Source organism: Buteo buteo, chromosome 19, assembly GCF_964188355.1.
Source record: "Buteo buteo chromosome 19, bButBut1.hap1.1, whole genome shotgun sequence".
Taxonomy (NCBI): domain Eukaryota; kingdom Metazoa; phylum Chordata; class Aves; order Accipitriformes; family Accipitridae; genus Buteo; species Buteo buteo.
This window is the reverse complement of record NC_134189.1, coordinates 11,881,832-12,167,312: the sequence shown is the minus strand read 5'-3', so window position 1 is coordinate 12,167,312 and position 285,481 is coordinate 11,881,832. Positions and strand designations below refer to the sequence as shown.

The 285,481-nt window shown below is 46.6% G+C and overlaps 5 protein-coding genes across 10 annotated transcripts; 2 read left to right on the top strand and 3 right to left on the bottom strand.

The window, feature by feature from the left end:
* Positions 1–14,430: 14,430 nt before the first annotated feature.
* Positions 14,431–38,068, top strand: LOC142042250 (sodium- and chloride-dependent GABA transporter 1-like). The gene is made up of 14 exons (XM_075051996.1): positions 14,431–14,671; positions 19,885–20,016; positions 20,697–20,797; positions 23,331–23,440; positions 23,822–23,954; positions 25,155–25,289; positions 27,147–27,250; positions 27,563–27,687; positions 28,502–28,614; positions 34,077–34,208; positions 34,945–35,047; positions 35,469–35,569; positions 36,338–36,505; positions 37,964–38,068. The coding sequence occupies exons 1-14, from the start codon at positions 14,431–14,433 to the stop codon at positions 38,066–38,068; spliced, it is 1,803 nt and encodes a 600-aa protein (XP_074908097.1).
* A 16,960-nt stretch (positions 38,069–55,028) lies between these two features.
* IQSEC3 (IQ motif and Sec7 domain ArfGEF 3) lies at positions 55,029–158,928 on the bottom strand. Its single transcript, XM_075051057.1, has 14 exons — positions 158,392–158,928; positions 110,763–110,843; positions 90,581–90,869; positions 83,141–84,234; positions 78,103–78,264; positions 67,764–67,886; positions 66,941–67,107; positions 64,705–64,844; positions 63,711–63,836; positions 62,471–62,570; positions 60,208–60,369; positions 59,326–59,418; positions 58,623–58,666; positions 55,029–56,403 (listed from the first exon to the last, which is right to left on the bottom strand). Exons 1-14 carry the CDS (start codon positions 158,907–158,909, stop codon positions 55,966–55,968), a joined length of 3,537 nt encoding a protein of 1,178 aa, XP_074907158.1. The 5' UTR covers positions 158,910–158,928; the 3' UTR covers positions 55,029–55,965.
* A 19,383-nt stretch (positions 158,929–178,311) lies between these two features.
* Positions 178,312–224,295, top strand: WASHC1 (WASH complex subunit 1). Of its 4 annotated transcripts, none has more exons than XM_075051039.1 (11): positions 178,312–178,421; positions 190,610–190,763; positions 212,032–212,143; positions 212,830–212,976; positions 217,864–218,000; positions 218,908–219,043; positions 220,195–220,399; positions 220,905–221,069; positions 221,424–221,582; positions 222,254–222,322; positions 222,937–224,295. In XM_075051039.1, exons 2-11 carry the CDS (start codon positions 190,615–190,617, stop codon positions 223,086–223,088), a joined length of 1,431 nt encoding a protein of 476 aa, XP_074907140.1. In that variant the 5' UTR covers positions 178,312–178,421; positions 190,610–190,614; the 3' UTR covers positions 223,089–224,295. The 4 variants fall into 4 exon arrangements, with proteins under 4 accessions (XP_074907140.1, XP_074907141.1, XP_074907139.1 ...); XM_075051040.1 differs by lacking the exon at positions 178,312–178,421 and adding an exon at positions 178,648–178,853; XM_075051038.1 differs by lacking the exon at positions 178,312–178,421 and adding an exon at positions 179,104–179,191.
* Positions 224,296–224,320: 25 nt separating this feature from the next.
* DDX11 (DEAD/H-box helicase 11) lies at positions 224,321–243,361 on the bottom strand. Of its 3 annotated transcripts, none has more exons than XM_075051035.1 (26): positions 243,112–243,289; positions 242,655–242,891; positions 242,200–242,286; positions 240,437–240,594; positions 239,269–239,314; positions 238,618–238,725; positions 237,968–238,055; positions 237,278–237,480; positions 236,546–236,698; positions 236,396–236,442; positions 235,537–235,616; positions 234,196–234,240; positions 234,007–234,074; positions 233,419–233,457; positions 232,814–232,937; positions 232,121–232,258; positions 231,543–231,655; positions 230,234–230,306; positions 229,751–229,854; positions 228,817–228,966; positions 226,793–226,861; positions 226,514–226,614; positions 226,007–226,091; positions 225,425–225,500; positions 225,090–225,244; positions 224,321–224,965 (listed from the first exon to the last, which is right to left on the bottom strand). In XM_075051035.1, exons 1-26 carry the CDS (start codon positions 243,262–243,264, stop codon positions 224,936–224,938), a joined length of 2,730 nt encoding a protein of 909 aa, XP_074907136.1. In that variant the 5' UTR covers positions 243,265–243,289; the 3' UTR covers positions 224,321–224,935. The 3 variants fall into 3 exon arrangements, with proteins under 3 accessions (XP_074907136.1, XP_074907137.1, XP_074907138.1); XM_075051036.1 differs by having other exon boundaries at positions 224,322–224,965; positions 232,121–232,255; XM_075051037.1 differs by lacking the exon at positions 224,321–224,965 and adding an exon at positions 225,596–225,660 and having other exon boundaries at positions 225,109–225,244; positions 243,112–243,361.
* A 235-nt stretch (positions 243,362–243,596) lies between these two features.
* Positions 243,597–254,097, bottom strand: LOC142041844 (uncharacterized). Its single transcript, XM_075051043.1, has 6 exons — positions 253,474–254,097; positions 253,092–253,370; positions 252,590–252,714; positions 251,762–251,869; positions 247,404–247,558; positions 243,597–246,120 (listed from the first exon to the last, which is right to left on the bottom strand). Exon 6 carries the CDS (start codon positions 246,104–246,106, stop codon positions 244,685–244,687), a length of 1,422 nt encoding a protein of 473 aa, XP_074907144.1. The 5' UTR covers positions 246,107–246,120; positions 247,404–247,558; positions 251,762–251,869; positions 252,590–252,714; positions 253,092–253,370; positions 253,474–254,097; the 3' UTR covers positions 243,597–244,684.
* Between the last annotated feature and the right edge of the window lie 31,384 nt (positions 254,098–285,481).

Here is a 285,481-nt window from a genome sequence, read left to right as displayed (position 1 = left end):
CCTGGGAGGCAGGCGCTGGTAATCAAACCTCGCACTTTGGAAGAGCAAATCAGGTCTGGCTTTGCCCAGCAGGAAACTAAATCTGTGTCACAGTGAGGTGCTGTAGCTATCAGCATGATCAGAGGAACGGGCCGGGCTGCCCACAGGTACGGGCCGTCCTCAAGCACCATCATCATCTTTGCTGCGGCCGGGGAAAGAGATGTTGTGACAGTGCAGAGACCCGAGCTTTCACTGTGCTTTAGCTGCTAACAAAAGCCATAGGCATGCTAACCCTATACGAAGCGGTGCGCTTCTCTCAAACACTTCAGCCCTATTTCAGTCAAATGGAAGAATTGGTCACACACCTAGAAGTACTCTACCCAAACGAACTGGAAGTGAAGGCTCTTCATTGAAAGAAAAGAGTAGGGAAAATGCCACTGTGACCTCTTTGAAGGCAGGTTTCCGTGGGAAGGATATTTCACAGAAGCTGTGTGCCCCGGGAGCATGGTTGGCAGCCTGTGGATAACTATAAATGTGTGGGGCAAGACCTCTCCCTATGCTGTAGGACTGGCTCGTCCCCCCTTGCCTGGGAGCGATTGCACAAGGTGCCCAAGATCAGGAGGAGCCCAGGATCTGGCAGCTTTCCTGGGGAGAAGAGGCCAGCGAGGCTGGGAAGTGATTACATTATTGGGTATTAATATCCCAGCCACTGCTGATGAAGCAACCCTAGACCCCACCAGGGGAGTTTTTAACAGGCCACCTGGGTTGGGAGTCCTGTATAGCACCTGTGGGTGGAAGCTGGGAGGATTGAGCCCAGGAATTGTCCTGCCTTACCTACCCTGCTCTTACACGTTTTCCCTGTCTGTACCCTACTGACCACCGTTTGGGGGAGGATGGCTTGGGTGGCAGGAGTCGGACCAGACCTGAGCTCTGAGCCTGCTCAGGGAGGAAGGGTGCAAGCCAGCTTGACCCCCACTGCAGGTTGGCAGGATCGCTGAGGTTGGGGAGGAGAAGGCCATGCCTTAGGCTGGGCTCAAAAAAGCAACGCCTGCCAGACCTGCTGTGCTGGCCAGCTTTGCTTCCCTTTGGAGGTGGTGGACTTGGTGGGCTTAGTCAGAGCCAGGAAGCCTCACAGCTAGCAGCAGCTCTTCTCAGTGAGTGCAGCCCTATTCCTCTTTGCAAATTATCCTTGAGTGATTATGCTTCTGCTTATTTTACAGTGATTGTGCTAATGATTTTTGCAAATGAATTTTAAACTAAGAGATGGCTAGCCTGATTATTTGGCTGCTTTTACTGCTGCCATAGCATCCAATAGCTGTTATTCAGAGAACACTCTTTGCACTTGTGTTTACTCACCCAGATTATATGGTGGGGTTGGGCTCTTTTGCTGGATACTTCCCAAGCCACCAAAAGCTTTGGAAGCGGCAGCCCAAACGCTTCAAATGCAAATACTTAAGCCAGCGAGTATTTGTCTGAGTATCTGCCAAGCTCCTATTTTCTGGGAACACGCTGGTGAATCAAAATTTAGTCTCATCAATGTTTATGGACAACAACCAAGAGAACAGCTCCAAATCCCACCCTTCCAAACAAACTCTGCTTCTCTGCTAAGCCATGTTCCCAAATTCATTTGGGCTTACCAGCCCATGTCTAGTTCTAGCCAAGTATGAAATACCCATGTACCCTCTTTTCTTGGTCCCACTTTCCTTTCTTCTGGGCGGGGAAGGGGTTGCTAAGACTGATGCTGAGAGATATTCTTGCTTCCCAGTGCCTTTGATAGTCATTGCCTGCTTCTGCCTCTAACTCGCTTCTGCCTCTAACACTAACAAGAAAATACTTGTTGCTTTCAGATTAGAGTTTTTATCCCTTCAGTGGAAACGGCTGCTTTCTGGCCTGTTTTCTCTCCAGACCAGCAGTGCATGAGACTGGGAGATGGTTTGCCGTGCTTGCAGTGAAAGGAGTGAATGTCTTTGACTATGACAACTGGTGTTTCCAGTCGACCCACTGTGGTTCTCAGGTGTTCCTCAGCCAGGATTGTGTGGGCAGCTGTGAAAACGCATATAACAGGCCGGTTCCCTCAGGCGTGAGATCTGCACCTGCCCTGCAAGCAAGCTGCTACTGTCTTTCTCTGTCTTTTTATTTTAGGAGGTGTCACATCAGCAATGGGTCTTGAGGAGAGATTGAAGACCAAGAGGGAACGTGAGGGACTCGATAATGCCAGGCACGGCATGCTCAGGAAAGAGCGAGTTATAATATCACGGTAGCTGAAGTTTCATTCCTTTTGACAAAAGGAGGCCAGGGGCTTTGCTGCTGGCTCCCCACTGAAACTACCATCTGCAGGTACCTGCTCTAATTTGGTTTGTTTAGCTGAAGCAAATCTGACCCGGTAACAGAGCATTACATTCAAGAAGCCCTTTCCTGGCTTGGGCCCTGTCGTGGCTGCAAAGCAAGCCCGGCAGACGAGGGAGAGCTGAGCCTCCCCATGGTCCAGCACACCCAGGGCTGTGCCCGCGCATTCCCCAGGAGACGGGGGAAGCACGCCTCTGCCAGTCCCGCTTTCACCAGCAGCTGTGAAGAAGCTTTCCGAAACACTGCGAGCCTTGGCTCACTGGGCAGGGACTTGATCTTGCTCCTGTGGGACTCGGCTGGCAGCAACTCCAGCAGAGCTCCATGGCATGACAGGCAATAATGATTCCCCTGTTCTGCACTACATGCTCCCTGTCCTTGCAGGTCTGGCCAGTGCAGGCTGCGCTCCCTTGCATAAATGCAGAATGGGTTTTCTAGGGAGCGAGGGCAGCACATTTTCACCCGTTGTTTTTTATCCCAGACAAAAGTCTAAAGGAAAGATTTCTGAGGCAGATGTAGTTCACCTCTCTTTTAACTTTATTAGCTGCTAAATAAGAGGTACTCAAGCTCACAGAGTGGCGTGGGGAACACAGGCTCCCTGGCAGAGGAGAGGGATCAGGGTGCTCTGTCAGTCCCATGGCTCGCTCTCAGAAGGGAGTAGGGAGTGCTGCTCAGCATTTGCTTCAGCTCAGAGCGGGTGCCTTTTTGTCAGGATGCCTCCAGCCTGCATATGATCCTCCCACTCAGCTCCAAAACCCTGCTGGGTTTACGCAGCAAAAATAATTTTCTTTCTTCATTTTCCCTCTTGCCAGCCTTGCCAGCCCTCCTGGCACCACCGTCTTTCTCCTTTAATGGCCGAAATAACTGGTGCCTGCACCTGAAACGTGACCTTTAAACATAACCCATTGACAGGGTATTAGCACAGACATAGATGGGACCACAAGCAGCAATCTCAGCAAAGATGTAAGGCAGCATGTTTTCCCTCCCATCCGTATGGATTGAGGGCTTTGGCAGATGAGCTGCGTTAGGTTTAGCTGTGATGGGTTATGGGTGTGATTGCCTGCTCTAAGGAGACATGGGGGACCTTTAAAGAACGTGAGTTTTTCTAATGAGGAATAAAACATGTGGGATTGCCAGGGTATGCTCAGCCCACCTGAGCACCCAGGGAGCTGGTGCGGGGTCATGGCTGGGGTGAAGCAAGCCCCTGTGTATGGGCTGGGGGGTATGGGGGGAATTCAGGTCACCGGCTGCGTTGTCTCCGCAGCGCTGATAGATGCTAAGTGTACTTTTGTCACTAATTTAAACATACTTAGCTCTCCTTTCACACAAAGAGAGGAGCTGGTGAGTGAGAAGGTGTCATTTTTATCAGCGATCTCTGGGCAGAATTATACTTCAATTCACTTGGGCTCCTTCCCCTGCACCTCTGAAAATGCTGCCACTAACGAGGCAATGCTCGCAGAGCTGGCAGCTCCCGCACGCTGCCTTTGAGAGAGATTTCTCCATGCTCCCAGTGGATGCAAATTGTCTTGGGCCCCAGAAAGAAAAAGAAAAGGGAAATAAAGGCTCCACGCAACCCCTTTTAGAGCCAATGACAGGATTTACATGCTAAGCAACTGGTCATTCGCGTGTGGCTCCTTTCCTTGGCTGGTGGCCGGTACCTGACACTTCAGTGAGGAGTATCTCTCTTCCTCTGCCTTCCCCTTCCACCCCAAAAGCCTGACCCACAGCCAGTAGTGCACCTGACCAGTGACACCACGGTGTCCTTGGGACTATTCCTCCCGAGCCCTGCCTGCCCTGTTCCCCCTTTGCAGGGCTGCACTGTCGCAAGCCTGGCCCTATGCAAAGGCTGTGTTGGACAGGGCTGTGTGAAAGCAGGAGATGCTCATGGACAGAGACCCAACCTCCCTGCCACGCACGGCGTGCCGGACCTCTGCATCCTCTGCGTGGCTGCAGCCAGCCCTGCTCGCAGAGAAGATGGAGACTGTCCAACCGCAAACACAGAGGGCAAGGGGTGTGCACAGTCCCTTTAGCATGGCCTCTTATGTACTGCTGCAGCCATCCTTGCAGAAACTGCTGCAGCAACATGGGTGCAACCAATCCCATGCAACACGCTCACCTGCTGCCTCCCCCATTTTTCGGCGCCAGGCCCTTTGCCCGTGCTCCTGCCCTCCCTCCTGCCGATGCCCTTGGAGCCTCTTCTCTCCCAGAGACGTGTGTTTTTCCAGTGGCTCCGGGTACCCCCCCGCCCCACACCCGCGACATGCAGGGTGTTGATTTGACTGGACGTGAGCTCAAAGCTCATTAAGGGCTCGTCAATATGGGCAATGAGGAGCTGCGTGGGGTGAGGCAGGGGGAGAGGGGCCCCGCGGCAGGAGGGGCTCATAGGTCCCCTCTGTGTGTAGAGGCAGGTCAGTATGTGCCTCCCTGGGCTGGTGTCTCCTTGAGCAGCTCCGCGCACCCCAAGGTCCCGCAGCCAGCCAGCACCGTGAGGTAGGTGCACCCACTGGGACAGCAGTGTCTGGTCCTGGGGACGTGAGTGCTGGGGTTGGGGAGGGGAGCATCGCAGCGGTGGTGGGGAAGAGCCGCCTGCCCACAGAAGTGTTCCCGGGGAAGGGCTGCTGCAGGTGCTGAGCTCTCCTCCATCCACCCTGGGTTGGATGTGGGGCTGAGGGGCTAAGCACCCTGAAGACAAGGCGGGTTGAAGGATGGTTTCTGCCTCCCAAATGGTGCTGGAGAGCTGAGCAAAAGGGGGCAGACCTGCCTGCCTGGCGCTCAACTGGGGCAGCATGAAGCGGGCATGCTGCCTAAAGCAGGAGCAGGCGCTGTCTACAATTTACCCTCAGCTGCATCACTGCTATGCCTAAATTTCTTCTGCCAGTTGCTATTGCCATTGCCATTGCAATGTTCTCTTGGTCAAGAAAGACACCAGTTGCTGGGAAGCCAGTGTCTTTCCCGTCTGTCACTCGCACGCAGAGCTAGCGGGATTCCCCTCGGTACTAACAGGCAGCTGCAGCAACCAACCTCCACTTCAAAATTCCCTCACCCTGAGCAAAAGCCAGGGCAGGGGAGGGTGTTTCTGCTGCAGTGGAGAAGCAGGGCACAAGCCATCATGCCCCACATGCTGCGGCAGGGGTGGCTGGGGAGGGTCTGCGGGTGCTGCTCCCTGCACTGCCGGGTGAGCAGGACCCCTCTCCCATCTGGGGAGCTGGTGCTGCCAGGCAGGGCGAGGGGGAGGATGGCAGTCCCAGAGCAGCACCCAAAAGTGGTATTTGGCTCCTGAAAAGTGGAAAGCTTCTCACAGTGCCTATGGGTTGGGGGGAGATGTAGTGAGCTTAAATGATGGCTTCAGTAAAGATGCTGTAACAGCACTTAGGTGAAACCCTGCGCACGGTTCCCTGGGGAGGGTCTCCGGTGGGTAGGGCTCAGGGGGTGGGCTAGGTGATATGCACAGAAGAGGGATCAGTACAGCTGCCCCTCCCGGGGCCTGGGACAGCCCTTACCAGCCTTGTGTGCTGAAGTCCCAGGGATCAACCTGAAACACAGTGTTTCAGGCTCTTGGCTCCCCTTTGCAGAGGTCCTGCAAACTCTGGCAGTCTCTGACAGTGGAGCTGAGCTTCCCTGCCTGTACAGCTGCTGGGGTGTTTCAGGGGGCTATGTCTGTGCCCTTCCTTCCTATCTATCTATCTCCAAGAGACTCTGACCCTGAAGAAGGTGCCTCACCTCCTAGGTGAAGCCCTCCCTATCCCTATTCTGTCTCCACAGCACTGGAGAACTGGCCAAACTCATTTGCCCCCACCCCTCCCTCCCTTCCTACCTTCTCCCTGCTCCCCAACTACTGTGAGTGCTGCTTGGAAGAAGAGACAGCTGCAGCCTGGCTACCAAAGGCTCCATAGTCCACTGGTGACCTTGCTGTGGTTCTGCCAGTGCCTGGTGGAGACCTCCAGCACATTTAATTTTGGTTCTCCTCCCTCCAAGAGAAGCTCTGCGACAGTTTCAGATTTTGTTCTGAGAAGAACAAAAATCAAGCCAAAGACATGCAGCTGGAAATGTGTTTTCTTCTGGGGAAACTTAATGGGCACGAGGAACAAATGACTAATGTCCTTATACTGGGGGTGGACCTCCCCATGACACTGGGTTCTGTTCGCTGGGGATAGAGCAAGTGAGTGCTGTGTCTGGCTCCTGTGGAGATGCTCATGCAGTAAAGGCTGTGCCTGGCCCCGGAGGGTCAGCGTCTGCACCCTGGTACGGACTGGCTGTGTGAGCTGTGGCTCAGGTCTCTAGCCAAGGCAACAGGCACAACAGCCTTTCCTTCATCTGCCTTATCTCCTGATATCACAGGCCCCGGGGGCAGAGCTGCTCCTTCTGCACCACTGTATTGCGCTTAGCACCAGAAATAGGGAGAGGAGAAGGAAGATCTGGGTGTTAAAGTAGTAGAGATGCCCAACTAGTTGCAGGCTGATCCTAGATGGCAGGGGATGGTGCCCTTACTGGGTAATGAGCAAGTTTTCTGGGCTCTTTCGAGGAAAACCTCAGCCAAGGGACTGCTGGCTCACAATGCTCATGCGTGGTTCCTGTGGAGGGAGCTGGCTCTGCCATGTTCTATTTTTCCACCCCAAAAAAGCATACGAACAAATGGCGCCTTGCAGCAGCCTCAGGGCTCTGAGGCATGATTATCTTTCCAGTTTCATGGAGAAGGAGAACAAAGATTTTGGCATCTGAAAGTGGGACACAGATTTCCTCTCTGGCTTGGCTGTGCTGCAGCAGGAAAACGATGTTGTGCTCTGCATGGTGAGGGTCTGGTCTTTCTTGGAGCTGAATACAAGTGCCAGAATCATGCCGGGCAGTTTCACAGGTGCCACATTTTGAATGAGCTCTTGGTGACTTGATCCGGTGCTCGGTAGCTGCTGGGACCCTGCCCAGAAGGAGCAGGGGGAAGGTCTGCGTTTTGTCTCCTCCTTCTCCCATCTACCTTCCCCTTTGTGCTTTCAGCAGAATGCAGTAGCAGAGATTTTTGAGGCAGTGCAGGGTTTTTACCTGCTTATCTTACTCCAAGAGCAGCAGGTGCTGGCCAGTGTGGAGCACGCTGGACTCGTCTGTGCCCAGCAGATGGGTGGTTTTTCCCAGCTGCAAGCTTCCTGGCCACAGGGGACACACAGTGGCCAGTCCTTTGCTCCTCTGCCACACCAGGAGAGGAGAGATCGCTCCCCTGCCATGCTGGATGCTTCAGGGCAGTCTCTGGATCATTCTCACACTTGTTTCTGCTCTTTCCTTGTCTTTTTTTTTTTCTTTATTCACTTTTTCATTATTAAATTGTGGCAACGAAGTCCAAGGTAACTTTCTCAGGTGAAGGTCATCACTTTCCATTGCAAGACCAATGTTGCACAATTTGCTCTGTTCAATGACTTCATAAAATAAAAGAAAAAGCTAAACTCCGCCCCCCCCCCAACATATCAAGCCCAATACAGCAAATAACCGCTGACATTATTTGCAGCATCTCTGGAGGTGCATCAAATCCAGCTCTACGTGTATGAAGTTATTATTCCCCCATCTCACGCATTGCACAGCCATGCCTTTTGCACAGTACTTATGATTCCCAGCGAGATGGGGAAATTTGCCCCTGTGAAGGCTGCGGTCTCACTGACGATGTTGCTGCAGCTCAGGATTTGAGCTAGAATCTTAGCTCAGAGGCACAGTTTTGGTAAGGTAGCGGCTGGTGGGAGCATTAACTCACGCTGCATCAGCTGAGCTGTGGCACCGCAGCCGTTCTGGGGGAAAGAGTGAAGGGGCCAGCAGGGATGCCCACCCGCACCATGGTGGCAGTGCCTGAACACCACGCTGAGCTGTAATGAAAGGGAACAGCAGGTATAGGCAAGCAACAAATTCCAGCTGAAATTGCCCTCTGTGTTCATTTTTAGGCACTTCTGTCCCAGCGATGTTCTTGCTGAAGTCACTGGAAGGGTTTTTTCCATTAGCCTCTCTGGAGTGGGATTGTCTGTTTGCAAGGAATGAGGCAGGCAGAGGGAGGCCCATGAATGTTTGTTATTCCTGGGCTGTGCATACAAAAAAAGCGGAGACATACGTGCAAAACAGCAGCTTCTGTCCTAGAGGAGGAATAGTGAGTTGGGTTTTTTTTGCTCAGCAGAACTAATGATACCTGCTTTTCTCTTCATTATGTCCTTTGTCCCTCCACCTCTCATGACAGGTCCCTTATGGCAGTGTTTACTGTCTCTCTAGTCCCCCAAACCACCCCATCCCCAGTGCTCCTGCCTGTCTCCCGTGTCTCCAGGCTGCCCTCCCAGGAGCTGCCTCCCTCCTCCCTGGTGCGTGGTGCACAACGGGGCGCTCCCGGGGTCACCCCACGGCCCTTCCTCAGGAGAAGCACTAACCTGAGTTTCTTCCCTCTCTCCATTCCCTACTTCTTGAGGAACTTGATGTCTTTGAGGGCTGTGCTCCTTTTTCAAGTATGGGTGAAACTCGTGAGTGTGCTCAAAAAGTAACCGGGGTTGGGAACAGACAAATGGGTCTTTGTACAAGAAAGCTGGGCTAAAAATGTCCGCGTTGCTTCAGGCAAGGCAAAAGCATAACATAGCAAAACTATATAAACTACCACTGTCGTGAAACTGGCATCCCAGCATGCCAGCTTGCCCTATATGAGAAAAGGAAAACACTTCTTAATTTAATCAGCACATTTATAATGGTTAGAAATAGGCCTTTAATCTTTTTAATGTGGTAGTTTCGCTGAGGAGGATGGAGACAGGGATGCCTTTAAGCCACTTGTCTGTCTTGCCCGATTTCGAAGCCGTCGGGGGCTCAGGGAGCTGCCTGCAGTCTGCTCGGAGCCTGCCACGAGGGGAGCGGGACATGGCCCGGCCTCGATCCTCACGCTGCGGCGGTCGCTGGGGCTGGGGCTGGGCAGTCTGCGGGAGCTGAGGAAGAGCCCTGCCAGCTCTCCGCTCCCTGGGGGACTTCTCAGGTGCAAGGGTGAGCTTTAAACGAGAGCACTGAAACAGGTCGCAGGCTTTGCACCGTTCAAAAAAGGCACGAAACCCCACTTTCCTTTGAGGCAACGTGAGGTGGTCCCGGCCACTGAGGCAAGAGCAGCAGTGGTGGGTGAAGCACAGCCTGCGGCTGGAGCAGGATTTGACCCCGCTTCCCCCTGTGGGATGAGGAGCCAGAAGAGATTCAAGTGGGCATCCGGAGCCAGGGAGGGCATTGCGATAGCTGGCCCAATTCCTCCTGTGTGCGTAAGGCAAAAATCAAGGTGCTGCTTGGTAAAGCGAAATTGCAGCAGGTTGCAGCCAGCGCCAGGAGCTCAGCAGTCCTTCACCGTTTTTTCAGGGCCATGAGGTACTGCCGCAGCCCTCCCAGGATCACGGCCAGGGGCTGGGAGATGTATTCTGGCCTCGTGTGGACGTCCTGTTCGTTTAATGGTTTACAAAACACGGCTCATGCCCCCCTTGCCCCCTCGGCTCATCGGGGTAGGGTTGCGGTGTGGTGCCAACCTCACCCGCCACGTTATCGGGAGCAACGCGGTCACCCGGGGCTGCTGGTGGAGGAGGAGGTTGGGCAACAGCTGCAGGTCAGACACGGACATCAGCAACCCAAATCTCATGCAGGAGGGTGGAAAAGGAGGGTGGAGGCCACCCTGCAGCTCCATCACGCAGGAGAGCTGGCATTTTCTTCTCGCGTCCTCTGCGAGTGCTGGTTTCTCCTGTAACCAAGCAATCTCTCTTCAGGGGAAGGGAGATGAAAGGTTGGGTGGCTGCAGTGGCTGCCTCTTGGGCAGCACGTGGAGAGGGCTGCGAAACACGAGCCCTGCCCGCCTGACCCAGCTGGGCAGGACAGCGATGCTCCAGCCCGGCGCGGGCTCCACGTGGGGCCAGTGCCCCACCAGCATCCTCAGGGTCTCGCAGGGGGCTCTTCCACGGACCCTCCGGCTTTCACGGATGCGGAAAGCTCAAGCATATGCTGCTGCTGCAGCGAGCAGAAAATCGGCCGAGAGTCTGCTGTGCCCTGATCAGCCGGTCACAGCTCTAAACAAGACGTAAGAGCCTTGGGGCTACTTGGCTGTCATTAAAATGGTGTGGATGGAAGGAAAAGTCTAATTGACTGAACAACAGCCTGCGCCATGTAATTAAACTAATTATGGGTCTACCTGCATGGGTCAGAAGTGATTTGTGTGGCTGTTAAAGCACTGACAAATAAGAGGTGGGGAGATGTGAAAGTATTTCTTACGTGTGTTTCCACAGGTAATTTTGCTGTTTCATTTCAGGCAATTTTATGCCCTTGAAATTTTTGGTTTCTGTCAAATTTGAGGAGACTGTTAATATTTCACACTGAAGCAGGGGAAAGCAAAAAGGTCACTGTTGTTAGCAGTTTCAGGCGGCAACTTTTCAAGTGGAGGTAATACTTTTTCAGGGCTATTTTCCTGTTTGAAATGAAATTCCTCAAAAAAAGGAGGGGAAGGACTGTTTCCCAGAATGCATTTCAGCCTGGCTCTGCACCCGCTGGGGACCACACAATTGTTTTTATTGACTTGAGCAGCAGAAGACCAGGCCTTCTGCATGACTCGGTGGAACTCGGGTCACTGCTTTACTGCCAGGGATTTATGACCCTAGCTTTTAGTGATTGTTTTGAAAGTCTTCGCTTCAGAATATGATGCATTTAGAAGAAGCTGAATGAGAAACCTGCTACAGTGTGATGTTTAAACTCTTTGACCTTGTTTTCAAGTCCTTGCAAAACAGAACCCACCTCCAGCTTGTAGCTCTGCTCTTATTGATTATCATTTTGAGTCCTTCAGGCATTTTGCTGTGCCCAAAGCGCTGTATGCTTTTCAGAACAAATAATGTGACATGACAGAGAACTGCTGAACTGACTCCACTCTCTCTAGGCTGTCAGCACAGGGCAGAGCCCTGTGCTTGTGCTGGAGGAGACCCATGTGGATAAGCGGAGGGGCTGGTGCATTTTCTCCCGGTAGGACCACTTGTCCAGCATGTGAGCTGATGTCTAAACACAGGAGTCAAACACTTAGCCTGGAGCAACCGATGCCTGGTATTTTTCCTGGTCAGAGCTGTGTGTCCGGGGAAGGACATGGCACAGCCGGGCTGCGGGACATGCGTGAGCCCTTCTGCCCTAATCATCCATCACTGTAGGAGACAAGACAGTAGGTGGGATGAACCTTCAGTGGGTCCTCTTGACTGTTTTTCTATTTCTTGACTGTGGAGAAAGCTTTATAAATCTAGTTTGTTCTTTCTGAGCTGGAGATGAAGGACCTCACTTGTCAGGTAAGAAGAAACTGCCAGTATGGTCTGCTGCTCCTCTGTCATCCTACCCCAAGTATATGAAATATGAGATGTGATCATCTAGCTACAGTATCACTGCAGAACTGTGGCAGCAAGAACAGGGGAAAGCGCACAGGGAGAGCAGGATATATACATACTTTTTTAAGATAGCAGCTTACCTACTGTTTTTTGTCTCAGAAAAAAAGTGAGTCAAAATGGCTTCTGCTAAGCCTAATTTGTTATGTCTCCAGGCATAGCTAATTATCCTGACTTAGCCCAGCTCTGAATTCTTCCCAGGGGTTTTGGTGCTATTTCTTCTGTTTTGATTTATAAATTGTCTTTATTTTACTTTCCTCCTACATGTTCTGTATAATCTTTTTGCTCCCTGCCTTACTGAGGAGACAGGAGCTGGTGTGACAGTGCTATCGCAAGGTGTATGACACAAAGGGGATCTGTTAACCAAAGCCTTTGCTTCATGTGTCCAGCAATGCTTTTCTTCTGGTGTCTGCCTCATGGGCTATGTGAAATGGTCTCTTCTCCCCAGAAGGCTTTTTTGTGCTGCTGCTTCTGGGCTTGCCCACAACCATCCTTGGGCTAGAGGAGTTGTGAGGCTTGGGGCTGGCTCCATAGCTCTGAGGGCTTTGGTTACAGCGTTCATCTCGCAGCAAGGAGTTTTCTGGCTTCTCCACTGATATACCAGAATGAATTACAGTCATTTTCTGGTTCAACCATTCCCTTCACAGTTGACACAGTTTTTCTAATCTCAGCGACAAATTCTGGGGGGGAAGGAAATCCATCTGCTGTAATCATGGGGTGTCAACTGTAGTGAGCAGGAACTGATACTGCCATTAAGCCCGGGCTTGGGATACCATCTCTGTTCAGGACTCTTTAGAAACCTTAGTTAATGAGTCCCCCAAGCATCCCATGGGGCAAATGGGTACTGTTTGCTTAGGAGACAAGACTGCCAAGCGTAAGCAACTCAAACAAGGCCAGCTTTAACTGCTAGAGCATGCCACCTCTTCATAGTTTTGCTTTGTTTCCTGATATACCCACTCAGTTTTTCTTTTTTTTTTTTTTTTAATGTGTGCATCTGGGAATGGTTTTGTCAACAGACCTCTGGGAGACTGTAGCACAGGTCACCCTTACAGCCCCTGGTATAGACTTAAATTCGGCCCTGTGTAAAATGGGCTGAGAACTGGTGAGAGTCAACATCATGCCAGTCCCAGACCCTGTCTTCTGCACCGGCTGAGGGCAGATGCTGATGGGAGAGGGTAAAACCAGGAAAAGTAGGGAGTGATGTTTCCTTGGAAGATTCCCTCAACCTCCATCAACTTGCAGCTCAGGGATTTCCTGAACAGCAGTGGTAGGTCCCGGTGGATTTTCCTTCCATTATTTTTCCTCTTAATTTCCTTTTTGAAGTCATGTAAACTCTTAACATCCAGCATGTTCTGGGGCGGGGAGTCGCTCCACAGGTGTACATTTTGTGGAGTATCACCTTTTGCTCTTTTTGAACCTACCACCTGCTGTCTTGATTTAATCCTCCTTAGTTCTTGTGTCAGAAATGGTGAATACTCGTATTCTATGACACTGATCTGTTTATAGGCCCCTGTCAGTCACCTCTTCCACAGGATGATGGATCCTAGCTCATTTAGCCTTTCCTCACATGGAAGATATTCAACACTTTTGAGCATCCTTTTGGCTCTCCTCCATGCCTTTTTCTGACTTTGCAATAGCTTCTGTAAGGGGAAGGGAGGACTGCACTTAGTTTTCAAGACATGAGTGCAATATCGGTTTGGACAACAGTGTAATAATGTAGCCTGTTCTCATTTTCTTTCTGAATTGTTTTGGTGTGCTGGTCATATATTTCTTAGGGCCTAAAATCAATGGAAATATTCATTAAACTTTTAGTCAGACTTGTCCAATTAATCCTCAGGACTTTGGAGTCCTGCCTTAGTGGGATTTCAGTGGTTCACAGGCTGGCCGTAGTCACTAGCAAGCATCACCTGAATACACCTGGCAATTACAGTATCACCTGTGACATGGTGTACAAGGAGGTGCTGAGCAGATCAGCAATTTCCTTGCCAGACATTGTAGGTGCACAGCTGTGATCGCGGCTGTGTCACCGCAATGACAGGGGCTTAGGGCACAGGATTGCAATGTGAGGCACATCCGTAGCAGAGGTGCCGTTGCGAAGCTACGCTGTCACAGCCGTGCATGGCTGCCTGGGCCACACGATCTCTCCGATGGCTCCGTGGCTGGTGCACCCAGTTTTGGGCCGCAGGCCTGGGGGACATGACACCTCCATCATGCCCTTCTCCACCATCACTCAGACATGCCAGATATATTTCTGGAATGCTTTGTGGTGGGTCACCCACAGGCTGTGACTTCTCTGCATGCATACTGGTCCTGGAGCTTTTTTTGCAGAGCAGGTGTTGGGATGAAGAGGAGATAAGATGAGAGTTGAGGGGTTTGCTGTGTGCTGGTAACAACCAGATCTGAGCCTGTCACTAGCAGTCTGCGTGACCATCACTCCTCAGTAGGGCGGCTGTGGAGCAAGGCAAAATCATCCTCCTTTTTCTGTCTGGGGAAAGCAGGGAGGCATGGATGGACTGCCCTGATGTGCACCAGTCTATCCAGTGAGTCCACCTCAGACCCAGCAAGGCCCTCCCCTAAGCCTGCTACACTAACACAGGATACCTTCTTTCTCTACTTTCTCGTCAGGAGCTTTGCCCAGTGCTTCCCACTTCACCTGCGCTTGGCCAGGGTAGAGCCTGCCCTTCCTGCTCCTCCAGCCCCTGAGCAAGAGTGGCCGTACCTCTGAGTCACGATGGGCAAGATGGACAACACCTCCGTGGAGCTGAACTCCCCCTCTGAGGTGAAGCAGGCAGCCCTGGAGGAATCGGAGCCCATCGCCCCGGAGGCTGTGAGCACCAAGAAGAAGAAGAAGGAGATCCCAGACAGAGGTTCCTGGAAGGGGAGATTTGACTTCTTGCTGTCCTGTGTGGGCTATGCCATTGGGCTGGGCAATGTCTGGCGCTTCCCGTATCTCTGCGGCAAGAACGGAGGAGGTGAGAGAAACGCTCAGCACCTGCTCTCACCCCTAAGCAGCCTTGTCCCCTGAATGGGCTTCAGCTTGGTGGGGGTCTGGGCAAGCAGCTGGTCCCCTGGCTGAGAGCGCTCCCTCACGATGTGAGTTATTAAGCTGTCAGGAGACTAGTTCCCACAGTCTGTGGCCTTTACTAGCAAGTGTGGGTTGGGAAGAAGCAGCCCAAAGAAATAGAACAAGAAGTTTGATTTTTGTCAAGCTTCTGCAGTCCAAATTTGCAGGGCTACAACAAAGGGTGTCTGGGGACCTCATTTATTTACAAGGAGGGCTATGCACGTAGGTACCCAGCTGCTTGCTGGGGCGTTCCCAGGGAAATCAGCTTATATCTGCTAATGGTGGGGTTCTCCTCAGTCTAGTGTACTCTCAAGGGGTAACAGTTTTGCATCTGAGTTTGGGTCATGTGTCTGAGGAGTTTTGATCAGAAGCTTTGCATGGGCCATAGCAGGGCCGTGTAGACATATATTCAAGCATGCATACATATGTACATGTCCACAGGCACACATAAGTGTCATCATCTATGGAAGGAAATTAGCTTTGACTTACTACAGTGCTGTGAGAAAGGTCACAGTTATCATTTCCATCCTAATGTTTGGAAAACAGAGGCCACAAGAGAAGGCAGCAGCTGGCAAAGGACTTACAGTAACTGTTATGCAGCTGGTAGCAGTGCCCTCTGTGGACAGTTAACACCAGCTTTTTTTACTCTTTTTGTTATTGCCCCACTACATCCTTTCCTTACCAGACCTCAGCTGAGACTTTGCCAAACCATTGCAAGGTTAGAGAAAGGCAAGCAAATGGGGAAACAGTGCTGGGCTAGAAATCAAGAGATCTGGGAGATCAGCCCCCTGCCCAGCTACAGAGTTTCTGCATGTCTTGGATCCAGTCAGAAAATACACCCTTGTGCCTCAGCTCCCCTCTAAAATGGTGCTATTTCTTCCACCTTGGTAGGGATATGCTTTTGTGGAGGGGAGTATGGCCTGCTTTGATGTCGGTAGAGCAGAGGCTCGCTCTTCTCCTCCCCCATGTCCAGCTGTCCCAGTGTTTGTGCCTGTTACTGGAATAACTTTCACTCCCCCCTGAAGTGCTGCTCACCTCCTTGAACCATTTCTCAGACTTCCCACACAAGTCCCAACCCCTTCACCTCACCTTTAAGGCTGTGTATATCATTTTAGTATCGCCTGCTAGTCTTCCCATGTTGTTCTTTGCTTCCCTCTTAGCTCTTTACTGTCCAGAGTCCCTGTCCCCAGGGCCACGTTCATTCATGCTGCTCTGAGGGTTTCTTCTCATGCGTCTTCCCCACACCTTTTTTCTTTTCCTTTTGCCTTGAATTCCCTTTTCAAAACCTGCTTTGCCTCTGGCTCTTATGACTTCTCCTCATATTGCCAGCCCATTTCTGCTCTCCATGCTGTAGGTGGTGTAGGATGTTCTTCTCCCACCCTGGGAAAGAGGAGAGGGGTCTGGCTCCCTGCAGCTGTCTGTCCATATAGTTCCACAGCATTTAGGGAGATCTTGGCCCTTTCTCTAAAGCACATGGAGTGAGTCCCAGTGGGGGACTGGACAGTTATCCACTCTGACAAGATGATTTCTAATTCAGTATTTCATTTTGTGCAGAGGCGCGAGTGTGTGGCTGAGCCAGGTGAGTTTATGGGGATCAGCCAGATCTACCAGGGGAGCCTGTGCCACCATCTCCAGAGCTGTGGTGCGGGTCTGCCATTTTTATCTGGGCACACTATGGCACCTGACTGTGCTAGCCCTCCTCATAAGACACTAGCCCCGTGACTAAGTCCCAGCACTGGTTTTTAGCCCGGTCTCTGCCCTGTGACTGCTGTGCCGTCTCAAACACACCAGATCCGTGCTGCCCATGGCTCCATCTCCTCAAACATAAAGGTGGGGATGACAATATCTATGATCAGATGAGGGGTGTTTTGAAGCTAAAATGAATCCTATTTATAAAGTCAGCCGAGATCCTAGGACGGAGGGTGCTGTGGGGTGTGGAGCACAACTACCGACATTAGCAATGGCACACAGGGTGCTCTCTGCCCCGGCAGCTGCAGGCACGCAGAAGGATCAGCCGGCTGCGAGCAAAAAACACCAGACAGATGAAGTGCAGCAATCGGTGCCTGCCTCCTCTCAAACGCCCTGCCTCGCCTGCCTGTTCCTGCCGTTCATGGCAGCCTGTATCACTTGTTCCTCTCACCCCTACCCAGTCTGGCTGTTCACAGGCACGACTGTTCCCGCAGCCGGCAATAACGAGCAGCAAGTGGAGGCTGCTGATGCCGGAGACAGGCGGGAGAGCTGACGCACAAAAGCGTCACCGGGAGCCGATGCGGAGCAGCGAGGCAGGGTCGCAAGGCATCTGATTTGCAATTGGGTGGGCACCATCTTGGCTCTGTCCCAATGGAGGTGCCTCCGGAGCAGAGCAGACCGTGGGTGGGACTCTAATTTTAGCGTCCTGCATGTGCGCTGCTCAGAGCACGGTCGTGTGGGCTGCTTCCATTACGCACAGGCAAATTGAACTGAATGGAAATATTGTCGTCTCACTTACCGCTGTCACATTGTATCAGCTCATGGCTGATTTCCTCAGCATTGTAATCGGGCACATAATTAGGGGATATTCAGCCAGGGTACGGCAGCCCAGCGCAAGGCCCATCTGCTGCAGGGAGCAGGCTTTAACCCAAAGTGATGCCTGGGCTCCCTGCTGGCTCTGCACACAGCTGAATGTGCCCAGCTATGACTAACGCTCCAGCCTCTACACTGATTTCTAACCTCATGCAGTCCTTCTGATGTCAACAGGATTTTACCGGACTCTAAATTGACTCTAAATGCAGCTCAGTAGGTGCTAAATATTGTCTGTGAGATCCTGAGCTTGAATAACTTGAGAGAAGAACATTTCTTTAAATAAGCATCATGCATTTCTCATTTACACGTTGAGACTCCAAGCAACGGCATGTAACAGCTTGTAATGCTCAACTTTTGATCCGTGGGCAGTGTTCGCCATTTTAAGGATTAATTATTATTCCTTGCTGTACAGCATTAGGAGCTGGAGATGGCAGGCAGGTTTGGGGCTGCACAGTGAGTGCAAGGCATCGTGTGAGCCTTCCCTGCCTCCAAGGGCCAGTGCCCTGAGCAGGCAGGGCAGGACCAGCACCAGCACCCCTTTGACCCATGGACAGCGGAGACAAGTTTGGACTCTCCCAGGGTCACACACGATCATTTGTAGCAGGCCCAGGAACTGAACCAGACCTTTCAGCAGCCCATCCAGGGCCAGAGATTAAAGACCATCCCTTTCTCTCTGTGTCAAGGATTTAGTCACAGGCATGCAAACTTTAGGTACAAGTTTCAGAACTGATTTCCCCTCCGGCTGTAGAGCACCCGGGGTTGTTATCCGTGCCTGCTGGGGGACCTGACCCTCCAGAGTGGCAGTGTCATTGCCAACAGCCCTCCGTCCAAGGCTGCTGTCTGGTTTGTAGATTTTCCCCTATTATGGGGGATTTTTGTCAAGCCAGGATAAATGACCTGGGTTCAAAAGTTTGTCTGTTTTTTTCTCAACAGTCTAATAACATCTTTCACTTACAAACCTTCCTGGCCTGCTGTAGATGAAAAATGCAGGATCATCAGGGCTGTGGCCAAATTGCTTTAGCTGCTTGCACAGAAGCGAGCAAGGCAGTGTGGCTGCTGAGAAGCTCAGTCTCCAAACTCTACAATGAGGCACAACAGCAGCAAGGCAGCATCTGTGTCCTCGGAGCAGACCCTGGCTTCCCGCAGGGCTCCTCAGGGGCTGGACCTTGCAGGCTGCGGCGGCTAGCGAGAGCGCAGGGGAGGATGCTGAGCAGGCAGTGCTCCTCCTGCAGTGATGCTCAAAGCCGTTCGCTCCTCCACGCCAGGCGGCTGCTGAAGCCAAGAGCCTGTGCTTCCACGCCAGCTTGCAATTCAGGCTCGTGGTCATTGAGCTGCTGGCCCGGAGCGTGTTTCCTCCCCACCAGCCGCTGCCAGCTCCTCTTGCACGCTGCCTCCCACGGACCCCCACACCGGGTGCTGGCGCCTGCCTTCCCAGCTGGGCTCAGCTCCCCACTTGGCAGGCAGGCGTCCCCAGCTGGGTGTCCCCTGAGCCAGCATCCCTGGCTGTGCCTTGCTGCTTCCCTGCCCTTGGAGAGCAGCTGCTGGAGCCTGGCTCTGCCAGGTGCAAGCTGGGCTGCAGCTCTCCAGAGTGGCTTTGCTTGCTAGCTCCGCGTTTGCTTTCCCACTAATATCTGGAGAAGAAGACTCAGACTGACAGCTCAGCCCTCTGGCTAGCGCAGAAACCAGTGCCGTCCCGAACACGGCCAGCTGCTTCTGAGCAAACTGAGTGTCCCCTCTCTCTCCCCAGCCAGCATCTTCTGCAAGGGTTTGTCCTCCTCAGGAATGATGGCATGCTCCAGCACATGCATGAGGAAGCTGGAAAATGAGCTTTATCCCAAGTCCTAGAAGTCAGGATGACCTGAGGATGTACACATGGCGAGGCTCTCCTATTCTGTTTGCTCTTCTAATAACGGGGTACAAGTAATATCTCTAGTGAAGAGCTGCAGTGCCTCATTTCTAGTGAGATGATTTCCATAGGGTCCATAGAGAAGGATAATGATTTCACCAGGAATTTTAAGGTTAAAAGCTAGAACAAGTGTGGGGAGGTCTATAGGGCTGTTACAAGAGCAAATACAGTCTTAGCCACAGTTTCCTTAAAAGACTGAAAGAGGTATAAACAAAGAAAGTAGTGGCCAGTGCCAGATATTCCTGTTTTTCCCTCAAGGTGAAGAGCTGGGAGCTGCTGCAGGTAAGACAGAAAACATCAACAAGAACGAGTTACCCATGTCAGTGTCCAAGCTTTTGGGTTTCTTGTCAGATTGGGCTTAGCATTGCCTAAATATCTAACAACAAAGTGAGACTGGCATCACATAGCTAGTGATGCCAGTATATGTGTATATATGATACATATATATTCATAGTGATAGGAGCAGATAGGGACAAGGCAGTGGTGATCTTAATGGGAGACTCACTGAACACACTAACTCCAGTTGCAAACTGTCACCTCCGAGCAAGTCTGCTCCTCATCACGTGGGTGCTGCAGAACAAGAAACCACAGCTGAAGGCATTTACTTCTTGGTAAAAGGGGGAGCCGTCTGATAGCGTTGCTCCTTCTTTCAGGGGCCTTCCTCATCCCCTATTTCCTGACACTGGTGTTTGCTGGGATTCCTCTCTTCCTGCTGGAAACCGCTCTGGGCCAGTATACCTCTGTTGGCGGACTGGGAGTCTGGAAATTAGCACCCATGTTTAAAGGTACTGTACTGTAAGTTTGTGAAGGTGACAGCACATAACTGCAGACAAAAACCCTTTAACAGTTTGGGAAGCAAATCAGCAAACCCCTGGGGACTGGGATGGGGTGGCAGGTGAGGGGAGTTTTTTTCCCTCTGTCTTTTTCAAGCTGTCCTTGACCCTGATGTCCGCAGTCACTAACATCACTGTGCTTTGTTCAAACAGTCTTGTGTGGTGACAAGGCACTTTATGAGCAGCAGGGACTGTGACGGAGGGACTCTGGTTGCAGAAGACCTGCCCCAAGCCTTCCCATGCGGGCTTACTTTAATTGCATGGGAAAGCTGTAGATAGGAGACATGAACCTGTTGCTGTGTCTGGAGTAGCAGCATTCTGGAAACCAGTTTAGAAATGCCTTGGATGTGGGAGAGAGCGATTCTGCTGGGGAAGTGACCAGATCTCGTTTTCATGGAGCTCTGTCCCTAAAGTACCCGTAGCATACTGAAAGGCACCAGTGGAAATGGGTGGGTGAGAGATGTGAGGGAACAAGCCATCCTTGCTGACCAGTTCAGTGTAGCTGTACTGGGTGCTGCGTTGATGAGCTGGTTAGCTTGTTCTGGCTCTGCCACAAAACCTGGTGTGATGTCCGTGAGTGCAGTTGGGCACCAGAGACCTGGATTGATGCTGCTCTCTGCCTTCATTTGCAGGAGTGGGGCTGGCAGCTGTAGTTCTCTCCTTCTGGCTGAACATCTACTACATTGTCATCATTGCCTGGGCTCTCTACTATCTCTTCAACTCTTTCACCACGGTGAGTCACAGACATATCTACAGCATGGCATTGTCTGTGCTATGGGTCCTTACTCCCTGCTTTACGCGGAGGAGTTGTTTATGCCACAAAACATGCTTGTAGTTTGTGCAAAGAGCCTTCGTCAGCACCCTGCTGGACCCTTCCCAAAGAGGTTCATCAGCCCTGGAGGCAGTCGTGTAGTGCTGATGGGTGCTGATGCTTGTCCTCTGGAGGGGATGGTCCCATCCCCTCTCTGGCACCTGTTGCCAATTACATCAGACTTTAAAACCCACCCCGTGTCTCTGTCATGTTTCCAGAGCTGTGTGAATCTAAGAGCTGCACATTTCCACAACTGTTTCTGTCACAACATGTTCTTATTACCCAGGACTTAGTCCTGACCTTAATTAGTCCTCATTTATGCTTCTCTTGACAAATGAAATCCCGGGGGGGGTGGGCGGTTCTACTGAGAAAAATGGTTCAGAAAGCATTTAGACATCTGCTTGTGACTGTCCCTTAGCATGTACTTTGGTGTTGTGGTTCCTCTTCCATAGCAGGGTCTTCTACCATACAAGGTCAGAATCACGCCCCACGTTAACTTCTTGGTAGCTGAATGATTAATTTCAGCCTAGCAGCTGGGAAGAGCTCCCTTAACTGTCTGAGCAACCTGCAGCCTTAAAGACATCAACTCTGTGGTTCAAATGGGATTTTTTTCATTTAGGTATAACCCTGAAATGCTGTTACGAACATTGTACATCCAGTTTCACTTTTTGTTTGATCAAAAAATTCAAGTATCTATCAAGACTTTTGCTAAAATATTCTGTTTGGCATTCCCACCTGTGTTTCTACCATCAATACTCACTGTAGGCTCCTGGGTCCAGAATAAAATTGTCAGTCATGGATGATTAGGTGCACCCTTGGGGGATTCCCAGATGAACAAAAGTCTACCCCAGAAGAACACATCCCCATTCTGCCCTGGGCAGGATGCTTCTCAGGATGAGGCTTTGGTACAGTCAGGTGTCACACACCCAACTGGTGACAGTGCTCGTCTCTACACAGGCAGCTCCAGGTGTTTGGCTCAAGGCCTTCCCTTTTTCCAGAGATAACTCCAGATTCCCCAAAGGACCCAAAGTCCAAATAAAAAAGCTCGGCTGATGCCTGTCCCCTGTTCCTCCTAAATTTGACTAGAAGTATTTTGAGCCTGAACAGGAACCCCACTTGCCTTCTGCAGTTTCTGTCCTCCGAAATTCAGAGGAAATGAAGCACCAACATGCCGTCCCCCTGCCTGGCCCTCCTTGTAAGAGCTGCACAGTGTCTCTGATGTGCAGACTGCTTGGTTGAAGGGCTGCTGCGCTGCTCTGCTTGAGCCATTGCGTTTGCTTCAGTGCAATTAGCAAGCCCACAATGAAATCACTGGGTGGGTGCAAACAGCCTGGGTGTCCTGTCCCCACCTGCCCCTCCCATAGCCCTTCTTCTGCCAAGCCAGCATGCACGTTAGGAGGTATCATCTGCTGCAGTGAACTGATTTAGATGCGGGATGCAGGCAGCACTTAAAGGCAGTGATGCCACAAAGCACTTAAAACAGATAATATTTCTAAAGGCGTCTGTGTTCGTGGATGAATAGGAATGGATACAAACATCTTCTTAAAGCTTTGTTGAGCTGGAGCCTGAGGTCTTGTCTGCAGAGGAAAATAATCCAGAATAGCCATTCTGCATTTATCTACATGCACTGCACTTGGGAAATGAGATTGCTGCACATGGAGGCATATCTGAGCTGCTTTTGTTGGGCTGCCTCGGCTGTGGCACTACACAGCATGGGTGAGTTGCCCTGTGTGCTCGCACAGCCTCTGACGCTGCGGTTTCATTGCTTGCAGCACCAGAGCTGATTGTATTAAATCTGTAGCGGTGTGCTGCCATCACATTGCTACCTACAGTGTAAACATCTCCCAGGAATCCCTTTGTGCTGCTTATAATCAGGGCAGGGGACAGCATGAAATAACTATTACGCTTTAAATTTACTCCTGGGCTTATGTTACAGTAGTTTATTCGTGTAGACAAACCATTAGCCCCCATTCTCAATGCCACGTTGCTTTTTAAGCATTGAAGCTTGGTATAAATGAGAGATAGGAAACAAATCAGTGTTTATTCTTTGTGCACTAAGTTCCAACCACTTGTTGAGTGAAGCTAGCCAAAAGCTGTAATGATTATAAACACAATATCCCCCAGTAGCTATTTTAATTAGTAGCTATTAATTACCAACAGTTAATTGGAAATGGCTTTCTATCTGGGGAATTGCTAACAATTTATTATTGCTACAGCATTGCCCTAATCACATCGTGATATTGTTTTCTGGAAAATCCGTGTCACAACTTATCATTATTCTGGAAAGTTGTTTCATGCTTTTCGATGCAAGGTCCCCACCCATCCAGAGGAGCCACCCATCCTCTTTACAAGAAAAATGGGGTTTCAGTTTAAAAGAAGCCAAATTTCGCTTCTCGCCGCTGGCCTTGGGAGATGCCACGTTAATGATAACCCCGCTGTCCTTATGCTGGTGCAGGACCTGCCATGGCAGAGCTGTGGAAACGCCTGGAACACCGACCGCTGCTTCTCCAACTACTCCCTGGGCGACACCACCAACCTCACCAGCGCCGTCACCGAGTTCTGGGAGTACGTCCACAGCCTGCCTACACCAGGTTTCTCACCCTCACCGCGGCCATCACGCCTGCTCGCCGGGGCTGTGGCCGTGCCCGCTGGCACCTTTCCTCGGACAGCCTTGGCAGGAGGGCGTCAGAGCCGGCCATCGGCCAGGGTGGGCACGGGCATGGAGCGTGCTGTGCAGCTGCAGGTCAGATGGATAGAGAGGACAACGGCCTCTGCGCCTCTCTTCTCCTTCCTTTATCCCATCGCGACGAGCCTCAGGTCCCTTTAGGGTTTTTGGGGCTCTCGTGCTTTGCACCTGGCCCTTCGCCCTCCAGCTGCCGCCAGCATCTCCGATCCCTCTGCCGCCAAGGGTCGGACTTCCCCTTAACACAACTTCTCCCCCCCCAGGAGGAACATGCACCAGATGTCTGGGGGCCTGGGGGAGCCCGGCACCATCCGCTGGCCCCTGGCCGGCACACTGGCCCTGGCCTGGCTGCTGGTCTACTTCTCCATCTGGAAGGGCGTGGAGTGGACGGGCAAGGTACGGTGCGAGGAGCGGGTGTTTCGGTGCTGCCTCTCATTGCCGTGCTCGGGTCTTGGCTGTCGAAATGTCCTCCGGACTCAATTTTCTTTGAGTGCCTATAACTAAGGTTATGGTGTTTTGAGGCAGAATTGCAGTAGATGCTATTAAATTCCTGACATTTACCTTTCACGGTTGTAAAAATTGCTACCGTGTTTATGGTAATTTTCATTCTAAGCATAGGGAATAGCTCTTCCCTGTAAAGTCATGGGTCTGAGCGCTCAGTCTCTCTGGGAAGAGATTTTCAGAGATTAGTTACAATTCCCACCTTGGGACAGCCCTTTGAGAGAGCAAGGCCTCTTCTGGGCTCCCCCTTTTGAAAACCATCGTCTCTTAAAATGCTGCTGGTGGAAAAAACCTCACCACCTCCTTTGAAAATCTTCCTGTTGCCCTTTAGGTATTGGTGGGAGACCTTCAGATCAGAAGCGTGTTGTTATTCACTGTGTAGCATTTCAGGCTAGCACAGCAGAAAGGTAATTGGTTAGTTTAGTGAAACAGCGATGCTGAGATACTGAGATGTGTTATTTAGAGCACAGCGTGAAGTAGCGGGACATTATTATGAAAGGAATAATCTACAGGAGAGATCAGAAAGAAGCGCTTCAGGTGTAGGTCACCTAAGCTGTTAACTTCTGCAGCGGCTTTCAAACAGGTTTTAGCTACGCAGCCGCAGCAAAGCCCTGGTGATAGCCGGTGCAGGCCTTGTGATGAGGGATGGCATGTACCTGCAAGTCCCTGAAAGAGTGCTGAAAAGAAAGCGGCAGAGTCAAGACAACTCATGTTGCTTGATGCATTGGACTAGAGAAACACCAGCTTTTGCTCTGCAAATAAGGTTGTGATGACTTAAAGGGATTACTTTTGTGGACTAAATTTATCCTTGTGCAATTCCCTTGTCTTTGGGCAATTCATCCAGACTTTAGCACGCTACTTTTGTGATTAGTGTGTCCTTGCACGTCGTTGGCAGGGAGAAACCTCAAACAGCCAGAAACATTACTAGCATAGGAACAGGAGACAGAAAACACCAGGAAATGCTGCCAAAACCAGCGGTGCGTGGGGAGCCCATCCCCTTCGCAGGGGGACATGCTGGATGCAATGCCACCACGGGCAGGAAAGCTGCTGGGCACTGGTGGGCTCATGGCTTCTCTCCCACGATGTCTTTCGCAGGTGGTGTATTTCTCAGCCACCTACCCCTACTTCATGCTTTTCATCCTCTTCTTCCGGGGAGTCACGCTGCCGGGAGCCAAGGAGGGGATCCTCTTCTACCTCACGCCCGACTTCAGAAAGCTCTCTGACTCCGAGGTTTGTAGCCTAGTGAGGAAAGCTCCTACCTCCTGGTTGTCTCCATATTAGTCTTCCCTGGGCATGTCCCTTGAAGATTTTAAGTATTAAAAAAAAGCTGGAACTGTTCCCTATTCAAGAATCACAACCCTCACAGGCTGAGACAAAGCTGAAGGGCAGGACCTTTGTGGGTGGAAATCTGTGCAGCAGCTCTGTTGTACTCAAGCAGTGTTATCCATAGGGCAGGGGGGGGGGGGGGTCAGAAATTACCCCAATGAAGGAAAATCCCCTTCTGGGCTGGAAATGCCTCATTTCACTGACCATCCCAGGGCAGGTGATTTGGTCTTGATCTGGTGGTCCCAGAGAAAGGATGATGTGGTGTTGCTGGCATGGGAGTCTCAGAAGCAGCACAAGCACAACAGTACACACAACAGCAACTTTTGGAAGTGTTTAAATGACGAGTGGTGGCCAGTAACATCGCCTTGGTCAGTGGAAGCACAGAGGGAGCCCAGGAGGAGTATGAAGGCTTGCAAAGGCAAAGTTTTTCAGGAGACACAGACTCTGCCTTTTGCAGCACCAATGCTCCTGTGGCTCCAGAGTCACCAGTCACGTGTGAGCAGGGACAACTGGACACCCATCATTTCCCAAGGCATCCCAATGATCCCTCTCGCAAGACACTCACTGTAATTGTACTGCCAGCTACATTGGCTCTAATGCTGGAAACAGGGCTCTCAAGACCAGAAGAGTTATTTAAATACTATGCAATTAAGAAACAAACAGTCTGCCCCCTTTTCTTGTGCCTTCTAGCGTTTAAGACCTTAAGGCACTGGGACCAGCTTTGCAAGCTGTCCTCTGCAGTTGTTTGCACAAGAAACTCCATGTTGCAAAATCAAAGACATGCTAGTGGAAGAGGAATAGAGGGGTTGAGCATGGGATGTGGGTCTCTGAGGGGAGCAACACCCCTCAGCGAGCAGCGGTGATAAAGCAAGCACACACACAAATTCAGATGATGCGCGAGTCCTGACCTGCACCAGGGGCTGAGGGACGTGGTTCAGAAAATGGGATGCAGAACCCTTCCTCCATTCCCATCCATCCCTGGAAGCAGTCTTGAGCCACAGGTTTCGGAGGGCTGGGGATGTACGTCTGGTGCTGGGCCAGACGGCGTTCTTGATGCGCTTGCCACGTGGGAAGGATGTAGACCCCCTGCTCCTCCTCCCCGGGAGGCATTGCTCTCTAGCAGGCTCCCTCCTGACACTGCAGGCAGGAGAGGCATATGCCACATCCCCGACTCAGGGCCCTGTTTTAAAGACCCCTGGCAGCCCCGTTCCCCTGGGGGGAGGCACAGGGTCCCTGCTGACCCTGCATCGCTGTGGGACGCGCAGTGGCTGCAGAAGGCAGGATGCTCTGGTCACATCTGTGCGACACAAATGCACAGCATCACCAGCCCGCAGGTAAAAAGGGGCTGCACCAGCCATCTCAGTTACTCTCCTTTCCACCTCCACCACCATCTCTGGGTTCTACCGTGCCCTGGAGATAGGCGTTCAGAACGGCACGGAAAAAAGTCGATTCTTCAGACACGTTCAGCCCGGTTGGCAGTAACACGGCTACAGGTTTCAAGGCGGCTCCTGGGACATTTCCAGCCGCCGACCCAAGCATTTCCTTGGAGCTTGGGTCAGCAGCCAGCGTTGCAGCCACCCGTGGCCCTAGTGACAGGGTGCCCTCAGGTCCTGACCACCCCAGTGGGCTGTATGGCCAAGTCCACAGCCCCACGGTCCGCATCCAGCCCCCTCGCTAGCCCTGCACTGAGCTGCTGCAGGAGATGCACCTGCAGCACGGAGTCCCTCCCGCTGCACTCCTCTCCCGGCTCCTTCTCCGCAGGTCTGGATGGACGCGGCCACACAGATCTTCTTCTCTTACGGCCTGGGACTGGGGTCCCTGATCGCTCTGGGGAGCTACAACACTTTCCACAACAATGTCTACAGGTCTGTTGGGGGTTTTTTTCCAGCCTCCTGCATGGCAGGGAGCGCTCACGGGTGAGGGAGGGGGTCGTGGTGAGTCTGGGGTGCCTGATCTCCGACGTCCCCTCGCTGGCGATGTGCAGCCAAGGGGCATGCTGCGATCATCGTAGCGGGGCTCTCCTGCCTGCAGGACACTCAACACATCACCCGCACCACCTCTCCAAGGCGCAGGAACAGCTCTCGGCAGGGCTCGGTCTTTTGTTTACCTCACCCTTCACCCCTGGCCTCTTGGTAAGGACCTGTGGGTGGTTTCTTTTCTTTCTTTCTCTCTTCCAGAGACTCCATTATTGTCTGCTGTATAAACTCCACCACAAGCATATTTGCCGGATTTGTTATTTTCTCTATTGTTGGCTTCATGTCACACATCACGAAGAAGTCGATCTCAGAGCTGGCCTCCTCAGGTAAGCAGAAACCCAGGTTCAGAGGCAACAGCAACCTTTGAGAGCAATTTGTCCATGAGCGTGGGATGCTCACAAGCCTTTCCTGACCGGGACCCAAGTGCACAACCCTTTTTGCACACCCTCCCACCAAGATGGGTCTCAGGCACCTGTGGCTGATGTTCATTGTACACTGGCTGCAAGGGACATCTCCGCCTGCTTTTAATGTTCACCTTCTTTTAGTGCTGAATTTTTATGTGCTTTTGCTGCAGTGAAATATTTAGGCCATTTGCTTTCTGAAACCTTCCTGTGGAGAATAGATACTATGTTTTCAGCAGACATGATCAAAATTTGGAGTTCCTTTTCCATGAGAAATTTTGAAATTGTAATCTCAGAATAATTTTTAACCAATATGGGACTGTGTCTTTTTGCACAAAGACATATTTTGAAATTGCTGTCTTCCCAGAGAAAGCTTTTATCTCAAGAAACAGCATTTTGTGATGGAAAAAAAAACCCCAACATATCTGGAAAGTTATAACCAGTTCTGAATATCAGTTTATTTTTCTAGCAAAGTGCTCTAGCTCCATTTGGCAGCAGTAATTTGATGACTTTTCTTGCAAAGTGTTTCTCCTGTCATTCCTGCCTCCCCATCCTACCCCTGTGCACCCCACCGGGATGGTGTGTCATGGGTGAAGGCTCAGGTTTTTCTAGCTCCTATATTAAATACCTGCAATTCTTGACTGTGATGGTTGTCTCTCTGTTCAGCTGTGCTCCTTAGCTCAGACTTCCCATCAAATGCTTTATAAACATGGGCTCATCCCTCTTTTCATTACCACAGGCCCTGGACTGGCTTTCCTCGCCTACCCACAGGTTGTCACACAGCTGCCCCTGTCCCCGCTCTGGTCGATCCTCTTCTTCTCCATGCTGATGATGTTGGGTCTGGATAGTCAGGTGAGATGACCCAGGGACAAAGTGGGGTAAGATACGAAGATATCTTCGGATTCAATGGTGGTGTCCTCATCTGCACCTTGGGACAGTGCCGAGCAGGGTCTTTTCTTACTCTTCGTGGTGAGATGCAGCTGCATGAAACAAAACCTCCCGTGTGGTCATCGCCTCTGCACTCTTCCCTAATGAAGTGTGGTGGTACCTGACCACTACCCAATGCACCAGTCCTTGTCTTGCTGCCAATTAAAAATAGGAATAATGACGAGTTTCCAGCAGCCCAGCAGAACCAGTCAGCCTTACAGGGCAATCGCTGTTTCCCTGGAGGAGGAGAGGATCTCTGGAAAGCTTTTCTCCGCTCAGATCAATTTTTGGCCCTGGTGGAGTGCTGGTGCTGCTACGTGGGCACAGCATGTCCCCATCTTGCTGGGTGACCCTGGCAGCTGAGCTCACAGGCTCTAAATAGAGCTAGCGGGAAACTATCCCTGCCAAAATACTTTGGGGCAAGGAAAAAGGAAAAAGATTTCTTTCAAGTAATAACTACTTTGTTCTTGTAAGACATGATTCCCCTAACCCCCAAAATAGGTATGTGAAATAAGGGAATTCAGTATTAACTGCTTCATTTCATGCCTGCATGATAATAGTTTGTGGTCATCGCAGCTGACTTGGTATTTTGTGAGAAGCTCAGTTTGGATGCTTTGGATTTTCTTACTGTGTCACCTTGACCAAACTACATTTCTTGTGAGGCAAGAAAGTGTCATTATTTGGCTTACTTTCATAGGTTAGTGTAGAAAGTCTTCATCTTCTCTACTCCCAGGAGCTGGAAGGGGCATCTCTGCACAAGGTGCCAGACCCAGTGCTCTGGCACAGCAGCGATAGGTTGCACCGAGAAAAGCAGCAATGCAGCGTTTGAATTAGGGCTCTCCTGTGGTGTGAGGGTGCTGGTTTGATGCAGCGTTTTGGGATTGTTGTTGATAACAAAAGTGGCCCTAGGCGGAGCTGAAGCACCCTGGTCTGGTTCGTAGATGAGCAGGGGTAGATCCTGGCAGAAGGAAGGAGCCGTGCCTTGGGAAAGGCTGGTACCTGGGTACCCTGACTGCTTTGCCATCAGTTAAGTCTTACAAGATATTTGAGGGGGAAGCAGCTGGATGTAGCCAAAGGTCTCTACCCTGCCCCCCTTCAGAACCCTCACAAAACAAAACCCAAAAAATCATGGTTTCTGTGTTTTTATAAGCTGTGATAGGTTTTTTTCTGATAATTCAGCAGAAATGTAACTACCCAGTGAAGCACTGAATTGCAGCATGCCTCACTTTTGAGTGCATCAAAATCAAAGGCTCCTTCAAAAGCCTGTGCGTGGTCTGTCACATCCTCCCCTGTGCCCGCGTCCTCTTTCCTTGCAGTGCAAACCACAAATATAAAATGGATGCTCTCTGGATTACAGGTAGCATTCATAAACCCAAGTCTACTTCATAATCAGACTCAGACCTATTCCTGAAATGTCACACCTGGTTTCCAGGAAAATCTAATCAATCAGATCGGGTTTTCAATTATGGCACACTCCCACAAATACATCATAAAGCTCACGTCTGCATTACCACAGACATTATTTGGCAAATAATTTCAAATAACGACTAAATGTTCCAAAAGAAGATACATATACAGAAAAAAAAAATTACTCTCCATGGATTATTCACTCAGCACTGGTAAATAGTTTGAGACATGACAATAAGCCCTCTAAGCACTGTGTGGAATTTATTTGCTGCATTTGCTTCTGAAATACCACTTGAAATTCTCCAAGTCCCTTCTGACAGCTGGGTTCGGAGGGCAGGCAGTCTGTGGGGGGCTATCATTGCCTGGAGGGGGGGGTGGGAACGAAGCATCAAAAGGAAAACAAGCCTTTTAAAAAGCACAGATAAACACATGTGAAGAAGCTTTCTGTCTGCATGCTGGAGCTCTGATTCAATCAAACAGACCATTAACAGCATGGCAGGTTATGTGTATAAGACAAATAACACAGGCTGCAACAGCTGCAATTGCACATGCATTTTGAAGTGTCCAGTTAAAAAAAAAAAAAAAAAAAAAAAAGAAAGAAGGGACAGTTTTGCCATGTGCTGATTAAATATAATCTGTGGTATTTGCAGATGGGGAGCAGTCATTTTTCATTTGGGACAGCAGCCCAGTCCATGAGGCACGGCAGGGCCATAGGGCATTTCTTGCACCCTGCACCCCCAGGGCTGCTGGGCTGGGGCTGCCCCTTGCCACCGGCTGGACACGGGTCTGTAGGCACAGCGGAGGTGCCCAGAAGCCCAGCTAGCGAAGGAAGGTAGGGCTGAGATCTGCATTTGTGATGCAGCAACAAGCCCAAACCCTTTAACGATGGTGGGAGTAGGTCGATCCGTGTCCATTAGCTTCGACAGCAAGTCTGCAAATGCAGCACCGCTACATCTGCCTCTTTCTGCCAGGGTGCTCATCTCATCTGCAGTTACTTGAATGGATGAATGACCTATATCGATAGACACGCGCCTTCCTCCTGTGCCCCCACTTGCCGCTCGTGTGCCTTAATGTTCGCTCTGCCTCTGATCCATCCGGACTTTAGCTCTCCTGCGTCTAGACCCTCTTGCATAACATGCTAATGCTTTCTTTTAACCTACCAGTTTCCAGGTCAGGCGTTTTCTCCCCAGGGGAGCTAGCAAGCCTTGTGACTGCAAGCCTGTGTCTGTCCCATGTGAGGCTGCCTCCCACAGGTTATCCGTGAGGATTTCCAGCTGACAGCAGTGAGACCCAGTCTTGTGGCTCTGTGCTGCACATCTGGCAGCTGTGGTCGGACCCCCCCCATGGGCCCGTGGGTCCCGGTCAGGGTGCTCTGCGTGGACAAGGAGGGAATAGCAAGCCCCTGACACTGGGAGAGTGTGGGACAGAGACTTTCCTTCAGACCAAGGTGCCACCTATATTGACTCCCAAACCCAGGTTATCAGACCCAGCAGCTTGTGTAATGATTAAGCCCCTGAAGGGGGAAAAAAGCAAAAGAGGAAAGTGAAGGGAAATAAAATCTTTAGGAGAGAACCAATATCATGGAGTGAGGCATGAGGAAGAACAGAATATGTACTAAAAATTGTAGCTGGAGATGCTGAGAAAAATGAAACTTTTTGGAAAGCAGACTGAAGCATGTGGTGGTTGCGGGGGTGGGGGGGGTATTTGTGTGCTTGTCTACCCACAGGCACAAGTGTGCACACAGGGCAAGGGTGAGACCAGAAGGCATCACAATGACCAGATCCTCATCACTCCTGAAAGCAGCATGCTTTCACTCAGGTGCCTGCTTATCTCATGCGAGCATCTAAGGTTGGGTATGCAGGCTGGCAAATGTGGACCCCAGGCCAGCCAGGGAGCCACAGTCCCCAGGGTTGGAAAGCTGAGCCTCCTCCAGGCTGCATCACCTCTGAAGCCTGAGGCTGGCATGAGGCAGTTTTTGGTAAATGCTATGAAGGCCATTGCCTGTTTTATGGCTAGAAAAAGCAGCATACCACCATTTGGTTCCCCACCTCATTCATTACACACCAGCTTAATTTTCATAGGAGGCAAAGAGATTTCAACTCACTTCGTAGCCCTGTTCCCCACCACCCGTCTCCCTGTCTTTCCCTCTGTGCTTTCCCTGACTTTGATCCCTCTTCCTGCACCAAAGGGCTGTCGGTTTTACTCCGTTCCGTTATCTGAGGTATCTTGTTCTTTGCTTCTTCTCCCATGGACAACCCTCACATCCACCCTCTGCCCCTGACCACCCTCCAAACTCTTTCCCCTCTCTGCCTTGCGTGGTGCCAGACCGCCTGGCCCTGCCCATGGCTCCAGCAGTGCTTGGCCACGCATCCACGTGGAAGGAATAGCTCTCGACAGTGTTTTTTTTTGTCACGCCGGCTCTTCACACTGTGATGCCAGCTCAGTCCTGACTCTTCCAGACAAAGAGCCGGGTGGTATGGGGTGAAGAGCTTGCTGTCAATGAGTATAAAGGCAACTTAACCCATGCCCGAACAGCACAAGATGCTTTAATAGCACTTGTGTCCAACATAAAAGGCTTATCTCATTAAAAATTTGAGTTGAAGCAGTTGAGCTTTGATGCTCTGGGAGTATCGACTTTCCGCACTGCACTGTGCTGATATAAAACCCTGGGCAGAAACATCGCCCTTTGCCTCGCTCTGTGCCCAGGTGGAAGCCAGCCCCAGCAGCCCGCGGTGTGCAAGCTCTGCCACCGTCCCTGCCCAGCTGTAGGCACAGCTCAGACTCCTCACTCTTCTTCCATACATCTCTCCAGCCCTCTGCTGCTCTTTTTAGTCTGTGTACCTCTACCTCCACCTCTACTCTAGGGTTTTTTCCTTCTTGTCTCCCTATTCAAAGCTGAATCTAAAAATGCCAGCACTTTCTAGAGTGTTGTCCCAGGGACAGGGGGGTCCCTGACATCCAAGAGCAATGAAACCTCTTTCATTTTCATTGCCCTGGCTTGTACATTTACTGAGGGTGACCACGGAAGCTAGGAGCTTGCTGCTTTCATAAACTTCCCAGGATTTTTGCTAGAGGCATGATGCGCTCTCTGTCAGCTGTACGTTACCAGTGGCTTCTGGGAGTGAGATATAAAAGCGAATCTCACAATTTATCAAGAAATAGGAGGGAAGGATGCACTTCACGTGTATGCAGTCAAACTGTCCTCATGCCATAGGGCAGAACTAGTAGGAAAACTGATTTGAAGGTAACACTCACGGGGACTTCTTTACACATTATGGTGCAGACACCATTAATATACTCTGCCTGATACAACACTACACAAGCCATTTAGGTGTTTTCAGCTCTAGAAAGACCACGTGCTGTGAGGATGGGCTTTTAATGTGCTACATGCATTTAATATAGCGTGCCTGAAAAAAATGAAATAAAGTCAAGGACTGCGCAGTCAGAGATGTTGTTATTATGCACATGCATGTGAGACTGGGCAGTGGGTAATGCAGCTCCTTAATGAGTGGTTTAGATCATTGAGCAGCACAAGTGCTGTTGCAATAGGCTGAGAAGAGCACACACGGAAAAAGAAGAGCAAGCAAGGTCCTGCACGTGTCCCAGCAGCAGACAGACGCATTGCTGTGACAGAGAGCCTCGCAGCGTGGGGGAGCAGGGCAGTGGTGGGAAGTTCTGGAGAGTTTGGGTGAAGAAAGAGGAGGCTTTCCATGGGAGGCAGAAAGCAGAGATTTATATCTCAGCTAATTTCAGGTATTTAAACCTGGTGCTTTTAGCTCCCTCTATATTCAGTGGAGGGAGAGAGGCATTTTGAGAAGATGGGCTGGACCAAATTTGTGTAAAGGTGCCTCCTTTTCTAGTGTCTGCAGAAAGCATTTAAAGCTATGAGGCTCTCAACGTTGGAGTTAAATGTAGGAGGTGATGATGTCAGGCTAAGATACTTACATATATATGTCTTTGGTGTATACATTTTCCTGTAGTTCTGCACTGTGGAAGGGTTCATTACAGCCCTGATGGATGAGTATCCTCATCTCCTGAGAGCCAGGAAGAAGGTCTTCATCGCAGTAGTCTGTTTCATCTCTTATCTCATTGGATTCTCCAACATCACCCAGGTATAGAGAGCCGTGCTTGTATCTCCACTCATGGCACCTTTCTAGTTACTTTGGCATAGCACACCAGCACCAAAAGCTTTAGAACTAACAGCATCCCTAGGAGCCATCCTAATGATGGATAAATGGGCTTGCTCACCACTGCTGCATCTCAAGTGACTTAGGATGCCTCCATAATTTTTACCACTACCCTGTTGTCAGTCTGGCTTGTTATTTTGCTATTTGCAATAAGGGCTCGAGCCAACAGAGGCCAAGCTGAGGGAATGCTTGGTGCAAAGGGTTAAGATAACATAAAGAAGAGCAGTCTGTTGGGCCCCTGAACCTCTGGGGCTGAAGCCAAGGTTCATGTGTGTCGAGGTTAGGGCTGAGTGGTCTGGAGACCATTTGTGGAGCACTGTAGGTTCATGAGGAGGCAAAGCAGCAAAACTCCTGGGAGGGGCAGAGCAGACTAAATTAATTCACTCCATCTAAAACAGGGAAAAGTAAGAAATCCTAGTGAATCTCTGCTTTTCTCCTCACCCTTGGCCATGCCTGAACAGGCTGGCTAATTGTCTGCAAGAGTACATCAGTTTTGCTGCTGGGAACCAGACTCCAGTGGAAACATTGCAATGCTGGCTTTACGTCCAAGGAAATTAACATTAAAGCCAATAGATACAGATAGTAGCGATCCAAGCAGCTGGCTGATATTGTTGACCATAATCTATAACTAAACTCCTTGGCCCTGGTTTTGTCTCCTCAGGGTGGGATTTATGTCTTCAAGCTGTTTGATTACTACTCAGCCAGTGGCATGTGTCTTCTCTTTCTTGTGTTCTTTGAGACCATCTCAATTTCTTGGTGTTATGGTAAGCACAAAAGACCTTGTTCGTTTGTTTTCTCCATGGGCACAGTGAGTTATTTTAGAAGCCTCCCACAGTGAAGCCAATGAAAACTTTGCAAGTGAAAATAGCTTAAGCTGATAACTCCAGAAAATTGGGAGCGGAAAGCTGTCATCTCACTCCTCCAGGCCACCACAAAGACCTCTGCACAAACTGGCAGATGCCTAGGGTCCTGCCCTCTGGTCCTTCAAGAAGACACCAGAAACATGGAAGCTGCTAGCACAAATTTGCTTTTGTGTCCCCGTACCCCATCCCCTCCAGATAATGCTTCTCATGCCACAGCATTGTTACCTTCTTGCTGTGACTGGCCTGTCCTGTGTCACAAGAAGAGATGATGACCATGGTGCTGAGATGGGATATTTTTTTCAACGCTCATTTCTCCTTGTAGGTGTGAACAGGTTTTACAGGAACATCGAAGAAATGATTGGCTACAAACCTTGCATCTGGTGGAAGATCTGCTGGGCCTTCTTCACTCCTCTCGTCTGCCTGGTAAGAGCTGGGGCATCCTATCTGCAGGAGTGGATCCAGAAGGGCCTCTTAGTTTGGATGGGCTGTAGGGGAAACACTGTGTTCTCAATCCAGTATAGGTCTGGTGTAAGGTGGGCCTATGCAGACTTGAAATGGGCAAAGTAATACAGGAGCATCTTTCACTCTGCCCGCTGGGAATCACTTGTAAGAAAAGCTCTAGATGATTGTTTTAATCTAAATGAGGCCTTCTGAGATGCCAAAAGATAAGCAAATAATTTACTCTTTTCAAGAGCTATTATTGGTTCTGTGGAAGGCTCTCAGCTAGTCCAGCTCCAGCCTCAGCCCCTGATAGGCTTGTCAGAGCAAAAGCCATCAGCAAATGCAGTATAACTAACTGTGGCACGATTTTGCCTTTGCTGGTTCCTGTGCTTCCAGCAGGAGTAGTACAGGGAATGGTGTGAGAAGACCAATGACATGAAGATACAGGCTCCTGAGGCCAGCTCTGAGAATGCTGTTAACTTGCTCAGGAGCTGGTGTGGGGGCACTGCTTGTCTGAGTCGTGCAGTGGAGAAGGAAATCAGCAGTATTCCAGTTCCAGCTTTTTACATAGGATAATAAGAAATAATGTAAAATTACCATCTCGTGGGCTGAGAGCGTCTGGACTAGTTTAAGGAGCTGTTGGGTTGCTATAAGACTGTTGGGAGCTAAGAGGGTAGTGAAGGAAAGAATGGAAGGATGGACCCTGTTTTTTCTCACCTTCACCTGCAATGGCTGGTGCTCTTTTCCCAGGGTGTGTTCTTCTTCAGTGTGGTGGAAATGACCCCTTTGACACTGGGAAAATACGTCTATCCCGCATGGGGACAAGGCATCGGTTGGCTTATGGCTCTGTCCTCCATGGTACTGATTCCAGGATACATGCTGTACTGTTTCTTCACCTCAACGGGGAGTCTCCGGCAGGTACGAACAGCTTCACCACTCCTCTTCTGCCCTCTGCTTAGAGTAAGCCTCCACTGAACTAAGCCTAAGAAGAACCAAGCAGACTGCTCCGACAAAGCTGTCAGCTGCAACTACAGATACAGGTTCAACCCTTTGCTTAGGCTCAATCCTGTTTCCACTAAGGATGGTGAAAGCGTGTCCTGGCACCCAGGGGCAGCTCATGAGCACGTTTCCACCCATCCCCTCGGCACCTCGTGCAAACCAGCAGTGCCAGTCAGCAGCGTGAGTGGCTGGCGTGCACCCTCTCTGTCCTGCGCTCCCTCTAACAGCACCCACACACATCAGGAGACCCAGACCTCCTCCCCACTGGTCCTAGATCCGGGAGTGAGCAGCAGATGGCAGCAGGAAGAAAGTCAGTTTTTCTGTGTGTGTGTGCGTGTGTGTGTGTGTGTTGGTATCGGAGAGACAGAGAGAATTTTTGGCCTCTTATATGCACAGATCCTGGATTAGCTTGTAATAGAGCTGGCGCTGGAGGGAAATTAGATGCCAATGCTGAATAAAGTGGTTTTGACAGACAGGAAAGATTACAAGTCATTTTGATCCTCCTGAGCATGAATGTGAGGGGGAAAAAAAGACCATGAATGGCAGAAGCAGCTCAGTGAATGTTTCAGGGACTTCACCCAGCAACAGCCACTTCAGCGGTATTGGAGAGTAGGAGCTTATTTCCCTTTGCTGGAAAGAGCTTCTTCCTGACTTAGTGATGTCTATTCAGGCCAGGCTCAATCCTGCTCTGCTGTCTCTTCTGCAACTTACAGCATTAGTCCCTCCCTGACAGACAAAAGTGATTCATTCTTCTTCATCACTCCTGATGCTCAGTCCACACGCCTCCAGTAATGACTTGCCCCTCCGTATTTGCCTGGGTTCTTGCTTCACTTTGCTTGGCTCTGTAATTTTAATTTGATCAACTCAGGGTGACAGGAATTGCTGCTGCTGGTGCAAAGGTTTGTGCAGGTGGACTGGTCTGATCTGCATCAGTGGCGCAGGCGGTAACCTTGTCAGCCTGCTGTAGCTAACTAATAATGCTTTATAATCAGCCCTAGTTGAACAATTATGGAAACTGGGAAAATGGGTCTTCTCTGATGCCTGTGACTGCAGCTCTCTCCTGTTCCTACTTGCAGCTGGTATTGCCTGGTAACAGTTTGCCTGTGTTCTAAGGGTGATCCCTGTATTTCGGATAAAAGGAGGAGCTGCTGTGCTGTGTGCAGCACCAAAGCAAAGGTGACTTGCAGAGGCTTTCAGTGGATGGCTGAATGGTGCTGGAGGAGTAACTCCTGCTGCATGCACCGTCCCCTCGCCCTGTAACTAGGGCCACCTCTGAGGCTTGGGGTGAGGGGTCCCAACCCTCAGCTGCAGCCATGTGCCGGCTGTCCCACCGCTGCTGCCCCGGCTGACACGCTCTCTCCCTTCATTCCCCGGCAGCGTTTGCAGCAGATGACGCAGCCCAAGCCAGAGGTGCACGCTCAGAACAACGGCCTCCAGCCGAAGATGTCCTTGAACGGGAGGGTCTCGGACGCCACCGTCTAGGAGGAGAGCCCAGACCTCCTCGCCCTGCCCCGTAGCTGCTCGCACCATGTTGTCCCTTCAGCTGTCCCTGGCTCCACGGTGGCTTTCGCTTGTCGAAGAGAGGACCTGGCAGAGGAACCCTTTCGCATCTCCTCCTCCTGGCCCAGCCTACCAAGGCCCTGCACGAGCTGCTACCAGGGCGTTGTGCGGTGACCGTCTTCATCCTGCAACATCCTGGTCCAGGCTCTCGGGGAGGAGCAGCCGGTGCCCAGGTCTTCCTCCTCCTGACGAGAGGTGGTGTTTCTAGAGAGCTTAGACTGATCGCTGATCAATTGTTCTTCTTGCCTTTCCACGTGAACCTCCGCAGAGCATCCCAGAGCATCCCAGCTGTGCTGTCACCCCAGAGAGCCAGCTGACACCAGGTTCAAATCCCAGACGGCTGGCGACTGATCTAGCGTAAACCAACACTAGCGAATGCATAACTGGAAGGGATGTGGCAGAATGAGGCATTCCATTGAGGAGTCCAGCGTGCTAGTAGCTGTAGGACATCGCCCCAAAACTGGAGAAGGGCATCAGGACAGTGTGTGCTGCTCACAGGTGCCATGGTTCAGCCCTGGGCAGTCTCCAGCCATTTTTACCGCATCCATTGGGGCTGGCACTGTGAGCCAGAGCCTAGCAGAGTAGGCAGCCCTTTTCTTCTGGAACGTCCTGCCCTCTGCAGCTGTGTGCAGTAGCCACTCCCTGATCCTAAAATGCAGTTTAAAGGGTAAGTGGAGGGCTCTTTGCCAGAGGCTGAGTCTCCTACACTGACCACTCTCTGCTGCAGTCAGCTTTGTGCAGAGGCAAGAGGTCTGTGTGTGACGAGGAGACTTTCCAGCTCTGTGCAAATCTTCCCCGTAGCTGGAACAGGGTGGTTCCTGCCAAACACCCTCCCTGGCTGTGTCCCTGGGTGGGAAGCAATAAGATGCAGCATAGTGCCCACGGGTGGTTTAGCTTATGCCTTTTTTGGGAAGTGGCAACACCTAAATCCCAGCTGGTGGAAGGCAGGAGCTCCTAGGGGAGCTGGTAGGATGTAGCCACCCTGCTTAAAGCCGCCCCTGTGAACTAGTGCTAACTTCCCTTGGGAAGTGTCTGTACAGGCAGCTGCTGGTGCTGGCACATCCTGACTCCTAGCACACACATCGCAGGAGGCCGTGAGCTGTTGTACATGATGCTGGAGGAATGTATAACACCTCAGAGAAGGCTGGGAAGTGTTTCAGAGCAGTCCTAAAGCAGCAGCGTATTTCTTGGTTATGAAGCCTTGAGAAAGGAGGTGGTTCATCATAGCACCATGAGCAGGTGTGACAGCGATGCTCCCATTTGTGACAGCCTCCCAATGACCCCGTGTGGAGATACCCATGTACTCGGAGCATTTGATGAGCACCCATCATACATGTGCACGCACAGTGTGACAGTGCAAATTCGTCTCTCCCCTCCCTTAGCACCCTGACAGCGTTCCCAGGTCTGCTCGCACTCCCAGGTTCAGTTCAGAACCAACACATTCATAAATGAGTGTCCAAGAAAAGGTACGTCCCACCCACACTTCCTACCAAAGGGCCTGGTCTTGTAGGTGACAGGCTGAAGTCCCCGGAGGGTCCTACAGCAGGTGCCAGCTGAGCGATGAGCCTTTGCACAATTGCCCTGCGCTCCGACAGGCGCTGCAGAAGGATGTGGGCTGCCCTGTGCTGCCTGTCCCTGGGACCAGCCGGTGCATGGGGCCAGCCCGCTCTTCCACTGGTCTCCCAGCCTGAGGATCAGTAATGTAAAGAGGAAAGGAGTTGTCTGGTTAAAGCTGAAGTCAGTCACCTTTGGGGTTGGTTCCCCTGCCAACTCGCTAATGCATCTCGATTAATGTTGCTTTAGATGTGTAACCAATTTGTGTATATACATGTGGCACGTCCTGTGTCCTGGCTCTTGAGTGCATGTTTTGCAGTCTCCAACATCACCAGCTGAGATCATGCCCTGTCCCGCACCTAACTGTTAGGGTGTTTGTGTCAAAAAAATCGCAGTTGTTAAACAGACATGAGGAAACACTGAATTTACAGGCTTGGTCTTGTAAGGCCGAACACCAAACACTGAAAGCTGCAATCATAGTTCGTCATAATTAACCTCAGCCAGTCACAGACATGTCATCTTTCCTTGTGCCATAATTGCTAGCACTAGCATAGCTGAAATTTTCTATTCCATTTTCACCTATTTTTATAAACTGGGGAATAAAGGAGATCACTCTTTATACACATCTATGTCCTTTGAGAGGGACATCTGTGTTGAAAACAGATGTTAATCTCTGATCTTTCCAGTAATGACCTTTACTAGAAATCTGCTTTTGCCTGTGCATCCAGGTCATGTTACCTCTCTCCCCTTAAATGCAGACTGAGAGTTGTGCAGGTGGGTGATGAGCAAAGGAGTCAATTCTTGAGCGAGGCCTTAAAACCATGGAAGATCCCGATTTTTCCAGCTTCATTGGGGCAGCTCAGGTCTGAGGTAGACCAAATCTGTGTCAGTGGTCATTTTTGAAACTGTTGGCCAAAGAGCTCAGTTGCTGAGAGAGCTGTTCAAAAGGTTGTACTATCCAGGTTGTTCCTCCAGGGGACTGGAGAAGGAAGGGTCCAGAAAACAAAGTCCCTTCTCTGGTGGCTGAGAAAATCCCTAAATCTCCAGTTCCTTCCTGCTGGGATTTTAGTCCTAGCATCTCTCTGACTTGTGGCCTTGCATGTGGCAGATGCAGAACATCACTCCAGGTGTAGCAGCAGGGGCTACCCCGCACATGGGCTGCCATAATAGCAGTATTTGATGAGATTTAACCATTTGCTCAGTTTCCTGCCTGTGACATTCTCCTTTACTCTCCCTCCTGCCCTGCTCTTTTTCTCTTGCCTCACTTCTTCCCCACTATTATCCATTCAGTGATAATTATCTACCTCATCTTGCTTCTTCCCGCTTTTTTGCTTCCACTACTGTCAAACTACAGCTCTCCTTCCTTTTTCTTCTCCTTTCTATTCTTTCCTCATTTATATCTCTATTATTACCAGCCTCACTTCTCTGCTTCTTTCATGCGCTCTCCTTCCAGCCTTATTACTTATTCCTTCATGCCTGTGGCTCAGCCACTTTTTGCGCGCATGCTCAACCCTTCTGCCTGCTGAAAGCTGGAGCTCAGGACCCCATGGAGGAGCTCAGCTTTTTGCAGGATCCGGTCCCTAAGAACCAATTTCCATCCCAATATCAAAATTATAATGAATTTCCAGCTATCTTCTCTTCCTCTTTGCACCAGAAAGTGCTGTGCCAAGCAATGCTATCTCTTGGTATTACTAGAAGAGACATTTCAACCCATATTCCACCAGTCTCTGCAGAGCTGTGCCTGTTCCGAAAGATTTTGTGGCCTTTCCTGGTTTTGCACTATTTTATTTCCACCATGAATGTTTGGATCTGCGAAGTCAGGCATTCGTAGCCTTGCAGGGAGGAATTTGCCCTTAGTCAATCTCAGTCTGATTGACTGATCCCCTCCTCCAGCATTTCAAACTCATCCCATCTTTAGTGCTAGAAGAGCCTTCCCACCTCCATCACACGCAGGTTTCCCATCTAGTGAGAAGGCAGGGATGGGGATAGCCCCTCGAGCTCACCCCATGCCTCAGAAATGCCACTACAGGCCGGTCCAGCGAAGCAGCTACATCTGTGCGTTGACTTTTTGACATCAGGCTTCGGATACCAGCTGAAGGGCACGTGCCGTGCTCGGCGCCAGTGGCTCCTCTGTAAGAAGTGCTTTTGTGCTGCTCCCACGGTGCGTCGCTTCTGCTGACCACCGCTCTGCTCCTCATTCCTTTTGGCTCACCCAGCAGAGGATCTGTGCATGGCGGGGAGTGGGATGCTCCCCTCTCCCCCATGCCGCGGTTCAGAAGGGGATCCCACTCCCCTGTGCTCACCTACAGCGCTCCTGCCCTTTCTCTGCCCCCTTCCCTCCCCAGCACCTGCCAGCCTCTCCCTCCCGCCACAGGCAGCCACGCAAAATAATCCCCCGTGAAACCTCTTAATTCTAAGGAGCTATTTAGGGAGCTGTGTTCAAATCCTCCTGAAATCCTCTTTTTCCTGAGGGCTGCGAAATATAAAATAAACGCCATTGCCCCCACCCTCTGCCGCAGCAGTGGGGGCTGAGGGGGCCATAGGAAAGGCAAGACTGCTTCATTGCTGCTCAAGTGTCACTTCCCCTGGAGATGCCAGTGCGATCCTCTCCCCCAGGAGAGGGGAGCTCTTCCTGCTGCCATTCTCCCAGATGTTCTCCAACAGCTGGCAGCTGGTTGTAAAACACGTGTGCAAGGTCCGCAACACCATAGCGATGCCATGTGGCACTGTAAGGCTTCGGCTAGCCGACTGCTGCGTAGCTTGTAGTCTCTCCACAGCTCTATTAAATGACGTGTTGGGCGCAGTTGTGCTGTGCACTGGGGGTGCCCTTAAAGCCGGTGTCATTCTGGATGAACAATTTGTCCTTATCCCTCTCCTGTCCCAGGGGGATTCTCTCTGGATTGGGGGACCCCGGTTGCATTTGGTGATGATGGCCAAATGGGGAGGGGGGTCTGTGCCGCTAAGGGGCATGACCGCTGTGGTCTTGCTTGTATTGAGGGCTACCAGCCCACCCATGGTGATGGAGCTTGCACCAAGCACACTGCCTGCTTTTCTCAGGAACTGAGCACATGAAACACAGTGCTCAGCATTGGATGCCAGTACTGGCACTGGAGGAAACGCAGTGTGCCCATACAGCATGGTTTTCCTCTCCTGATGTCTGATCCTGTCTCTGTACAACTCCAGCTATTAGTCAGAGTCCACCTGAGCAGCTCAGGGGTAGGAAGAAAAAGCCTGGAAATTCTGAAACCTACTGATGACACCTGGGAGCTAGCTCTTAAAAATGAGTGCAAAGACCATTCTGATCATTGCATGCTTTCAAAGCCCTAGGAAAGGGGACAGAAGGGATGTCAAGGGAGGGTTGAAAGATGGGGGCTCCTATGGGGGTTAGCTACCTTCTCCCCCTCCACCATCTTGGCTACTGCAGCAGCCCTTGAGTCGGGTACCTGTCACTGCTTCCTCCCTTCTCTGCTTTTCATCCTCTTGCTTGCCTGTCTCACCGTCCCTCTTTGGGGAGAGGCTTGCCTGCCCACGCCAGCTTTTGTCTCCTCCTCAGCCCTGCTTGGTGCCAGTGACTTGTCAGCCCCAAAATGCTGGACAAGTGTGCCTGTTGCTGGGCCAGGGGATGCCTGAGGCGGGCAGTCTGGCAGCAAGCAGCAGGGCAGGCTTTGCACAGAGGCTGGGGTGCCGTCCCTTCCCTGCTCACCCAGTCACTCCTGCGCAGGTCCCTGCCTCATTTCTTCCCCAGAGCTTCCCACCGCCGCTGCTAGCAGCACTTCTGCCTGGTGCGGGAAGCCAGTGCTGTTTCACTGACATCTAACGGGGGTGTCAGATGTTTTCCCCTCCCCTATTGACAGCACTCCATAGCCTCGATGGAGGGGAAGAAGGGTGCTGTGAAAGGAAAGCCACAGTGCTGTGCACCCCATATGTTTTAACAGCTTTCCTCCATTATCTGTGTCTTCAATAGTATGTTAAATTGGTGCTTGTGGTGAGAGGTCCAGGCAGGCATTCAGATCTGCTCAGAGCTGTGTGGTGGCAGTGACATTACTACTCTGGCCTTCAGGGTTTGTTCAACCCGTCAGGAGGAACCCCCGGGGCTGGTGTCCCTCCCTCCAGCACGCCGGGCGCCCTACCCAGCACAGGTCCTCACACGTCCCCTCCGGTGCCGCAGTGCCGTGTGTCGGGAGGGCTGCCTGCAGGGCTCTGTGGCATTTCCCCTGGCTTCAGTGCTTGCCCTGGCACATCCCAAGGGGCTGGGACCCATGTGCAGCTGCTGAGCCCCCGGGCCATGCCCATGGGGAACCCCCAGGTGGTGGCCCCGGGGCGGACACCCGGGGGGTGGCAGGGGACGGGGTGGCATCCCGGTGTCCCCACTGCAGCGCTGGCTGAGGCAGCACCGCCGAGGGCGGTGCGGGCCTCCTGTCAAGCACACGTCCATCATCCCAGTGATGCTGTCAGCTGGGAAGTGTCTGTGTCTGGAGACGCTCAGGAGAGGTTAGTGCTCCCCATGCCGATACCTGACGGCTGTGACGCTGATGGAGATGCCTCCCGACAGCCCAGCATGATCCTGCTCTGCTGCCAAGAAAACGGCACCAGCCTTCATCGGGACCCCAGGGACCAGCCATGGCTCTTTGTGGGGTGGCACGTGTCCCCACCGCGGCCGCTGGGGACCAGCAGCCCTCACCCCCACAGCTGCAGCCCCATGCAGAGCGACCATGGAGGGGGGATTCATCCTGGCTGTATTAGTGCACCACAGGAGCTTTCTCCAGGGGACCCCGGGGGGGTCCAGGTTTTTCTGCTTCCAGACAAGGAAACCCAACCCAGCGGGAAGGGACTTGCCCCAGTCACTGGTGTAATGATAGTGGGGGGGGGGCAGCCTCAGAGGGCCCCATAGCCACAGCATGGGGCAGGTAACCTGCCCAGGGGGGCACTCCTGCCCAGACACCACATCTCCTGTGGGCCCGGGGGCCACCAGCAGAGCAGGGCCCGGCTGCCCAGCTGGATGTTTTTCTCCCTTTGAAGGCTGCGTGGCTCGGAGAAGGCTCTTGGCCAGTTTGCGTTGCATCATGCTGTTTGGGAAAACACAAATACCCCCGCAACGACCCCGTAAAGAAAAGCACCCCTGAGTTTTGTGCTGATGCTGCCAACCCGGCTCCAGACAAAACCTGGCCCACATTTGTCCAGATACGGGGTTCTTCAAATGTGAACTCATCCCTTGCCATCAGCCTGAAGCACGCTGCCTCCTGTCTGCTCAATGGCTCCAAAGCTGCGTACAGTGGTGGAGGTACATCAGCCCCCGGGCTGGCCCCGGGGGACGAGGGGCAGGACACGGAGGTACCTGTGCCTCGTGTCTCAGCGTGCAGGCAGCACTGGCCGCCCGCCCCGCTCCCTGCCCATCCCCGAAGAGCCCGTGTGCCTTTCGGCTGCAGCTCTCCCTTGTCTGCGTAGCTGAGCCCGACCACCCGCCCCCCCCTCATCTGTGCATCCCCCTCCAGAACATGCCAGAGCTAACTGTCGTGCCTCTCAAAATAACTCCTCGGTGGGGACAAGGACAAGAGACAGAGAGGGATGAGTGCTCTTGGTGGGAGGGGGACAACATCCCCCTCCACCTCTCCTGACAGTGCCACAACGTCCCAGCTGAGTGGCCACTCCGGGTCGCTGCGTGCCCGGCCCGTGGCACGAATGCTTCGATGTGCTTTTGGAGCGTGTCTGGTCCTGTGGCAAGGACAGAAAGAGAGCTGGCATCTCTGTCCCCTCTCTGCACTTACTGCAAATGAAGGGATTAGGAATTATAATCCAAGATTCTTATTTTAAAGCGGCTTTTCAGCTCTGCGAGGGCAACTTCAGTGTGATGCTCGTAGGGGAGCTGGGTGACAGAGCAGCTGTCACAGCCCCAGCCACCCCAGGCGCTTGGGCAGCTGAAGGTCGGCGGTGCCCTCCTGGCTCCAGCAGTGGCTGTGTGGGGTGACACCTCGGCAGGGAGGAGGGTGGCGGGTGGCGGGGTGCTCTGCAGCCCAGGGTACCGGGGGTGTCCCATGGCTGGGCACTGCGGACTGTGTCTGAGCACTGGGGACTGTGTCTGAGCACTGGGTAGGTGCTGCCATAGGGCTGCCCCAATGGATTTTCAGGGGTTCCTGGATGCTTTCAGCTTTGGAAAGAAAGAGGGATGTCTGTCTTTGGGGGTGGAGGGTGAGTCTGTATTAGCCATCGCTGTTTAAATGGGAGCGAGCTGGGTGAGCAGCACAGCCACAGCGAGAGGTGCGTGGCAGCACGGTCCCCGTGGCAGGATCCCAGCCACTGCCCGGCGAGGTGCCCCGTGCACCCAGCCCCACTGGGGCTGCCCTGGTCCCTGACAGTGCCACGGACCCCAGGACCTTCCCCCAGCTGTGGGGACTCCTCTGCAGGGCAGAGCCCTGGGATCAGAGAGAGATCAGCTGCTGCCAGTCCCCCGTGGCAGCATCTGCTCCTGGGGTGCCAAGTGCCAAATTGCACCAGCCCTAAGTGTCCTGCAGCTCCTGGGAGGCTTCTGCCCTGCACCGTCTGCCCTGGTGAGGCACCGTGTTCTTTCCTCTTTTGCACTTTTCCCCCCTGCTCCTTCCTCCCACTGCGTTCATGGCAGACCTGTGTGAAATGTTAGCAAACTGCTGGTTTTTTCACTGGCATATCTGCTGCCTTTCTCTTTGCTAATTATTATAGCAGTGCCTCTTCCAGGACAAGTCGACAGATGGCCAGGGTTTTATCTTTGAACAAGCTATTTAATAAGGGTTCCTGTTTTTCCCTTGCACATTTCTTTCCTGGCTGCATGTCCTGAGCTGCTGGATGGGTTGTCCTTTTCACTGGGGGTGCCAGAAAATGTGAGCTGAGGCTGAAGGCTAAAGTCAGATCCCAGGGGATGGGTTTTTTTCCTTCCCTTTAGAAAGGCAAGATAATTCTGCCTGGGTGCATGTGGCCCTTACTGAGCAACGCTCTCCCTCCCTACAAAAAGCCGTGATGGAGAACCAGTCCCCACAAGGAGGCGAGAAGGTCTGTGTCAAATGCTGGGTCCTACAGGGCAGGTCCTAAGTGTGCAGAAAGCCGATGTAAATGCTGAAACCAGCAGGCTGCCCGCTCATGCCAGCTGAAATCTGGCTTGCAGGGACTGACCTGTGCTCTGCCTCATGCTGCCATCGGCTTTGCTGTGGCCCACTGGGTGCAAAGGAGGTAATTCCTTCTGTAGGCAGAGGGTAACAGGCTGTGACTGGGAAGACAGGGAGAGCTGACAGTGGCAGGCTCAGCCAGCCAGTAAGTGGGGCTGCCTGGGATACTCCACAGAGCCACGTGTGACATTTGCTGCCGATGACTGATGACTGCTGGTCTGCCTGGGCTGTCGTACTTGAGAGCCACGTGGCTGAAGTCTGAGACAAAATCTTAGCAGGGCACAACGGCTGGGATCTTGTCATTACTGGGGCAGAAGCAGCTCTCAAGGGCTGGAGAGCTGAGCGGGGTGGGCAGCGGGTGCAGCTGGCATGTGGGCAGGTTTTGTTTCAGAACACTAAAGCTGGGATTTCCCCCCACTGTTGCTATCTCCTGGGCTCTGAAGGGGATGTACAAGAACCCAAACCCTTCTGGACCTGCTCCGGGAGCAAGGGGAAAGCGTCCCTTTGCATGAGAGCGAAGACCAGGGAAACAGGAGGAGGCTTTGGGCACCAGCGCTTCATGGCAATGCCTCAGCGGAGACACCGGCACCAGGCACTAAGCCCTGGTACAGCCAGGCTCACTTCAGTGACTATTTTCCCTGTTTTTAGCAGGCTTTCTCTGTACTTGGTTTTCCTAAATAGTTTTCAAAGCCAAGTGTCCTGGGGACTTGGTACCATTACCACCGAGCTCTTTGGCGATGCCTGCCCCAGTGAGAGGGTTAGTACAGCTCTGGGCTCCCTGCACAGCAGGGCTGTGGCACCACTTGCTGTTTTTTCCCCCTCCCACTTTTATTTCCCCCTCCCTAGGAAGCTGAAGAGAGTTTTGGTGGCTTTTCTTGCCTTTCACTTGGATGGTTACAACAGTTGTAACATCAGCTGTCCCAGGTCGCTCCTATTCTTGCCAGGACGGCTTGTCCTGGCGGGGAAAAAGCCCTGCTCGTGGCATCCCGGGAGGGCCGGTGTCCAGCTAGCTGCCGTCAGAGCCCAGCTGGCAGCCCCCCGCGCTGTGCCCTGCCTGCGCCAGGCTTCGCTGTTCTGGGCCTAGCTGGAGCCAGCACACAGATGTCTGCTCAGAATACATGGATTTGCGTTTTCGTGCAGGGAACACGTTGTCCTCCTTCTCCCGTGCTGCCCAAACACTTTTCTCCAAGTTTTTTTTATGAAACGTAACAAATAGCCGGTTTCAGAAGGGCGGTGAGGGGAGGGAGGGGGAAACGCTTCCCCTGCCGCGGGCGGTGCGGGAGGCAGGAGGGCGCGGGGGCGGCTGCGGTGGGGTGCACCGGCGGGGAGATGGAGCGAGCATCCCCCGACCATGGGGCTGCAAGTCGTGCGGAGGAGCGGCCGCTGCCAGCGCAGAGCCCTGCAAAGCTGTCGCCTTCTCGGCGCACGTCGCCCTGGACTGACCCAGCTCTTTCCCAGCCAGCTGTAAAAATGGCACGGGGTGGCAACGGGAGCACAGGGGTGGCTTTAGCACCCTCTGGGTGGACACCAGTTTGCAGCAGCGTGTGGGAGGAGGCTGCCCTGTTGTCTCTGATTTAGCGTTAGGAAATTCACGACAGGAGCAAAGAGGGGCCCACCAGCTCAGGGAAATCCTGAGCGTGCAGCTGGGTGAGTGGAGGAGAGGGGCAATGGCTCCTGTCGCTGGCACTGTGTGACTCCTGTTTGATCAGCAAGGCTATGAGTAGTCAGCATGAGGCTTCTGCACATTTGAGATGAAGAGCTGAAACATACCAAAAAAATCAAGCCTTCCATAATGCTAGGGAGTAGGAAGGTGTATATGGAATATCAGGATGGGCACATTTCTCTGTGAGGCACTTAAAGTGTTTTTATTGCTACAGCCTTGGCCTTACAGCCCTGTGGAGGAAGAGCATTCCCTCTCTCCTTCCACTCCTTTTTTTTTTTTTAATGAACTTGAGATTGTTTGGGAGGCTCTACCCTTCATGAGGAGGAAGACTTAGGAAGACAGGACTCTTGTTTTCAAGAAGTCACTGATGACTATGCCATATTGTCAGACCCCAAGGCTAGAGCATGGGTGTTACATAAAATAAGATCCTACCCTACATGCTTGAGAACAATCCCAGTTTGCGGATTGTATGGATTAAGGCAGAAAACACAGCTCCTCAGCCAGCTTCTAACCTCAGTTGCACTCATTAGCTGCAAGAAAGATGCTCCAAGACCAGCCGAGTGTGACAGAGCTCCTAAACTGGTTAAATCCCACAGCCCTACTCACCAGTCACCCTCATCCTTGAGACACCTGCTTTCAGCCACCTTTCTTAGGTCAGGCAGGAGTATGTGCATGACTCCGGGTTGCTAGACTCAGGATCTGGGCAGTGACTTTACAGAGGGACACCTCTCCCCAGCAGCTGGCAATGATGGGAAACCTGAACCTGGGGGGAATGGTGGAGCCCGACTCTGTGCTCAGCTGTCCCCAAGGCACCCGCACAATCTCTCCAGAGTCCCCCAGACGAGGTGGACAGGGGCCCCCCCGCACACAACAGTGACATTGCAGGTGCTGTCCCCTCGCTGTCCCTGGTAAGGGACTGTGACACAGCAGCTTTGGGGCTGTGGTAACCTTCCTGCCACCACACTGCTCCCTCAGGGCTCCACTCTTTGTCTTGGCTTTGGGATGTCCCCAGGGACAACATCTGCAAACGAGGAGACAGCAGGCTGTGTAGTGTTGAGTTCAGTGGCAAGTCTTCCTCATCTTGCTTGACAGGGGGTGGGTGGAACCCACTTACAGCAAAGCACTTGAGGGATGTGCTTGATATAAAGTCCATCTTAAAAGTTTCAGAGAAAAATTGCATCTCAAAATTCTCCGTGGAAACAAGTGGTGTATTTTGATCAACTCTGAACGCACTATATATATATATATATATGTTATTGCACATTATGTATACTGTATAGATGTAACAGTGTAGAGATGCAATGTGACAGTTGTGGTATATGCTTTTTGGATTGTAATCTTTTTGTACCAGCACTACTTGTATGTGTCTACATAGTATCTATCCCAAAGGGATGTTCCCTCTTCCAATTAATAATAGTATCTGCACATTGGAGTAAGTTAGGAGTATTTCACATATAGACAATCTGTTTTTATTGCTTTCATCTTTACAGCCAGGTGTGTGATCTAAACATCAGGCAGAAACTTCTCCAATATCTCCTGTTTCAAAGCATCTTAGAAAATGACTGTTTGGGATGAGCTGATTTATAATATATCCGTGGCACACAAAAACATAAATGGAAGCCTCTGAATCCCTAGGAAATTTCCTGTCTATGTCTCAGAGGAATTTCTGTCCTCCCAAGTGTTTCACCATGGGCCTGGGGATCTAAGGGATTCTTTGAAGCCAGCAAAGAATTTGCAACCTATAGACAGGGTTTTTTAGCAGGTGCAATCTGAACCCAGCTTCTGCTCAACTCAGTTGCAAAGATGTAGGTTGCCTTTCCCCATCCATTGCAGAGGAGAACTTGCTTTGTGTGCACGTGTTTGTCTCTGATCATCTCTCTCATCCCTGTGCAGAACTTCACAAAGGTCAGTTTCATTAACCTTGGGGTTATGCTTTGTGTAAATATGCATATATATCTGATTTGCATGGGAAATGTCATTTTCCTTACGTGTCTCCCATCCAAATGTTAACCAAGCCTGAGCCTACGTAGCTTGTGAGATGTGCTGCGATGGTAACTGCAGCCAGCACAGCTGTCCCGCTCAGGCAGCGCATGGCTGCATATGCCTGATATTTTTGTACAGCATGTTCAGCTGTGTGGATAGTAGAGGTGCCTACATGTTATCTGCCATATAGTCCTACATGTTGGCAGATGGTGTGTGCATTAATACACAGTATGTGCTGATGTCTCTGGGTGCATGAGTTTCTCTGTGGCCAGCTGGTGTCCAACACATGCATTGGCACATGCGGCTTGCGAAGTTGCTCTCCTTGCCACAGCATGCACACGCAGCAGCATGCACTTTGCATGGGTGTGCGGACCTCCTTTCCCAGAGGTGCAGAGCTACACATATGTGAGCAGAGGGTTTGGGGCTGGCTCTGCTGCGTGCCAGCAAGATGGAAAGGAAGGAGCTGCAGCACAGAAGGGCTTTGCCTTTCCCCCTCACCATTTTCCTCTGCCTCACTGCAAGGATGAATTTCACATTGAGTTGCTGTCTCTTGGACAAGATTACTTTTTCTTGGTTTCCTCTGGATCTGATCCTCAGAGAGCCTGAGCATTGAGCTAGCTCCTGCTGCATTCGATGAAAAATCAGCAGTAGCCGCAGTGGGCTGCCCCTGAGGCCAGCAGGAAGCCACGATGCTCAGCACTCCTTGGGAGCACAGCCGTGGTGTGTCACCCGTGCGCCTGCGCACGCCGCTGGAGCCCAGGGACATGGCGGGGGGGGGGGGGCTGAGGCAAAGAAGACATTAGCGCACAAGTGACATATCTCAATATAATTTCTAAAACTCTATTAATTGAACAGATAAAATACCTCTGATCTATTTTTGTTATTTTGTTACAAAATATTAGCCATTTGGACTCTTTGCTAGGTGTGACCACACCACTTTTCCCAAAGGAAGCTTTTCTTGGTGATATTTACAGCAGGAAACAGGTACAGACAGACAGGTGCTTTCAAAAGCCTAAACACAGTTAACACTTCTGTTGTTAGTTTTTTAAAAAGACACATTCAGATGGGGTTGTGACTAGTGTTGAAGAGCTGGGTGACTTCAAAGCTGCTGTCCCAGGCATGGCTGTGAAAGAGCGGGCAGGACAAGGACAGCTCTAGCTCACAAAACACTGCTGGCAGTCCCTGGAGCCTACACTAGCACAGTGAGGCAGCTGGTGGAGTGGGAGATGGGCGAGCTTGCTCAGCAACTTGCATTTCAAAGCAGAGACTCTGCCAGGCAGCAGCTTCCTTGATTTAGGGCTCAGATTTGTTTTGGAAACCTCACAAACGTGTGCAGATAGTTGCAGGTTGAGCCTTCTGAAAAACACATAACTAAACTCAAACTCTTACAGCTCAGAGGCCCTCAAATACTTCCAAATCTGGTGGTACCTTTTTGTGAATAAGTCTGAGTATTGATGAAATTCTGGTTGTGGACCATTCCCACACTTTTCATCTACAGGGAGGAGAGAAAGTGTTAACAGTGGGATGCTTTGAAGGTCTTGCAGAAAGCACTAAGTGTTGCTACCACAGTGGCCCAGACTATGGCATTAAAAGTACTACAACTGCAGACAAATAGCGCATTAAACCCAAATTGTTTGCACTAAACTTGATTCTCCTGTTGCATTTTTCCATCCCTTTGCTACTGGTGTAAACAGATTAATTTCACTGGACCTGCAGTAGCATAAGCTGAGAGAATCAGGACAGAACCTGATGGTTTGTGTAATGCAGCTCTGTAGACCTCTGTAACACCTTGTTCTCTTCCACCGTCCAGCAGAGCCACCTTCTTGTTTGGCCAGTGACTAACCGACACTCACTGCAGAATACTTTTTACTGGGTTTCTCTTTTCTCTTTCCTCCCCTCCTTTTTTAATACAGAAGGATATGAATTCAGCAGCAAAAAGCCACTGGTTCATTTGGGTTGATCTAATCTCTGCAGCAGCTTCCTGCCTGATTCCTCCACCTGAAAGATTGTGCTAGGTTCATGATCAGAATCACTGCTGTCAAGAGCTATTGATTTTTCTTTGGGTTGGTCCCTCTGGGCAAGCTGTGGTATACATTTTGTCCTTCATTAGGCTGTCACTGACACGATCTCTCTAGCCTGCACCCTGCCAACGACCAATCTGTGTGCAAGGGTGTCTATTCACAGTACTACAGCTACACTGACTCTGTGTGTCTTGCTTGCATGTGGGAGGGCTGTGGGAGCAGACAATACAATAGATCAGATGAGGTGTAGACATGCTTTAAAGTGCTTGTCATCCTTTGAGACCAACCTTCAAAGGCAAAAAAATTCCATAATTTGAAGTGAATTCTGAAGGGCTCAGCTACACAGTAGAATTTAGAGCAACCTGTTCCACAACAACCTGGAATAGAGTAGTTTGGTGTCTCTCCAGCTAAACCCGACAGAAGATGTTGTTGCCACCAGGCTAGAAGACAGCAAGGGTTATCTACGTTTGCTTCTCCGTCCAAAGCTCAAGGCCAGCATTAGCCTTTGCAGGGTCATGGAATTGGAGCCAACTTGCCCTGAGACACTGCTGTGCCTCAGGTACCTCAGCACTTCAGTTAACTCGCTTCTGCCCTTCATCCAGCACAAAGAAGGGAGTCTCACGGAAGCTTCCTTATTTCTTCTTTAAATTCATGTAGCTCTCCCAATCAATTATTAAAGCAGCAAACCTCTCTTGTAGGAACTTCACAGACATTGTTATAAATATTTTAGCTAAAAAAATTATTTTATCAAGTACTTTAAGGTTTTTGTTGTTGTCACTTCGTGTTAAATGTCAAGTAAAATCTAATTTATTTATTTTAACACACACGCAGGCCTTCAGCGGCTCACTGCACTCTGGGAAAAACCAAACAAACAAGGACTGCCATCCCTCTCAGACAGCAAAGTAACCACTGAGAAGGGAGGGCAGCGCCAGTGCCTCCTGGATACCACTCCTTTCACTGCAGCAGTGAGTAAAAAGAAAATGGCAGCCACACACTACGTTGACCGGACAATGGCAGATGCCACATGTATGCTTTCCCAGGAAGATACAGGCAGGTCGGTTGAGATCCCAGCTGCTGTGACGCTGCAGCGTGTCACCCTGGAAGGGGGCAGTGGCAGATCAGGCCAGCTGTGCCTCACAGCTGGATGGAGGGTGAGGAGCTGAGCCCTGGCTGGAGGTGAGGACCTCTCCCTGGGCCTGGCTTTGAGATGTGGAGCATCCTCACTGCCCTGAGGGGCTGGCTAGAAGAAAGCTTCTCTGGTCTGGAGGGAGACTGGGCTTCTATTCAGGGTTTTCATACAATCTTTTCTGTCTTCTGCTTCTGTGGTCCTCCCTGAGACTGTGGCTGTTAGTTCCTGGTCAGTACATTTGCTATTGTGTATAAAAGTGCCAGCCTAGTGCCCTGCTCCAGACAGCGAAGCAAACAACTTACAGACCTGTCTACATGGGTCAGGCTCAGAAATAAGGGGATCTGGAAGCGAGCAGTCTCCTGCCCTGGAGGGCTGGCCATGCACAGGAGACCCTTCACGCCAGCCCCTGTCCACTCCCCTAACCCCAGCTGGGCTCATGCCCAAGTCAAATACGTGAACTCTTTCATCTGAACATTTCAGCAGAGCCAGAAGACATCCAAAGAGCACTGAGGGGAGCCAGTCCCTGGTGCCCAATGGTTTTTGTCACTGGCAATAGCCCCAGTGATGAGCATACTGGCACAATCCCTAAGGAAATTGCTGCGGGGCTTTTACCCCACAACGTAAAAAGGTGTTTCCTGCATCTGTCTTCACTGTCCCCCTTTCCCTGACATTTTACACATCCCCACCACTGCCAACAACTCCTGCCACTCCTCACCCAATGGCTGTGTCATCAGCACCCAGTGCTCACATCTCAGCCTCGCACAGGAAGGAACAGCATTTCTTTCTTTCCCTCTTAAAATAAAATAAAGGCCCTAAAAGGCATTCTGTGCTATTTTAAAATCCTAAAGTTGATCTTCTTAAGCCTCGAAGGGAGAGAGAGTGAGTGAGCGAGACCAAAGCCTTTAAGCTAATTAATACCTTCCCTCCCTACCGCTCAAAGAGATTTTTTTTTCTAAAAATACATCCCTAGCCCATTTTTAATGCCATCTTCCTTCACATCAGTGTCCCCAATAAAGCAGAGGAGCTGAGCTGTCATCTCTGTCTCAGGATCTTCCCCTCCCCTCACTTTGAAGCTGGGATAGGAGAGAGGAGAAGAGGCCTTAGAGTCTGGTATCTGGGCAGCTGTCCTATAGGAAAGGCTGATGGAGGCATGAGTATAGCCAGGCAAGAGATACAGATGGGACCTCATGTGGGTGGTCTCCAAAAAGCCCCTTCCCTCTAACACAGGAGGAAGAGCCAAGTGAAGGGAACATCCACCCCAGAAGGTATAACACTTGGCTTTGCTTTCAGAATATAAAAAAGCAGGTGGGCAGGAAACACAAAACCAGCTAGAAGGAGGAAAGCAGAGGTGGGTCTGTTTTATGCTAGAGAAGATAACCTTTGCACGTGCATGTGTGTGTCTGTGTTGAGGTGGGAGGGCACCTCTTGGTGCCGTCTCTTTGGAAAAGTACTCATCCATTCCAGGAAGATCCCTGGGCTTAATCCCTCCCTTCTGCTCCCTCAGAACTGCTTGGTGTTTCCTTTAGTAAGCATGCGTCATACATATGCTACCATACAGGTGTATTTACATGTCATGAGGTCTGCTAGGTCTCAGCAGAGGTCTCTGGTACAATGCTCCAATATAACAACAGAAAGAGTTTTGGTGTTCAGAGTGAGGCCATCTTTGTGTCGTACTGCAGCTCAGGACAGTCCCTCCTCCTCTCGAGCTCTCTTTCACTCGTGCACTTCTTTGCCTGGAACCGGCTGCTGCAAGGAGATAATATTTGAAAAGCGATGAGGAGAAAGCATGGCAAGTGGTACAAGTTCTCAGCTCCAGCTTAGCAGGCAGCAGCAGTAGTGGCAGGGGTAACTCCACCCCCGGGAGTGCCCCAAGGTTGGTCCTTGGCACGGGTAAGTCCATTTCTCTCTGAGGCTGGCAAAGTTTTGGGGTGGGTACAAACCTATGGCCAGGTAAATGCAAGGCAGGGAGGAGGTCAAGGAGTAGCAAACGGAAGACACAGTGCCTAGAAAGCAGCAGGTCATCAAGTCTTTCAGGAACAGGGAGCAAAGTGCTACATGGGGACGGCACGAGCACAGGAGGCCAGCTGGGCTGGCAGGGTGTGAGGATGCGTGAGCATGTAGGTTGGCAGTTTCTACAGATGGCTCCTCACAATTAGCATCATCTTGAGGGAGACAGGGTAAGAGTTAGGTCAGTCGGCTTTTTTTTTTTTTTCTTTTCTTCTTCTTTTACAAAAAAATAAATCACAAACTAGATCTCTGTAGGCAGAAAGGGTCCCCGGGAGGCGGTGGGGAAGGGAAGCGGGGAAGTCTGTGCTGTTTTGGTGCTGGTGGTGTGGCTACACGAGGCTGCGTGAGCCACTGGAGTACCTGCGCCTCTGAAGCAGGGAGCTAGGGGGGCAATACTGGTGGGGGTGGTTGTAGGGAGGTGGTGGAGGTGGGAGGGGAGGCTGATGGACCAGCTTCATGGGGGTCCCGGGGAGCCCACTGCCCACACTGCGCCAGGGGGTGGAGGTGCAGGAATCAGAGGTGACGTAGCGTGTCAGAGTCTGGTTGAGGGCCGGCTCCATTCGAGCGAGGCACGGCTTGTCCAAGACAATGACTTTGACAATCTGCTGGCACTGTACAAGTGTCCCCGCCGAGGCGGGGTGCGAGGGCACCAGTGCTGTCTCCAGCCGCTCCCGTGGCATGTTAAGACGCGTGCTGGGCTGCATTCCACTCTCGGGCCCCAGGGCGGAGTTGTGCTGGTACGTTTGAAGCCTGTTGTGAATTGACACCTAGTTTAGAAACAGCCAAAGAAGCATTAAATGTTACAAGACTTTTCCCATCTGCTGCTACTGGCTGCCCTGAACCCCCCCCACCAGTTGGCCTCACATGCATTAAATCCTCCCCCCCCAAAAAAAACCAGAACAGGCAGAACCCCAGGCTGCATAGCCCCCCCTCAATAGCCCCATCGTCCCCATCTAGGCCTAAGTGCCCCTGTCCTTTCCATCACATAAAAGGCGTCAGGGCCGGCGTTCCCAAATGCAGTGCAACTTTGATTATTCAAACGGCACAGGGAACGCAAATCAACCTAGGAGCGGAGGCATCCATGAATTCTCATGGTAACGAACAGACCTCAGAGGTCATGCCCTTGTCCCCACCAGCAAAAAGGAGAGGGGAACCAGACAGCAAGGTTTCAGATAATCGAGATTGTACGTTTCAGCAAAATGACAGTAGCTGAATCTGAGATAGAGAGAGACAGAGAGACTCAAGCCTTTCCCAGCTCCCTGCCTTTCTGAGTAGGAAGGTATACCACATGACTGGCTAATCTGTTTACAAAGGAAAAAGCAGAAATCTGACATACTCTAGCAAAAGGCAGCTCCCTCTGATCCATTTGATGGTTTGTCAGTGAAAGGAAATGATTTTCAAAAAAAGAAAAAAGAAAGAAAAAATGCCCGTCTAGCTCATACAATGATAAAAGAAATTCATGATGAAATGGCAGCAGATTAGATAATCTCAAAGAAATGGAAATGCTCCTCTGCTGGCAGAGTATTACTTGGGCAGCTGAGAGGGGGAAGGGAAGCAGGAGGTCATCAGGGTTCCCACAGAGATGCTGATAATGGAGTCAAATAAGGGAGCTCACTGAGTCCAGTTTGAAAAGGAGGAGCTGTCCTGGACTGGAGGTCCCTAGAGGGGAAATGCAGCAGGAAAATGGTGTTTCCTGATGGTGGATGAAGTTATAGTTCCTCCTGGCAAGGTCATGGGCTAATGGAGACCCCAAACCAGAGCAAAGCTGCCGGCTCAAAACAGAACGTCAGTCAAGTAACAAACCCTGGGTAGGAAACAAGTGCTTGCAGGTTGGCATGGCACTTCCAGCTAGGCTGTGGTACAGATGGGCAGATGGGACTGGGTCTGGCATGTTGGGCAGCAGTGCCAGCAACTGGGAAGGAAAAGCTGTGGAGTGGCCAAGTTTCCCACCATGCTGGAACAAGGATGACCTGCCTGTCCCTACTGAAGCATGGAGGTTGCTCAGACTCACTGCACAGCAGGACATAATATTGTGTCAATATTTATTCAGGCAGTGGAACATCCTATGGGAAAAACTGGTTGCTGGGCCATGAAGTGCTAATGACATTAGGATACATGGAAGCCATTCTCCACAAGGAAACACTCCTCCCAACAGGAGTAGGAAATTGGCTGGGAGAGACACCTTCCCCAGGAAGGGGGTGTCTGCAGGGAAATGGGGTGGTCTTCAGGGAAAAGAAGCAGCACCCACTCCCCACAGAGAAGCTGAACTCTTCAAGTAAATATACTATGACAAGAGGGGAAGGAACTACCCTGGAAAAGGGCAAATTCAGGACAATTGTCATATTCCAGACAGGGAGAGAGTAGGAAGTAGTAGATAAGATTTTCAGTGTGAAGATTGCATTTTCCTGTTTCCTCACAGGCAGTGGGAGTATGGGTGTCTGTGAAGAAACAGGCAACCCACTGGATGCTAGACATCCCTGCAAAGATAGACATACACAGGACAGCCAAGCTCCCTGCCTAGAAAGGTGAAGCTCTAGGGAAAGTCTCTGATATACAAAGGCCATGCTTAATCCCCTTCAAGGGGGGATGGAGAGACAGAGCTGCAGAGATTGTGCAGGAAAGCTGGGCTGTGGGGAATCTGCATGTGATGCTGCATGGAGTTAGCATGTCAGGGAAGTCTTTAGTGGGGTTCTCAGTCTCCCCATAAGCAGTGGGGTGGGTTAGTCTACAGCGTTTGGGAGCTTGGTCCATGAGGGATGTTACAGTTATAAAAACGGATTGAAAATGCTTTGAAGTTTAGTTTGGATTTGAAAGTTGTATTACCCGTCCTAGCAGTAACTTTTAATTGTATCTCTGGAAATTGGTAAAATTGTCAGTCTGGCTGGGGAGGCATTGATTAAAACCTGAGAAAAGAAACAACAGAGAATGTGAGAAGAGCTGAAGTGAGAGAGAATTACTTACCTCAGCTGCTCTGCACTCTACTTACCTCCACTGTGCTGTCTGAGACCTTCTCTCCCAAATCCTTCTTGCCTTTGAAATAAAATGAAAGGTCTCACTCATGAGGTCTGTACCTCTAGTCAAGAGCTGGCTCTCATACTGTGGACTGGAAAGCTAAAGGGAGGGGTGCAGGTCCAAGACTCTTGACTGCAAGAACTAATCCAGACCTTCTTCCAACCTGATGATAGCTGCTTAGTGGGGTAGGAGGAGGCCCCTTTGGGGTCCTGTCCTTAGGTCTTGAACTCAGTGCCATTCTCACACCTCAGTGAGTTGGTAGCCACTCACATCTGTGCTTGATTTTTGCTGGCATACAAGCCAAGGCATGAATGGACACAAAGCCTTTGATACAAAGAGGCTGGTCCAAAGTGTTGGTGAGGAGGCTGGAGGAAGTTAAAAGGGCAGTTACTGTGTTGCATCAGTTCAGGGAAGAAAAAGTGGGCCAGGTTTTCCAGCAGTTACCTATGCTTCATCAGTAACATCTCTTTGCTAGATGTTACAGCTACAGACTGCATAATGAGACTTTAATGGCTTTTCTAGGGTATTCGAAGAATGCATATGTTCTCATATTTCCAGTATTTGCCCAAGGATACAAAACCGAACATTTCTTTTTGCAGTTATTCTCACAGGAATCAATAAGAACGCATTTGCAAAGGCAGCACTGCTTGACCAAGGGAAGTTGGGTGTCCTCTTACCTGTTGGAGAGCCTTGCTTAGACTGCAGTTCCATCTGGGCTCCATTGGTCCTTAATGAGAGAGTCTTTGCCCCTTGTTGTTTCTCTAGCTCCCCTGCAAGATGGACAGACGGAAGTGAATGAGGAGAGGGACGGAGGGAGGGACACCAGCACGTTGAAGGAGCAATATGGGAAGTCAGCGAGGAGAATTAATGCAAGAAAATGACAAAAGAGTGTCAAGAAGGGAGGGAGAGAGGAACAGCCAAGAAAAAAACAGAAACTGGAGAGGACTTGACATATGGAGGAACTTGGATATCTCCACATGACCTTCTATGTATGACCTGCATTTATACAGGCTATTGCTGCACAGGAAGGAACCACTGATGCTGAGCTACTTTGGCTCATCAGTTTACACACAGAAAGGCCAGCAAAGGCTACATGGATATCTAATATGTGTAAGACAGGCCACAGAGGGTCACAGTACATACTGCTTGTCCCCTAGACATTCCTGCAGTGAAGGACAACTCTGCTAAGGCTACCAGACCTGTCTTGTACTTCCCAGCTATCTACAGATCATATTTGCATAGTCAAAGGAGTGTGGGATGGAGAAGAGTCTTCTGGGTCTGCCAGTCTAAGCTTCACTATTCCAGGCCACTGTATCATACACCCTGTTTCATAAACATCATAAGTAGTTAAGTTCTTCCATTTCTCCTGCTGGCAGGTGGTCACAGAGCCTGACTGCTTTTTCACCCTATTGGTGAACACAAGAACAATCCTGTCCAGACTTGTGCTACTCATCCTCTTTCCCCCTGTTCCTGAAGAACCCATTTCCTTTACCCTTTCTCCCTTGTAGACACATGCAGTGCGATGGCATTGGAGTGTGAATTGTATTAGAGGCCCTTACATTCAATTCGTATCTGTTCCAGCTCTGTCACTTCTGCTATTGACTCTTTCAGATCTTCCACAAACTTCTGCATTTCCTCAGCACCCAGAGCACAGAAGTGTAGTACTTGTTTCTTCTCTGAGCCTGAAACTGGAGTCACCAGGGTGATGCCATGGGGGTAATCTGTAAAGAAGATATGTCAACAAAATAAAGAGGCATTAGGCATTCATGCTGGAGTAGTTGGCCGCATTAGTACCTCTGCAGGACAGAGAGTATCCAACATGAGTCCAAAGGAATGGCATGCCTAGAGTTTGTCACACTGCAAACTGTGGGGACCTGCAGCATTGTAGCCCTCCAAGGGAACAGAATAGCCAAGCTGCAGCAGCAAGCCAAGTGCCACTGGCACCACAGCGCTGCCAAAACCAGAAAACTCTAGCTCTTAGTTACACTTAGTGCAACATTGGCTCTGGGAACCTGAGCACAGAGGTAGGACTGTAAAGCCCTTCTGCACCTGTGGAGGAGTAAACAGTATATATAGGAGGCCAGCATCACTTTTTCTCCTGTGGGAGATGCAGCAGGAGAGGTTGGCTCCTCGAGTCAAAGCCAGAACAGCCATTAACATCCACAGTGGCAGGACTTCTCCCCAGTCTCTATGTCCATCAGCAGAGAACATCGCAGGGGTGTTAGCACAGCATGGGTGGGGAGCTCATCGTGCTGTGCAGAGAGAACTACAAAGAGAAAGACGTAGGTTTGTAGGTCTCTGCTTAGTACTCCCCAACAGGCAAAACACACAGGAATGTAAATGAAAGGACATGCCCAGAGAGTGAAAATATCACAACAAAAGGCTTTGTGTTTTAAAGATCAGGTTGGGTGCAAGGGGGTGGTGGCTGGAGATTCAGCCAACAGAAGCAGGAGAACGAGAGCGTGCAGAGAACTTGCTACACTTGTGACTGGACTGTCTCTACCTTTTGCTCAATGGCCAGTGGTTTCAATCCCTTTTCTCCTTCCACCTCACTTTCCTCTACATTTAATTTCTCTCTTCCGCTGTCCTGCTTTCTATTCTCCTCCATTGCTCCTGCATCTGTCTGCCTTCCCCATCCACTTCCTTTATCAATCTTTACCAAACAAGTCAAAGGACCAACCTGCTATTTGCTGCCAGCCCTCAGCTCCCCTGTTTGTGTCCCAGGCCCCTTTTCCCACCCTGTGTCTGTCTCATCTGTTCAGATCACAAGCCTTTTAGGACATCTGCTTTTCTGTCTCTGCAGGGGATACACAACAGGATGCCTTTGCCAGAAGATCCTTGGGCACTCACAGGATAGTCACGATACCCCTGAAAGCTGATCCCAGCTCTGATGGTGCCTCCTGGGGATGCTCAGTTATGAATGACTCTTTTGTACATACAGGGATGTGAAAGCCTCTGCGTGCTGCAGAGGGTAGGGTATTGAGAGAGTGACTCCTGCTGCCAATAGGGTAGAGGGAGGATGTAAAAAACTTAGTATAGCCACAGTGCTGCTACAGTCATCCTTCCTTGCAGCATGTTCTGCAGGTGCTCACAAAAACCCCAGTGGGCATCAGCCATGCTTGCCTGGGACTGCTGTGCAGCCTCTCTGCCTGCGCCAGCAGGAAGCCTGCCTGTTTCTGGAACTCCTCCACCGCACAACCAGCCTCAATCATGACACATCATGGCTCTATTCCCAGACCATCAAGGTCAGGCTGGCTAGGGCTGGCCTCTTGCCATGCTTTGGTGGGTGCTGTTCCAAGGGCTCTGCTTCTGTCTTGGGAAGCTTTCAGCACAGCACAGCATGGCAGAGTGCAGGGAGGCAGCAGCAGCACCTGAGGCTTTATCAATGTCAAAGGTAGAGGTGGGAATTGTGACTTTGGGCATGAGGGGAGAGGGGCTAAAGCTGGCAGCAGCAGTTTTGTCAACAACGTTCTCCACCTACAGTTGGCTCCTCAGGGCTCAGTGAGATGTATCCAGGGATTGATTCCCTCATTCCTCCCCGCTAGTGCTCTCCCTGCCACCATGACAAGCCAGATCCTTCAATGAGCTTAAGTTCAGCCCTTCTGCAGGTGCTCAGACCTAGCAAGAGGTACAGGAGCCTCTTCTCATCACACTGTAACCGTACAGTGATCTCCTCAGCACCAAGCCTCAGTTTTCTCCCCTACACTTGTAACCCTGATGGAATCTCTCTTCTGATGCAAACTCACATTGGGTGACACAGCCCCCTCCCTCCTCCTTTTCCCTGCCAAACCCCTCCAGGCGACCAAGGAGCAATGAACTTACATTCATTCTCAAAGAGATGGAACTGCATCCCTAACAGGCCGACTGACTTGCAAAATGTGTACGTTGAGGAGCTTTTCTTCTTGGGACAAAGCTTGAGGATCTGTTGGAGGGAGAGATGCATCATTGTGCAGGGTGCTGCAGAACAGTGAGGCAAGAACAATGCAATCTGCTCAAAGCACAAAAGCTTTTTCCAAGCTCTGTTAATTGTACATGGGAGTAACTCTTGGTGACTGACAGGCTCTTTGCCCAGAAAGCTGCCTGGCATGCTGCACTTGTAACAACAATTCTGAAATTCTGTATGCATAGCCCTGGGGCCCGCTCAGCTCCCTGTCTCCCAGGGGTGCTGGCTTTTTGATGCCCACATTTCTGACTTTGCAATTCTCTTCACCGAGGGCCAGATCAAAAGGCAAAGGGAAGCCTGTCAGAAATACCTCAGAGCTGGGAACAAGAGTATATGTGAATGCTGTGCTGCCCTCACTCCCTCAGCACTAGTTCTTATAGATCTGATTTATCCCATGGAGTAGAAGGATAGCAAGGAGCAGATCCTCTCCCCAGGTTCACAACTGTACAAATGGGTGCAGAGGAATTGGTGGGGAAAGCCCTTGTCCTCTGCTCCTACAAAGGATTTGGTTTTAGCCTTACCTTTGCAACATCCACAGTTTCATTTTGCCATTAAATTCAGCAGAACTTCCATCTTGTTTGGCCTCCTCCCAGTCTCAGTGCATCTCTGCCTTCCCTTGTACCTGTCTGAACCCAGTTGCAAGGTTGCCAGGGCAGAACACTTTTAAAAGTGCTATACACATATGGGGCTCCAGTGAGTAATACCTACTCTCCTACAGCCTTTGCAATGTTAGAAGGCAGTGGTTTTAAAGTGTCTGGCAGGAAAGATTTAAAGTGCATGGGAGGCCACTGTCTATTATAGTACAAACAGACAAAGAAATGAACCTGCCTTTCATGAGATGAACCTCCCTGCTGGCAAAGGCATGAGAGAGAGCAATGACATTACTTGGATGACTGTAGGATGTGACAGTTTGTTTTTTCAAGGGTTAGAGGAGTTTTAGATTTGGTAGGTTTTTAACAGTGAAGGATCCAGAGCTGTGTCTTACAATGTTGATGGACCAGGAGATGGTCTGTCCTTAGAAGAGGGGGGAAATGGATGTTGTGGATTGGTTTTAGATTTCTATAAAGAAATCAGGGCAAGTTTTATCATTGCAGTGCCTAATTGCCAGAGCACACTCACCACCAGCAGGTCATTGAAGAGAAAAACTTCCCTCTGGTGAGCTGCCTGCTTCTGCACTTTGTTCACATCAGTCACTTCGTACAAGCGGCTGCAGCAGACCAGCCGGCGATGGGGCACGGACAGAACCTGCAGAAGACCGATAAGAGCATGCAGAGGCTGAGGGAGGTGCCACTGTGGGTCTCCCCCACACTCAGTCTGCACAGCCCTGCCCAGTGACTGTAGCACATGCCAATTCTGCCTGCTCTGCCCACTCAACTTGTCTCCTCACCACCACTCCTCACCATCACTTTTCGTCCTGGTGCAATAGCAGAGTGAGCTATGCCTCTGTGATCTGGACAAACCAGAGGAGTGGGACAGGCTATAGGCAACGCTCTTGCTCACACATCCTATCTTCATAAACCTCTGGCTTCCAATCACTGGGCGACTGCTCATCCTCTCTTATGCCACTGGACATCTGCAGGTTTCCTGGGCTTTGAGAAATTATTCTGCTCATTTTGGGTAAACAGTATATATGTTTTTGCATAACAGATTGGTTACTGCTAAAGAAGCTGTCTCTGCATTTGGGGGTCTCTTAACGCCAGCAATCCTTAAAGAACTCATTAGAGACAGATGGGTGAAATTGTTCTCTATCACTTTGCCTTCTGCTTCCTATGCCCTCACAAGTTCTGAAAGTTTGAAACACTGCAGAGCTATCACTGGAGCATTGGCAGGCAGGACCTGCATTGGCAGGCAGAACCTGCGATATGATTCTTGGGCAAACAATTACCGCACTAGATACTGTAAACTCTGGCCAAGATCCCCCAAAATTAGGAATGAATGAGATGATAGCAAGGAAGAAAGTGTTTGGAGAAAAAGGAGTGAATCCATCAAGACAAGCAAGGGAAGTATTACAGAAGAGGAGGAGGGGCATAGAGGAAAAAGGCTGAAAAGAGGGCAGTGAGGGAGGTGGGGGTGAGAGGGGTGAGTGGGTGGCAGCGGGGTTATGGGTGCTCACCGTTTTCATTCCAACTATGGACTTCTCCACTTTGGTGACATAAGTCACATGGTCCTCATTGGATTTTAGTTCTTTCTGCTGGATCCTCTCGTAGATCCCCACCACCAGCTCCCGTGGGATGTCAGCACCATCATCCACCCCTGCCGAACACAGAAAATGTTGGGCAGGCTAGGCAGGGAGAAAAAGAAAGGGAAGAACTGGGGTCCCTGATAGGCAACTACTGCCTCTGCATTGTGCAGTGCTGGGAAGGCTGAAGGGAAAAAGTAATGCTTTACTTTAGGCTGTCTTCTTTCTTGCTCTAACATACCTAATGCACCAGCAGAAGAGACTGACATTTCTGAGGCCAATGCAGAAGATTTCATTATTCCATTGCTCTGCATGGTGGCTCCTTTCCATGTGTTCCCTAAGGTTTTATAGCCACAATTTCATATTCATATATCTTGGGCCACTCAGCAGCAACCCCTGCATTGATTTCATATCATCAGAAGTGCTAGATGTGGAGGAGATCTATGATGGGATTCAGCTGCTCCTCCTGCCAATAGAAGTGTCAGCTATCCTGTTTGCTTGGTGGTCTCCTCCATTTTCCTTCTGTGATGTCTCCTAGGAGTAATACTTTCCTATTACTCTGTCTGCAATACCTCTGTCTTGGCCCTGTCCCATTCCTCTTTTACATCTTCTTAGATAACTCTCCAAATTTTGCTGTCTGACCCTTGCAGAGCCTGGCAGAAAAGTTTTGTTTCACCGTTCCCTAAGCCAAACACCACAAATTAAACTGCCAGTCTTTCCTCTTTCTTGAATTCCTTCAGTCATTTTATATTGATTTTCTCTGCTTTCCCTCCAGCTCCCTGGTCTGAGATGTACTACCCTGAGTGATGGAGGTGAGGAACTGCTGAGGCATGGAGAGGCATTGTCATCTCCTGGCTCCCTCATCCAAGTCCTTGCAAATGTAGCCTGAATACGCTGTCTTTTTTCAAACACAGGCTGGTGAAGCTACTGACCTGGGCACTGGCCTGCAGGTGAGTCTGGAATGAACTGTCTCCCCTTGTCTGTAATGGGGTGATATTCACTCACTCTAGTGAGTTGTGATGTGTTACACACTGGAGGTGAGTGATCCTCACGTTGGCTAAATTCATTGTGATGTGAACTGGCAGATTTTCAAGCAACTCTAAGTGTAAGTTAACATAAAAAAAACCTTTTGAGTTAGTTCTATCATCTGTAATACAAAAGGGGATGATGGCAGGTATCAGCCCCATTCAGTATCTCAGGAAATAACTTGAAAGAGGGCCTCAGTGTCACATTATACCAGTCTGAAGTGGATGACAAATTGGGGAAGGTGTGGGAGGCTGAGATGACACTTTCTCAACAGCAGTCAGGACAAAGAAACAAGTCAAAGGAACCCACAAAAGTTCAAAATCTAGACAGGGATTTACACTGGAAAAACTTTGAGGCAGCTTCATCTGAATTGCAGATGTTCAGTAAGAGACACTTGGAAGATGGCTGACCTTGGATGACCTTAGGAGTGAACATGGCTTGGAAATTAGACAAGGATTTGTCTAGACATGATGTCAAAAAGGCCAAACAATACCAAACTGCATTAGCAGATCTGAAAATAAGGAGGAGGCAGCGGCTCTATATATGAGTATGTTGTGACCACATCTGAAAAAGTGCTTTTAGCAACCTATTACCAAGATGGGAAGGACTGACCTTGAAAAACAGAAGAAAATTGATTTGGGGAACTGATGTATCAGAAATTGCAAAGAGGTAATGTATGCATGAACTCTGTCACACCTACAGTTACTATAAGTAATTGCAAGCAATTAAGAAGGGGAAGATTTAGCCTGAACAGAAGGAAAATGTGTTCATGTATTCAAAGCAGCAAGGAGGGGAAGGGCTTGTTTAGCACAATCCAGCAGGGTCTAAGAAGGATGGAGCTGAACAACAGGAAAATGTAACACAATGGATTGCTTCCAAGCAGCGAGATCTATTAAAAGATGAAACCATCTCTCAAGGAAAATGGTTGGTTTCTGAGAAGGCTGAACAAATTTCTGCAGAAGATAAAGCTTAAATTTTCCCCTTCCCCAGCATCCTAGAAGACACCTCAAAGGGCCCTCCACGTCTGGCTCACAGGGAGCAACAGCAGCCCTGGAGAAAGGCAGCTCCACTAGGTTTTTGCTGCCTTCACCTAGGCAGAATTTAGAGCAGAAAGAGGGCAAAAAAATCAAAGCAGGACCCTCACCTCTCAGATTGCGAATGAAGTCCTCCAGCATCATCTTCCTGTCAGGCTTGATGTTGGGGCTGTACATGTCCGTATTGAGGAGGATGATTGCAAAGGCCAAGATGAAGATGGTGTCCGGGTTGTGAAACTGCTGGACCACATCTGGGTTACACATGCAGTACCTCTGGCTGCAGCAGGAGGGATGCACACACTTAACACGGAACACAGGAGTCCTCTGCTCCAGGATGGCAATGGCTTCATCACAAGCGGATCTAATTCCTCCTTTAACTCCAACTCTCACACAAATGAGAAGGAACTGACTGCTCTCTGAAGGCAAATTTACCCACCAATGGCTGAAGTAGACCACTGAAACTTCAGCCTTCTTGTCCTCAAGAACCCAAAGAGCAAGTGAGACTAGAGGATTACTCAGGCTGGTGTCATTATGTAAAGGTAATATAGGAGGTGTCTACTCCAGCCTGCCTTCCTAAGGGCAAAGCACTCCTCTGGATGCACCAAAGGAGCAACCCAGCAGCCCTGCAATCCCCAGTGCTGCTCTTCCCGTGAGTCACCAATGAACAGGGAGTCCCTTGCTGGCAGACATGTCAGGACTGGCCTCACTCTGGCCCTTGGTACTCTTCATGCCACTGAACATCTGACGAGAACATGGCTCTGCCGCAGCAGTGGCACAGAGGACTCCGTGCTTCAGAAGCCCCACCATGATCACCTTCTTTGGAAGGGAGGTCCCTGGCCATTCACTCCATGGCTGCTGCATGTTTTCTGCCTTGGGTGTGTTCTCTGCTTCCACCTGGTTGCAGCAGCGGGGCTGCAGGGCTCATTCTCTTACCTGAAAGCCTCAATTAGCCGCTCGACCTTCTGCGCCTCCCCCTGCACACGGATGTGGGCCTGGAATTTCCGCAGGGCTTCATCCAGCTCCATGCCTGAGAAGTCCATCTCGTCCACCACGCAGCTGTGGGAGGGGGACACAGCCTTCATCAGCACCTCCCACTGTGGAGGACACCAGGCAGGCTCCTTCACTGTGGTGCCAAGGCTCAGTCCCCAAGGGAAACACCATGGGAGAGGCCCTGAGACATCACTACAGCTGCCCAGATTATACTTAAAATGGGCAGTAATTTCAGACAAGTGATTCCTGCATTCTACAGCAGATGAGCAATTCTTGTGCCTAACCATATATATATATATATGCATGTCTATGTATATACACCATGACATATATATACAGCATATCATACCATATACAGCATATATGTTTACATATACATATACAGAGAAAAAATATATATGTATTGATATTTATCTGTACCTATACAGATACAGATATCTAGACATCTATATTGACATAGATATTTAGACACATCTATCAAACCAATATCAATATAGATACAGATCCATCTATTTCTGCCTTTCCTATCATGTGGTAATCCTTCACATATTGTCCATTCCTCCCTCTCTCTCAGCATATCCACTTGTTCACTACCCGCTTATCCATCCTTCTCTTAGCTCTATTCACTGGGCTGTTCCTGCACTTGTCCTCTCCTCACCTTCCATTCTGCCCAATATACATCCCCATTCTTCGCCACTCTTCACTTCCACTCAACCACTGTAGCAACAACATGTCTTTAAAGACCAGAGCCAGCTCAGAGAAAATAGGAAATGGAAGCTGTTGCACAGAATTAACATTGCAACATCAGCTGGCTTGTAGCATCAAGGCTGGGTAAAACTCTGCCCATGCAGACAAACACCAGGAGTCCCCAACAATTCACTCTGTCCAAACCCCTATTCACTTTATACACTTCTACCCATTCCACACAATCACAATCTTTTCCATTTCCACCATACTTCAGTGCCATGCTTCCCTGTTATCTGCTGGAAATCCTTCACCTCATACATCTGGTATCACTTTTCCTTTCACAGTGGTGCATTGCACACTGGTAATTCATAGCCAATTTAGATACCCACAGAAGGGGATGCCACCTCTCTTGTTTCCTGCTGAAGCATTTTTAGCTTATAAAAGTCCTACTGTTAGTCTCCAAAACCTACTACTACAGTTCTTGCTGTCTGCATTAGTTAAATAATCTAGTTCTTCTTATTCTTACTGAATGCTATTTTGGTCATTTGTAATGACACCACCTTCCCCATGTGGCTTCGGCACATTTTGCTAGCATATTCCTACCTTTTGTGTCCAGGTCATTACTGCAAGCATTAATCACAAGACTAGACTCAGAAAACCGCTCATAACCTCCCTTAGGCCCAACTTCCCATTTCAGCAGAGTATGTAGGCACTAATGTTTGCATCAGCCAATTCTCTCCCCCATTTATGATTCCTCTGCTAATTTCTCCACTCTCAAGTAACAATTTCTCATGTCAAATGCTTTGTTGAAGTCTAGAATTACCTTCTGCATGTGCCTTGTCTAGAAAACCAGTTATTTTAACAAAGACAGACACCGAATTAATCTACTCTCCACTGGCTCTGGTATGTACCACTTACCTTCCTGTCTGGCATTATTCTTTCCCATAAATAAATTCTCAAAGCTGACATTCTATCTGACAGACCAAGAAATTCACAGGTGCCAAGATCCCATTTTCTTTAAGGCTTTCTTAAATACAAAGTTACTAATTTGCTCATCTTCAGTCACATGGCACCACCTTGACATTACAAGTATATTAAAAATTCAAGGACTTCATATTTATATACCTTGGATGCTAATTCTATCTCTCCCCTCACTTTTATTTCATCCTCTGTATTGTGTTTTGTTTGCTTTCTCATGTTGTAAAGGATAAACTGACCCCAAATTTAAGGTTAGGAGGAAATTTTCCCCAAGACAAGTTGTCTGGGACTGTATGAGGAAAATAGAGGGGGAGGGGATTAGCTCTCTTCTGGATCCTTCCATTTCCTAGGATTATCTGGAAATTTTACCAAACAAACCTCTGTTAATAAAGGGATGTGCTGCCATCAGTTTCTTCTTCTTCCTTTCTGTGATAAACTGGAGATGTGTCTGTTGGTATTTTCTACAGTGCTGCAGTTTGCTGTAGGCTGTTGGGAGGTGTTTTGTGAGCTAGGCTGTTGAATGCCATGTGCAGCCTTGCTAGAATAAAAATCTATTGCATGATGTCTCAAATGGGTGAGGGACAGGGTTCAAATGCTCAAAGACCTCTCTCCATTCCTCCATCCCCCTATTGATTCAAGAGTTGAGATATCATTGCTTAACTGGAGTGAATCCCACAGAATAACTTACCAAGAGCTCTGGCTGACCATAGTGTTCAGTACCTTCAAAGGTTGGAGTCGTTACAACCTCAACTAGGAAATGTGGGCTCTTTCCCTGCACAAACTCCATATAATCAAAATGTAGGAACAACTGGTGAGGAGCAAGGGCAGAGAATCAATGGGGCTGCTCTCATAGAAAATCTTACATGAAATCTTTTTTTTCCTCTCCAAGAGGTGGACTGCAGAAACACTCACAAATGGTTTCTGGCAACAGCAAAAACTTCCTCCACTGCCTCTTTCCTTTGTTATTTTTATTTTTCTCATACTTATACTCACATATCCCTTGCGTTGACATCAAGGCATTCTACTTCTTGGAATTTATCTTTGATAGTAAGAAAAGTTTTTCTCTGGTTGGTCATTACTGTGTTCACAGCTGCAACCACCTCTGCAGTTGGACTTCTGTTATTATTTTTTAATCCTTTCTAATGTGTGATGTTTCTCAGCACTGACCCCAGTGATTTTGCTGCTATTGTCTGCTTCCAGACATGTGAAAGCAGAGTCCTTGCACACACCAGTGAGACCTGCTGAGGTCACCCTAGTAACCCCAATCCACCAGCATTAAATCATGTATCTTTTGCTCCCTCCCTCATTGATCAATCCTTTCCCCTCCACACAGGCTGCTCTAACACATCCTCCCCTTTGTGTACAAATCTCAAATAATAAATTCAATGCCCTTGATACAGAAAGCATCAAGTCTTTATTAGCACAAGTAGGACAAGGCAGCTGTTTATAGCTCTTTTCAAACTCAAACAGGCATTGCTACATGAGTTATGCTCAGCTTCTCCTTTGAGAGTTTCTTTCACGGACTGACAGATGCAGGTTTACTTTGTAAATTCTAAGATGAACTAGATGAACTCCTAGGACTCCCTTCCATTTGTCTCTCAGCCCAAAGAAGGGTGCTCCCTGTCCTGCTTCCTGAGAAAAGTTGACCAGGCAGAAAGGACAGGTTAGGAAGAAAGTTTGACTCAAGCAAAGTCAGCCTGACCTTGCATTTGATTTATCTAACAAAGCCTGTGCCAAAGGTCTGAGGAATAGCTCCTAGAGGAGCCATGAGGTACGCTGCTACTTTCTGCTGCTAGACAGACAGAAAGAATGGCGGATCATAGCTGTCTGATATTTTTTGTGAGTAAATTTGACACAGCAAAGTCCATTCAAAGAGCCAAAGAGCTTTGTGCCATGGGGCTGCCATGTTCCTGCTCCTCTTCTAGGTGGCTACAAGTTTTGCTGTCTTGCCTGACCTCAGATTCCTGTACAGACTCCCATTAACTTTCCAAATGCACGGTGGTGCCTATGTCAGAGCTCCCCTGAAATGCAATGCAACTTTTCTTTGTGAAAACAGAGCAAGGAAGTCTTTTCTTTGCAAGGTAGAGACCCTGGAAGCTGACATAAGATACCTTGTCAAGTATACTGCAAAAAGTACATTGATCTCATCAGCCTGCAGAGCTGCAATGTGAAAGGCAGTGTAACCGCATGCATAAGGGGAGTGTCTCTCCCCAGAACTGGATTAGCCAATGTAAAGACAAAGGTTGAGCTGAGAGCGGAAGGCTCTCTGCATCCAAGGAATAAGCCAGCAGCTTATGTGCATGTGCCAAAACCAGTGCTGAGTTCATTTTTCCACAAACAGCAGAATGCCTGTGAGATGCCTATTCCAGGACCACCAGCATGTCTGAAGAATAATGAAGCAGGGGCAGAGTAATGACCTTATAAAAACTTCTCCTGTTTCAACTCCTTCCTTCTCACAGACTTGTACCTAGCCACTGAATTGAGCTTACAGTGCATCCAGAGATGCATTTAGCCCAGCACCCGCAGGGACAGGGCTTTGGATGTTTGGATCATGTTGCTGAAGTGAGCAGGAAAAGTGTGGACACCCTGCCTCATAAACAAGGTGGTGGACTTTGCAGGGTCTTGTGCCACCTGTACACTTGGTGGAGCTTGGTCTGTCCCGAGGCACTCGGCAGACAGGCACCTGACAACTACAAAGAATTGCATGCCAGCTGCCAGGACCAAAGGGTGGGCTCCTAGTTGGGTCATTTTGCTCTGCTATTACCTCTGTGGTGGCCATACTGCCTCCTAGGCTGCAGCGCATAGATGCCCCCAAAAGGGGGTGGACATAGTGGCATCAGAGCTGTGAGGATTTAGCACAGGGCTAAACATGGCAAAAAAGCCTTGTGGTGAAAGGGTTTAGTGAAGGCAAGAAGCAGCTGTATCGTGTGGGGCTGGGATCTGTTCACCCAAGCATAATGACCTATTTTCCAGCTTTTCCACTCAGGTGACAATGCAGCAGGAGCTGGGCTGCAACTAGAAGCATCTGTAATGAACCTGCAGCCCATGCTCAGGGAGGGAGCAAGGGGGGAGGCAGCCAGGTGGAAAGTTTAAAACCACAAGGCACAAAGATATTAATAAAAAACATCCCTCATCTCAGCTTCCCTAACCCTACAAGCTTTCTGAAGATGAACAAGGCTTAGGGTGGACTGCAGAGGAAGAGCTCAGCTCCCTGGGAGGAGGCTGCCCTGCACGTTAACTGAGGCTCACAGAAACAAGAGTGAGCAGGACTCACTGATTCCTTGCACCAGTGGGCACAGGCATGTGGCCCAATCCTGCCCTCTATGCTCTCCTTGTGCAAGGGTAGTCTCTACAATGGAGACCATGGCCCACACCAGTCTTCCCTTTCTGGGGGATGCTGCACTACATGTATTGCCTGTTTTTTTCTGGGGCTGAGTCATGCCTACTTGTCCTCCCAGGGTCGTTGGCAGGTCACATGGCTACTCACTTGGGCATCCACTCCTTCCTAAGCAAGAAATTGCCTAGTGTACCATGCCTTGCACCAGAGCTGCCTTGCAAGGTGGAGAGCTGTTCCCGCTCTAGGCACATTGGCCATGCAGGGGAGGGTTCTGTCCAGCCTTCATCTTCCCCTCCAAGGGACGCTGGGAACCCTTGTCCCCCAAGGGACAAAGGAAACCACTGTTTCCCTGGGCACCTAAGTAGGTTCAAGCTGCACCTTCAGTCTTTGCAAGCCTGTCATGGAGAAGCTGCTCTTGTTCACAAGTTTGATCTGTGCCACAGCTCTGCTTGCAGCAGGAGGTCAGAACTGCCTAACACATTCTTCCCTCTGTCCTGTTTCCATCACATCATTATCTGTTGCTCCACAGCACAAGCTGCAGCACTGTGCTGCTCAAACCCTCCTGTAATGCAAGACCCCTATTGATCTTCTGTAATGTCCTCAGTGAGAAGGCGAAAGGAGGCTAGTTTGGGCTAACCTGTCAAGTTCACTCTGCTAGTCCAGGAGGACACTTCTTTGAGAAACAGCCTCTTCACTGGGCTCCCTGCTCTGCACTTACACTCCTAAGAGCAGCTTTTCTCTCCCTGACTTCCCATGAGAGAAAGAGAAGACAATACACACTTGACAGACAGAAGAGCTGCTCACCCACAGGGACAGTGTGTCTAACAACAACTTACAGTCTAACACCAACCAGCCCCTGACTCAGCACAATGTCTCCTCTGCTTGAATCCCTGCCCCTTTCTCCTCTGGCAGCAAATGCACCCGGACAGCCACTTCTCCACTTCCAAGTCCTGTGACCTGAACACAAACTATCCAGTACCAGCAGCACAGCCAACTCCATTCATGGCATCACTCACATTATCTTGTTCATGAATGAACTGTAAATGGAAGCAATTCCTGAGTCAGAAACAGGTAGAGGGGAAGAATTAACTAAAAGGAAGGGACATATGAATGAAGGAGAACAAAAGCAACAAATAAACACAGAATGAAGAGTGCACAAAAAGAAATAAACAATACATCTGAGCATGTAATACAAAAGAAAGGAATGAAGAAAGGATGCAAGAATGATGATGTGTCTATGTGTCTCCTATAAAAATATGTGTTAATGCCTTGGGCCTGACTTTTTCAAAGTAACAAAATGATTTTTCTACAAAACTGCTCAGCACCAGATCAGTGTTTTAATGGCCCAGGCTACCTCTTTACTGTATTCCCTGGACTGGTAAACATTGAAACTCCTCAAGCTGGCTGCAGGGCAGGTTGTGGAAGCAGATTCCCAGCAGAAGAGGCTGGATCTTACTGTGGGGTGCTGGATCACTTTGAGTGGTTGTTACTATGGGATGCTCAAAATTGGTTACAGATGGGATTTATTCCATGTACCATAAAATGCCTAAAAGCTAGATGTCCAGCCTAGCACATTGAGAAAAACAATACTCTTGAGGCACCTGTGTCTCTCCATTGACTAAAGGAATTCATAAATTTATAGAAGACACTAAGCTTGGTGGTGGCTAACAATAGGTGAGATAAATCCTACTTTTAAAGATTGAAGCCTTTTCTGCAAGAGAAAATGACGTACTGAATCTCCCTAAACAGACAGGCCTGAGCAGTTTAGTGTTACCAAAGGATGTGGGCCAATTACAGTCAAATACTGTTGAAAATCCCCTGCTCTCTTCCTTTTTCTTCTGGCTAGCGTGTAACCTGGGCAGCTCTGCCCCACCTCCAAATGCACAAGGGAGGCTGACACTTTTGCAGATGTTTTAAAAGCTGTCCTATTATTTATTCATGCAGTTGGGTTAATTCAACCTGGCTGCAATAGAAACAATGCTTACAATACACAATTCTAACACAAGTTTTAACATCGAGCAAAAGCTAAACTAACACAGCAAGTGGCATCAATAATTGAAATTGCTTTCAGGAGGGAGAGGATGGGCCAGGAAGGCTCCAGGGCCAGGTCTGGGATGTGAAAGAGCAGACACATCTCCGCCTGCATACCGTCTTCCTCACTGCAGGTGGTGAGAGTCTGTCCAACAACTACTGCCTGCTCATGGCCATCCTGCCTGGGCATTTGAGCTTGCCAGGACTAGCAGTGCCTATTCTTCTGCGCTCTTGGGTCACAAAAATGACTGTGGCACTGGGCAAATTGTGCAGAAGCTACTGTAGGAGCTATCCTGCTCTCCAGGGTATACCATGTACCCTAACACTGGCTTGCTAGGTGTGTGTAGATGTGGGGACTGCGAGATAGCCCTTGCAGAGTCCATTCTCCGAACCTGTGCCCGTGTTCCCAAGCTATTTTGATTGGTGTTGGATCGAGAATGAGAACCAGACTAGGCCTTAGACAGCTCTAAAATGCCAAAAGGTCTTTGAGCTGCCTCTTGCTCCTACACAAACAGCTCAGAAGTTGTGACCAGCCCTTGAGCTATAGTGCACTGGAAAAGCCAGCATATTGTACTACACTGCCAGCCCTCTTCTTCCTGCAGCATGGACAGAAAAAATATCCAGGATGATAATCCTGGGCCACAATTTCTCCTGGCAATGCCTTGTTTCCATGTATTTCACACTGCTGGGTGTGCAGCCATTGCCCAGCCAGCTCTCACAAGCAGCTGATGAAACTTGCTTGCAAAACCCACTAACCATTGCTATCCCCAAGCGCAGAACTGACACAAGAGGAGAGTGAAAGTACCTGCAAACTGCACAGATACAACCAGCTGAATGTGTGTGTTTTTTTGTTCCTGTTTCAGAACATTTTGTGTATATTTTATGTTTACTTTTATCTTTGCCTTTAAGGAAGACGAATCAGCAATTTATTGTGGAGAGGGGATGGCAGCACAGATTGTTAGTGCAAGAACATCATCTGTTGCCTGGAGAGATCAGACACAGGTTTGAACCCGGAATTTAGACTCAGTTGCTCGATATATGTCCATGTACACACAATCCATGTCTAAGATATGTCCACGTACACATAGCTTCAACAGCTCAGTTCCCATCTTGAGCCTTGCTTTATATGTCTGTGAATAGGATGGCAGGGTCACTCCTTCATTGAACATTTGGAGCACTACATTGAGAGGTGCAGTGGAAACTGAGAGTAATCAGCATGATGGAGTAAGGCCACCTGCGTTAATGGCCCTCCTGCAACACGCAGAGACAAGACAGGCAACCACAACATAGCAGCTCCTGGGCATTGAAGCTGGGAGGCAGACACCAAGCTTTGCAATAGGGCCTGTTCCCAGGAGCTGCTGACACAGAGTTTGTAGTCACATGTGAGGCAGAAGAACATGCTCATTTGCAGGGATGATGCCAAATTTAGGACTATAAGGAAGTGCCAGCCTATTGCTATTGCAATATTTTCCTGTCTGTGTAGAGGCTAGGTTTGGACTTCAGCAGAGTATCTGTCAGGGGAAGCAGCCCACACATCGCTTGCTGAAGAAAAAGAGGCAATTACTTTTAATTGTATCTCTCCACATGAAGAGACTGGAGAGAACATGTGTCTTGTTGCTGGCCAAATCAATACCCATACAGTATATTAAAAAAAGAGCTGGACCAAAGGTCAGGTACCTGCAGCAATAAGCAGCAGCAAGTGCAGCAGGAATGAATTTTGAAATCTGGGCCCAGATTTGTCGCTTGAACTGGCATCCTCCAGTCTTTCCCTGTAGCAGAAGTGGTGTGTGTATTGGATTTAGGGTTTCTGTTTGGCTTGGTTCAAGAGAAAGCACTGCAAAATTCAAGGGATATAGAGAACATTTTGGAGAATGGGAGAATATAATAAAGGATCCAGTGCAAAGGACTTCCTGCCTAATGGAAAGGCAGCTCTCAGTAAGAACTGTGCTTCTGCCTAATAAAAGAAAGACCCAGCTGAGTGCTGGTCATCCCTTGAAATGGGCCTCTGAATGAGCTTGTTGCCCCCGACTACACAGGTCACATCACCCTGCATAGCAGCCCTCACATTAATGCCCTGGTGCAAACTCGCTCTGCTTTCACTCTAGTGGTTCTCAGGGTGGGAGAGGTGGTGTCCCCTGTTCCTGATGTCCCCTTTTTATCATACAGTGAGCTGCGCTTTCTCCTTTTCCCTCATCTGAAGTAGATCAGGACCAAACAGGAAACAAAGGCTCATCTCAGTTCCCCAGTCCTATCTTTGCAGAAAGCCTGTCATCTTGGACAACGCTCAGAACAACAGGTAAGATGCTTTTCTTCCCAACACTCCAGACCCTGCTCCTGAGATGCTGGGGGCTGACAAGTTAGCAATGGTTACAATGTGGAAGGCAAAGCAACAGGCAGGCACTGAGGTAGTATAGGTACATTCACAGGATTTTGCAGCCCAAACTGCAAGACTTAAAAGAGAAGAGAGGTGTTTGCTGAGAGATACATAGCTTGTGTGACCAGGAGAGGGTCATGGTGAGAGAATTCAAGGGAGCAATCCAGCAAAGGCAGCCACTGAACAGAAGCAGGGAGGAAACCTGAGATCTTGTTCAGAAAAGGGGCAGCTCAGCCCATTGAAGTTTTTGGAGTGGGGATGTTCCTCAGTGCTCTGTGACTGCAGTGGTAACGATAAACCTTTAGTAGCATGCTTCCTCATGCAGGCCTCTTCATTACCACAAACAGGACCAACTCGCCTCTTATTATCCCCACAGTGCAGTTGGACAAACTGAAAAGGCCACCCATCTCAAAACTGGACAGAAAGAGAACCAGGTGTGGAGACAGGATTCACTGCTCCCTGCTGGTCTTGCAGCAAGGAACAGCTATTTTTCCTCCTCTGCTTCTTTTAGTACTTCCCAGAAAGCATCAGAGGTGCTTTATCTGGATGGGGCAAGACCCCAGTCACAGAGTTTCCCAGCCACAAAACCTCCCAGCATCACTAGTTCTACCACCCGATGGTGCTGAGCTCCTGCTAGATGATCACAGGCCCTCTGAGGAGAGACTGAAATGAAAGGGCTGCTGACATTAAGGGGGAAACACATTGCTGGGAAGTGTACTGAGAGGTGCCAGGTAGGGAGTGGGAACGGTGAAGTTCCTGCAGAGCGCGGATGGGGGGGCATGGAGGACGGGGTGCTTGCTGGTGCAGTCAGGGGCAGAGAGGGCTGGCAACCTTTTTACAGAGCAGGGAGGAGGGGAAGAGGTTTCCACACTTACTCCAGCACGTCCCTGTTGAACTGCTTCTTGCTGTTGCCCAGGAACTCCCCGATCATCTGGCGGCTGAGGCCCTTCCGCTGGAGCAGGAAGTGTGCCACCCCGATGGGGGTGTCTGGGATGAAGCCTCGGGAGATCAGGAACTGGATCCCTTTGTCTGGGTTTCTGAAAGGGAAGGACAGAGACACGGTGAGTTTGCATGATCTCTCTGAGGCATTATTGCCTCTGTCCCACCTCATGGCTTGCAGCAATGCAGCCCTTGGTATGTGCATGGGCTCCTATGAGTTCATGTGTGCAGTAGGGATGGGACTGGTGAGGGCCAGGAAAAGCGACTTGGAGGAGTCCCCCCCAGTTGCCACTGAGGACAAAAGGATGGCGTGGGACCTGCCGTGTCACTTGCAGCACCTGCTGTCACCTGGCGATCACGAGTGCCATCCCACTGCCGCAAAGGACCCTGCTGCACCATAACAGCCCCACCAGTGACTCTCTTCTGCCATCCCTCTGCTCCAGGGTCAAAGGCTTTTGTATCCTCCCTGCCCCAGCTTGGTTTGTTTAGTGTCCCTGTGAGGACACGATTAGACTGTGTGTCCCACACAGACAGCACAGGAAATATTAGTATGTCCAGCTGCTCCAAATGCAACCCACAGAGACCTGTCCCCAAGGACCGGCGGTGAGAGCTGGGCATGTGGCCCTTTGCTTTAGGGGAGCTGGGGTTGCACCCTCTGTAGGGCAGACAAAGGCAATGGGAAAAAGAGACTTAGGAGACATTGCTGCCACAGTCTATGGGCAAATGAGGCTCAAGACACAAAGGGGGATAACCAAAGGTGGGCACTTTTTCTGTGAAAAAAATAGTTCTCTTTTTCACACATTTTTAGTGCTCAGTGTTGAGTGACACTTTCTACCTTCCTCACCTGAGCCTAGTGCTGGCTGCCTGAACAGAAATCCCATGCTCAGACTTGCCTATCTCTTTCTCCGCTTTCCCCACCCTTAGCTGTGTTGTTCTTCCCTCCTCTGCTGATTTAACTCCTCAGGCAGAAATCTTTGTGTGTGGGTGGATGAGAGCACACACCTGGAGAATGCCTTGTCAGAGCTGGGAGAGCTGCGTGCAGCTCCCAGACGGAGGGTTTTTCTCCCTCTGTGGCTGTGAGTGCCTCTCTGAGAACAGGTCTGGTGCTGAGTGGGCCTGACTGCCTGGTTGTGGGAGTGATTTTCTGCTTGTTAGTGTGCCAGCGTCTGTGCCCACATACGCAGCTCTTGGGGATAGCGCATGTCTCAACAAGCACACGTTTGTGTGTGTCCATGTCCTGTACATGCAGATTTCTCTTGCACCATACATGCTCATCAGAGCCCATGTGTCTGTGTATTTTGGCTTTCTCCTCATGTCTCTTATAAGCACATATGCTTCTATGTATCCTGGGAGCGGCTGTGAGCCCATGTGGTGACAGGAATGAGTGTGTGTATGTGTATTGTGCAGGAGGTTTTCTTTCTATATTTCAGTCTGCCCCACTGAAGGGTGTCTGTCATGATGCACTCTTGCTGAAAGGAATTAGTGCAGTGCCAGGAAGATTTCCACATTCCTTTGGTTCTCTGAGCTGGTGAGAGGGGAGAGGTAAGAGGGTAGTTTCTTCATGAAAGGATGTCATGCTTCCATCATTAACCCAAATTCAGAGATCTTTGTCAAAGCTCAAGGAGTGAATTTGCTCAGGCAGTTTCCTGGGGTGAGGAAAAGATAGGATGAGATTTCAGAGCACGTGAATGCATGATATGCACAGGCACAGACTGTGACACTGTCAGCTGGTGAAGGATGTGGGTGAGCAACATATGTCTAGCTATAAGGGGATCAGCATTCAGGAGAACGGCCTGCTCCTTACAGGGCCCTCATGGGTATACAAAAAGTAGATAGGCTTGAAACAGTTCTGCTTACTCTGTAATGTCACAAAGAAAATATCCTGGCCAGTGTGGCATCCCTGGAGAGAGTGGCTGGGAGAACAAGTCAGCCCATGAAATTTATGAACTGGAAAGCTGCAAGATCTGATACTGAAAAACACGGGCCTTCTTCGGGGAAAAGCAACAGTGCACCTTCTGTATTATCACACAGATCTCCTGGTTCACCTTTGAAGAGCACAGGCAAAGTTCTCTGCTAAGTGGAAAGGTCATATGGTCAGGACTAAAGTCAAGCTAAGCAACAGAGATTCATAAAATGCACCTCCACCTGCACACTTTGGTATTTGGCAAGGGACAGTATGATGTTCACAGCATGAGGATGATCTCAGCTACACTGGTGTGACTCCAAAACCACTGCACTGACTTTGGATTCACTCCAGAGGAGCTGGGAGCTGAATATGGCCAGAAAAATGCAGCTTACACACTGGCATGGATGTTCAGATTCCAGGAGAGATGGCGCACACAATGCAAGAGGATGTAGGATAAAACAGTCCAGCTGTGACAGCCCTCCTGCACTGCCTAGACTATAACGCAAATATACTTGCACAGACTATTCTTCCATGAACAGCAGCATTTCATTAGTTTTTCCCGAGATTCAATTTATTCTTCACAAAATCCTGATTATCAGTACAGCATCTCTGCCACTGAACGCCTGCACATCCCATGTACTGCAGCATACAGCTTTTACCCAGATGTGCAGCAGACCACTTCCATCTCTCCTGAGTCTGGTCCCTGCTATTTTCTTTAGTGTTGCAGGGGTGTTAAGCACGGCCAGCAAATGCTGCGGGATTCCTCACGTCCTGCTGGCTTTCCCTCTGCCCACGCAGCCAGCTGCCCACACACACTGAGTTATTACAGCAGCGCTGCATAATCAAGCATTCTCTGTTCCAGGGATTCCACCCCCTCACTGTGGAGTGGGGATGGGGAAAGTGCCACAGCAGCGCAGCATCAGTGTGTTCCCAGGGGCCTGCTCCAAGCCAGAGCGCTGCTTTCTGAAAACACAGTGCAAGGCCAGATAGACTATGGCAGGTGCTGCTAGCAACTGCAGGCTTTCAGCTCGTGGTCCATGGGAGCGGTCAGCAAAAGGGATGCACGCACACGCACACATGGCCTCAGCTCCATGCCTTATGGATTGGTGCCCACATTGTAAATCCTACAATGGTAAACTGGCTCCTTGCTAGAAATTGGCAGGGAAACCAACAACCAAATAACTCCAGAAAGCTGAATGGCCTTCCCAGCCCCTTGGATGGAGGTGCGCTACGGTGTCACAAGGGGAGCCAGGTGTCCTTTAGGTCCCACTCAGAGCATAAAAAAAGGCTTCACTCCCCAGAGCAACCCCAGAGCTAACACATCAGTTCCCTCCCTCCCTCCCTGTCCTCCAACGTTTTGTCAAGAAAACTGAGCCTTTCAGGTTACCACACATTATTTCAGCAGCTAGTTTCAAGGGAGCAGAGGAGGCCTGGCTAGAAAGTTGTCTTTCGGAGCTCCACAGAAAGTCTTCTATCCCACAGGGAACTGCAAGATGCAGTGAACCCAGGTCACTGAATGAAGGAGGACAGCAGAGCTGCTTCCCCCAAACAGACCTGGTGCTGCTAATATGTCATATGAATGTGTGCCAGGCAGATTGGGGGAGGAGGAGGGACTGCGAAAAAGCATTTTCCCTCCTGCTTTATCTTCACATCAGTGCTCATGTCAACTGTGCAGGAACCAAAGGAAACCACATTGGGTGGAGGGACTCCTGCCAAGCATGGCTGAGAATACTGAAATACTTAGTAGCAGATACGTGAGCCCCAGGTCCCCCTCCAGAAGTACACCTATCCCAACACAAACACCAGAATACCCGTGTGGACCTGGAGCTATCTCTACCATAATCACCCCCCACCTGTGTCTGGTGCCTACCTTCTCCCATTCCAGCCTGCCTGTGTTCATCAAGCAAATCTGTGTGTGCCCAGAGCCTAACTTTGATATGTACACATGGACTCACCCGTTCACAGCCTGATCTCAAAGCTAGTAAAATGGCCTCCTCAGTTCTGTAAGAGACCCAAATCTCTCTGCTCTAACATCACTTCAGTTCTGGATGTGCTCTGAGCCCAGCCCTGAAAACCCCTCTTCCAGGTTCCTGCTCCTGGAGTCCACAGCCTCCATACTACACATATCTAAATCATGTGCATTGCCTCCTTGTCTGTGCAAAATTTCTGCCTAGGACTGCACAATCTTTAGTCCTTGCTCTGACCAGAAGGCCTATGCCAATGTGTGGCAAAACATTCATCTAGTATGGGTGCATTATATCCCCAGCATCTTCATCAGGGGACTCAGATGGAAACCAAGACAGCATAAGATGAGAGTGTTATGATGGAGCAAAAACCAGTATTTCTCATGGCTTGTTTTGATGAGAAAACTCTCATCGAAAGGTAATGAGCAAATCTAAAGCTCCTTACAGGAGCTCAGCTGCTTTCTGCCAATCCAAAATAGACTATGTGTCACCTCTTGAGTTAACCTCTTCTGATGGTAATCTCTGGGCTGCTCTGCTTTTGCTTTCACACCTACAGCCTTTTCATAGGATATCACTCAGATGTGTGAGAGATTGAGATGACTAAACCTGGTCTGTCAGGTGAATATCCACCCAAATACCAGAAGGAAAATGACAGCCAGAGCACTCATACTGGGCTAGCTAAGCTCAACTATACCTCTCTCTTTACTTGGAAATGCCCCATGTTAAGTTACCAGGGCTGGGTTTACAATCCCAGCTATGCTTGTTCCTTTGCAACAGAGTAGAGCAAGAGCCTAGTTCGCAGGGTCAGCTGGTGAATGCCAAATGGACAGCAACTGGGACTGAAGGTTTAGAATTCAGGAGAGTGTGGGCACTACTCATGGGGCACTGGGCTTGTTCCTCTGTTGGGCAGAAGATCAGGACAGCACTTGGGGGACTTTAGGGAAAAAGCTTCTGGGCAGCCAACCTGTGGTCTGCATTGCATACCCAGATGCCCTTGAATAAGAAAGAACTTCGCCAGAGATGGATCTAGACCAAGAGCCTGCCATCACCTGTTCCTGTGAGGCATGAAATAGTCTGGGAAACACAAAAGAGAAAGTCACTTACATATTAAAGAGGTTCAGCCCAATGCGGTAGAGGCGCTTCCTCATGGTGTCTGTGGAAAGTGTGGGGGACTTGCAGCTAGCTGGGTTCTCGCAGTGGTACCTTGGGAGGCTGAGAATCATGGCCTGCAGTGCTTCTTTCGAGGACACCTCAGAGGCTGACTTGGCTGAAGTGGAGGTGCTGCTGCTGCTCAGCTGCTCTGAGTTGTCTGCATTCTCAGACTCAGAGCCTTTGCTTTGCCCTGTCTCATTGCTAGCATCAAACTGGAGCTTCTGCACTGCCATCTGCCCAGGCTCAGCACCGCTGTCTTCCGTGCCATTAGTACTGACATTCACCTCGGTGGAAGTGTGGCTGTTCTGGAAAGCTCTGGACTCAGGCAAGCTCTCTGGGGCAGCCGGTGGTTCACTGGCTTCTCCCTCTCCTTCTCCTGGGCTTTCTTCAGCCTTGGTAGCTTGAGAGAGCCCAGCCTGGGCATTGCTGCTGAGGCAGTTTGCCATGGACACCGAGGTAGACGATGAAACAGAGATGTTCTTATTGTCAATCTGGACTGTGACATCTCGAAAAGCCATCATGAGAGTGCTGCTGCTCTTGGGTAGGGTATCTGGCAGAAGCCCTTCCTCCTTCTCCTTGTCCTGCAGCTCAGCTTCTAAGTCTTGGTTTGGCTGCATTGAGCTAGCACTGAAGGTCTCCCTTATCTGGTATGAGCCCCCATCTTGCAGTGAGCACATGGTCTTCAGGCTCCAGGTGCTGAGGGCATCATCAATAGACTTGGCCAGGGACTGAACTTGTTCTGTGAAGGAGTCTTCCAGCTCAGTCAGAGCCCCACTGATGGTGGCTGGCAAAGATGGGGACCTCACCAATGGGATGCCCACAAAGTTGTATCCCTCCACCAGGGCTTTCTCAGCGGAGAAGCTCTCTGAGTTCTGGACCCGGACTTTCCTCAGAGAGATGCGGCGTGGCATGCGGCTCTCCAGCAGTGAGTTGCGGATCTTCTCGAAGTTCTTGCTGAGTTGGTACTGCCGGAAAGCAGTCTGGATGGTGCAGGCTGCCCTGCGAGATACCAGGTGACCGCCATATTTGTGCTCTAACATTTCGATCTGAAAGACACAGAAACAGGAGACGTTATCTTTTGCTAATAGACTTCTGATGGCTTTCTGTAACTCCAGTTTCTACACTGATTAGTCTGTAATGACTGTCAGAGGAACTTCTAACACTGAATTAGCTTTTTCCTGCACTGCCGTGCCCCTGATTTCAACAGAAGTTGATTTCAACAGCCTTTGGGCATGGCTGGCTGAAGCATCAGTACTGTGAGCTTCCTCACAGCTGTAACATGATCATGCCTCTTCCTAGAGTCCAGCCATATAAACCGGGTGTGCCCTTCCCTTGCAGACCCACTTCTGATGGCTTTTAGGGCAAGCTCATCACAGCAAATACAATATGTCTTCCTGCTCAGCAGTGCTCTGGTAATGTCAAGCATCATCCCTTGTCTCAGAGTGTTACTAATGCTCCTTCCCTCCTTGGTCACCTTAGGAAATACTCTCAGGCAAAGGAGAAACAATTCAGAAAAAGGAAAGAAAAGTTAATTTTTAAATGCAGAAAATGCTGGTTTGATCATAGGAGCTAGTGAGAAATATCAGGTTCCACAGAAGTTAGTGGAGGCTGGGTTTGTTCAGTGTCTTTTAAAAAGCACTCTGAATCCCAAAGTGTCTTCCTTCCTGATATCTGAGTTTTTCAGGTGTCAGCCAGCAGTGGAATGAAAACTACCCAAGACAAGAAAGACTCTCAGTTTTGAAAGGTAAAAAATTCTGATTTTAAATGTTGAGACAAGATATTAAGAACAAGTAGAAGGAGGATTTACTCCTTCCTGAGCTGGTAACAACAAACACACTTGTAAATACATAAACACACAGCTAAGTGGCGTCTCAACAGGCTTCAACAAAGCAAGTATGTATGGTAATTTCTCTTCTGTAGTCTTAGTATTTATACTTCCTGGTAATCCCCTCACTCTTCCTCTGTAGCTGGGCCCTGACTAACATGCTACAGGAGAATGTTAGAACACCTGGTTCCAGTGAGTGACTGATGGAGGACAAGTGGGATAGTGTGAAGATGATGGTGGATGATGGGATTGAAGAAAAAAGGATGAACTTGAACTACTTTCACTGAGGTTTTGGCTGAACTATGAGCTAAACTCTACATTGTCAGGATTTCACAGGGCAGAGTGCAAGTGCAGACTGTAGTGTTTATATGTGTGTTTGCACATGTGGGAAAGCCAAAAAAAGGTGAAGTGCAGGACTGGGAGAGCTTGTAAAATCAGTCCTGAATTAACAGAGGATTCACTACATCATTCATGTGGTGAGTATGAGCTTATCAGCAGATCCAAAGGATGAGTTTTACTGACTGCATCTTTATCCCCAGACAGACACAACTTGCCCCTCACCATGCCTTGCTGGACCAGTACTAACAGGATGAAGGACTGAGCTCACAGAAGATCTGAGTTTAAGTGCAAACTGGTTTTGTATTCAAAGCAAGACTGAGGCATGAGCCTCAGCTCACAGAGTCATGTCATGTCATCTGCTTCCTTCTTCTTTTCCTTTTTGTAACACTACATAAGTTGCAGATAAAACCATCAGTAACTGATCTAGGTACAACTGAAAGCCTGGAATGACAGCTGTGAGAAGTCTAAATCACCTCTGGCATCTTTCCAAGACTAATTACTCTGGAAGCAGGGTAAGACAATATGACCTGGGGAGATGACAGGAAGAGAGGAACAACATGACCCCAGCCATTCTGTCCCTGCACTGGTATACTGGCTGCTGGACTAAGTACGGAAGGCCTTGCCCACTGGCACTCCAGGCAGCAACAGGTCTAGGGATCCTGCTGCACTGGATGGGAGGCTGCCATTTCTGCAAGGGAGCAGGCGGAGGGGGGCACATCCTTTCATATTTCCCTCTCTGGAAATGAAGTAAGGACCCTTTGGCTTGTGCTCAAACATAAGGTGGGCTTCTGTTTTCTGTTTGCCTTGCCCTTGAATTCACATCTGTCCAAAGCAAGCATCAAAGCCCAGCACTGAGAAATACTAGCAATTTGCTTAGCAATGGGGTTGGCCACTGCAGTTGTAGAGGCAGCTGCCTCAGAGTTCTGCTTACCCCTGATTTAAAAAACATTGGCCTAATACTTGCCCTGCTGCCCTCCCAGAAAGGGTCTGCAGAACTGGTGCTAAAAATCACCCATACAATGACCATGGATTCAGGTTCATTCACCCCAAGACCTGTCAGTAGGCTTTTTGGATAAACAAGGTCTCTGCTTACCCCCAGAGTTTGATATGGCAGGAAAGAGGAATATAGGGACAAAAAGAGATTCTGGGTAGCAGGCAGAAGGGTTTTCTGGGGTTCTTTGTCCTTCTTTCCAAAATTACCATCTTAAATCCCACCATAAAACCAGCACTCCTGCCACATCTCTTCAAAGTTGGCCTCCCTGGAAAGAGACTGAGCTATCCCTTGGCCTTTCCCTTCAGGAGGAAGGCTCATGCAGATAAATGCAAATTAAACTAATAACCTGCACAGGCCCAACCCAGACAGTTATTACTGACAACTGACCATGAGCACTTAATATAATGGTCTGGTTAATGAAAATGTAGAGCTAATTGTGTTGGGAGGGAAAGAGGAACACATGGGAGGGACAGACACAGCTATCTGAGGGACAGAATAATAGTAAAATGCAAAATAAGGCAGAAGCAAGAGCCTTACAATTATCTGAGGTTTCCAAGGAGGTGACAGCAATTCTGAAAACATGAAATTCATATGCTCTGATCTTATTAGAGGCCAAGACACGATGTCATTGCTCATCTGAAGTAAAAGGCCAGTTTATCTCACGCAAGGACAGTTCCCGAAAAGGCTGACTTTAACAACTACTAAGAGGAGAGATCCTTCTAAAAGTTTAAAGGAATGGTGCAAGCTGTCAGTACCTTGATAAAACATCACCAGCTTTTTGCAGTCCATTATCTCAGTCTTCCCAAAGGGCTAAGGCATTAAGGAACAGAACAAGATGTAAAGTGAGAGGACTCCCAACCTCGTCCATTCTCCAGCTCATACCGTGTGCAAGGACAGGTTCTGCATGTGGTCCACTGCCATCCAGCCCTGCCCAAAGCAAGGGGGGTCCTACAGTGTCTGGCATCTGGGGTAACAAGGACCGAGGACTGGTCCAAAGGATGCTTTAGAAGACTGGCAAAGCCAGAAGCAGCACCCCCATAGAGAAGTGCTGTCCCCACCCTTGCGTGGTAGGAGTGGGTCTCTGTGTCTCTCTCCTTGATGTAGCCCAGTCATTTACTGTTTACTGATGTCTGAGACATTCACATTTGCTATCAGGTCAAGCTAACTGACACTTCAGAGGAATTAAGGATTTCACACAGCTGTGGCCTGTTTTCTCCCTCTCAAGAGGAGGAAAGGGCATCCATTAGCACCACAGCAGTCACAGGTAATGGAGATGTATGTCTGGCTTGCTGGAGGAACCTTCTCTTCCCATCTGAGAGGCGAGAAAGGCCAGACATGATTGGCCTTCTCTCACTCCTAATAAACCCTATGAATCACAAGTAATTGCCTACTTAAAGCTACTCTTCTCTGGGGAATGATCCGACAACCGGCGCCAAAGGAAGGGAAAAGCAGGAGGGGGGTTGGTGGGGATTTCAAAGAATAATTAGCTTAATACATTTCTGGGCCTCAATATGAACACTCAGTCTGAGCAATTCAGGCCTTGTGGCTGAATTAGAAATGCTGGGAAATATCCATTGCCATGAGGGATTGCACATGAAGGGAGCTTTAACAAGGTCAGCCTAAGGCAAACCGAAGTGCCAGGCCTGGATATGGCCAAACATTTGAGGTGCACACCCCATGGCTTTGTTGCCCATACGCATAAATTCATAAATCTGCCAGGAGAACGGGCCTGATCTTATTCTCAGTTAGCATGGTTTTCCACCCAGGTTGCCACTGAGCATGGTGATATGCCATCACGTTAGCAAGAAGAGAATCAGGCTCAGTAACAGAATCTGAGTCACTCAAGTCAATGCATGCATTGTAAAAAATAAAAAAAAGACATACAGAGCATACGTTCTCTATCACCCATTCTTAATGCCTCTCCCTCCCACCAACCTTACACAGTGGAAGGACATTACTATAAGAGACATGTGTTAATGGGACGCTTTCCTTTATCCATAGGACATCTGCTGCCCTTCAGCACAGCAGAAGAGTATGTACAACTGAAAGCATGTTCCTCTCTCCTGTGATCCCCTCCATTTTCCCAACATTACAATGGAGTCTAAACGTAGGGGAACTTTAGCACTTGGGTTTCCTTTCCAACCTCCCAGCATAGCTTACTTCTGCTCTGCACACTGTCAGCATGCTCTATTTCATGGGATAGAGAGCAAGGAGAGCCATGACCCCACTCACCAACCCTGTAGTATGATGCTGAGGGGCAATGACCTGCAGATGGTAGACCTGGTAGATGACCTGCACCTCTAAGCCCTGCAGAGGAGGCTGTATGCTACTGTCCCTTCTTACCAGCGCTCAGTCCTCTCCCAAAAGGTAAATGTGACTTCCACTGCACTGTGAAACTAAAAATGTCTCCTTCCACCTGTTTTTCTTACTGTAAGTTCCATTAATGTATTACAATTTGTGCTATGACTAGGGAACTACTGGGACAGTGCTGTGAGGTTCCTATCACCCTTATTCCCATCCAAGAGAACTACCCGACAAGTAAATTGATAGGAATACCTACGAGAACACATACTAGAGTGCAAGACTGTGAGAATTAATACTCTTCACTCCCTAAAAATCTCCCCTTCCAGAACTGGAGGAAATCCACTGAGGACATCCATCAGGGTGGAGGAGCACACATACTCTAAGCCCCCTTTTCTGTGAGAAAAGCGGTTTCACCTATGAGATGAGCTAGGTCCCTGCAAGGTCAGTACTGTGAGGCACCAGAATCTAATGAATGAGTGGCTAACGTCTCCCTGTCTCACATGGATCCAGGGCAGCTCTGGCCTCTGTTGCAAGAACAGCGATAGCACAACATGACCTTAAAGCTAAAATAACACAGGACAGACACTCCCCAGGACAAATCAGAGCAGCTCTAGGACATCTAGGAGGCTAAGCCCATATATAGCAGCCAAGATCTGGCCCACCCTGAGGATATGTCACATTATGTTGTGAAGCCAGTTAATTAGTCTCTCTTGTTTCTTTTCCTGGTGTGAAGCAAGAATTCTGTCTGACTATGCAGTATTTTGAGAAAGACACAGCTAAAGAGCCAAGGTCTCTTTTCTGCTAAGGAATTTATTGGGCCATTGATCTGACATGTATGTTTAGGGACACCAGCAACACCTTGAGGGAAGTGGCAGAGACATAGCCCAGAAGCAGCAGCTTCTTATGTGGGAACCTCATTAGCTGAGACCCTTCACCTGCAATAGCACAGCTCCCACTGAATTCTCCCACTGAAGGTGATCTGGACACTCACTAGCGTTTGCTTGTCCTCCTCATCTCACACACTGCAGGGTCTGCATATCAAACAGCCTCTGGTTGAGCTGCCTCCCAGGGAAAAGTCAGAAAGGATACCTTAGGTTTTGTTTTGCACAACAGCTCTCCTGGGCTGTAATCTGCAGAGACATAGGGAGAGGGGGGCACGTTCCACCTCATTGCTTTTGAGTAAGGAGGCCAGCTGCTATTAGCCCCTGTCCCGCTATCCCCTGCTGGGAGCCCATCAGGATATGCAGCTAGAGATGGGTACACTTGTGCTCCGGAGCTAGGCTGTAGCCTCAGGCACAGGAGGCAAAGCTTGCAACTTCAAGAACTGAATCATTTTCTCTCAGCCTGGTAAACCTGCCTGCCTCTTCAGCATCCATCGCTGGATTGAAGGCAGTGATGGTAGCAATACACAACCATCGTGGTAGGCACTGTGCAGGACACTCTTTGAAGAGGCTAATGTGGAAATGCACTGGGGGCCTGCCCAGCGTGATCCAAGAGGGCAAGATGACCCTTGGAGACCTCTCCCATGAGGGAGGTCTTTTGGGACAATCAGCTGCTCCGCACCCTACAGGCACAGTACGCTTGTGAGCAAGGCAGTATCTCTGGATGCCGCAGCTCTTGGCTGCCTGCAACCTGACTCTAAAGCCTACACCCAGACCTGAGTATCTGGGTCCATTTTGGACCACAGAACCCAGGCAACAAAGAGCAGAGCCCAGCAGGTTTGGGTGAAGGGGTGCTGCAGTCAGAGGTGGGGAAGCTACTTCCTCCATCGGCCCCACGTAGCCAAAGGGCCACGCCTGCTCAGGCAGGGCAAAAGCTCCAGGTGAACAAAAGGCTAAAGTATTTGCTGAAAGATGTCCCACCACAGTGCCAATGCAGTCCCACCCACCCCGTCCCCTTCTCCCACAGCCTGAGGAGGAAGCCTCTGTACCTGTTTATTCTTTAGGTCAAGGGAGAGCTCATAATCGGAGGCAGCTGCATGGGAACACGAGGCCGTCCCTTTGCTGCGCTGCACTCTCACTGGGGAGCCCGTGTGGTGGAGGCTCGCCTTCTGCACCAGAGGGGAACACCCCGCTGCCTGCTCTTCTTGGAGCTCCGCATGCTGGGCTTTTAGCGTCAGGGTGTCGGACCTGCCTTCCTGGCCACTCTGTCTGCCGGCCTCCTTCGGATCCTCCGTTTCACACCCGGCTTTCTTGCTTGTGGAACCGCTGGGATCGTCACTGTGAACAAAACGCAACGTTTCGCTTTTTTTATTTGTTTTTATTATATTTTATTTATGATTAAGTTTATCGTTGTTCGCTATACTCATTCACTGAGCTGCATTTTAAATGTTCAGGGAGCCTGGGCTGCGAGCGGTCTCTCTCAGTGACGAATCAGGACTTTAGGTTGATGCAGCCAAAGCTCTGATCCCTCCCTCCCTAGGAGCAGGCACCTGTGCTGCGTACACTGTATGGACCAGTCCTGTGACTCCTGGAGCTGCCCCGCTGCCTCTGCTTGAGGTGCTGCAGTTGGAGATGAGGGGCCAAGGAGGGTGTCATGGCCTATGGACACCTCTACCGCTCTCTGGAGCGGCTAGCAGCTGGCAGTCACCCCTGTGCCCTTGCTGCCTGTTGCTCAACATCCCAGAGTCCCATCTGGCATGGAGCCTGGATCCCAAGGATCCAGTTTTCCGCTGGAGTTTCTAAGGGCATGTGGGAAATGGGGCCGGGGCAGCTGAATATTGCAGAGTTTCCAGAGGAACTCTTGGAGAGCTGAGAGTATAAAGATGCAACAGAGCCAGCCAGCCCTGAGATCCTGACTCTTTAAAGCATGTCTGCGATACAGCCATAGCAGACTGCAGAGCTTCCATGAAAGAAGCCATTTTTTTCTGACCCACAGATTGCTGTGCCACTGAGATCTCGTGGAGAAAGGGAAACACTCTTTTTTCCTGTCAGCCACAGCAGTAATTGTGTGAAACCAGGGGCTGACAACAGTGCACTCTAAGAGAGCTGACATGTTGCTCCAGACAGGGGGGGATTAGCATATGTCTGATCCATTGAAGTACTGAGGAAGTCTGTTGTTAACCTCTCTTCCCAAATATTTTCCAAAATCATCCAAATTCAAACAAGATTTTGGTATTCTGGGGGACTGTTTGAACCATGAGAGTGTTTGTTTGTTGCTACATTAGTCTCCTTCCAGTGGCTACAGAGGAATAATTTATGATTTCCAGGAGTGTGCAGGCCAGTCCACATGAACTCTGGGTTCTACTGCACCATGTACATCAGCTCCACTGGTTTCCAGGGGACAAGTATTTAGCTGAGAGCGACATCTAGTTTGGAAATAATTACTACAGAACCAATGCATTTAATTCCATTGAAACCAAGGATGTGTACTGCCTCCCATATTTAAACACCATTAAATTATTTAATTCACTTCTGAATCATATTTCTTTCTCTTGGATTTGCTCCACATACGACCAGTTCTGCTGTCATCTAGATAACAAATCATTTTATGATTGGTGTTGATGTCAGAGCAAAATCAGGGAAATTAGATATGATTTTCTGTAGTGCCCAAATTACTTAGAAGCATTTAAGTCTCATTTTCAAAAGTGCTGTAAGCACTTAAGAGCCCAAGTCTTCTAACTGTAAATAGACTTTGCCTCCTAAGCCTCGGAGCACTTTTGCATACTTACTAGTGCTTTAGAAGGAAGTTTATTCTCTCCAATGGCAGCTCTTCTGTTCAGTAGATTTAACCATCAAATTTAGAAATATTCCCACAGTTTCTAAAAGGGCTCCAAATCTGATGAGCCAAAGACAGTACCACAACTTCAGAACTAAGGATGAAGGATTTAAAGGTAGAAACTTTCTTCTTTTATACACATGCATGTAGTCACCAGTTAGACTTAAAAAATAAATTCACAGAAGAAACCAGTCTCTTACATAAACGCTATATAACCAACTTTGGCAAAGCATATTAAAATGACATATCTGCATATTCATCAATGAGGAAATACCACCATTAAAATGACGCATAAAACTGTCCTTTTAGGTTGTACACCTTATAAAATCTTTCCTTGTTCTATTCCTGATACTATATAATTGAACACTCTTTTTTTCTACACCTAAAGATGTACATGTAAAGTATGTAACCATTTTAACTGCTTCTGTTCTATGTCCATCCACATTGCAGGAAACATTAATAAAAGACTTTCCCTTACAGCTCTCATTGTAACATTTTTATTGGTAGCCTCTGTTCTATCCATTCTCATTTTAACCAGCAGAGCAGTAATTTTTATCCTCAGCTCAAGGGATGACTAGGTGAACATAGATTTGATCACGTTTTCATTGAAGTGTGTGCCAAAAGCCTCACAAGTATTTCGGTGGGAACCGGCCTGTGCCCAATAAAGCAATTTCAGCTAGACGCTAAGATCTGATTCAGCAAGACACATATCCCAAATTGCTCTGCTGAGTCAAGGCCACAGTGCACAGTGTGCTATGCAGACTTTCTTTAGGGCAGATCAGGGTCCGAGGCAGTAGACCAGAGAGCTAGTTGACTTCCCTTGGAGCATGAATGGACTCTAAATGCCAGCAAATATTCCCTGACGTGATGGTCCTCTAAACACTCTCACATATGCTTAACTCTATTTTTCTGAGGACCTCCGCTGACTGCTCGTGGTAGAACGTGAAGTGTGTGCATAAGAGTTTGCAGCATTTGGGCCCATTGCTCTGTAAGGCTGTACATCATCTCTAGTGTATGCTACCTATTTGGGTTTCTGTCTCACACAGTTTAGAGTCTGAGTGAGTAACATTCATAGTGACAGGTTATCCTGCATGCAGTGCTAATGTAGAAGAAAAACCAGCAGGCTTTGTAGAATCACAGAATAAGCTAGGCAGCGAGGGATGGCTGGAGGTCTCTATTCCAACTCTCTGCTTAAAGCAGGGCTGTTTTCAAAGACAGAGAAGGTTGATCTGGGCCTTCTCCAGTCAACTCTTGAGTATCTCCAGACATGAAGATTCCCCAGGCTCTCTGGAGAGCCTCGTCAGGGCCCTTAGTGCACTAGTAGACCTTAACGGCCTGACCAGCCTCACCAGGGGCCTCCTCAAATATCCCCTGCACAGTTGTCCCTTTTCAGCCCAGCCCGGTGCAGTCAGTCACTGCCCCAGCAACACTGTAAGAGTGCTAATCTCCAGCTCTGCCACAGCCTTCGCCTTTCCATGGCCATGAACCCAGTTGGGCTGGACTCTGACGTGCAGACTGACTCCCCAGCTTGACCTTGGACCTGCCTCATCACCATGGATCTGCCCATTGATGACTGGGCTGTGTCTGACCCTAGGTACCATCCCTGGACCTGATTCCTACCCTGGCCAATGAGGCAGAGGGCATTGGACCAACCCAAAATGCTCAGAAGCCCCCTTTAACCTCATTAGGCATTTAGGTTATTACTAAAGACACAGGAGGGCCCTAAGACTGAGCACTGAGTGCACACATTCAGTCGCAGATGTGTGAGAAGCACCACCAAGCTCAGTGCTCCTGCTCACAGTGCATAACTGAAGCCCCTAAAGACGCTGTTCTAGGATAAGGACGTAAGCTAACTACACGTATAACCTTGCCTTCCTCCTCCATGCATGCTCTGAGCCCAGTGAATACACCCATACAGAATGTATTGTGCTTATGCGTGGAATTTTCTGAGGGTCAAAACTCGGTCAAATCAAAATCAGATTCCACTGAAGCACTCAAAGGCATTTTTCAGCTAGATGTTTTTATGCTAAATATAAACTTTTTAACCCCCTGCTGGTTTGGCTGTTGGGCTGTTCAGAAAGCAATAGCAAATACTCTTGCCGAAGTGGGAATAGTTTCTACATGTTCTTTGGTGGAAAAAAAAAGGCTGAATCACTTTTACTTAGTGGGAAAAAAAATCTCTCCCCCAAAAAAGACAAACCTACTTCACCTTTGGGCAAGAGATCAAACCTGGGAAATTTCAGCTTCAGCTGGTAAACTTCAGTGACTTATAAGCAATGGAAAAGGGGGGTAAAGACAGAGTTTGTTTAGTAGCCTGAATGTTAGCATTGCAGCCCTATGGTTCCACTTACCACCCTGTATTCCTCCCAGGTTTACTCCCATCTTGAACCTGTTTCTGAGGAAGTGTTGTGGGGAGGCCTATTCTCTGTTGTCCAATAGCAGTGACTGATGAACCCCCCATATGAGAGACAAAACACACTGCTAAAGATCTAAACTGATGCTGCAGTGAAATATAGGCTAAAACCTTAACAATCCTGATTTTTTACCTCTGTCCTGAGTTACACAGTTGATTGCATTGATAGAGCACAGTTTTTGTTAGTAAGTGAAGGCTCAGGAGCTATTATAATCATAGTAACAAAGGACCCCAACAGTAAGAAAAGTAAGCAGGGCAAGGATAGACACTACACCATGGAAGATCTCTGGGGAAAAAATATTAAGTACATTATGGGGATCTGCTTGCTTTCCCTTGGCCAGCGAGCAATCAGCCTCGCTGGCTGTGGGATGAAGGAAGGGAATGGAGCTATTGCATATTCTGTTTCTTGGATGAGAAAATTTTTCTAACCACTTGTAATAATTAAAAGTCCCACGCAGAGTCTAAGGTGTGAATCCCAATGTCCTGGCCAAACTCCAACTAGGTTAATTTAGTTCTGTATCCCAGCATCACCCTTGCAGTTTCAACTGTAATCAGTGTTCTTTACTTGCTGTCCTGAAGTATCATATACCACTATCTTTCACAGTTTTTATAGCTACTCTTGCATGATAATTGAAGCAATTTTCTGCTAGTCATGCAATCAGGTAGGGAAGGTTTGTAATGTCTTTGAATTCTGTTTGATTGAAAATTGTAATATTAATGTAAATCACCTGCAATCAGATAAAAAAGGAAGACTACAAATTCAGCTGTTCTGTTCTTCCTCGATGTTCCTACATGACTTTTATGACCCATAGCAACTAGCTTAGTCATTATTACAAATAGATTTCATCTGCTGTAGAAAACAGCTTTCATTTTTCAGGTATCTCCTGCTACTTTTGCACTGCTGACTTGTATATGCCCACTGCATACAGAAACCTGTTTTGTTAACAAAGATGGTGACTGCAGACAATCTGACTCAGGGCTTTTATGAAATACTATAGCTAGTCTAGCATTTCAAAACAGGGATATCAGGGTTCTGGTGTTTGTTTCAAGAAAGCAGGATGGTGAAAAAGCTCTCAGTGAGTCAATTCATCTGGGCACCCTTAAATATTTTTGTCTAGCATGGGTAAGCAAGACTTATGATATTTAGCTTCTATGTGGAGATTTCTCAGGAAGATTTTCTATAAGGAGTACACTGAGGGAAGGACGCAGGGAGATGATAGAGGAAAAATGGTATTATGTAGAGGTTTTTTTATGGCTTCCTTTTTTCTCCCATCCTGGTATTTTGGAAACCTAAAGCCCAAATCAGTGATACTAAATTATCAAATCAGAGAAGCCCATCTGCCCATTCCTAGTAGAATCAGCTCCCCATGTCTGTACAGAGCTGTTGCATCATACTCTGTCCTGGGAGAGATTTGACTGCTTTTCAGTTCCTACAGCATCAGGATAGTGCACTTCCTTGCATACTCCCCACCACCTCCTTGCTGCTGGAAACACATTCCAGCTTGGCAAAGATCTGTGCTTCTGCCAGCTGTGGAGCTGAACCATGGTTATCTGTTGGATCTTGACTGTCAGGCTTCAACTTTCCCATACCTGATGACTTGAGGAAGAACATGCAGCCCATTACCCCCAAATATTTCAAGACCATTTCAATCTAGACCTGTAGGCAGGAACACAAAAGTTGGATGCTCCAGCTGCTACATTCCGTTGCACCACTGTCGAATACCAGAAACAGTTGATGGCCTAAGAGTAATTTTCAGAGCTCTCAGAAAGGTGTTTACAGGGTAGCTGGGTGACTAAACAGGGCTCTAGGGACAGGAGAGCTACTCTTCTCAAGGATGGTAATGTTAGTCCTGTAAGAAATTAAAACTGAGCTTTCTCACTGATGACTCCAGAGCTACACAGCTCCCAGGTGGTCAAGACACAAAACTCATCTCTTTCTTTGCTCCTCTCCTACAAGAAGAAAAATTATTGCAGATAAATAAGGGCAATAACAGAGTAACAAAAATAACAATGGCTCTTCTGGACTTGGACGGCAGTGTAAGAAACCAGTCACTCAAGAAGAGGATGCTCAGATGCCCTGTTGGCAGGTATAGTGGTTATGCAAAAAAGATCTAGCTAATTGGACAGGAGGAAGCTATGGGTGTGAGATGTTATGAAAGTACAACGGACACTGATCTCACCTCCTCTTTGTGTCCCTCTGTCACTCCAGAAGAATACCACACTGCTGTTTCCTGTGTGTAACTTACCAAACACCTTCTCCGTGGTACTAAAGGTCAATGTGCAGGATTGTGACCTGTAACTGAAGCAAAGACTACATGGACTAGTTGTGAAGGACCACAAAAATTTATGAATCCATTTCACAGAGCTCCTTATGAGGATCAGTTGGTTATTGTATATATGCTGCTCTGAAGTGCTGTAAGCGATTAGTATTATCATGGCCTGAGAGCCATATGAGACTTCAAAGCTTCAGAGATGTCAGAATAAAAAACCCTTACAAAGTGCCATATGGAGAATTAGAAAAAGAGGTCACTAGCTAATGCCAAGAGAACAGAGTCCAGACCCCAAGTCTGCAAGAACCTGTGCTCACTCTGTCTTAAGACATTTCAGAATTTCCCCTGTCCTCTCACCTATCCTTGGTCAGAAATAAAAAAATAAATTGCTAAGTTAGCAGGGTCCAAAGTGCCTTTTCAGTTTATTTCATTTCAGTGTTCCCTGAGGACACCCATAACATATGGTGAGTGGATTGATCAGAATTCAGTGAAAAAAATGGCTGAGACAGTCTTGGTAATATATTATGGGATCTTTTCAAAGTTCAGAGATTTCTGACATGCTGGGGGTCTGAGTGCAAAAAAATTGCTTCTGATTTGCTTTTAAGTTCAGGTTTTAGGGTGACTTGGAGGCAATGCTCTCTGGGACCATGCTGAAAATGATGGAAGGCAAAAGTCTCTCCTGCCAGAGAGGCAGGGAACTTGGAACTTGATCTTGGCAAATCATCCCCTGCCAGCCGAGCTGCAGCTTTCTCAGACAGTCTCCCCCAACGCAGACAAATATAGGAACAAGATTCTGATTTTGTCTACATTCACATAACACCTTGCAAAGCAGTGGCATCAAGCCATCTTCTCACGCTAGTTTTACCCAAGAGGAGTTAATGATAATTAGCCAAGCTTATTACCCATCCCAGAATATATTACTTTTTTCATAAAAAGGCTGGCACACACACCTGTAAAATAGATTTGACAGTACAGTATGGCAAATATATTGGAAATCAATTAAATTTAACATTTTTTAGCACAGACTGAACCAGGCAACATCTTTTCAACATTGCTTAAAGTGGTTTCGGTGAGATGTATATTAAGCAGACAGTAAACGTAATCATACTAGCAAATGCCTCATGTCCCACAGGGTCCAACATGCCGAAGTCGGGGGCTCCATTTCAGATTTCATATTTAAACATGATCCCCATGTGCTGTGTAATTCCCATCTTGTTGTACTATTGTGCCTTTTGTTACTGAATAGCATTGCAGGAGCTAAACTTTTCTGATGCACCCCATGCCTTTGTGGTACAAAGATGATTGTCCAGGTGTCAGTCTGGGCTGGCTGCCTGTCTGAGGGCCAGCTCTCAATGACTAACTTCAGCCACCTGAGGACTAGGATCTCTGCTTTTTCATGGAGACAGACAGGCTCTTCCAGAAGGCTACTTGGAACAGCTAAGGCAGCTCCCACTGTATGAGAAGTGGTGTTTATGGTGCAAGGCTGGCTGTTCTGGGTGGTGTGGCTGTCACACAGTTTTTTTCTTATAGTTCCTATATGTGTCTGCGTGACACCTCAGACTGACACTTGGGCCACCTCTCTGCTGTAACCCTCTTTCCTCCTCCCTTCCCAGCCATGCCTCCTGTTTCACCAGCAGGAGCACAGGGCTCAGCTTAGGAAGTACAGCCCCTTTCTCAGCTGCCCGTCACACCTCCATGCTTGATGCCGAAGGCTGGTTGCTGTGCTATCTCTGCAAGTTAGACTAGGAGGAGGTCCCACACCCTGTCACTGCAGAGGGAGTTACTTGTGGCTGTGTCAACAGGGCACCTGTGCTTATCACTGAGGTGTGAAAAGCACCAAGTGGACAGTGAAGGCGTAGGGGGTCCCTGCTCTGCAGGGTTTAATTTCTTTTACTTTAACCCCAGACCTCTCTTGCCTCTGCAATGTTTGGTAAACACGACCTTTTAGAGAAGGAAAAAACAGATGGCATCCTGCATTAGTGTAACTGCCCGCTCAGCACCCCGGGAAAGAGAAACTTGGCTTCTCAGCAGCAGTCTTTCTGCCACTTCGACTCAGATCTCTTGGCTCCTCAGCCCTGAGGCAGGTTTGAACATCACCAAATTCGCTGACAAAAGCCTGCCGGTGCAATCATGCAGAAGATGATAGAATTTCACTGCTAAAATGAGATGAATTCAGGGCTGGGAGGCAGCAGAACCTCTACAAGGCAGGAAACCTTGCATATCCCTCAGCCCGTTGCTCTCCTATTCCAGCTGCCTGTGAGCTGGGTGAGGGATGCAACTCTTGGTGTTTATAGACCTAGGCAAGGGCTTCTGTGGTCTTCTTTTTCCACCCATTGTGACAGACCCTAGGTTGGACTGCCACCTCTGGGTTCCTTCCTAAGGGATCGGGGTAACTGATTTCTGAAGGTGGTGAGTGAGCCGCTTCACAGGAAGATCTTTGTGTAACCCAGATAAATTTTATTTCTGTTCTCAAGTACCTCAGCTATTTCGTCTCCTGTGATCACTGCAGCCCACTAGAAGGCCACTGCTTGTGTCAAACCAAGGTGAAGGAAGCCCAGTCAATGTAAAGAGTAACACAGCCAGTGTTACAGACAGTCCAAACACCATTCACCAGCTTTAGGAAATCAGATATGATCCAGATTTTAACTTTGCCAACGTGTTCAGATTGAGGGTTTTGGGTTGGCCTATGGCTGAAGACCAAGACAGAAACAGCATGGTTAGCATTCCTTCCTCCTTTCCCCAATCTAGTGACCACCCCCACGGCCTTATGCAGCAGGCACAAAGCTCCACTTTTCCAAGTTCTAACCTATTTTGTCACTGCTGCTTCACTCACACTCTGATCCACTTCATGTCACTTCTCATCCCTGAGGCCTTATTCCCTTTTCTATTTCCCTTCATTCCCTTTTGAAAAATGGGATGACTTAGCAGCTTACACACTTGGTCATACAAGCTCATATTCCCCTAGGGCCACTTAAACTTTTCTTCCCTATGAGGAGTGAAAATGATTCCCATCCCTACACTTTGTACTCAGACACAGACCTCTTGGGGCAAGATCATTAAGAAAAATAGGAGTTTGCTTTGACACAACCAATACTACTGTGTTGTTGAGCAGAACTATGGCTGGTGCTAAATGGCATTATGCCAGTGGATTGCACCAAAGTCAGTGGAGGATCTAGCCCAATATGCTGTATTTTAAGACAATCTGTAACATGCTTATCAGATCCAGTTGTGCTGTAACAGTACAGCAATCCTTTTCACAATGCCATTCTGCACCACCCATTTTTGTGCATCTTGACCTACCACTCTCACATTAGTGTATTCTGGGAAATGACAGGCACCTGTTATATTTTGCCAGTCACTCCAGAAGACATGTGCAAAAGAGTACCAGCAATGGCACATAGGGTAGCCTATACCCATCTTCCCTCTTTCCCCAAAAGATGGAATGATTGCAGTCAACCCAGATACGCAGGCAATAATTACAGCATCATAACCTGTTTACAGGAAAGCAGCAACATACCAGTGTGGGACATGACAAAGGTGACACATGGCTCTAGTCCCTAGGCAAATACAGTTCCTGGTGGGATGATGGTACAATCTGTGTGTGGAAAGAACCAAGGTGCCAACCAGAGATGGTTAAAAGCTATTAGAACACACTTCCAAATGGTGTGGCCAGAGTTAGGTTCCTCACTATCAAAAGAAAAATCTCACTGAACTCAGCTCCTCTCTTGATGCTTTTCTTCATGACAATGTTTCCTCACAGAAGATGGAGTGATCTCCAGCTCTTCTGCCATTTTTTAACAGGCCAGGTGACAGTCCCAAAAATCTCCCAACTTTTTTACACCCTCTGCCTCAGCTATCTAGCTGTTTGCAGAGCCCAAATAGAGTGGCCTGAGCAGCTGTACAGTGTGCTCCTCTTCAGTATCTCAGACTCTTCAGTTCTTCCTGGAACATATGAAAGCCTGCCAGGGCCACATGCAGAAGAAGAAACTTTGGAGCAGACATGTTTTTCCAAAAGGAGAGCTTATTACATTTGAACACAGAGCCTGCCCCATGGGGGTGGTGAGAAGATAAACCTACATAGGAATGAGTTAGTGTTGCAGCGCACAGAAAAGACAAAAGCATTTGGATTGACATCACACTACAAGAAAATATGTAATAAAAGGCCACAGCCTCATTGCTGTCACTGCCAAAGAATGCAATCATGAACAGGAATATTCCAGCCAAGGGACCTGCTCATTTATCTCCCGTTCTTACGTTCTTGTTCCCTCCAGTTTCTTCTTTCATTTACACTATTTTTTAACTTCCTGCTTTTCCTGCTCCTTCCCTCCTGTCATTCTTCTCTGTATAGCATGTTTCCCATCCATTTTCCTTGCAGTAGCACTGTTATCTTTGTTGGGGTGAGTCTGTATCTCTTTCTTTCTCACTGTTTTTTTTTTCCATCTCTTTGCCTCATCTGTCTCTGCCTTGTAAGCCATGAACAAGTGTGTGGACAGAGGGTCCACAGAAACTATCTGTCAAGTTCAACGGAACACACCTTAGTGTACAAAAGGTCTGGAATGGCCCAATTTTGGGGGTGGGTGCACCTTGACTGATGCAGATCAGGTCAGATGATATCAGCAGAGGATTAGAATGAATGGTGTGAGCTCCACCACAGTCCATCTGCTATTACTTTATTAACCGTCTGTGCCTGTTTTCCAGTGCTAGATACAGGACTATTTCCAAAACTGTCATAGCCTCTTCTCATGCACCTCACACAGAAAACACAGGATACAGCAGGTGTTTATGTTGCATTCCACTGGTACCAAGAAGTTGGCACGTTATGGGCAGGAAATTCTTTGCAATATAGGAGAGAGATCATGGGGATCATCCGCAAGCCATGAGGGAATTACCTAGTATTAAAGCAACTAACTGATCTCAATAGCTGTTGAAAGTGGCTCTCACAACTATACGGTTGGCTATGATCAATTCTCTTTCACTGACATTACCGTTGCTGTGGCCCAAGAAATGGCAAGCACTGTCACATGTGGGAGAAGAGTACCTGAATCCAAGTCCAAATTCCTCTAGGGCAGGACCCATGTAAGCAACAGAAACAACAGGGGAAAAGGAAGGACTGGAAGAACATGTGGCCAGGCAATGGCTGGATACAGCTTCAGGCTCTCAGAAAACATGTGTCTGATGGGTATCTTTGCAGTTTCAAAAGAGGATACTTCAGACAGGTTTTCTTTGGCCTTTCTCTCCAGCCATCTTCTGCCTTCCTGAAGAAAGGTGTTGATAGAGGCAAAGCAACGAATGTGACAGGGAGACTCTAGTTTCTGCCAGAAATTTTTTTTCCTGTTGAAGAGGAATAGCTTCCATCTATTCCTTGCTTTACTTCTGCACCTTCATGTTCTCCAAACTTGCCTGAAAGTGGCTGCACCAGCTGTTGGAGAGAAGGAGCAGAGAAATGCCTGTATGGGAGATGATAGTGCCAAAATGTCCTGGTGGATCTCCATTACAGGACTGAGACACTGCATCTGAAACTCACCTCCTGTTTCTTTGGATGCTTCCAGAAAGAGCCATTCCTCTCAGGTCCTAGTACCAGAAGAATTGCCAACTATACCTCCCTGCAAGAGATTCCCAAGATTTTTGGTAACTATGATGTTAAGGATGTTCTCTAAACATTTTTGCTTATAATTGTAAGTGTTCCCATATTTCCCCTAAATCTACATGCACTAAGTACCTTTGCGGTTCTGGACCTAGGCTCCTGCAAAGCAATGAAAGCTGATAGTCCTGACTGTACAAAACACCCATAAAAAGCAAAGAATCTACTCACTCCCAAGTTTAGGAAGAGTTCAAATCTGGGTCTAGACATTACTCCTCGCCCAAATCTCTGTGTCAGACTAAAATCAAAACTCTGACAACTGTGAGCCTGAGGAATATTTATGTGAACTTTGCTGACCCATCCCTGCCTGTTTGCAGCATCGCCACAACCTCCAATTGTAATATGTTGAACAGGATTATTAAGTCTACAGGGAGGAAAGAATAAGAAGTAGATGAGCTGTTAAGAAGCAGAAGAAATCCTCTCTTCATGCCTGTGACCTCAATAAGGAAAAGAAATGAGAAAAGTACAAACAGGATGTGCTAACAAAGCAGAAATGTTGCTCAAACTTCTGTGTGTTTTCAAAAACAGTGCTGTGGAGGACTTCAGCACAAATGAAAGTCAGACTGAAGAGCTTTGTATATGAAGTCGTTCATCCTTAGAGCACACAAGGCACAGCCCATGAGCGTAGAAGCTTGATTTGCACTGGCATGTCCAGGCGCTGTAAGCCTGACCTGGAGTGTTCTCCATTAAGAATCAGAGAAGAATTCAGCCTCCATGGTCCACTAATTGTAGGAGCTTGCACTTGACACTGCCAGCTGGGGGCCAATTAGTCAGGTTTGTTATGCTGTTTTGTGTGGTAGGTTATAGATCCGATTTGATAGACTAGAATCATTATCATGTTTCACACCTGGGCCAGAGCCACTGAGTACCTCTGAGCTGAGAGGAAGCACTGACCTCCAGATTATATATCCAGTATCCTGTCAGCAATCCTAAACCAGAAAGGCTAATTTCCCATTTCATAAACTAGATTTGCATTCTTTCTGTCAGGCAAGGTCAATCTTTTACAAGTTAAGACAAAATGCTGGGCAGCTTAGTTGTTTTTCTGTAATGCTTAGAGTGATGGATACTGGTGGAAAATCATCATTCCCCACCTGTTTATCAAGATGCTTCAGTGGTATCTAAAAGGAGAATCAACTTGGAGAGCGGTTCAGTTCTCATCAACTTCACGGGCCTCAGCCTTAAAGGGTATTGCATTCACAATCCAAACAAAGTCTTGTGAATTTCTCAGGAGGATCTAACTGTCAGAGGACCTAGAGTGACCCAAGGGCAAAGTGAGAGCTGTACTGGGAGGAGGGATGCTCCTGGGCTACAGCAGTGGGGAGCCAAAGAGGGACATGATGCTGTGACTGTGCAGTGAATAATACTCATGGCTCTTTTGTGCCAATGTCTTCCTGCATGACTTCATAAAAAATGAGCAAATGCATGTTCAATGGAAACAGAGAGTTCAGGTAAAGAGACATGGAGAGTCAGAGACAGAAGGCCTCCAGAAGTAAATTAAATCATATTTTGTTTTTTAACCATGCGCTGCTTAGGGTGTAGCATACTCTTATGCAGCTCAGAGAGCTGGGAAGAAAGATCATAGAATCACAGAATAGTTTGGGTTGGAAGGGACCTCAAAGATCATCTAGTTCCAACCCCACTGCCATGGACAGGGATACCTTCCACTAGACCAGGTTGCTCAAAGCCCCATCCAACCTGGCCTTGAACACTTACAGGTATGGGGCATCCACAACTTCTCTGGGCAACATCTTCCAGTGCCTCACCACCCTCACAGCGAAGAACTTCTTCCTTACATATAATCTAAATCTACTCTCTTTCAGTTTAAAGCCATTACCCCTTGTCCTGTCACTACATGCCCTTGTAAAAAGTCCCTCTCCAGCTTTCTTGTAGGCCCCCTTTAGGTACTGGAAGGCTGCTGTAAGGTCCCCCCAGAGCCTTCTCTTCTCCAGGCTGAACAACCCCAACTCTCTCAGCCTGTTTTCATAGGACAGGTGCTCCAGCCCTCTGATCATCTTGGTGGTCCTCCTCTGGACTCACTCCAACAGGTCCATGTCCTTCTTATGTTGGGGGCCCCAGAGCTGAACACAGTACTCCAGGTGGGATCTCAAGAGAGTGGAGTAGAGGGGGAGAATCACCTCCCTTGACCTGCTCGTCATGCTTCTTTTGATGCAGCCCAGGATACAGCTGGCTTTCTGGGCTGCATGCACACTTTGCCAGGTTATGTTGAGCTTCTCATCAACCAACACCCCCAAGTCCTTCTCCTCAGGGCTGCTCTCAATCCATTCTCTACCCAGCCTGTATTTGTACTGGGGATTGCCCTGACCCATGTGCAGGACCTTGCACTTGGCCTTGTTGAACTTCATGAGGTTCGCAGAGGCCCACCTCTCAAGCCTGTCAAGGTCCCTCTGGACGGCATCCCTTCCCTCCAGTGTGTTGACCACACCGCACAGCTTGGTGTTGTTGGCAAACTTGCTGAGGGTACACTCAATCCCACTGCCCATGTCACCAACAAAGATGTTAAACAGTGCCGGTCCCAATACTGACCCCTGAGGAATGACACTCATCACTGCTCTCCACTTGGACATCAAGCCATTGACTGCAATTCTCTGAAGGCAACCATCCAGCCAATTCCTTATCCACTGAGTGCTCCATCTGTCAAATCCATGTCTTTCCAATTTAGAGACAAGGATGTAATGTGGGACAGTGTCAAATGCTTTGAAGGTTTGATTTCAAAGAACTGTCCAAACTCTGTCCATCCACTTTTCACCCTTCCACATACAAAAATGGAGCAACAAGCACAAAGGACCTCTTCTAGCAAGAACACATATTTCCATTTGAGTATTTTGGTAAGTCAGAAGTGGGGCAAGAGGGAATTTCACCAAAACTGCAAGGAAGGCTGGCTTGGAGATGTAGCCAATGGCTTACATGTCTCCTCACCACTAATTGGTGTTGTGATGCCAGGCAGTAACCAATCTGTGACGGTGACTAATCCATCAGGCACTTTAGAAATGAGTACACAGCTGTTTGAAGTCTAAACTATATTGAGTTACAATTTAATTGGTCCATAATCATGAAGTAAACACTTGCCAGTTGCACTAAGTGTGTTTCAACCCTGATCTAAGCAGCAGCCTCCCTACTGGAAATTGAGAAAATATTATGGGAAAATATGAGCAAAGTTTGCCCTATTCTTCCATAGATGTTTCCACAGATGTTTCAGACCCTAGCCATTCTGCTCAGTACACATCCAAGCCCTTCCGGAAGACTGTGTTCAGATCCCCAACCTCTCCTCTTCCTGGGAGGACTCTTTGCCTCCTTTGCCTTAAAACCAGGTCAGGTCTCATTTGCACTTCTTCCAGATAGGAAGGACCTTCTCTCTCACACAAATGCAGGTGGAACATCCTCCTTTCCCAAAGGGCTATCTGATCCTGTCCTTCACACAAATGTACCCAGATCCCATCCAGCCTCCTTTGTGACATGATCCTTCAGCCCTCCAGTGCTATCCCCATGTCCATTGCCAAAGTGGACCTGCCCCAGGCGCTTAAAGTTTTATTTAGAACTTTTCCCATCACTGGAGCAGAGGTGATTTTCTGCTGATTTCCTATTCAGCACTGCAGGCGAGCCAGAGGCAGGCTCCAAAAAGTCTATGAAAGGCAACTGAATGAATATACTGTTCCCTCCAATTGTGACTCCATCATTTCCTCTCATTACTCTAATAGAAACAAATCTTTCTCATCTCAGCCCTATTACCTCACACAAAGGAAAATGGTATGTAATCCTGTTAGAGCTGGGCTGCTGCTGGACACATTTTAAGGTCATTGTTCTGGGATGCCAGTCTCCACTGTGTGAGACTGGGAGAAGTGGGAAATGCAATTACTAGGCTATTCAAATCCCTAGAATGAAACCCTGCTGTTAACAGACAGAAGCCAGCATGAAAAAGAGCAGTTGCTCTATGAAATTACAGGGTTTGGCTAAATCAGATTCTAATCAGCACCTCAGTAAAGGAGCAGGGTTAGCTCCTACTGCCATCCATAGTACCTCATCATTCCCTTCAACCTGATGTTTGGCATCCCCAGTGGACGCCCAACTTGCAAGATGAGTTATGGTCATGAAGCCAGTGGTTTACAAGTCCCATGGAGGCAATGGTGGTCCATGTCCAGGATTTACACTGTACTTTGAAATGGGGACGCCCTAAGAGTTCAGCAACAGAAATCTGCCTGCTGCTGCCATCACCTCATACTGTACTTCGGCTCTGAGCTAATTGGGGGCAGATGCTGGGATCAAATCTGTCTCCTAATTTTCATGGCCTACAGCACCAGTCTTGCTGATTGCTGGTGCAACCCAGCTAAGCAGCCAGGTGGGAAATTCACATTGCTAAACACATGGAGCTGTAACCCCCCTACAAGGAATTCACATGCTGGAGGAGAGGAGGGGGCTAACATTACTTGTGGCAGTCAGTGAAGCAAAGCAGAATACAAGTGGGAATAATCGCAACCACCTCATCAAGTTGGCTTCTGTTGAGTGGTTAGACACTGACATGTTCCTAATCATTCTCACCCAGGTAAAGCCAGGGCATTTTTAGCTGGACAGGTAGCAAAGAAAGAGTCAGAAATCTTGCAGGACAAACATTAGGGGAGAGGACACAAAATTAACAACGACCATCACAAACCACAAGCAGAGACAAACTTTTGTCCCAGACTGTTCCTAACAGCCAACCTCCTACTGTTACACTCTTTGTTTCCTTCTCCTGCTGCCCCACACTTGAGCTATATGGCTGCTCTTGCTGGTCTTTCCTGCAGTCAGGCAGTCGCTCTTCTTACTGCCTTGATGCCCCTCTTTACCTTCCCCTTCCCCGCTGCGTTAGCCTCCTGCTGCCCATATTCCCTCAGTCTCCCAAAAGATTTCTGTCCCACAAGATAAGGCTGGTTTCCTGCTGAAAGCAGGACCGTTCTTGCAGGTCCCAGAATGCAGTGATGTGGGCTGAGGTAAGTTTCCTGGTAGAGGAGGAGAAAGCAGTTGATCACCACTGGAGTCTCCAAGTCCCTTGAAGAGATGAGAGTCACTTCCCTGTTTATGCTCTTTATTAGTCCCTATTCTCTTTAATCGGCTTAGACTGATGAGCCGAGGCAGCGGTAGGGATCAGCCGGGCTGTTTAATTAAAGGATTGCAGCTCAGCCCTGCAGTTTGGGGGTTTGTGTAAATGAGCTGCAAGTACATTATTTAATCTGCTGCGCAGAGAGGAGTTGGGGCATTAATGAAGCAAACTCTAATTAAAACTAGACGGCTGATGGTTATTAGTGGCATCAGTTCTGACAGGATTTATCTCATTTAGGGAAACGCCTGATCATGGAGGGGGAAAAGAAAGAATAAACCCGAGCTGGTTTTATCAAATTCACCACAGCACCACTTATGACTGGCTGTCCATTCAGCAGGGCTCAGGAGAGCTGCACAGGGAGCCCCTGTGTCCCAGGCTCTCCCATCAGAAGCCCTGATGAGCTTATTTAGGGATATGTCTGGCTCACCCAGGAACAGATTGCCTATTCAGGCTGTCTGACCCACACATTTCAGTCTTGATTGACTTTTGTTCTGCTTTGGTTCAATGGGGAGCCTGTTCATGGTTTGAGCAGGGTGACAGGCTCTGTAAATGATCTGATGAGCATCTCCCAGCAGTGTATTGAGCCATTCCGGAGCAGCATAGCTATTAGCTATAGACAAAGCTCCATGGTGACCCTGTGTTTTTCCCTCTGCCATTTTTTTGCCCTCCTCACTGCATTGTATATGCAACTTCAGATATGAAGGAAGCCCATGGCTGACTGTAGGACCTGGCAGAGGCTAGGAGGTGTCTTCTGGTCACCATAAAGCTGACCAGTGAGTTTAATAGTCCTGCACGTGCTCTGCCTTTCTTCTGGCACAGTGTGGGAAGTAGGGATGCTTTTCTCACCTAAGTCAGTCACATAGAGAGATCACATATAAAAGCTGCTCTGTTTCAATAAGCAAAATTTCTGTGTGCTTGTTTCTCACCTTCAAATAGCCATGGTGGCTTCAAACATCTCTATCTCTACATAGAATACTGTGTCACATACAGACAGATTCAAGACTGCTATTGGGGGTCTGGGGGCATTAGAAATGGAGAGGACAAGAGAAAGCCTTGGGGAAAAAGTAAGGAAAGCAGAATGCCTGCAGAGTGGGACAGGCTACAAAAGACATAAAATGGACAGGCATAGATCAGTATGAGAAGAAGCCCAGATGTAACATGCTGTAGGGCTCATCGTCATTCATCCCCACTTCTGACTTTCCTGGCTCAGACTCATCTTTGGATGCAACTTGCCAAAGTTGCTAAACTACTAAAACAAATGATTGCTTCCTCTTCACTTTACTTGCCAAACCCCAGGTGAGAAATTTGGTGGTTCCCAGCACAAGGAGGACAGGCAAACTGAGGCTCAAGGGATGGATAGGGCCTTTGGGGGTCACTGGGACAAAAGGAAGGCCTGACAAGGCCTGACAAAGATCATGACAAAAATGACCCTAGAGCTTAAGACACTGTAGGAGTGACAGCCTTGTAGGATAAGAAAATGCTAGAAACTAAGGTAACTGATCAGAAATAAGATGGAGGCTGGGACAAGAATGGAGCAGGGTCAAGGATCAGGGTATGAAGATAGAACACTATGGAAAAATTAAGCCTTGGTTCAGACAAAATATAGTACATAAACAAAACTCTCTCTCTCCAGAAATGCAAGAGAGAGGTGGCTGTCCCTACCACAGAAACCTCTGCTGTCTCCTCCTCTTCCTTGCAGCATCTCCCCATCTGCCATGGAGGTGCACTGCAGATATTCCACTGGGCTGTCATGCAAACTTTACCAATACTTTACTCAGCACAGACATCATGGGGGGTTAACCCTTCCATCTTCATACACAAATGGGCAGGAGGGGTCCTGCTTCTTTACCCTGTTTCCAAGTGTGGCTGAACCCTACTTTTGAACATACTCACACACTCCCTCCATGTTCTCTTCACAGTAGTCCACCACTCACATTTTTCCTTGGAAGGAAATCAGAAACCACAGTCTGCTCCAGCGAGCAGAACAAACAAAGGAACTATAATTTTAAAAATGCTGTAGCCTTACTACTGCAATTCAGCTGCCCAATTCTGTCCAGAGCCCTCCCTAGTAACTCAAGCTTCTTATACAGATGCCAAAGGTCAGATGTAAAAGTCTAGCAGTGTGATGAGGGAAATCTTTAAAGAGAAACCTGTTTGCTGTTGTCAGAAGGGTGACAAGGTGCGAGAAAAAGGAGTAGGTCTGTGAGATGGAGGTGTAAGAATTTGTGAGAGAAGGAGATGGCAAGAACAGAGGGACAAGGCCAAACATGGAAGCTATACGCAGTATGTGCATCTCAAGTATTTTTGAAGTTCCTTGGACCCCTTGGTCTTGGCACTGATGTCATTCACTGATGAGGGAGAGCTATGACAATTGCTGGTGTACCCACACCTGGCTGCACTGGATACAAGTTGGTAATAGTTAATAGTACCTGTCTACAACTCTCCTTCATTGGCAAGCTCAGACCATTTCAACACATGTAAAACTGTGCCCCGCACCCTGTCTCAGGGTGTGGGACTGAACCCGGAGTTTGTTTGGTGACTTCTGCTGTAGCTTAAAGGTTATGGGTCTACACTGGTGTGTGTTCAGGCACCTTATAAAGTGGGATAACTAATTTGAAGGAGAAGAGTGAAGCATGTCAGTGTCAAAGTGATACAGAAGGGTTAAAAAAGGTACAAGCGTGAATGTGGATTGATAGAAGTAGATGTTTGAAGAGACCCTGAAAATATGTTTTTAGAGGTGCATGGGTGTGTGTGAGTGGAGGCCAGAGGGGGTTTGTGAGTAATTACACAACAGTATGAACAGTAATCTCTGGGAGGGAAAAGAGGGACAGCTGTGCTGGGGACATGGGATATAAGGGAGAATGGAGGAGGATGGGTGTGTATAATATATGAGGTTTTTCTGGGGCAGTAAGTTGAGTGATGGATGATAAGGAAATAGGGGATGGAAAAGAAAAGGTCTTTCTGGCAGCAATTTCCCACCTTGGTGAGGAGTCCGGAGATGAAGGCTTCTGCTCTGCATCAGCTGCTGGGCAACAGAACTGGTGTAAAACAGTTTCATTCCTGTAAGAAAAAACAAACCATAGCAGGTCAGTTTTCAGCTCACTCAGCAGAAATCTCAAGGGAGAATGCCTTTCCCAGGGCTGTTCCAAGGGAAAAGTGACTTCTGGTGATGCTGAAAGAGAAATCTGATTATTACATGAACGTTTTGCACTCCAAGGTGGTGGGGAGCAGGAGAGAAGGGGGCTGACAATTCTATTCCCCTACCTTACCTGTCCTGCTGCTGATGTCAAGCTATAGAGAAGAGGACAAAAGCACCCAAATAAAAAGTTTTCCTTCTATCAATATCTGTCTCATGATCCCATACATCTAAGGAAAAACAGGTTTGCCTGTCTCTTAACTTTTATTTCTTTGGGGACAGAAACACCTCCTTAGACGTGTTTCCTTAGATATGTTCTCTATACATTGTAATGCAAAGAAGTTGATTTTTTGTTGACAGTGGCTAAATTAACTCTGCAGACGTTTCTCCTGAAACCTCTCTAGAGCACAGAAATGACCTCAGCACATCAGCACTGGGCATTACCAGAAAGAGTAGCGGAAAACTGACAAGACAAGCACAAGTAGGGAGGCTGAGATCATGATGAGAGGAAGAAATCACAGCAAAGAAAAGCAAAACCATAAGAAGCAACAAACCTCAGCAAAACAGGAAAACAAAAGGCTAAAAATGTGTTTATTAGATAAGAAAGGCAAAAGAATTCATCCAAAGGAAGAAATCCTAGATCAAACTTCCAAAACTGCTCACTAATCTTGAGTGACTTGTTCTTGGGTCCCTTGCCTAGAAACTTTTGTAAGGAGCCTGGTTTTCAGGGGTGTTGTGCACTTAACACAGCATTGGAACCCAGTAAGAGCTGCTCAGCACCTCTGAAAATTATATCCTTTTAAGATACCTCTAGGGAGGCCCTTGACTTGTCATAGGTAGCACAAATCAACAGCCAATTTTGAACACACTGACCTTCATCAATGAAAAGGAGTCACTAAAAAGAGACACAGTGTCAAGGGGGGAAAGCACTAGGGGAATGGAAAAGACGACAAAAACAGGAGAAGAGCAGCGGAGGTAAAGCAGGCTGAATCCTCAGATGGCATAAAATCACCCTGTTTCCAAGTCCGTGGAACAGCACTTAGAGGTCTGTTCTCAGTGCTGCTGCAGAGACCCAGGGCTCAAATGGGATCATCTCCTTTTAAAAATATTTTTGCAGCTTCTAAACCAGACACTCTGAAATGTGAAGCTTATCACCTTTGTCTTTCACAAAATATGACAGACATGGCCACAAAGATAGCTAAATTACAGACAATGATGATACTGTTCCCAGCCACCTCCTTGTGGCATCCCAGATAGCTTAATATAACAAACTGCTTAGTTCTTCTGCTTCCTTGGCTTCCAATGCATTCTCCAAAGGAATCCTTCCTTAGAAACAATGGGATTGGCAGGAGCAATATAGCAGGGGAAAGATGAAAGCATTCGCTTTACCCCACAGACCTCTGTCCATGCCCTCAGTCCCTGCCTGTGACATGCAGCCTGCTGGAAAAGAGAGGACATGTTTGTTTGACATACCAAATTCATCTCCTGGTCTTCCATTTCTGTAACTACCCAGCTCACATCCCTTCTCTCCTGCCAGCCTGGTTATTGCTGGTTCTCAGTATGTTGTTTCTAATTTAAACTTCTCAGGTGGCAAGTACATATCTGACTGGTGTGTCCATGAATTACTTGTGTTGTCTTTTTACTGAAGCAAGTGGTGGGATCACATTTGAGTCTATGTTCAAACAGGTTCACACAAATACTCCAGCTCCTACATCTTGCCACTCTGCTTCCACCTAGAATCCATCAGGAATTTTCTGATAAAATTATGCTTTGCATAAAATGACTCATTCATCAAATTTAAACTATCTGGTGAAAATATCTTGGGTTTGACAAAGATTCTTCAAATTACAGGGCTTTAGCTGGATTTCCTGGCATGCCTCCATATATCACACCTCTAGTGCAGCCGTGCTATACAAGTAGCCCCTCAGAGAGGGGCCATCAGTTTTTCCACCCAGCTCTTTTTTCTGCCCAAGTCCCAAAGCAGAAATGCTGGGAGCTGGCTAGCCCAAGAGGTGTGGAGCACCTGCGCCAAGGCAGTCGGCTCTGCAGAGCAGCCCTGGAGTCAAAGACATTGTCAACTGCAGTGTGGAAATGCAGAAGGCTCTCAGCTGATTCAGCAACAGCTGACATTCATTCTGAGGAGCATGCTTGGTTTCAGAAGTATTGTATATTGGCATTTCCTACTGAATTTCATCTCTACAGGAACCACTGGTGAAAAAGGGCCTACTTCCAGATAAAAGTGACAACATATTTTGGAAAAGACCCTTAAGATCATTAAGTCTCTGACCATAAACCTAACACTGTGTTGTGGTTTAACTCCAGTCAGCAACTAAGCACCACAATGCAACTCCAAGCAGCAACTAAGCTGCTCACTCACTTCCCCTCCACCCAGTGGGATGGGGAAGAGAATCGGGGAAAAAAAAGGTTAAACTAGTGGGTTGAGATAAGAACAGTTTAATAGAACAGAAAGGAAGAAACTAATAATGATAATAATAACAATAATGAAATGACAATACTAATAAAAGGATTGGAATATACAAAACAAGTGATGCACAATGCAATCGTTCAGCACTTGTCGACCGTTGCCCAGTTGGTTCCTGAGCAGTGATCCCACCAGGCCAACTCCCCCCAGTTTATATACTAGGCATGACATCACATGGTATGGAATACCCCTTTGGCCAGTCTGGGTCAGCTGTCCTGGCCGTGTCCCCTCCCATCTTCTTGTGCCCCTCCAGCCTTCTTGTTGGCAGGGCATGAGAAACTGAAAAGTCCTTGACTTAGTCTAAACACTATGTGGTGGGTTGATCCTGGCTGGATGCCAGGTGCTCACCAAAGCCATTCTATCACTCCCCGCTCCTCAGCTGGACAGGAGAGAGAAAATATAGCAAAAGGCTCCTGAGTGGATACAAGGACAGGGAGAGATCACTCAACCAGTTACCATCATGGGCAAAACAGACTCAACTTGGAGAAAATTAACTTAATTTATTGCCAATCAACCAGAGTAGGGTAATGAGAAATAAAACCAAATCTCAAAATGCCTTTCCCCCACCCCTCCCTTCCCCCTGGGCACAACTTCACTCCCAAATTCTCTACCTCCTCCCCACCAGTGGTGCAGGGGTACAGCGAATGGGGGTTGCAGTCAGTTCATCACACGTTGTCTCTGCTGCTCCTTCCTCTTCAGGGGCAGGACTCCTCACACTCTTCCCCTTGCTTCAGTGTGGGGTCCCTCCCACGGGAGGCAGTCCTCCATGAACTTCTCCAGTATGGGTCCTTCCCATGGGCTGCAGTTCTTCACGAACTGCTCCAGCGTGGGTCCCTTCCATGGGCTGCAGTCCTTCAGGCACAGACTGCTCCAGCGTGGGTCCCCCATGGGGTCACAAGTGCGGCCAGAAAACCTGCTCCAGCGTGGGCTCCTCTCTCCACGGGGCCACAGGTCCTGCCAGGAGCCTGCTCCATCGCAGGCTTCCCACGGGGTCACAGCCTCCTTTGGGCACCCACCTGCTCCAGTGTGGGGTCCTCCCCGGGCTGCAGGTGGAGATCTGCTCCACCATGGACCTCCTTGGGCTGGAGGGGACAGCCTGCCTCACCATGGTCTTCATCACAGGCTGCAGGGGAATCTCTGCTCTGGTGCCTGGAGCATCTCCTCCCCCTCCTTCTTCACTGACCTGAGGGTCTGCAGGGTTGGTTCTCTTACATGTTCTCACTCCGTTCTCCGGCTGCTGTTTCTGTGTCCCCTGCAACTTTTTTCCCTTCTTAAATCTGTTATCCCAGAGGCACTACCCCCATTGCTGATGGGCTCGGCCTTGGCCAGCGGTGGGTCTATCTTAGAGTCGGCTGGCATTGGCTCTGTCGGACATAGAGGAAGCTTCCAGCAGCTTCTCACAGAAGCCACCCCTGTAACCCCTCCGCTACCAAAAACTTGCCACACAAACCCAATACACACTACTTAGCAACAACTGAAAACATCAGTGTGTTATCAACATCCTTCTCATACTGAACCTAAAACATAACAGTATACCAGCTACTAGAAAGAAAATTAACTCTGTCCCAGCCAAAACCAGGACACACTGCCAAGTCCACCACTAAACCATGTCCCTAAGTGCCACATCTACATGTCTTTTAAATACCTCCAGGGATGGTGACTCAACCACTTCCCCGGGCAGCCTGTTCCAGTGCTTGATAACCCTTTTGGTGAAGAAATTTTTCCTAATATTCAATCTAAACCTCCCCTGGCAAAACTTAAGCCTTTTCTTCTCGTCCTATCCTTGTTACTTGGGAAAAAGGACCAACACCCACCTTACAACTACCTCTTTTCAGGTAGTTGTAGAGAGTGATAAGGTCTCCCCTCAGCCTCCTTTTCTCCAGACTAAACAACCTCAGTTCCCTCAGCTGCCCCTTGGAAGACTTGTTCTCTAGACCAGCTTCACCAGCTTCCAAATGGAATCTTCCATAAAATGGACCCCAAATTTCAGCCATTTCTAATCTCCATGCTTCCCTAAATGAACTACACTGTTCTCTGCTTTTATTCAAACAGCAGATGCACCACTCCAATTCCTAATTACACATGAAGAAAGCAAACAACAGGGAGAGAAAACATAGGTAAAAAGAGGAAGGAACAAGGACAGACAAAAAACTGAGGAATAGAAGCCTGTATATAGATGAAATGCCTTGCTAGTTAATTATCCAGATAGAAACACAGAGAAAAGTAAAGGGGAAACAGGGAAAGGAAGAGTGATGTGAAGTTACAGGACTTGAGGCTCAGTATCCTGTGGGCGTTTTAAGAAAAAACACCTCACAGATACTCTTCAGAGAATCAGTATGCTCTGAGCACTGCAGCTGCAGTCAGCTGTTGACTCTGGTTCTTATGATCTCTCGTGTGTGTTTAACATTAACCTTGGGTATTTTCTGCCCAAACCAGAGTCCTCTTGAACCTCTGAGATCCCAAGATCTCTGGAGTAGCTGTGCACCTTATATACTACTACCAGATGTTGACCATGCCCACAGGCAGAAATCTGCCTGCAGGCCATTTGGGATCCTTGAGTCCCACTCTGGGGGCCATGCCTCCCATGGAGAAGCCACCAGGGAGGTGGTGAGGAGCAGACACTGCCTGATAGAGGTAAATATATGAGGTGTAAATGGGTATTCCAAGACTGTGCTGAAATGTCTTCTCCTGACTGGGGGCAGGGAAGGATATCTTATTACTCCTGTTAAATCTGAGTTCCCTGAATGCCCAAGAGCAGTTGGAGATCTGGGTCTATTTACATTCTTCTTTTACAGCTTGTTTCTCTTTCTCTTTTGTGCTATGCAGGCATACACCACAGGGACTGGGTTCCACCTTGGAGACTATCCCTGTGCTCTTTCTTTCCATCTCTTTATCCTGCACATATCTGATATTTTGCAAATCCATGCCCTCGCCTTTGCAGCATAGCATGCATAGCCCAGACAGGAGGCGGGAGAGGGTTAACTTGCTATGGAAGAAGTGGACCTGTTCCCACCCTGAAGAGGATGTATTAGTTGCTGTCTGGACAAAGCAGTTCTCATTTGCGTGCAAAAGGCAAGTGTCCTAGGGACTTACTACCACTTCTAAGCCTAAAGTAAGTGCTCTAGGAAAGCAGCTGTCTTCTTAACTGTGTGAAGTCTTCAGGTAAGATGTTATTTTTGTTGCTGTGATTCAAGAAGGCCTGGCAGGGTTGTAATGGCTGGTGGCTACCTGGATTTCATTCCCCTATGGTGTTGTCATCCTTTGCAGCTTTAAAGTGAGTCTTGAGATATTTAGTATCTGTCTGAAGTCAGTGTAAGACTTTTGATGGTGGGGTTGTTTTCATTTCTGTTCTTTCTTTTTATTTTGTTTTTAAACAAACCTTACTTCATAAGTCAGAAAGGCTACAGAAAACTTGAATGTGCAGCCTCTGAGGAGTTAAACACCAGAAAGCATAAGGCTTGGTTTTCCTTTGCAAAACAGGGAAGAAGGCAACATGCCTCCAATCCAGTGACAGCTGATTCAGACTCATTACTTTGGGGTGCTGATCTGTAATTTTTTTTCTTTTTAAATACTTCAGGTAGGTGGCAATGGTCTACCAACTAAAAAGGTAGGCCCAGAGCTTGCATTTTCACCTTTCTGTCTCTTCCTCTACCTCCTTGACCTTGCCTTCCTCAGACTTGCAAACCATCGTAGAGACTGCAGCTAAAAAAACACTGTTGTGGGCAGATCAGGCAGGTGATTGTGAAGAGAGATGATTTCTCCCGTCTGTCAGGATGCAGTTGAACTGTTCTGTTTCCAATTTATTGCTTTAAAAACAAGTAAATTATTATCTCTTGGGCTGCAACCTGATGAAAGCTTGGAAGGGAAAAGCCAGCAAGAAGAAAAGGTGTTCTGGGTGAGTGAAGAGGATTTGGGTGGTACAAAAGAGATAACAGGCTAACAGAGAGGAGCGCCTATGGAGGTAAATGTTGCCAGCAGTATGTGAGTTGTGTGTGGAAGAGCAGCAGAGGACAAGGGCAAGCACAGATGCAAAAGGAGGACTGGGAACAGCCTGAGCCTGTCAGTGCCTTGCTCCCTCTAGCTGGGACGCATGCTCTGGAGGCAAGAATTTGACAGTCTAGACCTATCTTAAATGCAGAGGAAGCTACACTTGGCCCAGTAGTAACCCATGCTGTCAATTGAAATATTAGCCCCCTCTCCTCTGAGAGAAAACAACTGACTGAATTTTATTCAGTTGTCTTGTAACATTGCTCCTGACAAGAGGTATCCTCCAGCCAGCTGCCTGCAGCCTCATCTGTGGTATCTGTGAATGAACTGTCCGGCCACAGCAATTCCTGCTCTGTGATGAACTTCAGAGAGGCCTGTGCCAAACCTCCTGGCTAGCACAAGCTGTCTAGTCAGCTCAGGAGTTAGCTCTACCTTTCTGACTTCTTAGAAAGTTGGAGTGTGTTGCAAAGGGGCCCCCTGGCTCATGTTGCCTTGGTCTTTACAGCTATGGATCCCAAAGAGCCAAGCCTCTTTTCTCTTAAAAACTGGTGTTGCAGAGGGTACAAGAGTTAAGCTCCACAAATTTAAAGTCTCTGTAACTACCTAGATTGCATATCACAGGGCCAGGGAGTGCAAACTTTCCTAAAATTGCCATAATGCTGTATCGTCCCTTTGGACAAGTGCCTGGGGCTTTGTGTTCATTCAGTGTAGTCGCCCATCCTAAGCATCAGTGCCCACTATTATAGCACTGATGATAGCTGTCCTGAAACAGAGATGCATGTCTGCTGAGAGTTGTATTACAGCAAACAAGTCTAACCCCTTTTTCTTCTTCTCCTGCCCCTCACAAAAGCAAACCCCTAACCCAGACAGCATATGGAAAATGGTGGTGCTCCCTGCTCTCCAGCAGTCACCTTTAATTAAACAAATATCCAGTGTGGCCTGTTCTCATGGACAAAGAGCAGCTCTGTGTTTTTCTGCATGAATGATTTTAGACTACAAGAAATGCCAAAATAAGACAGCATGAAAATTGCTCTCACTACCAGTACACAGAGCGTGCTTCTCTAACATGCTGCATCACCCATGTATCCCACCATGACCGCTGCCCTGGTCAGTTATGCAGGATAGCTGGAATGCCCCCTACTCCAACAACGATGAAGACTACTGGGTTCTCCAACTGCCAGTACTTGCTTAACCTCTGTAGCCTGGTACTTACTTGGGCCTTACTGGCCTGCATATTCAGTGGCCTTGCCCTTGGCCCAAGTGCACATCAGTTCTTAGAAATCCGACAATGCTGAAAGGCAAATGGTGATTCCTCAAGCAGTATACTATCAGTAAATAATTAGCCCAACTCATGTAGCCTTTCTGGTTTCTCTTTAAAACTCCACCTTTTGAAGAAATGCTAGAGGCTTTGGCCAAAAGTATTTGTTTGTAATGCTGGATATCTCAGCTTTCCTGGAGTCTTTTGCTACTTGTCTCTATCTTGCATTTTTTTGGATAGCTGCCAAGAGAACAGATGGACTCACAGAAAATCATGGCCTAGAAGGGGAAGATTAAAGGCAGAAAGAGTCAAAGGAGAACTGAATTAATCTCAGATAAGTTTTACTGTCTGTTATCTTTCCTAATGTGAGGACTGGAGAACCACAAACAGGAACCATTTAGCAATGCTAAGTTTATGAAAGGCCAGTTGCACAGTCCTCTTACTCTCCCAGAATGTATAGCTCAATGCTACCTCTACCTACCAAGAGAGCTGTGACACAACCTAGCAAAGGTTAGCTACAGGCCTTACTTCCTCTATCATCTCCCTCCTGTGCTAGATCTATTTCTGACTCCAGTCAATCTGGAACTGAGAGTTGAAGCGACATCTGAAAGAGGCAGTGTTGCCAAAAGAGTACCTGCTAGCAACTAGCTGTTTCTCCCCCGGTTCTTCATTCCAAAATACCCTCACTAAAACATTCTAGCTGTCTTAATTATTCATCTCAATTGTAGGTCATTACACTGGTGTTTTGGAGGGAGTTGAGTATGGGCAGAGTTTATATTGTAGGGAAACCATACATGATTAAAAATAAACTCAAGGTAATATCTGGAATTTACATTTCTTAACATCTTGTAAGTCTGATGGCCTCCTCATTGTTATAGGATACTGTGGATGGCAAGAATTTGACAAGATTCAGAGAGGAACTGGACATTTTAAAGACTATCCTATGAGAATACTTAATGCAGATTCTTCCCAAAGCCAATGTATAGGACTCAAACTTTTCAACATTAGAAGGCTTTTATGGATGTCCCATGGCTATCTACGGTGACTCTTCTTGCTCTTCCTTCTTGAACATCTGATGTTGGCTATCTCTGAAAAACAGCTACACAAATGAGATTCACAAATCCGACTGTCTGAGAAATCCTGTCTTAAAGGGCTTAGTAGCCAAGATACTGAAATATAGGAGTGCAACAAGACTGAAACTGTCATTTTATTTTACATTCCCAGTAACTACAACAATCCCAACCTGAGAGTCCCTGGGAGGCATTTTAGTAATGGACTGATTTGGTAATCTCTAAATTGTCAGAGACTTCTGTGTTCGGTCAAAAAATGTCCCAGTATTAAACCCTAAAGAGGAGAACAAGACTGAAGCAGTCTGGAGTCAGATTTGCATGGTAGATTGCTGAGGATGAAAATACAACAAAAGAAGCAGGAGGAAGAATTAAGCAAAAGATGATAGGAAGATGATTTGGAATTTGTGTGTGTTGACCCAGCAAGCTCTTACCGACACCTTCAAGCTACTTTGGTTTTACTTCCCATTTCCTAACTTCTTAGCCTCTGCCTCTTCCTATACTCCACATCTGTTGGGTTTATGGCTATAGATTTGCTCTGCTCTCCAAGTCATCACTGTCTCAACTCCCTCATCAGAAACATCCTCTCAAGTGGCAGTGACTATCCTTAGTCCTTTAGCTACCTGGAAGGTCAGGGACATATTTGTAAAGGGCTTGCATATGCCACTATAGTCTATGCAGAACCACTTTATATCTGTTCCACATACTTGTCATTGACTCTCTGATCTGTTGTCTACAGGCGTAGATGTTCATAATGTATCTATGTGCAGAATGCCAGTTATTTCCTCCAGATCTACGATTTTCTTAACTTATTTGAGACCAGGGACTGTCTAGCTCTGCCTGTAACCCTTCACAGGCTTAGATATCTAATTAATTGTATGAAAAAAATGAAGATGTGTCTAGATGATGTCTAGAAGCCAGCACATAACTACTGCTTACAAAAACAAATTGCTGAAGAAACCCCCTGGCAATGTCAGCATGATGGATGAGTGTATAACATACACATACATGCCCAGCCTTGCCAGGATGCATGGTAGCTCTTCTTTCAGTCCACTTGAGTGCCTATCATTCCACAGCTCGCTCTTTAGCACTCTCAAAGCTTTCTTCCTTCTTCCCTCCTCCACCCCCTAAAGTCATGCTGGGAGGGGTGAAGAGGGGAGAACTTACCAGGAGCATCTACTCTCTCTGCTTGCCTGCCAGAAATGAAAAATCAAATATGTTTTGTAGTCTGGAACTTAGCCTGCCTTGAACACCTCGTCAGTGTTGGAGAGAATGTCTTCTTCCATGATGTTTCTCTAAAATTTAATGATCAAAAGATCAGAGCCCATCCTCTAAAACCTACCTGGCACCTACTTAATCATCATATTCTTTCTTGGTACAAATTCATTTTAAGTCATACATCCTTTGTATAGCATTACTATAAATTTTTTTTAAAGTGCTAGGGCATGGGATGGAGATGGTATTCCCATTGACAGAGTATTTCCAGTTCTCACAAGAATTTGTTGGCTTTAGAGACCCTATAAAATATCTTAAAACAAATTCACCTCGGTAGTATAAAATACCATATGCATACACTACTGTTTGGAAAGTGAAAATTCAATGTGACACGCTGACGCAAATGTGTGTCTTTGAGCTATTGTGGGTTCTTCAGAACAGCACAGCTTGGGAGGATAAGCACAAGGCACTGTGCTGAGGAAATGGAATTTCCTGTGTTGGAGGAAGAAGATCTGAGCCAATGCTGCTGTGATCTGATCTTTTTTTGGTTAACTAGTTGGGTGACTATAACAGCTATGTCAAATATGCCATTCATTTATCACCATCTGCTTCTAGGGATGGAGATATTAATGCCATATCTTCCTGTACAGTTGGTTTCTCAGCTTACTTTAGTCCATATATATGGCAGGTATTTCTCCTGTAAATCCTCACTTTCACCTTGAAGAAATTCTTGCAGAAAAGTGTGGGCATGACTGGCAGATGAGTGCATGGATTTTGGAAAGAATTTGGGGTGTTTTGCACCAACTTCAGTATGAAGAACATGACCAGTGGACAAATGTGTGTGGATGTGCACTAAAGACGGTCTGAGCATGAAGGGATTGTGTGAGCTGGCATTCATGGGCATAGGATCAGAGTCACCAATGTGTCTGGGAGATGGTGAAAATGAGCTGTGGCCTCTTGTGTTCTGGCTCAGTGGGATCTGCTCCTCTGCCATAGACCTAGACACTCTCTTTTCTCTTGTTGGTGACAGGCTACTTGACAGAAATTTCCTTACCCAAGGATCTAGGCTCCAGACATCACTAGGAAGAGTGAGGAAGATTGGAAAGATGTCACCTGTGGATTCACTGTATTCAGTGAAAATTGCTGCTGACAAGTGCATTTTGTTACCCAGAAACACTTGAAGGAAATCTAATCCATTTGTTAAGCCTACAAGGAGTGGCTGGGCTAACTGCCAGATTTCCCCTACATGCTAGAAATGAGCAAGAGCAGAAAAAGGAATGGAACATGCCCCAGGAATCAACTGGAGGGGGAGAATCCATACTGGCTTCTGGGTCCAGTCTGCCAGATAATCTCCTGGTGACAGCCAGAAGCAATGTCCGGGGCCAGCTTTTGGATGCACTTCCAGCAATTCTTATGCTAGGTGGTACATTATTCTCTGTGCAGTTTTGTGGCTCTTGGTGCTTCAGCTACAGTGGGATGAAATAACTTACTGAAGGTGAACTAAGGATGATACACTCACTGTCAATTATCTGTGGACTAACTTCATTATAACCAGAGTCAGTCTAGGTCACAGAAATTGTCCACAGGAGGAAACTTAAGATCAAGTATCTGCTGTACAAAGAAAGTCTGGTCCTTAAAGCAGTAAACATAATGTAGTGCATACACATGCAATGCCTTAATAAAAGACAGCAGCTTGAAGAGATTTGGAAATAGTACTCAACTTGGACAGAACAAAACATTCAGATTTGGGACACGTGGATGGCCTGGGAGAAGCCTGCATCGCTGAAAGCTCTCTGTAGGGGGTACTTGTAACTCCAATGTAGCTATGTTGGTGTCTCTTACAGAATTACTAGTTGAGGAAATACTCTTTGGGTTTATGGGGGATGCTTCTCATGCTCTCGTATTTGCCCAATGGAAATGATTCACTCAGAAGCTTTTCTTCTTGCCATTAATTTCTTTCCTAAGGCACAGCAGGAACAGGGATGACGGAAATGGTTGTACTTGCTAAGCAATTCCCAGGAAGAAACTTCCTGGGTGGAAAAGAGTTTCTCATCACCTGCTAGAGGGGTTGGGGAGGCTGCCTCTCCTGAAATGTCTTTGAATCACATGTCAGTGGGGAGTCCACTCACTCCATTTAAATTGGATTTCTCTCTTCCAGAGGAACATCAGCCACATAGAGCATGGCTGTCTGCTAATCGGATTGGTGCTTTGTAAGCACTAAGAGGAAGAAGGCAAAGTGGCCATGATGGGAGGAAATGCTGCATGTTGGACTATGCAATAGCCAAATGTGCACCACCAGTCTTGCTTAGATCCTCTGTCAATGGTAGAAACAGTTGATCACTTATTGTGATAGACAAGTCACAACATCATTTGCTCTACTTGCTAACGGGGTGAATAGTGGTACTCAAGGAAAAAAGCTACTGTATAAAAGAGCAATCCGATATTCTAAGTGTATATGCACAGCTAATCATGTGGAGGGGATCCTCCAGTGACACATGCAACACTCTCTGGGACTGAGCAGAGGTTTAATAAATTGTAGCCAAAACTATACGTCAGATATCACAACTAGGAAGCTGCTATGTAAATCTGAAGCATGTGTGAGGGGGAGTTTGTGTAAGTTCCTGAAATAATTTCAATTAAAGCATTACCATAAACAGAAGTTGTATCGATTAATTTCTTAATGGAAAGATAGTATATTAATACAAAACTACTTTTCCATGACAGGATCCCTCACTTCCAACTATCTTCAATATCATAATTTCTTTTAAAGGTTATATATGTAATGAAATAATTACACGTCTGCAAATACATGCTGATAGCAACCTTCTGTAGCTTTGAAACATCTTTTCATACCTCTTCTGTTTTGTACTATACAAAGGCCCTTTCTTCTTTGTTCAAATAATAGATTTATAACTACATAAAATGGAAATAGCTGGCAAAAACCTCACTTTTAATTACACTGATGAGCGTTCTCCAAATCCCCTCCAGTTCTTCATATAATAATTATAGTTTGTCAGCCTAATACCAATGAGTACGTGGTCCTCCTACAGAGATCCAGAACTAGCACTCTGCCTGAATGCTCTGCTAGCAGAGTAAACACCTTTTTTCTTCTCTCCTATTTTGGGCTAATATGTACAAACACTATAAAAAAGCTAAGGCTTGTGTTAGTGGAATTGGCAACCCTTTTCATAATTACTGGGACTGTGAGATATAAACAGAATTTAGGTCTCTTCCTCAGTAAGAATAAATTATTTTTATTTTTTGAGTAAGTGTCAGAATTGGACTCAGTAAAAGGATATTTGTTATGACTATTAGATGTGTTTTTAATCAGGCTTAGACTTCTTACTGGCTTCTCACTCATGTGGCTCATGTTTAACCCCTTAGGACCAGAAGAAAGCCCTGGAATTTTCCAGAGGCTAAAATCAAACTGTCCCTCAGCACTGGAGAATGATACAAAGCTGTATGAAGGAGTGCTGTTCAATAATTCAGAATCCCATAAACATACTGTTGTGGTTTAACCCCAGCTGGCAACTAAGCATCACACACCCACTTGCTCACTCCCCCTCCCCCCGCAGTGGGATGGGGGAGAGAATCAAAAAAAAGCAAAACTTGTGGGTTGAGATAAAGACAGTTTAATAGGACAGAAAGGAAGAAAATAATAATAATAATAACAACAACAATAATAAAATTATAATAATAATAAAAGAATTGGAATATATAAAACAAGTGACGCACAATGCAATTGCTCACCACTTGCCAACCAATGCCCAGTTATTTTCTGAGCAGCAATCCACCCCCCCAGCCAACTCTCCCCAGTTTATATACTAGGCATGATGTCATATGGTATGGAATATTCCTTTGGCCAGTTTGGGTCAGCTGTCCTGGCTGTCCAACCCTCCCAACCTCTTATGCCCTTCCAGCCTTCTTGCTGGCAGGGCATGAGAAGCTAAAAAATCCTTGATTTAGTATAAACACTACTTAGCAACAACTAAAAACATCAGTGTGTTATCAAAATTATTCTCATACTAAATCCAAAACATAACACTGTACCAGCTACTAGAAAGAAAATTGTCCAGCCAAAACCAGGACACATGCAAATTAGCTGCATACACATAAATGGCTCACCACTGAGCGCTTCAAGCACCGCAGCAACACGGCCTTCTGTAGACTTGCCCCTGCATGGAAAAGCATGGCCAGATTTGCCACTTTTATCACTGCAGTTCTGTGCCCTTGCAGGCAGCTCCGTATTCAATGCTAGATATCAGTGTAGCATGACAGTGAATTGCATCAGCTATTAAAGACAAGCTTAAAAGCTTGCTACTACCACATTGGGTTGATGCACTAAATTTAAGTATTGGTTTTATTCTGCATACTCACCAAAGATTATGAAGATTGTTCTGTGGGGTAAGTCCTGCTGCCTAGTACTGAGCTGCTTAGACTCTATTGTATGTTGAGGCTTGACACAAAACAATATAAGAGGAGTGCAGTTGAATGCAGTGAGAAAGGTCATGGCTTCGCTTGGCTTGGCTCAGCTTAGCTTGCAGAAGGCTGCTTCAGGTCCTTGGTTTGGGACCTTGGCTATGGAAACCCAGTTACTACCCAGCCTGCAGGTATCGGGGGCTGTTGCATCAATGACACCTACAACTGAAAGTGGTTTCCTAACTGGGAAGGACAACAAGGAGAATTAGGAATGCAGAACTGGACATAGGCTGCTTGGTGGCATACACAAGACCAAATTTTGCTGTTCTCTGATACTTCAGAGCTGAGCTGCTTCTGCTGTGAGAAGGGGAAGAGCAAAGGAAAAAGGCAGGACTAGTTGCAGAGCTGACTCTAATACCTCAGGTGACAGGTAGCAATAGTCACCATTGCTTCAGGGGAAATTTAATTTCCCTATTTCCCTTTCACACACCCCCAGGGCCTTGACATATGGAAAGTAGGCAGTGTTCAAGACTGCTTGTGGACACAGCAGCTGGTGACACCAGGAGCAGCTGAATTTGCATATGTAATTGCCCTGGAAGGAAAGTATCATTTGGCAGTAATGCAAGTGGGGAGAGGATGTGACTTTTACGCTCAAAATTTGACCATCACAGATATTCAGTTTTGGGTTAAGAGGAGATTTCAGTTTCTTGGGGCTTCATAAACTCCTGACCTTGCTAAGGTAGCAGAAGAACAGGTGGAATTAATGAGGTATCCTAAGATTTGGAAAAGCTATGAAAGTTGTTCCCTTTCCCCATCTTAACTGCTCGGTAATTCCTGGGATTTAAAACCAGTAGGACATAGAATGTACTGTCAAGTCAATTTATCAAGATGATGAAAGTTTAGGTGAGTCTTAGTCCCAGGAGCTGGATTATTTTATACTGCCTGTCTGGTGCGGCAGCACTGGGAAAAAAATCACCACAAAAATGGAGAAGGCATCACTTCTTGACCTGATGCCTTGCATACACTAATTGTTCATTCATGCTCTATCTCAGAACTGAGATACAAATGTCATCTTACTCTCATATACCTGGCCAAAAGAGCAGTGCTTCAGTCAGTGATGTCTATAGGAACCTATATAGCATGCATCTGCAAGCAAATGTACAGCTTATCTTGAATTACATGAGCTGCTTATGTCTGTCTACACTACTGGATCTCTCTATAGTGCCTCATTGCAGCTAGCTTGTGCCTTGTGGGGAGTCTTAACTTGCTAAAGCATCTGACTTACAGATCCTTTACTGTTCTCTACTTAATAAAGCTTTGAGCTTCCCACCATGTGCTGGAGTCCTTTGTTTCCTTCCCTTTATTTTGGGGAAAAAAAAAAAAAAGTGCAGTTCTGGAAACATAAACATAAGAGATTTTCCTGTATTATAGGAGCCTGATTTCTGAAGAGATATTTCAGGAAAGTTGCAAAAACAATTACTAGAAATCAGAGTGAGGAGCTGTGGGACTGATTATGTTTCTGCTCCTGAAACAAGATGGCTGATGCAGACCTTCTGAACCTTGTGGTACTTACAGCTGGGCAATCTCCTCTAACAACTGAGATTTAACAAGTTTGCTTCAGTACCCTGGTGGCAACCAGGGCTGTAGCATAAGCTGACACCATGTGGCTCAGCATAAGCTGGCAGTGCTATTTGTGCTTTCACGCTTCAGCTGTGAAGCCACATCAGTGATGGTTCCAGACCCTAGATGCTGAGATGTGACAATACTTCCCATCTTGGGAAGAGGCGACGGCAGTGGCGGTATCTGCATCTGTGGTTACTTTAGCAATAGGAGCTGTTGAAATCTTGATTCTTGTGATGAACAGATTCTGCCTAGACTCTAGTTTAGCCTTGGAAGCTGTGTGGTGAGGGAAATGCCACTTTTGGCAGCTGCTGTTCTGCATAAAAAGTGTATAGTGCATGAAGAGATCCCAGAGCTGTAGAAAAGGTGTTGGGAAGAGACAATGAAGCCTCTCACAGGAAAAGCAACCTAGTAAAAATAAGATTTTAATCAAACAAGTGTCAAACAGTGAGAAGCACAGAGGTAGAACTCTGGATTAGAAAGGACAGCCATCTTCCTATTCTCTAAGCACAGGTATGAATAGGCAAGAGCAATTATCACACTACTAGTCTAGGAGGGTCAGCCTTGCTTGTAGCTGAAACACAGCCCCCTGCATCCAGGGAGTAGCTACATATAATAATTGTTCTCAGAGTGACGCCAGAGGAAAAAAACTGTGAGAGATTCATTAGTCACTGGATTTCTTTCATGGCAATGAAGCAGACCTCAGTCAATGTGCCACGGAGACTAAATACCTTCCCTCCTGTGCTAGGAGGGGTGCTGTGTCTCCAGGGTCATCTAGCTCAATGCTGTTTACATGCAGCTCTGCTGCTCCACCCTAGTCCTAATCTACAGGGAGATACGATTCTTCGTGCCTTGTGTCTTGATTCTGGATTGCCAGAATTCCTGTCTGCCCACAGCTGCTACTTCCTTTTCTAAGAATTAGTACCTGATTCCCTACACAGTTAGCAGAGACCAGCATGCTCACACAGCAGAAATACTCTTGAAATGTATGAAGAAGCAGGTATGCTGTCCTGGGCTCCTGCCTGTGTGCCCCTGAGAAAAGCAGAATTTGAGTTGCAACTGCAGACCACTATTTAGTCTCTACAGGCTGAGGCCTCCAAGGTCATTTTGGACAGTGATCTGCGGACCATCTGTAAAGTGAAATTCTTGCTAGACAGTCAGCAGTCACCTGATTAAAAAAAAAATCAGAAGTGATTCATAGTGGAGGGCAAGTAATATTGAATAACATCCTTGTAGCAAACTGACAAAAACACCTAAATGGGGTGAGAAAGGGGCATCCTCTTTATTTTTGAGATAAAAGTTGTTCTGCCTTGCTTGCAAAACTAACAAGTAAATAACACTTAGAGGCAAATCTACCTTTTATACACTTGCTTTCTATTTTAACTAGCAAGGTATCTCCTCAGGACTTTCCTTATCCCTGCCTCCTCCCTGATCATGATTACTTCAATACAATGGCCAACATCATATCCTGTGTAGATGAGAATAGTTGTATTGATAGCTCCACGTTTCTCGGCTAACCTCTCCATCAAATAGCTGATCTCCCAGCTCAGTCTAAACTTGACTCTCATTTCATTTTTTTCCCCTTCTCATTGCACCTCTCCTAGCAGTTCTTTCTCAGCTGAATGTTGATTGCTTTCACCACCACTCTGGGCACTGCTTACTCAAGCCATATAAACTCACACTTCATTGATGTGTTTGTTTCTCCTTCTACCCACCATATTTTCAAATTAAGCTTGATGCTAACACATTAATCTCTCTGGTCTGTGTGGCAGCAGTTATGTCCACCATACAACTGGGATGGGGCTCAGCACAGATTCAGATGGGATCTGAATAATCATAAGCAGGAGATACTTTGGCAAGAGGACAATAACAGTGGTCACTACAGATTATGTGAGGGGGTACTCTGATAGGCAGTTTCTATCAGGAGGAACTTTGCTTTTGCAAGAAAGGATGAATTATGTGACATTTACAAAATGACCAAAGAGATGTCATTAAAAGCACCGGTGTTTGTCTGTATGTGGTAGAAAGAAGCAGTATATTACAGTCCTGAGATAACAGGCATTTTGTATAAAGATTAATACCAAAAAATAAAGTTAAGTTGATTCTTGCAGTCAGAAGTTTCTCTCATTGACAGCATTTTTTAATTGCGCTTCTGTGGAATTCCCTCTGCTGGTGCCAGGCTCCCTCTTTTAAGGAAGCACAATGGAGTTTGGGGGCTGGGGACAGCAAGTACATAAAAAGCTTTAGGTTTGTCTCTTTAAGGAAAGGGCAGATTCTAAAGCCTTTTCTGTTTCCCTTGCAAAATTATCCTCTGGTTAACCATGGTATGTCCTGCTTTGCTACTTCTCTCCGTGACTCTCTGTCTGTAAAGGGCAATGTCATACTTGGCTGTGTTTTATTTAGTCTGTTTCTGCTTTACTCCATTATTTGAAGCATATCTTCCAAATTCCTAAGCTCAGGATAATTGGTGCCACTGTGAATTTGAGTGCATTTGCTTGGGTTTTTCACCTTTGTGCAGAACAATTGAATTCTTCCACTCATTTAGGCATGTTGAAGACCACTATGTCTTTTTTCCAAAGTAAATTAACAGAATAACTGGAATACATAAGACATTTCAGACTCTGTTTCTATGTCCTCAGTTACTAGGCACTTTAATTCCTGTATCTCTAGGAACAACCACTGCCTTAACAATTTTTTTCTTGTGTACCACTGGTCTCTCTGCACTATACAGTACTAAGACAGTGAAGATCATATTGCCAGAGTTTTGACCCACCACAGACAAGGCTCACTGGAAGAATATGTTGGGATGTTCCAGAGGGATGTTATTTTGGAACCTGCAAGGTCTTAGAATAGCAATAATTTTTCCTTTCTTGCCAAAGTAATGCTCTTCAAGTGACTTAAGTAGAAGAGACTGTCTTCCTCTTCAGGTCTTATGATAGCAGGACTTGGATTCTGTTCCCAAATTCACTTCCAAACAGTGTCCCATTCTTAGTTGGACGGAGACAGAATTTCCCATCTGGAAAAAAAGGTTGCATTACAGATTGGAGTTTCATGGTTAGGCTGCACTTAGAATGGACCACATTTATTGAGATTTCATAGTGATTACTGTCATAGGACAGCTCAAGCCTCTTTGCAAAACAATGCTGAATTGTATAAAAGGCATCAATAGAGAAAAAAATAGGGTTTCTTTGCTGCTTCAGCCACGGGGTGTAACTGTATGCCATGATGCAACTGCATGTTTCAGGTACCATTGTTAAGATGTTGTCTGGAGCAGTCAGCTTTCACTGCTTACACAGCTGAAAATGCCTATCTCATTTGTGTGTTTTCAAGATATGAGGCTTTTTAAACAAAAATCAATAGTCAAACCGAGGGTGAATTTGTGTTACAGTGAAATTAAAGTACCAATGGGAGACTGGATTTTGTGGAGAAGAATCATCTAAAAGGACACTTAAGGCAAAATACAACCCTACTGTGAATTTACTGGCATCAATGGCATTTACATAGCCTATGCACAGATGGATCTGGTTTGGAGACTTGTAGCTCCTATCTAATCAACAAGTTTAATGGGAATGTCAGCGCTTGATATCAGGAGAAGCAGGATTCTGTACTTATATAGTAGCTAGGCAAATGACTGAATCATTTTATAATTTGTTTTTATTTACCGTGTAGCTGTGTGAATAAAGTAAAAATCAATTAATAATATATTCAATGTAATTTGTGATATTTCTCACTCTAGAATCAGCTTGTCCAGCTCTGTTGGAGAACTTCATAGGTGCCACAGTAATGTTTTCATGCAATCCACTTATCAACAGTTCTAAGACAGGATCAGAGATTCTGTCAAAGGATAACCATTTTAGAAGATACCCCATAAATAAAACATAACCAAAACATACATGTACTAGGAGATTCCCCATAAGCAAAAAGACTGGAAGGATTCCAGAAGACCGAAAGGTTTCTAATGATGGACAGGGAGACCTCTGTATAGAGTCCAAGGTACAGAACATAAGGAAGGAGTTTGGAGGCCTCTATGCAATTCTTACTCTTTTCAGAGGAAACATATAACAACCGCTATCAATACGCTAGCCAGAAAAGGGTCAACAAAGCTTGTAATGTCTTTGACTACCTACTTGTTTGTGCAGGCACCAGTTCTACATCTAATCATCCTTTGTCCTTGAAGCTTTCTCAAGGCAGGATGGGTTTGATTGAAACAGAATGTACCCTGACTGGCTATATGCAATCCTTTAACATTACACTCTTAAACCACAGACCCTGGTCTTATTAAACTGTTAGCACTGCTGGTACAGTAAGAGAGAGAAAAAATGCCCCTGAACTGCAATAAGGCGCCACATAAATCCTGTTTCCAAACTTTTTAATCTTTCCCAGCACATACAAAAGAAGCAGCTGGCCAAGAGTAAGGGTTGGAATGGAATCTGATTGTTATTCATCTGGGATCTCCTCCAACTCCCACTAAAACAGTATTTCCACTGAGTTCGTATACGATCTGATTTCAAGTCCCATGCAGTGAATCCTAGCCAATTCAGCTTTTAAGGGTTGTCCTGGCTCAAATGCTATCTGCATTCAAATGAAGGCTCTTCCTACTTATGAACAGATCTTATTCTTCTGTCTATTGCATGAGAAATGTCATTTATTGCCATTTCAAGCAGGAGAATCAGTAAACAATATGGCCTCTCACACAGCAGCCTCCCCTAGCAATGCCTATGTTGTCCTCTCTGGCTTCAATCTTTTTACATTTATAACTAAACACTTTCAAATGGGAATATTTTTCTATGGGTAGCAGAATCAACAGCCTGATTTTAAGAGCCCCTAATGATTCCATGTTGAATACTTCCTGCACATGGGTTTAGAGAGACATTATGTGTGCAGGCATGCAGTTCTGAAAAATCTGTGGCTCACATATAATCCACAACATATGATCCAGCATGAGCCACAAAAAGACTGAAGCAACAGCAAGAGAGGTGTGAACTGTCCCACTTACTTGTGCAGAGTCTGCATGCCAGTACTACAAAGCTCTACATGACTTACTCTGTCCCACTAAGCTGATGCTGAGAGCAGGCACAGCTTGCAATAGAAGGTGGTGCATGCTTCACTTTTAGGAAAAAAAAAGCAGTAGTTCTTAGCTGCCCCATGTCCTCAGTGAGATCAGTGAACCTCTTGCGGGTGCTAGGGACATCATTTAGGAATGTCTGGAAAGACCTTTGATCTTTGGGCTGAAGACACTTTGAAGGAGCAAAGTAGTGGTGGCTGCAAGGATACCACCCCTGTGCTACTGCAGCGTTTCCCTTTGGGTGAGGGGTGACGATGATTTCTTGAGGCACTCTGTGGAAGCCTGAGCTACCACAGCCTGTGCTGTGCTTGTTTTCTGAGGTAAACAGGAAATCTCAGACCTTAGTAACGTCAATTCTGAACTTCTCACCAGGGCTAAATTCCGTTTGAAGAGAAAAGAGCAGCAGGAATGATCTCTGTGTTTAGTTATCTCATATCTTGTCTTACATCGTCCTCTCATGAGTGTGCCAGAAGGCCAAAAGGAGACCTCTGATTGTCATGTACAACCTGCATAATGGGCTTTTCCAATTGTTGATACAGCACGTGGAAGACTGAGTGAGCTGTGTTCCTCTTCTACCTAATTCAGAGTGACTGGAGAGGAAAACCTTTGCTCTGAATCTGCTGGGACTTGAACCCATGCCTCCCTCCCTTCCCAAATGAGCTCTGAATCCAAAAAACTTACCTGCAAAAATGCCAAGCTGGATCTGAATTTCAGCCTCCACATTTTTTTCTCAGTATTCTCACTGGCAAATTGTACCATTGCATTTGGAATGCCATACCCATCTACAGATTTAATAATCAAAACATATCTAACTACCAAAAATTTTATTAATCTTTGTCAGAAACTAGCAGAACAGTCTCACTGTTTTTGTTTTCCTTGAGCTTTTCCAGGCAACTCTTGCCTCTTTTCAGGGTCCATCTTCCACCTGTTGGGATAGGAAGTTGTGTTGTCACCCATATGTCTTAACCCTTATGCTTGCTTTGAGGTGCTAGAAAAATAGGGATTTGGGTAAGCAATTTAAAACTTCCATCCTGAGAGCTCTCTCACCAAACAGTGTTTGTACCTCAAACTGCTCCACCTAAGCTGACTCGAAGAGAAAATGGAGTTCTTAAGCATAGTATGTGACCCTCTCCATCAGAAGCTCCCAAGATCCAAAGCTCAGTGCTGGCTCTGGGGCAGCACTAGGAATGTTCCAGTATGTCTGCCTGATTCGGCCTCTACTCTAATTTTTGAAGTTGTGGCGCCTTGTATTGTGTCTAAATTAAAATATATTCTTGCATTAAAATGATATATAGAATTCAACTTCAAAAGCTGTCTTAGAAACTGTCTCCCCTTTGTGAATATAATGCACAGTCCCACTAATTTCTTTGTTTCACAAAGTGCTGTCAAACATGTCCAGTCATCCAGTGCTCACTGCAGCAAAACTGTTCATCTTTCAAAGGCAGCATTCTCAAAGCTCTTTACAATCCCCACTGGCAGACACCTTGTGCTACCCCCTGCAAGGGAAATGAGTAACACTCATCTAGTCACACAGGGGGATGCTAAAGTAAAGTGAGGCAATACAATTTGCCCACTCTCTCACTCTCTTTGTAGCATGAAGCTCCTACCTTTCTAACACCTCAGTCCTGGTTTCTAAGCAATAGCCCAAGCTTCCTCTCTATTCAGCAGCTCAAACAACTGCAAAGGATTAAGTAGGTACTTAACACCATATTGAACAGGAGCCAAAAGAATTAATTTCACAGGAGAGGAAGAAACTAGCACAAAGAATTCAACAACTTGGGGGTGAAGAACTCGTGTACTGATTAAGAGACAGAAACAACCTACGTTTAACTGCTAAATCTTGTAGTTTCCAAATCTAATCCCTCTCATACTGCTTCCCCCTGCCCTGATTTGTGATAATTTGCAGAGCAAAAAGCCTCTTTGAATGAGGGAGAAACTTTCTAGAGAACAGAGCACAAGTCACTTCTGCCCAGTAGCTCACCTGGCCAGGTAAGGTCACTAAAGGTCACTGTAAGTTTCTTTACTGGATAGCAGCCCCAAGGAACAGAACTGGGCACCTCTCCTTGAAAATAATGGCATTTGAATCCTGGTGCTCTTCTACATAGCCTAAATTGTGGTTCCAGAAGAATATGTCTGTCTCAGAAGCACTGTGCCTATCTGAATTAAGTATTATCCTTGCTCCGACAGGGCTGCAGATGCTATGTAACTTGTCACTGGAATAGCAAATGAGCTCACATAACCAGAAAAAGGCCCTGAACCAGAGTAGTATAAACCTTGTCCTTCCAGGCTGAGCAAACCAATCCATTCATTACAAGTAGCAAAGGCAACATAAAATAAACTGGAATGAAATGGTTCACATCACTAATAAACCACAGGAACAGGAATGAAGCTGACCTGTACTGCTCAGTTGTTACTAATATGTTAGCTTTACAGGTATTTTAACCAGTCTCCCCCTCTCCAGAAGAGAACATAAAGCCTCAATAACACAGTGAGAACCTCCAGTTATTTGCCAGCACACCAAATAAGCAACACCCTTCTGTTGAAATCACCACTAAAGCTCATAAAAGTCTTGCAGCAGCATACAAATGGGCACAGCAGCACCTGGCTAAACATCTGCTTGTATGTTGACAGTAGAGAAATGGAGCCCCTGATGTCTTCTTATGGAGAAAGAACCCTCTCCTGCTTGAGCTAAAAGAGGATTTCTGTGAGAATGCGTAGGTGTCATTGGGATTATTTCCTCCAGTCTCCAGGCTTACTTAAACTAAACATTCTCCATCTCTCCTACTACACCGCAAAAAGATGGCACATATGCACAAAGACAACTAGAGATAAAGGATATGTCTAGAATTTGGGTCTATTTCACGGGATCATTAAAAATGTTAACTTTCCCCAGGGCACAGATTAACAATATACTTGAGTCCTCTCACCTTGCCTGCTTCCATTCAGGCAGCAGGTCTATCAGGAGGTGGGAAGTGCAGCATAAGCAAGATACTTAATTTGGGTTGATATAATAAAATAATCAGACTGAAAAGTTGCAACATGCCCTAAGAGGGAACAATAAATCTCTTTTACTAACTGATTGTCACTAACAGCTACTGCAAGCACAGGAAAAAATAAAATGGAGAGCCAGCAAAATGGAAGCCTCAGACAGCTAACAGGAACAAATACCAACAAACTTTCATATAAGCATTTGAGACATTCTCTCCTTATCAAACAACACAGACAAACAAAATGCAGCCCCCACATAATGAGGTTTATCCCCTTCTGTGACTGATCCCAACACATATTCCTTTATGTGGAATTTCCAGTATGAGGAAAGAACATGAAAGCAACCAGCCATATGATGCACACAGAATGGAAAGCAGCCTTTTTTCCCCTTCCATATTGTTCTAGCATTGTGTCTTATCTTTGGTTTTAGGTTTGAAAAGGTTGTTAGCCTTTGCAGATTCCCACAGGCATGAATTGTTCTGCGGAGCCCGCCAGTAGGAAGGCCATCTTGCTATAACTGTGCTTACTGATACAGAATAGCTAGGAGTTTTCAGCACATTCCAACTTACGCCATCAGTTCTGAACACCACATCACTGCTGTGCAGGCTCCCTCCTCCTGCAAACTAATCTTGCTGCTTGGTGTCAATAGAAGAGCTTTCAGAGTTGAGGAGTACTGGCACACTTGAAACTTCAGCTAATCCACTTTCAAAAGACATTGTTGCTATTCCTGGAATAATGAGTAGGAAGTTTCCTTGCTCTGTTAATGGGTACAATTAGAGGCAAAATTGTTGAGTTGTTTTCTGACAGCTTGCTCCAAAGATGCCATGACCCATATCACTTCTGGTTGAAGAAAAAGAAGTCAAAGCATTCAAATTTTTGTCTGAATGACAATTTATTAAACAACAACTGGTCAAAAATTGCTAGAGTCCAAACATTCTCCTGACAAGAACTGCTTTTCTGGCCCAGAAGGAACACTTAAAGATTTTTAAATGTTGGTTAACTTTTTTTAACAACGTTCCAATGGAAAATGTAGGAACAAAAAACAGTTTGCTGATTCTTAAGCATCACATTTTATTGAAAGATACAGGCTCTCATGAGACCTTATCATACATTCAAAATGTGTGGGTGGTTTCTTAGCCAGTTTTAGTGTTCATAAATATTCTCAAATGGTGCCAGAGAGAGATTACAAGAACTCCTTATGCTTGTGCTCAATGGAAAGGGCTTCTGATTTCTAACTAATCTGTGTTACTTCTTAACATGGAGAACCTATCCTTTTGGAGATTAGCTGCTAGATGCTGTTATTCTGGTAGCACAATTCCATCATCATGGACTAAGTGCAGTGTTTTCTCCCTCATTTGGTAGCATGATCCAGCTCAGTTTAGGGTGGCTGAACTTCACCTGAGAAGTGAAGTTTACCACCCTGTAAAACGGTGTTAGTACTGTTCAAAACTACCTGTGAAGACACACCCACCTCCTCTCCCCCCCCCCACCCCATCTACTGGCATTATGATGTCTTTGTTCAAGCTGTAGCTGTGAGAAAGACATTGCAATGCTGTTCATTGATCTGGGACATATCATGTGGTCTTTCTCATGCAGTAGTGGTGACCAAGGATACATATGTGCTTGCATTTGTACTGGGGAGGGGAAAACGTTAGAAACCTGATTGCTGGAGAAGATGTGGAAGAGATAAAAATTGATGTTTTGATGCTAAACTTTAGTGTCTTGAGTCCCACTACTAATATCTTTTGTAAAATTAAGGTACAGCAGCTGTTTGGAGTAAGAACAATAAGCAATTTTTAAATACTTCCATTAATCCCCTAAGTACTTTATAAAAGGGGTAGTGGTGAGAGAGAAACAGACAGAGCGCCATTGATGTCTAGCCATCTCTTAGGTGGGATTTGGCAGTCAGTATGCTGCAGAGCTGTGTAAGGAGGAGTTCTGAGCCAGGGATATCTAAACAAACCCTTTTTCTTGCAAAATATACTGGAAGATCATTTAGGGATTCAAGGCTGCCGAGGAGGATATAACTGCTCCTTTTCCGTGAGTGTTAATGGAAACCAAGCACCTGAAATCTCTCGGCGACTTTGGAAGACTCAGCCTTTTTAAGTCATTCAGAGCAGATGGGAACACTACCATTCAGATTTCAAATCTGAGATTTGCTGCTCCACCTCGAGCTCCTGAGAAGCCAGTTTCTTCACCTTTGAACTGAACCCCTTTTGAAAATAAATGCTTAGATCACTAAGCCATTTTGGATAGGAACTAAGAGCTTTCCTGCTTGACTACAGATTGCAGGTAAGCTGAAGATCCCACATATGATTGAAGCATGTCCTCAGAAACCAACATTCCTTGAAAGATGACTGGTTTCCTTAAGCTTATTCTGCTGTCCTAGAGCAAGTGTACAGGCTGGATTATGTGAGTTCCCAGAAGAGTATGTCATTCTACTGGTTTTAGACCATCCGTAAGCTTCTGTGTGATTCTTTATCACTTTGCACTAGTCTTTCTGCACTTCTGACTAAATTGTTGCAGTTGATTGGATTACAAAAAGGGAAATGACCCTTTAGCTTGTGTTTGATAGCTTAGTTTCCTCTCACCAGTAGAAACTACAGCATAAGGAGCCTTCATATAAGAAAAAATGTGAAAATACTGACAACAGGCACAAATAGAGGCTCATCTAGTTCAAGACTGGCAGTTAGAAATGTTTTAGGAATACGACTGGGCATTGCTTGTGTCATATTCTTGCCACATGCAAGGGTATGTTTCTCTCCTTTAAAAAGAATTGGAGTGAGATCCTTGTGTTTAGGATGACAAAATTCATAGCAAAGTCAGATTCAGGGTGACTCCAAAGCAGACAGACTGTGACAAGTTTTCACTGCAGTTGCTAGACCTCCTTCACCAAGTTGAAAAAGTCTGTTTAGCAACGCTCAGTGACCTACAGCTCTGCTTCCTCAGGCTGCACTCATGCCAGCTCTTATAAGCTAAGTGAGTCAGTCTAGGGGTGAAGTTGGATTGAAGACTTCCAAGGAAAACTGAAGGGGGTGCTGCAGTGAGTAGTAGTCTTCCTTTTGAGACATCACTGCACCACTGCCATGGCATGGTGCTATAAGGTTCAGTGTCCCTAGCAAGATGTAATGCTGAAGTCACTTGAACTTGTAGTAAGACTAAATATATGTTTGCTGTTGTTGTTGTTGTTGTTCCATGCTTGCACATCTAAACTTGGAGTCTTCTGTCAAACTCCATTTGGTTAACAGAGATCACTGGGGCTATGGTCATATGCACCAGCTAATGGACTAGTCTCAGTTGGTTAGCCTAACACCTGCACAGCAGATTTTGTGGAAGAAATGGCAATTGTGATCACAGGGGACTGCTGCCTTCTGTCCCAGAGGCAGCTGTGTCTCAGTGGCAGGTAATGGTCAGTTTGAGTGCTTAGAAAGAAGCAGCATTCTGTAAATGGAAATTAATATTGTTCTGGCTTGGAAACATAGTACAATGTACCTCAGGGCAAGAAGGGAATTCCAGTCTCCAGCCATTATTTGATGGAACTGTTTCCAATTACATATCCTCTGAACTCCTTAATTCACAAACTCTTTTTTTCTAAGGGGAATAATGCTTCTGAAAAGCCTCGTTAAGGCTATGTATGAAGGGAGAGAATTTCTTAACTGCTTCAGCTAGTGCTTCAGTGCAGGGTATGAATGCCAAGAACTCCTCTGATAAAGTTCATGCAACTATCAGAAACTAATGGAAATTTAATTGCACTGCTGTGTAAGAACCCCTGTGAAATGCACACCAAAGCCTCTAGCAGACCATAGAATTGGGATTGTAGAGCAGGAGAAGTGGAATCCATTGGAATGGTCATGGGCATCTTGAGAGCATGCTTGGGATAGAAGGTATAGCATGGTTGTGACAAAGGGATGCTCTGTGGATGACCTGTGGGGCTGCGCACTGCTGAGGGCCATGTGCAGAAGGGAAGTGCATGCCAGACTTTCCTTAGGAAAATTAAATAGCAAAGAGACTAAGGGATGAGCTGAACTTTCACATGTGCGTACAATTCCACATTACACTGATTCTGGAAATCTGACTGGAAATCTAACAGTGGTTAGCTGGAATGGGTAAGATATTAGAGGTTGGCAGGATATTCCTCAATATTCTTTACTCAGCAGTTCAGTGTCATAGCCTTACATTTTCCTTCATGATCCTTAAAATGGGAAAGACAATTATTTGGGTCCTTCCCTATCACCCTCTTCTCCATAATCCAGAGCTGAACTCTTAAACCTCTGAAAGTATGTCTGTAACTAGACTGAATTCTCAACTTTTAGAAGCTAAAACACAGCTGAGGCCAGAGGGTGCTAATGAGATGCCAGCAAGCAGAGAAGGAGTGATAGTGTTTTGAATCTCTATTGGGTTGGGTTTTTTCTCCTTTATATAGTACCCAAAGTTTCATAGTCTCTACGTAGACATGAAAGATGCAGGCCATCTTAGTCCAACTCAATAGGTTGGTCTTTTCATGTGCTAAGTGCTCTGAACAAAATTCTGTGAGTGCCTAGAAATAGACTTAGGTTCCTTAATTGTGGGCTGCTGAGGTGTTATGTTTGGGGAGGAAGGAGTTTGATTACGTGTATGTAAGTCTGTGCCACTCTTTCTTTTTTTTTCTGGGAGATTCTAAACCAAAAGCATTGTCATATTATTTCATGCTGTTCCTCAGCCTATCATTATTTTCTGACTGTCCTCTCCTCAGTGGACAGCATGGCTTGCTTTCTAAGGTCATTGACTTTGACTTACCACACCTTACTTCTACAGTAATTAAGACTTGTGTAATATTATCTATGTCCTTTGCTCTCTTTCTGTGACATTTTCTAGTTCCGGCTTTTGTTCTTTTGCTTGAGACTGCAAATTTGTTGGAAAGTGGTTTGCTGCCTGTAGTGCACATAGAATAAAAGTGCTGTGTGGTTTTGTTACTAGATATCTACTGCATGGCTGCTTTTGTCTGCAAGGAACTAGAATCAGTGACTTTGTAACAGCTGGTACTGAGAGCTCCAAGTGTCAGGATGAAATCAGGAGGTACCTGCACTTCATTCCCCTTCCTCAGCCTTTCTCTTGCTTGTAAGCACTCAGAAAGACTGTGGCAGCCTCAGCATCTCAAAAAGACCAAGGGGATGGCACTTATATTTATTGTTTGACCTCAGACAAAATAAAAATCTGCTATCTTTCTGGTTATGTGATGTTTTTGACCAATGGGAGATTCATAGGAAGAAAAACCTACAAGGAGCAAGACAGAAAAAGGAAAGGAACAGAGAGTGATGGAAGTACAAGAGGTAGATGTGGAGTGTTATCATGGGATTTGGGCATCCTAATTCTGCTTTGGTGACTAATTAAGTTAGGGCTTTTACATCAATCCAAGGAGTGCTCCAATGAAAATAAGATGAGGAATTGTTAATAATGGAAGATAAGATGAGGATTTGTTAATAATGGAAGGAGATGGAGGATACAGTCAAGAAGAAAGAAAAAAAGGGAATTGTACAACCTTATAGAATTGAAATTCAAATGCATCTGGTGGTTGGTCCTCAAAGACAAATCTGAGGCTCCTCCACTGATGGGCTCCATATATAATACAATAAGCTGTGAGGGATCAAGCAATACTAGCACCTTTGAGAATGGGAAACTTACCACATCACCCTTAGCTCTCCACAAAACAACAATGCTGGCATCTGAGAATAGACTGCTCAACATGCAACAGCAATAAGGCCATCTGGCCCAGGAGCAGAAGCTTTTGATGACCAAATGCCATCTTGCAGAATGTGCTGAGGCTTTGTGACTCCTGGATGGCATGCGCCTCTGAAATGTAGCAGATCTTATCAGTTTATACCATTAGCTACTACCTCATCTTCTCCTTCCAGCTCTGTTGGTTTGCTTTGTTTTGTTCAATTAACCCAGCCTTCTGAAGGAGAAGGCTATGCAGCAGTCACTCTTGTGTTTAACTTCCTTCATAAAAACAACTGCTGTCAGGCAGTGTTGGGGTTGGAGTGATTACAAGATCCTTTACATAAATCACTCTCTGGAAACTCATTTATCTTAACAAGTTCTTGTATCAACGTTCTCTTTATTATCACTCCTTGGGAAGGCCTGCAGTCTGTCTCAAGACCCCCAGGCTGTTAAAGGAGGAGGCAAAATGAAGGCAACTGAGTAAGTGTACTAAAAACTATGCATGTATTACAACAGACTGACTGTTGCACTCCTGTGCCCCTGTAAATGCTTTCCACGGAAAATAAAGTGGTTTGGTTTTTGCTTCTTCAGCATTTATAAAGGCTGCCTTCATATGACATTGTATTTTTAATTTCATACCTTCTTTCCTCTCACAGATTTTATTCAACCTTACCTCCTTTTTCTTTTGTGTGAGATCCTTACTTAAAGGAACCTGAGGCTTTTGGTCTTGACAGTGTGTGTCAGGGAAGAAGTAGGGGATGAGGCATAAAGGTACAGTAACTTTTATTCCATTTTGGGAGGGGTTTGATGATGATTTTCTTTGAGGTTTTTTTTTTTTTTAATTTAAATACTGAAGTGTGGAATTGAAGAAGTACTGTCAGTGTTGCCTTCATGTGACATTCCTGTTTGTGATTCTCCAATATCCTTGGCTGAATTCAAGAAAAAGGAGGAAATAGGGGAATGAAGACTTCATACTTTCAGAGTTTGGAAAATAAAAATCTGTTGGGGTGAAAAAAGGCAAGTTAAAAGAAAAACATGTTTCTTGATGCATCTTTGTCTCACTCATGATAGAACCAGGATGGGCATGAACTTTGAGATATGCAGCAGTGCACGGAACAGCTGCTGTGGTATTGGGACCCATGCCATGTCCATTACTACAGCCAATTGTTCTCTTACAGACAACAGCCACTATTGACTACAGCACTACCTTTCTTGTTTGCTTATTCAAGATATTTTTTTAGTTAGCAATGCAGCCTGTATTTCTACCAAGACTGAAATAGCCTCCCCTATTAACTGTTCAATCCAGCTACTAAAAGTTTAATTAAATCTGCATCTGTTGCCTGTGGGCCCATTAGAACTCTAAGGGCCTCTGCTCCCTCCTCACTTATGTCTGATCATGGCTGTGGGCTTCCACAGCATTGGTTTCATTGCCTTCAATGGTTACTCTCCATTTGTGCCAAGGTAAACAAAACAGGAATTATACACTAAGCATCTAGAAGACATTGGGAACAGACAAAATATGTGAGTAATTTTCTTGTTTATATCTATAGTTCATTCTGTAGAAAATCTGTTTTGGAGACTGGTTTGAATGCTGTTTGGGAGATGGCTTGATCTATCTTCTCTTGAAAACCTATTCTTATGTAATTAATAATTAAAACAACAACATCAAAAGCCTGATTGAGAAAATTGGTTTCAATTCTTCATAGTCAAATCCCCAAACAGCCAATGAACGCATACCCAGAAATCCTGTGCCATGAAAATTCAGCAAGCCTTTCTACCCAGGAGATTTTCAGCTATCTATGGAATTGTTATGCTCTCTTCACCTTTGTAATTATGGTTTGGTAAGCGGCGTGGGGCATCACAAGTTCTCGGGTGCATAGACTGTGTGCAACATGCAGCTACACAAATGGGTGCAAGCATTCCCACTTTTGTGCCAGCATTGTACCATTAAAACAGCATTCCTGTCTTGCAAAGCAGGCCAGAAATACCCTCAGTGGATGGATTTGCTATTATTAACTAGAATACCTATTAGCAAATGAGGCAATTTCTGGCTTGGTGCTAGTGGAAATCACAAGGCTGTAAGGACAAAGAACAGCCTGAACTGTTAAGTGAAAAGGACTTCTCTGAGAAACAGAACTTTACAAAGGACAAGGGAAAGGGAGGGGTCAGTAGCAAGTAATCAACGCACACGCTTGCACTCATCATCATGATGGGCAGGATAAAATTGAGATGTCACTTTTCCAGATTCATATCAAGTTCTCTTTTAACTAAGTTCATAAATATGAAGCTAAAGAGCCTTTCCTGCTGCACTTGAGGAACTTTTTTTTCTTCATAATTTATATGAATATCAGTGCTTGGGGAAGTGAAAGGTTAATAGCAACTGCCTGGTGCCAAGCAGAGGACAGGCAGGCTTCCTTTGCGCAGCTCTGCAGCTTCTCCTCACCTGCAGCACCTCCATTAGCTTTGTCTTGAGCACATGTGCAGCTGCCAGTACACCCAAATACTGCTAGCCCATACCTATTCATCCACATAGCTCTGCTGCTGATGCAGAAAGCTGCCTATGTTATCACTTGTTATTCCAGTGTGAATTGTCTATGAAGCTCTGCTGATGCATTAGAATCCTGTCTTACTCTTTCTCATGCTATTCCAGTCTTGCTCCTTCACCTCTCTCACCACTTGCAGCATCTGCTAGTCCTTTGCACAACACTTAGTCTTTACCTGAGTCCTGCAGTATCACTTCCTCCAGTTCTCCACATTTCTTCCTCAAAATGCAGACCTCTTGCATTCATCTCAACTCTGCCCAGCAACTCCTACCTCACAAATGCAGTTCTGGACATGCACAGCAGCTCTGCTGAACAAACCTTGGTTTGCCACCTGGGAAATACCTACATAAAGGGTAGACAAACATCACTAAGCTCACTCTAGTTTTTCCTAAGGCAGACCCATGGTAGCCTACTGGCATGACAACCACTGTATGGACTGCTTGCCATCAGAGATCTCCCCACCTAGCAGAGGGTAGTGGTAGTAGACAAAATGTACTGTTTCAGTATCAATAAATAGATCTCTAAAGTTTGTGTCAAAACAAAGCTGTGGCTGCTGATGATCTTACAGCACCTGCCACACTGTCTGCTACAACAGCTCAGAAATGGAGTGGCAAGAAAGGTTGATACATCTTTTAGCTCCATGGACTGTGGTCTGGCGACTAATACTGAGGAAGGCTACACTTGATTTTAGTGGTATATGTAACTATGGCTCTTTGTTTCAGCGTATAGCAGGAACTGGGTAACAGGTAGGCAGTCAGCATTTTGCTTGCCTCCTGAGCAGTCCCACCTGTGGTTTTTTTGCACACTTTCACAAGTTTCCCAAGCTTGACTTCCTCTTGCTTAGAAGCCTCTACTTAGCTCTTTCCTTCTTGTAGCATGGCTTCTTTTTTGCTTACTCAGACCTTTGCCTAAGCTATCTCTGGAGCCTTCTTAGTTCCAGGTTCAGAATGTAGTCACTATTTGAAGCACAAAACACAGGTCAAAAGAGCTGATTTTTTTCTGTAGTTGTCACCACACCACACCACTAAACAAAACAATTAAATGTTAAGGGTTTTTAAAAAACCATTGGGCAAATCTTCCCTTCCATCTTTCCTTATTGATGATTTTGTTAATTCTGTGGGTTCCTGAAACCCATGTAAGCCACCAGTTATAAAACCAGGATATATATGACATAAAGCACATCTCACTTAGACTGTTCACCCAGACAGTTGAGTGAATATATATGTTTATATACTTTTGAACTCCTCATTCCTTCAGACTTCACTTCTCCACACAGAGATGTATATCTAGAGGGAAAGGAAGACATATTCTCATGGGGATGCAGATGTATCATTCACGTGCCACTTCACCCTACCCATTCACAGTTCAGTACATGCAGTCATGCCATGTTCCTCGTCCTCCCAAGAGCTATCTGGGAATCCAGCAACAGAAACCTTCATCACAGCCTTGTTCTCAGCAGTGCTGTATTCATATGCTGCCATTGTGGTGTAGCTGCCACCTACACTACTCTCGCAGCAGAGCTGTAGAATAGAGGTTTTGGGGGAAAAAGAGGATGTAACTGCAAGTGAGGAAGAACAACAAGGTTGAGCTAAGTAAGGATCAACAGGAGGGAGGTGCTGTCTGGAAGGAGCCAGTGAAGTTTGGAGAGGGACTCCAAGCTCTTTTCCTGAAGGCCAGTTTCATTCTCGCTGATATCTTTGCAAATGCCGCTGTGCTATCAGGAGCCACTCAGTTCCTAACCTTTCTTTAAGACTTCAATAAAAGGAGTAGTAATAGAGAAATGTCATTAAATTGGTCATATTTTAGCTATTTTTGGTGACGTATCTCCAACTAGTGCCATACTGGATCCCAAGGGAACAGTTAACTAATTGTGCCTCTGGTTAATGTTCACCTCAGGGAATTCAAAACAGCAGCAAATAAAAGCAGAATGGAGAAATAAAAAATAGAGCTGGAAGATAAAGGAGAGTGAGGTCCTGATCCTCTGAGGTGCTGAGTCCTTTAAAATTGAGGAAATCAGTATACTCCTACAGCACAAGCTGAGAGGAAAAAGTCACCAACATACGTAGCTCCTTGCTGGTAAGAGAAAGGAATTCCAGAAACATCCAATGCACATTCACATCCTGAAGGCATTCTTGCCCTTGTTCCAGATGTCCCTTGCCACCTTCGTCATTATCAAATGCAGCCTAGGTCTGTACTGAATGCACCCCTTGACTGTGGGAAATGTATTCAAGTTGTATAAGGATTTCCAGAGTGTTCCCCCCTCTCGTACATGCACAAGAGTGTGCCAGAGAGCACCCTTCAGGTTTGTAAAACACTGGGGCCTGCCCCAATACTAAATGAAAAAAACAGGCAGAATGGAGGAACCCTCTCAAAGTGATGTCCCCAGGTAACAGCTAATCAGACTGAGCTAATGAAATGTTTTTACCATCAAGCCCTGTACCACAAGCAGGAGGGATGGGCGGATGCAAACGCTCTTATTACTGGAAATTAAAACCTCAGCTCAGAATCCATTAAGCCACAGGTATCAGTCATGCAAGAGTTCTCCTTGGGTGAGGCAGGAAAAATCTGACAGAGCAAGACTTTGAAACTGTCTGCATGACTTGGTGATTGCATGTACTGCTGTGATTGTCTCAGGGGAGGAGGGGATGGAGGCAGCAGACCCCAGTATGCCTCTGTATTTAATAGGAGAACAGGGGGAGGGAAAATATAGCTGTGCTAATAAGAAACTGCGTCTTGCTAGGCAGCATTTTTTGGAGAAGGTACTCTGTCAACTCATTCACATACACAGATGTGATAATTACTTTCCGCTTCCTTAGCTCACATGCAGTGCCTACCTCCGTAGGAGGCTTTTCCTTTTGCTCCCACGAGAGGAATATTTTTGGTGTCTTCCATGTGCTTGCAGAGCTTTCTCCCATCAAACCAGACTGAAACAGCAGAGGCTATAGACTCTTAACCTACCTTCTCTTGCTACCCCTCATCATTCTGTACAACCCATAACTGGTTCATTGTTGCAAGAAACAAAACACGCTCCAGCATACATGTGTGGTTTCTTGCACTTTTTTACTCCAACACATTTACACCACTTTTTCACTCTGACACTTTTTTTTGCTGGACTAGCTGCTTTTGTAAACCTTGCTGGACTTGCATGCAATACACATTCACAGCCCTGCCAACCTGAAACCACGTGTCTCAATTCCTCCTCAAATTCAATGTTCAATTTTGTCTCCAGCCTCCACTGCTCACTCTTACTAGTGTATGTAACTGACACCAATCATGAATGGCTGTTAAGGATTTTGGGCCAAATTATAGATCTTTAATTGGCTGAAAGTTTTCCCGATATCAAGCTGTCCAGGGAGTGAATCAGATTTCAGGATTTAAAGCAATGTTATTTATGCCATAGAAGTGACCTCATAACATTTAACACTTCTTGTCCTGTTTGTCTCCTTCTTTCAAGGCACTGTAGCCTACTTGACAGATCAGAGCCCTGGGACACAGGTTTTACTCTCAGCTTTGACTAGCTGGTGAACTCAAGCAGAACATTTTCCATGTCTTCATGCCCTTCTGTAAAATGAGGACCACCCTTGTAAGCACTGAAGGGTCTACGGGTAAAGAGTAATGCAGAAGAATATTTTTTTTTTTTTTTTATTACCACCTACTTTTGCATGGTATTTCTATCATTCATCCAGCAGCGAGATCTTGCCATGGTTAGGGGTGTACTAGAAGAAAAGCTTACATACTTGCTACTTGCTGCACTTTTAGATATTGGTAGGGACATACACTAGCAATATACCACCTGTGCATAAGTGCATTACTTCCCAAAGGACTTCAGAAAATGTAACATTACTGTGCATATGTGCTCATCTCTGAAAAGCAGGCGTTTCTGGTGTTAGATCTGAGTTGGCCATAGCAGCCTGCAATGAAGCCTTGTAAAAAAATGCAGCAGAAAAATTGCCCTGATTCCTTATGCTTTATAAGTCATATTATCATTTGTGCTTGAGGTAGTGGGATGAAAATTGCTCAGTGAGGATTTGCTAGCATCTCAAACTCATGTCACACAAAAGAAAACAACTTCACAAGAGGAAGACAATGAAGAATGGGGCCTGTTGTCAATTAAGCAAAACAGTGAGAGGAATGTGATGACAAATTTATACCAGCGTGTGAACAAGGATAACACATTTGCTCTCTCTGTGTATATCCTCTGAGGGAACACAGGTGATCAAGGCCCCCAACATCTAATCTGAAAAAACAGGTGCTAATGCCAGGCAGAGATATCCTGAAAATGATGCCATCTGCAGACATACTCCACTGTCCTATCCTAGCACTCGGTATTTCTGGGAGATCTCCCAGGCACTGCCCAACCAGGTTAAACTGCATTGCTTTATGAGATCTGATAAATCTCCCATCCCACACTGATGAGAACTAGTCATATAGACTCTGGGCATACAGTAGTGGGCTCCTTCCTTAAGCCCAGGAGTTGCCTACTGAGGAGGTGGCTTCAACCAGTCAGTATCTGTTAAGGATAATGTTCAGTGTGTGCTGTTTATTATTAATTTCTCCTGTGTAAGAGTCTTCATAAAAATAGAACATAAACCCCTGTCATTCCTTCCCTCGCCGCAACTACATCAAAGCATCATTACAGTCGCACACGTAAATGAGCCAGGCATTCAGAAACTTCACAGCCTCTGCAGGATAAGGTTATGGGGCTCCTGGCCCTCCTGCATTCTCTAGGTTCCCCTGGGCCCTTTCCCTTTTCCCTTGTAACTCGTCCTCACTGCTGTCCACTCTTCCACCAGCTTGCACCTCCCTGCACAGACAACCTCTGCAGAACCCAGAAGTATGGTACACCCTGTCTTATGACTGCTGCAGAGGCTTTGGAGAGCATGCAGATGTGCACACCGCTGGGATGTAGTCCTGAGGCAACACTCCAGCCATGCTTTCAGGCTTGGGATTTGAAGAGCAGGTTAATATAGACTTAAAACCAGCTTGAAGGTTGCCCTTAGCAGAGAGTAGAGACACACTGTACAAGCCTCTCATCCCCTTCTTCCCTCGATCCCCTGTTACCAGTATTTCCTTTCTTCTGTCTACCTGTAAAATAACTTGCTGAAAGCAAATGAAGTTTGGCAGAAGTCTGATCCTTCCCTTAAAAACGAGTAGATTCTTTCTTCCACCTTTGGGAAGCTAAATACCTTTGAATGTCTGAGACTGAAACTCTTTGCCAATGCTTTTTATCCATCAAGGATACAATCTGGTATTCCTTATCTGCTTGGCTGTGTAAGAGCCACAGTAAATGAGGTGATAAAGGTGGCATAATAGTTCCAGTCAGAGCATGTCCAGCGAAGTCAATATTTATGTATTCAGTTTGACAAAGATGAGAAACTCACTCCTTTCTTGGCAGAAACAAGGGACCAGCAGCGGATGTTGCTGCAGCAAACATGGAGATCAGTATTTTCCCAAATGAGTAATAAAGAATTCTTGGGGGAAACATTACAGCAGTTGGCTGTGCCATCCCAAATGATTGCCATGGAAAGTATGCACAGAATCTAATAGGCTAATAGCTAACTCAAACTAACTAGCTCCAGTGGTGGGACAGAAGTCAGTTCAAGAAGATCCGTAACATCAGAAGTTATGTATGAGAGTGATCTCATGTCTCTTCAAATTTGACACCACTTAGTTAAGTGAGTTCAGCCACTCAGGTTTACAGTTAAGTGGTAACAGAATCTGGCTTTTAGACTTACCTAGATGGTAAAACAGTGTAAATTACTGATCAGAGCCATGCAGACTCTCTACACCAGGAGTTTGACTGGATACAGATTTATTGGCACAAAAAACGTTCTAGAAGAAAACTGCTTGAAGAGAGGTCTTTGGCAGGAGAACCAGGGAACGCTCAGAGAAAAGGGAGGAGATTCCTCAGAGTCTTTGCTAGTTCAGATGAAGGTTAGTGGTCCAGTGTGCATGGATATCAGCATGGGCCCTCAGGACAAATCCAGATACTCAGTTACTATGGTGAAGGGGGCCATGTGAGTACCTAGGCAGACACAGGCAATTTACTGGTGTCCTACTGGGAATGGATTTGCAAATTAAAAACCAGCAAATGAAAGACAAGGACATTTGTGAGAATTCTGAACTGACTGCAGAGCTGAAACTTTTCCTGGAACAGCCCAACAGAGACAGAAACAGTATTACTCACAGAGGGGCAAAAACAAGGAAAGACAGGTCTGAGCTTGGTTCCACAATGGAAGTAGAAAGAAAGGTGATAATCTCTATAAATTTGGAGAGGTATCCTCTCTTTGGAAAATGTTATCACATATAAAGTCTGTTAAGAACCTCAGGGCCAAAACTGAGGCAGATCTGAGGATGTTCCATGGAGGTAGTGCCCACCCAGGCACTGCAACACCAAGATGCTGGATGCTGAGGCTGAAGGAGGTGCTGTCAGAACAAGTCTCCCACTGGAGCAGGATAGTATGTGTGAACCAATTTGGAGGACTGAGTGGAAATCGACATCACAGAGACAAACAGATTGACAGCAAGGTCCTGAATTTTAATAGAAAGGTCAGAATTTGAACAAACATTCAAAGTACAGGAAAACCTGAAGAAAATCCCAAGCATCCATTAAATCTGTAATAATTTCAGTGTCAATTTTCTGTTGCTCTTGAGAATGACATAGATGCTTTAGTGTGTTTCAGCAAACATAAATTAACCCCTCTAGTAGTAACTGTCTCAGCAGCAGCCCATGCCTATGCAAATGTTGGCAGGTGGATTAAGATGATCCACCAACTTGATATGCAAAGCAAGGAAGAGCAACAGACTTCATTTGCCAGTGGTAAACCTACACCTAGGTGCCCCCTGAATTCCTATAGTAATTTCCCAATTCTTTATAACTTTAATATTCCAAGACTTTTAAGAGGCTATCACACATAGAACACCAGCTCCAAGAAAGGTTCACAGATCTGGAGTGGACTGTTCAGCCATTTTGATGTATTGGTGAGCTAATTAAAAAAATCATCTAGGACTTGGTCTTTATTGCCTGGGTTCCTAAGCAAAACAAGTTTTCTGTGACCATGTATCTTTTCCTTTTTCCTTCTATGCATGTGTGTCTCTCTCTGTGTGGGTGTGGGTGTCTGTGTTGGTTCCTACTTTGTAACTGCAGATCCCACTGTGAGTTTCAACCAAATTTGAGTGAGTAACAGTGATCTCAGAGATACTAACCTCTTATGAGTTCCATGAAAACAGCTTGTGGGGTGTAACAGAGAGAACTCTGTAGGTTCTCCACTGAGTGAAAGGCTGCCGAGTGAACAGAAGCCATTACTCTACACAGAAGTCTCCATGTTGGAGAGAGATGTTAAAAAAGTCTCAATACCAGGAGAAGCTTAGATCAGAACTCACATCTTGTTAGGCATCAGAAAATGTAACCATGTCTCAAATCTTCTGGAAGTCAAGCTTCATCAGCTCTGCAGCTCACAGACCCTCTTGTTTTCAGCTAGAAGATGGCAGGAAGGATAAGGTTTGCCATTTTTAATTTCTTATTCAAAATCACTTCAATTTCACCAAAATGTCCCCTCTTAGATGTGACTTATCATGGAAAATATTGATCCTCTTCTGTCCCCCTCAGAAAGTGCAACTTGAGAGCACATGAAAATAACAGCTGATCAATGACCATAATCTTAGCAAAAGCAATAAAAATAATACCTGTGTGAGAAGCAGGCTGAGGGTGCATGCACAGGGTAGAGAAAAGAAAAAACATTATCAAACAGAGCAAATATATCTTTATAACCCTGCAGCAACAAAACTCCTACCACCTTATATTAAAATACCATAAGAAAACATTACAAACCTATTATATGAAGAAGCAGAATGTTGCTTAATGGTTTTCTCATTGTTCACTGTTATTTCTGTGATGAATTGCTATCCATTGCTATTGTCAACACTCATTTACACTAGTGGATGTATGTGTATTTGTGTATGAGGACAGATACACAAAATCTGGTACAGATCCTCAGGTGATGTAAATTGTCGTGGCTGTACTGACGTCAGTAAAGATAGATTTCCTCCAGCAGGCAATTTGCTTTTCTGTATGTAAAAAGCACAGAAACTAGGTGCTGTTTCAACTTTGCTCTTAGACACTTACTGTAGACAAATGCTCATACAAATACATTCTCTCTTCTATGTGCAAATATACATATCGCCTTGGAATACACATTGCGAGTAATGACAGGAGCTTTATGCTGCTTCCTATGCTGAAATTTATAAAAAGGATCGTTCCTGATCTATCTGCCCACTCTTATCTGTAACAATAGATCTCCAAATGCTTTGCTATAGAACTTAGAATACAGAGATGAAAGGGACTGTCCAGCATCAGAAGTCTGTTAAAAATACATTTAGGAGTAATTAAACTTTGATCTTAAGACTGTTAGTCCGATGCTCTAACTAAGAGGTCTTAAACAGAGTCATTGGCCAGAACAAATCCAATAGTCAAGACTCTCATTTTCTCACCTAGGGCTTAGTTAAATGAAATTACAAACTCCAGAATAGACAAATACAAGAATATTACTAGTTTGTTTCAAGATACACCTCTTTGAGTGAAAAAATGTATATATAATTTTAAAAAATATATGAAAAAGAAAGGGAAAATGGTCACATTTCAGGCTCTGTCTTCACAAATGACTCTTTTCTTTTCTCCTTATTTGCTCTTATATGGTTCCACGGAATGTGGACCAAGTAGCAATCACAGGGTACAGGTAATTTTACAACAAATGAAATATTTTCCATCTGTTAAAGAGAGGAATATTTCTGGCTTTCTATAATGTTTTCCTAAGGGAGAAACAATAAAAGGTTTCATAACTGAGAATGGAAAAAGAGAAATAAACCACTGCTGAACTAGGAAAGAAAGGAGAAAACAAGCAACCTAACAAGGCATTTATAGGGAAAATAACAGGAAAGCAGAAGATGAATAAACCCTACATACAGAAAGATTAAGGTAGAGAGACAGTAGCTCTTTTTTACTGTTTCTACTTGGATTCCAAGGCAGAAGGAAAGAAAATAAAACTGGGAAATTTCTACAATCTAACACAGCTGTTTGTCTAGAGGTGTTTCTGCTTGCAGAAGTGTAGTTCATTTTATCATGTGAACACTTTTTTTTGAATGAGTAGGTAGAAGCCATAATTAATAGAATACCAGACTTCTAGCTGACAGGCTCTGGTCTGGCACCATCTAAGGACTAGAAGACCATTCCAAGGCTAGATTTCTCTGGCTTACTCTGACTAAAAGTGCAAATAATTTAAAATATGGTGTAGGTGTGAATGTGTACAGTCTATGCCTCATATAAGTAGCCACTTGCTGCATGCATAAACTGTATGAATCATGCCTAAATTGTATATGCCTGTGTGTGCATCATTTTATGAAGGACATGGAAGTATCAGTTGCTTGTTGCAATCTCAGAACAACGGGTGTCCTTCCACACTGTACGTGCTGCAAAGAATGGGACAGCCAGTCCAGGAGTCACCTGGCACTGAGTCCCTGGCAGGAATTCTCAAGGGCATTGTTAATACCTATTAATTTGGGACATTTTTCCATTTATACCTCTTTCAAATGGCCATGCGTGAATTTTTTTGAATGCTAACAGTGTTGTCATGTGAGCCCATTGCTCCTAAAGTCCTCTCATAAAGCTTTACCTTGGATCTGCCTGGGAAGTGACACCAAATGGGCCAACACAAAGCATGTGGAAGAAACGTACCCATGCCACCAGGGAAGAGCAGCCTGGCTGCAACAGAACATATAGCTGAGTGACATAAAAATATCACCATCTTATCAGAAAAAACAAAATAATGCATTTGCATCCTTCCTCATTTAAGCATTAAAAAATTCACCTTTTTTGCTGACCACTTGGCTTCTCTTGTTAAAAGATGGGTATGAGTCTTTGTTACTCCAGATACTGCTCTAACTGGGCTCAGGACACAGATACACAGGTAGTATCTGTCCAAAGCACCGCTAGACAGTATTTCACACAAATTCCTTCCTTGTTATTACTTCCTGAGGCTCCCATCCCGCCAGTGAGATTTCCCGCAACAGTATTTTCAGCCTTGACACTGTGTTGCTCTGGACAGGACTTTATACAGCATCATATTGAGATGCTGTCCCTGTGGGAGGAATTCCTTATGCCGTCTTTACTCAGCAATTTTATACCTAGAACTTCACCCTGAACCCTTTCTAAGCTGAGACCTTTTCCTTCTCTCACTTATCTGTTATTTCTTAAATATTGTTGTGAATCAGTAATTCCATATGCCTCTGCCTGGGATTTTACAGGCCCTGCTGTAGATACGAGGCAGGTGTGTTCATGTCTGAAAGTACGTCTTAGGCTGATTACAATGTGGATGGAACCAATATGGATATATCTTTAAATGCGACATAGTCGCAGAGAGTCTACTTTCTTTTTATCTCTCATTATGCTCTTTATTTCAAAATCATCTAAGCAGGGCTTTAGCATCTGTGTACCTATGCCAATGCAGACCTCTGTCATTTGAAACCAGCTTACAGCACTCTACCCCAAATAACTTTTGATGCTGAAATGATACATTGCTAGCAGGGATTTGCAGAACCCACGGCAGCACCAATGCAACTACTTCTGCTGTGTGAAAGCTCAAGGGAGTTAAACCCTGAAATAGGCTGGGAGAAATCTGAACCTGAAAGAATGAAAGCACAGGGCAAATGTAGCATTCCTAGTGCGCCCAAAGTGAAAGGAATGGGTATCTGGGGTACACAAGCCATTCAGAGTTGTTCTGGTTTTCTTTTTTTTTTCTTTTTTTTTTTTTGTGCTGGTGCAATGCGCAAATATAGCAAAATATGTTAATAGTAAACCACAATATTTACAGATATTGTTAGTATCCATTGAAATCAGTGGGATTTTGTCTAATGCTTTTACCCTGGAGATAATCCATAGAATAGAACATTAATGCATAGTTAAAAAGAAAAATTATGGAAAACAGCACCTCTGCATATGCAATATCTTCTTTTTAAAGTTACATAATTGAGCTTTTGAAATTAAACAAAAATATAGCAAACAGCCTCAGACCACAACAGCAACTAAGTGACTCTAACATTGTCTTTTAAAACTTGCCTCTTTACTAAGACAAAAAATACTATCCTAAACCAATACCAAATAAAATAAAATAAAATAGTTTTCAGCCCAATGCAAATCTAGATGAGCTTTAAGACCTCTGGGAAAACCTGATTTCAGGAAATTTCTTCCAAGAGTTCTAAGAGTTTGTTTTGCATGAGGAGGTATCTCATTGAGCAAACACAGGCTAATAATTTATTAAAGGCAGTACTTAGATTCTTTATGTCATGCTAAACAAATACTGTTTCTATGCCTTGTTTTCACTGTTGGTGACACAGTTAAAAGAAGACTTTAATGCCACTTTACTGCAGAATGTTTGTAAATTGCACCCATGTCTTTTGATGGAAGGAACTATAACAGATTATTAGCTATTATTCTAATTGTATTTATGGAAGTGAGTTTTTCAGCTAATGCATGGGCTCAAAATCTGAAGCCCTTCCATAGGCAGAGCTCCTACTGAGAGTTTAACTGATAAAAACCAGCAGGATTTGGGCCATTTAGACTTAATCTACTAAATTCAACCCTGTGGCATTTTCCTGATACTCGACGAAAGGTACTGGAGATTGGCAAAGAAGGTAGTATTCTGATAAAGAAGGGAAGGAAAATTTATACTCACAGGATTTCACGATACTTTGGGATGGTCCCTTAAGACAAGAGGCTGCCTAGTAAGGGTGATCTAAGCTATGCTAATTTGGCAACCTGTATTTTTGAAGCAAAACATTCCATGACGAATGACCTTATTTTTTTGTTTTTAAAGCTGTGAGGCGCTTATGCAATAGACTCCTAAGGTAGAAAGAGACAGATGCCGCGGAATAATAATCAGCCTAATTCTTGCTGAGAATCTCTGCAAAAATCTTTCTCCTTGCCTCTCCTTTCATAGGTAAGCCCAGTGCTACCTTTCTCACACAATGACATGCAGCAACAATTAGTGGGCCTCTGCATAACTCAGGAATTCTTTCCTTTCTAGAGATGGGCTTGGGTTTTGTTCTCTTTTAAAATGTAGGCTTTTTTTTTTTTTTAATGGCTTTTAAAAAAAGAAAACTTATCAGTTTTCTGGTAAAAGCAAATAATGAAAATAACACTGAACTTCTCTTTAAAATAAGAGAGGTGCTTCTGTTGTTTTTTCTTCCAAGCCCCTTATAGAAGACTGCCCCAGCGTGTCCAAAAGCTCGGGTCTTCACTTCCATCCAGGGCTTGAGGTGAGCTGGGCTGGAAAAAAAACCTCAATCCTGACTCAAAATGAGCAAAATCCCTGGGCTGTGTCTGAGGTGAGAAGGGCCAGCACAAGTACACTTAAACATGTTGCCAGAACCTCCTGTTTTGTGAGAGGTGGAGGAAATTCCATTACTGGGCAGTGACAGCCAGGCACTGCCTGGGTGCTGCTTTAACCCTTGCTTTCAGCCACCGCATCCTGACATGCTAAAATATCATTTCTGTTCTGTTTAGAGTGGCCATTTTCTGTAGCCAACAGTCAGTTCCTAAGCTCTTGGCTAAGAGAAAAAAATTTAAGTAACATTGAATTTCAGGGTTTATAATAGAGGGAAAAACATGTTTAGATGTGGGGAGGAATGAAGAGAGTGCAGATACCTAGTCTGTGTAGGTATTAAAGTATACATCCCCTGCTGTCACACTAAAGCAAAAATACAACTCTCAGGTTGGCCAGCTGGATCATAAGGGATATTGGGCATGCTGTCAATAGGTGGTGAAAGATTCCTCACCCTCCATCCAAGTTGTCTTTAAGTTAGATTTTGCAGTCTCTTTGATTTCCTTCTAACAGCCAGAGATGAGAGGGGATGAAACCCAGCATATACAATCAATGGGGAAAAAAAAAGAACCTGCAGGAGTCAGAAATGTAGACTGTTTTGCATCTCTCATATTTCCTTTTCTAGACAAAGATTTTGGTTTGCCTAAGCTATAGAAGGAAACAGAAGCAGTCTATTTTAACCTTCCTGAGTGAAGAACGCTGCAGGGATTGCTCTGTTATCCCCAGCAGCAGCCCTGACTTTCCACAAAAAGGGTCTATCTATCTGCCTATCTGAAATATAAAGATTATCATATGATACACCAGCGATCAGCTGTGTTCTTAATGCACTTCTCTTTGTGCATTTTGGTATGAAGAAAAAAATCTACAATTCCTCCCCCAGTCAAACCCCACTGCAAAAAAAGCTCAAATAAGAAAGAGGTATTTAAACTTATGCATAGAAATTGATTCTTCAATCTGTGTAATGACGTATGTTAGAAACTCTGTTCAGAAGAAAGGAAAGCCCTTGCCAATACGATGTTTCTAACAGAGCCTTCACTGCAGGGATTCACTATTGAAAAAACAAAGAGGTTGATTATGCATTTTTAGATGGGTTTCTTACTGTTTTGACTTCAGTGACTTATCAGCTATGCTATTCTGGATTTACACCAATTGGCATGAGTTCAGGATCTGGGCCTACGTCTTTTTAAAACTCCATCTATTGCATGATGAATAAGGGCCAGATCCTGCAAATGCTTCCTACCTGTATTAATACTCTAAGTAGCCCACTCACTTCCATTAAGTTGTGATTGCAAAATTGTGTCTTACAGTGCAGTATTTTAGAAGTATGGATCTGTCTTTTTCGATTCAAGCATGCCTTGACCATACATACTCCTTTAATAGTATTCCTTTCAGTAGTAATTTCTCCACTGATTTTCACAGAATCACGATAGATGCTTAGCTGTTATGAAGTGGTGTAACCCTACTTACACCACAGAAGCTGGAGCTGAAAATCCAGCTCCATGTTGTAGCTATGCTTGTGTATTCAAAACAAACATGAGAGAGAAGGGGCCCTTTTATTTAAAGTGTCAGACAAGGAAGATGTTTGGGGCTATACAGTGTGCTGCATACTTCATTTGTTTTGACGTTACTATAACCAAAACAATAGAGTTCGTTCTAGCAGAGAAATTCCAATCTAGTTTTACTACTTGTATTAGCCTCTTTCTTACATAAAAGAAGCCACATCAGAAACTGTGCTTCTCTTCCTAACTTCACTAACTCTGGCTTTCAACCAGAAAACATTCCCCTGCTTTCAAAGTGCCTAAACAAAGGACAATACAATACTGAGCGCAGTTGTAATTACCAGCTGGTAAACTGGTGGTGTATACTGGATACGTAATCCAAGAAAATGTGACTCTTCAGTAGTAGCCTCCTCCACCACCTATAGTGCTGGAATGCTCATCCCTGTTTACCATACATGCATGCATATAAACCATTATCAGTATTCAGTAGTAGTAGTCACGCTTTTTTCACTTAAGAGGAAACACCAGCAAAAAATACTTTGTCCTTTTGAAGAGCTGGATCAGTATCAGGTGCCACTCACAAAAAAACCCAAAAAAAACCAAAAAAAAAACCAACCCACACACAAGTGCAATAAGCATCCTAAATGTCAAACATATGTACAGCATCTGTATCTCTATGAACATATATACCTCATGTGCAATATAATGCAGACCCTAGACACCTTACATCAGCCAGGGCAGGAAAATCCCGGCTCATTCCAAGGATGATGGGGGTTTTCTACAGATACCAGCGACTTAAGGCAAACAGAAGCTGCCACAATGCTGCTGTCTTTTGCAAAGCTTCTCCCTGCCTGAGCTAAACCGGACTCATCTTCGATCAAAGACTCATTTGTTTACGACAGACAACGAGGGCACGGTGCTGTGTGTGAGCACCGCGGGTGAGCGGCCCGAGCGGGTTCAAACGGGCCACGGACACTTGCACGTAAAAATAAAAGCAGTGAACTAGGAGGCAAACGCCTCTTGGAAGCAGCAGCAACCCGGCTCCTCTTTGCACTCTGCCTGCTCTCCCCGAGAATGCATCGAGGAAGGGATTCCCCACCCACCCACACACTGCCTCTCCCCGCGCAAGGCTGCAGGGGGGTATAACCCAGTTCCCTCTTGGATCCGGGCCCGGGAAGAGCCCGCTACGCTCCTGTGTGTCGTCCCCCCCCCCCACCGCCCGCCAGCCCTGCCCGCCCCCTTCCCCCTTCTGACTTACTCCGGTCTCCGGCTCAGGACGCCTTTGCCGATGGCCTGGGGGGTCTTGTGCTGGAGCAGAGCGGCGCAGCAGCCCTTCTCCCTGCCGTCCTTCTCGGCGGGGTGCTGGTGGGGCTGGAGAGGGGGGTGCTGGTGGCCGGGAGCCCGGCCGCTGCCGCCGGGGCCCGCCGGTGCCTGCTTGCCCGCCGGCGGCGGCGGCGGCTGCGGCGGCTGCTGCGCCGGGAGCTGTTGGTGGTGCTGGAGCGGGTCGGGCTGGCCCGGCGGCGGCGGCGGCGGCGGCGGCGGGGGCTGCTCGGGCGGGGGGCCCTGGGGCGGCGCGGGGGCCGCCGGCGGCTCGGCGGGGGCCGGCTGCTGCCCGCGGAGGTTGCGGTTCTCGGTGCTCAGCTCGTCCAGCCGCCGCTCCAGCTCGTCGATGCGCTGGCGCTGGGTGTGGATGAGGCTCTGCTGGTTCTGCACGATGGCGGTGAGCTCCTTCAGGTAGAGGACGGCGCGCACCGGGTTCTCCAGCAGGCTCTCCATGCCCCGGCTGCCGGCCCGGGCCCCCCTGCCCGGCCGCCGGCGCTCCGGCGAGAGCGGCGCGGGCTGCCGGGGAGGCGCCTCCTCACCGCCCCACGCGCGCGCGCGCGCACGCACGCACGCACCCGCGCGACCAACGGCCGCTCGCGCGCGCGAGAGCGCGAGAGAGAGGGGAGGGGAGGGGAAGCGAGGCGAGGCGGCTCGCGCGCCCGGCTCTGCCCCCGCGCGCCACGCACGGCGAGGCCGGGGGAAGGGGAGCGGGGCGGGATCCGCCGCAGAGACCCCGCCCCCCCCTCCCCCCCCCACGGCAGGGCCGCGCAGGCGCGGGAGGGTGGCGGGAGGTCCCGTCCCGGTGCGCGGGCCGGGCCGGTGTTTCTGAGAGGAAAGCTGGCGTGGCGGGGCGCCGCCGCCGCCGTGCCCCCCCCCTACACACACACACTCCCCCTCAGCGAGGCGGCGGGCGCCGGGCCGGCCACGTCTGGGAGGGACCGCGTCTGGGAGGTGCCGCGTCGCTCCGCTGCGGAGCGGCCGGTGCTGAGGGGAGCCCGGTGCTGAGGGGAGCCCGGTGCTGAGGGGAGCCCGGTGCTGAGGGCCGGTGCTGAGGGGCGGGAGCGGGCAGCGCCTGCGGGGCCCTTCGCAGCCTCTCCAACACCCGTTCTTCTCTCCGCCCCGCCTGGCACTTCTAGGTGTTGCTATCCTTTTTTTTTTTCCCCCAGGGCGACTTAGTGATTTATTTATTTTTTTTTAAGTGACTTGAATAATTGGGGCTGGTCTTGGCTGCCCTGTTGATCACGGTCGTGATTTTTTCTTACCTTGTTAGCGTGCAGAAAGCAGGGCTAACTCTGAACCCGAGGGAAGGACTTACAAAGCAAAACGCGTGTTAGAGGAACCTCCTTGCTTCCTTGCAAGTTCATCACTCCTCTGAGCCTTTGGTGTCCTTTAGGTTCTTAGGACTCACTGTGGAGTTTTGCTGGGGGTGTGGGGGCTGTGGATGTAATACCAGAGAAGTGACAGGCGGGGCCTCTGCTGCTAGACGCGGTGCAGGTTTTCTTAATTTCTCAGGAAATAACCTTCCCTTGCCCTTCCTCATCCACAGCCTTAAGAGTTCGCAAACTTACAACCTTGGGTCTGAGAAACTGTGTGCTTTCTATTATATTTATCAATAAGTAACCTGGCTAAGGGTAATAAACTGCTGTGTAGATCCATGAACATTTTTGATGATTTCCGTAAAGCGTAAAAAAGAGGTCTCCTTTCCAATCACTGTGGGTGCTGAAGATCCAGGAGGTGTAACGAGCAGTCAGACCTGGTTTTAGGCCAGCATGTCAGTAGATTTGACTGAGCGTACAAAAGGTGTAAGGCCACAGAACAAAAAGCAACTGTTTTTAAGTGGGTGATTTTGAGTGTAAAACTACTCTTGTTTTGTCTTTTCAGATCAGCAAAAGCTGCACCATAGCAAGGGTTTCCTGAATAGAGGAACCGAGTAATGTAAAGGAGATCTCTGATTCAGATGAGCTGAAAGGTGTATTTCCAGTCTTTTCTGTTCACAGATAGCCCTGGGAATGTAAACTGATGCAAACAGGATCACCAGGATTAGAAGCTGTTCACAGACTCCTCCTAAAAAAGGACTGCTATTCACAGTTCTCTTGCAAGCACTTAGATGTGGCTTTGGGGGATTGTGAAATGTTGCCATATGTCCCCTGTGTGTTGGGGGAAGACCTCGGAGTGAACTCTAAGGAGTAAGAGCATTAAAATCCCACACACTTATGATTTTATTGGGAAGTTTTAGGGGAGACCTTCCTCCATCTCATTGCCTAGTGTGTCATTAATGCTTTGTGACAGGGAGTTGACTGAGCGGGAGCTGGCATTATTTAACAAGGGGAGAGATGGTTATAGGGGAGTGTGAAAAAAGGCACACAGAGAAAGACAGGGGAAGTGAAAATACCTAAGCTATATTTGGGGAAGAGTGGAAGTGATCATTTGGGAAATTGTGCTGGTATGCTGACCTTTCAGAGACACTACTGAGCAGCATCACTTCAGTCTTGCCTCACAGGAACAGAGTCCAGGGACACTAATGGAAATAACGTGCTTTTGGCATTAATACATTCTGGGAAACAACCAGGGATGGCTATGGGTACGCTCACATGTGTATGTGTACACCCCCCACCCACCCACCCCACCCACCCCCCCCACCCCCCCACCCCCCCACCCCCGCACACCCATTGTCCTTGTTAGGAGAGACTTCAGGCAGAGATTATCTTGCATAATAGAGGAGGCTGTTTTAACTCTTAAGGCAAGTCCTGTGCAGAGTTCTGTCTTTGCAGTGGACATCATGTTCCTTTGCAGCTCAGCTGGATAAAAGCGACAGAAATAAGGGTCATAGACATAGTACTGGCCTATCCGGGTATAGTCAGCCAGGTCGTGGCATGTATTCTTAAGGGAATACTAACTATAAAGAAAAAATCATCCTGGTTTGGATGATTGAGGATGGGGCAAAACAGCATGGAAGTCTTTTGTCATGATGCTTGAATGCCTGTCAGAATATGTGACTTCTACTGCGCGGAGTGGACCCGATGTATTCATTCACTGTTTCTGCACCTTTAATTTGCTTGACCAGCCTCATTAGCCTGGTTTCTACTAATAAATCTTTGTCATAAATTAAACAGATACCTACAGCCATGGATTGGTAAACTAAAAACAAGCAGGCTAGGAGAATCGGAAAGAAACCTGTTTACTGTGTGGGTGTGGTGACTGGTGGACAAAACTGGTAAGACCAGCCTTGACCTTCCAGATTTCTACAGAGAACAGGTGCCAAAGGAAAATACAGCAGAATGCTTTTGTGCCTAACATGAAAGACTATGCAGGGATCTCCTTACAAAACTTCAAGAGGTAATAGAGTTGCATAATCCTCTGTAATAAGAAAATTCAGTGAAGACAGGGTATTCATTCAGGAGGAATCTGCAAAGGATATCAGAAGGAACTGAATGTCATCTTCCACTCGGTAAGCAAGAATCCTGCATAGCTAGGAACCGCCTCCTCTTTTATCCAGCCATTGTTGTGTCCCTTTGATTATGCTGCCACATTACCTAGCATACATCATTTGCAAAGCTCTGCACATCAGTGAAGTAAGCTTTGCTGTTCTGTAGAAGGTGAATGTTAGGATTGTAGCCATCAGAAATAGGGCAATAGGGATACAGAGTGGTTAAATGACTTGTCCAAGCCATGCAGGAAGGTGGGGGGACAGATCTCTGATTTCAAACATCTTTGGCATTTAGCCCAATCTTCAGGTCATTAAATGCTGCTGCTTCTCTCTTCAGGAGAGATGATATCTAGAGGGAAATAATGGTGAAGATGAGGAAAGTATGAATTCTGTTAAAATTATTTTTGCCATAGATAATTTGTTGTTATTGTATTTTTCAAAGTCCTGATTCTTTTCAGTCCATTCCAGAAAAAAGAATAATGAATAATAATGGATTAATTATGTTGTTATGGAATAAAGTGCTTCCCTTATCCACTTAGCAAGGTGCTTGGGCATCGCACAGACAATTACAAATAAAGTGCAGGAGTAGTAATTAAAATAAGCATGAATTATAAAAACAAAACAAAATGCAAATGACTCAAGCCCCAGGATTTAATGGAAAGGTCTAATACTACATGATTTAATTTTATATTTATTTAGCTATTTAATTCAGTCAGAGGAGAGGGAATCCATAAATAAGGGTATACAAATAAGCATACACAATAGGGAAGATAGTAACATCTTCAGGTGTTTCATCTGCAGAAAAATTTTCACTGCAGACTGTTCTTGTAACATTTTCTGAGAGGTCCTAATCCCCCTTTAATTTGCAATAGCTCGCTGAAAATTTATGCAAACAAATCACTCCACCCTTTTGACAGGCAGAGACTTCCCATGTTTTTCCATTAGAAATTCTGTTCAAGGCACTTACCTCCTCTCAGTTACACTCCATCTCTTTCTCCCAGACAGGGGCTCCTCACAGCAAATCCAGGCAGTCTTCTCCCCAGTTCTTGCATTTGAACCCATTCTCCTCCATCTTCCATGCGCAGGGTTTGCAAGGTAACAACTTTCTCCTAGTAATTCAGTATCCAAAGTGCCACCAGTTTGAGATGCAGGGCATATAGCTTAGGTTCCCAGCTATGATTTTATGGTCTTATTATCATAAGCTTATGAGCTTATGGTATGTTTCTTTATACTTCTATAAGACATGTATTTCTATTGTCTGTCTTTTAGTAGAAGGAGGATTGTGTACAAGCGCACCAGAATACAACAAAGATTATTGGTGTTCAAGGTCAGGTCCTTAGTACTCAAGGAAAGGCAGATTTAATGTTGGCCAACCGACCTTAATTAACCTAATGTTTTCTCCCCCTTTTCTTGTCTCTCTCAAAACTGTGGCAGAATCTCGAGTGAAATCCCCGCAGCCAGTCTTTCCCTGATCCATTCTCATCCGGTTCTTAAGAAGTACACACAAGGAAGCATAACACAAATCATATTAAAAAAAAAACAGAATTAGAGTAAAAGATGGGAGAGAAGAGACACAAGAATCACGGTCTCGTGTTGCCACCTTCCATTCTGATTTCTGGGGAAAGACAGGGTGTTTTCAGCTCCACCTGGAAGTTAGCAGCTGCTTGAGTAGAGATTCTCAGAACTGCTTGTGAACAGCCTACAGGCCAAAAAAATTCTGCAGGAATTAGATGAATAATTTCAAAATAGAGGATAGAATTAAGACAATCATAATGTACTCATGCATAATTCATGCATGGGGAAAAAAATCTGCATCTCCTGAATGCTTCTTTCACTTGAGGCCTCATCCAAAACTATTCAGATCAATGAGAGATGTTTCACTATCTTGAGTCTAAGCCAAGTCACTCTCTGCTTAGACCAGTTAAACAGATGGATAAAATGAAGCTAAGACCAAGTAAAGTGTGTTGCCCACAATCACATAGGATGCCAGTGAGGGTCTGTAATTAGAAAGCACTGGACTCAATAGCAGTGCTTCCTCTCATTCAGACGAGCATTGAGTAGAGGCAGGAGGAGTCCTCTGGCATCTTCTACCTCAGTCCGGCACCTAAAAGACAGGTGGCATGGTCTGAGTCCTACCTGCGTTCTTTAAACTGAAGTCTGTAACAAGGTGAAATCTCTCTCTCATGTTGGGGCTGTTGAATTGTTAATTCATACTGATGTCACAAAATCAGAAGAAAAGGGAAAATACCTTGTTCTATAAATCAAACATAAAGAGCTGAGATGTGGTAAGGACAAATATTTCAGATTCTTTCAATGTTTTTTTTTTCTTCTCTTCAGTGGAGTACAGCTAAGCTGACATATAAATATTTTAAAACAGCTGCTCATCAGGAAAAAGGTACAAATTCTGTATCATAGCCTTAGCTGAGATGTGTGGTTTTGACACATTTTAAAATCTTGACTGTATTTGAACTGTGCTATTGCAGCTTTGCATTATTTACTGCAAATTAAAAGGAATCAAGGTCCCTCTTTAGAATGCACTTTCCCTTTTAAATGTTGTTAAATGTTACATTATCTCCTGTCTTTTGCATGAAATTAAGCTTTGACCACTTAATTGATTAATTATAGAGAGCAAAAGCTACACAGAGACATTTTCTTCAGAGTCAGACAGGTTTTTGTTTTAACTGACAGTTGTTCAGTCTTTTGTAAATACTGCAGTAAAATGAAAAAATTGAGTATGAGCTTGATTCTCCAAATCTTATGTGACTAGTCCCACTGAATTACATGGGGATTTTCAGATGGGACAAGTTTTTGTGATCTGACCTTGCATAAGATACACAGGAAAAAAAAAGGGGGGGAAAAAAAAGGAATAACATTAAGTCTAAACTCATACTCCGGATAGAAGCTTTTTCTGCAGTGGCAGAGATCAAGTACTGTCAAGAAAACAAAACACATGCATGAACAGTATACATTTCAGCTAAGGCTACAATATAGCATTTTTCTGATGAGCAGCTGTTTAAAATATTTGTATGTCAGCTTAGCTGTGTTCCACTGAAGAGGAAAAAAAAAAACCAACCAAGTATTTGTCCTTATCACATCTCAGCTCTTTATGTTTGATTTATAGAACAAGGTATTTTCCCTTTTCTTCTGATTTTGTGATATCAGTATGAATTAACAATTCAACAGCTCCAACACAAGAGAGAGATTTCACCTTGTTGCAGACTTCAGTTTTAAGAAGGTAAGACTGCAGGCCATACCACCTGGCTTTTAGGTGCTGGACTAAGCATGAAGATGCCAGAGGACTCCTCCTGTCTTTACTCAATGCAGAAGAAGCACTGCTGTTGACTCCAATGCTTTCTGATTCCAGACCCTCCGTGGCATCCTGTTTCACCTTGAAAGCGTGGCTTGTTTGGTCTGTGCTCCCGTTATATAACAGGGGTAAGCAGATGCTGACTTCTCAGGGAAATTAAGGCCAGGACAAATCAATAACGCATCTGCCCTGATGTGCTACATACCATATAATCTCATGCAGCTAATAAACCTGGAATATGAGTTTAAGAAAAACATACCTCCAGAAATGCCTCTGGTACTACTGTGAAGATAGTAAAAGGTAGATCATTTGCCTCATTCCTTGATATTTTGTCACTATAGTTAATCTCTGTGATTGTTGACAAGTTGGAATATTTTTCTCATTTGAATTTATCCTTTTTACTTTCCAGCCATGAGTACTTATGCCATTCTCCAGTAGGGTAAAACGCTCTTTAGTCCTAAAGCTTTTCTCTCCTTGAAGGTGACTGATCAGATCACCTGATGATATTATTTTTAGCAAGCTAACCGAACTGAACTCTTTAAATGATGCATTTTTTTTAAATTGCATCTCTTTTTTTTTTTGCTTTTGAGGTAATCCTTCAGACTTGCTGATACACAGTGTGGTGCAACTAGAGACAGGCCAAATATTTGCTGAAGAGGTCGCTGCTTAGATGTGTTCCTGTCTCTTATTGTTCATTATTTATGGGGTCAGGCTTCTACTAAGGTTAACCTTTGCCTTCAGATCTGCTTACAGACAGGATCCCTTATGCTCAGACATGCTGACTTGTGATAAATATTTCTATGTTCTGTTTTGGTGCGTGAAAGCATTTCAAGGAGCAAATGAAGAGACAAAAAGGATCCTGTGACTCAAAACTGGCAGAACTTGCTCCGGATTCTTCTTTGAGGAACACGGCAGAATTGCTTCAGACATCTACCACCATCCACATTCCTGCAACTGACTCCATATGGTAGGACCTCTGTCTACACAGCCTCTTGCAAAGAACATAAAAGACCACTCTATTTGGGGAGGCCTAGATGTAAAGAGCAGGAGATAGGCCAAATGGTGGCAGATCATAAGTCTAGTTTTTGTGTTGCATGCATTAGTTTAACATAAGGTTAAGCTCTGGGTGCAAGCCATTTTGTCATTAATTTCTTCACAACTGATAGGATTTTGGCAATGGTTGAAGCCAATCTAGTGACAAGGCAAGCAGCTGAAACCTTACAATATTTAACTTGGCCAGTGAGAAATTCCCCACTGATTTGCTGGCTGCTATGTTTGCCCATCTCCCAAGTAAAAGCAGCCTAGCAGACCTTTTCAGATAGTAAGCAGAAGTATCTTCTCAAGCAACACTACACTCATTTTTAAAAAGAACAAAAAAAAATAATCCCCAAAGCTCACAGCAGCACTGCTCTTTCTTTCCATCCCATGCAGAGATGACAGTTCAGTTACTCCTCCCTCTGCAGCACTCTCTACAGTGCTCACCTTGGGAAGGTGGAGAGAGAAATGGCAAAGTATAAGGGGTCTTGTCCCTGGAGGGAGGGAGGGCTTAGGAGCGAGAAGCAGTAACAGTGGCTGGATGGTGGGGAGAGAAAACCAGTGTGAATTGGGAAACATGATACATACGGAGAACGTTAAGAACTGACGGGGCAGGGAACTGACGATGGATAGGCTGTTAGTCACTGGGGTGGGAAGAACTGAGGCAGGGGGAAGGCTGATGTTTGGTCTGCAGGCAACACTGTTGTGGAAGTTGTGGAAGAGAAGTGAATGTGCAGAAGGAGGCAGAAAGGTGTGAGGGCAGGAGGTATCTGAAGTGCTTCTCGGTAAACTGAAGAGAACAGCTGAGTATTTGTTATAAAGACATGCTGAGTATGGTTGAAAGGAAACCTCAAAATTTGAAAGTTAGGTTGAAATCCGCTGTGTAAGATTTTAAAAGCTTATAAATAACAAAAATCAGATGCCTAGGAAAGAGAATTACAGTGGGAGGAACACAAAGTGATACTTTCCCAAAATATGCTTCCGACCAGACTTCCTGAGACACAGGTGATACCCTTGCATTAAAACCAAACCTTAATAGTTTTCTCTTCAATCAGTTTGGCAGATCTCACCTTGAACCTGTCTGCATTTTTAGCATTCACAGCACCCTGTAGCAGGGAGCATCAGATCTTTGCTCCAGCTGTACATACCTCTCTTTCTGTGCACTACTGAGGAACAAGGACAGCATCACATACCTGAATGAGGGATCAAGGCCACACGATCAGAGTCCTCTCTCCAAAGATGTCACTGCACAGGAGCATGTGAGTACCTGGGGCTTGGTCAAAAGACAACACCAGTGTTTCCATTGACTCTGTCTTAGTTTCAGGTCTCAATCCTAAAGCATCCAGAGTTATTTGCTGATGTCTTAAGTTATGAATTGTTTAAAAGCTTCCCATCTGTTCAGATTTGTACTCTGTTTCAAACACATTTAAATTACTGCTGGATGGATGTGGTAGAGTGATGATTTTGGAAACATTCTCATTGTTATTAATTTCTTATGTGCTGTGTTTTTTACAGAGATCAGCACAAAAAGGCAAAACACAACCAACTGTGACAGAATATATAAAACAGCATGAGCTGCCTACAGATAAATGAAAACAGTCCAAAATAACAGAGACCAATGTGAATCATGACCAATAAGCATATTTGTAATAATAAACATGTCATGTGTCAGATAAACAATTCACAAATATTTATTAAGATAACAAACAGATTATTAACACAGAGACATCCCAAATTCAGATCATGTCTTTCAGTCCTAGTAGATATGAATTAGCAGCCAAATTTGCCAAAATAAATCTGGCACTCTCACAGAGGTCACCATACCTAACAAATGAAAAAAAAAAAGGAGAGTACAAAGGAGAGAGAGCAGACAAGCTTTTTTTTTTTCTTCGCTCTACTAGTATGACATAGTTTAGAGAGATCAGGCTGCATTAGTGCTACCAAAGATGATATAAGCATGATGATGATAAGAAAAACCTGGAGGCAGGGTTGAGGGAGAGGCATCCCCTGGTAGCTGCAGTTCTGACCCCAATCCTATAAGCTGCTCTAGGCAAGCAGGTGCATGAGGCCTCATTTTCAAATCAGTGGGTTCAAGCCAAGCACAAAAATCCGTCTAGCCAGAGCACCAGCCTGCAGTTACCATTTACCTCCTTTTGCCAGTCTTTCAGATGCAGATAATATTTTGTTGATATGGCATGAGTTTTGGTGTCATGAAAAATTGTGACAGAGTTTTTATTCTTCAACTCTGGTGGTTGCAGAATGAAGCCAGTCAGTTTAAAAATTGAACCAGAGTTAATTTTCAGGAGGAGCTAAAAAACCCCAGTTGTTTCTTAATGCAAACCTGGCACTAGTGCATCATGCAGGTGATGGATGTACAGTCCCGAGCTTCTGGAAATGGAGAGGCTGATGTTGTAGCAGCAGTGGGAATTCTTCCATAATGTATATTCTGTATGTTTCACAGTGTAGATTTCAGGACATAAATAGTATTATACCAAACCGAACAAAACAGGCGTATAAAGTACCAAATGTGATTGAAACAATATTGGTTTTGGCATTAATTTTTTGTATTTCCTTCCCTTCTATAAAGGTAATGGTGCATACTCAAGGCCAAGCTCCTGCTGCTATTCAAAGAGGGAAAGGAGGAACTCATAATGTGACAGTCTGCCTGTCCTGGCTGGGTCTCCAAAGAGGAGTAGGAGAAAAACTACCTCATCACTGCTAGTGCTGGTTCAGATAAAACCAGGGAATTACTGTGATGGGAGACTAAGTGGAGATGTTCTGGCAACTGCTGGCATTTTTACCACCCAACTTGCTAATTAACCCTCTTCATCCTTGTTAACACTGCTGGTGTTACTGCTGCTTCAGCTAAACTCGTAGGTAGCCCTGATTGGAACTTGTCCTGCTTAAACAGCTATGCTGTAGCCAGTAGACTCTTTGTTCAGTGAGCTCCTGAAAAATTAAAATTCTCTTACGAGTCAGAGTTGAGCTATGTAGAGCTAAAGGCAAGGATTCACTACATGCTTTCAAAGTCAGAGAGTAAAACTCCCATTGACTTTAGCAGCAGCCAAGATTTCACCCTGTGCAATGTCTGTGTTGCTTTTCTAGGGGTTCTGGGGTAGTGGTGAATACGAAGTACTTTCCAGTGCTAGAAACAAGGTGGAGTATTGTGCCGCAGTTTGCGTGACTATAGGGAATAAAGCCCAAAATAAAATCAGGAGCTCTCAACTGTAAATACCAGTCAGCACAAAGGTAGATGCTGCCCCTACTCCCCACAGGGGCTAGTGCCATCACTGCCAGGCCAGTCTGAATTTTAAGGAATATTCTTGTAGTTGGTTTATATTTTCATTTGCCTTCTGATAACTCCTAATTACTCATTTTGAGGTACCCCAAAGAAATCCTCTTCTTCCTTTATGTTTATATATTTGGATGCTTTCAGATATTCTTTCCCACCCATGGCAGTTTTGTGAAGGTCCTGAGTCCTGTGACTCTTTTCCTTACTAACCAGCTTCTTGCTCCTAATGCTGTTTGACTTACCTGTCCTGGCCATCTCTGTGCTTAGCCTACTTCCCTGCATGCCAGAAAGGTCAAGTCTGTAAGTCCCCACACTGTACACGGGCACATCCACAACTGCCCACTTCAAAGGCAGGAGTACCCCAAGGCTTTGCTGGCAGAGGACACCTGTGCTGTCTCATCATTCAGAGCAGGATGCAGCTTGTCTTTAGCAATCCAGCTCAGCACCTCTGCCTGGCAGCAAAATACTTGGACAAAAATAGAGGCCCCCTCGAACAAACTTAGGGGATTTCTGGGCTCAACCCTGATTCTCTGCATTCAACGGGAAATTCAAGGACATATTCATGATCCGTATAGATTTGAGAACACATCTTTCATTGTTGATTGAAGCTCTGAGCTGAGAGGTTAGGAACTTGGCTGTGGTCCTGTCTTCCTTCCTGATGAAAAATCTTGGTTCCTGGCTCATGTTAGTGGACATGCTCACCTACTACCAAAGGCCATGTTAAAATGGATGTAGTGAATTTTTTGTCATAAATTGTTTGCCAAAATAAACAGTCAGTCAATGCAAAATTATTTGTGAATTTGAGATGCACTTACTGAACATTTTGGACATTAAAAACAATGAGGACAACATTATAGGAATGACAAAATGCTTCTTTTCAATGTATTTTTAAACAAATTGTTTGGATGTCCTAGATGAAGTCATAAGGTAGTGGGGACAGAGGGGAATCCTACACCATCACCCAGCTACCATCCTTCTGTTCAGCTGCTCCTGGTCAGGATGCTCACATGGACCATGACAGAACAATGCACATGCCACAGGGGTGCACAAATGTAACCCATTTCTCAGGGAAGAGGCTTTAACATTGGAGCATAAGGCGCACCCCTTTCCTGCTCTCCAGTTCATATGAAACTCTCCAGACTTGAGTTTTAAGTGTGGTTTTTCTTCTAAGCCCTTTGTCTTCTCCCAAGATCAGAGAAAAAAATAAAACCTGGAGTAGTTATTTATTGATGCTTAACTTTACTATTTTTTTAAAGAATGAGCTATGCAGTTTAGCTAGCACATAGAAGTACTATTAGAAGTATTTATTAAATAAATGCACTGGTTTTATTATGAAATAATGACAAAGATACTGTTAAAATGGATCTTGTGTTGCGCACAGTATTATTTTTACCTGTTCACATCTCTCTAAAATGGAGGGGAGAATTAAAGGCTGAAGTGGGAGATAGATATCCTACTGCTTTGTAAATGAAAAGAAAGATTTTATCTGTAGGTCTTAGAAATAGAATTAAGCAGCAACCTGATGTTACAATACAGATGCAAAATAAATTCATGTTTCTAAAGAAAAATCTTGTGAAATTGACATGGCACCTTGGTATACAGTTATTACAAGGCAGTTAATATGGCATAATTTTAAGGACCACCAGGAAATTTGGCCTGCAGCACAGAGGAATTATAATAGCCTGATATGGTAAGCTTTGAAATGAAATAACTTCATTTGAATATTTAACAGCAATAGAAAGCATTTGAAAGATTGAAATGCAAGAGTAATAACGTCACTGGAAATGTTTAACATGTATTTCACTGTTCATTCAGAAAGAAAATATTTCAGGTAAGAATTTCAATTTTTCACTAGATTTCCAGTTGAGTATAAATTGGAAAAACATCTCTGAAGGTAATGTCTAGGCTCTTCTATGAATCTAGTCCTTTGCTTTTATTGCATATACCTGTAAAAAAATGGCAGAACTAAAGCTGGTCCCAAACAAACAAATAGCAAATAATTTACCCTAAAAGTATGGAGTTTTTATTATTTACCAAATACACTGAAAACAGTGTTTTGGGGTTGAGTTTGGAAAAAAGCAGAGTTTAATTTTTTGGTTCAACAACTGAATCAAATAATCAGTTATTCACACAACCCAGCCATTTGAACACCCACTTAAATCCCAAAATAGGAGCTTGCCATTGACAGCAAATAGTTGGGATGAACTTCTCACAGGGGTTAGTCTCCTTCCCAGGGAATATTGATTTCTGTTATTTAGTTTTTATATTTGAAAAGATGAAAAATTGTTTCCAGCTTGAAACTAACTCTGCAGGAACAAGCTTTTATTAAAGGACTTTTTTCAGTGCTAATATTTCTTTACCAACTATTACTTCATTTTCTGAAATATATTTCTAGGAGGCAATGTCAAAAGTACAATTAAATGGTGCAGGACTGAGTCCTAATTGATGGTGACAATAATTAAAAGCTTTTTTTTTTTTTTGCTTTCACCCCTCATTATTCTATTTGGAAACAGACTGTCCTAAAATATATTGAATGTCCTGCTGTCACTATTTAGACAAGCATTTGTCAGTAGGTTCTTAATATACACTAATATTTTCAGCAGGCTTTTAATAGAACATCTTTCTCTCTCATTATATTTAACTCTAATCTTTAATGTAGGGTCTTGCATCTCTTTTCATGCTTCTCTTTTTATTAACTTTCCAGATATATTCAGAAATCCCCTAATTTGTATCCAGAAATGACTTATGTCTTGAAGCATTAAAATGTACATTTAAAAACACTGAAGATAATGTAGGACTGATAAAATACTATTAAAAGTTCTTGGTTTAAATATATGTGATTTGAAAAATACGAATCTTTAAATGAGCTATTTTTAAAAAAGGAAAAAATGGTCTTGAAAATTCCATCTCTTTTTTTTTTTCTTCTTTTAGGAATTAAAAGTCTAGAAGATTTTTTTTTTTTTAAAAAAAAAAAAAGACATGTCCAAAGCCAGATAGAGAGTGCAGTGAGTTTTCATCAGAATGCTGACATTTATTTGAGCCTTTCAGAATGGCAAAAAAAAATTAAATGTCAATTTTTTTGGAACCAAGGTCTAATATTTAGCACCACGTTGTTATAAAGGAACTTAATGGAGGTGGTCATAATCAAAAGAAGACTGATGTTCACGATGACTTACTAACATGGTAGCTGGTAGTTGTAGCTGGCTCCTTCATCCTTGGGTTAATGTCCTCTTCACGTGGCAGAGGGGTATTAGTCAGTTCATGACAGCTCCTAACTTCATTATAGCAATAAAAGAATGGCCAGCAATGGTGTTCATGTCTGAAACAAAGTGGAGAAGGTTTGCATAGCTGGATTTTGGCTTGAATTTTCAATGGTAACTGGGATTGCATGGCAAACAGCTGGGTGTCTGAGAGTGTTGCAGATTCTGAGTCTTGTATGGGTTGATTTCAAAATTAAACAAGTAATTTGTGCCTGTTAGGAGCATGGTTAAGTGGATGCCTTAGAATACTTGTTGCTTTTCTCTTACGGCCATGGCTGTTCTTAATACTTCTCCCTTTCCTTTTTTGTTTTTTAAAGGCCTGATATGGGATGTTTGATCTCTTGCCAGGTAGTCTAGCGGGAATACTCTGTTCGGTTATGCAAGAAGCATGGATTTGATCCCTAACTCCTGTTACCATGCTCTTAGGAATACACAGTTACAAAAATAAAAGTATTAGCCTGCAGCCATAGTGCTGTGTGCTGTGCTCTTGTCAGATCTCACGTGTTCAGCGAGGTCAGCCCTGCTCAGGACTCACAGAGTTGGGGGTGCTGTGGGGGTGTCGAAAAGAGCCACAGAATAAAAGAATGTGCGTGAAACACTGTCCTTGGCTGTGCTGCACTCCAGGGAGTTTCTACTCTCTTGTTGTCTATTTTTTGTTACCTTTTTCCCCTCATATGTACCATTATTTCATACACTTTTTTTTTTTTTTTTTAAAGTCAACAAAGGCAATTACCATGAGTATGCAGAACTGTGTGGATGCAATGCTAAGAATGGCATTTTGGAATTCATAGCTAAGAGTCTTCCCAGCAACACTTAGGACGGAGATCTTTGCAGTCCAGCCTTCCTTCACAGACCAGTTAAAGGTGCATCAATATGATATGCTAGTTCAGTGCAGCTGTACAAAAAGGTACCATTTTAACCTATGATAGTAACACACAGCTCATTTGATACTCACGTGTGCGCTGAAGAAGTTGCGTTATTATTGTTACTCATGTGGTTTTTTCCAGCACTGCCTGAGAACCAGGCACAGCCTGAGCCCGACGCGAAACACTGCAGCTTGTTGTGCCCTGGAGAACTTACAGTCTGATGGGCAGTGCAGGCACAGGATGTCGGGCGGCCTCTGGCACTTGTGAAGAATAAGCAATGTGATGCTGGCAAGTGATGTTTAAAGCTGTGAGTCCAGGGCTGAGGAGGAGGCTTGGATGATAAGGCAGAAAGTGTAGAACCAGAAGGGTTTGAGGAGGGGATTTTGATAAAGAGTGGCAGAGAAGGCAAAGGGGGACAGATACAGTGCTTCTGTCAACTTCAGGCTCTAGTTTGTTCCAATCCACTGCATCTTACCCCAAAGCCCCATTACTAGGGGAAGAGGAAGGCCACATGTTTGGGGGGAAGTGTGTGGGAAAAGCGTCTCCACAAACCTGAGTCAGAAGAAATCTTGTGCAGAAGGACAGGTGGCTGTAGTTGGCCCTTATTTTATCTCCCTGCAATAAGAACACCTCAGAGGTAATACAGATATTGCTATACTTAGAGCATCTATACCTCTAGCGGGGGAGGGAAGGGAAGTTCTTCGCATATTAATTTTGTCTCCCAAAAGACAGAATATCGTTTAGTTACGTCTAGTTTCAACATCCCATGAGCATATACTGATCATTAGCGTGCACTCAGAGGAGGTGCTAATTGTCACCAGACACAGAACAAGGGACAGATGTTCAAGGAGGATCCTGCCTGTTCTCCTAAGGCAATGCTACAAGCAAAACATTAAAGTCAGACCTGAAGCAAAACCTGAAGTCCAAACACTTCCAAATGTTAGGTGAGCTCAACCCTACATCCAACTGCAATAGCAAAATATTCCTCAAGTCTGAAAAACTGCAAAATGAGAGGGATGTCTGGAGTAAGATCTGATCTGTTTTCTGGCCCTCTCCTGACCTTGTGCAAAAGCAACTCAGCCAGCTCTGCCTGAATGTTTGACAAATGCTATTCAACAGACTACAAGAAATTTCCAGCATCTTCAAAATATATAACTACAGCAGCACTCTGTATTCTCCTCACCTTCACTTTTTACATTTTCCCTTCAGGTTCTGAGTTTTATGTTATTAAATTTTGGTGTGAAACATTATAATAAATAATAAGTAGTAACATTTTCCATCCTAAAGATATCAAAGATGGAAAAATATTATTGTTTCCATTTTTCTAGTGAGGAAAGTGAGGCACTAATTATTTGCCCAAGGTGACTTTGCTCAGTAAAAGATACTGCAGCAAGAGAAAGAGCAAATTAATTTAATGTTTTGAAGGTTGGGTTTGTTGGTTTGCTTTTTTTTTACTTCAGAAAAAGCACTCTGGTGGGAAAATGCAGTTTTAGAAAAGTGAAAATGAGTTAAAATATAATGTGAATGTAAAAGGGTTGGCTCTTGCACATGAATTTGTGGCTGTGACACAACAACAGATGACTGATCAGTTTGTGTATAGATAATTGCAATGAGTCTAGCCTACAGGAAAAAAATGTCTTTATGCAAGAGTTCTGGACAGGGTGGAAGCGCTTGAATATTGTGGTGATGGAAAAGCTAACAGACAGAATAAGCACTCTAGACAGCTAGCCAGAGAGTGGCATGCAAAAGCACAGAAAACCTGACATGCCCTGAGCTGCTCTGGATCAGCCAGTTGCTCACAGTGAGGATTCTGCCAGCAACTGACAGCAAAGCAGAGTGTGCAGAGCCTCCATGCAGCCCACAAGAAGACCAGTGGAAACACCTGGCTTCATTTATTCAGTGGGCCAAGGGCAAAAGCAGGTTCTGACTGGGGGGGGTCCAGGTCACTATCTTGCCACTGCAGAACAAAGTCACTGAAAGTGGCAGTGCCACTTATGCCACATGCATAAACAGGATCTCTCTGCAGCCCCCCAACTAGTGTTTCCCATTGGTATCGACTTGGACAATGTCTCTGAGAAAGCCAGAAGGCATTTTCCAAACCAGCAGTTAGTGCATTTCCTAACTGCAAAGCTGCTGTCACACATGACTTGGCACACCGCAAGGTGCTGCTTTTTGCACCCTATGAAAAAATGTCTTACTGCATGGGAAGCAGGACTTCCAACTAAATCTTACCTGGGCAACAGTGGGTAGTAGTGCTCCTTTTGTTAGAAGCGAAAAATACTGTGCATCATTTTGTTTTTGTTGGATGGAACTTGCCAATGCAAAGCAGCAGCAGGGCAAGCTTGGCGGCCCCAGGAGCCAGACAGCTCCCTGAGAGCAGCCCTTACTTAAGTAAGAGGATCCTGTCCTCAGGACCACTGAAAATGAGCCAGTTAAAGGTTACAAAATGTAGCCAGTAAACATTGTTCTGGAGAGAGAAGAAATGGTGTCCATTATTCCACTGGCTGGGAATGGTGTCGCTCATTCTCCACCAGCCAGTTGCGTGGGCTGAGACATGCAGCCGGCCGGAGACTGGTGCCTCTGTGGCTGAATCAAACACTGTGTTACACAGCTGCTCTCCCGATTTGCCTCCAGGCTCTTTCTGTGCTGTTATTAACACCTATTTGTGCCCGGTTAGATAGGCCTTGTCTGCACAGGAAAGACGTTTGATATATGACAAGGTTACACAGGAGTTCACTACAATTTACAGCCTCTCACCTGCTACCAGGGTCTTCCTGGTGCTTCGCCCAGTCCACAGCTACCCTGCTATCGCTTCTTGTGTGGGGCTCGCTGTATCCCTGCTGCTCCATCACCTCTCTGCCTGCCCGGCCTAAGATTCAGTGTCTTCCCTTTCTCTCTCTGTGTTAGCTCTCTTTTTGCCTTTTAATGATGGATTTTGCAAACCTGCTGGCTCCTCTTCATCAGGGTGGCTGGGAGGAGGACATAGGAAGGGGCTGCATCAGTCTGCCGTCACCTCTTGCTTTCTCTTGAATTTTATAAATGCATTGAACTGGATTTTTACCCAAGCAGCAGAAAGCATTTGGAAGGCCTTCCGTCAGCAGTATATAAATAAAAATGGATCAGAATAGATTGGATTGTTGCTTCTTACATCCACTTCCCTATTTTGTTTTTGACAGGTCCTGACACCCACACATACGCTCCTTGCTTAGACTCAGCTAGATCTGCTTTTTTGTCTGCTTTGAGTTTTTGGCAGGATATTCCATTCCTCATAACCTTCTTCCCTTACAGAGTTTGAGTAGCTTACCCTGTTCCTTAGCTCTTAGGCCTTGTGCTCTTATGCTCTCCATACTGATGGGTCTTACCAGGCCCATCACAGGGGCAAGCGCTGTACCCTCCTGCAGGCTCTGAAATGGGGAAGCCACTGCTGCTGACTCCTGATCTCCTTTGCAACTCCACCAGGTCTAACATCGCTCCCCCACTTCAGTCCACACTTCCCACTGCAAAGGAGTGGAACCGAGCAAAGAATCTGCAACAGGTAATTTATGTAATAGATTTACCTTTTTCCACCTTGAGTTGAATATGCATGAGCAGGTCCCGATGTCTTCAAGTGCATTCACTGTTTAAAGAGGCTTGTCTTATTTTTTTCCTTGTGCACTGTTTTTAATGCTACATATCAATCACAAATGTTCTCTGTGTGCATTCAAAAACTGGTATTTGCCATTCAAATAGCAGTAAGTTGTAACTGTTTACGTAAGTCTTGAGAAATTGTTTCTGATCCTAAAGTGGATGGGCATGCAAATACCTCTGTCATGTATAGCACACAGCCCTTTAAAATGTGGTTTTAATATTTAGGGATGCACTCTTGAAATTCACTTTTCATGAGCATTTGTGCTGGAAGAACTTGGTTGCTAGAATGTGTGCATAAAGGGGAGCATAGAAGTGACACAAGAGCAAACTAGTAGAACGTACTTTAAAAGAAAAAAATCACTATTTTACAAAGCCAATTTTAAAATTGCCCAACTCTACACACAAGCACTGGAAAGGAAACAAGCAAGTGTATGAGTCATAGATTCCCCCTTTTGCTTGCCATGCTCTGTACCAGACACGTGGAAGCAGAAAAGCAGCCAGGCACAGAAGCAGGGCTGAACGTGGCAACATCTGCAGGATTTTCTCTCAAACCGTGACTCTGCAACACGTGGGCAGGGACCAGGCCGAGAGCTGGCCCAACACCCCCTTCTCTTCACAGTGCAGTACTGCTCACAGAACCACAGTGCTCCAGCAGGGCAGCCATCTGTAGAGGCGTGCTGGAGGGTCATCACACCTCCCTCAGGAGGCACCCAGCAAGGCTCCGAGGAGCCTCAGTGGGGTCCCTGCCTGGCTGTGTCCTGACGGGGCAGACAGACCGCCAGCTCCAGTTGTCCGCCACCTCGGGCTGGCAGGCCACCAAAGAGGCTGAGGCACAAGGGAGGGCAGCAGTGCCGGGGAGAGGTTCAGGCGGGGCAGACGACACAACGCCTGGCCCGGCAGGGGACAGGGCACTCTGACGCAAACCCACAACATGGCCGACGCTCCCCGCCGTCGGAGACCGCCTCACGCCCCGCGCCCCACCCTCTACCGCACGCATGCGCAGCCCCGCCCCCCGCCCTCGGCTCGGGCCAGGGGCAGGCAGCCAGATGCAGGGGCGCCTTAACCGGGCGGAAGTGACGGACAACTAGGGGCGGAAGCGGTGCAGGGAGCCGCTTCCTGCTCGGCGCCGAGGCGTGGCTGGCTCGCGGCAGGTGAGGGGCGCGCGGCGCGGCAGGGAGCGCGCGCTGGGCGGGGCCGGGCCCTCCCCCCCCCCCATAGCCCCCCCCCCCCCCCCGCCGCCGCGGCGGCGGCTCTGTGCCGGGCGCCCGGGGCGGCCTAGGCGGGACACCGGGGTTCGGCGGGGCTGGTGGAGGGCGCCGAAGAGGGCCGGGTGCGGGGGGTGTCCTCGCGGCGACAGCGTGGAGAGGAACAGCTTTGGCCGGACTCGGCGGCGAGGAGCCGGGGCTCGGGCAGAGTTCTCTCCCGCTGGGCCTGAGCGGGGCCGTAGGCGCTGGCGGGGCCCCGTGAGCGTCCGTGAGGGGCTGCCGCGGGGTCTGCGGCCTGTCGCCCCGCGGTGAAACGCTTCTGGCGGCCGCAGGCTTTGTCCGTCGGGGACCCCGTCAGGTCTTGGGAAGAAGAGCTTGGTAACGTGAAATGAGAGTCGTGCAGTACCGGTTTGGGTGGGATAGCAGGTTTAGAAAAGTCTTTTGTTACCTTTCGTATGCGGCTCTTCAGCGCTGAGCCATGAAATAGGTGGGAGAACCAGGCAGGCAGGCATGGAGCCTGGAAATCTCAAGTTGGTGATGATGCGTGGGACACTTGGACGACTCAGTGTAGTCCTTCGGGCATTGGGAAGGGCGATGCTTTCTCTCCGTGTAGGTTAGGTACCCTGTAGGGATAGATGGCTAGATGCTGCAGCCTGAAGGGAGTCACAAGAAAGAGAAAAAGGTGTTCAAGATACAGAGTTCGAGGATTCTGGGATGTGAGTTACATCATTTTTCCTCAAAGTTAGCTAATGGCTTGTAATAGAGTTGTGAGGGGTTTGTACTATTCCAAGTACTGATTGGTTACCATTAACTATCAGCTCACTTCAAAGAACACCACAGACTATAAAAAAACATAACTTCTAGTCCTTCAGTGCATCCACACAGTTTCCTACTTGGAAAATCTATTTTCCTACTTTCCTACTGGCAAATCAGTTTTCATATGGATTGCCCTTAAGTTGCACGAGGGTGTGTTCATCACCCCCAAGCTGGTAGCTGTGGTGGTGTAATGATTTGTCAAATAAAAATGCGTTGTCAGTGTTTGCAAGTGAACCCAAATGCTGTTGTGATAAATGCATTTATTGTATTAATTTTTTCTGTGTTCAAAATAAAGAATGAGTGAGCCAACAGTAAAAAGACCACAGGGCTACTAGACCTAGCTGTACACATGAAGAAAGGCTGCTGATGGACATAGTGATCATTGTGAATCCACACCCAGCAGTGATTATCATTGTTAGTATTATTTTAGTAATCCACAGAAGTCCTGTTGTGGTGAGGTTTTCCCCCTTCCTTTTTTTTTTTTTTTTTTAATTATGTGGTTCAAATGTTGAGTGGTCAGACGACACCTGGATTTTCCCAAAGGCCTCTTTCAAAAGAGGAGAGTTTTCATCCCTGGGGAGAGTAGGCTAATCCTCAGCTGTGCTCGCTTCTACGGTGCAGCTTCCAACGATAAGTGTGGGATAGTGCTGCCTGTGGTTGTGGCATTTCATGTGATTCAGGCAAATGTCAGCTAGGAGTTTGCTTGAGATGACCTATTTATTTCATTTAGGTTGCGTGGCGGGTGTTGCTGGCAGTGATTTGCAGACTGGATTGACCTATCCTGTAGTAGAAGAGGTAGAAGCTAAAACTGTCCCTATTTCTTGCCAGATCTCTGAAATACAGAGCCTTCCTTAAGCGATGAAAGGAAGTGGAGCAGATAGTGCTGCTCTTGCCAGAGGCAAGGGCTGGAAGCAAAGTGACTTTGGCATGTCCTTGTAGAGGCTTTCTCTGTTTCAGTTGTCCAGGGAATCAGAGGTGCTCCACTCAACTGTCCCTTGCTTAGACGTTCTTTTAGGAAGGTTAGCTAGGGGCTGATAAGTTCTCCGGATATTTCGTTATGTTTGTCTTGTCTGAGTAGTAAAGCTGTGATGTAAAGGCTGCCTGATACACCTCCGTATTCCTGGGATGCTTTGGCTGGGGGGAAAAGGCCACACCTCCAAAGAGCCCTCAGGCAGAAAAATGCCTGAGGGGCTCCTGGAGCAGCACAGGCTGCTAATCTTAGCATCTGCCCTTCTTCTATCACTCTGGATATTTAAAATTAGTTTTAAATCTTAATTCCTTCAGATAAAGTGCTGTTCTCTCAACTCAGGAGTTAATTGGCAAGAAAACTGAAAGCAGATAATCCCTGGGAACTACTCTGCAGTCTAGCTTCTGGGTTCTGGCAATACCAGGTGACTGTAGTCACTGCACGCTCAACCTGACCAGTAAAATAGAAGGGTAGAAATTGAGGGCTGGGGAAGAATAGTACTGAGATAAGCCTGAAAGCAAGGCAGATTTTTTAAATAATTTTTTTTAGATTAAAGGTAGTGTACAGAGGAAGAAGAGGATGGTGTCTGAAATTGTGATGTTTCTTGTGGCTGTGGTGTATGAGCTTGAAGGGAATAATTTTTATCACTCAAAAAGCAATTTCTATAGCTAGTGACCTCTGCTTAGACCCCTTCACAAGATAACCTTTGCCAGCAAATAGTCCATCCAGCAGTTTGTTTAGTGGGTTACTGATTCCCCAGGTGTCATTCTTTTGAGCCAGCTTTTTGTCAGCTCCTGTCATTCAGGCCAACCTGTAGGAATATTCCTTCTAGCAAATGTGAACAGGCTTGAAGACACTTCCTCATGGTCAGTGAGTTCCCCTCTTGTCACCTTGCAGAAATGCAAGCGTTTCCTTTGCTTTTGAATATATAAAACAGGCAGGAACTGCTTTTGTTGCCAGTTTGATTTGGTTGTTGCCTTCATTAAATATCTCGGGATCTATTGTAACACAGTGCCTGTGGGGTATGGGTGCTGTAAAACTCCAGAACTTTGGAGCAGAGGGTACTGAATGTAGAGGTGAAAAACAGGACATTGCTAGTTAGGGTTTGTGGCAGTGAGATGTGGCAATGCTTAGATCTGCAGCTAAGGTTGCTCTGCAGGAGACTGAAGCTGATTTTGCATCAGAAAATTTGAAGGAAAAATTAACTGGATTCTTTTAATTATTTTTTTTTTTTTTTTTTTAAGGAAAGTGCTATGTTTGTGGAGGCATGTATTTGTTGCCGTGGTCTGATAGTAAGATTGAGCAGCTCCTCATTTTTCTGAACCAAATGTTCTGCAGGAAGCTCTACAGCAGTGTTACAGATAGCCTGCTTTTGAAACTCCAGTATTTAAGAGAACTTACTGCTGGGAAATGGCCCTCCAAGGGACTTTTGGCATAGCCAGTGGCTTCTGTGTACTTAAGGTATGCAAAACCAAAGTACCTCCACTTAGGATATCGAATGAAGAGCTGTATCTGGATGTTTGGGCTGGGATTCTCAGTGTTACTTTTGATGTCTGTATTGTAGGTGTAGCTAAGTTATTTGCTTTGGCTTCTTTTATAATAAATAGTGAGAAGAAAGGAAGGCAGACAATCAGCACAGTGCTTTTTGGTCAGTTGTAGACGGTTGACTTAGATCAATTGTTCATTAGAGCGCCTGACTGCCTCCATTAATGAAGAGAGCCAAAGGTGACAGTTGCAGAGTGGGTTATCTGATTAACTTTAGATATCAACATCTGTCTGTCAAAATGAGCTTTATGTATCCAGCTGAGGGAAATCAATTTCAACCTGTGCTTAGAGGACAGGGCTTTCTCAGCAAGGTGATGCAGCCTGTAGCTTGGTGCCTCATGGCAGTGAGGGCTGCTGACTGCTTCACAAGGCAGAGCTCTGCTTTGAGAGAAAAGATTGTCTTGAAGACAGTAGTGGCTTAGAGGCCATCTTAGCTTATGGAACTGAGAGGATTGAAGTGCACCTCTAAATTCTTTTAAGTCTCTACCTTTCAGATTCTCCTTGAAAAATAATGTAATAGCATTCTGTCTTCTGGAGAGTTGATATCATTTGATTTTATGTGATCCATCTTTAAATGTCAGGTATTTCACAATTTGCCAGGGAGTTGCTAAATGCTATTGTAAAGCTGGGCTCCAAGATCTCAAATTCTGATCCTTTCTCTTTAGCCTAAGTGGAATGGGGCAGTGTAGTATGTGACAAACCAACAAATCTAAGTGGCTCTGAGTAGCTTTTAGGGAAAGTGAGGGTCTCCAGTGGAGAATGATCACTGAGTCTGTTGATGTGTTGGTTCAGGCCCACACTTATTTGATCCAAGAGACAATGCTGTTGGTGGGAACCCAAAGTCTCCAATTCATATGCAGTAGTTACCTGTCAATAATGTCTTTTCCTTAATGTCATATTGCTCATAGATTTCATCTGTCTTTAATAGCTACAGTAGCTACTGTTTCTTTAAAAGCCAAAGGTGTTAACAGGCTCTGGCTTCTTGAGAAAGGGCTGCCTTAAATACTGGGCTCGCGCTTTCAAAAATAGATTTTTGACAGGCCAGTGCTTTTCCTTTGGTAGCTCTGAGTGCTCAGGAAGGACCACATACAGGTAGCCTTTTATTCCAGAAACAGCAGGATGGGACAAACACATAAGTAGCAACGGGTGTTTGGTGGTATCTGACACAGCCTGTGTCCTAGGGAGACATGTTCCTATCAGGCACCCAGTTTACAGAACCTGTGTCAATAGGCTGCTCTTTTGTTGCAAAGCAGCCTATTTATTGTGTTCCCTCTGCAACTTAGGGAATTAACTGAAGAAAAAAAAGTCTTGGGGTTTTGGATGCACGCTTCATACCAGAGTCTCTCTTGCTGTTTCCAAAAGTGAGTATCTTTGCAGCATTACCTTAATAACTTTTTCTAGTACAATGACTAAACGGCTGTCAGTGATAAGTAGATTCACCTACCAAAAAGGCACCTAGCACTCTAGCTGACGTTGTGGTACAACACAATGTTCTTGTGGTACTCGGATGTGTGAGGTACTGCATATATGGTAGCAGCCAGTAATTCCACACTGTTTAGATATGGAGAACTGAGTGGTGTTATATCACTGGGTAGTTAGTGGCTGCTTACCAGTGCAGCAGAAAAAGCTTTTCCTTTTCCCACAGCTGCTGGAACAGATGAGGCGAGACTGCTTCAATGATGGAATGCACTCCTGCCCTTTCCAAGCAGAAAAGCAGCCCACAAGGCCAGGATGTGCACTGTGTGAAATGCAGTGCGAGCCCCCGAGTCCTGCTGAGCATCAGGTCAGACTCCTCAGTGCTCCAGTGTTTCTGCAGGGCTGTGGTATGATGTGGGAGGCTGACTCCTTTTGAAAAGATCTTGGCTGTTCAAGCAGTCCCATATCAATGAGCAACTTTTGGAAGTATTGGCATGTAGCAGGAGATGCCTTGTAGGATTCATTTTCTACATGGACTTTTTTGTTGTTGCTCTTCTGAGGTAACGCTGTTCTGTAAGGACAGGCTGAAGGTATGAGGTTGATGAGATTGAGTAAGTATCTGTCTTTCTAAAGCTGGAGCAGAGGAGCAGAAATAGCTTTTACAGCTGTGGCTAGGTTAACTTTGTGATGTAGATGTGGCCCTGATGTATTCCTGCTGCTCTGAGGGGGAGGGAGAGCAACAGCTTCTAAATCTTCTCACTTTCGTGCGCCCCTTGCCAGTCTCTGTGCCTGGGGAGCTCCAGCTGCCCAGTTTAATTTGCTCATTGAGAGTGGGCAGGGTGGGACAGCTGGAGTGGAGAGCTCTCTTGCTCCAGAAGTGGTACTGGGAGGTAAAATCCTAACCGATGCCAGGCCCTCCAAAGATGGAGAAACCCCACTCTTCATAGCTTTGTCTAAAGTAGCTACTGCAGGTCTTGAGACCCAAAACAGTAATGTCTACAACAGAGTCTGAGGATGCTACTAGAAGAGACGTCTAGTAACATGAGCACTCTGGTGGAGTACAGCCTGCTATGGGGCCTAATTATGGTCTTATTAATGCTTTCTTTCATCACTGCCTTCCAGCCTTCAGATGGTGATTAGACCTATTTATAGGGGCAGAGTTCCTTAATATTCAGCACAGTGCACCTCTTGCCAATCAAATCAGTACCATCTGCATCTTTGATTGCTGCTTAATAACACTGTAGAACATGGTTAATTAGAAAATATAAATAGACTTTTCATCCTCTTAACTTATCAAAGTGCTTCTCTCCTCCTCCCTTCCCCTCCCTGCCCCCCCAAAAAAGGTAAAGTTGGCTTAGCACAGGGACTGTGGTGAACCTCTCATCTTATTGCTGGAAATACATCCTCCTCTCCTACCCAGGATAGTTACCTCTTGTGTGCTCTGCTGGAGGACTATATTTCAACCCCTCCAGTGAATGTCAACACAGGGCAGAATGATCATTTGCTGCATAAAATAGGACTTACATCTAGGCTCTTGTGCTGCATTTACCACCAGAGTGTAATCAACTTCTAGCTTTCATTTCAATTGCGTGTTTACATCTGTGAGGGCATGTGCACACACTGCCTTATGCTGTCCCTTAACAGGAGGAGCATATGCAATGACATGTTTTGCTTTTCCAGCATTTTAAGTCTCTTTTTTAAATACAGTTCCCTGGCTTTGCAGCTGGTAAACTCATAGGAGTGTGCTTTATTTGTGGAGGGCAAGGGGATACAATTATCTTTTTTTATTTTTTCCTTGCAGGAGTTAGTTCTGATGTTTTGTTGGAATGGCCTCTAGGCAAGCTTGTAGTACAACCAAGGTATGACTTGAATATGCCAGCAGATTTGATCATGATTTGAAATTTTGTGGGAAGCCTATGTGGAAAGTAGAGAATGAGAATGATGTAGTAGTATATTAAGTATAGTACAGTACTACAGAGTACCATAGTTAAGTGTACAGTAGTAGAAGTTTGTGATGAGACACACAGCAGACATTGTAGCAGCTACGAGCTTTGTGAGCTCTAAAAGCCACATTTGGGTATTGCGAGCAATGTGCTGATGTAGTACACTAGACTGAAGCAGAGGAAAGTGAGAGTAACAGAGGTCTGTTATTGTCAGCCAGGACAATGTTTGTGCAGGACGGTGTTTGTGCAGATAAACATGATAGAAAGTGCTATGTGTAAGAAATTACTGTCAGTGAGGAATTTGAGATGACTTCTTGCTATGAACCAAGTCATGGATGTGACTTTCCTCTATCAGAGGGGGCAGCACCTTGTGATAAGCTATGCCCAAAGCTTGTCTCTACTCCATCGTTTGAGTGTGTTTAATCTTAACCTGTAGTTCATTTGTGACTTCGTCTTTTCCCACTGTGGAATCACCCTGGTGGTGGTGGTGTAGTGGTATGTGGTAAGGGATATGCAGACTTGTGTTTTACTGCATATTGCTGATCTCTGCATCCATGCAGGTGGCTACAACGCATTGATCTTTTATTAGGGTCCTACAAAGGAGAGACATAGGGCTGAAGATAGCCAGTCACTTCTTGTTGGAGAGGTTACTGCATGTGGGAATTAAAGGCCTTTAGTTCATTCTGCCTGTCCAATGCAGTGACAGAAGCAGCAGCACAGTAATTGCTGAAGCAGCCCTTGTATCTTTGAAGGATACACACTGATTTTTTCCAAGGTATTTAAGCCCTCTTCTCCCCTGAAGCCCCTTACTGTAGTCCCTTGAAGCATGTTAAGGAAGCAAGTATTGTTGGTGGCTTGCTTTATTCTCCCTTTATTTTCATAGCAAAGCATGTATCTGGTAAGTGCTTCTATATAGCTTTACAGTCTCTGCCTGTGTTGAGGGCAGCCAAATTATTTTCTTGTATTGCCTTTGTTTACATTTCCTTGAAAAATTAAGATATTTTAAGGTTTTGGGGTCTTTTTGTTTGTAATCACCTCAGTGATCAGTCCTCCATAGAGCAATATTTTTTAAAGGACTGTTGCTTCTTTTATTCTGTTTGCTCCATAACAAGTTCTCTTGGGCTTAGCCTTGACATAAGAAGTTTTATTCTTGGGTCCAGGGGGAAGTAACCCAAGAGGTGAGCAGAATAGGTGGAGTGTTTCTCTACCTACCCTATACTTCCTTCTCTGGGTTTGGAGCTGCAAATCTCTATGTAGCCATCAGAGTACTAGACTTGCCTGTGATGATTGAACAGTATGACCAGTTTCTGGTTCCAGATACCTGAAAGCCCTGGAGTGCTCAGCCTGTATCTATCCTGGTGTAAGCCTTTTGGAAAGGTGAGACGGTCTGGTGGAGGCTGATGTTGTGTTTCCCACTGCTGTTGTTTCGCTCAGCTTTTGCTAGTGTGGATGTTGAAACTGAGAAGGAGAGAGCAGCTTTGGGTGCAGAGGGATGGCCATCAGCCCTGACAAGTTTTGTACCAGCTTGCTTGAGGTTAAGGCATAGACAGCTTAAGGCAAAAGTGTGAATCTGAGCAGTTGCTAGCTCTCGTCAGAACTTCTAAATCAGGGTATAGCACTTGTAAGCAGGTGGTGCAGTGAGAAAACAACCTTTTTCTCTTTGTTTGCAATTTAATAAGGCAAATGAGGTTATTATATAACACCAGAGCACATTTGTGTTGATCATGAAGGTTGACATAGAAAAAATAATTGAATAAATTGTGGCTGGAGCCCCCAGATGTTCCAACTCTTTTCCAGAGCCTCTTTGATCACCAAAGTGCTGTGTTGCCGTTTCTTCTGCCTTGTGTGACCCACAGGTGGTCATACCACTAATGATTAAATCTCTTGGGTGATCTGACATCTGCTTTTCTGAATCATACTTGCTTTGGGGTTTTATGTGCCCATTTCTCACTGTAGCATCTGAATGTTTCATGTCAGCTGTCTTAATTCCAGGATGCTGTACTTTCTGCTGAAACACACCAGCTCCCTCTTTAAGATTCAGGAGTCATACTGGAACCAGTTTGTTGCTTTGCTGAAAGCCGCTTCCATGTGTAAGATACGAACAGTTTATTTGCACCTTGGGTGTCTATGTTACATAAAGGCTTGGCATCCATTGGACAGGGTGGGAGAGTTGAGATATTTCTAATCTGCAGCACTTTGTTTTTTATGTAATGCCTAATTCTGATAATGGAGCATGGCAAGGAAATGTGCTGCTTCCTTCTCAGTGCACTGGAGGTTGAGATAAAGGAAGAGTCAGTCTTGCTGAGTGACATTCAGTCTTCGCTTTCCTTCCTGACTTCTGGGAATATTTTGAGTTTTTCCTTTTAAAATCTTCCTTGTTCCTGCAGTCCCTGTCTGTTGTGGGAAGCAATTCTGCTTTTATTCTAAGCATATGGTCAGGACTTTACTCAAAGTGTTTGTAAAACTGGCTCATTTCTCCAGTTAGTTTGGTCACAAAAGGTAATAAATGGCAGCTGTAGCATGCGATTTTGCCTGAGTCTAGTCATTTAGAAGGCTGTTGCTGTTTTTCCTCTTTATTGCTATAAATCTCTATTTGTTACCTTGCACAGAAAGAATTGTCTCTTGTATCTGTCTCTGACAGCAGTTCCCACAGAGTCTACCACATTTCTCTAACGTGTTTTTTTAGGAAAGGTGGGAATCTGGAGCTCATGTGAGAGGCTGCACTGAGAAGCTGTGAAACTGAAGTTTACTGACAGCTGAACTGTGACAGTGCAAGCAGGAGCACCTGGGGCTTTTCCTGCTTTGCCCTACTACTGTGTGTTCCTCCCTTTGCAAGGAAGTAGTGGGTCCTGAAGAACAGTCTGTAGCTTTTGAGTGTGCAGAAGGAAACGGTTTGGTAGTAGCTGGGGGAGTGCTGCTTCTGAGTGTGAGTATCTGTCAGTCAGCAGTTAAAATGAGTTTGGCTTTAGAAAGGTCACAAAGAGAATTAGGATTAGTGAGAGTCTGGGAAATCATACTGGGGCTGTATAATCTCATCTGGCCTCTAGAGGTGAAAAGCTTGGCCTTCTCATCCTGTGGGGCAGGATTACCATTACATCGTAATGGTTTTGATAGTGAAGCAAGTTTAAGAAGTCCCCTTCTTGCTCCTGCTTCGCACTCTGTTTCATGACTGGGCAATTACAGCTGTTTATCTGGCTGTGGTGAATTGGGTCATTGAACTGATCTGAGTTAAAAATAGGCATACCAACCATCAGCAGCATTGATGCAGCAAAAGAGTTGTGACCAGTGGCAGGGAGGATTGTAAACTTGTTTTGCTGTCAGAGCCAGAGTATCTCCTAACTGCGCACTCGCTGTGTTATCTGGTTGCTTTGTTCTGCATTGTCAGTCCAATAGTAGATTTGAAAGCAAAAGGGTTCAAGCTTGGTTGTGGTCGGCAGTTCAAAAAATGCCATCTCAAAATTAGCTGTACTTCTCTCAGATTAACTTGTATGCTTTACAACACTAAATAATAATTTCCTGCCTGCTGAATAGGCCCAGTCAAGAAGACTAATCAGTGTGCAAACATTGCTGCTAAAGAGTGTGGATGCAGAGTCTGGTTGCCAGTGATGCATGAAGTGAAACAGAATAGGTCTAGGCTTCCTGCAGCAGAGCCAGGTCTTCTGATGGCTGGGCTTGATTTTGCAAATTTGCAAATCTGCAGAAAGGCTCCTAGGTTTCCTTCTTCTTTTACCTCCCATATGATTCATTATTAAACACCCTCCTACCCACCAAAAAAACAACCACAACAAACCCACCCCCCCAAAAAAACCCCCAACCAAAACAACAGCCACATCACATTTACATAAATTCTTTCCTAACCTGCTGTGGTAGGATCAGAAAGGACAAATCTGGAGAGGGTGAATGGTGTTTCTTAAATGTACAGGACTGGCTACAGGCAAGTCTAATCTGGTATCTTTTCATTTTGTGAAACAAGATAGGGAATTTAAAGAATATGTGAAGACACCTAATTTTCACCTATTAAACAGTTGTTTTATGCTGTAACTATCTCTTCAGGCGCTTGTTTTGTGAATTCCTCCAGTATAGGATGTGTTTCTATGTTATTTTCAGCCTGCTCTGCTGTACAGGCTGGAATACAGTTTGCACACAGCAGTGGTCCCTGGACTAGCTCCTGCAGACCTCCAGGTACCATGGAGGTAATGTGTTGTGTCCCGAGGTATCTCTGTCTGTTTCAAATAACTTACTTTTTGATCCTCCTTTGTTTTGCTTCTCTTCAGTTTAATGAGTATTTTCTTACATGGATGTACAGCACTCTGCATGATGAAACCCTGTAATAAGCAGCTGTAGTCTGGTTTTTTACAGTCTGAATGAGCAAGACACATGGAGAAAATGAGTTTGAAGGGAGTTGTATAGGCCTAGCAGAGTTTGGGTTAGAAAACTGTATGGACACTCTACTCTGTCCATTAATCAGGCTGTCTTAACAGTAACATATTTGTGAGTTTACAATTTCTAATGTGCTCAGAGAAATGGATTTCTTCTCTATACCCTCCTCTGTGTCCCAGGAACTTTTTTGTTATTTTTGTGAGCAAAAACATGGGAGGCAGACTGTTTGGGAATTGCTGAGGGAGAGGTGAGCAAGGCTGGCAGGATGAAAACATGGGTGATGTATAGCCTTCTCCTGGCTGAATTATGGAGCAGTGGTATTGGCCCAGCTGCATCCAGGAGCATGCATACTGCTCTGGTGCATGTGTCGAACACAACTGAAAGATTTCAGTGACCATTTAGGTTTTATATGTGAAAGGATCCTAAAATAAGGAGGCTGCTTTCAAGACAGTTACTAAGGAAAAATCCAGTCACCAGAAGCAATGAGCAGCTTCTGGGAGTCTCAGAATGGAAGAACTCTCATTAACCTACTTGGAGCAAGGGCGTGTGTGCACATGCATGCCCTGTAATGTCATAGCTGTTGTTCTTGGAAGGAAGCTGTGGTTGTGTGTCTGGGAGCAGAAGTGTAAGATGATATACTGCATTTTGCTAATAGGGTTGAATGAACTGAAATATATCCATCTGGAATATGAGGATGGAAGGAGGAGACAGGGTGATTTCTGATGAGTCTTATTGCCACCCTGAACTGACTTTGCTCCAAAGTGTGGTCTTTGTTTTCAGCACAGTACTGAGCAGAGATTTGTTATGTATCATGCTAAAAATAAAATTATGGTTCCCAAGAGCATTCAGATAAGCAGGAGACTCCCACCTCACTGTAGCTGCCTTGGATTTATTAAAAATCCAATATGTCAACCTTACTAATTGTGCCTTTCTCCTCAGCTCACTGATGTCCATTGCAAACGCTTTCCTAAAGTAATGAGGGGAGCAGAGAGTGGAAGTCCCTGAATAAAAGCTGTGATAAAATGGAAGTGTGTTTACTGTAATGACTTATTTGCTCTTTTCTTTAGGCACAATGGCTACAGTAGCCCAGAAGCACTTTTTGGAAGGGCAGACGTACTCAGTCCCACTGATCCAACCAGACTTACGCAGGGAGGAGGCTGTTCAGCAAGTGGCAGATGCACTTCAGTATCTGCAAAAGGTGTCTGGTGATATCTTCAACAGGTATGGTGCTGTCACATGGGGATTGGGGGCTTAGCATTCAGCACTAGGAAACAGTGTGGTGATATGGTTGAAGCAGTGAAAGGGCATTGCATTGGCAAGCAATGGAAGTTCAGAAAAGGGATAAAGAAGGATCGGATGCACTTCAATAAAAGTTTATTGGATTCAGGTCTGTCAAAGTTAAGCATAATGAAATGGCTACAGTTAGCCTAGAGGTTGTTTGTTGTTAATTTTTTATTCAGGGGCAGACTCCCACAAATTGCATTACTACTTCTGCTGCAGTTATCCTTTATTCCTTCCTGCTTGTGTTTTAAATGGGAGACTTTCTTATTTAGACTATCTTGAATATATATCTTTTTGAGTCATTGTAATTGAAGCAGTGGAGTAGAAAATGTCTCTCTGTTCTGATCTCTGGGACTTAGAAACAGTTCTCTTTGGGCTTCTGGTGTTTTGCACTTTTTTTTTTTGTATGTTGGGAGGGCTGAGCACATGAGTGTGTCTGTTCTTCTCGCCACAGTCTCATAATCCATCTAAACTGATCTCTTCAGGGATTCGGCCCAGACTTGCCACTTCTTGCATATGGTCGTCTTTAGAATTGGCTCTTTAAGACTACCTATATAGCAAATCAGAGACATTCTTGTGTTTGCCTGCAAATGGTGGTAGAGAGCGTGGTGCCTTTTTTCATCTGATGCCATCTTTGATATCTCGGTACCCTGAGATGTTGTGTCATATCATTGGTACAAAAACAGATCAGCATTTATCTTCTTATAGCCTGATTAGCAAAAGCACTTGCTTTGGCTTCAGTTGGGATCATGACTACTTAGGCTGATTTATTGTGGTGTGAGCAGGACCATAGCATTCTTTCTTCTTTTGAGTTTTTTTTGTTTTTCAAAGGAAGATTGAAGTTCTTCGATTTTTGATAGTGATACTTTGAAGGGCAGCCTCTGGTGAAAGGGTAGTCACTAAGGCTGAGCTCAGGTCACTGAGGGAAATAAAGGCTTTTCATTGGAATAGTCTTTACTTGGGCAAGGGCTCCTGGGCAAGGGCTGTGTGTAGGCTGGATCATGTTGAACACAAGGTGTCATTCTTTTGTGCACTTCTCAGTATGGGAATCCTTCATGATATAAGGCTGGGACGCTTTCTAAAGCTGCCAGAAACATGTGGAAGGCACCTCTCAGACTTTGGACTGGTTGGCAGTGCTGTCCCTTTCTCTGGGGCAAATAAAGCTATTGATAAAACAGGAATGGTTCTTTCTCTGTCTGTTTTTATTTTATTTTATTTTTTTTTCCTCCTACTCACTGCTCTCTAACACAGTACCCTGTAATTTCCCTGGGGAGACAAGTCTGCTGTTTTGCATGCAAGTCACTCCTGAGTCCTGAACAGTGACTGTGATGCTGTTCCCTTGCTCTTTGGTGCACTCATGACTTTTAATTACCAATTTTTTCCAACAACAGAGGAGGCTTCATTGGGCTCTTTGTTTGCTTTGCCTTTCCTCTGAGGTCTCAGCTCTCTGGTATAATTAATAACGATTTAGTAATTACGCAGGCCTCTGATTAAAAGTTCCATGACCTTGGTTGTTCCCTGCCAATCAAGGGGCAAAGCTTTCAAGGTGAGAAGTTTGCCACTTAGTGAAGAGTGACCTTTTATCTTCCCTTTCCTGAGATAAGGCAGCTCTGTCTTCCATTTCCAGGAAGGAGCTGCGTTATCTGGGGAAGCTGACTGTTCTGATCTGCAAAACAGCAGCTTGCAATGTTGATGGAGAGGAGACTTGTTCAGTGTGGCAGACTCAGCTGAGTGTGTCAAACTCATTACTTCAGTACTACAAAGATGCAGATGTTCTGGGGTTGTTTTGTGGGAACAGTTGGATTGGCACAGTGCTTTTGAGAGTGGCAAGCCAATTTGTAGAAGGTGGAGTGAAAGAGCGTCTCTTACTCTCTGTGGAAAGAGGAATCTTTCTACAACCAAATCTGTTTTTCCATGTTAGCTGATCAAAGCTTCTGCTTTGAGTTGTTGCTGACATGTCAGCTGAAGGCAACTGTGGTACTGTTTTGGTTGTAGAAGAAATATTCCCTGGGCCAGTTAGTGGCTGTGCCGAAGCAGCAGTGGTGAAAAGTGCCTGTGGATTCAGTTGTCTTAAGGGAACACAAGACAGACATCTTTGCATTTGGAGAACTGGGCAAGAGAAGATAAGCAGCTTTCTTCCCCTTCCCCCTGGTTTGGGGAATCTGGGAAATAACCCGAGACAAGTCTCTGCCAAGCTGTCTTCTTTCCAAATGCTCTCAAACAAGCTGACTTGCTCTTAAGTTTAGCTGTGGCAAGGTACATGGTGAATGAGGCACTTTGCAGAGTTCATTAGTTTGTAGAGAATCAAGGGACATGCAGGTGCAAAAAACCAGGTAAACTATGGCTGAGACCCAGAGCAGACACACTGGGAACAGTCTTGGAGAGTAGGTCGAGCAACTCATGGCAGCTAAACCTCCTCTGTACCTTGCTAACAGTGCACCTGGACTGTGATCTGGAATCACTAAGAAAGAGCAGGGGGTAGCTCAGCATCCCTCTCTGTCATATTCCTAACCCTTGGGATCAGGGGCCCATCCAGCCTCTTCCGTGTGGAGAACAGCAAAGTACCACATTCTGCAGAGGCTCTTGGCTGCTGGACAGTACAGGGTGATGTCCTAGGTCAGTGTTGTCAACAGTCCTGTCCTTTTAGGAAGTCCTGTCCTCTTGGTGCTCATATCAGTACTGTGAGGAGATCAAGAGGCCGCACGTACTTTTCAGGGTTATGTTTTGGAGTAATGGAAGTTTTAACCTTGTGTATGTTAACTGAATTCGTGTAATTAATCTGCTGTGGAAGCTGCAGTAAAGATCAGATTCATCGCCTGTAGCTACTGAGACTTTAATACATATCATTACTGCTTAAAACATAAATATTCTATCATAGCCAATCTGACATAATATCTATATGAGTTTAACTCCTGGACTTCTAAGGAGGGCTTTTGATACAGGTCACAGGAAGCAGAATGACCAATTTAAACACTCAATTAACCAGTAGTCTTTCATCTATTTGTTTCATCGTTACCAGCATTTTCTGGGTGAGAGCTTGTGTTGGAATCGTGTGCTGTGGAATTTTTTACAGGAATGTTGTTGTGATAAGTACTTCAGACAGATGATGGGTTTAGCTTTCCTGAGATGCCCCCTGGTTAGCTAGGCTTGCCTTTTGGGATTTCCCATTTTCTGAGGAGAGTTTTTGTTGCCAGGAGATGTTAATAACCTCTAATATGTCAGTTCATTATTCGGAGTGTACACTTTTGTACAACAGATTTGTGGAAAATTGCCTATGCAAGTTATCTCATGGAGTGTTACAGCAGTAGAAAGAAAACAAATACTCGGGATTGGAATGTTGTTATCAAGGTCCTGGTCACCTTTTCCTGTGATCCAACTGCAAGTTGTCCAGTATACAAAATTCGTCATCCTTGTGCTATTTTTTTTCAGTTTACGGAAGAATTTCTGGGTTGATCTTTTTAAAGATCTTTATTCAGTGTCTTTTGCTTGTCTGGGATAGTATTTTGCTAAACAGGCATACCTTTCTTGTTCCTCCGCAATTGGATTCAAATGAATTTCACATTAAATATTTTAAAAGGCCTTTAATATTAAACAAAGGTTTAACTGAGAGCCACACTTCTGAAAGCAGTAGTTGGAAAACAAAAGCACTGTGGTAATGCTATTAAGCATGAGGATGCATCCTGGTAAGTGTGTGATTAAGGAAGGTAAGGAGTGGCTGGCTGGGCAGCAGAGCTTTAAGGGATGTTTGGAACAGGAGCAGGGTTGAGATGTGAGTAGTTCTGAAATTGAAAATACAAACAAAACCTTAATCATGAGATGCATTTGGGTGTTCCCCTGCTTGCTTTAAACTTATTACTGTGATTAGTCATGGTGATCAATAATGGAAATGGGTGACTGAATATATCCATAAGAAGGTACTTCATTTAGGAGGTCTGTGGAATGTATTATTAAATGTTTGGGCAAACTTGCGAAGAAGGGTCTTGCTGCAAGCTGTACTGTATTGTTTGTTGTGCACTGTGGCTCTAGGATGCAGCTTGGAGCTTGGACACTGGATTGTAGTTGTTCCTCTGCTGGCTGTAAGGGTTTGATTTTACTAGGAGGAGAGCTGTCAAGAGGGCTCCATCGTGATGGGCCACCATTCAGGTGACTTTACACCAGTAGGCTGGCTATAGCACAGGGAATCAATTTTTCTCCAGTTAATCTGAGAGTGATACAGCTCTTGTTAAGCAGGAAGTCACCTCACAGTACTCTGAAGTTGTCCCAAAGGTCATCTGAGAGAGGATGCTAGGTCTAGTTTAGTTTCAGATACCTCTCTTGAGAGTCTGTAGGAGCAGTCATTCGCTGCCAGGAAGATTAAGCAGAAACAGGGAGGTAAAGGAGTGAGCAGATGGTCCTGCAGACATGAGGACATGGAGCATGGGGAAAACAGGGAGGAATATTTTGCCTGCAGATATTGGTTATTCTTGTAGAGGCATGTCCAAGTAATGTGGATTTTTTTTCTTAAGTGTAGCACACACTTTGTAAGAAACCGCTCATTTGTTTTACCTCTCATGGTTATCTGGAAGCTAAATTTGAAAGCTTGTAAAGATGTAGCTTGAGAGAAGTCCCCAAACTATTAGGAAGACTTTAGGAGGTGACATATGAGGGTCAGCTCAGCATACCTGGAAGGTTGGTGGCAGCTGGCAGTAGCAAGCATCCTATGCCCTCAAAAAGAGGCAAAGGGATAGTGTGACTATTCTGCAGGAGTCCAGATTACAACTCTTTCTGGATGCTGCTAAAATCCTTAAGTTTAAAATCTTGTGGGATCTGAGGCCCAGGCTTAATTCAGATGCCTTGACAGCATATGGGGTGGGGCAGTGGGTGGAAAGGGGCAGAGATAGGGCTGTCACAGCTTGAAATGAAATGGGAATAGTAGGAAAGAGGAGACTGACTGGTATTAAGTCATTTAAAGGTTATTCCTTCAAAATGAAACAAACATGGCGGAGAATTAGCAAGACAGGACTTTTGCTTGTCTCAGAAAGTGCTGAAAATCTGTGTGTTTTGGACTTCCAGAGATTAAATGTGTCTTTTGAAGGAGAGGAGCAGAAAGCTAAATTTTATTCTGGAAGCGAGATGCTTCTTATGGCATTGTCATTGAAATGTAGTGATGGTTACTTAAGCTCTTGCTCCAAGTCTACTAACAACAGCTCTTCTGCATCAGTTTCTTTCACTAGCAGTCTGTTTATCTTTGAATCCCATTCCCTAAAAAGGAGGGTGATCAATCTGTTCTGCCTTAAGTGATTGCAAGGCAGGCTTGAACTTGATAAGAGAGCTATAGCCTTCTGTACACTAACAAGGCCTTCAGCATTGTTTAAAATGAGCAATTTAAAGAAAAGATTGAAGTGCTTCACCTTCGGTATTCTCCTCCAGGCAGACTTAAACTTTTTGCACCTAATAGCAGGTCTGCAAATAGTGGTACACTTTAATGAATAACTAAAAGACTCAGTGCCAGCATTAATGCAAAATGTTTCTCAAAGCATGAGATGAGCTTGTGTTAGCTACAGAAAACTTTCTGTGGGGAGGAAGGGCTCTTAATGCTTGATTCTATGTCTGAAAAGAAAATGATGGAATATTGTGCCCAGGATGCTGAAATGGCCATCCAGGAGCACAAAGGAAATACAAGCCTTACCCATATCCTCAGTCACTAAAAGTAAAATGAGTGGTTTAGGTGCAATCATGCTAAACTGCTGATATATCAATTTGCTCTAAGTAGTAAAAAAAGTGAAGGAAAATGGAAAAGTCACAGGAGAGGTGTTCTCCCACTTCTGGAATTGGTCTCAAAGCTGCTTAGCAAAAGGAGGCAGGCAACAATTTCAGACTTAATGGAGCTTTTGAGAGGATTCTCTCTACTTTTACAGGGCCTTTCATGGTAGTGGACTATCTAGTGGAAATGTGAGATAGTTTGAACAAAACAGATTGCATGTGCAATAGGAAAGGCGAACAGTAGGGAGAAACTTAGGTAACTTTGGTACATGTGGTTTGTTGTTTTATTTTAGTTTGTGAGTTCTTTTTGTTTTTTTGTAAGCCTGACAGGGTAGTCTCTTGTTTGTACTGTGTGCCTTCTTGGAGAAAATTCAATATTGAGTAGCAGCTTTCAAGTTTCTGTGAGCTAATTCTCTCCCTGGTCCTTAAAGACAGGACGAGACACACTCCCTGAGAAAGCATGCAAGAGATTCAGAAGTAGGAAGAAGTGTAAGACGGGCCTACCTACGTAAGTGCAATTTGGTAGCTGGAAGATTACCCAGCAGAATATGCATTACAGCTTGACCATCCTGAGGCCTGAATCTGTTCCTTCCTCTCTGGACAACTTTCCTTCTGCTTTTGCAACTCTGGGGAGATCAGATCCATTCTCAGAAGGAGGATTTGCTGCTTCTCAAAAGGTGAAGGAGTGTTACTGAAAGAGAGCAGAGGGAGGCAAGGTTGCTGTTTCGGGGAAGGAGGGCTTTGCTTTGAAGGCATTTGGTTTATTTTCTTTTTTTGGTCATGAGCAAGGGGAAATCCCACCTTGGCTTCTAGAGTATTGATTATGGCAACACTGATCATTTGTAACGGATGTAGCTGTCTGCAACTGTGTAAGTTGGATTTCCTGAAAAGAGGTGTCCCAGAAGAGTCTGTGATGAATCTTAACATGCTTAATAAAAATAAGTTCTTGATAGCATAGGAACATCTTGCTGTGCAGAGTCTGTTCATGCAGCAGAACTTTGCATTTTGAAGAAAATAATTAATGAAAAAAACACATTTGGTCCAATCACATGCAGTTCATAGTGGCTTTCTGACTTAATTTGGTTTTGTTCATGTTTTTATGTGTCTGTAGGCTAAAATCAATTTACTACCATCTATAGACTCCCTATGGCTCAGCAAAACTTTTCTAAAATGTTTAATAAAGAGCTACAATTTCAACATGAGAGATGCCACATGTAGTAGCTACCTTTGTTTATTATTCAAAGGCCATGTTCCAAAACAGATAAAGTCAGTTTCAAAACTATCTATGGAAATAAAGTCTGTAGCAGCAAGAGGCAAAAGAAACAAATGTTAGACCCGTTTGTGGAGGTGAGAAGCAATTATCTTGATGAACATTGCCTTCTTTCACTAACAATTATTTTAAAGCACAGTCAATTTGAGGACAGAGCTGTGACTAAGTTGAAGGATGGATCACTTTGTATACCCCCAACTGCTATAAATCAGTTTAAACTTTTATGAACTAACTTGTAACAAAAAGTACAGAGGTGTAATAACCCCTGCTTTTACTGCTTTAAGAAGTGGGAGCCCAAGCAGACCTCTCTGCTATTGACACAATATAACTTTTTGCTTACTGAACAGTTTCTGGATTGAAAAGGTAGTGGATGAAGAGCCTGGAGCCCAAGCACTATGCAATTGCAGTGAAATAACCTTCTTTGAAGTTGAGTCCAGCAGGATCTGAACCAGCTGATGCTTGTGGAGGCTTATGGACTTCAGAAATTCTGTCTGACGCATTAGTGGAGTGAGGTTTTAAATGGCCGAAAGTTGTAATATCCTAGCGCATGAGAGTAATGTATCCAGAAATAATAATGGTGGTGATGTATCCATAATGGGTTAAAGGTATGTGAGAAGAGAATTCCACACTGAACCCTGAAGCAGGCTTTTCTGCATAGCAAGAGCTCTCAGTAGAGCCCTTTAAGAAAGAAGTAAAAAAAAATTGGCGGGGGATGGAAGTGGTGGTGATCTGTCCTCTTTGCCACGTGCCAAAAAGACTTGTTCCAGTGAGCAATGCAAGTCTTTACAATGGGACCAAGTGTCCACCTTTGCATGTTTGTTTTCAGTTAATTCTGAAGCCAGAGCTGCGTGGGCATGTTGACACCTTTTCTAGGCTCATCTCTTGAATGTTGTTTCAGAGTTTCTACCCGATTCAGACAGATGCTAACATGTGAATCACTTGTATGTGGTGTTCAGAAATGTTCGGGGGTGCCTTAAAGGTAGCATTGGGTTGGAGGTAGGCAGCAGTTCAGCGTGAGTGTGGTGGGAAGGTGTGGTAGGGAAATGAGTTTTAGACGGTAGGGTGTGGATGAGTTGGGCTACAGCATGTCTCTGGCTGTGTTTTGCTAACAGCCATGGTGCCAATCCCTCAGTACGTTAGTGGGATGTCAGTGTCAATTTGGGGTCCAGGCGGTGACCTGGGCCTTGAGGGCTGCCTGGATGGCAGAGGTACGACTGACCTCCCAGCCACACCTGTGAGTGACTAATGCAAAGAGGTCTCATGGCTGCAGTCCTCTAGCATGGGACTGTTAAGTGTGCTTCCCTAATGTCTTCCCACAGTTGTGGTGCCCTGAGAAGGTTCTCCAGGAGAACTCTGAAACTCTACTCATTGTGCAGCTGAGTAAACTTCCTTTCCTTGAAGTACTTTGGATGGCTGTGGGTTGGAAGGATCCAGATCCACTTGATGGGAGATGCAGTGGCTGAAATTTTGTCCAGCAAAAAGTCACATCTATAAACTACTAGGGCAGGAGGTGGCTTTTAATTAACAGAGATTTGGAAAAGATCTTATGAACTTCCCCATCCAGAGAGGTGTTCCCTTCCGCCCCAGCCTCTTACCCCAAGTAGCTGTAGCTATTAATCTCTGGAAATATCCAAGGAGAAGCAGATCATAACAAGTCAGCATGTGCCTTACAGCAAAAGAAATGTTCCCTTTTTTCTAGTTTCTTAGCCCACAGGTTTGGCAATATTGTCAGATTCTCCCACTACCACTCGACACAATTGCCGTGTCGTTCTTTTCTTATACAAAGTGATAGCTCTACCTTCTCAACCAGCTTCAGATGCTGGACTCTCACACATGTATTGGAGTCGTTTTCTGTTCCTGTGGATGAGTTTTGTCTGCTCAGTCAGCCCTGGAGGAAGAGATGCAAATAAGTCACTTTGTTTTACAGGCATGACTTCCATCAGGGATCTAGTGTGGAGAAAACTGTCTGGAAAATAACACTGAGTGGCTTGAAATGTGTATTACAGGCTCCCTCCCATCTAAGTGGGAGTGCATACACTGAGGGGAGAATTGCGGTAGAAAACACCAGTGCCAAAGGTCTGTTCTTCACACTTGAGTGGCAGATTAAATTCTCTTTCCATGGTCCTTCCTTCTGACTAGCTGTGGTGCTGTCACTGGGCTTTTCCAAATGGGGTAGGTTAGAGTTTGGGTGTAAATGCAACTGACAGTTAAGACCGAGCAGCACTTTTGGAGACAACAAATGGATCCATTTGCAAATGCTAATGAAGAAGTTCTTGTTTTTCTTCCACCTAAATCCTCCAGACAATCATTTTATTGAGGGAATCTACCATGCTGTGCCATTAAGGAGAAGAGGGGATAAAAATTATTTTTGGAGCCAGGGATGAAGGCTTTGGATGGTAAAGTGTGATAAAGAGAAACCCCAAGTGGGTAATTTAGTATCGTCTGAGTTGGAGTCCATTCTTAATTTATCCAAGAATATGATCCTTATTCTGGATTAATATACATTTTAAAATGCAAATACCTGGTTTTATTTTACTTCTAGGACTTTCATTTTAGATCTACCATCAAAGCTCAATAAGAAGACATGCTTGATGGGCTTGAAAATGCATAACAGGACATTCCTTTTAGAAGAGCAGGTAAAGTTGTTGCACTTCTGCTCTGTGGTAGCACAGCAGGAGTAGCCTTTCTGATTATCTATGAAATACATACAACATGCCAGTCATTCCAGTAGCCCAGCACCAAGAACCTAGAATGTTCATGGTCTCCACAATTCTGTTCTCTGTCACTTTGGCCTGATGACTGGGTTTCTTTGGTTTTGCTCCAACAACAATACTCTTGAAAGTGGCATCCTGGATTTTGTTGATTGCAGAACAAATTCAGACTTTGTGTGACTTTTTTGAGGGAGGGAGGGTAAGAAGCTCCCAACTCCTGTTGCGTTACTGAGCACCAGGCAGGGTTTTCTTTGTTGTTTCTAGCGCATGGGTGATTTAGGGGGGAAAAAACCCCAAAACAACCCCACAGCCAAAATCATACCCTTCATTATGCTTTATGCTTACTTTTAGCTGGGATGAGGGATTTAACTGCTGCTAAAGGCATTGGTCCATGAGAACATTTATTGTGTATGTCACAGGGCGAGTGGTTAGGCTATTAAAATTTATGAATTTATGGTCCTGGCATTTTTGAGGTAGGGAAGGAGGTTTGAAAAGTATACTGTATATATTTGTTCTGGTATTATTGTGAAGCTAGTATTTCCGTTCTTAATGACTATTTGTGAGTCACTATGTGGGGAAGATGAGTTTTAAAAGGACAGTGAGGAAAATGAAATCATGTGTCTAGAATTGCTCTAAAGGTGATGTCTGATCACTGATGTGCCACAGACTGTTTCATTGAAATGACAGAGCAGCTGTCAGTCCAAACAGAGGCATCTGCTTTTTGATGCTGTTAGAAAAATCTCTGCCAGGGGCTCAAAGTTTTTTTGGGAAAAGTAACTAGAAATCCCTCAAGAGAGTAGTAAGAAAATGGTGTAATCACTCAGGAAAGGTGTTAGATGGATAATGTGTCATAAAGAGTTACTCTCATTTGTTGAAGAAGCACTTATGCTCCAATTAGCTTGTTGATGGGCATATATCATAGAAGGTGCCTTCTGAGATTTGAGTGTGACTGCAATTGATTGTAGGAAAATGAAGGAAGTAACACTAAACAAGTTCTGTTTCTGTAGAGCAAATATTGTGAAATGAAAAGCTCCATTTGCAAAAAATAGGGAAAGAAATTTTTCCTTTAAGAGAAAGAGAACTGTTTTGAAAGGAAGGATCTGTTATGAGAGGAAGTTCAAATTGGAAGCATGGGTGAGAAAGGGAAAAGATGTAGTTAGCAATGATGTAACTAGCAAAGGACTGATAACTGTTTCTGAGAAAGTGTATCTTATGTGCTTGGGCTTGTTTTCACTGTAGCAAAATTTTGGAGGAATCTTGGGAATAGGCACTAGTCCTCAGGGTATGCTGAGGAGGGTCATTGCTGAACAAAGCAACAAGTGGCAATGCTCACATGGGCAGAAGTATCTAATTGAAGGAAGAGTGGAAGGGAATAGAAGAAATCAGATTTGAGTCATAAGCTGTTGAAAGTACAGTGATCACTGCAGCAAAAATGATGAGCAGAAAAACAGTATTGAGAGCAAAACAAAATGACCTGGGTACTCCAAGTCATCCTTCAAAAGCTAGTTAGGTCATTTACCAAATATCTTATGACAGCCTCAATAGGTCAGGACAAAGTGAGGAAAGACCACAGAGACAGACTGATATTGCGTTGTGGAAGTCAGAAAGGAGCTAAGAGTTACAAGAAGGAGCGATGAAGTGCAGTCATCTTTGAGGGTTTCACAGTTGATGAAACAAACTGCTTTATGGTTGCAAGTCATTTTTCTTGGCTAGGCTCTCCTTCTCCTGAATATGCAAGTCCAATTGTGCAGGACAGTGGTTTTTATAGAGACTGATTTTAGTTAGTCACTGTAGTGTGAATACTAGCTTGTAAACGATAGCTCTTAAGTATCTGTTACTGAAAAGGGGACTGAAGGGTTCAACTTGGGGTGTGCAAGTCAAATTCTGTGTGATTACCATCAGCTACTGGGAAATAGGGAAAACTTAAAGTCAATGCAAAAACCTTTACCTTCTAACTTGTGCCTTAAATGTGGGGAAAGGGTATATTTTGGATCTGGAGAAGAATGTGGTGTTGGAGAGAATGGTCAGTGTTTTGCATTAGTGCTTGCTGACTGTAGTTTATTCTAGAGAGCAGCAGTGGGACGGATTTGGCAATGAGGAGGCACTAAAGAGTGTAGAAGTACTTGCACAGGTGGTCTTAAACTCAGTAAAACTGAAAATTAAACAACTACTGAAATGTATGTGTTAACTCGTGTGAACTAAAGCAAAAATTGTTCAAATTAGTGAATGACAGGCTGAAAAACTGGTCGGCTGGGACCATACTGTGAATTTCCCCAGTTTTACTTCATCATGGGGGACAAACAGTTCCACTTTTGGTTTCATAAGGAACTGAGACTTAATTAACACTCGGAAATTGCTTTGAGATCTTTGGGTGAAAAGCTATGAAGTTCTACTGATATTTGATTAAATGCAAAGAAAAGCGATGCTTCTCAGAGAATGATAAGAGTTTGAACTTCCATCACACAGAATAATTTTCTGCTGCAGAGACCGGTGTTTTTTGATCAGCATTCTTATTCTTGGTGATAATGGCTTGTTTTGGTAGTGGAGATAAAGAGAACAGGAGCAGCATTTGTGCTATGTGCCATGTTGGTATAAAAAGCCTCCATCCCAATGAATGAGCAGGGGCTCAGCTTACCTGGTATGTTCAGCCTTATATTAGGGCAAGCCCCACAGTAGAACCTTTAGGGATGTTCACTAAATCAGTTCTTATAACACATGTGCAACTGGGTGCTACTTACTTTGGTCAAGAAAACTGATTTAAAACCACTTGGAAGGTATGGGGGAAAGCTAGGAATAAAGAGGAACTTCCTGATGTTCTGCTATAAACCAGGCTGTCCTCTTGTTCTGCAATGTTGAGTTGATGTGGACTGCCTTACCAGTGGGGAGGAAGGCTCTGCAAATGTTCCTCTTCCTTCCCACAGTATCATGGCGATGGAGCGAGGCATCTTTGGCTCAGGTGAGGCACAGGCTAAAACAGTTGGGGAGGCTGCTGTGGACTTGGCAGGGCTAGTCTCCTGCTGTTGCTTCCTTGAGGTGAAGGTCAGGAGAAATACCTGTTTTGGCTGGTGGCTTATGCATTTCTCTTGCAACTCGACCTGGGAGAAGGCACAGATCAGATGTTTAAATCCAGGCTGATCTGTCTCCTATGACTGCTGATGAGAAATGTAGAATGTAGTGTTGATTAAGATTGAGTTGTGTAACAGAAGCATTGTTTGTGTAGAATGAGACATGGTGCCCAAATAAAGGCTGGGAAGGACCTTCTTCCACACTCAGTGATCCAGAGGAATCTGAGACCTTTTTAAAGGCGTTAGCTCTCCCTACCCCCAGATACAGTTCACCACAGGATCACCTGGGCATTTCTCTGCTGCTTATGTTTCCTGTGGCTGTGTGTGGTGATACACATTTTCTGTTCAATGGGGACAGGGAGGAAGGTCTTTGGCTATTCTAAGAAAGGAGCTTTGATGGGAGAAAGAGAAATCTAATGTTTGTGTACACAGTTGATTAATTTAAGGTTACAAGGTGCCAAAACACCTTCTTAAGCTATCTGCCAAATAAGATCCATAACTTCAAGCAACATGGAAACAACATTTACTTCTGACAGTGTCATAAAATTCTGTCCAAACAGGATTAGCCTTCCTTTCGGAAGTGATTTAAAAAGAAAGAAAGAAAAAAAACCCAAACCACTTAAGGCTATTACTACAAAAGATTGAGCTTCAGTGAGTAAATACCTGTGAGAATTTTGCAAGGATGAGTGAAGACTATATAGATAACAAACCAGTTACTAGTACTTTACTAGTAACTTTTACTAGTTACAGTACTAGTACCAGTTACTACAATACCTTTCCTGTGTAGAAAGGCTAAGAGAGCTGAAGTTGTTCAGCCTGGAGAAGAGAAAGCTCCAGGGAGACCTTATAGTGGCCTTCCAGTACTTAAAGGGGGCTTATTAGAAAGATGGGGACAAACTTTTTAGTAGTGCCTGTTGCGATAGAGCGAGGGATAATGGTTTTAAACTAAAAGAGGGTAGATTTAGAGTAGATAAAAGGCAGAAATTTTTTATGATGAGGGTGGTGAAACACTGGAACAGGTTGCCCAGAGAGGTGGTAGATGTCCCATCCCTGAAAGCATTCAAGGCCAGTTTGGATGGGGGTCTGAGCAACCTGATCTAGTTGAAGATGTCCCTGCTCATTGAGGGGGGCGGGGGTTGGACTAGATGACCTTTAAAGGTCCCTTCCAACCCAAATCATTCTATGATTCTATACTTAGACCATCTGCTGCCTAATATCTCAGGACTATTCCTGTGGCTGCTGCTCTGGGAAGCAGTTCCATGGTGCTGTTCAGTATCTGCCCCCACACTGCCAGTAGAGGAACTCAAAAGGTCACCTATGAAACTCCAGCAGTACTGGTAGAAGCAGCAGGTTTTTTCCCATTACTTCTTTTAGAGCATTCTGCCCAAAAGTTGTCACTGTGTTGGTAGAACCTGTTGTGTTTATATGTCTTAACACTATTAATGGAGAAGTAGTTTGACCAAAAGTAGCCTATATAGTTTAAATAGAAGAATTAATTGTGTAATTTATTTGCAAACACAGACTTTCTACTTAGTATATATTTCTTCTAAAAAAAGAAAGCATGTCTGCTTTCAGATCAGTCAGTGGTGGGAGGCAAGTAAAAAGGTTGGAAGGTTAACGAAGAACTTCTGTGACCTTTTTTTTTTTTTAAAAAAAAGGAACAGAAAAAAGAAAAGCTGCTTTTCTGGGGAGGAGAACAAGTTGCAGGGGAAGAGGGAGGTGGGTGCTGTGATGATAGGTCAAAATTCTAAATTTCTAGTTTTACATAAACTTAATTCACAGGATTAAGCAGGAACACCTCGTGAAATGAGAGATTGAATTAATTAGCAGGAACACCTTGTGAAATGAGAGATTAAAAATCAAAACGAAATTATTTTTGTGTGAGAATATGACCTGTGGAGAGTGATGTATGCCACTGGCAACCTTGATCACCCTCCAATCTGCAAAGCCATTCGGCATCACAGGAGCGAGGCAACATGTGAATGCTGAAGCACCTGCAAATCAGGCTCAAGGAGCAATCAAAGTGTGATAAACATTAATTAGTATAATACACAAACCCTTAATGGAGGAAGGAACGTTGATTACACTATCTCACTTGGGATTTCTTTGTCAGAGATGGTGTATGATGACAGTTTCTGATTACACTTAGATGTGAAGTAAGACTTTTAAAACTGCTTAAATATGGAGACAGAAGAGCAGAAAGCAAACAAGTTGATCTTTCGTTGAGTGGTTGAATGTATTTGACTTTTTATAAAAGCATGCATTTTGCTTTTTTGCCTTTCAAACTTCTGAGGTGAGCTGGCTTTGAATGCTTCCCTGGATTGCTGTAAACTGTAAATGTCTTAGCAGCCTTTCCTTTGCTCTCTCTCCACCTCGATCCTGCAATGTTGCCAGCTGCTGGGGCAGAGGCACTGCGTGGGAGTGGGGAGAGTGGGGGTCAGGCTTCTCACAGTCTGTTTCTGACTGTGCCGGTCATTGCTGCATGAGCTCTGAGCTGGCCCACTGCAGTATGTAGGAGCATCTATATGCAATCAGGCTGTTTGTAAAGCACACTCTAGTGCCTCCTAAAACATTATCCTTTGTTAGTCAGCCAGAACATGCTTAGATATTCTAGCCTAGCTCTCTAGGCCTGCTTCAGTCTAGTGGATTGTGCATCAAAGACCTGAGTTATGGGTACCGGGGGCGATACATTGATGTTTCCCCATCACTTCGGCAGCCTGAGGAGCCATAAAAGCCCGTGGCCTTTTTCCAAGAAGATTCTTGGACAAATTAAAACTTTTTCAAGTTTGACATTTTCTTCTTCTCCATAACATACAAGTAGAAGAGAACAGTGATGTGCTTCTGGGTCCCAGGAAAGAAGTAGATGAGGAAGGGGCTCAGCAGCCTGAGAAGAAAGGTAGATGTTTAGCTCCCTCAGCACCCCCCTCTTCTGCTGCTTTCATCATTGGATGATGTCTCCCCTCCCCTAGGAGGTAGTCTCTCCTCACATCACCAGTGGTTCTCTTACTTTTGGAAACCCACTGAAACTTGTCCTAGAAGTTTAGTGGTACCTCATTCATCAGTAGTGGTATCATGCCAGTTTTGGCACTGGTGCTGTGGAAGGATGAATGGCAGCCAGCACCATTATCTTCCCTTGTTACCCTGCTCCAGCATCAGCCACTTGGAGAGTCTGGGGATGTAATAAAATACAAGAACCATAAACTCTGTCCCTTCTGATTCACGCCTTCTGCAGTAAGGGAGGAATTTAATAAAAACACACTTTGTTGAAAAAAAGCAGCAGCTTGACTTTTAGGCAAAAGGCCAAGGTTTTATAGAACAAATTTACCATATGTACCCTGAAGTTTAGAACAGCAATGCTGAGCATCCCCCTGCTATCTCTCAGGGCTGGGGCTTGGGCTGGGAGGAGACCAGAAGCCTGATTTGCTGTGATGTGTAGAGTCCTCATTTAAGGAAAAAGTCATTTAATACTTCAGCTGCCTTATCTTCCTGTGCAACTTCATTTCTCATTCTACTCCGTAATGTTCTTTCTCCTTGGTTGATCGCTTACTTTTGTACTTCAGACATTAAATTGAAGTTCTTTGGTATTCTAGAGAGGTTTGCTCTCAGCCTCTGCTGCCTTGCCTTTCTTGTTCACCTTGGTGTGGAGCTTGTGTCTTTTCTCTCCCACTTCCCAAGTTTTGTCATCTCTGTCACTTTTGGGTGATGTGTATGCTCAATATAGACAGCAGAGGGTCTCCTGCTGCTGTGATGCTTCCTTCCAGTGGAATTCTGTATTGCTCAGCCATCTTTCTGGGAATCTGTTAGCCTATCTTAAAACCTGCTCTGATTTTAAGTTTGGGTTTGGTTTTTTTTCTGATCCCTATCAAATATAGATGATAAAAATCACAATTCTTTTTTGGCATTGTGGAGTGCTTGGAGACCCTCATAGAAATATAGTATTATTGCCAGTGCTGATAACTGACAGGCAGTGTCCAGCGTCCTAGATGCAAGATTCCTAATGCCTCAAATCTTTTTCCTATGGGAGTAAGAGAACAGTAATTTTCCCCCCATGAGAAGACAGAGATGCAGCAAAGGAGGTTTTTCAGTAGCCGCCTGAATGTGAGATTTATCAGAGGAGTTATAAGGAAATAAAAGGAAGTGGTCTGCTCTGGCTGCAGATGGGACAGAGGATATGGGGTCAGCAAGGGAGGCAGTGAGGTGGGAGGAAGTATTCCAGGGACCTGCTGTGGGTGTTGGAGACAGTTGCCTCTAAAATGGAGAGGAGCTCAAGGCAGCAGGATGAGGGCTTTAGGAGAAAGGAGAAATAAGATCTAAGTTGGGGGTGAGGCGCAGGGGGCTTGACTGCAACAATATTTCACAGGGACAAGAGAATGTGAAAGCTTGAATCAAAGCAGCTGAAAGATTGGCTTTAGTTTCTGCTTAGATCAAAAGTAAAAGTCTGTGTGGATTAAGAGATAATCTACTAGATAGATTTATTCTGCCACATGCATTACTTCCCCAAAGAAAAGCATTGGGAGGGGAAGGTTGGGTTGGCTCTATGCCCAGGATTTGAAGGCAGGTGATATATTCTCCTTTCTTCTGCAGGCCCCCTTTTCACTTGTCCCAAAGCATGCATCCTGCCCAAAGGGAGGGGTTGTTGCTATATGCCTCCTGCTTCTTTGCAACTCCAAAGTCACATTGAATCTAACTAAAGGGGTTTGTCAAGCAGAAAAGAGCACCGGGAGCAAAATAACACAGCAATAACTAATAAGATAGGCATGGGGTAGGTTCAGATGCTGATGGAGTTTTTGGCTGTCTGAGCACGGGGTTGTGCGGGGCAGTAATGGGCCATTTTATTAACACTTACCCCTCCTGTCCTGATTGCAATTCCCTTTCAAACAAATGCCACTCAGTAACACACTCCTCCCTAAATGGAGGTTGAGGTTCTAAATGCCACCTTGCTTCAAACACTTTGCCCCTGAAATCCTTGGCAACAGCCCTCATTCATCCGTTCTTGTTTCCTTTCTTTACAAACACCAGGTTGACTCCTTGGAGTAAGTTCGGTTTCCACAGTAATAGAAATACTTAAAGTTGCTGGAGGACACTTGAACGTGAAGGTGGGGGGCAGTTTTCCATGTATTTTTTTCAGTATCAGTATGCTATTTTGTCTCTTTAAACTAACACATGCAACTGTATCTTGAACTGTACATGCATAACAGTCATGCACTTTTCAGAGCCTGTACATGTGATGGAATTTGGATTAGTTGGATTGAGGAGGTTTAATAATTTTTTTCATAGTTGTCTTGCTCAGCAACAAATAAATTAATTCTGTAGACTGGCGTGTATTCCTTCTGTGTTGTGGGCCTGCATCTGTACCACCTCAGGTGAAGGTTTTTGGCAGATCTCCTAAGGTCAGTGGGATTTTGCCTGTCAAATCCTAGAGTAGGACATCACAGGAGAAAGTACAGGGTGCCTCAGAGAAGAGCCATCATGGTTTGAAACACCTGAGCTGGCACGGGGCAACTTCCCCAGCTTGTGCTGAGAGCGGGCCGTCTGCCTGATACTGTCCTTTTATGGGTGAATGTAATCACTCTGTTTTATTTGGTGGGCAGTAGGGATGGATGAAGCTTCCACCAAAGATGAAGCTCTTTCCCTTCTGGATGCACCATTACTGTGGGTACTAGCTAGGGCACAGTAATTGCCAGTCATGTTCTGGTTTTGGGGATGCTTCCTTTTTAAGAGAGGTTCCAGTGAACTTTAAATGAGAAGTATGTATGCAGCACTGTGGGCTGAGAGGTGCTTTGCTTTCTGTTCTTCCCCTGATGCTGTCCATGCACTATGGGAAGCATTAGTACCCTCTCACCAAGCACTTTGTAATAGCCAATGCACTGGCTGTGTTTGGTGGGGGCATAAAGGGAATTGTGGCACCATTTCTCTCCTAAACTGGGTATCCTGGAGGTTGAATGTTAAATGTGGAAGTGGTTAAGGCTGAAAGGTAAGGATAACTCGGATTCCTCAAAAACTCCTTCGCTTCTTCACAGCTAGTAAAAGAGTGAGTGTGGGAAGGAGGGGGAAGAGGTTGATACCTGGTGAAGCATTGGGGATAACATGGGGCAGGAAAAGGGAGTGAGGGAAGCGTTTGACTGCCTCATTTGACCCACTCACATTCATGGAGCAGAAGGGAGGAGAATAGTTGCTGGTTTCCAGGCCTGAGTTTGCGTAACTATTTGCTTAACACTTTCTTCTGGGAGAGAAACATGTGCCTTGTCAGCCCCTGAGAATTGCATCTGGGAGTCAGCAGGGTACTGGCTAAAAGACAATTGATACCTTGCTTTTATTTGGAGCTTCAGGAAGGCTTTGTTGAGTTCTTCTAGGAGAGGAGTCTACTCACAGGTGAGAGGGAAAATTGCATCATTGATTTGAGAGAGAGCTGCAAAGCAGAAATAAACGACCAATTTTTTCAGCTTTGAAGGAAGTAAAAATAGTCAGATGCCCCCAGGAGCAGTACTGGAAATAGTGTAAATCAATACAATTACGAAACATCTAGAAAAGAGGTGAACTGTGAGGTGGGAAAATTTGCTGGGGAGAACAGTTAGGGAAGACATAGGTCCTTCAGAGGCATCTCACACTTTAACAAAACAAGGCAATGGGACAGCCCTATGACATATGAAATTTGCTGCAGACAGGTGCTAGGAAATGCACACTGAAAGGAACAACAGAAACCACTCTGAGAACTTATCAAGTGTATAACTGATGTGGACTTACTCCACTGAGACAGAGAGAGGGTGTGGGAAGGAAATCATGAACAGATTTGTACGTAGTGTTGGTACAAAATACAAGCTGTTAGGCTGTGTTTAAAATAAAAGGATGGGGAAATGGAGAATAATTCTGAGAAGGAGAATCTCATGAGGTTCAGTTTTTCTCATCTCCCACTCCAAAAAGAATAAAGTAGAAACAGGCTGTGTGCTCTCCTGCCATATGCATAAGGAAGAATTTTCATGCCTCTAGAAAGAGGGGAGCACGGCTATAAACAAACAGAAACACTTAAAGCTGTTTAGAGAAAGAAGAACTGGGGGTCTTTCAGAATGATACAAGGTGAACAGGCTGCTTGTACTTGCTGTTTTTTCACTGCCTACAATGGGGGGGCTTTAGTGGAGTCCGTTTCTGTACTGTAATAGGGAATGTGCTGCACAGAGTGAAAATACTTGAAAAGACGGGTTTGGTACAGTTTGAAAATGGGAATCATGGATCACTGCTGATGTCAAATTTGTTGCTAAAAGGAATTATAAAGACAGTGGAAAAAAACATGGGAGCTCTCTACTCAAAAGCAAAGAGGGATTTTGGTGAAATTTAAGGACAATACTTGAGTTTGATTTTTACAGGCACAAAATAATCCGATGGAAATCATTGCTACAAAAGATTGCTGAAGTGGATGCTATCTCTCCTAATGGGTTGTATAGCCATAAAAATACTCTTTGCTGGTTTCATTAGAGGGGTGAAGATTCAGAACAATTTTCAGCTTTTGAGCTTGAAGCTAGGGAGATCCTGATAGTTGTGCGTGGGGAAGGAAGGTCTCTTCTGAGAAGGTGACTCCATAGTTACCTGTAGCTGATGCCTGGTCCCGATGTCTCTCCTAGGCTCTGGTTGAACCTGCGTGACAGTTCCTGCAGCATGGTAGCAACTGTGCACAACATGCTAGCAATTTGTCATGCCCCTGGCTGTAAGGTGTCTGCTGTAAGCTTTGTGGGAAAAGGAGTATGTCCATGTGGTGAACACAGAGGTACTTAACCAGTGACCACTATCCCCTGCTTCCAAAGAATGCTTTTCACCTCAGTCCCAAAGCATTTTGTTGCTGATCTAGTTATGCAAAAATTATGCAAGTTAGCCTGCTTTATTGCTCCAAATGAGGACCTAATGTTGTTTAACTGATGTGGAAACCAAATCACAAAGCTGTGAAGCAACATGGAAGAAGTGCAACAAACTACTGGTATGCTAGAGAACAGGATGATCTTTGTGAGTCCTGAACTCTGCTCATTAGCATGTGTTGCCTTTCATTTTTAGCAAGTAATTTATATTAAAAATATGTTGGCAGTTGATAACTGGCTGTGGCTTTCTTGTCAGCAGTACCTGCAGAGAGGTGTAGGGCTTGTGGCAGTCTGGTGTCGCAAAAAAGCTGCAGTTCTCCATCTTTCTGTGCTGTGCCTCAAAACAGCCGTAGGAACATTGTGCTGTGAGTCACGGAATAGACCTACCTTCATGTCAGAGTACATAAAGCTCTCAATGGGACCGAGACAAGCATATCTCAGCCAGCACTATTTTGCCTTACGAAGAAATCCAGTCCACTGAGATTCACATTCTTCCCTGAGGGCCTGGGTACTGGCTCTTGCCAAAAAATCTCTGTCTCTGGATTCTTCATCTTAAGAAAGGTGCTTGCCTTCTAGGATCTCTCAGCGGGTGGAGGCCAGCCGGGCACAGCTTCAGGCAATTGGTGAGAGAGTCACACTTGCCCAAGCGAAGATTGAGAAGATAAAGGGCAGCAAGAAGGCTATTAAGGTAGTGACTTCAGTGAAGGCTGCATGGCCTCCCTTCTTCCTTCCACCTTCTCTCTTTCCTCCTGATGTAAGCTCTGGAGTGCTTGGCTGCTGCAGCTGCTGCCTGCTCACCTCTCCATGCTTTGCTGCTGAGTAGGGTTGTGATGAGAATCCCATTCCTGACTCAACCAACTGACGATTTTTAGACACATGAGCCACAGAGCGCCAGGCCTTATTAGGCCTATATAGGTTGCTTCCTGAGAAAGAGAAAAGGCATGTGCTGAGCTAAGCCCAACACCCTTGCATTTCAGGCTCATAGACACTGGCTATTTGAATGAAAGCTGCTGTTAGAGAGCCTTCCCTTCAGTGTATCTTAATCCCAAAGAGCCATGTAAAACTGGTGAAAATCCTTCTTTCCCCATTCCTGCTCCATTTTATACAGTATTTCCAACTTCCTTCCTGCCAGTGGAAGCCTTTTTGCCAATGATCTCCTAGTACTTATATAGATAGAGAAGCTCTGGCACTTCCAGTTTCAGAAGTGATAGCCCATGTGTGTTTGGCTCTGTGCAGATAGCCCTTAGGAGCCTGTTGACTCCGAGGCTGTCCATTCCCACTGGCAGCACAGATTGTGTGCTTACTCCACATGTTTCTGTATTGTAGGATTGCCTAGTTGTTGGGATTTTTCAGTCCCTCCTTGTTTCTCCACAGGTATTTTCCAGTGCCAAGTATCCAGCCCCTGAACGGCTGCAGGAGTACAGTTCAATTTTTGCTGGTGCAGAAGACCCAGCTAAACAGAAATGGCCAAGACACAAGATTCAGAGCAAACACCGAATGCTGGATGAGAAGGCTCTGCAGGTAAGGAGGAGGAGAACAGACCTTGAGATTAAGAGCCTCTCAGCTTCTCTTTGCTTGTTTGTCTCTGATGAAGGAGACCAGGGCTTTAAGATATAGGTGGGAGCAGAACATCTTTTCAGCTTGGCCTGTTGGTAGGGGTCTGTGAGGTCAGGCTGGGAAGCTTTCTGAGCTGCCAGTTTGAGAGGGCCATGTCAGTACAAGCCCTTGGCTGGGTGATTGAGTGCTCTGGGTGGCTGTCAGCTGCCAACTCTCCAGAGCAGTTCCATTTTCTGAAACACCACCGTTTCCTGCAGCAGTGCTGGTGGATGCTGCTGGCTGGGCTTAAGCCTTTGGCTGTGCATAGCGAGGCAACTGGGATCAGGGTCATAATTGTTTGAAAAATAGTTTCTGAAGGCTCTAATATAAGCAATGGTGAGAAGGGAAAGGTAAAGGTGCTTGTGAGTGTGTCAGGAGAAAAAGGAGTCATTAGAGTATTTTTCTGTCCCAGGGAAGCATTGCACATGGGTATTGTCCCTCCCTGGTTCCCAGCTAAGTTTTACATCTTGACGGGGAAGATGATTTTGCTTCTTTACATCTTTTGTTTGTGCTTTGCTTCTCCCTTGCCTTGTGTTCAGCTATTGTAGGTTGCAAGCCCTTCAGAGGGGCTGAATCTCTCGGTACCCAGCACAGCTGGGGCTTCCAGGTGTGCCCATAGCACAGATGCCTGCAGCTGGTGGTGTTGAAGGAGGTCCTGAAGTATTGAGTTCCCTTTTAGCCTGTGGACTGAGTGGCTGAGAGGGGCTTCTTAAGGAGGTCTGAGAAGTGATGGGTTTGGCAGGAAATGCTACCAAAGGATTTTCCAGCAATCTGGGTCAACACTTCTGGGTTGGAAGGAGGGGAGTAAGAGTTGCTGTGCCTGAAGTTTGAAAGTTGCTGTGTATGTACTGTGCAAGGAGTAGTAAATGTGCTCATCCTGGCAGGTTAGGGATCAGCCTGACAAGTTCCCTGCTCGTGAACCCTAAAGAGACTTCCTCATCCTTGTGTGCCTTGGCCCAAAAATAAAGCTGCCACTGAATAATTCATCATGCTAAACTTTACTGAGTTTTAATGGAGTTGAGACCTCACACAGTGAGGAAAGCAGGGTTGCTGGCTGAATGGAGCTGGGAAACTCGAGCATGGTTTCTGCTTCCTTCAAGCCCTGGCAGCAGCATGGGGCAGAGCTGCCGGCCTGCCGCGGGAGGCTGATTATGGTTGTGCTATTTGGCTGGTGACCCCATCCCGTCAGAGCATGTGGGGCAAGCAGAGGTAGGCAGTGAGTAGGCAGGGGAGATTCTCGCCCACCCTGAAGGGCTGGTGCCAATGTACAGCCCCTTGCACAGGGAGGGGATTGAGAAGAGCATCAGCTGGTAAAAAGCAGTGTCCTGCCATCTGCCTGTGATGCTACCTCTTCCCTGTCCCAGGCAGTCTCAGTACCATTGCCATGTTCTGCCCTTCGTGACCAAGGCTGCCATCTCCACAGGGACTTTGTTGCAGGCCCTGGGGGGTGTTTGTATTTGTTCCTCCCCTCCTGTGACCCATCTTTCAATCCTTCTTTGGGGTTCTTGATCTTTCTCTGGCTTTGCTGACCCTGCCCCATGCAGCAGTCTTGTTACTCTTGCCAAGCTCACACACACTAGCTCCTGCAGCTCTTCTGTGGGACGCTGCTGTCCTGACAAGTGGCTGTCAGCCGATGAACGATGGAGGGGACTGTGCCAGGAGCAGCTGGCGTGTTGAGTGGGGCTTGGTGCGGCCGAGCTCTGACCATGTTCCAGGGGGACAGGCCTTTCTCGACCATAGCTGAGCACGGAGCCTGATGTGCCTTGCAGTAATGAAATGTGACAGAGGGAAGTCTAATGTTTGCATTTATGCCCTCCTCAATTATTCAGGGCTTTCAGCAGAGGCTCGCTGCCTGTTTTCAGTTCTAATGAGGGCCTCTTTGCTGGGAGCAGTTGCAGTGGCCTTTGCTAACTTCACTCATGCACGCACGCACATGCCCCACCAAGAAAGCAAGCTCTGCTTGTGTCAGTTTGAGGGTAGGTGGTGGCAGCCTGTGCTCAGCATTTACGGTTTGTGCTCTGGGGGAAAAGCAGCTGAGCTGGAAACGTGTGTGGTTCTGCAGTTTATTTAAAAATGCTTTCCTCCTGGGAAATTCTCCTTTCCCCCTCCACAACCTAAGCAAGTGAAAACTCAGCTGTTGAGAGGGCACTGTTTAGGTTGGTAAGGTAAGCACTGATGGATAGGAGTGCCAGAAACAAGGTCCTTGTGGTAAGCCTGGAAAGCCACTTGCTTTGCACGTTGCTGTGGTGGCAGCTGGGCAGGGTTCAAGGGTGAGTTGCCTTGCAGCCCTGTGGGGCTTCTCAGGCGCTGGGCACTGCCTTTGCAGTGGGAGCTGTGTCTGGGTGCTGCAAATGCCTCTCAGGAGGCTGGAAAACAGGGTGGGAGACATGGTCTGCCTGGGGTTGGGAAGATGTCCAAGCAAAAGTTACAGTCCACTGCTGGAGTCACCTTGCTAGGCTTCAAAAATATCGGTAACTTGGCATGTCCTTGTGAATTCTGCCTCTCTTGGAAGTCCATCATGGTCATGGGGAGGGTAAGCCAGGTTTTTGGCACTTGCTCATCTTCAAGTGCTTTTCGACCTAGCCTCAGCACTCCACTGGCATGGGGGGAATGGGGTTTCTGGTGTATCACACCAATTCCCTTTGTAATAGTGTGTGCTTAGTTCAACTTAAGAACCAGGGTGACTATACATTTTTAACTGTAGGCTCTTAGGAAGAAAACTGCCTGGAAATGCAGCGTCCTTAGGGGTGTGATCCTGCCAGGTGCCAAACCCCAGGTTGGGGTGTTTGAGCATTCAGGTGCCCCCCATGACTTCAGTATGTCAAGGTTGCTAAACTTTTGGCTTAAGGCCTTAACGTCTATATAAGAAAACTAATTTTTAAATGGCATGTTAACTTGTGGAATTCATAGTTGTAGGATATTATTGATGGTATGTAGCTGTTCTAAATTTCAAAACAGTTCTAGGTACTTGAATAAGACTAGCACTTCGGTAGCATTTAAATTAAAAGGATTATGTAGAGGCTCACGTTTCAGAGTAATACTCATGCTTAGTGCTTTTATAACTGCCTTAGATGTGACTTATAAGTAAATGTAGGTAATGGTTGGTTTCTCACTACGCCCTTAAAGTGACGCACAGTCTTCCAGTGCTAATTGAAATCTACAAAGAATTAAAAAAAAAAATATGACTTGAGGGCTAAGTGTATGTGAACAGTTCTAGCAAAAACGTCAGTACTTCCTCATGCTTAAAAAATTAAACATTGGGAAATGAATATTAATGATCAAAAGAATCTTTATTTTTGAATCTCTGCTTCTACAGTCTCTAAATAACAATTTATATATTTTTGCCTACTTGCTTCTGTAAAACTTCAAGATATTTATTTCAGTGTATTTTTCACAAGTTGGAATGTGTTATTTGGGGGGGGAAAAACCCTAAATAAAAACCTTCCAGGTCTTTTCTCGTAGCATTTTTATAGATTCAGAGCATCACACAAACTCTTAGTGGATTAACTGAGCTGTGACTAAGCCATTTCCCAGGATTTCTGGCTACCGAATTCAAGACTGAAATTTCAATCAGCAGGAACTGTTTATGTCGCTGAGATGTGGTCTTAAAACTGAACCAACAGTGGTCTCCATTTCCCCCATACAAGTACAAGGAGGGAAGAAGGACTCAGAGAATGGGATAGGGAAGGGATGCTGGAAGTAGTGAGGCAGTAGGAAGCTGTGGACAGAATTTGAAGTGGTCATCTTCTGGTGACATAAGAAAACCACAAGTGTGGCCACTTATTTAACCTGACAAACTTCTGGCTAGTGTTCTGGTTTCTTCTGATATGAACACTTACCACCTCTTAACTGCCAGGCTGCTGCTTGTCCTAGTTTGTGAAAAAGAACAGGAGTTGTGAAGGTGCTGAGGAAAGGTGTGGGAAGGTGTCTGGGGTGGAGGTTTGTGCATCCTGGGCTGTCTCTGGATTCAGGAACTGATGCCTTTCCTCCCTTTACAGCAAAGTGTGCTGTGGGCACTGAGCTTCATCCCCCAGAGCATGTGGCAGCGGGCACTGTCATGCTAGCTGAAACACTGGTCTGATCTGGGATGGCAATTCTTGCGCTCTATAAAAGTCAAGCAGTTCAGATGTAATAAGTCCTTTTCTAAAGGGAGCTCTATATATTATGCATGAAGTTTTAGAACTGAGAGAGAGGAGATTTCAGTTCATTAGAGTTGAAAACTCCTGCAAATCCCTCAGGCTTTGCAAAACCATCTGGCACACGTTCCACCCTGCGCACTCCCTTCTGCCTGATCTCTTGCCTAGTGTGCAGGCACTCTGTTTTTCCTAACTACTTTTTCCTTCACCTTCCCTGCGTACCCCACCGGTGGGATCGCATCTCTTAAAACATCAACTGAAGGCAGCAGAGGGGAGGTAATTGAGATGTTTGGGGGACTCTTCCTGCATGAAAATGTCTAGTAGTTGGAGACACTGTAACAAATGCCTTTTAGACTGTGGTGCTTGATCCCTGCCTCTGGCTATAGAGCCTGAGTGGTTGTTTTATTTTGGTGGATCCTTGCTACAGCAACACCTGTTCAAAACGACACATCCATGGCACCAAAACCACATGCCATGAGTCTGAACTGCTGAGATTTGTCATGAGCGTGGGGCTGCAATGTTGTCCATGTGCTTCCTTGCTCAAAGGGAAGTGGAGAGGGAGCAGTAGGGTTCCCAGCCCATGCAGTGGATCCAGCAGTGTGTGTTGTGGTGGCTGGGGAGAGCTGTCTCAGCAGCTGTGGCTTTAGTGTCTTACCAGCTGTTATCTGTCTTGCAGGAGAAGCTCAAGTACTTCCCTGTGTGTGTGAGCACTAAAATTCACCAGCAGGATGATGCAGAAGAAGGCCTTGGCAGCCTCCCCAGGAACATCAGCTCCCTCAGCTCCCTGCTGCTCTTCAACACCACCGAGAACCTGTGAGAGCTGGAGCAGTGCTGTGCTGCTCATCTGCCGCTGCTTGTCCTCAGAGGAGCTTTCCCTTCCCCAGGGCAGCAGTAACTGCTTGCTTTCCTGGGGGTCTTACACACCAGGCTCCTGGTAGGATAGGGCTTGGTACCTCTCTGCTGACTTCTAGCTAGCAACCCTTTCTTCCCCTTGGGTGGAAGGAGCTGTTTTGTCTGCACCTGATCCTCCACTCACCTGCTTTCAACCCAACTTTGCTCTTCCCTTCCCCAACTTAAGTTTTTCCTGTCATACCCCTGTAATAATTTCTCTCTGGCCTTGAGAGCTGCTGTCACTCCTGCCCTTCTCTGCCCCACGTTCCTGCCTAAGTTCTGCTTCTTCTCCTGATGGTTCCTCACAGCAACACTTTACTGCTGTTGCTGCTTTAATGTCTCCACTGCCTCTCACTGCAGTTCCCTTTCCAGCTGGGCTTTGCCTCATGCCTCTTCCTTCTTCCCATACCGAAGAGCTTCTTTAAGCCCTTCTTGAGCTTTCAGCTGTTGGATCTCTTCTTTCTTCCCCTGAGCCATGGTTATTTTCCCTCTTTATCTTTCCTCCTGCCCCTTGAGTGACTAGTCACCAGGAGAGACTTGTGTCCTGCTGCAGGTTGTAGGATGGTCTCAGGCCAGGTGGTGGGAGGGAACGAGCTTGGTAATGATGGCAGTGCAGTGGGGCTTTGCTTTAGGATGAATGTGGAGGCTGCACTGGAAGGGTGGGGAGCTTATTGCCTCCTGGTTGTGGAGGGGAAAGGCAGGAAAACAGGGCTAGAAGTTCCACCTGTGTGAGTGAGGTGTCCACCTCCAAGGCCTTCTTGGGTGTGCTGTTTCTTCTGACCTTGGCTCTCAAGGTGGCATCACTGAAATACCTGTCCTCTACCCTTAGGTACAAGAAATATGTTTTCCTGGATCCTTTGGCTGGAGCAGTGACCAAGACCCATGTGGCTCTGGAAACAGAGACAGAAGAAAAGCTCTTTGATGCTCCTCTCTCCATCACTGAAAGAGGACAGCTGGACCGACAGGTGAGATACAGCTGTGGGATGCAGCTGCTTCCCCTTCAGGGGATTGTGCTCAGCATTCTGAGAGGAGAGGGCTTCTGTAGAGTGGAGGGCAGAGCCCTCATGGGGCTGCAGGTTGTCTCACTTATCAGAAGGACCTTGCCCATTTTTGAGCTTGAAGTCCTGGTTTGGGCTTGATGGATGACACAAAACCCTCAAACTTGGCAGGTGTTTCTCTCTGCTCAAGCCATTACTGGGTGGTGTGAGAAGAGCAATATAATATCGATTCACCTTACTGCTAGGCCTCAGGGCTCTAGGGGGTTTTGGAGGTTCCATCACTTGACAATCCCCCTTGTGCTAACTCCTGAGCCTTGTGAGGAATGTGAAGGTGAGGTGCCATGGCGGGAAGGTGCGTGGGAGGAGGCCTGTGCCCCGTCATTCCTGCTGGGAAGGGATGCCTGCTGGTGCAAACAGAAGGACCAGCCAGCATGAGGAAAGGGTTTGTGCTTTGTGTGGGCGTGGGGCAGGCAGTGCACCAACCCAGCTGCCCCAACATGTAACTCACCTTATCCCCAGCACCTCATAGTGGCCATACCTGGAGCTCTGCTGGCGTGTGGCTGAATGTGTGTTTTGGGGCTGGAGAAAGAAGCCTGGGAGCCATTTGCTCATCATGTTGTACCAGAGGAGATAGCAGCATGTGTAGCAAACAAAGCCCTTTATTCACAGTGCACCTGTGGTACTGTTTTGCCTGTGTGTTAAGTACAAAACCAAACCTCTAACTATTTGTGCTCTCCTGCATTTTAAATCTCAGAAGTGGTTCAGGCACCATTCTCTTCTGGAGGAGAAGGGACTGCCCTATGTAGGCTGCAAAAGGCTACCCTCAGGGGAGGGTAGTGTCCACTTGCAAGAAACTAGGAAGAGTCCTGCACCTCTTCCTCCTCCTGCAGCCTGCCTTTTCCAAGCCTTGACTGCAGGGGTTAGCCTCCAAGCATGGGGAGCTGCAACAGGACAAGAGCACAGAGTTGCAGGGGTAGCTGATGGGCGGCCACTGTACTAAGGCATACAAGTCCAGCTCTGACTGTCACCCAGGATGTTCCCTACAGTTCCCCTGCTTGCTGCAAGGGAAAGCAAGTGCGTAGTCACTGCCTTATCTTTTTGTTTTGGGTTTCCTTTAGGTAGCTGAAAATTACTTCTATGTGCCAGATCTGGGCCAGGTCCCTGAGATTGATGTGCCGTCCTACCTGCCAGACCTGCCTGGCATTGCTGCAGATCTCATGTACAGCGCTGATCTCGGCCCCGGCATCGCACCATCTGCCCCTAGCAGTGCTATTCCAGAGCTGCCGACTTTCAACACTGAATCGGCGGAGCCTTTGCAACCAGGTATTTCCAATCCCTGCTCCCAGGACCCCGTGAAGGAGGAAGGTAGGGATTGCTCGAAGGTGGAGACAAGGGAGAAAGTCACTTGGTGGAGACTTCAAGATGGATGTTGGAGATACCTCTGGCTTGCGCTTGGGCCTGAGTCAAAGCTGCACCCTGCTCAAGCACTGGCCAGACTCCAGGCCCCTCACATCCCCACCCCTCCATGGCTAGGGAGGAGGGAGTGCAGTATGCAAGGACTGGACTCCCGGCAGCCTGGTGGGATGCCCTTGGGCAAGCTGGGCAGGCCTAGTGGCATGCAGCTGGGGAGGGCAGAGTAGGGGAATCTCAACCTCTGCCTTGGCCCTGCCTGCTGTTAAGAGATGCTGCGCAGGGTGGTAGTGGTCTGCTGCACGGTGCCTGCTGAGGACTTTGATCTGTTGCCGCTGAGGCATGTGAAGCTCTGAGCTGAAGCTCTCAGTGTGCTGTCCTCTATGACACTTCAGATGCAACTTCTTTCATCTTTCAGACCTTCGAGATGCTGAGCTATTGCCGCCTCCTCCACCACCACCTCCACCACCGCCTCCTGTTATGCCAACTACTGTGCCGCCTCCACCGCCCCTGCCCCAGCCCACAGCTCCCTCTGAGCCAGTCCGGACAGCGAGCGAGGAGAGCAGCAATGCAGTGCCTGCAGGTAAGGGCTGGGCATCTCCACAGCTTCACCAGCAGAATCTGACTCCTTGGCTTCAGCCCATGTCCTTGGTTGGTTCCCTGTGGCTTCCCAGCCTTCCAGCAGAGGAGGGAAGCTGCAGTGGGAGGGGAAGCTGCTCTTGCCTGCCTGGGAGCTGCAAGCCTTCAGTTCCCCCTTGGCAGGGCTTCTGCTGGCTGGGCTGAGCGTAAGCCTGTCACTAAGAGGTGGCTGGGCCTGGCTCACAGCCCTGAGCAGAAGCTGGAGGGGTATCAGAGCAGCCCTTTCCATGGGAACTTGGCTGGGCCTGTAGCTGGTGCACTGACCTGTGGCTGCTGCCTGTCCTTCCTGTCCCTGCAGCTTCGGTCCAGGGAGCCCCAAAGGAGGTGGTGAACCCCTCTACTGGGCGCGCCAGTCTCCTGGAGTCCATCCGCCAGGCCGGTGGCATTGGGAAGGCCAACCTCCGCAGTGTCAAGGAGAGGAAGCTGGAGAAGAAGAAGCAGAAGGAACAAGAACAAGGTGCTGAGGCTCTTCGGCAGAACCGACCTTCCTTGCTCTCTGCCCCAGGCTGCGGGGGGTGTAGTTCTGGGAGAGACGGGCATGCCAGGAGCACAGTGAATATACGGAGTGGAAAGGTGGTGTCTCTCCTTACAGGCTGGTGTAGGTCTCGGGTTTTTCCCATTCAGCCAAAGCTCTGTGAACTTGCTAAACCCCATCTGCCAGAGGGGTATTCGTGTTCTTGATGGAGACCAGCTCTGTCTTGTCAAACTTCTATGCATGCCCTGTGTGCTGCATGGGGGCAGACACACAAAGGAGAGCCTGGGGCCAAGAGGGGCAGGGCTGAGCTGGTTTGAGCAGGTTGATTTAGGTAGCTGGGGAGAGTTCTGATGGAGCTCGTATGGCAGAACGAGACTGCAAATGCCCAGCCCCTTTTGCCCCTCAAGAAATTCCACTCTTGGATTTCCCCAGAAGATGATGTTACCCTGCGGTGCCTGGTGTTTTCCTGACCTGAAACTGGACTATAGTGGGAGAGATTAGGGGTGTGATACAAGATCAGAGGTTTGTTTGGGTTTTTTTTCTTTAATCTGAAGGCAGTATTGCAGGAGAATGCTTTTGCCATAGTGCGAGGTTCAGACTGACACTTATTCTTGTCTGACACTTCTTGTCTGACTTGTTTTGCTCTGTTTCAGTGAGAGCTACAGGACAAGGTGGAGATTTGATGTCAGATCTCTTCAACAAACTGGTGCTGCGGCGCAAAGGTACTGTCCTGCAGGGTGGCCTGCTCCTTCCCCCTAGGAAAGAGGGAGAGCACTTTCTGGCACCTCACTTGTGTCCACCATAGCCCTAGAAACAGGAACAGAGACACTTTCCCTGGCAAGTGTGCCACAATGCAGCTGGGAGTGTCTTTACAAAGGGTGAGCAGAGGAATGTCCACCTCAATTCCAGCTGGAGGCACTGGAGGAGGTTGTGTGTCTAAGGCAGAGGATGGACTCTGAAAGCTACCTGTGAGGAAGGGGCAGCAGTGTCTTTTTTAATTCAGTGCTGGGGCAGCTGGGCCCTCGCCCATGGGGGGCACCTAAGTTGCCCCAAGGCCGTGGTAGGTATCTATCTATCTGGGGCATTTAGGGCCAGTGTCACCCCTCAGTGCCTGGCCACAGGGTGGAGGAGGACATGGACTTGCTCAGGTGGAGCTTTAGTTAAATGAGCCCTTGGCACAGGACTGTGGTGATATTTAAGCATGTTGGCTGTTCTGCTTGCCTGGGTCACCTGGGTGCTGGGAGCAGTGGTACGAGGCATGTTTTTTCCCCTTCCTGAGCCTCTGTGTTCTCTAGTGCCCAGATGTCACTCACTGGCGATTTTCCTTCCCTCACAGGTATTTCAGGGAAGGGGCCTGGAGCCTCCGGAAATCCTGATGCTCCTGGAAGTCCTGCTGGTGCCTTTGCTCGTATGTCGGACTCAATACCACCCCTCCCACCCCCACAGCAGCCCATAGGTGAGGAGGATGAGGATGACTGGGAGTCATAGATGGGGTCAGCTGAGCATCTGTGTGAATCCCAGGACTCTTGAACTAAGCACCTTTGGGAGACCCCAGCCTGTGGCAGTACCTCCTGGAGGGTGGGCACTGGCATAGTGGGGGGGGGGGCCCTGTCATTTCTTTTAGAAGAAGAGCAGGAGCAACATGAGCTAACCACTGCTGAGGTTATAGTTATCAATGAGGGTTTTTCTTCTGCTGTCTGCTATTCACCTCAAATACTACATTCCATCTCGAATGCTGCTGTGGCTCATGCTGGTGCAATAAATCCTGCCTGAGCTGGTGGGCAGTCAAGCAGCCTGTGCTCAGAGGATCAGAACTAGCTTTGCTCCTGATTTAAAGGGCTCTCAGTCTTTCCTAATGTGACTGGTGATGACTACAAAAGCATCTCTTGCAGGCAAACAGCCCTTGCCTCATTTGTCTCCTTGCTGCTTGCTTGCTGAAGCTCCCGTTTGCTTGGTTGTTGCTAGAAGAGAGAATGAGTGTGCGTGTCCCTTCACAGGAGTCTAATTCCTGCTGCCTCTGTACGTGATGGTTTCTTCCTCTATCTGGCTTATGGAGATTCTTTGCCCGTTACTGTCTGAAAACTTTCAATAAAGTTGAAGGAAGCAGGTCCTTGCAGCCTTCACTTTGGTAAAAGCAGGAAGCGTGCTCAGTTAAGCATCTGTTAAGGGGGATCCCAGCTGTCCACTCCCATCTCAGGCAGGGGCTAGCCTTACAACCCAGCACCACCAGCCACAGGGCTGGAGGGCACCAGCTGTTACAAGCAGGTGCCCCCCACCCCTGCTGCTGCTTTCACTGGGGTTAAGGCAGAGCTTGTGCCAGACAGTAGGGTTTGTACCCACTGAAGGGGCAGGAGACCCACAATGGAATTTTCTCAGAAGCAGCTGTTTCTTTCCCTGTGTGTCTAATTAACATATAGGGAGTGGGTACCAGCTCTGTATCTAATAAGTGCTTTCTTCATTGTGAAGAGCCTTGAAACTGGCAAGGAGGCAAAAGAAGCTCTTGGGAAGAGACTTGCTCAGGATGACAGAAAGAGCTGGGGACAGCTGTGGGATTACATAGCTGTCCCTGGTGTTATCACTGCCCTCCGGCACTGACCCTTGACATAGGAAAGAAGCCCAGGAAAGTTACGCTAAAAAAAAAAAAAGTAAAAAGAAGGTTTTACCATTTTCCACAGAAAGTTACTCTGAATTCAAAAACATAGGTAGTAAAAAGGGCAGAGCAATCCTGTGCTTAAGCATGAGCAAAGAAGTGCTGCACTATATTATGGCCATATCTTTATTCCTGTTGAAAGAATGAACTGCTGCTTTAATCTATTGACTGCTTGAAGCAAGGTAGAAAGAAGGGGATAAGAAATGTTACCTATAGCTGCCCCATGTCTTACCAGTCTGACTGTGTAATTACAACATGACACAAACTAATGGCCTGATAGTTCACAATTCTTGTGAAAAGCTCTGTATTTTCATTGGTCATCAAGCCCCCTACACTTGGTTGTTGATGGGAAAAGGCAGCTATATGTGTTCAGTCAAAATAATTATACTCCCCATACTTAAGTGTTTGGGTTGAAAATATTTAATCAATTTAAATAAAACCTTAACAGCTGTAAACAAATAGGAACCTGCCTCAGACCTACAACCAGTTTCCCTCCTGGTTATGGTGCTGAAGGCTGCCTTACCATCATAGCGCTCAGATACTGAACAGCAAACATCCACAAAGGAGGCAGAAGGTGGAGATGCACAAACTCCCTGGTACAGTAAAGCAGGAACTTGTGTTGCTTTGGGTGTTCTTCAGAGGTGTAGCTCACAGAGTTGACCTACAGCCTGTTCTCTGGTCCACATCACAAAGCATCCGATTTCCCTCGATGGAACTAGGAACACACAAACCCAGACAGTTTGTCCCTGGCCTTACTCTAAAGTGAAAGTTTGAGAAAAGTACAGATGAGTACAGTGGGAAACAGTTTTGGTAGCAGTACATAAGATACAAGTTCTGACCTTTCTTAACTCTGCAAAAGCTGATCCAAAGGCAGGTTTCACCTGGGTTCTCTCCCTGATCCACTGCGGCAGTTTGTTAAAGATGGCAGGGCGTGCGTACCTGTGGTCCAGGAGCAGGATGCTTGCAAAGTCCTTCTGATGGCGAATGGCTCTGCCTGTACAGAGTGTACAACCACATTAAAATGGCCCACTCAGGTGTTTGTTCTCAGGCAAGGAAGCTCAAGTTCCCGTCATCTGTACTTAGACTGATTGGTAATGCATCCTTTTTCCCACCCTCCTACTTCAGTGCAGTCACATTTCATATCCCCCAGCCTGTCCAAGGAAGGATGAATTACCTATTGACTGGTTTACTGCCTTCATGCACAGGTTTTCAATCAGCACTCTGCTAGGTGCCTGGCCAGCAGCTCTGGGCTGGAAAGGAGAGATAGGTAAGACTGAACATGAGGCAGATGTGAATCAAAGTAGGGAATCTTAATGACAAAAGTAAGTGAAGCAAATGCTTTTACCCCTGCTGAGTGAGTGGGTGGCCAAGCAGACCCCAAGCTGAGAGTAGGGAGGGACAGAAGAAAGCCTGCAGTCAGAAAACTCTGTTGAGCATTCACAAAGAGCCAGCCCAAGGCCGTTGAAGGCAGCAAACTTGTACCCATCTGCCCAGTTCCCCTTGGAACTCAGAGTTCCCAGCGAGCCCCAGTGGTGTTTCCCTCCACTAAGCTGCTTCCCTGTATTTAGGGCCACCTGTACACATGCAGTGTGGAGAGGGCTGTGCTCTTGATACTATACAGTCTGGGAAATGAGGGCAAGCTCAAAGGAAAAAAAAAAAAAAACAACCTTCGAAGGCAGCCCTGGGACTCACATACTGGGAGGAAAGTTAATACTAAAAAGCAGAAGTGAAACAAGCAGAGGCGTGTCTCTGTTACCAATGTTTTGTCGAGCCAAGTCATTTTTTCCTGGAGCTCTGGAGATTTAATGTTGGGGTAAGGCATTCCCACCATAATCACACACCTGCAAGGGATAAGGGAGGACTGCATTATTCTTAATGTCTCATCCTAGAGCACTTTGCCAATAGACTGATAAATTAGAGGTCAGTGCACCCCTGAAAGACAGCCAGCCCTGAAAACCAAAGGCGGCAATAAAGCACAGCAGTCTGACAAGCGCATTCTGAAAGGAAAGCCGCAGAGGGATTCAGGGTGCCAGAACAAGGTATTATCTAGCACAGCAAACCTAACTGCATTACTCACATGAAAAATAGTCTGGACAAGTGGCTTTTATACCACCCAGCAGACTTGGTCCTGTTGGTTTAAGCATCAGCCCAAGCCATGCGCTCCCCAGGATTTTCTATTTATGCAAATACTGACATGTCCATCCCACTTGGAGTCACCACACCGCAAGCCCAGTGCTCACCTTCCAAGGAACAGCCACCTTACCTTCCCAGGTCATCGGAGAAGTTGATCCCTTCACTCATTTTGCCTCCAACTACAGAAAGCAGCAGGGCCCCTGTCATCTGTCCTCCTGCCTGGCTGCAGCGCTGCAGAAGAGGGACCAGCAACTTAAACTAGAGTAGGGAAGATCTCTGTGCTTCAGAAACACTCCCACACCTGGGCTAGAGCCCTCTTTCCTTGTTAAAAGCTGCAATGCCCCCTTTAGCAGCACTCCCATACGCAGTTGGGATGCCACACTTTCACCAGTCTGCCAGCTCAGCTTACCTTTATGCACTTGGCATATTCCACCAGCACCTGCTCAACCTGGTTGGCGTTCCTAGGCTCCTGAAAGATCTGTCATAGGCACAGTGCATCAGTTGCAGCAACAGGAAGCAGTTTAAAGAAAGCAAATCATTTTACTCTCATGCCATTAAACAGCACATGGAACTAAGATTAGGAAAGGGCAAATTGCATGAAAAACCAACTTGACCAGCACCTTTCCCCTCCACTCTGGAAACGTGCTGCGTGCTCACTACAGCACTTTCAACTGGGCTCTGAAGGGAGCAGCAGCTGCTCCTGCCCCTCCAACATTCCCTTTCAGCTTTGGCATACTTGTCTAATTCTGCAAGAAGTTACAAGTAATCCAAGAGCTGAAAGGCAGGAAAGCAATGTGCACCTCTTGCACCTATGAATAGATGTCCAGCGGAATGAGGAGACCCTCCAGCTGCAAGATCTTGGAGGGCAGTGGCAGGACCAATCAATTCAAATCACCAGTTAATTCCAAGTAATAGCTCCCCTTGTCCAGTGAATAAATTAGTTTTCTATGCAAAGCATACATAAAGTAATATTTCTTTATGTTATTTTAGCATGCCTAATTAGTTACTGAAAGCGCCTGCAGTTAATTAAGCTGCATTTTGATAGATGCTGCACCTTGGCCTAAATCACAAGTTGTTTTCCTAGTAAACAAGAGGTACATCTGTCTTTCCTGTGACAGTAGAGAACCTAAAGGATGTATTTTCTCTCGGTTAGCAAGAAGCACTATCAAATTTTACCAGCCAGAATCAGTCTTCCAGTAGAAAAATAACTGGCAATTAATTACAAATATAAGTCAAAACTGTTTAGCTTATTAAACAGTAGCTATTTAATCCTCTGACTGCAGTTAATTTTCCCTGTGTAATTTATATATAATTTCAGTGTGATCTCACCACAGCCACCTCAGGAAAGACTTTAACCTTCCTCTGCTATGATACGATCTTGTGTGTGGGCAGCTGAAAGTCACACTTGCTGCACTTCTACCAAATTGCTTTGCTAATGCATATCCAATTTGCTGGAGACTGCAAAGGCCAAACAAGAACAAATCAGAGTTGAAAGGTAGAGCAAGCTGTGTGCTTGTGGCACAAAGCCTTGGAGGCACCAGGCAGACCCTGACAGAACACACCTGAAAGGCACTATGAGTGATAGCTGTACAAACACATGGAGAAGCTGAAGCATAATGCTTCCACCACAAAAACCTACAGGCAGATCCACATGCCAGAATGCCTGCACCAAGGGCTGTGAAATATCTGGGACTGTGCTCTCCTAATCCATGTGGTAAGTTATTTAGCTTTTGATAAATGGAAATCACAGCCAGGGTATACGTAATGCTTTTTTTTTTTTCCCCTGGCACATGATCCAAGATCTCTGCTCCACACCCTGAGACAGTCAGACTGCCTGACCATCAATACTCAACCTTCAAATACTTGAGAGTCATTGCAAAAATTTTACATTTGCAGTGATGTCCCTATTTAATGTTTCTCACCACTTCTTCAGCAGGAGTCACCACTGCTAGTCTTTAAATTCTCATCTCGGCACTTCTACCAGAAAAAAACCCCACCATTTGTCCTATGAACTGCAGTCTGGTCCCACTCTGCCTAGCCCTTAGTTGTGTTGGTCTGTGTTCAAGGGAGACATAGCTGAGCCTGGAAAAAACAGACTCCCTGTAAGAGAACCTGAACAGCCCCCCAGCCACATGGGAACAAGCTTGCTGGCTATGGAAAGCAAAGATTGTCTCCCCCATGGCCACTACACAGACTGTGCACTTAAAGAATCTATAGCTGCATTTAATCTAATTTAGACCCCAGCTCAGTGATCAGCCGCCCGGGAAGTATCATTTATTCATTACTGGAGGGACTGGCTAGATAAACATCCGCTCTGCTCTGCTGTGCAGAATATGAGAAAAACTCAGCAAGAGAGGCCTGTAATGCATAGATAATTGTTTGATTTTTGAAACCTCCATTTAAAGTACCAACTGCCCCTGGCTGCACAATTACCTTCTTCTTAGTTGCCAGGCGGGTGAGCAGCCCCGTCTTCTCCCAGTGTGCATACACCTGCTTCTCATATTCATAGGAGGGGAAGAAGCACACCACACCCCCTGGGACCACGTTGCACAGGTTGCAAAGGATTCGACCTGTCTCATCCATCTGCAAGAGAGACAAGAGCATATTGCAGCTGACAGGAGCTCCAGCTAACGCCACTCCAATTCCGTGCTCAATCCCAGAATCACACTTTCCCTATGACATGCCTTAGGGGAGGAAAAACGTGGGAAACCTGCCAGGTCTAAGAGAGCTCTCTAGGGGAGCTGGGCATCACCAAAAAGCTCTTCACAGCTTGGCCTCTCCTCCTAATCCAGGGTTTCTGTTACTGCTGTGGAGCAGTGGTCATTCAGGAAAGGAGGGTTTATGTCCATGGTCCCAGTGGATGGGACCTGTCACACTAGAACAGGTGTGGAGAGCTAGCTAGCACATCTGGTGGAAATTCAGCAGGGGCAGAGCAGATCTGGTGTCTGGCCTTGAGTGCTTAGTGGCCCACCAAAGAAAGAATGAAAAAGGGCAGAAAGATCTGCTGCCGCCCCTATGGCTTGGGCTGCACTCTGCAGGTCTGCCACATTCCACTGTCACTGAGCCCTTCAAACTGTGAAGCAGAGTCAGAAATCTCCTTCTGATGCCCAGCACACAAACGCAGGATCTCGGTACAGCCAAACGGAGTTGCTAGCATTCCTCGTCTCTGAGCAGGTAGCTCAAAACCCCTTTTGCTGCTACTCTTTCCCAATTACTTGGCAATACACCTGCTTCAAATCCTATGGATTTCCCTTGCCATGGCTTTTGCTCAGCCCACCTTTCAAACAGAGAGCACACTGTCCTACAAAACACAAGCATGTGAGGCAAAAAAGAGATACCAAGGAAGGGAAAAAAAGGAAAGACTGACCATCTGAGGCAGGTCTCTCTTCTGGTAGGTAAACTCCAGCTGCTGGTTGGAAGGACCACTGCAGAGGATTATGGGTAAAATGTTTTCTGGAGGAATCACATGTCCTAGAAACAAAAAACAAAGTAGTGAGAGTCAACATCACTGCTGTTGGCACAAATCCCACTAGCTCTTCAGCTTTACCTGTGTGCAGCGACAGAGGCACACGTTTGCCTGGCTAAGGCAAAGTGCCTAAGTCACTCGGCTGCTCTGACTTCCATTCCCTGAGCCCCTGGGAAGAAGGCACAGCACGCTGCCTGCTGATGCTGGCCAAGACCGCTGAGGAAGCTCAGAGTGGAGGGGAACTAGCATGGCACCCCTTTGCTGCCATGACTTCTGGGAAAGATGCCGTGTTGCTTAGAGCGCTGACAAAACAGCACCAAAGTGCAACACTTGGGTCTCGCAGAGACCGATGATGACCCCTCCCTGCCACCCCGGCACACTCACCGCAAGAGAACTCCACCACACGCGCAGGGTCCACACCAGCGCAGGACAGCAACTGCTCTCGGAAATCAGCCACCTACGAACCAGAAGCCGAAGAGGGGTAAAGTACCAGCGTCCCAAAAGACGCCGCATCAGCCACGCTGCTGCTGCTCCTGGAGCACCAGCGGCGAGGCAGGGAGAGCGGGTCAGCTCCCTCCGGTGGGCTGCCGGCCCGGGGCAGACGGGCTCCCTCCGTGATGAGAAAATCAAGGGCGTGCGAGCGCTGAGCGCGCAAGCCCGGGCTGGGAGGCGAGCTGGAGCCTGGGGCGCGGAAGGAGGAAGGGCCGGCGTAAACCCCTCAAGGTCTGCCATGGCCCGCGGCCGCCGCTGAGCGCAGAGACCCCGGCCCGGCCACCCTCCGCCAAGGCCGGGCTGGACCCGCAAGCTGGCCCGAGCACAGCGGGCGGCGTGAAGGGGGCGGGGGGGGCTCCCCTTCCAGGGCCCGCCGTGGCCCTGCTGCACAGGGCGGGTCCCCTGCCTGGAACCAGCCAACCTCCCTTGGCGCAGCGGGCTCCAATTTCGGACTTTCCCCAGGCCCCAAAACCCGTTACCGCGACTCCCAAGCGCCGCACAGACCACAGGTTGGACTGCAACTACATCCCCTCTCCCAGGTGCAGTCTGAAGGGTTCAAAGCTGGAAGGGCAGCCTTCCAGAAGGGAGGTCCTGCGCTTCACACCCTCCTTCCCCCCGTTGTCACCACAAAAGCAAAGAGGAAATCTCAGGACATTCGTGCCCAGGAACAGGATAAACGTAACTAGCTGGGATGCCTGACACGCCCCACTGCATCTCTACATCACAGACACGCTTGTCTCTTAGGCACTAAACCAACAGGAGAGGGATGATAAGCTGCCTGCCACCATACCAACACTGAAGTGTTGATTTTTCTGAAAGATCCCCTATGGGATGGTCCCTGTGGGATCCCTGTCCGGTTACAAGGTCAGATGTTTTTACAAGGTCCTCTGACTACTACCTGTGCTAGTTCCAACCTACCACGAGCTCAGCCTCAGCCTATATTGTCCTGAGAAAGGCTGGCAAGGGCAATCCTGCCCTTGCACCTACAACTTTTTGTACAAACAGGCAACATGACACCTCATGCAGGGAAATCGTACAGGGAGATAAAAAGGTAGGTAGGAGAGGTCTTTTCCCACACACACCATGGGAAGTGAGAAGAGCAGCACATCCCAGTGAGGCCAAGCTGCTATCTTTCCGTGCCTGCTTACAGAAAGCACCAGAGACCTCCCAACACCTCAGCATAGCATCCTTATTCCCTCACCGGCTGCATGGTGCCCCCAGCAATGATTACAGCACGGCATTCTTCCACCACCTTGGCGAAGTGGACAGCTGGATTCAGCAAGAGGAATTTGAGGCTGCTCTGACCAACTGTGCCTGGGAAAAGGAGATAAACAGCATCAGGAGCTAGCGGTGACACACACTCAGGGATATAAGAGATTCTCCCTCCTGCTCTGGGCACTCTGGCAGGTCCCCACCTCTCAAAGCAAGGACTTGCTATTCAACACTGCCAGAAGCAGCAGCAGGTAACACCAGCCTGGAGGTTACCTTCTGCTTCCAAATCTTGCTGCAGCCATAGAAAAGACGCAGTAAATTGCAAGACAAAAACTGACATCCAAAGTGGGAGCAGAGCTCTGCAAAACCTGGCCCCAATGCCCTTGGTTAAGAATTCCTTGGGTTCATGAGTATCCTCAGACAGACCAAGCCTGCTAACCTGCATCACAGACACCATGGATATATTGCTGCAGGCTTCCCCCAGGCTCAAGATCTCCTCCCTCACTGCTAGTGAAGCATCCTGCTTGCAATTCCTGCCACCTCCCCCCAGCTTGCCCTTTCCAGTACCTTGCCTGCTGAGAATGACTCTGCCATCTTGGTTTGCATTTGTGAGGGCTGAGAGAAATCCTTCAATTTGCATCAGTGGAGAGGCAGTTCGGAGCTGCTCATTCTCAGCCTCCATGGGAGGGATCTGGGGAGCACCTGCTGGCCCAAAGAGAAAAGGAGAGGCAGGCAACTTAGGCCACACTTCTGAAGACAGGGACTAAGCACAAAACATAGATGGGTCCTTTCTACAGGAACATGATACCTAGTCTACATATGCAGGCAGAGAGCAAAGACCCAATAAAGGAGAGAACCCAAATTCTGTCTCATTGCCAGGGGAAAAAAAAAAAAAAAAAAAAAAAAAAAAATAGATCTGGGTTTCATAGCTGGCAACACTAAACAGAGCTACCCATGGTAGTTCTGGTCCCAGAGCCAGCAGGTCACAGCAATGCAAAGTTTGAGTGCGTTCAGTGTAAACATGGAATCGCATCATCATTCAGCTTGGAAGGGACCTCAGGAGATCATCTAATCATATGTATAGTTGCCTAGGTCGTCTACTTAGATATATCAAAAAACATCTGTGCAGGAGAGCTTCTGGAGTCTCTCTTTCTTCAGATCTCTTCAAATGTGCCTCCCCCCTTTTCTCATGCAGACAGATACAGGTTCCACATCCTCACTTTGTCTGCAGATACACAAGTGGAGGATGTCTGAACTCACCCTCTTTATCAGATCCTTGCTGGAGGGTCAGAAGAAAGTTCTGCAAACCAGCCAATTTCTGGTTCTCCTTGTTGGTCTTCACAGCTGCGGCAGGGCCTCCATATCGCTCCACAAACCCAAAAAGCTGCCAAGCAAAAGCCAGAAGGACTAAGACTACCAACAGCAGGAATCAGGCAAGATAAAAACGGGTTTGCTGGCCTGCCACAAATAAAGCTCCTTGGTAGGTGTTCACAAACCAGCCCAATCAGAATCTATCAGCACAGACCAGAGCTCCCATTACTTTCCTCCACCCATTGAATCAAAACCAAAACAAGGCTTTGATGTTTGTTCCTCCAGTTCAGTGCAGCCTACCAGGCTGGCAGGTTTGAGGCCAAGCAGCACAGAATTAGCACCCACTGGAATACTGTGGTACACCATGTTGTATGTTTCTTTGCTGTATAAGCAAAAGGTAATCTGCCTATAGAGTGCTTTTTGCAGGAACCATTTTGCTTGCAGAGCAGGTAGAGAAGACAAGCTCCCACCCCAGCTGCTGCATCTTCCACTTCAAATTCAATGTGTGAAACAGCATTTGAACGCTGTTGACCATAAAGCCTCAGGGGCAGTACCTTCCTACTGATGAGGCTCTTCTCGCAGTAACGCTGAACCTGTTGGAGGAAGACAGAAAAATGAACTGGCATTCAGCATCCCTTCTCCCATCCTGCTGCCCTTGATCCCTGTCCAGCAGGGATATCACTTGCTGTTCTTGCTGTGTTCTTGGGGAGGGGTGCACAGTTCTTCATGAGCGTTGCCTCCCAGACAACAGTTCATTACAAAGGCATTGCTTCCAGAATGGAAACACACTGTGTTTAGGTGCTATGTTTGGAGGTTCGAGGGATGGGTTAGGTTACTGGAATAGTATAGTTACTTCATCCTCAACCCTTACGGTTTAGCTTTGCCTACACACAGCCTCTGCACTCATACATGTTTAATTACTTGCTTCCCTCTACCCCAAGACCACCTATCCAGCTTTAATGCACTGTTAACTAGACAGCAGCAGAAGAGATCTATACATTGGGGAGCCAGGGAGAATCTGCTAGAAAGCAGATTCTGCCATGTGGGCCTTGGCTCTACTTCCAGCTCTCAAACACACTTCCTGATAACCTTGAACCAGTCACCACCACCTGTGCCCTAGCAGACAATGATGTTTGCATTACCTTGAAGAGATTGATATTATCAATCTGGCTCTGAAATAGAAAGTCATTGATGGATTTTAGCACTGTCCCTGAAAGAAAAGGGAGGAAAGGAGAAAAAAAATATTAGCTGCTGGGCCTGCAGCCCCTTGCTGCCCACACTCATGTCCCTGACTGATGGCTGCATACCCGAGATGTTCACTCCAGTCTTACCTGTTTGGGAAACTGCCTGACAGCTAGGATTTTGGTTCACGTTACCTGTAAAACATGAAACTGATTCAAGGAAGGCTTATAATGGGTCTGTCTCAAAATTAAGCAAGAGACTAACAACTGAGCTGAAAGAGACACTGCACCAGGACAAAAACCAAGAAATAACTATACATCTGCAAAATGTAGCTATATACAGACAAAACATCAGCTCCTGCTCAGTTTTCATTTCCCCTGTAGGGCAGCCCTACATTGTAGGACAAGTGTGCTGCTGCATCCTAAGAAACACCACCTACATTCCTTCTGTAGCAGAGGCAGCAGGTAGGGTGGGTGCATACAAATGCTCACACACTATGTAGTCATCATGCTGCAAAGATGAAGGGACAGGGACTGCAATGCATCCATCACCCCTCCTCAATGCAGCAGCAGGGAGCTGGGAGGCGCATAGGCTGGCAGGCGACTGGGAAGAGGGGAAAACCTGAGGACAGCTCCATGCCCAGACCCCGACAGCCAGAACAGGATTAATTGCTGCCAATCACTGCGTTTTATGTCCTAGTGTTTAACACCCACCTCACATCTCACTTTTGCAGCCTCAATCATGAAGCTGTACACAGGCTGCATTTTCTAATGAAAGCACTTAACTGAGTGTGGGGAAGAGTGGCAGGAACAGAGGGGGAAGAGAAGTATACATTTGAGAGAAAGGCAGAGAGCACCACCAGGACCCTGCCCCAAAAAGCTGCATTTCCACTGGGCAAGGAGGAAGTTCTTTATGAACTTATGACAGGCTGTCCTGAAGATACACTGAGGTCTAGCAAACGAATCATTAGAGGAAAGAAGCCCTGCAAATTCCACTGGATTTGAAATCACAGCAAAATAAAATTATCTCACAAGGAAAGGCACCACTCAAGAAAGATTCGTTCTGCAGAGGCATGCCTGACACAGGTAGAAGCCTTGCTACCAGATGACCCAGCAGATTTATTCTGTGCAGCTCTTGTGCTGTCCTGATCACTGTCACACATCTGCTGTATTCCTCACTTAGCACCCTACTTTGTCCCCACTCAAATCAGATCTGAAAACCACATAGAAAGAGAAGGAAACTGCCTCTACCAAGCTACAATGTCATCTGCCGCTCCTCAGCTAGTCAAAGAGAGGGGTTCAGGCAGACACCAGTCAACATCCCCACGTTAGAAAACAGCCTGAGAATTAAAATTTCTGCCATCTGAACCTATACATGAGCAACACTTCCCCACAGTCTCTGCAGAGGGGGAAGGGGGACAGTGCCCTGAGGAAGCACCAACTAGCTCAGAGCCTATCAGCATCCCTGGAGACAGAAATAGGTTTGCTTACCTCCCAGCATGGCCACAAACCGCTCCAGCAAATACAGGATCTGCTTAATGTACATCAAGTTCTTTGCCTTCAAACGTTTCCTATGAAACATGACACAAGTATTAGGCCCCAAAACATATTCAGGGAGTAACTCAAGCAGCTGAGCTGCAGAAGCAAAAGCACCTGAACTCCCCTTCATTTGGGGGAGACAGGAACCGAGAATGATTTCTTCAGGCTCAATCTCCCTGTTTGTGACAGGGCATAGACCTCTGGATATCCTGCCTAAGGTCACCCCAGAACACTCACCCATGCACCCCACACTGTTCCTACCATTGCCTTTCTCCTCACATATTAGTTAGTTTGTTTATTACAATGGCAGTGATGCCTGAAGTCTCTGTTGCAGTAGTGCTCCACAAATTCAAAGTTATTAGCATTGAGCACAATAATCAACCACTGCAGGGATGACAAGACGCAGAGCCAAAAATCACATATAGCTTCCTCCTCCTCAGAGCTTACTGCCTCTGCCATGCCAGTCAGCACATGAAAGACTAAGGGGAGACATGAAAGACTGAATCTTTTGAAACCCTGCATCACAAAGCAGGAGCGATTAGAGGGAGATACTGGGAAAGGAACTGAGAGAATAAGGGAAAGCCAGAATCCTCAGGGTATCCCCCTTCTCACTGCTTAATACCAGACCCATGAGTCTGACTTAGACAGATTCTAGACAGAGATAACGAAGCAAGTGGCTTTTCATCTGCAGAAGGATTAATGCAAATAACTTTCCAGTGGGGAAAAGCAAGAAAGACCCTGCAGACATGAGACAAGCCATGGAATCCACACTGCCTGCCACTGTTGCGCTGTTTTCCTCTGAGATCCTCACCTGTATCGCTCCATGTACTGCAACAGCTGGGAATGGGCACAGCACAGCTACACAAACAGAAAAAGGAGCTGTTACTGCAAAGGAGTCAAGAAAGGGCGCTCTGCTGGATGCAGAGCTCACTCACGATTAACAGGCCAGACTATGACTCACCTGAGAGCCACTGACTTCCACACTATGGATACAGGTGATGGTGTCTATGAGGTTGTGGGCCTCATCAATGATTACGACCTGGTCCTTCAGCTTGATCCCAGCAGCACTCCTGGTAGGCTCATGCAAGAGCATCTGATAGGGCAGCACCACCAGCTACAGGAGAAGCACACACTGCCCTGATTCTAGCTCTAATCCTTACAAACTTAGGGCACTCCCCAACCACTCATTAAAGGCCCATATCAGATGGCCTCGCAGAATTCAGTCAAGTTACTTACTCTTATTAGGGGAAAGGTAGGAAGAGAGATAGGAACACATGCTTGAGAGAGGCATTGGGATGTAAGCTGAAGAGAAATCATTATGCTACAACTGCATATCAGTTCAGGTTACCTTCTGAATCTCCTCTGAAGCACTGAAAGCACGTCTTCCAATAGAGAACCAAGTAAGGAAGAAGAGCAGTGGCAAGAGCTAAGATTGCACTCATGCATCAGTATTGCCTCAGAGTTACTGAGCCTTTCAAGTATTTCAGAATGCTGAGACATACTCACAGCCTCCCTATTAACTTCAAATGGATATTCTCATTTTCCTTTGCTTTCTCAGCAAAACTACAGCTGACAGAAACACAGCTTATTTACAGACTCCCACAATATTGAGTAACAGTACTGGAGGGAGCAGGCAATTGGTTTATTCTTAGAGCTCCTGGCATTAATTCCGCTAAAAATATGTACACCTTACCTGAGCAGCAGGAATGGCGTATCGACTCCCATAATATGGGCAGGCTTTGGTCTCCCTTCCCAAAGCCACCAACTGCTCAATATCTTTCACTTCCACTAGAACTTCATCACGGAGAAACTGCATTTGCTCATAGGAATAAAACGGGCATACGGTGCGACTTGCACGTCTCTTCTTCCCTTCACTCTCTTCATCACTCTTCTTTTCTAACAGCAGAAATCAAAAGAAAGCTATGAGCAATACACACGATAGCCTAAAAAAAAAACATTTTGCAAAACCTGCTGGATTTCAAAGCAGGCTTTGTCATGTGTATTTTTGACCTATCATCTATTTAAAAATTATTCAGCAGTAACATTTCCATCTCCACAGTGGACAGTACTCTTGCCAGTTAGATTTAGCCACGTGACATTTTCCAACATTGCTAGTACCAAGTTACAAAGACAAGTATCATTCCGCAGCAGAAGTCTTGACCAACTTAAGACACTCAGAAAATACTCAGAAAAAGATGTCAGCATCCTAGCCTGGAGGTCAAGAAAAGTAAAAGCGCTGAGGATCTCTAGCTCTGCTCCTCCAACTTGCCATTTTCAAGCTCCTACCACCCTCTTGCTAGAGCCGACTGACAGTGCGCACTATCTCCAGACTCTCACACCAGTTTTATCAGCAATCGCTTCCCCAGGCTGGAAGTGTTCCTACCATGTTTGTTCTTTTGCATCTCCATGCAGCGGTCATTGATGAGCGAGAGAGCCCCCAAGCGTCGCACCTCCTCATTGACACATAGGTTCTTGGACATGCAAAGAGAGGAAGGTAGGGGGTCAATTAAGAACTGAGTGCTCCGTATGCACCCTTTGCTGTACAATAAAAGATTTCTTTAAAGCAATCTCAGGCCAGATTCTGAAATGGAAAAGTCTATCGGTCAGACATTGTGCATACTAACTGCTACAAATATGCTCGAAACCCATAAAAACTTAGCAAGGAGGAAAAAAATGAGAAAAGGTGCACTGAGATGGCTCACTGCTACACAGCAGCTTCTAAAAAGTGCTGCCAGAAGTAATACTAAGAGAAGCGCCTTCCCAGTGACTCAGACATCTGTAATATTCCACATCAGGAAAGGTAAAACAGACTTTTGCATTTACATCAAAGGTAGACGGCCAGAACAGAGCTCTCAGAAAAACGTACATCACACAGATCTGTGTCACAGATCCATGACTACTTTAGTTTTTCAATGGGAGATTCAGTCAATCCCTGAGATGCCTTCTGTGGTGTCACATCCACACACCTCCTCACAAAGTCTCTCACATTAAGTTAACATGCACTCTTGGTCCCTTATAAACAACACCACATACCTGCCTGGATCCCAAGGAGACCAGACGAGTGTCTTTGCCAAAAGGACTTTTTTGCACCTCACGCACAAACTGAGACAGCTGGGAGTGAGTGCGGCTGCAGTAGTAAATCTAAAATGAGGAAGAACAAAGGGAAGACAAGAGGAACATGGAAGCCAATCCCCTACCTACAACCAATCCTGCAAGGAAGAAGCCAAGCATCTCAACAAGGTTAATCTTGCTCAAGCCTTCAAAAATACAAGGGAAGGCACATGTTTGAGTGTCAGCTTACAACTGTTGAGGCCAACAGCCTTATCTTTGTTTTCTCCTATGCATTTGCCTTTGTTTCCATTTAATTTTCCAAAGTCCCCATAAAAACAGGGACTCACCATTGGAGAGTAATAAAAAACTGTTAGTTGCAGTGTACTTTTACAGCAAGCCACAGCAAAAATTCAGCAGCATTAGCAGAGCAAGCTGCTTAGGCAGCCAGTGTAGTCCAGAAGGAGATGAGCACAGCAGAACTGGTTGCTATTATCAACAAACTTGGCAATTCTTGGATGCTAGTTCCTAAATCCTTCTGTACTGCATGACTCTGGGAAGGGTGCAAGGAAGCCATAATTCTGCTCACTCCCACACTGTTCTATGAGGTGGCACTATTCACTCTCCTCATCTCACCTTAGTCACATGTTCCTCTTCCAAATCATCGTCATCTTCCTCCAGCCTAAGAAAAGAGAAAGCTCAGTTTCCTTTCAGCAGATCACTGACAGTTAGAATCAAATGATGCTCTACTACAAGACAGAGGTCTCAAAAGAGATGGTTATGTCATCTCAAGAAGAGCCTCAGATCTTAACTTGGGAGGTAAAAGAAAAATCAACTTTTTAAGAATAGTGTAAGTGTGCACAAATCAAGTCAAGCCCTCCTCTTTAAAAGAAAAATGTCTGTAGGGCTCTGTCTTTAGCAACTTCAAGAATTTATATTTTTTTCTTTTAAATCTGGGGCTTCTAAGCCCCAGGCATAAGCTAATCAGTGCTACACTATTCTTCGGTGAGCTTATTTGTTTATTTTTGTAAAACTTTCCCTTTAAAGACAATTTACCACCCTCAAGCTATTGCATAAAGAAAAGCTTCAGGAAGATATTTAGTTGCCATAGAGTTCCTCAAAGGCAACGGCAGTTTAATGTTTGATAAACTACATATAAACAAAGTAGTTAAGTGTTTTGCAATTTTTAAGGCAGAAGGCTCTGTCTAGATACTAATTAGTAAATTCGTATTTTAAATGTACTTGACTTTTCATGCTGAAGTATGGCTTCTGGCTTTCTGCATAAAGCAAATGTATGAGAGAGAAAAGTGTGTATGGGGTTTTCATGCTGAAGCTCAGTCTTCAGAAATGCGAACATGTCTCCCTTTAGCGTATCAAAAGATGCCAGTGCTAATCTGCAGGACTCATAGCTTCCTCTGATGCCCTGAGTGTGGTCTTGCTTTTCTAATGCAAGGAACTTGATCTCAAGTCATTCACTCAACATCCAGAGGCATTCTTTGGGAAAGCAGGCACGGATAAAGGCAGGACATTTGCCACACATTTTAAGAAAGACGCACTTTCTCAGAAAACACTTCAGGTCACTCTGATCAGTTTAACAAAAGCTTAAAAAAATGAAACAATAACACGCCCCCCAAAAAAACCCACCAAAACAAACACCCAGAACAACGACTACCTTACACAGCTTGAATGGGGGAGAAACTCCAGATGTGCACAATCACAGGTGAAATCTCTTTAATCAAGGCAAGTCAAAAATGATACAGAACATGTTTCCTTGGCATGGAACCCTCTCAGTCCCTGTCCTTACCCAGATACCACTTTCTTTTCTTCGTCACTCTCATATTCAGCAAGAATCAGCTCCTCCTCATTGTGATCCAGCTGCTCTAGAACATCCACCCCAGCTCCCTCTGAAAGAACCTCTTTGCTGAGCTGAAGAAGGTGCTTTGTCTCATCTTCCTCAGATCTCTGAAGGAAACACATCATCACATTATTTCTCATACAGAAAGAGAGGTATTGCTTTATGCCACGGACAGGTCAGAAGACAGCACAGTCCCCCACACGTAACACAGGGAATGGCTTGCTGGGTAAAACCCCAGCAGGACAAGCAAATGCACCAAGGGTGTCTGAAGCTGTTCAGCCCCACAGAAGGCAGCTGTAACCAACAACCAAAGAGTTGCCCTCACAGACATATACGAAGGGGAAATATAAAAAACCTTCTATGCAAAAAGCTCACTGAACTAATAGATCCTGAAATGACAATATTCATGTAATCCAGTATTAGTTGCTTAAAGCGGCCCATAAAAGATGTGTGCCTGAGAAAAAAGAGCGTGCAAATAAATGCAACCACACAAACATATAAAGACATAATCAAACACTCTGTCCACATTTAACTCAGCACCTATTTTAGAACACAGAGCACAAGACTCCTCTTGCTGTTTTTCTCTCCAGTTATGTGGTTCTTATTCTAGCAAACACAGGTCTACCCCTCTACAAAAATTCCATTAAACTGTTGAAGAATAGTTTTCTGATTAACTTTGTGTTCTAATAGAGAAGAGTTCATTTTTTCAATCTGAAAACAGTATTTTCCAATATCAATGAGTAGTTCTTTACCACGGCATTATGAAAAAATGCAGTTAGCGAGCACTACAGAGGAGATGAATCAGTTGCTTTTCCAAATCTCTATAGTATTTCTCTCATTTGCTTTCCTGTTTCTTGTCATGCTTCTCATTTTACATACTCTTCAACCTCTTAAGAGACAAAAGTTCTTTGTTCGATTTGTTTTTTATTTGCCATTCGCCTCTGAACCTTTGCTATTTCTGCCATACCCTTTTGACAGGAGTTGACCAAAACGTACCACAGCCCTCGAGATGGAGCACACTAGAAATGAATAGCCTGGCAACCTAACAAATCTGCCTGTTTGGGGACCTGAAGGGGGTATCTTTAAGAAGTTTGACTCACCATCAAAAAGCTCTTAGAGACAAGAGTACTGAGGCCAGTTCACCCATCTAACCGGCAGGAAAATATATCCGTGAACTTTTTGTATGTAGAAAAGAGACATTTCTGAACAAAACAATCACATTTGCAATGAAAGTAAAAAAATACAACCGCTCCCTAGTGGTGAGCAAAACACAACCAAAGCCTGACGTGGCTTTTTTGAGGGGGTCTTCCGTTCCCATGATCTTAATCACAATTCTACAGGTTTTATTCCAGAAGTACAGAGTGTTCACACATGCTCATAAAACAGACAGCTTTCAAAAAAAAAAAAAGTCCAAGTATTAAAGCTTTTAAAACAAAAGCAGAGGGCTAGAAGGCCATCAGAACACATGCCCTTTCTATCCACACACAAACATTGTCACAGGAAATTCTCTATGCACAAATTGTTTTTCACATCTGTATTTCAAAAAGAAAACTAATAAAAAATTCTGGATAGCCAATTTCAGCAACTTAATACAAAGGGCTCCCCAAACAGACAGGTTGGAAAATTCAGTGTGAAGTCGCAGACATAAGCAAGCATGAACAACACTCGAGGTAACCAAAACAGAAAGTTCTAATCTCTGCGAGGTAACTCACCTTCCTCTTGGCTGCATATTTTAACTGTATGTTATGGCGAATTTTCTCAAGACGATCTTCTCGCTTTTTCCTCCTGATCTGCTCTTCCTAAAATAAAGGGAGAGTGAAGGAAGGATGAAGAGTATTTAGACTTAAACCTTGGGTATAATTACTTTCTTATGCCCTGGGTATAGAAAAAAATTAACTCTGAAACAGAATTGTCAGTACACTGTCCCTTTCTCCTGGAGTGCACGCCTATTATAGATTACTATGTTCAGAGCAATATAGTTTTCTGTCTTACGCGACCCGCACGGCAACGCCTCGTCCCTCATAACTGAAACAAAGTCCTGTGAAAGACAAGGACCACCACCAAAGTCCGCCTCGCCTGTTTTTCCAATCATCACCCAGGACGTGAGCCTTTCTGACCCTCACGCCTCATTGTTTTACCCATCCTCTGCATTCGAGCGTTTCTCAACCTTTAGCCTGTCCACCACGTCCCGCTCTTCCTTCTTCTGCACAAAGGCCGTAACCCAGTCCGGTTCCCCGGCGGTGCCTCTGCTGTCTGGGGGTGCTGGCCCCGCTGGACTCAGCGCCTTCTTCCCCTCCTGCCCGCTCTCTGCAGGCGCCAGAAGTCGCGCCTCCTCCCGCTGCTTCTTCTCCTCGAAGTCTCGGAGCCAGGAGAGGGCCCCGCAGATAAGACTCAGTGACTTTCCCTGCCACAGAAAATAAAGACGACGAGGCTCCCGCGGCTGCCGCCACCGCCGACGCCCGCACGGCACCGCGCCCCTCCGCAGGGCCGACCCGCTCGGTGACGGACCCTCCGGAGCGGGGTCGGGCCCAGACCTGGCCCCTCTCCCCGGCCACCACCGTCCCTCCCCACCCAGCGGGGCCCTCCGTCCCTCCCGGGCCGCGGCGGCCGCCGTCCCGCCTCACCGTGCCCGTGGGGCTCTCGAAGATCCCGACGCGGCCAGCCTCCAGCGCGCCGTACAGCGCCGCCATGAACCGCTCCTGGATGAGGTAGGGCGTGTAGGGGAAGGGGAACCGGCCCCCCTCAGGGCCCGCCGCCGCCGCCGCCCCGCTTTCCATCCCGCCCGCCGCCGCCGCCCCGCTTCGAACCGAGCGCCGGAGACGCCCCGCCCCCTTCCCGTGACGCCCCGGTGACGGCCGGCGCCCAGCGGAAGGCCCGCACCTCCGCCGGGGGCGGCGGGCCCCGGACTGCGGGGGGAGGCCTGCGCCTCGGGCCCCGCGCTCTGAGAAGGCCGAGCCTCGCCGCCGCCGCCGCTCTCCGTCCCTCCCCGTCCCCCCGTTCCTGGTCAGGCTGCCCTTCCCGGGCTCGCCGCCACACCAGACTCGGCGCGGGGCTGACCCCCCCTCACTACAGCTTCACTCCCGTCAGACGCAAGGGCAGAAGACTTGGATGACACAGAGGAAAAAAGGGTTTATTTGGGATGGAAACACATAGCTAGTCGTAAAACATGGCAATATAGAGGAGGTTCAGGTAATACATAGTCAGTTCGCATAGTAATAAATGCAAATGTAGTAATTCCTAACTGTTAACGCCGAACTTTGTACGTTAATACTTTACAAACAAAAGTGAGCTAAAGAAGAGTACTCTATCATAAAAAGGACTACAAAATTGCAAACAGTCTCTGGACCACCAGTAGGAACTTCTGTCATGTACTGGTTCAGACTAGGACATCGGGGGGGAGGGGGGAGTATTTTTTTTTTGGTTAAATAAGGTAAGGCCACGTTTTTGCCCATGTTTTGTTGATTTCCAAGTTGGAAGGTATTTCAAACCAGCAAGGACAATTTTGGGAGAAGCTGCCACAGGCTAGTAAGGGGCAGCATTCCAACTGGAAATGCTTGCGCATCCATGTTTTCTGGGAACAGCCACGACAGTTCTGCTACCGTGTCACTCAGGCTTTGCGTACAGAGGTAGGCATTCATTGCCCCATGTAAGATTCGGGAAAGAGGAAGAAAAGACAAATAGACTGAAGTTCAGCTCCAAAGTCTTGGACTCAAAAGATTTGGAAGCACCTTGTTAAACACTGGGTAAACTTACTACCTGCATGAAAAATAAGGGAAGGTCATAAAAAGAGAGCTCCTAAGACTACTACAGTGTCTAACAGGCCAAAGTTTTGAGTCATAACCAACCTGGAACTTTTTATTTTGATCTTCACTTTACCTGTAAAGTTATTTCACAAGCCTGATTCTCCCAGTTGTTATTCTACTGCATATTCACAGTCCCTGACTTACCCAGAAGCTGGTGCCCGTTCCTCAGGTTCTCAGCACTCTTCCTAAACCACCAGCACTCGCCTCTTAGGACTAACTCCCTGCTTCCAGACCTCCTAATGGTTTCTGTGCCGCTGGGGTTAAGCACCCAGCCCCGACACCAGAGTTACCGTGTCTCCAGTCAGTCTCTTCCCACTGTGGTTCTCATCACCCACCTTTTTCAGGTACCCCCAAATACTGCTTTTGTTTCCTGCTCCGAACATCTGCTCCAGCCCTATGGCAGGAGCGAGCGGGAAGTGAGCATTCTCCTACCCACAGTACATTTATAAGGTTTCTTGGCCGCATGGATTTTCAAATGCACTTTAAGCGTCGAGCTTTTCCGGAAGCTTTTCCCACACTCGCCGCACTGGTAGGGCTTGGCTCCTGCGTGGATCCTCAGGTGGGCACCGAGGGCTGAGCTGTGCCTGAACATTTTTCCGCACTCCTCGCACTTGTAAGGTCTCTCCCCGCGGTGGATCCTCAGGTGCACGTTGAGAGCCGAGCTCCGCCGGAAGCTGTCCCCGCATTCCACGCAGATGTAGGGCCGCTCCTCGGCGTGCGTGGTCTGGTGCTTGGCCAGAGTGGAGCGGTCGCTGCACCTCCGGCCGCACTCAGTGCACTGGTAGGGGCTGGGCAGGAGGCCACCGTGGTACACGGGCAAGGCCTTCCCCCCGTGGATCCGGCGATGAGTGGTGAGGGCTGAGCTCTGGCTAAAGCCCTTCCCACACACAGGGCACTTGTAGGGCTTCTCGCCTGTGTGCGTTCGCATGTGGGTCACCAGCGAGGAGCTCTGCCGGAAGGTTTTCCCGCACTCAGTACACTCGTAAGGTTTCTCTCCCGTGTGGATCCTCTGATGCCGAATGATGGCCGAGCTGTCCCGGAAACGCTTCCCGCACTCCTGGCACTTGTGGGGCTTCTCTCCGGTGTGGACTCTCCGGTGTATGATCAGGGAGGAGCGGTCGCTGAAGCTTTTCTCACACCGGGGGCAATTAAAGGGTTTCTCACCCTTGTGGCTTCGCTGGTGGACGATGAGATGCGAGTTCTGGCTGAAGCTCTTCCCGCATTCGTTGCACTGGTAGTGTCTCTCTCCCGTGTGGGTCCTCTGGTGCCTGATCACATTGGACCTCTGGCTGAAGGTCTTCTCACACTCGTTGCACTGGTAGGGCTTCTCGCCGGTGTGGATCCGCTGGTGTTTGATCAGGTCTGAGTTACGGGTGAAACTTTTCCCACATTCGGAGCAGCTGAAGGGTTTCTCTGCCAGGTGGATCCTCTGGTGCTGGCTCAGGTACGAGCTCCGGCTGAAGCTCTTCCCACACTCGGGACACTCGTAGGTTTTCTCTCCCACCTGCTGAATCCAAATGGCACCATTCCCACACATGGGTGGGTCTGGCTTGTCCCCAGCAAGAATAACCTTGCTGATATGGGCTCTATCACTGTCCTCGCACTCCCAGACTTCCATCCCACAGGGAGTTATCATTCCCCGCCTCTTTCCAAAAGATGTCTCCACCTCACTTTCTGTCTCCAGCTCCTGCTTGCAGTCCTGTCTTTGATCGGTGCCCTGGAGGGTATCTTCTGTGAACCTTCTGGAGGGGAACAGATGCAGTTCAGCTCTCACAGGACTTTCCTGATGAAGCTTGCCCTTCTGTCTGTCGCCCATGGTCCTGTCAGCTGCTGGAGTGAACACAGGAACTAGCAATTAATAACTCCCCCCCCTCCGCCCCGACTTCTTTGAGGGAGAAGTCCAAACAGGGCAACCGCAGAGACCTGCTGCACATCAGCCACCATTAGCTAACAGCACAGGAGCCAGCCCCTCGGTGTCTCCTCTGGGCAGAGTGAGGGCACGGAGACCGAGGAGCGCAGGAAAGGAGTGTGGCCTGAGGATGGGCGGCCACTGTGGCACAGATTGCAAAGAGGGTCCTCTGTCATAAAGTTACAGCCCTAAAGGACAAAACCTGTCACTTGCTTGTCCTCAAAGTTCCCATGTCTAGTGAGGTTAGAGGAACATCATCACTACTCTCCTCAACAACCCCCACTGTAGCTGCTTGTCTTCCTGTTGCCTATGAATCACTGCTCTTCTTCCAGCACTCCCATGCTTAATCAAGGAAGGAAGCAGCCAACACCACAGGAACATCCACCTCTGCCAAGGAGACTATTTTCTTTCTTCTTTGCAGTCATAGCCCTTTCCCTTAAAAAGAAAGCCCTACATATTCTGCAGCAAATAGTACCTAGATTTTGTCTACAGAACAAATAGGCAAGTGAGTGGAAAGATAAACTGTTTTATTAATCAAGTATGGAAAAGAACATTTAGAGGCTCCTGATTTTTCATTAGTTATACTCATATGGAGAACACACCTCAGAAATGGATGCTGGAGCGTGAGGTAAGCCAATTAGCTGGATGGCACTGCTTACAGAGTTAAAATCATCCTCTTACGTGTGGCAGGTCAGAATATAAGGTGAATGCAGCAGGACAAACCCCTCAGGTTTTGTTTCAGGTGATCTGCAGTTTTTAGAAGACACGACCACACTGGTTATACCGATTCCCAGCGTTTTGTTTACAACACTTGGGGCTGAAAAACATTTGTAGTACAAATAAAGGTATAGCACTAGCCCAAGCCACATACCTCAAGGCAGCGAACTGACCAATAAAATATTAAAAATACTGTCAGAGTGAAAGGAAGAAAAAGCCACACTTTGGTTAGTTATGCCTTCTAACATTCTAAGTATAGTCTTTGCTGAAAAATACACAGGATTTTATTTCATTTTGGATAGGGTCTTTTTGAAAGGGTATTAGATACCCCAGGAGTGTGTCTCATCTTTTATCAATACCCTGCCTACAAATCTTCCTGCAAGCAGAATCTATATAGTATGGGAGCAGAAGAGGCAGGATGAGTGCAGAGCGTGCAGCTCAGCATTCAGCTCTTCCCTTCCCAGACATGGTCTATTCAATTTCTCACCTTGTGAGCAATCTCTCTGCTGTCTCGGTGTTTAGCTGCTTCTGGCCACAAAGCTGTTTCTCTTCACTCCATCCAGGAGGTTAAAGCCAAGTCAGGGACTGCAGATCCCGATCAGAGCAAAGAAAACAGATGTAATATCCATCATAGTAGCAGTGCTGTAGAGTAAGATTACAGGAGAATAAGTATTTAGGAGACAAAACCAACCTAGACCAGAGGAAAATGATGCCCAGAAACATGAGTCAGGGTCACTGTCTGTTCTGCCACACACACTGTGACACCGCTGTTCGGATCCAATAACCAGGGCCAGCTCATGTAGCAAAGATGGGGTCAACTACACATGCTGCAGAGAGCTGCCTGCCAGCTTGCTGCCTTCTCACAAGTGTCTGGGTGTTCCTCCTGCTGTACTTCCAGACCAAAAATGCCTCCTACCGAGTTTTGTATAAGAAAAATACCGATTCCTGAAACCATTTTCTCTCCATCATCACCTTTCTTCCTAGTGAATTAAATGAGAACATAATGTAGTTAATGCAGTTCTGTTCTGCAGGCAGAGGAAAAATGCTGCCTTCACAATTGGGCTGCTTTCTGCATCCGTCTGGTGTCCTGTTGTGATAGGTTGACCCTGGCTGGATGCCAGGTGCCCACCAAAGCCATTCTATCACTCCCCCATCCTCAGCTGGACAGGGGAGAGAAAAATATAACAAAAACTTGCGGGTCGAGATAAGGACAGGAGAGATCATTCACTAATTACCGTCACGGGCAAAACAGACTCAGCTTAGGGAAAATTAGCTCAATTTATTACAAATCAGCCAGAGTGAGGTAATGAGAAATAAAACGAAATCTCAGAACACCTTCCCACCACCCCTCCCTTCTTCCCAGGCACAACTTCACTCCCAGATTTCTCCACCAAGCCCCCCCAGCGGCAAAAGGGGGACAGGGATGGGGTTTACGGTCATCACACGTTATTTTCTGCCGCTTCACCTCCTCAGGGTGAGGGCTCATCACACTCTTCCCCTGCTCCAACGTGGGGTCCCACCCACGGGAGACAGTCCTCCACGAACGTCTCCAACATGGGCCATTCCCACGGGCTGCAGTTCTTCACGAACTGCTCCAGCATGGGTCCTTTCCACGGTGTGCAGTCCTTCAGGAGCACACTGCTCCAGCGCGGGTCCCCCACGGGGTCACAAGTCCTGCCAGAAAACCTGCTCCACGGGCTCCTCTCTCCGCAGATCCGCAGGTCCTGCCAGGAACCTGCTCCAGCGCGGGGTTCCCACGGGGTCACAGCCTCCTTCGGGAACCCACCTGCTCCGGCGTGGGGTCCTCCACGGGCTGCAGGTGGAGATCTGCTCCACCGTGGACCTCCCTGGGCTGCAGGGGGACAGCCTGCCTCACCAGGGTCTTCACCACGGGCTGCAGGGGAATCTTCGCTCCGGCGCCTGGAGCATCTCCTCCCCCTCCTTCTTCACTGACCTTGGTGTCCGCAGGCTTGTTTCTCTCACATGTTCTCACTCCTCTCTCCGGCGGCTGCTTCTCTCTGTCCCAACTTTTTTCCTTCTTAAAAATGTTATCACAGAGGCATTACTATCACTGATGGGCTCGGCCTTGGCCGGCGGTGGGTCCGTCTCAGAGCCGACTGGTATGGGCTCGCTCTCTCTCGAACACAGGGGGAGCTTCCAGCAGCTTCTTACAGAAGCCACCCCTGTAACCCCCCCCGCTACCAAAACCTTGCCACATAAAACCAATACACCTGTTTATTGCCTTTACCAAAGGAGTATTTTGCTTGGTTGCTCTCAGTGGCTCAGCCAGGCATGCACAGGTCTGGGTGACAGAAGAGATTTTGGTCTGCTCACACATTACCAATAGGAGCAGTCCAAAGGCAGAAGTTCCTGTCCTGTGCTCCAGAAAAATGGCAATTTGGCTGCCTCATTCCAGATAGAGCTTACAGGGCTGGCAGGGAGCAGAAAAAACAAGTCACACACACCTGTTTATGCATGAACACTGAGATGATTTAGTCAGCCAACATGCAATCCCACTTCTCAAGGATCTCTTTTCAGAGCAGAAGTATGCTATGCAGGAGCGGGGTTTGTGGGATAGAAAATTAGGTCATCCATTTAGCTTTAGCACTACATTTGTGCAGTGGTATTTGTACAGAGGCATTTTAACATGTTGAGGGCTCAGTGATGTCCTAGGAATATACAGGTTACAGAAAGAAAATGCTTATAAACTGCACATGTGAATGCCAGCTCTGCAATGGCGTTGCACCATTTTGGTTACATGGATTCCCACCGTGCCACTAGCAGCAAGTGTAAAATTACTCGTGACTGGGTGTTCGTAAGAAAAAGAAATGTAAACCAGCATCTTTTCCTTTCAAAATGAGAAACAAACTGAACTGGCCGCTCAGTGGTGTACCAGAGGAGGTTTCTGTGATAGACGCCGGTTGCCAGGCCCTCCCGAGGACAGGGGGAAGATTTCCCCACCTGTGTAAAGCCACCACGATAAAAGAAGGCCCCTTATAAAATGGAGAGCTGACATTTTGTTGGCTCTGCCTCAGCCTGGAGTCACGTCCTTCCTGCTCCCTGCTGCCTCCTCCACGGTGGATTCAGTGGGCATCACCCCCTGGGGAGAGGGTGCTCCCACTCCTCCCGGCAGCAGGCAGCGGCTGCAGGCTCTGATCCCAGGTCAGAGGCAGGGAAGCCAAGTTCTCCCTCCCCATACGACCCCCATCCACCTACGAGGCAGTGCCGCTCTGCGGGTAAGCCTGACCCTGCTGAACCATCCTTCTGATTTTAGGAGAGAAACGTCCTTCTGGTTCAGTCCCTTCCTGCTGCCGCTCAAGAGCTGCTGCAAGCACGCGGTCAACATACGTCCTAAAATGGCGGGTGGGCACCTGCAGAAGGCAGAAAGCAGATGCAGGAAGACAGCTGATGCTGTGCAGAGCCAGGCAGGTTGTGGGATATGGCAGAAAACCACGTTGTGTGATGGGTAGTAAAGATCTGTCCCTAAACAAGATGGGAAACCTGAAACACCGCCGAGCCCCAGAGAGGGACAAGGTGCCGGTCTCCAGAGCAGCCACGTTTGGACAAAGCCGAGTCGCCAAGCAGTGTCCTGGCTGATGAGGTAACCTGGTCCTTACGAGGCCGACTGAGGCACGAGAGAGGTGAGCTGTAGTGTGGGGAGGCGATGGGCCGCGCCGAGCTCCTGTGACAACACACAGCCGGCGGCCCCAAAGGGGCTGCCCCGTGCAGGACGTGGCTGGCCAGGGGCAGGCGAGCCACCACCGAGACCACAAGTCTCGGGAAGACAGGAGAGGCACGGAGAACAGAAAGCTGCCACGGATGTCAACCGAGGGAAAGCAAACATCGTCCGTGTGGGCTTTCTCCGAGTTTGGACGCGGTGGCGCAGCGAGGAGGAGCCGGGCCGCGTCCAACCTCGACCTCTCGCGGGCGGCCGCCGCTGCCTTCCCCGACACAAACCCAGCAGCGGGCAGGCCGGGCGGCAGGGCAGGAGGGGAGGCGGAGGGAGGCGAGGGCAGGAGGAAGGGGGGGCAGCGGGGGGAGGAACGGTGGGAACAGAGGCCTCTGTGACACCACCAGCCAGGCCGCCTCCCCCAGCTCTCCTGGGAGAACCCGGCGGCGGGGCAGAAGGAGGACGCAGGCAGGCGGGCAAAGCAGCGGAGGTGGCACCTCCGGCAGCGCAGGGGGCCCGGGCTGTTACAGGTGCTACTCGGGGTGCGATGTCGGCCACGTGGGCTTGTCTGGTTTTGTCTGGTGAGTAGGAAACTTCTCTCCTTCAAGCCAGGTTGTGAGAAAGGGCGGCCGACCTGGCTGCTCTTCACCCCTCCCCATCGCTCCTCAGCTTTGGCAGTTCGGAGGGGAGAGGAAGAGACGGGAGCACCCTCGAACGCCTCAGGTGCAAAGACCTTGGGGGCTTAAAATTTTGCCGGTCTTCACCCATTGGAGCTGGTATTTTATTCATCGAGGAGGGCCAGAGAGTGACCTAGGAGCCAGGGAGCAGGACGCAGAGCTGGATGCAGCGGGCAGAGGCTGGAGCAGAGGTGGAGACTGGAGACGCGATGACGGGGACAGCTGGGCACGTAAACCAGACGCAAGCGCAAAGGCAGAGATCTGGACTTGACCCGCAAGGCCAGAAGGGAAGAGCTGGCCAGGTGAAGCGACAGGGGAGGCAGGAGAAAGAGGTCTGAGAGAGGACCTTGGTTAAAAACAAACAGAATGGGATATAGCTGGGAGAAATGGATAGAAAGGCCAGGCTGTCTTGGCCACATCCTAGCCGGAGACTGTGGAAGGTCCCATATCCCCCAGTCTCCTCATTCCCCTGCTGTCTGCAAACCCCCACATAGTCACCTGGCAAAGTGTGGTGCTGTCCTCTCCTACTGCCTCACCAAGTGCTTGATAAACTCCGCTGTCCTCTCGGGGGGAACGTTACGTGGTTTTTATTTGATCCTACTGCACCTACAGACACACAGGGGTTAATAAGATGGCATAGATGTTGATAAGATATAGGCCATGAGGAAGGTTTTAAGTTTGTTTGTACCTAAATTTAGAAAAAAAAAAGGATGTCATCGGTTAAGAGACTACTGCAGAGGTTGCAAAGTCAAACTTGGAGCATCCCTGAATCCCAGTCATTTTGCAACCTTAGATTTGTTCCCCCTGTGCAGTGACGTAGTAACCCAGCTCTTTAATTATCTGGCTTCAGTGTTTTCACATGGATTTTGGCTTCTTTAGTCCCTGTATGGACACTGCCTTTCTAATGAACAGCTATTCAGTATGTTATGTCACCCTTATTGTTCAGTGTTCTTGACTCTCTGCTATATTTACTGATCCCATTTGAACTCTGCTATAGACAAAATGACTCATTTCCTCATGAACTTTTTACATACTCTATGTTTTAGAGCTTCACAGCTATTAATTGGTTTATAGCGATTTTGCAAATGGCAAAATGAGGGCAGAGAGGGATTAAAGTCAAAAATATCCACTACTTTTAGAATCTCAGTTTGAGATATCTCAGCCCTGTCTTCTCAGAGTACATATGCTAATGTAGCACTTACTTGCCATTCAAAATACACCACATGCAGACTCCAAAACTGCAAGACAGCTCAGCCTTCCTATAAATGGCAACCTACAAGGTAAGGAAAATGCCACTAATAACACACTAAGAAACCCGGTACTTGCCTAGCATCACACTGGAGCCTCTGTGCTGTAGCCAGGAATAAAACATACTTCTTGGAAGAGTATCCACAAAACTACCCTTGTCCTCCCAGCATCTTCCTGACTCGTTCTTCCATACACCTTCCAGGCTGTGGGAAATGAGGTAGATGTCCTGAATATAGTAAGTGCCTAACCTGGGAAACCGATTCCCTGCCACAGCAGGTCCAGTCTCTACGCTGAAGGAGCTGCCAAGTCTTTAGGAAAGGAGAGTACGTTGCTGTGAACTTAAGGAACGTATAAAAAGCATATGCAAGAGGACATGAACTTAAGATTGCACATAAGGCTTTTATTTGGGCGCATCTAACCTCCACAGGTTTGATCTCACAAGCTTTCATAATGTTCTTTACAGGGAAGAACTGGCTTTAAGTTTTGCATAAGGGTTCATTGAATGCTTGGACCATTGTAAGGGCATACAGACATCCACTGGGGCATGCTCCATTAACTTAAGGGGTCTGGACCCACTTACCCAGAGGAAGAGAATTTGCAGAGGCTAAAATCTTGAAAGGAAATAGTCTCCTTGCTCCAGCCCTGACAGCAGAGCTACATTCCCAGTTTCAGCCATGACTTCCAAGACATTTCTTCCAGTTCAAGATTTGAATCTCCAGAGTTTTGGTGAAGGTCCCTCAGCTATGTACTGTCCTCAAAATACTACACCCCTTTCAACATGGGCAGAGCAGGTTTTCCCCAGGTCTAGATCCCCCATCTTGAGCCCGTTACTGCACTTCCCATGCACTGGATCCTGCACCTAGAGAAGGCAACAGAGATCTGGGTTCAGTCCTCCAGCTCTTCTGAGTGTGCCATGGTTAGCATTTCCTTCTCCCCCTGACTACCTGCATTTTATTTTTTACCAGTGCTCTTGGGTTGGGGCTGCACAGCTGGCCCTCAGGGCGGGAAGGCGCAGCAACTGGGAACACCACTCTCCGACCAGGAGTACCGCCAGTTCTTCAGGTCCCTCCGGACCGCCCGCCGCGCCAGCACTGCTTGCATTCTTCGTGCACTGTACGGCTGCCAGAATCCCCTGGTCCGGAGACTGGACGAGTACGAAAACCACGGAGTCATCCCTGAGGGTAAAGCCGACCGTGACTCCCAAGGGCAGGCAGATGGATGGGGGTCCTGCACAGACAGCACTGGACCTGATCGTTGGGAGGGGACAGAGACTCATGAGCTGGTGGGGGAGAGGGCTGGGTAGTGATGCTGCAGTGAGAAGACATCTGCTCATGAGCATCCTCTCTCACACTTCATTGCATCCAAATGTGTCCCTGGGACCAGCCTCCTCTTGCACCTTGGGTCATGGAGATGACCAAGAAGCAGTGGAGTTTCTCACTGAGGCTCAGGGAGGCACCCAAATGGCATGGGGGTTTTCATGGAGGGATGTCATTCGACAGTGAGGTTATTGTTGAGGGCTGGTGGGGCCCCAGCACTGGAGTTTATCACTGCGTCTGTGTCTTTATTTGCCTCTTCCTAGGGCCTATATGCTCTGAAGTACCAGGAACTCCTTTCTTCCCTGACTTCTGCACCTTTGCTTTTTATCGCTGTACTAGGAAAAAGTATTTTATTAAGGTAAGTTCTTTAGCTGTTTCCTGAAGACCATGGTGTGCTCTGGACAAGTAACAGGCAAAAGGGAGAGCCCTGAAAATGAGGAAGTGGGAAAACAGGAGGCTAAAAGACAGGGAAGATAGAAGGGAGCCATGGGGAGCCCACCTTCCAGGGGCACTCACACCAAGCTGACTAGCTTACACAGATGGCACCTACAGCCAAAAAGGAGACTTTGAGGAAGGTATTCCTCAAGAAAATGAACCTTTGAGGACCACCTCAGCCCTCATCTCCAGCTCTCATTCCCAACCAAGTTGAGACAATTTAGGTTACTGCAGGAGAAAGGGTGATTCATGCAGGCTAGAAGAGAAAGAAAGTAAAGAGAAAGACAACTGGGAGTCACAAGAAGAGACTTATAGGGAGACTTGACAAGGAAAGGAGAAGAAGGTTTCTTTCCTTTCTTGGGCTCCTCTTTGTAGGGAGTGGGAAAGATGCGACTGTGCAGTGAGTGCTAACCCCACAGACCAGGGGGGTGGCTAAGTGCCTGCTCCTGAATCCCACCGCCTCTACAGAGGTATGTTTTCTCCTCCACAGAGGACTGCATGCCCAGGAGAGAGCAGAGCCAAGCTGGGCAGCACACGAGCCTTCAATGACATGACCATGAGCAGTGACAGCATGTCGTCCAGCACCTTCAGTCCCCAGCCCCTTTTCCCCATGTCTCCCACAACCACCCAGCCAGGCCGCTCCAGCTCTGACACAGAAGTAGCAGTGATCCCCACGTCCTTACCTGAGGGCACACCATGGTCGAGGAGCATGCGGCTAAATCCTTCTGACCCACGTGCCACAGAGGTGACAGCCAGTGGCCAGCAGCAAGGACAGCTGCCCACCAGTGACATCCAGGATCTCCTCCTGAGGCTACAAGATACCCACGTGCAGAGTTCACTGCAGACACTTCAGCGGTTGTTGAGCATGGGGAAGGCAGTGTGGGAGGAAGAGTTGCAGGCTGCCGCCCTGAAGCTGCTGGTGGCCCTGAACAATGCGAGCGTCTCAGTGGGCAACCAGCACTGATACAGGGCACAGAAGAGAGAAGTGAGCAGCAAAGGAGGATCAGCCATTGTGGCTCTTCTACATGGTGTCAAGTCAGATATGCTGTCTCAGAGGGGATGTATGGGAAGATGGAAACAAGAGGAGTCCTCCTTCCTAGGCCTCAGGCATCGTCAAGGTCAGCAGTGCTTCCTCAGGCCAACGGTGTGGGAAACAAGGGGAAAGCCACCTTTTCTAAATGCATGCAAAAACCCAGACACCTGAAATGGTATTGCTCAGGATTCAAACAGAAAGATGTTATCCTCTTGGAAATAACTGTATTGAAAAGATACTGTCCTCTCCCACAAAAACTGTTCACTCGCTATTGTTCAATTTGGGAGGCAGCCATGCTTGAACAAGGCAAGATGGAAAAATAATTCCATTTTTCCTGCTTGTGGTTGTGCCACCACAACTAGCTCTGCCCTCGGCAGAGAGATGGGGTTTGTTGTGTTTTTCAACAAATGTCATTGGAGAACGCTGGCCTTTCTTCATCAAATATAGGTGTTTCTGCTCAGAAGCGTTAAGAGAAGAATCTTCTTTGGAAGTATGTGTGTGAATATACGTACATATATACACAAGGGGTGCTCTCTAAATGCAGGAAAGCCTTACCCTGCAAGGGAACTGCTGGTCTAGCGTTCTCCTTGTATTCGTGTTTGTGCATGTTGTCATCTACTTCTGAAATGATGCTATGACACACGCAGGGTAAATATTCCTATTAAGAACCTCCTCTTGTCTCTCTCAGAAAATCAATCTGATTTATGGGAACCTTGGCTGAGTGCTGTTCCTTTTATAAACACTGGACATACCTGTAAGTAAAACCGTGTGAAGCCACCTGGAGCCAGCGCTTGCTGCTAAAAGCAGAGCAGGAACTCGTCAGGAACCAGGTCTGGTTTTCTGAATCTCCACTCAGAATGAGTTTAGAGCTACCTCAGACTTACTCTAAACTCCAGTGGTTGGTTTCAGCTTTCAGGAGACCACTGTTAAAGTGAGAATCCCCTATTCACCTCTCCCTCCGCAAGCCTTCTTGTAATCTATTCCACCTAGGGCCATGAGGAGAAAGGGGCCAAAGGCAGCTCAAGGATGCACCACAGCAAGCAGATCCCTGTGGAGAGGGTCGGGGATGTCTGTTGCCTTTACGCTGCCTAAGTGACACAAACGCAGCTGAGTGAAATATAGGCTCTGTCTCTACCCATCTCAAAATTACAGGTCCGCCATTTGTCCAGGGAGTCGTAATCCTTCCCCAGGCCGAAGAGAGGTCACGCATGGGAAATGTGCAAGCCCTTGAACAAGACTGCTTGCTTGCTTTCATGGAGGGCCGCCCAGCGCGTAGTCCTTAGCGGGTGGGATCCCTAACAAAACGCAGGCTGACCTGCCCCCTCACCCTGGCACACCAGCTCATTCTCTTCTCCCTAGAAAGAGCCCAAAGCCGCCAGATCCCCGCCTGGGACACCAGGGCTTCGTGTCCCCTCCAGGTGCCCGGGCAATGACAGCTCCTCCAGCCCCAGCAGCGGGGCACCGCCGGGGCATTTCTTGCAGCAGCCTCGCTTGCCATCGCCGCCCTCGGGTCCTGGCTGGCAGCCCACGTGCGGGTTGGCACACGCGTGGGGTTGCCAGATTTGGCCTCAGCGAGCTCAAACGCTAGAGCTTTCGTCATCGGACGGCTCCGGCCAGGCCCTCCGCGATGCAACCGCCCCGCGCCGCGGTCCCCGGGCCACCCTTCGGCCGCCCTCCCACCGGGACGGGGCGGGCAGCGGGGGCCGAAGGCCGCGGGGAGCCGCTCGCCCCCGCACACGTCCCCCGCCACCTGCCCGGCGGCCGAGCTCCCCCCGGGCGCCGCAGCCCCGCGGGGTCCCCGCCCGCCCCGCTCCCCCCCCCTCGCCGCGGCCCGGCTTCCCCGGGCGCCTCGACAATGTCACGTCGCTTCCCACCGCGGCGGCCGCCTCGGGAGAACCCCCGCGCTCCCGGCCCGTTACTCGGCGGGGGGCTCCGCTCGCCCGGCCCGGCCCCCTCCGCCCCCGCCCCGCTTATCGTTGCGGCGGGCGCGGAGGAGCCGCGCTTCCCCCGGCGGACTTACCGGGGCCGGGCCCATGTGCGCGGCGGCGGGCCGAGGCCGAGGCGGGGGCAGCGGCGGCGGCCGAGGGGAGGAGGCGGGGGGCGGCGGCGGCGGCGGCGGGGCCGGGCGGCGGCGCTGCGGGGCCGCTGTGCGAGGGGCGGCGCGGCGCGCTCGGCTCGGCTCGGCTCGGCTCCGCTCGCTGGTGTTAACCCTTGTCTGCGCCGGGCGCGGCCCCGCCGCCTCCGCCGCGGCTGGGGAGGGAGGGAGGGAGGGAGGGCAGGCTTCCTCCCGGCACGATGCGAGGGGGCGGCGGGGGAGCGGAGAGCCGCCGCCTCCGGGGCCCGGCCAAGGCAGCCGGGTCACCGCCAGCCTCGGCGCCCCCGGGGCCGTCCCGAGAGGAGCGGGCGAGGTCCGGGAAGGGAGGCGGCGGGGCAGGGGTGGAAGAGGGGCCGCGGAGTGGGTTCGCATGCCGGGAGGTGCGAGGGACCCTCCAGAGGCGAGAGCGTTGTCGGCTCCCGTGCTGGAAGAGCTGGGATCCGGACACACGGCAGTCAACAGCAGGAGGCAAGCCTCAGGGAACCATGCCCCCTGAATTTGGGGTGCTCCCTGTCCGTGTCCCCCCACGCTGGCTGTGTTTTTTACCGTGCCTGCAGGCCCTGGCGGGTGGGGAAGCACCAATACTAAAGCTAAAGCCCAGAGCTGCTTTCTGTCGCAAACTCTTGGCGGCAGGATGCTATCTTCTTCCTTGGGGACGCTTTCCTTCAGGTGAGCGGAGGCTTCGCTCCGCTACTGTGCCTAAAGGTTTTCTGAGACGCCGGTCACCGCAGCACCTTTCGCTGTTTGGGTACAGCATAATACGTCCCAGGGCGTGCAGGCATACAGCTTATGCCACAGGAAAGGATCTGTCCACCCCAGGCAAAATTTACCTGTTACTATACGTCCTGCAAGTGCTGCTGACGTGCAGGCGTTGAGCCGGTTATTTTTTCCCCGGGGGAATGCAGAATGGCTGTTCCCTTGAAGTAAGGGGCTGAGGTATGTGGCTGAGTTTCTAGCAGTGGCTGAAATATTTTCTATGGGCTTTTGAGAAGAATGGTGGGAAAGCGTTTACCAAGCCCTCCACACATGCAGCTGAAGAAAAAGTTTATCGTTTAGACTTCTCAGTGGCCCATGGATGGTTCACCAAATCCTGCAGAAGCCTCCTGATCCTGGGAGATAGATAGAAAGGCACTCATCACATGAGCAGAGAACAACGACATGCCCCTTAGGTGATTTCAAGAAAATTAACTTTATGATTCAGGAACTTGGTAAATACTGGGCCATTTCCCTATTTCTAATTGCCTTCAGCAACACTAAAGAGGATTCTCATCTCCACCTTAACAACAAGAGCCCAACTGTCTTCCCCTCCTACCTGTGGATAGCAGCTTTTCCAAAGGCAGAGGGAGCAGTGTTACTCCTAAATACAAAATCTGGCCTAAGCAATGCGGTTGCCAACTCCAAAGATATTAGACAGACACGGAGCTTGAGCAAATCTAGACTTTGCAGCCTTCCCTTTGCAGAGGGCAGGAATTTGCACAGATTGCACATTCTTTCTCATGACCCCTGCCCCAGCTTCCTTCATTTTTCTTTTGAAGAAGACACTCTCCCTCATAGGATAGGCAAGTAAAATTAATACCACTGGTAGCAAAAACCAAACCAGTTGTGCGAAAACTCCAGCTACCAGAGCATAGGTCCAAATAGTGAGAGGTAAAGGAGGGAAGGGGAGGCATTTCTGATGGGCAGGCAGAGCGGCATTTAGTCCGTTTAAACAGCAGGATGGCTGGGGGGAGCGGGGTGCCGGTCTGTCCCTGCCTTTTATTGTAGGGAGTGCTGCGAAAGGCCATGTGCAGCACAGGTCTGATAACAAACTCGAAGGGACATGGGAAAAATCTGTTTCAACAACAGTTTGTATCAAAAGCAAATTATGAAAGACCTAAATTGTCACTTATTAGTTTGCGCTAATCAGTATTCCACAGTAAGAGCATTGGTATTATGGGAGTTTGCTATGTGATTTACGAGCCCAAGCCCAGTTATCACCTATGGCCTCTGCTGCAATCTCCCACCCTGTCTACATTTTTGCCTTTCACTGGCATGTTGTTTTCTGCCTCCTGAGAGCATCATCCTCAGTGAGCATCCTGTACCTGACTGGTACTGGCTTGCATCGTAAGTAGAATTGTCAGCTGGATTTTTCCAAGTAGTACCAGGGCATTAGCTAAATATCCTTGACTAGTTTAAATACCACTGAGAAAACCTCTGTTTTTAAATTCAAAATAAGGACCTAATGGTCCTACCTCACTGTTTACCTGTTGCCCCAGTGTGCCCTGTAAACCTGGTTTCATACTAAATCAGTTGCAGCAATTTTTCGGCAGCTGTATCTTCAGCAGCCCAGCATAGCAGGTCCCTTCCGCAGACGTTATCCATATGACATCATGACACTGCAGACATGCATGAAAGCAGAACTTGTGAAAATACAAGTCATCCCACTCACTAGCCCCATGAAATCCCACCTCTTTCCCCCCAGATGCTGCTGCCTACAAATGAATGTTAAGACCCACTGAACTCACTCCATAATAAAGAAATTTCACCATCTGTTTGGGCAGAGGATGCCTCCACATCTTTTCAACACAATTTCCAACAGCAGTCCCACTAGGGGCATGTGACTGCAGGTCCCACTGGAGTGCAGCCCAACGAAGCAGGTTTCATGACATCTTTATCAATCTTCTGCTGCTCCATCCCCTGCACAGGTAACAGCTGGTTGCACCAGGCAGAGATTTTCTTCACTGAGGATTCAAGAGCAGCTACCGTCACGCTTTCCCCATGTGCCATTTATGGAACATTAAGCTTTTGTAGGGGTTTGGTTATCTCTCCTTCTCTAACTCCTTCCTCTGTGAGACATCTGTGGCCAAAAAAAGTAGAGTTCGCCATCAGACAACACAAAATGGCTTTTCTGAGCCACATTACCTCTCGTTCCTGCTACCTTTATCACAAATCAAGTCTTACAATATTTTCTCTGAAACTGAAGGCAAGGGCTATTAATTCAAGATAAAAGCGTACCACACATCAGCCTTCACTGATTTTCTGTCTGCGTGAAGGTTAATAGCAACAGCAACTGTATTACACTATATAGTAGTGAAAAAAAAGAAACATTACACATTCCAGTTTAAACGTAAAGGAAACTGGAATCAATGAAAAAGGTTAACAAGCCTCACTTTGCTTCTTTGTGACTGCACAAAAATGTCCGGATCAGTCTCCCCAGATTGTATTTCACAGTCTTGCCATACAAGTCCTCACCCTCCTTTTCTTTTTAATCTCAGAGGTAATAGGGTCACTATTTTCTAGTGTCCTTGATGGTTATGATCTTTGGCAGTCTCACACATCTTAAGAGCATATTCCTTCAGTTAAGGACTCAAGTCCTTAAAAAAATCTTTGTTAATTAAGAGGTGAAAAAGCCCAGTCCACTATATATTAGAAAGGAATACCTTAAATAACTCCGAAAACTCAAACATGAAACCAGATCAAGAATTCCCAATTCAGTGAGTCCAATTTAATTTCCTTTTCTACCAATATTCTGAAACGACTGTTTAAGTTTTTCAAAGCAGACTAAAGTTGAGTCAATTATTCCAGCTCCCTCTGAAATGAACAGTTTTGTGGCTGAAGTTGGCTACAGTTGGCTGGAAATCTTAATTACTTGTTTGCCCATTAGGCACAGCCTTTCAAAGCAAACAAGATCTGACTTTGTAATTACAGGAATGTTACTTGAGAGATTTTCAGAAAACCAAGAGAGATGTGGAAGAAGCAACAAGAAACTGGTTTCTTTGCAGGTAACTTTCAAAGGTTTTCTTTGTTTTAAAGCATTAAAACATTCTGAAATACACAGTAAAGTCTCCCAGAGACCTTACTCTGCTCCCAGAGCAATGCTTTGAGGACTGGGAGAAAGTCAGGTTTATTTTACCATAACCTTAAAATAAACAAGCTTGTTTTTCCTGACTTCCATTTGTGTAGCTGAGGAGTCTCATCGCTTTCACAAGTAATAGAACAGTAAATCTCTGACTTGTCTATGAGGCATTCATATTCTGCTGCTCGGTGACCATGGATCCCTGATTACACAAGCGTCCTCAGCCAAGTAGGCAGCAGTTCCTCCTAGCTAACACCTATGTGCATGGCTCTGAAGTCATAGAAGTGGGAGAAAATGGTGCTGAAAGGCAACCTGTCGACACAAAAGCAGTAAACCTGAAGACCTGTGATTTATATTCATATGTAACTGGAACCTGCAAATTTATTTTTGTCTTCTTTAAGATAAGGATGAAAAGGTGTGAGGTGAAGTCTCAAACGCAAAGGTCCACCTAGTCAAACATGTTGTCTCTAGCAAGCAGTCAGTAAGCTGTTTGTAGGAGGAATATAACACACACAGGTACATGCTCTGAGTCTCCTAAAGGTGTTGCAGAAGAACATTAAGCGCAAGAGGGCAGTAGGGAAGAGGGGAAAAAAATTATTTCTTTTGGAGTATTCACATCCGTGATGTGCAGCTGTCCTAAAAAAGCTTGCAAACAACTGACAAGCAGGTAGGGCAGTGTTCCCGAGGCCCCACGCGGATGTGCAGTGGGTACCCTCAGCATTGCAACATAACCACTCCAAATCTAAGGAAGAGAAACCACAAGACGAAAAGTGGAGTTGAACATTCCACTGGAATTTCACATCTAACCTGGTGAAAACCCCATTTATTCCCATATTGCTCTGGTACAACACAGTGGCCATGGAGTTCATCTCTCAGCACTATCAAACAAAGGTACCCTTTGAGTGTATTTCCCCGAAACACAGTCTGGTACAAATGGATATAGTTTATTTTCTCTGTAGAAGTTCTCCAAAGTGAAATAAGGTCAGAGACACTGCTGAAGTCTCACCAGGTTCAGTACACACTTGGCATTCAATTTTCTGACAATGAGAATCCCCATCAAATTCCTTCTGCCGCCCCCATCCAGAAAGACTCACCCTTTCTCACCTGAACATCACCTCCTTATGAGCTGCTTTACTGATACATGAAAGCAGGTGCTATAAACAAAGCCACCGTCCAGTCACAGCCAAAGATGAGACAGCAAAGTCAGGCTACATTTAAATGTATTCCCAGCATTACGGTAAACCAACTGTTTGCCAAGACTTTTGTACCTTAACACCTTGCCCCAGAATCCAAAACATCAGTCCTTTTATTTTACCAAGATGACACACTTGCACTGTACACAACCCAACCCAACTCCTACCTGCTCCTTCCAGAGCTTGCCTACCCACCATGTCTGCTTGCTTCAGCACCCCACAGCAACATTTTGTCTTCGTGGGAGAGCTGTGTCGGTCCTTTGAGCTGCGTGGGCAGAGAAGGGGGTGTCCTGGGAGCGGGAATGGCCAGGGAAGGAAAGAGGAGCCAGAGGAGGTGAAGCGGGTGATGGCCACAGAGGTGGGGGGTGGTTGGAGGTGTCCGAAGGGTTTGCCAGGCAACCACCACCCTCTTCTGGGCAGGGGTGATCAATGTGGCATGGGCTTTCCCTACAACAGGCGGTGGGAGCAGCAGAGGGTACCCAGCGATCCTAAACCGGTGGCTCCCAAAGGTCTGGGGCATTTGCTCACCAGCGCATGTGAGCTCACGAGCGTGGTGAAACTCCAGCTGGAGAAATGGGGCTTATAGTCAGTCGCCCGTCCACTGGGACAGACACTTGGGAGCTGTTGTCCTCCACCTGGTAGGGCAGGAGCTCTGGTGAGACAGTGCTTGTCCCAGCTGAAGAGCACACTGCTGTGGCTAGAGATGCATTAATGACATTAACACAAGTGGAAAGATCCAGGCTTGCAAACACTTGCAAAGTTACTTCTAGCTGCTCTTTAAACCCTTGAACTACAGCTTAAAAAAAACAAACAAACAAACAAACAAAAAAACCAACAAAAAAACCACAGACCAAGAGCACCCAACCATACAAGTTCAAAATGCCATTTCAGTAGTTTCTGTGTTCATTGGGAGGCAGACCTTAAGTAGAGTTTACCATAGGGAAATTTAATACAAGTGTATAATACAGTAGGCAAGTATAAGTACCAGAAAGAGCCTCTCTGCCCCAGTTTCTCTCAAGTCTGATCCTCTCAGGCCAGCTCTGACCAATCCTCTTAATAATAGCATATATTACACATCCCTCTTCCCCCCTTTTTTTTTTTCCCCTGCCATGGTTCTTATAAAGAATAAAAAATAAAATGGCATTAGCTGCTCTAACAGCATGCAAAATGTTTTTCAGGAGCTCCTACTGATCTCTGCTTGATTTCAGTAGAGTCTTTTCAGACGCTACTTCCCCAGGCTTCATCTCCATATTCTTCTTGTCTCCCCAAAGCCTGTCCTTCAGGCATTTGTACTCTGAAGGAGAAAGAAGCAATCTCCTTGGCACACAGAGCTCTGTGAGTTCACAACATTTTGTTTTTGTATGCAGGCTGCATCTCCTTGCACTTTAGTATCCTTGTTCCCCATGAAATAGTATGACTCTTGCATATCTGCAACTGTATTTATAAGTACCCAGATTAGTCCTGTACTAGTAAGTCTGGTTCACAACCACCTCTTAAAATAAAGGGAGACTGTGTTTTAAAGGCAGTCCTCAAGCTCAGCAGCAGAAGACTCTCTTTTAGATCGGTTAGCTTTTAAAAGAAATTAATCCATTTTTCAGTAGAACTTTCAATACAGGATATCTGGGACTAGATGTTATGTGGTGGAATCTCCCCCGTCAGCCCTTGAAAATGGTTGGAAATCCTGTTCTTTGAACCATGGCTCATTACTCAGCCTCCTTCTGTGGTTCTCTGCCTGCAAATGCAGATATGATGGGCATTATAAGATGCTCTAATGCTAGATTCCCTATAGCACAGCCACAGGGAAATGCAAATAATGATCCAACACTGCAATGTAGTGCCTGCCAGAAAAGCAAAGTATAAATATATCTACACTTAACTTCAAACCATGGCTGTAATGTCCCCTGATCTATCAGCATGAGTTCTATTCTTTTCCACGTTGATATTTTGAAGAAATAGCTCATTTTTACAAATTTCTTTATCTCTCAGTTTTTATGAAGCTGCTACATGTACATAGCTTATGCTATCCATTTACATTTTCCTATACCCATATGACCCTGCTGACTTCTCCAAAGAATATCAGATTTCAATGCACTTTGCACTGCTGTTCTGTTACCTCCAAAGACCAGGCCATTCTTTACAGCAAGCTCCAGTTTGAATTGGTAATGTGAGCTTGCTGTGTAATTCCCTGACTCCTTTACAGTGACAGCCCTAATGCCTTCTTATAATCTCTCATCTTTTACTGTGCCTCTGCAAATTTATTCCACATTTCTGAGAACAAGCAATTCCCTTTTCTTATATTTATGTGCATTGTATTTCTGGGTTCCTTTATCTTATATAAGTCACGTTTTCAAACCTAATACTGGCTCTTTGTTTCCAGCAGCTATAATAAACTAAATATATATAACAAAGAGTGTAAGACCAGGGCAAGTATATATATCTGTGCCTAACTTGCTTAGACCTGCTCTCCCTGCTTTTCTGAAAAAGGCAATGTCATCTTCTCTACAGCCCTTTTAGTCTCTTCATCCCCAGCACCAGCAGGAAATTAAGACCCTTCAAAAGTCCCTCCTCAGCCCCTTTGTATGCATATACATTGGATAAAAACCATAATTTTACCTCTTCTAAAGGCTGAGATTCTTGTGTAAAATCACAGGATTTTAGACACAGAGGACTGAAGGAAAACCTAAGGTCTCACAAGAAAAAAGAATCCCAAAAGACAGAAGCACTTCTTCTCCAGCCCACACCACCAGCTGCTTGTAATGCCATCCTTTCCTTCAGTCAGATCCCCCTGCAGCATGTTACTTTATACAGGGAAAAACTGGTCCCCTCAGAGACTTACCATAACTCCATGGACTGAAGAAGATGGATATGGGAACATGCAGGACTGGGGAGATGCAGAGTCTGGATCTAGCTGTGAGCCAGATGATCGCTTTTTTTTTGAGACAAACAATAGCTATGAATATAGGTTTATAATTGCACATTCAGATACTCATTGCTTAATTATTACAGTGCAGGCACCTGCGGCACATCTCTATAAAGCAGCAGCATGAATGCTATGGAGGTCACCAGTGTCTGAGAGAAGTTCAGTCCTTCACTTCTTCTGATAGAGAATGTGCTTTTAAGACTGAAGTCACAGCTTTAGATATCTTACTCTCATGTAGACCACTTACTTACAACACCTAAGGCACCACACCACAGTGTTACAGGAAGGTCTGTTTAAGAAGCCTGTAAAAAACCTTGACTTTTGGACCCTTTGTAGTTACTGCCTCTTAGGTCACCATCTAACCAGCCAGGGTCCAAACTAACACTGAGCCGTACCCACCCCTTGGGGTAGGGAGGCAGTATCTCAAGCATTGGTGTTCCTAAGCCTCTATCTCAAAAAACAAGTGATTTTCTATGGCATTGCAGATCTGATATATAATTTACTTATGCAACAGTTGGCATTAATGTAATTATTTGAAATGTAGATATTATTACAGCTGGGTGCAAGATTAAACTTAATGTCCTGGTTGTTATGAGGACTATCATAAAAGCAATTCCCATCCAGAATTCTGTGAATAATATTGAAGATTGCACATGATATTGTAAATCTGAACTCTGACCAAGCTGAATGGTTGAACTAGCAGTTAGGCTCTTACTCTTAAAATACTTAATTGTCTCATATATAGCTTGGTGAGACATTAGTTATTTCACTGACTTGGAACTAATCCATACGCCTAAGGAGTTCACAGGTATATATTTGGTAAAATATATAAAAATTCCTTCTATAAATTCCCAAGGACAAAGCGGAATGAATAATATTATTTTCTCATTAACATGTTAGATATGCCTTATATACAGCATCAAATCTGGGCTGAACAGAGAACTAGAAGTAGAAATGCCCAAACCACATCACTAAATGTGCAAAGTCCACTGTAAGGTTGTAAAAATGTAGTTGAAATTTGTATGGTAACTTGATGTCTGTGATACAGCCATTCATTGGGAATGTCAGTCTCCAAATGGATATATTCAGTAAGTCCCATCTATGTAATTAAAACCACTGCCACTGTTTCATGTTCCAGATATTGCAAGTATACAGCCAGATTTTCCTTTTCCACACCAGCATCAAGAATGAAATCCTCCTTTTTTCCTTCAGTTTGGTATCTGTGATGTAATTTGACACACAAGTCCTGCTTGCACTTTGCTCCCAGAATATGTCCCCACTGCTGCATTTCTAGGCTGAACTTTGCTATAAATCCCTCTGATAGTTACTGATCCTGATCCAGAGTTTCTTCCAAGTTATGGGGCACGTCTCTAGTTTTTCACAGCAGTTTCTAACCTTAAACCACAAAAGAGTGACACATGGACCGAAGCAAAAAATACCATTGCAGGAGTGCAATGTTCTGATTCTTATTTGTATATACCAGAGCATTCTCATTTTCTTTTCATGGTTATTCAATGGCCTCTCTTCAGTGGTTTACTGCCTGCTGGGTAATGGCTCCTTTCTAATCAATTTCAGATTATTTTTCTCCATATTTACTCCTATCTTTTTTTACAGCCCTTTTAAACCAAAATCAATTTCACTTTTGCCTCAGATAGCCCTCCTGGCTGTGCAAGGATAGATTCTTGAACTTCGTTCCTGGAATCCAAATTAGAGTCCGCACTGTATTAATCCTGGTCTTAAACAGAGAAGCACACACACATTCAGCTCTTCTGAGATCCACGCCAAGGCACATTGCAACCATCCCCAATTTAGTTCACGACTGCTATGTCTGCGCAGGGATCCCAAACAACGCCGGAGCTCGGCTTTATGTTTCAAACATTCTAAGTCTGCATTCACACCCAACACGATAAGCCCATCCGCAGGTGCTCTGCCAGCGCTAACAGCAGCTCTGGACCCAGTTAACATTTGCAGTGCCATGCAAAGCGCCGCTGTATAGCAGTATCTGACAACGCTCAGAACACATTTATACCTACCCTGCCTTTGCATCGCACTGAACAAGAGCTACATACAGCTTTCTGGTGGCTGGCACTTACTCCACAGAAAGCAAGCAGTGAAAGAACAATGCCCTTTAGTGCTGCCCATCCTTAATTAAGCTCCTGATTTGCAGTCATCTCCCCCGAGCTTGCTGACCATCCTCTGCGCTCTGCTGCAGCAGCGTGGCAGAGTGGGTCTCTCTGGGTACACAGGCGACTTTGCCCTGTGACTGCGGGTGGCAGGACCCACCCTGTGGCCCCTCCATCCCCAAAGTGATATGGCTCACCTGGAGCACAGCAAAAAGGAGTGGGTCTCCGAAGGGAGGAGAGGACGTCTGGCCTCTGGGGGAACAGAGCGAGAGGAGGAGGGGTGAATGCACACCTATACTGCTGGAATGAAGGGGAGCTTACAGTGAAAGGCAAGGGCAACCCCGACCCTGCCATACTGTGTTGCCTGATGCCCTGTGGTGACACCACAGAGCCACGTGCTTTCCCAGGAGACGTCTTCTACAAAAGGTCCAACATCTCGCGCCACAACACCCGACATGAAGACAAGCCACACAAGAGACGAGCAAAACAAAGCACAGGCCAGGGGGAAGGAGTCAGCACGGAGGCGTGTGCGTGCCCAGAGTGCTCCACGTGCCTTCTGGAGGAGGTGCAGGCACGTGGTCTGTGTCTATTGCTGAAGCCCAGGCAAGGGTGGGCTGTTGTAGAGCGATTCCTACCTGTGTTAGGGCTCCCTCACCTCCCTCCGCAGTGCCTGTGTCCATCCAGCTGCGATGCTTCGCAGGATGAGGACACCCAGGCCAGGTGGAAAGCTGTGCCAGGAGGAGCTGTTTTGCAGCAGCCAGTGACAGCTGGGGAGATGCTGGAGTACGTTAAAGCAGTGCAGAGTGCACGTGGACCTTGGGAGCCCTCAGGGAATCGCTGCTGACAGAAACCAAATGGGGAGAGTATAGAGATGGTTTGGAAACACCTGCAGAAGTGAGGGAGTCTGAGGAACTGGAAGCGAGGTCTTCTTTTGAGCAAAGGCTACCATGACAGCTCACAGACCATAATGGTGGGGAAAAGCAGGCCAAGAGACAGTAGTAAGGAAATACACCTGGCAGAAGATATGTGGTATCTTCACAGGAGCTCTGCAGTTCATTGCTGTTATCCTTTCTTCTCTCCCGAGTCCGTGAGGAGGAGAAGGGACCATAACACACCCACCTGCAGCAGCACCTCCTGCATCTGCAACCAGCGCTGCGTTGCAGAGAGGCTCCTCTGTTATTCACCGCCAGGGACTGGTCCTCCTCCTGGAGGCACCGTGAGAGGAGGGGTTGTGGGTACCTCATGCTCCCACAAAGTGGGCAGATTTTTGTGTCAATGAGAAAAGTCAAATTTATCCCTAAAAAACCAATAGAAACGTTGATAAAGACTAATTCACACCCAAGGCAGCACTTCCCAAACATAATCTGTCACAACTCTTACCTTTTGCATTTATGGCGCTCTCAGTACAAGGCAGTAGATATGCACTAATGCAGTCTCTGACTTACCTAGGGACTCTCAGTGGTGGTGCATGGTGAGGTATGACATTTGTGTGAGTTGCATTCCCATAAAAGAGCAGTGCTTTTTTGGAGGGTGAAGTCTTTCGATGAAGCCGGAGAAAAACCTAAAAACCCTGGTTGTAGGTCCTAATGATTAGGAGCTCCTGGATGTCTCAGCACTGGAGTTCCTTCCAAATGAAAGCCACTTTCTTCTCTGCAGTAGGGAAGTTAAAAGAAATAACCAGCAGGTGAGGGAAAACAACACTGTTGTAATGAAAGATGAAAGAGAGAGTCTAGACACCAAAGCCAATGCAGAGAGAAATAAGGCAGATTTCAGATAAAGGATAGCAAAAGAGAGAGAGAGGGAAGAAAGCCAAATCTTCAGAGGTCTGAAGACGTTAGTAGCAGAAATATTCTTTACGTGTATGCAGGTAAATCCTGTTCTTTTCTCCATCAGCAATTTAATGTAATAAATTAGGGGAAATGGCTGATAACATTTAAAAGTGCAGATACTTGATATCGCCAGTTCTTTTTCCTGGCTAGCATAAAGCTGTCTGCATCTTGAGACAATGAAGAGATGAACTGGTTTAAAGGTGAGAAAAAATTTAATGCTGATTTTCCACCTAAGCACCTTACCCACCACCAGGCCCAGCCTGACAGCCCGTAAAACCTGTGAGCTCCTTTTGGGACTCTGATTTCTCCCATTTGGGTCAGGGAGCAGAAGCAGCTCAAAAGTGTCCTTAGAGGTTGCAGTGCATTAGTATGGATGGGGAATGATGCTACAAGAATACTGTGGGTGCATGTGGATCCCCAAAACTTACCCTGAGAGTAGCTGGTCTTAAGGCAAATCCCTGTCATCCATTCAAACCAGGGGCAATGTGAGAGTCCTCAGCTAGCTGAGCCGATGCCTTCCTGGGATGGTGTTTTCCCAAACCTTTTAAATGCACCTCCGCACTCACCTTTTTTTGCTTCATCTGTCTTCATGTCATCTCCTTAAGCATTCACACCATGGCTAGACTTTCAAGATCAGATTCCATGTAGTTTGAATATGCCCCTTAACATGACTAAATCAGGATAATTTCATTTTATTACTTAAGTTTTATAGATTTTTTTTTTTTTTTTGTAATGAAAGTTTTAAAATAATCTGTGGGAAGAGTGCTTTGCAGAAGAGAAAAGCATACGGAAAAAGTCTTTGCTTAGAAGTGTGATGCAGTAATAAATATGTGTGTGTAAAACTGGAGAGATCATCTCTCTAAGGGGCTGTTCTGTGCTTGTTTAGACAATATCTTTTGAGGCAGCCAGCAGGTTTTCATTAAAAAAGAAGTATGATGTGAGGAGATAAGCCCAGGTTAGTGGTGCTCAGGTGGGTGCCTGTTTGTTTAAGCATCTTTTCATGTTACAGCTCCTTGGAGAGGAAGAGGGGTCATATTTAAGAATAAGAACAACTATTTGAGTGTAGTGCCCAATATGAGAAAAAATCCTGTACGAAAGCTTTAAATCTGACTTCTCTGTAGGAGTTCTTTTTTGAACGGCTGGATGTCATCTTATACCTGAGGAAAGGACAAAGAAAATAGAAAAGAACCAAAAAAAAGGGGGGGAGAGGGAGAAAAATGAGAAATTAGAGAGGGAAATTGTGTAGATGCAGGAGGAAAAAAACCAGGAGAAAAAACAGAAAAGTATTTTAAATAAGAAAACAACAAAAAATGGAGGCAGAAAATGGGTAAAAAAGGAGAAAAGGAAGATCAGCTTCCCAGGATGAGGAGGGAGGTGGTCAATATCTTTATGAGGCCACTCCATCACCTTCAAATGTCTTGGAGATCGGGGAGGTTCCTGGTGACTGGAAAAAGACAAGTGTCACACTCATCTTCAAGAAGGGCAGGAAGGATGATCCGGGGACAGACAGCTCAGTCAGCCGACCTCCATCCCCGGGAAGGCTGCGAAGCAAATCCCAGCACACAGACAAAAAGGTGATTGGAAACAGCCAGTGTGGACTTGCCAAAGCCTGACCATGTCTATGATTGCTGCCTGCGACGCAGTGAGTAGCTTCTGTGGAAGTAGAGTGTGGTTGATGCTGTTTCCTTGACAGTAGTAAAGCTTTCAACATGGTCCTCTGGAGCAGCCTTACAGCAAAACTGATGAGATATGGCCTCAATAAGCAGACCGTAAGTTGAATGGAAAGTCATCTGGGTCACTATGCTGAAAGGAGTAAGATACCTGGTCCAAAATGAAGCTGCTGATCAGTTACTCGTGGTAGCACAGTCCCTGCAGGAGGACAGGGCTGCCATTCAGAGGGACCTGCGCAGGCTGGAGAAGCGAGCCATCAGGAACCCCAGGAAGTTCAACAAAAGCAAATGCAGGTAACCCCATGCACCGGCAGAGCCTGGGAAGCAGCTGCAGCAAAGACCCTGGGGGTCCTGGTGGACAAACTGACCGTGAGCCAGCTGTGTGTCCTTGCAGCAAAGGCAGCCGACAGACTCCTGGGCTGAATTACGAAGAGCCTTGCCAGCGGGTGTGATCCTTCCCCTCTATACAATACCTGTAAGGCCACATCTGGGTACTGTGTCCAGTTTTGATCTCCCCATTGCAAGAAAAACATAGCCATACCTAGCAAGTCCAATGCAGGACTACCAAGATGGTCAGGAGCCACCTTGAGAGGTGCCACAAAGAGAGGCTGAGCGAGCCATGTCTGTGCAGCCTGGAGAAAAGAAGGCTCAGGGGTGACTTCAGTGCTGGCTGCAACTATCTGGCTAGAGGATATAGAGAAGCCAGAGCCAAACTCTTCTTGGAGGTGCACAGTGACAGGATGAGAGGCAATGGACAAAGTTGTGATGTGGGAAGTTCTGCTTAGATTTAAGGAAGAAAAATACCACCATGAGGGGGTTCAGATACTGGAGCAGATTGCCCAGAGATGTTGGAGACTCTCCATCCTTAGAGAAATTCAAAAGCCAGTTTGGCAGCCTGATCTATTTGGACCTGCCCTTCTAGTTGGTAGGAGAAGAGAGGCATTTCAAAATGGAACTGGCAGGAAGACAAGAGGCAGAAAAAAGGCAAGTGTGAAATGAAGGAACAACAGAATATAGAAAAGGAGAAGAGAGACAGAAAAAAGAAACAAACACACAAAAAACACCTGGTGGGAAATGACAGGAGGTAGCACAGATACCAAAAAATGGACATAGTGACATTTCAGAGCAAGGAAGCAGGAGGAATGTTCCCTGGAAAAGACTGACAGCAAGTGAAGTGTCTCTGTTACTCTGCAGACCTTCATAAAAGGAAAATGAGGGCAGGAAAAACAGCCTAAAGCAAAACCTAGATTTGCAGATGCCAGAATGTGGATCAGGACAAACAGAAAATAAATCTAAGTTATTTGATCCTTCCTCTTCCTTTCTTCTGCAAACATAGCAACTTCTATCAGCTGAAACGGCACCCCAAAGGCCACTGACAGAAACAGCAAGCACCTCTGTGAGAGCACAACTAATGAAGCTGGGTTTCCCATTCAGTCACATAATTCCCATTCCTTTCTTTTCCCATATGATCCCTCTAACTCCTTCATACCTCCTGACGTCCCTTACAGCACCCTTTGCTCCCTCCTCTTTTGTGCTGTTCTTCTAGCCTTTCCTTCCTTCCTTGCTGGGCTAGAAACCACATCTGCTGGGGGTGGTTTGAGCTGGGCTGTACAGCTAATGTCTCAGTGGCTAATGGCTAGTAGCAAAATGTAAGCCTTTCCCTCGGTGGTGGCAGTCATTTAGATCTATCAGAAGTACTATCATTATGTCACCCAGTGACCCATCCACCAAAAACTGCAGTGACTTCATACCCTCTGCACCACCCTCCCCCAGTCAAATCTGGTTAAATTGGTAAATGAGTTGACAAATGATGAGGGAATACCTGGTAAAGTGACAGAAAACATGGACAGATAAAAATGCTGCACTTGGACAAGCTTTGTTTCCTTTGGAAACCAGACTTAAACCCACTCTGCATTGAATGTGCTTCCTTCTCTCTTGAGAAATTCTCATTTCGGCAAGGTCTGGTGGACCATGCAGGATTCCCAGTGCCCAGCTCTGTGTTTTACTCAGGACATCACACTGTTTCCCAGCAAAGCCACACAGCCCTCCAGGTGTGTGCACAGCATCTGGTGCACAACCAAGCCACCCCGTCCCGTTTGCAGGTCACATTTCTCCCCATAAACAGCCCCCCTAACAGAGTCAGGTTATACAGATGCCACCCAGCAGCTGGCACTCTTCCTTTGTACCTGAAAGGTAACAATCTTCAGAAGGTCTCGGCCCTTGCTTTCTTAGGAGGACCTAAGTTTCTATTGCTGTGCCTGGCAGATTTTTGGCCTCTGGGTTGCTGAGAGCCAAGTGTTGACCCTTATGCCCCAAGTGTGTTGTATGCAGCCAAGTGCAGTTCTTGCCCAGATGAGAACAGGTCTGGATAACTAGAGAGTAAAATACTATTGTAAAATATTGGGCCTCCACACATGGTTAATAAATCATGTTTTATAGGGTGATTTTTACTGTATATTTGAAAGGCACCATATATTTATAATAGCAATGGTTCTGAGAAAGGTTAAACGTGTCACTGCTAAAGAAAATGTATTACAAACCTGATATTGCTGGAAGGGCAAGTGCTCTTTTCCAAGAAACCAAAAACAAACTAAGGTGTTGAAAAATGACAGGCAGGAGCAGGGCTCTCACAGCTTTGTCCCTGGATGGCACAAATAAATTTGAAGAGAAACAGAACTACTGTTTCAGATACAGATGCACAACGGCAGGCTGGGTTGGCCAGTTCTCAGACCATCACAGCAGCAGTAGCAGCTCTGTCTAAATATGCCTAAGCCGAGCTCTTCAGCTAAATGACAAGATGGAAGACTGAGTTGCCACTACTTAGGAAGGCCCCTTTTTTGCATGTCTCAGAATTACGGTGCCATTAGGACCAAAAAAAGTTGTAAACAAGTCTTCAAACAAAATGCTCAAACACCTCATTCAGTACTTTGCTACCAACAATGAAGCCAAAGCTGATGCTGTAAAGCAATTTAACAGCACTTTAAAATCTAGGACGCAGAGGTATTTTACAACCCACCATACTTCTTGCTACATGGATGTGTTAGCAGTGTTTACGTACCAGAGCTAACTGCAGCTCTCACAGAAATGTATACAGCAGCCTTGAGGGTGTGACTACCTTGTACTCCTGGAAGGCTTGGGAAACTATTTATGCAAAGTTGTTTGTATTTTTTTTTTTTTTTTTTTAAAGAGGTGCTCCGTCTTTTTAAGAAAAGGGACCATCTGAAAGCATCTAAATCCAAAGGAACCATCGAGTAATTTTATGGACGGTTGTTCACTGATGACATTTTTCACAGTGACTGAAAGCATGAACCTGTCACAGAGCATCACTTATCAAAAAAAAGACTACAAAGGTGGGGTGATTCGTGGTTATTTTTACCCTGAAGAAGTACAAAGCGCTCATGCCAAACAGCATATTTGCTGGACTGAAAGAGTTGTACTTCTAGAAACAGAAAGGGGGGAAGGCAGTGGTTATTGCTGAGTTGATTGGAATGGCTTCCTAAATCCCATATGTGGGAGGGTATTTCCCATGTCTGCAACACTCAAATGCGATGCTTTCCAGAATGAACATGTAACAGGCAGGTTTCCATCACTCTTCCCAGCAAAGTCAGCACCTGGGTATTCTAACAAAACACCAAATCTGCTTTTCCAGTACAGTTAGTTACATCCTTGGATCTCTTGGGAAGCAAGTGTAGTGGAAACAGAAACACACCAGCCCTATGACTGGAAAACACAGTTTGTCAAAATCTCTTACACAGGTAAGAAATAGTCATGGCTTTTGTTTAGTCCCCCAAGGATTACTTCTCCAACATTTAACACAGCAGTCCATAATTTCTGAGCTCATCTTCTGATGGGTGATGTGCTTGGAGAGAAACTAACCTGAAAGCTTTGGATAGCACTTGGGCATTTTTCATCACATGTCATCCAATGGATACCACTGCATCGCAAAATCCTTTATATTCCCTTTTCTGCAGATGTTTCCAAACAATTCAACTTTTTAAAGCCATAAACAGGCACTGCAGAATACCAGTGTTTGACGGGCTGTCTGTATTGCTGTTGCATTGCATACTTATCCAGGACAAAAAAGCCAACAAATTTGTTACCACTGCTTATGACTATCCACATTATATTCCTGTGAGTAAATATCCTACTGGCACCACTTCACTGCAATAATTTCAGATCAGAACCAAGTTATTTAATTTTTATTTTGGCAAGGTGATAATTGAACTGTGTCTCCACAAACCTCTGCAGAAATTAAAAAAACCCCTCAGACCAACAAGTATTGTGCTAGTGAAAATTATGGCAATCCTAAATAATTGTGTAGCCTGGATGTGATATTCCTCCTTAGTATATGGGATTCTCTGTGATCTATGGAGGCAGGGCTGTTGTCCTTTGAAAAATTGCGGTTTGGGGAGAAGGAGAGGTCGAGACTACTAAGTGCTGTATTAAAACAGCCATATAAAACATTGACAAAGGTATTGTAGGTTACATCTTCAAAACTGTTTTCAGTAGTGGGGTGAACCTGCTATATGGAGGATTTCAAGAACTCTTATAAGAAATGCATCTTACCTCAATACACAGGATACTTCTAAGTCTCTCAGAAGAAAAGCTGTGAAACATCTAGTCTGCCGTAGATGAAAAAACTTAGAAGAAGCTGGGAAGAAAGACAAAGAGCTCTCCTGAGGGTGAAAGAGATGGTTAAAGAGGGCTTTTCTCACTGTCGGTCTAAAGAGTGTACTAAATCTAAAGCAGATCTGTTCCAAATAACTCCCATACAGACCAGAAGAGAGAGAAAAATCTACTCATTGAGGTGCCAGTAATCAAAAAGATAGCAAAATTTAACTTTAGTCCAGTATACCTCCCGTTATTTCACCAGCTGTTTTAAGAGAATACCTTTTATTACTCATGCTTTTTTATGAGGGTCTTTTTTTTTTTTTAGCAGCCTTGTCAAAAGCATGTTTTCCTTTAAGATGCTGAAGGCTGCTTTTGAAATGGCTGCTACTAAATTGTCTAAGGCAGAACAGAATATAGCTTTCTTCTGTCGGGGAGGTGAGCAGCTTTAAGAGGGTTATATTTCTCTTAATGCAGCTGGACAGGCTTTCTTTCAGCAGGAGCAGACTTTAAAAAGTGTTTGTTGCTATATCATCTCATTTTATGCTCAGAGATTGCTTTTCAGAAAATATAAACCAGTAGGCAATACAGAAGGAAGAGTCTAAAACTCTGGGGTGTAAAAGCATTTAACACCAATACTGGATATTTGCAAGGTTTCCTGTTAGCATCCTCAAAAGCTTCTAGAAGGAACAGAATGGTGCAGGTTGTAATCCCATGAACAGTGACTCTTCCGGTCCAAAAAATGTTTTATCAAGGGAACAGGTATGATACAGATTGCAGAGATGGACATATCTAGTAAAGGCTGTGGTGTGTTTCCAAGCAATGTTATCCATGCGTTGCATAGTGAGATCTCAAGATCTGAGGAAAACAGCTAGTGAAAGAGTTCATCAGGATCTCCCACACCAGCTGGGTTAGAAGCTTTATCCTTTGGCCAAATTTTCCTTTCAGATGGGAAGCAATGGGGCTGCTTGTCACTCAGCAGGCTCCATCCCTGTTGCACAGGTCCATAAATGCACCTCATCACACATATGGAAACCAACAGCAAACTCATTTTCTCGTCCTTGATCTGTGCACTACATGGGACAAGACACAGCTTCTAAAAGACATGGGGTTTTCCTTTTTCCCCTTCACTGGAGGCCAGTCCCTAGCAGCAGACCCCAGGGGTTGATAGTGGGACCAATGCTTTTTAACATCTTCATTAATGACCTGGAAGAGGAGGCAGAATGCACCCTCAGAGGATCCAAAATTGAGAGGAGTGGTTGACATGCCAGAAGGTTGTGCTGCCATCCAGAGGCACCTCAACAGGCTGGAGAAATGGGCTGACAGGAACCTCGTAAAGTTCGAAAAAGGGAAGTTCAAAGTCCTGCACCTGAGGAGGAACCACCCCATGCACCAGTACCACCTGGAGAAGACTCGGTAGGATCTTATCCATGTGTATAAATACCTGATAGGAAGGAGTAAAGAAGACAGAGCCAGGTGCCTCCCAGTGGTGCCCACTGGAAGGACGAAAAGCAATGGGCACAAACTGAAATACAGGAAATTCCAAGTAAACATAAGAAAAAGCTTTTTTACCATGAGAGTGATCAGACACAGGAACAGGCTGCCCAGAGGAGTTGTGGAGTCCCCATCCTTGGAGATATTCAAAACCTGACTAGACACAGCCCTTGGCAACCTGCTCCAGGTGACCCCGCTCAGCGCAGGGGTTGGGCTGGAGACCTCCAGAGGTGCCTTCACACCTGAGCCATCCTGCAGGTCTGGGCTGATAATGGTCAGTGGTCAGCCTGGCCCCAGGCAGCCAGATGCAGCAGGCTCAATCTCAGGGCATTTTCTGTCTAAGGCACTGATGGGCAGCGGCCTCTTCAGAGCGCTCCTGTGACAGATGCTAGCCCAGGGCTGCAACCAAGGTCAGCCCCAGAACAGCAAGGAAACCTCAGGTAGGTCTTTGACGCACCTATTTTTTTCATCTTAATTCTACCTTCAAGATGAGTCAGAGCTGGAAGTTTTGCTAAATTCTAGATCAGGATGTCTCTGAAGACCAAAAGAAAATTCTGAATGCTTTATGGTTTTATTCTGTCGGCCAGTAGAGGGAGGAAAGAGAGAGAAAATGGAAAGAGTCGTTCTTGATTCTCCGAGGCTGAACAGCAATTCTCTTTCATACTGGCACCAGGACTTCACAGCCCCGGGGCCAAACTTGCTCTGTCAGAGCTATTGTAATGGATAAAACCGCACGAGATTTAGTTATTCTTTTAGATGCTGTAACCACACTGAACATCCTGCTGCGTGGGTAATATCAAGGACTGAATCCAGCTGTGATCTGTCCTGACAGCTGACATACCACTGTGGACAACTGGACTCAGCACAGCCTTCCATACACCTAGAACTGCATTTGATGCATTAAACTCCGTCTCATTTAAACTTTTTTCCCCCAGCAAGACTGTAAAGTGATCAAATGAGACCGCTCCAGCCACTCACAAGGATGTTCTCTCATACAAAGTGAGGAGAAAGCACTTTCTAGTGTTTACTTCCAGCAGGTACCCCTGAACTGCACCCTGGACCAAAAGGGGACAGGGGAGATCAGCCCCACACCCCAGCCTACCTATTGCTTCCAACATTTCATTGCTGAGGGAAAGAGTACGGTTCTTTTCCCTTCTGATACCCTATCACTAGGCAAAGTAAGGACTTGCCGAGTGTTTTGCTCATGTAATACTGAAACAAGTCAACCTCACAAAAGCTAAGGTTGCAGGATGTGCCCTAGCATAATGCCATGACTTCTAACAGAGTTGCATTTATATGCTGCTTTTTTATATAGCAGCAGATTATAAATGATAAATTTAATGCTGAAGGTTATTGATGGAGAAATATAGGAAAATAAGTTATAGTTTGATCTAAAATTAGCTCATCCTTGTCTGTGTCCAATTTCAAATACGATTATTCACTTGGCTCTGGCCTGAGTAAGCCCCAAGGTGAACAGGATCCAGGTTGCACGGCTGCACCAATGCTGTTCTGTCATTAAACTGTATGAGCTGCACCAGACATCTTCATTAGTCCCTCTTCTTCTCCAGAACTCCATGCTGGCAGTTTTAATAGAGTCCTGCTCTCAAAACAGTATTTCCAGGAGTGCATAAATGGTGTCAAGTCCCAAGTGCAATTTTCAGAGCTGAATGTATGGCATGTAAAAGCCAGTCAATCAACCCTCGGTGACACAGATTCTTCTCTATATAATTGCCTCATAAACAGCTCTTTGGAAAAATTTTGCTGAGGCTCAAGCCTGGATTTTGATTGAGGTGTCTGTGAAACTTCTGTCTGAGATTTGTAACTTGCTATGCACACTCAGTTACTCTACATAACCTTTTCTAGAGTGTGAAAAATGCACACCCTTTAGAAGTCTTTCAACAGAAAAATGGGAAAGAAAACCATGTTGGAGATTCTCTCTCCTTGTTTTGCTATTTTAATGTGTCAAATTCCTCCCAGCTGAATTTGATGGCAAATGAAGAATCACGCTGTGTACAGTTAAAAACTGCGATGCACTCAAGGATGGTGCATGTTCTACTCAAAGATTAATACAAACCGTAAATGAACACAGATACATGTCCACGTGGTGGCAGCAGAGGAGGAAAGTGAGGAAATACCTACAGGAAGCCCGAAGTTAAACATCAGTGACCTGAGCTGGTGCATTTCTCAGTTAAATGTACACTGAAGTGCACGCATCTTCAAAATCAGGGCTGTGACCCAATGCGCCAAGCATCGGTGACTACCCAAATCCAGCCAGAAGACCAAAGTCTACGCACCATCGCAATGCCAAGCATATTGTCGGCTGGCACTGTTTGGGAGTGAAGCTGCTCTAAAGAGGGAAAGCAGGTGTCTAAGCTTCCAGCACACCATACCAACCAGCCACAACGACACCTTTTTCCTCCTCACAGATTCTCACAACACCCAGCAGCACCTAGAAGCAAAGAGCAGATTTCATCAGCTGGAAACAGAGCAGCAAGAGCAGGTAGAGGGCAGCAAGAACTGGCAGGGTTTCCCTCTGTACCCCAGAGGTACAGGCACATTGCAGCATGCAGCCTGCCATGTACATCAGCAATGTGGCATCCACCTCTAAGGAGTCTCTCACTATTGCTTGTAAGCCTAGGAAATAAAAACCTCAGCTTTAAGGAAACCTGCAGCTCACTTGCCTTTGGTCAAGCAGGATGAAAGAGCTGAGGAAAAAAAAAAAAAAAAAAAAAGTGTGGGGACCTGCTTAGACTCCCAGCCTCATGTGGGATCTACAGGACAAGGGTGGTCCATGTTGAACCCAAACTGTACAGCATCCTTCGCACAACAAGCTGGCCAGACAGCTATTCCCCTGCTGCTTGCTATGTGCATGCACACACTCATCATCTTCTCTCTCAGAAAGACTGTTTTCAGCTGTCACAGGTCAGGAATAAAGAAAAATGATCTTAATAAAAACAGAGGCAGACAAGAAAAACCCTCAAGCAACTAAGTCATGGTTTTCTACTCTGAGAAATACCTGGTATAATTGAGTCTGTTACATCTTTTTAAAAGTTAGCTCTGCTTTGCCTCTTGCAAGCCAGGTGGGTGCAATCCTTTCTTCTGCCCCACCACCCTGAAAGGCTCCAAGAGCTGAACAAGGCACCCAGCAGTCCCAGACTCCTCACTGGTACTGGACCATGCTGGTACTTCCAGCCAGGTCACCTCTGAGCAGATCTCCCAGGGAGCAAGAAGGGAGGAGTAGGCTCATGCAAAAGCACATACCTTTGCTAAATTTAGTGCTTTTACTTTGGTGGAAAAAACATACTGAATTCTGGCTGAGCTAGAGAAGGGAGTGGTAGAGTAAGGTGCTTCTCTGGCTTTTCACAGGAACTGTATTTCCTGAGAAACTGCTGGGGGAGGAGAGGGACAATTACTAAGGAATTAAATTCAAATTGCCGCCATTTAAGTGTCTTCATTTCCTGATCAGAAAGTGAGAATAGCTCCCTCCCAACTGTTTCATTGCAGATATCCTAAGCAGCGCTGCACTCACGGCAGCGTAAGCTCCTTTTCCGACCCACGCAATGCCAACAGTAGACCAGCAACAAAGGAAAGGCCCTGGAATCAGTTTCCTGAGTGCTTCCAGTTCCTCAGGAAGCGGTGTCTGTCAGTGGTACCTTCATGTATGATGGGCAATGTTTCCCCAGGACACAGGACAGCAGAAACGTGGCTGTCTGTAAGGAGTGGGGCTGAGCTCTGACATAAGGATTGGGGCCAAGCGTTTCGGGTAGCTCTGTATCACAAAGATTCGAAACCCGGTTTGAGCACAATCTGCAGTTGCCATCAACTAGGATTCTCCTCCTTGGTCAGGGCAAGAAAGGGAGGAAATAGGGACCCTGGGACACCAATCATTAACTGTCTTCACTGATGACCAACTGCAAATCTTGAGGACCTAGTTCTACTCTGCAACCTACTGCTAGGGCTAAAGAGCTCTCAGTCCCAAATAAAACTGCTGTGCCCTCCCTTTCTGGAACCTGCTCTCTTGCTTGCAAGTCTAAACATATAGAATGCTGTGATTTTAGAGCATGGTGTGCTTCTGCTGTCATGCCTACACATATGAGTCCCCATTCTCTGCCCATGGCACACACTCCTTGTGCCTCTTCTTTGCGATTATTCGCCGTACCTTGTGGTGTCCCAGATCTCCTGTCACCCTGTAAGTACTAAATCTCATATAAAAATGCAAGTTAAATATAGTTTAGGGTTCATGCTGGAAACATCTATCTGAAAACAGTGGAAAGCAGCACATGACTTGCCAGGAGCCTGCCATTACAATTTGCCATAGTGAGCAGAGACCTACCCATAATACGCTGATTTCCAGAGGAAATTCAAAGTGCTTAAATCTAGCGCAACTCTACCTTGCTGCTCAGAGGCAGCAGCAAAGTCCTATCTAAACTGCCATAGACAGGACCTCCCTTGTACATCAATGGGGGTGATTTAGGGTGGTAGCATTTCTATGAGATGCCTTAGACAAGGGAGAGAAAGGACCTGAGGCTTCAGACCATGCTTTGGAACCACATGGGAGAAGGACAACAAGGCTGGACATAGCTTAGTATGGGACAAGTCAATTAACAACCCTATGACTAAGTGCTGTCAATTTTAAAAGGCATTTTGAACAGAAGAGAAGCCAGTTCCTCCCAGCTCTGCTGAAGCCCCAGCTGATTTCCATCTTATATAACCACCTTTTTCAAGACTGGATGAAGTTAGCATTTAGTAAGCCAGAGACCACTATTCTCTCAAAAAATCACACACTGAAACTATTTATGCTACCCTTGATACGCATGAATTTCAGGACCTGCTAGTCAGCAATAGGTTTTCGCTGCTTTTTTAACAGAAATACGACATTTAATAGGTCTATTCAGGACTAGCAGCCGAGCAACTGTGAGTTCTTCTTGAGCAGGCGGGCCCAGCTAATTTCAAAATGAATTGCTCTGCAAAGGAAGGATAGCACTTCCCAGATCACAGAAATGGTTTACTGGCCCAAGTCTCATATAAAATAGTCTCTTGGTGAAGAGCTAAACAGTTTTAAAAGGTGTCAGAGAAACCATTAGGCGATAAAAATTCACAGAGCAATTTTGCCAGAGAAAAAGCATAAATAAAAAGTGCATCGTTTCTCTCCCAGACTTTCTCGCAAGTCAGCTGCATTCAAAGAGATGTGCCACAGCTAGAGTTGAGCTAAAGGCAATTAAAAAGTGTTGGCTGTCTTGTGTCAAACTTTCAGCTTGTACTCATGCACTTTAATCAGAAAAGCAGCAATTATATAAAAGGTGCCACTAAATGAAGGGAGAGCAGAGAGTACAGCAGGCATAGATCAAATCCTGTATGCATCTTGAGACGAAAAATAGCAACTGATCCTTATTTGTGTGTGGGTGCATTCGTTCTGTTTCCAAAGAAAACATACAAAGAACTGGCTCTTGCAAGGAAACGTAGATGCTAAAATGCAGCTTCCAGCCAGTTTAGGCTATTTTGCTTCAAGGATATATTGATCTAATTTCTAGTTCATAAGTTTTAGTTGTGTTAAGTGTTACAGATTCTTCCTGGAGGCCTTTCAGCCCATATACAAATATGACCCCCAACATTAAGCATGAGCTATTCTGGGAAAAGAGTCATCAAAATTTTGTGTGTGTGGTTTTTTTCCTAAAACAAAACAAAACAAAACAAAAAACCAACATCTCGCCACTCATTTTAAACCAGCACTTGCTAAAATTTAAAAAAAAAATAAAAATAATTGCTTGAACAATCAGCAGCCCATGGTTTCCTGCTAAACTACTTTTAAGCAAAGAGAAAAAAAATCCACAAAGTGAGAACACTGAACCAGGATAACATCTCCATTGCAATTAAGCCGAACGTGCCTCTTTGATAGGACAATCAGCTTCGTGCAGTAACTGCTAATGGAAGGACATTTCTAGAAGCATCAAGACGTGCTGTGTTCCCAGCTACTTGGGAAATTTTAATGAGAAGCCTATTTGGGATTTCATAGTCCCATTTCTTGTGCCATAAAAACCTCGCACAGAGCATTCAAGCACACCCAGCTAGTGCCAGGCAGGAGCCCTCCCCTTCCCTCCAGACCTTAGTACACAAACCCGGGAGCCCACGGAACGAGAAAGCCAAGTTAGCTTGAACTGCAGCTTGGGCTGATGAAGGAGTTTGTGGCCAGGAGAACTTCCTCCTGATTTTGAATCCCAGCATTGGCAATATGGTCAAAGGGCACAGAAGAGTTACAACTGGTGCAGCGTCCACTTATTGTACCCTCTTTAAGCAGAAAAAACATCAGTGCTGTGGAATTTGTGCATGAGGTATTTCTGAAGGGATGAATCAGGAATAACATTTGCAGTGTAGTAAAGCAGGACAGCAGAGCTATTCCTCCAAAAAGCAATGCTGTGTAGATTAATTTATGATCTGCTTTTGCTTCAAACAAGTCTAGAAGTAGAGAAGAGAACTCATTATGGTCCACACTTTTGGGAATTACTTGTCACACTTTAATTATGCAGCTCTACTTTTCCCCACCATCTATGCCTCCTTCTTCAGTATTTCAGTGCCTCTGCCTTCAAAAGGTGCAAATAATTCTTGGTTCTGCTGTTCCCTTTCTCCCAGGGGGTATACTTATAATATAAGAGCCAGACTTGCTTGTAAAAAGGTGGAGAGGGGAAAACTCCTCTGTACAAAGTGCTGCACCTCACACTGGACCAGGGCTCTCTTCTCTTACCAAATGTCTCTGCATCAGATGGTCCAAAAGGAGAACATGCAGCAGATCTTGAGAGACACCGTAAACAGCAGATACCCTCTACATGTTCATTTCAATTCTAGCTCTGCAATGGAAGTCCAAGTCACTTTATACGGTGACACTTTCCTTACCCAGTCAGTAGTTACCCCTCTTAGTACCTGGCTGCCCATTTCTAGGTCAGTAAAGAAAAAATGATCAGATTAATATTAATTTCTTCTCTTCAGCTTTACCAAAAGCTTTCCTAACACTCTTCTCCCTGTGAAATTTAAGGTATAAAATCCCACATGGCAGGCCAGGGCTTTCTGGTGCGACCACAAACGTGCCCCAGAGCCTGGTTTCGCCCTGCAGCTCTGCCAGTCTGCCAAGGCATGGGCAGGACCGTGCCTAGGATGAGGCTGTCACTTCACTGGACAGCACGTTCTCTTTTTGGATGCAAGAAGTGGTTACTGGCAGGTCAGGACTCCTGGGAACAGGTTTCCTTCTCTCTAGCTCCCTGCCACCAAGAGCAGGCATGGTGACCCATCCTACCCCAACAACTTTGAAGGTTTCAGCGAGTATGTTATTCACCTAACGCCTCACACATTTTCACGATAGGAAGCCTCCCTGGCTTGTGATACAGCGCTGAATTACAAACCCTAAGCTGCTCTATTTGCACAGCTGAAGACACACTGGGGAAATCACATCTTTGAGCCAAAACCCACAACATATTTGCTGTCATGATGGCAGAGCAGTTTTTTAAAGTTAGTAATAACATGACAAGTCAGTCATCAGCAACTGCAGCCTGACAAAATACTGCAATTTACAGCTCTGCTAGTTCAGGGGAACTATTATTTTTTTAAAGATTGTCTGATGTTTTCCGAATTCTGCTAGAATATGAAGTTTTCTTTCCAAAAGCAGCACGGGATGGGGATAAGAGAGAGAAGGGTTTCTTTTAAGCAACAGAGAGACTAGTATTTGGTAAGTCAAAAGATCATGTGTGTAAACTTTTGATTTATTAAACTATTGTACCTGAATGACCTGGTGTAAGGGCAGGCTGTAGTTCTTCAGCCATTTTGGTTGCCAAGTTCACTTGGCTAGACAACAGCCATGAAGTTCTGTCATCACAAACACTCCTGTGTTTGTATTTCCATATTTAAGTGGACTGCTATATACAGCACAGAGATGGAAAAAAGCCTGCTATTGTCTGTTTAAAGGACAGATGCATACGTAGTGCACAATAATGCTGAAATCAGAGGAGATGGATGGAGGAAGGGGTTTCCTGGCTTATAATTCACTGATACATGCTGATAGGGCAGAGCATTAAAACCCTTCTTCACAAATACACTTCACTTCCAAGTCTAGTTTTTAGCTACCAGCTCATAGGAAGCTTTAGATAAGTCAGACACCACCTTTCCCTCCCCCAGGAAAGTATATTTAAACCCTTCCCTTTCAAACAATAAAGCAAACTTCTGGCAAATAGAATCATGTCAGTATGGCCTTTCTGATATGAGATGCAAGGATAAGAGCTGGGCGTAGATAAATCTCTCTGAAACCTGAAGGTATATTTACAATGGATGAGCCATCACACCAGATCACCTCCTTTTCAGTGAAGTAACACTGCTGCTGAAGCAGTCCATCTTAGCTATCCCTGCTGCTGCAGCAGCTACTTCCCTTGGTAAATCA

Excerpts from the sequence above, each read along its gene's own strand:
- LOC142041844 (XM_075051043.1), bottom strand. The coding sequence starts at position 246,106 with ATGGGCGACAGACAGAAGGGCAAGCTTCATCAGGAAAGTCCTGTGAGA.
- IQSEC3 (XM_075051057.1), bottom strand. The coding sequence starts at position 158,909 with ATGGAGAGCCTGCTGGAGAACCCGGTGCGCGCCGTCCTCTACCTGAAG. Across the intron at positions 78,265-83,140 it reads GGGCTGAACCTCTTTAATAT|AAACCCAGACAAAGGGATCC; the intron begins GTAAGTGACTTT and ends CTTCCCTTTCAG. Across the intron at positions 64,845-66,940 it reads CTTCATTCGCAATCTGAGAG|GGGTGGATGATGGTGCTGAC; the intron begins GTGAGGGTCCTG and ends TGTGTTCGGCAG.
- WASHC1 (XM_075051038.1), top strand. The coding sequence starts at position 179,119 with ATGCTGCAGCCTGAAGGGAGTCACAAGAAAGAGAAAAAGGTGTTCAAG. Across the intron at positions 179,192-190,609 it reads GAGTTCGAGGATTCTGGGAT|GCACAATGGCTACAGTAGCC; the intron begins GTGAGTTACATC and ends TCTTTTCTTTAG. Across the intron at positions 212,144-212,829 it reads GCAGCAAGAAGGCTATTAAG|GTATTTTCCAGTGCCAAGTA; the intron begins GTAGTGACTTCA and ends GTTTCTCCACAG.
- DDX11 (XM_075051035.1), bottom strand. The coding sequence starts at position 243,264 with ATGGAAAGCGGGGCGGCGGCGGCGGCGGGCCCTGAGGGGGGCCGGTTC. Across the intron at positions 236,443-236,545 it reads TGGAAGTCAGTGGCTCTCAG|CTGTGCTGTGCCCATTCCCA; the intron begins GTGAGTCATAGT and ends CTGTTTGTGTAG. Across the intron at positions 228,967-229,750 it reads AGAGAGACCTGCCTCAGATG|ATGGATGAGACAGGTCGAAT; the intron begins GTCAGTCTTTCC and ends TCTCTCTTGCAG.
- LOC142042250 (XM_075051996.1), top strand. The coding sequence starts at position 14,431 with ATGGGCAAGATGGACAACACCTCCGTGGAGCTGAACTCCCCCTCTGAG. Across the intron at positions 27,688-28,501 it reads CTCAGAGCTGGCCTCCTCAG|GCCCTGGACTGGCTTTCCTC; the intron begins GTAAGCAGAAAC and ends TCATTACCACAG. Across the intron at positions 34,209-34,944 it reads GATTCTCCAACATCACCCAG|GGTGGGATTTATGTCTTCAA; the intron begins GTATAGAGAGCC and ends TTGTCTCCTCAG.